Below are 265,568 nucleotides of genomic sequence, written 5' to 3'. Positions count from 1 at the left end.
ATAGTGTTTTGTCTGGTTGCTGCATTAATCAGTATGTTCAACAAGAGCGCATGAGGGCATGTACACAATTGAATATTCCTCAGCCATAAGTATGAAGGAAAGGTAACTTTTGAAACAATGGGGATGGCCTTAGTGTATATTGTGCTAAGTAAAATAAGCAAGTCAGAGGAAAAAATACTACCATATGAATCCACTTATATTTATAACCTAATAAACATAACAAACAAACAAAATACAAATAGAGTCATAGATACTGAAGACAGACTGACAGATGTCAGAGGAAATGGGTTTGGAAAATGGCTTATAAACGGAGTAAAATTAAGTAGAAAAGAACTCATGAACAAAGACAAAAATATGGTGATCAAAGCAGGGAAGAAAGGTGGAGCTAAGTAGAAGAGGGTAAAAATAATTAATGGTTGATAAAAAGACTTGAATTTGGATAGTGAACACAATAATATATTCAGATAATGTATAATAAAATTGTACATTTGTAATCTATAGGAAATTATTACAGAATGTCAACCATACACATTCAATACTAAACAAACAAACAAATAAATAATTAAACAAATACTCTTCTACATGTTCCTTGGTTCTTGGACTCAGATTCAATAACAAAATCTTGAGGTACCATAACTATCCCTGAAAATACAGCATGTGGCAGAAGTGACACCTACTTGAGTATGGTTGGTACCATAATAATATGAGTGTACTAATTTATAGTTTTAATTTGAACATGACACCCAAATTGTCATATGGTATGCTTGAATGTGATATTGTTCTGTTACAGAATTACATGCTTATGATTTTGTGATAAAAGCTTTTGTAATTAAAAAGGGGTATTATTTGTGCCAGACCCTGTACTTTGTGTTTTCAAAGAAAAACCCTCAAATTTTTCAGACTATTTTCTCATCAGTGGATTGAAATCAGAAATCTCCAAGGTCAAATCCTAAAATTCTGCTGCCTTTGAGAAGATATGTTTTGTGTGTGTGTGTGTGTGTGTGTGTGTGCGTTTGTGTATCTTAAACAGAGATTCTCAGGCCAATCACTTAGACTTTTTATTCTTTTGAGGTTAATGTCTTTATGTTTTCTATCTAGATCTGTTTAGAAACTTTGCCTCTAGAAGAATGATTTCATTAGCTCTCCCACTATCAAACTTACCACTGAAGTAATCATGTATCAGTAGAACACTTCAACAGAAGTGCTGGAAACAGCAGTTATGACTTCATCCACCACTAAAATTCATCACATACTAAAATGACCACCTATGCCTCGCCTGACAAATGCTGCAGATAGAAATTTCAAAACAAGTGCTGTAAATTGTAATTATGATCTCATACACCTCTCATATTCATCTCATACTTAAATACCTACTTCTGCTAGTCATCATAAATGCTGCAGATGTATTTCTAAGACACACATTATTCAAAAATTCTCCTTCATGAGTGATGTGGAGGGATTCAAACAATTCGTGACTGTTCTATCAGAGAGAAAAGTAATTGGACCACAGAAAGTGGACTGTTATGTTCATATTTAATTTAACATTTGTAAAATTGTAGAGTCCAACTCAGGTAGTAGACAATTTATGCATGTCTTCATCAGGCTAAGCTTTTCTCCTGGAGAAAACTATACTATAGAAGCTTCTTCTCCTTCAAAGATGACATTGTCTTATGCATCCATTCACTAATTTGCTGGAAGAAAAATAATTGCAGTAACTCTTTCACTATTAAACTTACCATGGAAGTGATCATATTTCAGAAAGATACTTCAACAGAATGCTGAAAGCAGTACATATTATCTGAGACAACATTCATTTCATCTAGTCCTTAAATGAGTAAATTCACATGGTGTTAAAGACTGTATAAGGCTTTTGTTAAAAACCTACTTCATATACAATATATTTTCATTCCTGAGTGATTTAGAGAGGTACAAACAATTCAGTGCAGTATTATCAGAGTAGAATGCACTTGGAGCCTAAAAAGCGTACTGTTAGGTTTTCATATTCACTGAGACATTCACAAACCTGCAGAGTCCAAGTGACCTAGTGTACTGTACATGAAAGTCTTACAGGAATATGCTTTGCTGGTGGAAAAAGTACATTGGAGGAAACTACTACAGAAGATTATTTTTTTAAGATTTTATTTATTTATCTTTAGAGGGGAAGGGAAGGAGAGAAGGAGAGAAGTATCAATGTATGGTTGCCTCTGGTGAGTCCCCTGCTGGGAACTGGCCTGCAACCCAGGCATGTGCCCTGACTGGGAATCAAACCGAGATCGTATGGTTCGCAGGCCCGCGCTCAATCCACTGAGCTATGCCAACCAGGGCTACTACAGAAGATTATTGAACATCAAAGATGAAATACCCTTATGCATCTATTCACTCATTTGCTGACAGAAAAGTGCTTCAGTAGCCATATGGCGCTCAAACTTACCATGAAAGTGATAGTTCAGGTACATCAACGGAAGTGCTAAAACAGTACATATTATTAGAGACACCATTCATTTAACATTCTACTGTTAAGAGTACATTGATCTATTGTTACAAACATTGCAGAAAGGGTGTGCTTTGATCCCACTTCATACAAAAATACTCATTCCCAAGTGACTTGGAAGGGTTCAAAAAATTCATTACTGGTTTATCAGAGACAAATGCATTTGGTGGGAGGAAGTGAACTGTTCAGTTCTTATTCATTCTGAAATTCACAGAACTGTTTTCTCCAAATCAGGTAGTAGACTATACATGAATGTCCGCATTGAGTTTTGCTTTTCTGCAAAAAGGAATACATTGAAGAAAACTCTACTATAGAAACTTATTCTCCTTCAACATGGCATAGTACTGATACAGGGTGCAGCCAAGGGCGGGGGGCCCAGAAAAGATTTGGAATAGTGTCCAGAACTCAAAGTGCATAGGAACATTGGAGGAAATATTATTAAGATGTCCTCACCCCCCACCCAGGTGTCAGTTGGGGGAAGGGAGGAATGGAGCAGGGCCATTGAGAGCTGTTTTGCATAGCAACAGTTTTGCAGCTAACCTCTGGAATGGTCATTTAACATATCTATAACCTTTAACTGGTTTCATAGATATGTTAAATAGCTGTGGCCAAGTTTTGGGCCAGGGAGAAGTGAGTGGCAGCTACTCAGGCTGTAATTGGGGGCTGCCTCTCTGAGAGAGTGCCTGTGGGAGAGGAATGTGGCTTTAGCAGAGTGAGGACCCCATCCTGACCAGGTGAGGGGGAAAGCCACGCTGTTTTGGAAAGATGTAGACCCCTGTAGCCATTAGGAGAGAGAGCCACATGGTTTCAGCAGAGTGCACACCCCCTCTTGGCCAGGTGAAAGGGAAGACCACGCAGCTTTGCCAGAATGGAGATCCCTGCTGCCAGGTGAAGAAGAAAGATGCACTTTGGGTGGAGTGTGGACCCCTGTAGCTTTGGTAGAAGAGGCCCACATGGCTTTGGGGTGTTCCATGGCCGAGTGGCCTGGAAAGCAGGAGAGACTTTGACTGGAACTTGGTACAAAGAACTCTTGCCAGTGGAAGGTGCCGCATGACTTTGGATTAGTTGGAGATCCTGCCTAGACAGACGACACAGCCCACAGTGCCAGCGACCTGAAAAACGGACATGTGCTCTTTTCCTGATTTAAGGTACCCGGAGTTGGGACAGTGGGAGAAGGGAGCGCTGTGTGTGTGTGTATGTGTGTGTGTAGATGTACACCCTTAAAGACTTTAATATTTTAAGGAAGGCATGAGGCCTGAATAGCGTTAAATAAACATTTTGTTTCCTTTTCACAAATCTCTGGCATTGAGAGATGTCTTTCCAATTGGCGATGGACAGAAGAGCCCAGTAGATATTAGTATACTGTCCTTGGGAGGGGCCCTTGTTTTCTGAAGCAGTTTTTGGCATCCCTGGGTGGGCCAAGTATTGCTGCCCCCCCACCCCGACCCTTGTTCGGTAACAGTACTATGCATCAGTTCAAGGTTTGCTGATGGAAAATTTACTTCAGTAGCTCTTTTACTATTGAACTTACACAGAATTGATCATATTTCAAAGAGAACTACTAACTTTAGGTCCTTGCTGATAAATGCTTTGTTGCAGGAGGCTTTAGTTGAAATACATGCAGTGAGGAGTTGCGAGAAGATGGCAGCGAAGTAGGACAAAGGATTTCGCTTCCCTCCACGTGCCAGAGAAAAACCGGGCTGATCTGCAGAGGAGCGCAGTGGATAGACAACAGGGACCCAGCATATAGGAAGGCAGGACTCCAGAAAGTGTAGCGGACACTGAATGACCAGAGGTTGAGGAGAGGAGATGAACGCAGATCAACAAGGTATGAGGGCACAGTGCAGAGGCCACAAGCCCTCTGCCAGGCCACACCAGGGCCCTGGCCAGGGGGCCTTGGTCTCTGAGCACTGAGGGCGGGCAACTACAACCCTGGGAGAGAGAGAACTAGTCACCGGCACCCTCCATATCTGGCAGGGCATAGATTGGAAAACACCAGGAGAGACTGGTTTGCCTGTAGTGGCAGAGAGAGGAGTGGGCATTCAGAAGCAAACCAGAGAGCTCTGTTAACCTGTGGAGTCAGGCTGCGGTTGCTGGCTTGAGAGAACTGAGTCGCCTGTGCCTTCCCCGTAGTGTGGGGTCAGAGCCAGGTCTGCCACAGACCCTGGGAGCCTCAGGCTACTAGCAAGGCCCTGGGAAGGGAGCCAGTCACCAGCTCCCTCCCTACCCAGCCAGTGCAGACTGAGAAACCCGGAAAGTTAGGGTGTGGCTGTCGGCTTGGGAGAATTGTGAGTTTCCCTGTGTATTCAGCCACAGCACTGGGAAAGGTCCATGCCAAAGCCTGCGAGACCAGGAAAGCCTGGCTGGGAATGCGCACCCTCACACAAGGCCAGGGCTAAGAAGCCTGGAAAAAAAATCTGCTCTCAGTGGGGTGCTGGAGAGTGACGCCAGTCTGGATCTTGGAAGGTCAATGGCGAGACCAGTCGAGCTCGCCAAGACTCAAGAAAGGCCACACTAATAGTCCCTCAGGCTGCTGCAGCTAGTGAGACCAGAAGAAAAGGTTTGACCAGCTGGAAACCAACAAGAGGAGTAGGTGGAAGCAGAGAACACCAACATACCTGCAGGAGACTGCACCACTGAATTTCGCAGGTATTCTACCACAGAAGTTCACACCATAAAACCAGGGAACCAAAACAGGTCAATTTAAGAAGCTGAGGCCAACAAGAAGAGCGTCAAAAACAATGGGAAGATAAAGAAACAATCCCCAAATGAAAGAAAAGGAGGAAGTCTCAGAAAGAATGTTAGATGAAATAGAGGCAAGTCAACTATCAGATATTGAATTCAAAGCACTGGTTATCAGGAAATTCAAAGAGTTTACAACGAGCTACCAGAAACTACAGGGGAGCTACAATTAACTCTCCAAAAACTATACCAACATGAAAAATGATATACAAACCATCAGCAAAGGCCAAGAGGAAATGAAGAATACAATTTCTGAAATGAAGAACACAGTAGAAAGTATGAAGAACAGAATCGATATGGCGGAAGATCGCATAAGTGAAATAGAAGACAGGATAGAAAGAATCTCCCAGACAGACCAAATAATGGAAAAGAGAATCAGAACAAATGAGGAGAATTTAAGAGAAATGAAAAGTAACTGAAAATAACACAGATAGCAGGTGTTTTAAATACTAGGTACATGAATGAGCTCCATCCAAAATCATTCTAAGTATCTGAGTGGATCTGGTATTTTTCTGCTGCTGCCAGAAGTCTCTAATCTGTCACACCAAAAACAAAAACCAGGACCAGATACATGGCACCACGAATTGTGGACAGGTTTATTTCCATGAGCTTCTCCAAAATCACAATGACCATGGGCCAGTGAAAATAAAGAAGGCTTGTCATAGGGGAAGGAAAATTCACAGGATGAGCAGACACAACGGGTCAAACAATATCTTTTACAGGCCGAGGACCAGAGGAGTACCTGCCATGGCTAATCCAATTAAATTTACACTATTCAAGGTTTATTTTCTACCATCAACTTGTTTAGAAAATCAAAATGAATCTTAGAGAGATGAGGGGATATTTCAAAGACAGAAGATGGGGTGGGCTCTCTCACCCTGTGCTGAGGAGCAAAAACAGTGCTCACTTAGTAACCAGTCTATACAAGATATTTTGGTTGGAGTTGAGTGTCAGAGAAGTGAACAGGTAGGTTGTCATGGAAACAATGTGTCTGCATGAGAAGATGGTATTGTGAACAGTATAGAAAACTCTGGTTTTAGGTTTTCTGAAGGTCCTTCCACATGCAAGCCTCAGCCAAAGCAAGCTGATGTGGTCTCCAAAGGGAAATAAGACAGAACTTAAGTAGCACCACCAGAAACCACTGAAAGAACCAATATCTGGTGCTTACCCTGAAATTTCCAGTTTTTGAGGGACAATAAGGCCTGAGCTAAAAAACTAATCTGACTTAGAGAACTACAATTTGAGATTAGTTAGTTGGGTGTATTATTCAATTATTTCCTTCAAAGGAGTTTATTAACTGAGGAAAATATACGTATTTGTGACAATGTCATTACCCCTCTTTGATGGTGGCTAATTTCTCACATCCAGCCTGACTTTGAATTAATCATTCTTTTAAATTTAAACTGCTCTTGTGTTCAGGTTGTTCAATTCTGTCACAGTGTTTCTTGTTGTGCACTTTTTTCAATGATACTCTGAGTCATCTGTCAGGTATTTAACATTAAAACCAATGTGCTTTTTCCTGAGTCATCTCAGATTTTTTCCCTAAATGAGCTGTCTTCCTGAAATCTTTGAGTATTTGTCACTTTTCTAAGTCTGCAATCTTCATAAAGTGAGAATCAAAATTCAATTTAAAGTGAAACAAAGAACAAGCAGTATCTTTATTTAAAATGGTACACATTCTCACTGTGTATGTTGTTCCTGCACACTGTCTCCAAATTGGGGACAAGTGACATTCACCAGATTATTTCCCTCCATGTCAAGGGCAGATCAAGCTTCAGAGAAGAAGAATGTGGATCATCTAGACTTTAGAGGGTTCTCAGTACTGGCCTATAGGACCATGAGCAGCCAACTCATGGACCCCATAAATGGCATCAAAAGCTCTTTGAAGGTTGCTTTTCATGTACTTTTTAAAAAATGCACAATGGCCACAGGTCAGTGAGGATAAAGGTAGGTGATTTTTATGGAAAGTAGAAATTCATGAAATACAACAACCACAGCTGGGCCAGCTTCATATTCTGCAGGAACAAGTATCGGCAGAAAAACCGCCATCACTGATCCATTTTATATATATGTTTTGTATATATAGATATATGTTATTTACACATATAAATATATAAACATATACATGTTATTTATAACATATGTGTTTAAATATGTATGCTGTGCAAACAAACCATGTCTTTGTGGGCTGGCTTTGGGCCCAAGGTTGGGTCTGGCCCACTTGGGTTCCAGTTCTGGGGTTTGAACCTTGGGGAGGTCACTTCCTCTCTCTGGGTTGGTTTTCTTACCTGTAAAATGGGGACACTGGCAGGGTTGGCAGGGTTACCATCTGTACATGGCCAGGCCTACCGGCTGAGGCCCACCTTCACTCTCTCTCCCTTCCCAGAGCAGGTACTTGGTTGCAGCGATGCAGGCTGCATGTATGAACTCATAGTGAAGCTGCTGTCGGAGCACAAAGACGTGCTGGCTGAGTGCAACAGTGTGCGTGTGGCAGTGCTGCAAATGGGCAACAATAGTTGTCTACTATTCTTATTTCTATAATCAGGTTGATGGTTTCAGACTCACTGAGATAATGCTCTTAGTACAGACTTCCCATAAAAGAGGGCCTTTTTCTCCTCAACTAACAAAATACCTTGAAAGCAATAATTGAAGAACATCCCTCACCATTAATCTCAAATTATACATTGATAGCTTAGAGTATTTTCATCTTGTGCACACCTGTTCCTGCAAAAACATCTCTGAAGTGCTGAGTGTTCCTGGATGACCTTCAGAAGTTGAATCTTCTGCTTGTTAAATGTAATGTGGCTGCCATTATGTCCTTTTTTGTACTGTTATTGTAAGAATGACATCAGTTTGTCCCTGGATGAGGCTTGCACATTGAGGGCTCTCCAGAAGGCATAATGCTGAAGTGCCCATAGTGTCCATGGTACTAAACTTCACATGTAGGACCACCATTTGCATGACTACCTACCTTTTTTCCTTTCTGACATTCAACAGCACCCAAATATCCTAGGCCAGTTTTTCACTAGGTGAGCACTGGCCAACTCCATGCCACATGGTGACTCTGCCCATTTCTAGGTTGTGTCTTGGGGCTAATCCCTCATCTCTCTGAGCCTCTTTGTTTCTGTGAAAATTGTTGATAGAAAATATATTTTATATAAATTTGGATAGATGTACTGGATCAGCCATCACTTGTGTTTACCTGGTAGCTGGTTTTGCAGAATATATTGCTGGACCTGCTGTGCTTGTTGATCTTTAGAAATTTCCACTCACTCATAAAAGGTCTTCTACCTCCATCTTCACTTGCCTGTGGCCATCCAAAGTTTGAAAAAACACCTGTAAACTGCCAAGGAATTTCAGATGCTGTTTATCTAGTCCAGCTTTTTGGTTTTGGTGTACCTGTTTAGGGATTTCCAGGGGCAGCAGAAAACCCCAGGCCCACTCAGATATTTGGTATCATTTTCGATGCCATTTACTCATTTAGCTCTGTAGCTGATATACCTCGGTCAAGCAGGCCTACCCTGAAACACTTACCATAACTCAGTAAAAAAAAGCAGACACAACAATTGATCTTCAGTTTTGGTCAGAGGATCAGGCAGTCAAACTACACATCACTTGATGTCTCCTCCTCCACATGTGTCATATGTGGCATTTTTGTAGCATTCTTTGTATCTGGAGGCATTGTCCAAATGTGGACTTGAGTGAAGGATCACAAGACAATAGATATAGGTTAGTGATCTTCGAGTCCAGAGAAAGCACCTTTTGTTTTTATAGTACATGTCCTGGGGAGGAGAGAATGGCATTATGGGTGAGAAGGGCCTGGAAGTACTCTGGATTTGGTCCAACCCCACTCCAAATTTATTGTCACTTTGTAATTTATTCCCACTTCAGGTTGGCCTTTTCATTACGCTTTTGCATGATCAACTGTATTATCTTCATTCTGTGCCATATAGACAACCTCCAGCTAGACTCGGTGAGCTTCAGAGGCAGTTGTACAAATACTGCTAAGAGCCCCTTGCTAAAGCCACCTAATTCTCTTTTCCATGTGTCTTATGAGTATCTATTTAAAGTTCCTTATTGTATCATTACATGATATGGATGGCTGGTGAAACAGTTCCTGGATGAAAAGTTAGAAATGCTATTAATGGCGTTGTGAATTTAAAGTTGCTAAAATGACCTTTACTTTCCTCATCTGTAATGCTGAAGTAAAAAAGCATTTATTTCAAAGGGTCTGTTTGTGAATTAAATGTAGTATGAGATGATTAAAGAAGAGTAATCTTCTTTTAAAACGTTGTGGTTTAGACAATTAAAAAATAAAATTAGACTAACAGCAAACCGTATTTATTTGATTGATATTTATTGACCATTAAATTTACAACTGCAGGGTACTTACTTTTCTCTATTTTATATGGACTACTTTCCAAGATAGATCTTGCACTACAAGTAAATACAATCCTTAAAATTAAAAAAATTGAAGTTATATTAGCGATATTTACCTTTTATTTTTTAAACTATTTTATTTATTTATTGAGTTTTAGAGAGAGCACAGGGAAGGAGGAAGAAAGGGAGAGAAACATCAGTGTGTGATTGCCTATCCCACACCTCCTACTAAGGACCTGGCCTGCAACCCAGGCCTGTAACCCAGGCCTGTGCCCTGACAGGAATTGAATAGGTGATCCTTTCTTTTGCAAGCCAGTTCTCATTCCACTGAGCCTCACCAGTCAGGGCTATATTAACAATATTTTTTACCACAATGGTAAGAAAGTGGAAATCCAATATAGGAAAAAACATAAACAAACAATATCTTTGGAAATTAAAAACCGTACTACCAAACATTCAATTAATCAAAAACTGAGACAAACTGAAGACCAACATCTACATTAATACAAATAAAAAGGCAAATGTGATTTCCGAAAATCTAGATTTATCAGAAGCTCTTTTAAGAGGAAACTATAGCTATAAAGTTCTAACTAAAGAGCAGAAAAATTTCAATAAAATCACTTAAGTTTCTAAATACATTAGAAAAAGAAGTAACAAAACAAAAAATAAGTCAAAGTAAAATAAAAGAAAGATCAATGCAATAATAAAAAAGTAGAAAATAATGTAACAACTAATAAAGCTAATGGCTCATTCTTTGAAATGGTGAAAAAAATTTGAAAAGCCTCTAGTAAGACCCATCAAACAGTAAAGAGAGGAAACACAAATAAATAAAATCAGAAGAGAGAAACAACAATCAATACTACAAAAACACAAAAAGTTATTTAAAAATACCATCAACAACTATATACAACAAATTTGACCATTTAATGAAGTGGAAAAATTTTAAATAATGCTCACTTTGAAGGCTGAGTCATGACATTATCTGGATAAACCAATTACTAGCAATAAATTAGAATCAGTAATGAAAATACCCAAAAAGAAAAGCCCTGGCCCAGATAGATTTACAGGGGAATTCTAACAAATACTTAAAAATGGTTAGTACATAAACTTCTCAACTTCCCCATACATTGATGAAGTTCACTTACAAATTTATTTTATGAAGCCAGCATTACTTTGATACCCAAACTAGTGCAAGACACTGCGAAAAAGAGACTTACAGGCCTTTATTCTTGATAAATGTACACATTGAAATTCTCAACAAAATAGTACTAAACCAAATTGAACAAAATATTAAAATGATTATACACCCTGATCAAGTGTACATTATACCAGTGATGCAAGAATGGCTCAACATCCAGGAAATAATTGATGTCATTCAACACATCAAAAAAATCATGAATAGTCAAGAATATAGGAAAAGAAATAGAGTCCTATATGCAGTACCGATAAAAACATTTGAAAAAGGCTTATGGAAGGAAACAATCTGAGCTTGACAAAGAGTAAATAGACAACCTCATGACTAGCTGTACACTCAATTGTGAAATAATAAAATATTTCTTTTTAAAATAGAAAACAAGTAAAGAATGTCCACTTTCATTATTATTTGAAGTACTATTGGAATAATTAAATTAGCCATCAGAGTGGGAAAATAAATAAAACATAAATAAAAAAGAATTAAAACTGTCACCATTTGCAGATAATATGATAGCTCTATATAGAATTTCTTAAAACATAAATAAAATTAATCAAATTAATAAAAATTTCATTAAGAAACAAAGTGCAGAGCCTTGGGGGTAAATGTGGACAACTGTAATTGAACAACAATAAAATAATTTTAAAATATTTTAAAAAGTGCTCATTAAAATAAAAGAGACTGCTATGACCAGTGCAGCTGGATCATCAGGCCCTGAGGGAAGGCGAAGGGGGATTGAGAAATAAAGAGACAGAGTCAAAGCAGGGTCAGGTGGAGTCCCTTCTCTGGGATGCAGAGGAGCAACTGTTTATTGGTGAAGTCAGGCTGTATATATTGAGTAAGCTTTGAAGCAGAGCATAAGAAAGACAAACCACAAGGCTAGGTACATTTTATTTTTTAAGAACATTTGCTGCTCCTTCTTGGTACAGTGATAGAGCAAGCAGCCAAGTCATTCTTTCCTTACACCAATTTATCAGGCAGTCGTCCATGGCCTAGGGCAGCTGTGCTGTCCCTGAGGCCTGCTTCCAACTCCCTTGGCACACCTTATCCTGCTTGGCTCTCCACAAGAGACAAAATGAAAACTGATGGACAGAAAGAACTCTTATTATATTCATAGACAATAAAAACAAAGAAAGAAGATGTAAAAAATAATCCCATTCACGATTGCATGAAAAGGAAATAAATGCCTCTGAACTGGCATCAGCAAAGAGGTGAAAGACCTGTACTCTCAAGAATATAGGACACTGAAGAAAGAAATTGCAAAAAACACAAAAATTGGAAGGATGAACCATTCTTATATATTGGAGAGATTAAATTTATATAATTAGGGTATTTCCCAAAGCAATTAATTGGTTCAGCTGAAATTCTATCAAACTACTACTCACATACTTCTCAGAAATTAAACTCTTAAAATTTATATGGAACAACAAATAATTTAAATAAGCAAATACATCCAGAGAAGAAACAACAAAGTTAGAGATATCACTCTCCGTTTTTTCACACTATACTGTGAAGCTGTAATAATCAAAACAGAAAGATATTGGCACAAAGCAGACACTTACATCAATGGAAGAGTATTGATTGTTCAGGATTAAACCCTCACTTACTTGAATGACTAATGTATGACAGAGAAGGTAAAGATATATACTGCAGAAGTGACAGACTTTACAACAACTCATACTAGAAAAACAAAATATACAAATTCAATAGAAACTAGACACTCTCTTACATCATATTCAAAAACAAACTTAAACTGTTACCAGCTCCACCCATCTTTTCCATATTTTCAACTGATGCCATCCCTGCTTCTCTTTTATCCATGTCTTCCTGATTTCCAATAGAAGTTAGCACCTCACCATTCTCTGCTCCATAGAATAAGGGCATGTCAGACATCCAAAAGGGTACATGAATATTCTGCTGTCTGCCTAAATCTCATAAACCTGTCCAGCCTTGAATGATCACAACACACCAGAGGTATCATATATAGTTGAATGAGTGAACTTCATGCAAAATAGTACCAGTTATCTCAGTGGGCATTATACTTATCTATTACTCTGAGAAATCCCCATGAATGGACAGGTTCAAGTGAAGCTTTATTCAAAAAGTAACCACCTTCAGAGACTGCTGGTAGCAATATCACTGGGAAAGAATTATTAGTTCAAATTTGCCTGTAGCTATGAATATATTACACATGTATATCTTTCCACCTGCAGACTAATTTCTCTGTCTCTTTAGCTGAGCTGGCGAATGTGTTAAGAGTTCAAATATATTTCCAAATTGGCAGTTTGAAGTCTAAAGGCCCACTACCTCACAGTGTGCCTGTATTTGAACTCATAGTTTTTAGGGAGACAATGTTAAGCAAGTTCATTAGGGTGGATTCCAATCCAATAAAAGTGTTACCTTTACCAATGATCAGGTCACAGAAAAACATAGAGGTAACACATGGAAGAAAGAAGTTTAAATACACTCACCTGCAAAACAAGAAAAGGGTCCTCAGGAAAAAAACGATCCAGCCTACAACCTGATTTCAAAATTCAAGCTTTCAAAACTGTAGTAAAAAAAAAGTATGTTGTTCACATCCAACAACATGGCACTACTTTTTGAGAGAACAGGCAAACTAATATTACTTACCAGGAGACAATTTAGAAGCTTTTGGCAGAACTGCTGATATGGCAACTCAGTGGAGTCAAGTCATGGTCTAGTGGCATTGTTATATTGTGACCCTATGAAAAATGGTCTCCCTTGTGGGAATTCATGAAAAGAAGTGAGGTTGCAGCTTCTGACCTTGGTGGTCTATGTTTATAATGTGACAAGTTGCACAAAAACTGTTGGAATAGCTTAATCACATCTGTCATTTTGTATATAATTGGTGCTATTAAGTGTGATGGTGGGTAGATGTCTGAGAAGGTCCGAAGGGACAATGGAGCTTACTGCTACACAGACATCTAAGGAACAGAGTTCCACAAAAACAGTAGCCAAATGCAAGATGCTTATAGCTTTCTATGAAGTGGAACAACATACCATTTTCTCTAATATTACCACAAATACGTGAGGACTGATTTTCTACACCTTCATTTAGTGGCTGGTGGTGGAGAGAATGGAGGCTCAGATTCCATTGGGAGTGGGACAGAGTGACATCCAGTTTGAGACTTTTGGAGAGTCCCACGGATTCCACTGACTGAAGTCTGGGAAATGGGCTTACCCTTGTCGTCTTAAGATTTGGTCTGTAGCAACCTTCTGTGCTCATTTTCACCTCTTGCAAGTTTTGACTGTTGTTGTTTTGGTGTACCTGCCTCCTGTCTAATGCTACAGAAAGTTCATATCTCTCTAACTGCTCCTCCATGAGTTTCTGTGTGGAGCTTTGTAAACATGTTGTCTGGTAACATCAGAGGGCTGCCTGGGCATTGCCACAGAATGGAACACCACCATAATGAAAAAAATTTATTCTTATCAGGTACAGAAGAAAAACTACACATACCTTCAACCTTAAAACAAACCAAAGGACACCTCAGTAGCTCAGGATTAGACATGGGATTTTAGTAATAGCCTAAGTTATCTGAGAATACTCACAACTGAACGAAAAAAAATGTTAGAGGGAAAGCCTGTATTACAGATAGAAAAGTAAAAGGCATTATATCTTCTTTAAAGTCACAACACTTACCTTTGTCATTTCCAGTTTTTCAATCTGGAATAATCTATTTCCCCAGCCATCTTTCTAAGAGAAGAGAAAGGATATTTAAAAAGATTAGGGAGAATGCTGAAAAAGAGAAGGGGCTCTCAGCAAGAGGCTCTCACTAGTGTCTGTACAACTGATATTGTGGTTGTGAACTTCTCAAAGTCTTGCTCCATGTTCTCTATAGCCACAGGATAAAGATGGTACAGTTAACAGTGAAAATTCATAAGGAAAATAGCATTAGTTAAAGGAAATCAAACAAAGTAGCAACAGTTTTAGAGAGTCTCTTCAATAAGCGGTCTTCAAAAAATCAGAAAATAATACATGCCAAAAATAAATCTAGGTGACCCCTTACCAAAATTAACAAGAAAAAATAAACTAGTGTCAGGCCTGCTACCTTTCCTAGAATTTCAAATGATTGAAATTACATGCAACATACTTTTATTTCTTACTCATTCTAGACCAATCCAACTTCTGTTTCTTCAAACTGACAGCAGCACTATACCTCTCCCTGCCTTCCAACTGATACTGTTCCTACCCACCTGCCTTTGCCTTCAAGGACCACACACCTTTTTCAGGATTCACTGCTCCAGCCCTGCATGCTTCTCCCTGTCTTCCAACTGAATCCAGTCTCACCCATGTCTCTTTACCTTCCAGCTTGTGACAGTCCCCACTGTGTATGCTTAACTTCCGACTAACAAAAGCCCTGTTCGTTTGATTCTTGCCAGCCCTGTTTCTATAAATTTTTCACTCACCTCTTTTTTCTTCAAAAGCATGAACCTGAAAACACTAATGTGCAAAACCCACCAGTATTGCCCCCCCTTTATTCTATCTAAAGACTGAGCTTCCTCAGGTGAGACATCCTGAGAAGATGCCCAAATAAGACACATAAGAGAGTCTTGTTCCCAGTTCTCTAAAACTGGATCTATTTTTAAACTTCAGCTCTTTGTAGCTCTCCACCTAGGATGTATCTCTCTTTACAAGTCAAAGACTTCCTTCTGAATGCTTCTACACTTTGGTGCCTAACATATCCCATGCAATATATATTACATAGAATAGGACAAAATGTAGCAAATCAAATACTTTTCACTAAATACCTAATAAAGGACACAGCTTTCATACATCTCAGAGGCCACATCCACAGCCTACAGCATCTCAAAACCCACACCACATATAAATATTTTGAAAGCTAACCCCAACAAGCACAGTATATGCATCTATGCTAGGATCCTTGATGTGCATAAACTACTGACATTTTAAGTCAAATAACTTGTTTTTTGGCTTCCTTCTACATCACAAATTATTTGGCAGCACCTTGGTCCCTATACAATAAATGCTTCTAGAAACTCGACCCCACACAGGGATAGAGAAGAGAAAGACATAGATAAATTGAGAGGGTAGTAAGAGGAAAATGACAACATGTACAGACCTCATCGATATGGCCCAGTGGGTTGGGCATCATCCTGCAAACCTGCAGGTCACTGGTTCAATTCCAGTCAGGGCTCATGTCCGGGTTGCAGGCCAGGCTACTGTTTGGGGGAGGGGTGTGAAGGGTGGCAAATTGTTTGTCTCCATTTTTACCCTCCCTTCCTCTATCTCTAAAAATGAATAAAATGTTTTTTTAAAAGATGAAAATATATTTTGGAGATCAAACTCTTGTCCGAGGTATCATTGGCAAATACGTTTTTCTGTACAGCTGGTTCCCTTTTCACTTTGCTTATGCTTTCTTTATCCATGCAGAGGTTTTTGTTCGGATGAAGACCCATTTACTTATTCTTTCTTTTATGGCCCTTTTTCTAGGGGACATATCAGTGAAAATATTGCCGTGTGGAATTTTGACAGGTAGGAATTTCCTGCCTATGTTTTCCTTAGAGTTTTTATGGTACTGTGACTTATTTAAGTCTTTTATCCATATAGAGTTTATTTTTGTGTATGGTGTAAGCTAGTGGTGAAGTTTCAAGTTTTTGCATGTAGCAGTGCAGATCTCCCAACACCATTTGCCAAAGAGGCTATTTTCACTCCATTTCATGCTTCTGCCCCCATGTCAGATATCAATTAATCATAGAGACTTGGGCACATTTCTGGGCTCTCTATTCTGTTCCATTGATCTATGGGTCTGTTCTTATGCCAATACCAGACTCTTTTGATTACCATGGCCTTGTAATATAGTTTGATGTCAGGTATTGTGATCCCTTCTACTTTGTTTTTCTCTCTCTCAAAATTGCTGCAGTCATTCTGTGTCATTTGTGGTTCCAAACAAATTTTTAAAATGTTTGCTCTATATTTGTGAAGTATGTCATTGGTATTTTAACAAGAATTGTGTTGAGCCTTTAAGTTGCTTTGGGTAGTACAGACATTTTGATAATGTTATAAGAACAAGGTTCTAAACAATTAATAGATCAAAGAGAAGAACAAATAGAAAACTAAATCTACCTTGAGACTCACACAAATTGACCACCCCCAAGTCTAGTATGAAGATAAAGCAGTTAAAAGAGAAAATAGTATAGCTATATAGGGCTACCAAAAAAGCAGGAAAGTATTCCAAAAAATCTGTTAAATTTATCCCTGAAGAAACCAGATAAACAAAAACACACAAAGACGTAAGTAATTAAATGTAAGTAATTAAGTAATTAAAAAATTACTTAAAAGTAATACATAACACATAAGAAAATTTATAACAAACATCTGAATACAAATAAGTAAAACAAAAATATAAGATAACAGCTAATAAAATAAAGCCTGATTCATTGAAAAATAAATAAAACGGACAACCCAATAAACAGTAAGACTCATCAAAGAGGGGTCAAAATAAATAAAATAAAAGGTGAAAATGAAAATCTCAACTGATGCCACAGGTTTAAAAAATCATTTAAAACATTATGAACCATTGCATACCAACATATGTGACCATGTAGATAAAATGCATTTTGCAGAAAAATATGCAGCTTCCCATGGCTCAACTAGAAAGAAATAGGGAATCTGTATAAACCAGTTTCTAGCAATGGACCTGAAGCAGTAGTACAAACTCCCACAAAACACAGACCCCAAGGACCACATGACTTACAGGTGAAGTCTACCAAATACTTAAGTAATAATCAGTACATTTTCTCTTCAAACAATTCAAAAAACCATAAAATAACACTTCCAAATTTATATTGTGAAGATAGCACTAATCTGCTAACAAAACCAAACAAAGACATAACAGAACAAAAGATAACAAGCCAGTATATTTCTATCAAACAAGGGTGCCACAATTCTTAACAGAGTAACAGCAAACCGAATAAATCAGTATGTTCACAGAATTATACATTATAATCAAGTAGGAATAGCACCAAAATATGTATCTGGTTCAACATCTTTTTAACATTAAGAGGAATTACCAAATCGACAAAATCAAAAAGTATAGTCACATGATCATCAAAAAGTTGCAGAAAAAGCATTGAGGGACATTTGATGTTCATTTATGTTTAAAAAGCACTCAAGAATAAATATATGATGAAAATTCCTCAACTTGGTAAAGCCCATATAAGATAAACCCACAGCTATTATCATACTCAATTGTGGGGAAAAAAGAGGCTTTCATTTTTAGATGAAACAAAAGAAAAAAAATGTTCACTCCCTCTACTCTAATTTGAATTAGTGCTAGAATTTCTAGCTATAAGATAGTAAAAAGAAAAAAAAATAATGCCTTTATTCAATGCATAAAAAAGGAAAGCTGTCACCTTTTGCAGATGATACCAGAAGAGATAGAGAAACTCAAGAGAATCAAAGAAATAAAATTCATAAAACAAATTTACTGAGGTATCAAAATATATTAACATGCTTAAATTTGCCACATTCATATACAGAAATGGCAAAAAATGTGAAGAAGAACCCTGACTAGTGTAACATAGTGTGTTTGGCATCCTCTCAAAAACTGAAAGTCACTAATGCACTTCAAAGACAAGGCACGTGCCCAGGATGCAGGCAAGGTCTCAGGTTGGATATGGATGGGAATCAAGTGATCTATCCTTCTCTCACACATTGATGATTCTTTCCTCTTCCTTACTTCCCCTCTACCTAGAAATAAATTAATATAATCTAAACAAAAAATATGAGTAAGAAATAGAAGAAATAAACTCTTTTACAGCTGCATAGAAAAGATTAAATTTTGGGAAAGTCATGGAATGAAATATGTGAAAGTCCTGTGGAATCATAATTATAAGACAATGAATGAAAATTTGAAAAGAAGATAGAGGATGGTAGTGAGGTAGGTGGGAGTGGAGCCCACTTCCCCCTGTGCACAAGTGGAACACCTTGGTGGTCTTCTGAAAAACAAAGTGAACCTGGAATCCCAGCTTATATGAGGTTTGGAGGCCAAAATTGTAAGGTCATTGAAAAGGAGACTTAAGGAGATTGCGTTGGGATGGTAACATCCCTGGGACCAGCGCAGGGACCAAGGCTGCTGTGGCCCCCAGCCCAGTGCCTGCTGCAGGATCCTTGGAAGACAGTCAAATCAAGAGCTCTCTCCTCTGCCAGACAGGAATAACAGAGTGGCTTCAGGATGGACCTGCATGCTCAGGTCTGGTTAGAACGTTGGGTTGTTTGAAAAGCCAGGTGCTTGTTAAGAATGGTGGCTTAAAAAAGAGGATTTTATTCAGAAAGAAAAGCCTCAAAGTTGCTGTTTAAGGAACTCTTGCACAGATGCTGACCTCCACCGCTGTCACAGACACCTCCCTGCTACCACCCCACTCCCCTCACTGCCACACCTTGCCACTGCAACAACTGACCCTTCCCCCATGTTGAAGCTGGCTCACTAAGAGGAAGGAGGAGGAGCACCTCATGGACCATTCAGTGCAAGCAACAGGGCTCAGAGAGTTAGCATTCCCCAGAAAGACTTAACTCAGTGGGAGAGCTGCACTACCCTGAAGAGTCTTTGACAGTGCCCAACACCTAAGACATCAAAGAGGGAGAAGGTGATGTGCGGGTTGCCCTTAATTAGCACATCTCAGGAACAGCACAGCTGGTGGATTAAAGGCATTGGCCTGGTGCAGATGGGCATTGGGGGTCTGGCAGCACACAGAGGACCTGGACTGGAAGTTGGGCAACTGTGAAGATTGTAGCCCAAACCTGGCCCTCATCCTCAAAAAACCACAGGTCCTCAAAAAAACCCCAGAAAACTGTACTTGAATAAGAATTCTAAAAAAAGAGACTCCGCCAAGATGGAGGCATAGGTGGAAACACTGTGCCTTCTCCCACAACCAAGTTTGAATACAACAAAGGTTTGGAGAAACAGAGACACAACCAAAGGACAGAAAATTGAATTATACGGAAGTCTGACTACATCTAACCATTCAACAGGGATGGTAAGAAGGGCGGAGCCAGCAGCAAGCAGGGTCAGGCAGGACAGGGCCCCCGACCCAGGCGCGCAGGCAGACGGGAACCAGTTGGGGTGTGGGGCAGACCGCGGGCGCATATTTGCGCACAGTGAGACAGACCATGCAGGCCCCAGGGGGCGAGGGCTGACGGCGGTGGCACATTCGCGTGCAGTGGGACGAAACGCATGGGCCCTGTGATGGCAGCAACTGCGGCACCAGTGAGGGCCCTGGTGGCAGGCGGCGGACAGGAAGCCATAGTCCCTCTTTGACCCCGCCCCCACATATAGCGTCACAACCCAGCGACTTAGTTGCCCTGTTCTAGTGAACACTTTAGGGCTCTGATCCTGCTATGGAACAGGCACGGACAGCCCAAAAGATGGTGCAAGAAGAACTCAAAGTCCCAGAGCCAATAACTCTAAGCGACCAACAGATTGCCAGCCTCTCAGAAGCCCAATTTAAGACACTATTTATCAGGATGCTCACAGAACTGGTAGATTATAGTCACAAATTAGAGGAACATAGTCACAAATTAGAGGAACATATGAAGGCTAAACTAATTGAAATGAAGGGAGATGCACAGGAAACCGATAGTGATGGAAAGGAAACTGGGACTCAAATCAATGGAGTGGACCAGAAGGAAGAACAAAACATCCCACCAGAAAGGAATGAAGAGATGAGAATTCAAAAAAATGAGGAGAGGCTTAGGAACCTCCAGGACATCTTTAAACGTTCCAACATCCGAATTATAGGGGTACCAGAAGGGGGAAAGAAACAGCCACGAGTGGAAAACGTATTTGAACAAATAATAAAGGAGAACTTCCCCAGTCTGGCAAAGGAAATAGACTTCCAGGAAATCCAGGAAGCTCAGAGAGTGCCAAAGAAGTTGGACCCAAGAAGGAACACACCAAGGCACATCATAATTACATTAGCCAAGACCAAAATGAAGGAGAGAATCCTAGAAGCATCAAGGGATAAGGGGACAGTCACCTACAAAGGAGTACCCATCAGACTGTCAGCGGATTTCTCAAAAGAGACCTTACAGGCAAGAAGGGGCTGGAAAGAAGTATTCCAAGTCATGAAATCCAAAGACCTACAGCCAAGATTGCTTTATCCAGCAAAACTTTCATTTAGAATGGAAGGACAGATAAAGTGCTTCTCAGATAAGGTCAAGTTCAAGGAGTTCATCAGCACCAAGCCCTTATTATATGAAATGCTAAAGGGACTTATATAAGAAAAAGAAGATGAAACATATTAACAGTGAAAGGACAGCAAACACACAGTTATTAACAACCACACCTAAAACAAAAGCAAACCAAGAGGACAGCTAGATCAGGAGTGGAACCATAGAAATGAAGAACACATGGAGGGTTAGAAACAGGGGGGTGGGAGGGGGAGAAGGGGGAAGAAGGCACAGAAAATAGCATAGATGGTAGGTAGAAAATAGATAGGGGGGAGGGCGAGAATAGTGGGGGAAATATAGAATCCAAAGAACTTGAGACACGTGGTTATAAACTAAGGTGGGGAGAATGGTGGGGGAGGGAGGGTGCGGGTGGAGGGGAATGAAGGGGGGAAATAGAACAACTGTAATGGTATAATCAATAAAATATATTTTAAAAAAAGAATTAAAAAAATAACCCTGAAGCACCAATCCAAAAGAACCTATGCACCTCAATGTTCACAGCAGCACAATTTACGATAGCCAAGAGTTGGAAGCAACCTAGATGCCCATCAGTGAATGACTGGATCAAAAAACTATGGTACATTTATACAATGGAATTCTATGCTGCAGAAAGGAAGAAGGAGCTCCTACCCTTTGCAGCATCATGGATGAAACTGGAAAGCATGCTGAGTGGAATAAGCCAGGTGGTGTAAGGCAAATACCATATGATAGCACCATTAAAGGAATGTAAACAACAAAACAAACAAGCAAGCAAAATGTAACCAAAGACACTGAAATACAGAACGTGCTGACGGGATCCAGAGGGGAGAGAGGAGAGAATCACAGGGGAAAAGGGGAAGGACTCACATGAACAAGTATAAAGGACACATGGACAATAACTAAGGTGGGGGGGGTGGAAATGGGAGGGAGGTGGGGAGCACTGGGAGGGGCAGGGCTGGAAATACAAGACAAAAAACTGTACTTGAACAAGAATTAAATTAAAAAAAATTGTAGTGAAATGGTTGAATACCTAAAAAGCCAATTTGGAATGCATATATTTCATACTAAGTGGGTTTTCATGCAAACACTTCTTCATCATTTACACACCATGGACTCATTATACTCATTGCAGCATATAATGAATTTTTGTGGTGTCTGAGATAATAAGTGCTTTTCTTTGAAGAATTTGTGAAGTATCTTTTTGAAATACAAACTTTTTAGTGGTACATTTGATTGCTAAAGATGTATTAAACCATGGTTCCATGTGCAAAACAGTCGGTGGATTTACATAACTCTGCCAGTTTAGAAGTAGAATGTATCTGGCCCTCAGTTTTTTGTTGTATATTCTTCCAAGCAGAAAAGCATACCCCACCTAGGATATGCATGTACAGTCAACTACATGACTGGGAGTATACAGGTGAATATAAATGTAAGTGTGAACATATCAGTCCACTTGTCATCCTCCAGTTGTCATTTCACTGTGGTAAGTGTAGTGAGCAATATTAATTCTAGTACATGAGTCTTTGTTTAACCTAAGTTCATAAAAAAAACAACAGACAATTCAGAAGTATATCTTATGCACTTTTTAAGATTTATCTTATCCTATTACATCAAAAGTTCATTTCATTATATTTTAGCAACTTAAATATGTAATAAAAATTTCAGGCAATAAAAAAGTGTAGTGAATTGAAGACCTAAAACCACTTGGTAATAAGTATATTTTGTATCAAGTGGGTTTTTGGGCAAACACTTCTGCAGCATTTATATGCTATAGACATGTATTCATTTCAGAAAGTGATGAATGTTATTGGTCTCTGAGATAATCAGTGCTGTTATTTGATGGTCTGGTGAAGTATCTTTCTGAAATATGATTACTTTGGTAGTAAGTGTGATTGCTAGCGTGGCATCAAAATCACTGTTTCGTGTGCAAAAACAATCAGTGAAGTCATATGACGGTCGGTTTTGAATTGGGATAAGCTTCTGAGCCACATTTTTCTGTACTGTTTTCTTCCAAGCAGGAAAGCCTACCCCAACTAGGATAAGCATGAATAGTCTATTCATGACTTGGACTATACAGGTTTGTGAATGTCACAGTAAATATGAACATAACAGTCCACTAGCTGTGCTCCCAGCACATTTTACTTTGATAAAACTGTGGTGAAGTTTTGAACACTTCAAAGCCATTTGGGAATAAGATGATTTTATACCAAGATGGTTTTCCTGTAAAAACTTCTACAGTGTTTATGACATCATGTACATGTACTCATTTCAGCATGTGATAAATGCTAGTGGTGTCTGAGATACTAAGTACTGTTCTGTGAAAATCTTGTGAAGTATCTTTGTGAAATATTATCACTTTAGTGGTAAGTTCGACAGCTAAATAGGTATTAAAATCACTGTTACATGTTTAAAATGATCAATGGATTTATATGACTATGTCTGTTTTGAAATAGTCTAAGCTTCTGGTCAATAGGTTTCTGTAATGTATTCTTCCAAGGAGAAAAGGGAACCTCACCTAGGACATGCATGTTCACTTTACTTCATTATTGCTAGTATACAGATGTGTGAATATCAAAGTGAATATGCACATAACAGTCCAAGCACATTTCACTCTGATAAAACTAGTGAAATATTTGAGCACCTCAAAATCACTTGTAAATAAGAATATTTCATACCAAATGGGTTGCCTAGCAAACATACCTGCAATGTGTATACATCATATACATGACTTTATTTCAGTAGGTGATGAATGCTAGTAGTGTCTGAGATAATAAGTACTGTTCTCATAAATATCTGTCGAAGTGTCTTCGTGAAATATGATCACCTCAGTGATAAATCTATTTGCTAAACAGCTGTTGAAATCACAATTACATGTGCAAAACAGTCAATGGATTCATCTGTCTATGTCAGTTTTGAAGTAAAATAAGGTTTTGGTCCACAGTTTGCTGTATTCTTCTAAGCAGGAATGTGTATGTCATGTTGGACATGCATGCACAGTGTGCTATATATGATTAGAACTCCACAGGTTTGTGAATATCAAAGTGAATATGAGCATTAGAGTCTTTTTGCCATCCTGCAAGTTAATTTCCTTCTGAGAAAACAGTAGTGAAGTGCTTGAATACCTCAAAATCTCTTGGGACTAACAATATTTTGTAAAAAGTGGGTTTTTGTCAAACACTGCTGCATCTTTTGCAGGCCAAGTAGATGTAACCATTTCAGCACGTGATGAATGCTAGTGGTGTCCAATATAATAAGTACTGTTCTGTGTAAAGATCTATCGAGTATATTGGTGAAATAAGATCACTTCAGTGGAAAGATCCAGCTTAAATCTTGGCATTTTGATTTAACTTAATGTTGTTGTAAACAACGGATATAAAAACACAATTCAAGTGAGTTTTTAGACATTAGACCATTTCCTGACATACATGTTAGAGAAAGTGGTAATCTTAGTTTCAAGCTTCAGGTTAAACAAGAGAATTAACTAACAATTTCACTTTGTCCAGTGTTATTGCTTGAATTATATTAGAATGGAGGTTGTGCTTAACTATATGGTTCAGTTAGAAATCTAGTGAAGATTTCAGTCCATGTTATGATATGAATAAGCAGTTGAACCTAGACATTGATTACTTTTGCAATAATTGATTACTTTTAGAGTGGCGTGAGTTAGCAGAGCTTGGGGTATCTTCATGAGAAGAATAGACATGAGTGTTTGTTTAGAAGTTAAAACAAATTCTCCATTTATTTTCCTGAGTAGGTATTGGCAAAGAAATATTAATGGTGTCCTTCAAGGGGTGCAGGTCAGGAATAAATACATTCCTAAAGAGGTGCTAAAGTCAGTGCTACATGTGTAACACAGTCAAAGGATTCATACAACTATGTTAGTTTTGATATAGAATGAGGTTCTTTCGCAGTTTTCTGTAATGCATTCTTCCAAGCAGAAAAGTGTATCCTATGTAGGACATGCATGTACTGTGTGCTACTTTACTTGAACTCTACAGGTTTGTGAATATCAAAGTGAATATGAAAACAAGAGTCCACTTGTCATCTTCCAAGTGCATTTCATTCTGAGTAAACAGTAGTGAAGTGTTTCAACACTTCAAAACCACTTTGCACAATTATTATTTTGTATGAAGTGGGTATTTTCAAACACTTCTGCCACATTTACAGGACATGTAGATGTAACCATTTCAGTATATGATGAATGCTAGTAGCGTCTGATATAATCAGAACTGTTCTGTTTAAAGACCTTTTGAATGTTTTTGAAATATGATCACTTCAGTGGGAAGATCTAGTTTAAGTCTTGGCATTTGAGTTTACTTTAATGTTGTGGTAAACAATGGATTAGAAGTCAAAATCCAAATGAGTTCTTAGATATTAGACCTTTTTCTGTCAGACATGTTAGAGACAGTGTTAGCCTTGGTTTCAAGCTTTAGGTTAGACAACAGAATTAACAGTATGACTTTGTCCAGTGTTATTTTCTGAATTATGTTAGAATGGAGGTTATCCATAGGCAGTGCCATTTTGATATTGATTATCCTTTGCAATAATAATGGCTTAGAGTGCATGTGTTAGCAAAGTTTGGAGTGCCTTTGTAAGGAGAATGGATATGAGTGTTTTTTTTTTTTAATTTTATTTATTTACCTTTAGAGGGGAAGGGAAGGAGAGAGGGAGAGAAACATCAATCTATGGTTGCCTCTCGTGTGTCCCCTGCTGGGAACTGGCCTGCAACCCAGGCATGTGCCCTGACTGGGAATCGAACCTCGATCGTGTGGTTCGCAGGCCCATGCTCAATCCACTGAGCTACACCAGCCAGGGCTGGATATGAGTGTTTGTTTTAAGCTAAAATATGTTCAAGGTTTTGTTTCCTGAGTAGGTATTGGAAAGCAATGTTGACACTCTTCTCCAAAGGTTGCATTCCTAAAGAGGTGCTAGAATCACTGTTACATGCATAACAAAGTGAAGGAATTCCCACAACTGTCAGTTTTGATATAGAATAAGCTTCTTCCACACAGGTTCCATAACATATCCTTCCAAATAGAAAAGTGTACTGCATGTAGGACATGTATATACAGTGTACTGAATGACTTGGGCTCTACAGGTTTGTGAATATCAAAGTGACTGTGAACATAAGAGTCATCCTCCAACTCCACTTCATTCTGGCCAGAGGGTAGTGAGGTGTTTGAACACCTTAAAACCACTTTGAACTAATATTATTTCATATGAAGCAGGTTTTTTGCAAATACTTCTGCAGCATTTTCAGGCTTTGTAGATGTAACCATTTCAGCATGTGATGAATGCCAGTGGTGTCTGAGATAATCAGAATTGTTCTATGTAAAGATCTTCTGACTGTATTTTTGAAATATGATCACAGCAGGTGTAAATTGCAGTTTAAGACTTGGCATTTGAGTTTAACTTAATATTGGGATATGCAATGGATTTGACAAAATTCAAGTGAGTTCCTAGACATTAGACAGTTTTCTGACAGACATGTTAGAGACAGTGTTAGCCTTGTTTTCAAACTTTAGGTTAGACAAGAGAATTAATTGACAATACTGCTTTGTCCAGTATTATTGTCTGAATTATGTTAGAATGGAGATTATCCTTAGCTATACAGGTCAGTTTGAAGTCTAGTGAAGATTTGAGTGAATATTATTATGTAAATAAACAGTTGCAACTTGATATTGATTACCCTTTGCAAAAATGATGACTTAGAGTTAGATGTATTTGTCAAGTTAGGGGTGCCTTCATGAAGAGATTAGATATGAGTGTTTGCTTAGAAGTTAAAACAGGCTTACTGTTTATTTTCCTGGGCAGGTACTGGCATAACAATATTAACGGTGTATTCTATAATTGGCAAGGAGAGATGGAAGCAAGAAACTTCTTAGGAAAGAATCTCCAGAGAGCACTAACACTTCACTCTAGCTTTCCCATCATGAAAACTGATCAAATACTCAAAGTATACTGTTGTATCCATACTTTTCTGTTAGTTTGGAGAAGCTTGAGTTTGCAAATGATTCTGTACACTTGACATGTCTGACTGTCACTGAGCATGTTTTTTCATTGGATAGAATTCACTGGCAAAGAACTCATTGTGTTATAATGTCACATTATCAAAATACTTACTTTACAATTTCCAAGTTCAAAGTAAAATATTTTCTTAGTCCCCATCAACAAACTATTCATTAGTCACTGGCATCATGAAGAACCCAAAGTAGACCTTAGTTTACATGGAATACTTAGGAAACTTAGTGTTAAACCTATTAGAAATTCAAACTGAGCACTCATTTCAACTCTTCCCACTTCTCCAGCACAAAAGAACAAAAGCATTGAAAAGAGAGAATAAGATTGTCATTTCCTAAGTGCTACTCCTCTTTCTGACCATAATATTTAATTGAAATCGAACTTCAATTCACACTGAAGCATGAATTTAGGTATAATTGCCATTTAAACACATAACAAGCAATAAAACTCAAGAACTAGTTACACTTTAGTGAATTGTGTAGGTCTCTCTCACACTTCTACCTAAGGCTAAAGCTGTCTTACACTTTGTCTATGAACCTTCCCATGTTTCAACCTAACCAGAGTTTTGAATTGAAGTAGCTTCTCTAATGTAACCCAAGGTAATCTTAAATATCTATGTCATAAACCTAGATGTGCCCCAAATTATATCACATTTTACAAATATCTTTTAAAACTACATGCTTGAATATGTCTCAGGTCAAAGTTACTCATTACTGAAAGAGAAGATTTAGAGTTGATGGAATATATTTCTGCTAAGAAGAGATTGTAAAAATCCCACTTCCTATGGACTAACCTCGAGAGGGCACTCACCTTTCATGTAAGATTTCCAAGATAAAAGCAGGCTGAAGTTTAAAGCAAGCTGTTTTAGCCTGGTTATGTTTTAGAGACTTTAGTTCATACATCATTCAGTACCCTGTACATGTATTCCTTATTTTGAATAGGTTCCTTCATTTGATAGAATAAATTGGTGAAGAGCTGGTGTTATTATGAAAATCTTATTTCACACTTTCCAAGTTCTAACAAAGGCAGTTTGTTAGTTGTTCTTCAACCAGGTCTTCATTACACATTACACTCATTTCAGAACAGAGTTTCTGTCAGCTTACAATGAATACTAAATATGAAACCTACTGTAATTTTAAAATTTAAAAACATATTATTGTTCAAATACAGTTGTCTCCATTTTCCCCTCATTACTCCTCTCCAGTCCCACCCATCCCCATCTCCCACCCTCCATCTTACTCCCTTTGGATTTGTCCTTGCATCCTTAATATATATGTTTCTTTATGACCCTCCCCTATTTTCTCCCATTATCCCTTCCACTCTCCCCTCTGGTCACTGTCAGTTTGTTCCTTATTTCAGTATATCTGGTTATATTTTGCTTGGTTGTTTGTTTTGTTGATTATGTTACACTTATAGGTGAGATCTTATGGTATTTGTCTTTTATCTCCTGGCTTATTTCACTTAGCATAATGCTCTCCAGATCCATCCATGCTATTCTGAAGGCTAGGAGCTCCTTCTTTCTTTCTGCTGTTTAGTATTCCATTGTGTAAATGTACCATAGTTTTTTAATATACTCATTTACTGATAGGCACCTAGGTTGCTTCCAGCCCTTGGCTATTGCAATTTTTACTGCTATGAACTCTGGGATACATAGGTTCTTTTGAATTGGTGTTTCAGGATTCTTAGGTTATAATACCAGCACTGGAATTGCCATGTCCGAAAACAGTCCCATTTTTTTTTTTTGTTTTCTGAGGAAACTCCATACTGTTTTCCACTGTGGTTGCATCAGTCTGCATTTTCACTATCAGTGGTCTAGGGTTCCCTTTTCTCCACAACCTCTCCAGCACTTGTTGTTTGTTGATTTGCTCATGATGGCATTTTCATCCATGTGAAGTGGTATCTCACTGTGGTTTTAATTTGCATCTCTCTGATGGCTAGTGGTACTGAGCATCTTTTCACATGTCTCTGGGCCCTTTGTATGTCCTCCTTGGAGAAGTGTTTCTTCTGGTCCTTTGCCCATTTTTAATTGGGTTGTTTGCCTTCCTGGAATGAAGTTGTGTGTTTTCTTCTGTATTTTGGAGATCAAATCTTTGTCTGAGGTATCATTTGCCTATATCTTTTCCCATATGGTTCCCTTTTCATTTTGCTGATGTTTTTCTTTAGCTGTGCAGAAACTTTTTATTTGGATGAAGTTTCATTTATTTATTTTTTCTTTTATGTCCCTTCCTCTAGGGCACATATCAGTAAAAATACTGCTGCATGGAATATGAAATTTTCCTGCCTATGTTCTTCTCCTCTAGGACTTTTATAGTGTCATGACTTATGTTTAACTCTTTTATCTACCTTGAGTTTATTTTTGTGTATGCTGTAAATTGATGGTTGAGTTTCATTTTTTTTTTTTGCATATAGCTGTCCAGTACTCCCAACAGCATTTGTTGAGGAGACTATTTTTACTCCATTTTATGCTTCTGCCCCCCTTTTTTAATGTTAATTTACCATAGAGACATGGGTTTATTTCTGGGCTCTCTTTTGCGTTCCATTGGTCTGTGTCTGATCTTATGCCAAATACAAGTGTTTTGATTATCATGGCCTTACAATAGAGTTTATCTTGTCTTACTCTTGCAGAAATGACTCCTGCAGTGTTGTTAAACTTGGCTAGGGAGTTTTGCAGATCTTCCCCAACTCCTGCAGGAGGTGGGGCTTGTCTCAACCTTCCTTTCCCTCAGGTTTCAAGGGAGGGGGCCCAATCGGATCTCAAATAACCTCAGGTGCACAGTTCTCAGCCTACTGTCCTCAAAGCACACTGCAGCCTACTCTCTCTACTCTGCACCACTGCACCATACTGGCACAGGTAGGAGTTGAGAAACCACCTCGCTTTTCACCTCTTTGATCAATCCGCCCACAAACCTCCCTTCTTGTTGGCAGAACTACTTCATGTGCCGTGTTCCTGCTCAGCGTACCACAGCTTCCTCTATTAAAAAAAAAAGTCTCTCTGGGTGCCCCTACTGTGGCACTGAGCCACTGTCCACTTTTCCACGTGCTCCACCTCTCCAAAAAGTCAAGAGTCTCTCTCCATCATGGTCAGTTGTGGCCCTCCCTTCCCACAGATCCAGATGCAGACAATATCTCTGGCATCCTGGTGGGTGGCATCTGCCACAGCAGTTAGAGTGTGCCACTAGCTGTGTATGTGCCTAGCCTGCTTCTCCTAGATGACTTTGTGTATCTAAGCCAATCCCATCTAGATCTGAGGATCCAGCCCTGGCAGGGGAAGGAGCTGCTAGGCTGCTATCTCTGATCAAGCTCTCTATGAATCCTGGCCTGGTGGCTGTAGGTGCTGTGGCAGCTGCTGGCACCACACCCAGGGGCTTTTCCTGTCTACCTATAAAACCTCCTTGTGCCCGTTTTTTGTGTCCCCATACTTTTTGCCTTTCAAAGTTCCTATCAGCTAAGATTCCATTTACTGTCCAGTTTGTCTTCCAGATCAGCTAAGTATCCAAGTTGAGTGCAAGAGCAAGTAGACTTGGCTCCCAGCTACTTGGTTGCTATCTTCAAAACCCTTCAGTTCATCTTCTTTCAAACTTTGTTTCCTGTAAGTGAATGTGTTTCTTTTTCAGTCATTATTTTTTCTTTTTATTGATTATGGCATTACAGTAGTTCCATTCCCCCCCTTCATTCCCCTCCACCCTGCACACCCCTCCCCCTCCCCCTTTAGTTTATGTCCATGTGTCACAAGTACTTTAGATTCTATATTTACCCTACTATTCTTCCCCCCCTCCTATTTTCTACCTACCGTCTATGCTACTTATTCTCTGTACCTTCTCCCCCCTTCTCCTCCTCCCACTCCCCTGTTGCTAACCCTCCATGTGTTCTTCATTTCTATGGTTCCACTCCTGATCTAGCTGTCCTCTTGGTTTGCTTTTGTTTTAGGTGTGGTTGTTAATAACTGTGTGTTTGCTGTCCTTTCACTGTTCATATTTTTCATCTTCCTTATCTTATATAAGTCCCTTTAGCATTTCATATAATAAAGGCTTGGTGATGATGAACTCCTTGAACTTGACCTTATCTGAAAAGCACTTTATCTGTCCTTCCATTCTAAATGAAAGCTTTGCTGGATAGAGCAATCTTGGCTGGAGGTCTTTGGATTTCATGACTTGGAATACTTCTTTCCAGCCCCTTCTTGCCTGTAAGGTCTCTTTTGAGAAATCAGCTGACAGTCTGATGGGCACTCCTTTGTAGGTGACTGTCCCCTTATCTCTTGCTCCTTCTAGGATTCTCTCCTCCATTTTAATCTTGGCTAATGTAATTATGATGTGCCTTGGCGTGTTCCTTCTTGGGTCCAAATTCTTTGGGACTCTCTGAGCTTCCTGGATTTCCTGGAAGTCTATTGCCTTTGCGAGATTGGGGAAGTTCTCCTTTATTATTTGTTCAAATAAGGTTTCTACTTGCTCTTTCTCTTCCCCTTCTGGTACCCCTATAATTCAGATGTTATAGTGTTTAAAGATGTCCTGGAGGTTCCTTAGCCTTTTCTCATTTTTTTGAATTCTTGTTTCTTCATTCTTTTCTGTTTGGTCATTGTTTTCTTCCTTCTGGTCTACTCCCTTGATTTGAGTCCCAGTTTCCTATCATTATTGGTTTCCTGTGCATTTCCCTTCATTTCACTTAGTTTAGCCTTCATTTGTTCCTCTAATTTGTGACTAAAGTCGACCAGTTCTGTGAGCATCCTGATCACCAGTGTTTTGAACTGTGCATCTGATAGATTGGCTATCTCTTGGTTGCTTAGAAGTATCATCTCTGGGGCTTTGAGCTCTTTTTCTGCTTGAACCATAATGTTTTGGTCTGTTCATGCCTGTTAGGTACCAGTGGTGGAGCCTTAGGTGTTCACCAGGGTGGGGCAACCCAGTTGCTGGGTTGTGACACTATATGGGGTGGGGCAGGGTCATAGAGGGGCAGTTTGTATTGCTCTCTATTGGATTTCAGTTCCCTCTGCTGCTTCCCACAAGCAAACTGGGCCCCTCCTGGTGCTGGTTCCCGGGTGGGTGGGCTTGTGTACATTCTAGGACCCTGTGGGTCTCTCCAACAAACTGTGAGCCTGGGAGCTTCTCTCGGCACCTTGACCCTGAAAGTTTTTACAATTGGTGCTTTTAAGCTTTAATTCCTGTTATTGGGGCCCTAGCCTATGTGGTCTCACTGCTCGCTCCTTCGCCTGGTTTATCTGAGTGTGAATGTGTGACCATGGTCAGCCAGGCACATTGTGCCCCCACTGGGTGTGCCCGTTGCCACTCCACACCCAGGATCTGCCGACCGCTGCCTGCGCACCTGGGATGGTCCAGCAGCCACCGCTTTTTCCTGCCAGGGCCCTTCTCCACCAGCCACTGACTCTGCCCCTCTTACCGGTCTGGGTGAATGGTTCATTGTTGTAGGACTTCTGTACAGTTCAATTTTCTGTGTTTTGGTTACTAAAACTTTGTTGTTTTTAAAGCTGGTTGTGTGAGGAGGCAGTGTTTCCACCTACACCTCCATCTTGGCCATAAGTCCTCAGTCATTATTTTTTAAATACACATTTTCTGCTTTTCTCATCTCCTTTTGGGATTTCTGTGATGTGAATATTACTGTGCTTGATGTTGTCCCTGAGGTTTCTTATACTATCCTCATTTACTTTTGTTTTTCTTTTTGTTCTTTTTTTAAAAGATTTTATTTATTTATCTTTAGAGAGGAAGGAAAGGAGAGGAGAGAAATATTAATGTATGGTTGCCTCTTGTGAGTCCCCTGCTAGGAACTGGCCTGCAACCCAGGCATGTGCCCTAACTGGGAATCGAACTGCGATCGTGTGGTTCGCAGGCCTGAGCTCAATCCACTGAGCCACACCAGCCAGGGCTCTTTTTGTTGTTCTGACTGGCTGATTTCCACCTCTTTGCCTTCCATGTCACTAATGTATTTTTTTGTACTAACTAACCTGCTGTCAGTTCCTCCTAGTGTGCTTTTCATTACAATTATCATATATTTCATCTGACCAGTTTATTACATTTTCTATTTGTTGAGATTCTGAATATTAATTCTATTCTTCAGTTTATTGAGCATTATTATGACTGTCAGTTTGAATTCTTTAACTAGTAAATTACTTATCTCTATTTCACTAGTGTTTTTTGTTTCTCCAATTGGTACATATTTTGCTGTCTACTCATTTTGTTTGACTTTTTCTTGTTTGTTCCTGTAAGTTAGATAAAATAGCTCTCTCCCAATCATCAAAGTGTTCTTTTGTAGAAGTGGTCTCTGTGTAAACTATGCTGGGTGGTATCTGTAGGCCAGCTGGAGTCAGGGTAGTGTGTGTGTTGTGCCTGGATTACCATATGTTCAGTAGCATTTTCTTCCAGGTAGGGGTAGCCTTGTGTACATGTATGTTTGGTAGCTCTCTGGTGTCTGGCTGTGCATGGTCAGACAGGTTTTGGGCAGGGCAGCCTAGTTTATGTGCACTTTTATCCCCTACTGATCCAAGAGGTCTTTTTGTGTGTGTGCCAAAGCATTATGCCAGTTCCACTTTTGACTTGAGTGTAGCTGGCTGGTGCTCACACTGGTTATCCCTATTGATTTGATTTGTCTCTTGTGGGATTGGAATCTGTACCGTGCAGGGAAGCCCCATAAGTAGCCATGCACTGTGGCACTTTGTTGGCTCCCTCTGAGTTCAGCTGGAGCTGTGCTTGTATGTGTGTGTGAGAGAGAGACATGTACTGTTGATTTTTTGACTGCTGCCAGAGCCTGATTTGGGCTGGGGAGCCATGTGAGTACCCGTGCTATAGCACACACTGGTTCTGCTTTTGCACTGGCTGGGAAGCACAGTAGATGTGTGCAGCAGTGACCTGAGGCACACATGCCTCAGTACCCTATTGGACACAATGGAGCAAGTTCCATATGAGGGACCCCACATCTGTTAGACAGCCTCTTGTTCCTCCTAGAGCTGTTTTCAGGAGAGGTGGCTCAGGGTGTACCATGGTACCCTTGCAGGTTGGTCAGAATACTTGAATTGCTCTGTTATCCCACCAATGCTATCCAAGTACAGTAAGAATACAAAAACTGGTGCTTACCAGCTCCTCTGCTCCTCGTGGGATCCCTCAAATTCTAGAGAGTTCCAATGGTTACTCAGTCTTTTCTGTGCTCTCTTCTTTACTGTGTACAAGCTGTTGAGTTGTTCTTCAGTTTTCTCTCTAATAATTTGTCTAAATACAGGTATGCATCTTGTGTGTCTATGGAATGGGACAAACTTCACCTCCTCTTATGCCAGTCTTGAACCTTCCTGGTATCAGTTTTTTTTTTAACTTATTGGGAAAGGTAGCTGAAATCTATAGGTGAATGGGTTTGCTAATATGCCTCTCTTACTGTAACTTAATTCTTCTTCAAAGCTTCAGGCCACCTCACTACAGCAGAAGAGCCTATCCTAGTCACTTATTACCACATGGACAAGAAGGGGACTCTACTGGCCAGGCTTTTGTGCTTAGTTTCTTTCTTTTTTAAAAAATATTTTATTTACTTGTTTTTAGAGAGGGGAAGGGGGAGAGAAAGAGGGAGGGGAACATTGATGTGCAAGAGAAATACTCATCTGTTGCCTCTCACATACCCCCAATTGAGGACCTGGCCCACAACCCAGGCATGTGCCCTGACTGGGAATCAAACCAACTACCTTTTGGTTTGCAGTCCAGTGCTCAGTCTACTTAGTCCACCAGCCAGGGCTGTGTGCTTAGTTTCTTGTCAGCTTTATGAGTTAATCAAGTTACTCATGCCAGGGAGAAGTGCATGAGGGTCAGAAATGGGTTAAGGGCACTACTTTAAATCACTTTTTTCCTAGAGGACCCTCCAACATTTTCAAGCATTTGTACAGCAATAAAGGTGTTTTTTGTTCAATTAGAACAGAAAGGCCATGTTGCTCTGAAATATTAGACCTCAAATTCCCCTTTTCTCACTAGGCCTTCCAAGAAAATCAAGAGAGCCTTAAGTTGCAGGAGAAAATGAAGGTGATCATCTTGTGTAGATGATCAAATTGAACAAATGGCTGAGATGCTTGTGTTATTTTTTCTTTTGTAACACCCTGGGGTAGAAGTTACAATTCAATGCTTGGCCTTTAGAAGAAGAAGTATTTGGAGAATGCTGCATGGGGTATATCCAGGGACTCCAGCAGTCCCAAAAGTAGTTGTAAATGGAAGACTAAGAAAGGCTGATACTCCACTACCTCTCTAGTTCTTTTCTTTTATCACCTCTTCCTTCTGCTTCAGAAATTCTTTAATATTAGTAAAATTAGAGGATATTTTAATTTTATATTTTTTAAAAGATTTTATTTATTTATCTTTAGAGAGGAAGGGAAGGAGAGGAGGAGAGAAATATCAATGTATGGTTACCTCTCGTGAGTCCTCTGCCGGGAACTGGCCTGCAACCCAGGCATGTGCCCTGACTGGGAACCAAACCACGATCATGTGGTTCGCAGGCCCTCACTCAATCCACTGAGCTACACCGGCCAAGGCTAATTTTATATTTCTTGACCAAACACAAAATAAGCTTAAGTAATTATCAATATTAATTAATAATCATTTATCCATGACAAAAAATCTCTCTTTGACTAGAATTTAGTAAGGTTCCTCAAAACATTCTTCTTAGGCCTTGACCTTGGGACTTCAATGTCTATCTTTGCATCACCAAATTTTAGCAAAAATCATATTAAGTCAGTTTAGTAAAAATTTTCATCTTCAATATATGATCAAATTTCTCATCCCCACTCTAGGTATCTGATCAAGTTGACCTGCTTTCTGCAAGAATCTTGTCAAGATAGTTTAGCCAGAATCCCCTTACCCCCAGTGTTTCCCATTAGTAATTTTATATCTATTGACTCCCAACCTGCTCTTTGGCTATAAATCCCCACTTGCTCATGCTGTATTTGGAATTGAGCCCAGTTTGCTGAGGTCCTTTTTCCTCTATTGCAATAGTCCTAAGTAAAATCTGTTTATACAACTTTACCATCCAGCTCTGGTTTGGACACCTACCCCCACTTCCAATAGGGTTAATATTATTGAAATAGCAGTTATCAAGCCCAAATGGGAGAAGATATTGCACTGCATTTTAATCATTAAATATATAACATTTACTTCATACTAGATGCTGCACAGCATACAAAAATATATACAATATTCCCTGATGTCAAAGGACATTGGGTGTGGATAACAAGCCAAGAAAACAAATTGACCAATATTTATTACAAATTATTTTATATAGCTATATAAGAATATAATTTGTTTCCTGCTCTATTTACCTTGATGTAGTATGGTGATGGAATAATAGCAAAAGGTAAAAAAAATAGAGTTTGACTCTATCAATGACCTCATGGATTCTAACTGATTAATGGCAAGTGAAGATGGCAAAAAAACATGATGGAGGATTTACAGAAGCGAGAAAACTAAGCCAAGCTTTGAAGAAAATGCAACAGGACCATCAATGATATAAAAGAGCAGCTTCCTGGGACTTGGTTCTGCCTGAAGTCTGACACATGAGGGACAAGTTCAGACAAGGCAGGGCTAAAAGCACAAATATATTTATTGGCTCTCAGCTGGATGCCTCCTCCGTGATCTCATCTCTTTCCAGCAGCCTTCTGACTGCTTTCCATAAATTGGAAACGTGATTAGGCCACTCCCCTATTAAATAACACTGTTCAGTGCCTCTACATTGCCTAATAAATAACAGACTAGCTCCTTCACTCGGCTTATGGGGTCCCCCATGATAAGATTTGCCCTCCTGGGACTCCCTTCTCTAGTGACTGTTCCCATAGCATTCACCAAGCTGTTCCTCACTTTTTTATGTCAATCTTCTGGCAGGAGAGTCCTACTCTCACCTTTACACTTATTAACTTAACTTATTCATCATCTAGATCTGGTTTGTAAGTCTTACCTAAACCTTTCTCCAGATGACCAGGGGCATATATCTTTTATTGGATGTACTATATTGCAAAAACTGCTTTGTGTGACTGGTTCCTTTATGACACTGTGAGTTATTGAGGGCAGTGGCTATGTCTTGTTCATTTTTAGAATCCCCAGTAAATAGCATAGTCAACTAGTGAAAACTTGTGAGGAAAGATAAAGTTCTTAAAAGCATGGTAGAAGGCAAAGTCCATTGTACTATTTTGTAGTTGTTGAGTACCTGAGGGATTTCTGAAGACTGGTTCTGCTACTTGAGTGATTTCAAACAAGATTTTCTACTATACTAATGAAAAAAGGCCTGGTAATACCCTTCTAATAGGGATCTTGGGAAAAGCAAATGAAATAAGACACACAAAGCACTGGATTAGCTTAACCAAAGTGAATTCTTTCCTCATCCCCATGTGCCCTTACTCCCAATATACTCATGACAATAAGCAAATCCCGCTTACCCAGGACATGTTTAATTGCAAGAATAAAGTTAACTCTTGATAAAAATCAAAATATGGTTTTATATGTTAATGCTTTCTCGATTTCTTTTCTTCTTTCAGCAACAGTATTTCTGGATTTCTTCCGCAAGCCACAAGCAATGCAGGATGCGTTTCTTTTCAGCAGCCAGTTCCATTTCAGACAACTGGCCCAGGAGTTTCTGAACAAATATATTTTGATCTTTCAGAAAAATATTCTTATTGACTCCTACATCTGGAATATGCTCCAGGCAACCAGATTTGAAATGGAAGCTTAGATGTCGGTTTCGTTTTAGACCAGGCCCTTTCTCTTCAATCCATGTCAGTGGACTGCAAAAACCAAAAGAACCATAACGTTAGAGATTACACAGTGGTGCAAATGAATGCTTGCTGGCATTCCCTTGCCTCTAGGGGAGCCAAATAAGAGCTGCAGGCAATCATGAACCACCTGAGATTTTGTGCAAATTATTTCCATGTGTATGTGCATTTTTATGGGAACGTATTTTTTCATTACATTCTCAAAGAAGTGTATGACTCAGCACATGCTAGAAAACACTAGACATTCCCTGCTGGTTAACAAAGCATCTGTTTCCATTTCAAATTTTTCCCATTAATGTTAGCGCTCAGGAAAATATAAAATCCTAATACACTACTTCTCTGAAGATTCTCCTTTCTCTTGGTTTATTTTTTATCTTTATAATAGATAAGAGCTGTGTTATCTGCTTAATGAAAACAAAGAAACCTGGTAAGAAGACTTTGAATTAAAGTAAGCTGTATTGAATAATATGAGAAGAAAAAGATAAAATCTGTTATCTTTCACATATTCTAAAAAGAATACAGCATTAGTACTTTTTAAATTAAAAAAATGTGTAATTCTTCTATCTAACTAAAAGTATCTTTAGTTTGATATAATTCTTTTATATATTTGTCTGTATATATATTGCATATAAATTATAAACAATTGACTATGCTTTTTTAACTTATTTAAAACTATTATTATTTTTCTGCATAGTATGTACAATTAATTGTATAATTTATTTAGTATTTTATTGTTGCCAAATATTTAAGCTCATTGCTATTTCAAATTAATATGAATATCCTCTATTCAGTATCTTCACAAATATATAGTATTCCTTCCCTCTTCTTAGAACAAATCCCCAGCAATGAGATAATTTGGCATTGGCCTCTAGCTACTCCTATTTGCTTTAACATACGTTTTCTTTTTCTACAGTGATGAGTTAGGGTCGGGAAGAAGGCAACTTTGTTAGACTTTGTACTAAGTGATGAAGTTTTCAGTGTGAAGAGGGAAAGTGTTAATTCCTAAGCATGCATCAGGGTCTCTCCTTCTCTTGTGTCCTGCCATCATTACTAGGATTTCTTCTTTCCTTTTCCACTGGACTATAGTAGGTCAGGCCTGGGGTGGGCAAGTTAGACCAGCACTGCTAAGGAATGAAGAGAAACTGCCATTTGTTTCCTTGCTTATTCTCTTCCTCTAGAGTGATGGGCCATATAAGGCATAAGATTAGGTGTGAGGCTGCAGGAAAAGCACCCAAGCAAGTCACTTAAGATTGTTTTGGGTGTTGAAGAAAGCTCAATGTAGCTTCCAACCTAAAGGCGTCTTCTCCTTTGGCTAACCTATCTTACCAAGACTTAGGATGTGGAATGAATGTTTAATAGATGAAAATCTGAAGTATATAAAGGTGGAGCCATTCTAATAAGAGCCATTCATGCAAGGAGACATCAGGACAAAACTTGACAGAGTAACTTCCTCATTTTGTGTTCCTGTATGTTAAATACTTCAAAAGCCATACTTTTTCCTAAGCATATATTTACAAGAGACAGCCTCAGTGTTTGGCACTTTACTGCAAACTGTATGGAGTAGAGTTGTGGATAGAATCTGGTCTGCTTTTGTTTTGTTTGGGCTTGGACAGCACCTAATTTCAGGTATTCCAACCAAAAACACAAACTTGAATTTACAGAGAGCTTTTCTGCTTCTCCTCTCTGTAAAAACATTCACATGCAAATATGTGCATTCATCAACCTGGGAAGTGACTACCTGTAAGAGGTAAGTGACTACATGTAAGAAGTAAGAGGCTTCTTACTTCTCACCCTCTATAGGAAGTATATTCAACCACATCCTTATTCCTAGTGCTAGCACATGTCTGCAAGAACTGTGGGGGGTGCTGGTGATTTTCAAACAGCGTTCTTTCCCTAGCCCTGAAGGACAAGTAGGCAGAGCCATGGATGGCTTTGGCTTCTACCAACTGGCTTCAACAGGAGTTGAAATTTGTACATCTTCTATATATTGGCTGTCCACATAAGATTTGGTTTGAAAAAACATTCTGATGCTTATTTTTGGAAAGTTGGAAAACTGGTTAAATGCAAAGTACATGGGCTTGGAAATTAAGTTACACTAAAATTTCCTGAATAATTCTGGGACCTATCTCACTGAGAGATGAGAAATAGGATGAGGTTTGTTTTCCATGGTATTCCTTTCTCATGTCCTTGTGTATTTTGGGGGAGAAGGTCTGATAATTTGGGGACTGGAGACAGGCTGCCTAAGTGATTAAATGTGATCCTCAGTCAATCACTTGTTAGCTCTGTGCCCTTGGCAAGATTTTTCACCTGAGCCTCAGTTCCCTAGTTGAAAATAATGTCTACTTCAGAGAGTTGGTATAAAGATTACATAAGAAAATCTCTATAAAAGAGCTAGGGCTGTACCTAACACATAGCAAGTGCTTGAAAGACATTAGCTAAGACTAGCACTTGTACAACAGGGTTTTGAATAATGTTCCCTGTCTTGCTAGTTCTTTTACTGTGACCCTTGTAAATCATGCCTCCCCACCTCCCCTCCTCTCCTGTGATTTTGCTCCATTCCACTGTGTTGCTTAAAGATAGCTGTAGTTTAAAAAATTGTATCTGGAAACAACTGACAGAGGTACCTAATATGTAGTAATAAGATTTGGAAAGATATGTACTTATAAAATCTAGCCTGAAAATTAAGATAAACTTTAAGCAAAAAAGAGGAAAGAGGCCCACAAATTCCAAAGCATTCTTCCCAGGCAAAGTCAGAAATCAGAGCTGCATTCACAGGATAAAAAGGCTTTACTATGTCACATAGCACTCTACCACAGCATATGTAAACCAGGCAGGGACCAATCTACTGCAAAGAATTGTAGTTTAGTAAGATTCCTATTCTGGAAATCATTAAAATAATCCATGTATGAATCAATACTAACTCTTAAATCAAAAATTTACATTCACCTCAGGCAAAGACTCTGGTAAAGAGCAATTAAATTAAACTAGTAAACTAGTAAGGTGTTCAGTCTATCAACTAAATTTTTTTTTGTTATCACTCAAATTTCCAAAAAGTAAATGTTTATTACAAACTATCAAAAAGTTTGTGTAAATTCTACTGAAAATTAACTTCTTGGCTAGTTTTTTGGGGTGTTTTTTCTTTTGTGTTTGTTTTGTTGAGGTAGAGTTGACAAGTAACATTGTATTGGTTTCAGCCTATAGCTACTTTAAAAAAAAATCATGGTACAGCCTTTACATTTCTGAATGTGATGAAAAAATTAATGTTAATGCTCCTTATTAACTGCTTTAATACCAAATAAAAATAATTTGAAATACTCCAATCCACCTAAGAAAATTTCTCATATCCTTCCATATAACATAGTTTTATAATTTGAGGGAATACAAAATGTCAGAATGTTTCCTCCACCCCTATTTCCTATTCAGTAAAAAAGCAATAATGAGTATACAACTTTACTTATGTTGTGGTGGTGGTTGTGGTGACATTAAAAATGCAATCTGAAAGGTGAAAGTATTATATGAATTTAAGAAATTATAATATGTTATTTGTTATCTATCCCAACATTCACCCAATACTTGCCTCACCTTTACAATAACAAGAATCAGCTCCTGCTTTCTTCACATCTTGTTTTCTGAGTAACTCCTACTCAAAGACTGAGCAAAGCACCTCCACCTCTAAGAGGCATGATCTGACCTCTCTAGTTTCCCCTTCCCTGTACTGCTACAGCACTTTGAGATATCTTTAGCTCTGAACATAGGGGATAGCACCTGCAGGTGGACATGTTCAAACATGGCTGCAATTCTACATGGCCAGCATCAGAGCCAGGGGCCACCATTGCTATCATTCCATATGCTGCATATCCAAGCTCTATAATAGTTTCACCTTCATTTGTTACCTCTGCCTTTCCCTAGAAATGAGGTTACTCCTCAAAATGGATATCAGGCTTCAATTAGGGTATCATACACTGTTCTTTTTAAAAAAATGCAGAATGACCTGGCTGGTGTAGTTGAGTAGATTGAGCGCGGGCCTGCGAACCACACGATCATGGTTTGATTCCCAGTCAGGGCACATGCCTGGGTTGTAGGCCAGTTCCCAGCAGGGGACTCGTGATTGATATTTCTCTCCTTCCCTTCCCCTCTAAAGATAAATAAATAAAATCTTTTAAAAATGCAGAATGGTCTGTTTATTTTACTACCAAAAGAGCCACCTACCTGGAAAGACACACAGAAACTCTAAAACCTTTGCTGTTTTAAATATTTTACACAGCTGAAATGCTTTTAAAAGAAAGCTATAAATGTGCTTTTGTTGGAAAAGACTTGTTATAAAAATTAAAGAAAGAAAATATTCTGGGAACATTATTACAGTATGATATGAGGACAAAACTAAACAAAATAGAACCTAAAATTTTGGTCACACTGAGAGATGAATATTTGGACATGTGTTAAGCAAGGTAAAATGTTAATGGCAGGATCCAGCCAGTACTTATATGGGTGTTCACAGAAAAAAATCGTTCAACTTTAACATATGTCTGAAACTTTTATAATAAAATCTTGGAAGAATATCAGGACACAGAAGCTCCTAGGTCTGATATTGCTTACCTTTATGGCTTAGGCAACCTACTCAGTTTCTGTAAATCTCTCTTTATTTACTAGTCAAGGGGATCTGACTTCCCTTACACAGAGCTGCTGTGAGGATGAAATAAGGCAATATAAGTGAAATCTCAGTACCTGTTCTATTTGCAGAAGTAGACATTCCTTTCAGAATTGGGGCTAAGAGTCTAGGCCTACCAGGTTCCCTTTAGATTGATCCTTGTAAACACAGGAGGATGTCCTCAAAAGTTTCTTTCTAATCATGGTTTCTGACAACCTACCTTTTATTTTCTGTCTCCAAGCACACAGTCATTTTCATGTACTGATCTTCCTTTCGCTCTTCCAAAGTGGCAGACACAAGAGAAAGTTTCCCAAAGAGAGAGACTAGCCACGTCAGGCGAGAAATGCCACTGAATGCGGGGAAGCCAAACCGTTCTTCTTCCAATGGGCCAGCTGTGGAGAATCACAAGTACTTTGGGAACTGGGAAACAAAGAACTGAGAGCTGGAGAGCAGAGGAGCATGTACATGGGTAAGGCATGGAGTAAACAGATGTGGCTGGGTAATTAGGACAATACAATCTTATCTTAATGTGCAAAATTCCTAATAATATTAATGAAAGCTCAGGTGCTTGAGTATAAAATTCTGTCACAAAGGTGTCAATTTTTCTTGTTTATTAAATTTAGTTTTGTTAGTATAATAAAACATTTTCTTGGAAACAGCAGTCGATCTATTCCATGGGATAATTAAAATGTTACAGGCTTCTAAAATGCATGTGTATATATGTAAACATATACTTATACACACATACATATATATCCTCTTCAGTTAGTTATTTGAAGAAGTAAAAGAGAAACCAACATATTTAGTTCCTCAAGCCTATATCCCTATAAATACCATATAACTATCTGTATACATCACAAAAAAGTAAAAGTTTCATAACTGTGAAGTTTCATAACTATAATACATATAACCTATGTCAGTATCAAGAAAATTGACAGTGTTGTCTTCTTAGCCTTCATTATTTCCTGAACAAAAGTATATTCAAGAGTATCAATGTGATAAACCTAATTAAGATACAGTTCCTCCTTTTCCCCAACCTAAATTATATACATAACCTAGATTTAAAAGACTTTATAATTATTTATTACATTGCTCTAAAAAGCAAAGATTTCTTATAATTTTGATGCTGAATTAAACAATTAATAATTATTAATATGTTTTTAAAAAGATAAGTTACAAATAAAAGCAACACATGACTTCTGCTCAAGAGAGTGGAGTAATTGCTATGCTGGCTGGATTCCTCCCATGAACACATCAAAAGTACAATTAAATTACAGAACCACCATCACTAGGAACCACATGAAGACTAGCTGAACATAACTCCTGTAATTGAGGATAGAAAGAAAAAGTCATCTTGAGACTGGTAGGAGGGGCAGAGCCAAGGTATGAACAGGTCCCATAACCCTTTATTGTGGCAGTTAAAAAATGGAAGGTATATCACAGCTGTGGAGAACACCTGAGGAGCAAGAGTACCAGCCCCACACCAGGCCACCCAGCTTGAGGCTCCAGAGACAGAATAAAAGTTCCTAAAATTTCTGGCTCTAAAATCCAGTGGGGATGGCAGCTGAGAAAGACAGAGGGCTTTTGCAGACCTACGCACAAACTCACTTTCTTAAGCTTACTTGCTCTGAGCTCCAACACTGGTGTAGCAGCTTGCAAAATGCCAGGGACATAATGGGAGAAGATGAGGTGAGGTCAGGAGAGTCAGGGATTAGGGCAGCCATGTACAGGGACAGAAGTGGGGCAGACACCATTGTTCCTTTGTTAAGCACTCCCCACACCGAGCCTGCAGGCTTGATACAATACCTATGATATCCATTAATCTGCCTAACACCAATCACCGTTGCCTGGTGATTCCCTGAGTTCTGACCCAGCCAAATTACACTTCTGTCCCGACTTCTTCCAGCAGCTTTTCCAAACAAACTGGCTGCCTCAGCTCATGTATGCATCTTCCTAAAAGATCTCTAAGGTTCAAAAATACCAAATAAGTAGCATCTGGCCCCAGCATGCCTGCTACTGCTTGCTAAGCTGCTTTAAGCAAAAATCTAGTGGAAGTTGGTGTCAGTTCTCTACTTAGTCTCTCCCAGGTACCTCCAAGCCAAGCAAAGGTGGCAACATTCTACAGATCACTTTGTACCTCCTACCAGGTAGCCATGAATAAATAGGACAGAGGCAACAGCTGACCTTGGCTTGAACCAGAGTCCCTCCCAAAAGTTCCAGAAACAACATACCCAGTGGCCAGGTTCAGACCACAACAGAGCTCCACTCAACCAGCTTCACAAATGCCAAACCTAAAGAGTACAATCAGCAGGCAGCAGAGCCTTGCTAAAGCAATTTCTATTCTATGGGGTCAGTACTTGTACGACCGCTCATTTGCTGTAGTCACAGCCATTCTTCACAGCTATTCCTGTGGTCAACCCCTCCTTCAACTGACATCATAACAGCAAAACTCAATTACAACATGAGGGCCCATACAGTCCACACAAAGGACACACTAGAGAACCTGACCAAGTGACAAGGGAAATTGCACCACTGGGCCCCCACAGGACATATATTACATAAGGCCATTTTGCCAAGACCAGGAAATAGAGATCAACCTAACACATAGAAACAAATACAGAAAGACCACATAAATGAGGAGAAAAATATGCCCCAAATAGAAAAATCAGAACACAACTCCAGAAAAAGAACTTAAATGGAGACAGAAAATCTAACAGATGCAGAGTTCAAAATACTGGTTATAAGGATGTTCAATGAACTTAGGGGAATAGTAAGCTCAGTCAGAACTTCAACAAAGAGATAGTAAACAAAAAGGAAGATAGAAAATAAACCAGTTTGTTTATACAAAAACAAACAGTCAATAATGAAGAATACAATAGCTGAAATTAACACATTACTGGAAATCAACAGTAGATTAAGAAGCAGAGGTTCATATCAGTGATTAGGAAAACAAGATAAGATAAAACATTCAATCAGAACAGCAAACAAACAAAAAAAGCTCACCCAAAATGAAATGAGGATGGATAAGGAGACCTTTGTGACAACATAAAGTACACCAACATTTGCATCATAGAGGAAGCAGAAAGAGAAGACAGCAAAAGACTGAAATTTAACTGAAGAAATAATTGTAGAAAACTTTTCTAACTTGGTAAAGGAAAGACACATACAACTTCAGGAAGCACAGAAAAGTCCCAAACAAGATTAATCTTAAAAGGCCCAGGTGTGGACAAATCATAATTAAAATGCCAGAAATTAGAGATAAAGAGAGAATCTTAAAAGCAGCAAGGAAGAAACAGTTACTGTATTTTTTGGAACATAAGACACAACTGGGTTTTAGAGGAGGAAAATTTAAAAAAAAATTTGAAGCAAAAAATGTGGTAAAATATTTAATAACATAAATAACATAACATTTCACCAATGTAAATGTAAACAGAACTCAACAGCAGCATTAACAACCATTATTCCTCCCAAATTTTGGTGGGGAGAGCGTCTTATAGTCCAAAAAATATGGGTAGTTACCTAACAAGAGAGTTCCAATAAGGCTATCAGCTAATTTTTCAACAGAAAATACAGAGGGCAGAAGTGAGTGTCACAGAATAATTAAAGAGAAAAAAAGCAAAGACCTACAATTAAGGTACTCTACCAAGTGAGGCTGTAATATAGATTTGAAGGCAAGATAAAGAGTTTCCCAGATAAGAAAATCATAAAAAGTTCATTGCCACAAATCCAGTATTACAAAACATATTAAAGGGATTTAAGTAGAAGGAAAAGAATAGTGAAAATATAAATAACAAAAATGGAAATGACTACATACCTGTGAAGAATTATTTCAAATGTAAATGGATTAAATTCTACAGTCAAACACATAGGGGGCAGGAAGGATGAGAAACAAGATCCATATATTTGCTGCCTATAAGACACACACTTTACATCAAAAGACATACACGGACTGAAAGTAAAGACATGGAAAAAAGATATTTCATGCAAATGGAGTTAAAAAAAGCTAAAGTAGCAATACTTAATATCAGACATAACAGATAAAATCTATAAATGAAGCCTACAAGAGACTAAGAAATTTCTTAATGATAAGATCAATCCAACAAAATAATAGATTTAAAAATAAAGTCTATAATGAGGCTAAGAAGGAAATTTCATAATAATGAGATCAATCCAACAAAAATATATAACCCTTGTAAGCACCTATGCACCCAGCATAGAAGCACATAAATATAAAAAGCAAATATTGACAGACATAAAGGGAAAGATAAGTGGTAATACAGTCATATAAGGGGAATTTAACACCTCAGTGACATCGATGGATAGATCATCCCAACAGAAAACAAGGAAATACTGACCTTAAATGACACATTAAACTATTAAATTTAATTGACAACTTTAGAGCATTTCACACCAAACCGGCAGAATATATATTCTTTTGAAGCAAGCATGAAACAGTTTCAAGGATATATCCAATATTAGGCTATAGGGAACCTATCTACATGGAATGGCAAATGTAGCCCAGCACTATTGGAAAATGGTAAGTGCGAGTCAGCACACAGGAAGCCAAGCCCATGGACTGGCTTTCCCATGGGAAACCTGGGCTGCTTTGAAGCTTGCTCTTGCTAAAACTCCCTCACCCTGAATTGAAGCAGGAATGTTCACTGCGTATCTTTAAAGTAACTTCCTGTAGTCTGTGTTAATTCTTCCAAGGACTGAAGTGTAACCAGACCAATTACTGTTATTGTTCTTTTGCATTTCAACATTTTTCCTTGTTAATCTGTAAGAAGTAATCAGTAATATCCTTTCCTTTGTTATCTGTAAAATTAATCACCTAAAGTAAACCCGAGCATAATGAATGAGAAAATTCTTTGCTGTATGCTATCAGAAAGCCAATAAAAGCCTATCAAGGCAAGTGTCGAGGAGCCCTCTCTCTCAGAGAGTGGCTGTGCCATCCCTTTTTCTCCACAGGACTTCTGCAGTCTGTGAATTTGTTCATTGCATCCACAACATATAGACCCCACTGGATGGAGTCCACATTATTAGGCCACAGAATAAGCCCCAATAAATTTAAGAAGAATGAAATCATATCAAGCATCTTCTTCCATTACAATGGAAAAGATGAAATGAAACTAGAAATCAGTTACAAGAAAAAACTAAAAAATAACCCCCAAAACACAAAAACAAAGAGGCTAAGTAACATGCTAATAAATAACGAATGGGTTTACAGCAANGAATTTGTTCATTGCATCCACAACATATAGACCCCACTGGATGGAGTCCACATTATTAGGCCACAGAATAAGTCCCAATAAATTTAAGAAGAATGAAATCATATCAAGCATCTTCTTCCTTTACAATGGAAAAGATGAAATGAAACTAGAAATCGGTTACAAGAAAAAACTAAAAAATAACCCCCAAAACACAAAAACAAAGAGGCTAAGTAACATGCTAATAAATAACGAATGGGTTTACAGCAAGATAAAGGAAACAATAAAAAGATACCTTGAGACAAACAAAAATAAAAACACTAACCTAAAATATATGGGGCAGAGGCAGAGTACTTCTAAGATAAAAACATAGAGCAATACAGGGCTATTTCAAAAAGCAAGAAGAATCTCAAGTAAACAATCTAACCTTACACCTAAGAAACTAAAAAAAAAAAAAAAAAAAGAGAGAGAAGCAAACAAAGGCCAACACAAACAGAAAAAAGGAGATAATAAAGTTCAGAGCAGCAGTAAAAATATATATAGTCTAAAAAACACAAAAAATCAATGCAACCAAGAGGTGGTTCTTTAAATAGATTTAAAAAATTGATAAATCTTTAACAAACTCATCAAGGGAAAAAATAGAGAAAACCCAAATAAATAAAATTAGATATGAAAAAAATCAACTGACAACCGACACCACAGAATTACAATAGATTGTAAGAAAATTTTATGAAAAATTATATGCCGACAAATTAGACACTGTGGCAGAAATGGTTAAATTCACATAAATTTAACCCAGACTGAATTCATACAAATCTTCTCCGACTGAATAAAGAAGTCTCTCTTCATAATCAGAGAGACTTCTGGTCATGAAGGCAGCATAGGAAGACACGGCTCACCTCTTCATACAACCACATCAAAATTACAACTGAAATACAGAACAACTATCACTTAGAACTGTCAGAAATCAAGTTAAATGGAAGTCTGGCAACTAGAGAATTAAAGGAACCATATCCAGACTGGTAGGAGGGGTGCACATGCAGAATAGGGTGGTTCCACACCCATGTGTGGTGGATAAAAATTCAGGAAGAATATCTCAGGAGTTGAGGAGTGCCAGACCCACAGCAGCATCCCCAGCCCAGGATTCCAGTGCTAGGAAAAGAAGTCCCACAACTTCTGGCTGCAAAAACCAGAGGGGACCATGTCCATGGAAGAAACTTCTGGAGCCCAAGCAGTTTCTCTTCAAGAACTCACACATGGAGTCACCTACTCAGACACAATCCCTTGAGCTCAAGCACTGGGGTAGCAACTTGAAAGGTCCTAGTGGTATACAAGGAGAAACTGAAGTGTTTCTCCTTGGCATCAGGGCAAACAGAGGCTATTGCCCCTTTGCTAAACCCTCCCCACACAAAGTCAGTTGGCTGGTGCCATATCTGAGACTCCATCAACCTGGCTAACACTGTTTGATCCATCTTGGAGAGCCTCAGAGACTGCCCCACCCAAATTACGCGCCTGACCAAACTGCTTTTCCATATGGATGGCTGGTCTTGACTCCTGCTTCAAAACTTCCTGAATCCTATCAAACAAGTGATAGGTGGCTTTAGTGAGCCACAGGCCTGGCACCAGCAGCAGCCAGATTAGATTCACAGCTTGGTTTGCTTGGGAATTCCTAAGTCCAGCAGAAGTAGCAGCCATGTCAGATTGCTTTATAGCTCAGGCAGCGTGCCCCTGGCAAAACACAGGTGGGAACTGACTTGGTCTGAACCAACTGGAAAAAACCAGGGCCAGCGCACCCAGTGGACAGCTACAGCCCATGTTGGAGCACTACTTCCCTGCTGCTGCAAAACTAGTCCTCCATGGAGGGTAGATGTTGGTGACCTATGGTCCCAGCCAATCCTTGCAACTGAATGGCCTGAGTAAATTCCTCCTGTTTACCTGCCAACAACAACCAAAGCTGAACTACAAGAGTAGGGTATACTCAGCCCACACAAAGGTCATACCTCAAGTGCCCAGCTTGGTGATAAGGGAGGCTCTGCCACTGGACCCTATAGGACACTACTATATTACACCACACTACCAAGACATGGAGTCAAAACAGCTTTACCTAATACACAAACAAACATAGGGGTGGCTGTCAAAACAAAGACACAAAGATATGTGGCCCAAATGAAAGAACATATCAAAACTCCAGAAAAAGAACTAAGCAAAATGGAGATAAGCGCTCCATCAGATGCAGAGTTCAAAATACTGGTCATAAGGATGCTCAAGGAACTTAGTGAGGACCTCAGCTGCATTAAAAAGATCCAGTCAGAAATGAAGGATTCACTAATTTAAATAAAGAGCAATTTACAGGAAAATAACAGTAGAGTGGATGAGGCTGAGAATCAAATCAATGATTTGGAATATAAGGAACCAAAACAACCAATCAGAACAAGATGAAAAAACAATCCAAAACCATGAGATAGTATAAGCAGCCTCTGGGACAACTTCAGGAGGCCCAACATTTGCATCATAGGGGTGCCAAAAGGAGAAGAAAAAGAGTAAGAAATTCGAAATCTACCTGAAAAAACAGCGAAAGAAACTTCTAATTTGGGGAAGAAAATAGACATGCAAATCCAGGAAGCACAGAGAGCCCCAAACAAGATGGATGCAAGGAGGGCCACTCCAAGACACATCATAATTAAAATGCCAAAGGTTAAAGAAAGAAAGAGTCTTAAAAGCAGCAATACAAAAGAACTCAGTTATCAGAAGGTTGCCAGATGAGAGGGAGGTGTCAGAGAACAGATGAAGGAATGAGGGGATTAAGACGTACAAATTGGGGTCTTCTGACCAAGATGGAGGTATAAGTAGATACACTTTGCATCCTCTCACAACCAGAAGGACAAAAAATTTGAAAACAAAAAATAACCAGAAATGCCAGAAAATCAACCTGTATAGAAGTCTGACAATAAAGGAGTTAAAGAAAAAACATTCATTTAGACTGATAGGAGGGGTGGAGCAGGGCAGCTGGGGTAGAGAGGAGTCATGACAAGTCAGTGGCTGGAGGACCAGAGTGGGCAAGGCAGTGGCTACCAGACTGGGCGAGGTGGCAGATGGCAGAGCAGGAGGTCCCACATTTGCCTGCAGATAAACCAGGAGGAGAACTGGGCAGCCGGACAGACTGCACAACTCAGGGATCCAGCATGGGGAAATAAAACCTCAAAACCTCTGACTGAAAACACCTGTGGGGGTTGAGGTAGTGGGAGAAACTCCCAGCCTCACAGGAGAGTTCTGTGGAGAGACCCACCAGGCCCTAGAACATACACAAACCCACTCTCCCAAGAATCAGCATGCGCAGAAATACTCAATGAAATATTAGCAACCCTAATTCTGCCATATATTAAGATCATAAACCATGATCTAGTGGGATATATTCCTGAGATGCAAGAATGGTTTGATATCTGCAAATCAATTAACATAATATGCCACATAAAAACAAAAGTTAACAATCATATAATAATACCAATAGTTGCAAAAAAAGAATTTGAAAAAATCCAGTGTCCATTTATCACAAACACTTTCAGCAAAGGGGGAATAGACAGAAAATACCTCAGCACAATAAAGATCTCATATGGCAAGCCCACAACTACCATCAGACTCAACAGTGAAAGCGTTTTTCTTAAGATTTGAAACAAGACAAGAATAACTACTTTCACTACTTTTATTCACCATAGTACTGCAAGTCCTAGTCATAGCAATCAGGTAAGAAAAATAAATAAAGGTATGCAATTGAAAGGGCAGATGTAACACTCTCATTATTTGCAGATGGCATAATAGTATATAAATACTAAACACACACACAAAACTATTAGATGGATCTGGAGAGCATCATGCTAAGTGAAATAAGCCAGGTGGTGAACCATATGATCTCACCTTTAAGCAGAACCTAATAAACAGAACAAACAAGCAAGCAAAATATAACCAGAGACATTGAAATAAAGAACAAAATGACAGTAACCAGAGGCAAGGGGGCAAAGAGATAATGGTGGAAAATATGGTAAGGACCATCAAGGCATGTACAAGGGACATATGGACAAAGCCAAAGGGGGTAGGTTCGAGGGAGTGAGGTGGAGATGGGTGGGGCAGGAAGGCATGGTGGGGGGGAAAATGGAGACAACTATACTTGAATAACAATAAAACAATTATAAAAATAGATAAAACTTTAATTTGTACACAAATTTTACTGTGCATGAAATGATCACAGAACTTTCCAAAATTCAAGCAACTTTGAGATGTATACTTACATAAATAAAAGGTACACAAAAGTAAAAAAAACTATTAGAACTGATAAATGAATTTATAAATTTACAGGATACAAAATTAATATTTACAAATTGATTGCATCTTATATACCAATAACAAACTATCAGAACAATCTAATTTATATTAAAAAACATTACATCTAAAGAGTAACATAACTAATTGAATCCAAAAAATAATATACCTAGCAATAAATTTAACCAAGGAAACTATAAAACAATGAGGAATTTGAAGACAGAAATGCAAGCACGCATATACCATGCTCATGAATGAATAGAATTAAAATCGTTCAAATGTCCACACTACCCAAAGTAACTTACAAATTCAATGAAATCCCTATCGAAATACTACACTTTCCACTAATAATCCTACTATTTATATGAAACCAAAAAATACCTTGAATAGCCATGTAATCTAAAGAAAGAAAAACAAAAGTTGGAGGTATCATATATTACCTCATGTTCATGCATATGCTAGTTCTATGAAGTATTTATTAACATATGAAAAGTATTTATTAACATATTAAATGAAATAATGCATGCCACATACTTAGCACAGTTCTTTGCACAGATTAATAGATATTATTATTATTTGTTACCACAATTCTCACTACCTTATTTTAAATGATAAAGACAGATTTTGAAATGAGGTTCCACTGTATATTCTGAAAACTCATGAAGAGATGGAAGGTTTTTCAATTTAACAATGCAAGGCAATCAATAGACATATTTTTAAAAAATGGCTATCAACAACTGAACCTAAGAGAAGCAAAAACAAACACTAAGCAAACAACTAGAATAGGAACAGAATAACAGAAATGGAGATCACATGTAGGGTTATCAGTGGGGAGAGAGAAGGAAGAATGGGGCAAAAAAGGTACAGGGAATAAGAAGCATAATTGGTAGGCACAAAATAGACAGGGGTGGTTTAAAATAGTATTGGAAATGAAGAAGCCAAAGAACTTTTATGTACAACCAGTGGACATGAACTAAAGAGAGGGGAATGTTAGAGGGAGGGTAGTGAAGGATGGAGGGGGATAAAGGAGAAAAAAAAGGTAGACAACTGTAATAACATAATCAATAAATATATTTTAAAAAGAAAAAAATGACTATCATTAGTAAATCAACAAACAACAAGCGCTGACAAGGATGTGGAGAAAAGAGAACTGTAGCACATTGTCAGTGGGAATGCAGACTGGTACAGCCACTATGGAAATCAGTATGGAGTTTCCTCAAAAAATTAAAAATGAAATTGCCTTTTTTAAAAAGATTTTTTATTTATTTATCTTTAGAAGGGAAGAGAAGGAGAAAGGGAGAGAAATATCAATGTATGGTTGCTTCTCATGCATCCCCTGCTGGGAACTGGCCCCTGCTTGGAACTGGCCTGCAACCCAGGCATGTGCCCTGACTGGGAATCGATGAAATTGACTTTTTACCCAGCAATCCCACTTCTGGGAATACATCCTAAAAATCCTGAAAAACCAACTGAAAAGAGAATAAGAAGCCCTATGTTCACAGCAACATTATTTACAATAATAGCCAAGATCTGGAAACAGCCCAAGTTCCCATCAATATATGAGTGGATAAAATAATGTGGTACATGTTCACAATGGAATACTACTTGGCTGTAAAGAGGAAATCTTACCTTTTGGGACAGCATGGATGAACCTGGAAATTACTAGGCTAAGTGAAATAAGCCAGTCAGAGAAATACAAATACCATATGATATCACTTATATGTAGAAATCTAATGAGAAAAATAAACTGACAAACAAAATAGAAATAGCAATGGACACATGGAACAGACTGACAGCTGTCAGAGGGGAGGTGGTTTGGGAGTCTAGAAGAAATAAGGTGAAGGGATTAAAAAACTACACATAATATACATATAAATGTACATATACACATCACATAGACACAGACAACAGTGTGGTGATAGAGGAAAGGGAATATGGTAGGCAGAGAGCAAAAAAGGGATAAATGAGGACAGAAAGAGACTTTCCTTTGAGCAACGGGCACATGATGCAGTATGAATACAATGTTTTTTGAGTTATACAATTGAAATCTGTATGCTTTTGTGAGCCAATGTCACCCCAATAAATGAAACAAGAACATAAATAAAATTTAAAAATAATATATAAAGTGAACCAAAAAACCCCCAGAATTTATTTAAAAATACTGTGAAAAATATTTTTATTTAAAAATTTATTTTAAAATATTTATTTTAAAATAAATATTTTTACTTAAAAATATTTATTACTACGTTTAAACTTCAGTCACCTTCAAAGTGTTCTCCAATTGATGTAATTAACCTATCGAGACATCTTTCTCTACTTCTCAAATCAGTTTTTGACCTCATTGATTTTAATGTCTTTAGTGCTTCTGTTGTTTTTTGTTTCACCTCTTCTACATCAGCAAAATGTTTCCCTTTGAGGACTTTTTTTTCATCCAGGGAAACAAAAAAAATGTCACTTGGGGCAGGATATGGTGAATATGGAGGGTGAGGCATGGGAGTTATACTGGTTTTGTTCAAAAACTGCTGAACCCTCAGTGCAGTGTGGGAAGGTATGCTAGTTAATCACCTTTCATAAAATGGGCAAACACGTTGAAAGAGTCTTCAAAAAAAAATTCACTGAAGCTGAACACAGTCTCACAACAATGCCATCTGGCACACTGATACAGATGGGTTTCTAGAACACTCATCTAGCACGGGAAGCCTATACTACAAGAGGCCCACCCTCAATAAGATAATTCTTTTTTTTAAGGATTTTTTAAATTTATTTATCTTTAGAGGGGAAGGGAGAGAGAAGGAAAGAAACATCAATGTATGGTTGCCTCCCACGAGTACCCTGCTGGGAATTGGCCTGCAACCCAGGCATGCGCCCTGACTGGGAACCGAATCATGACCGTGTGGTTCGTAGGCCCATGCTCAATCCACTGAGCCACACCAGCCAGGGCTCAATAAGATAATTCTGATTTTGGGGGGGGGTTCCCCCCTCAGATGATACAAAAAGTATTTTTTTCATGAAAGTATACATCTTTTTCTAAACAGGAACAAATCTACTAAGGTCACATTGTTTCAAATTGTTGCAAATCTCTTTGATGTCTAACAAGAAAAAAGTCTGGATTCCTATATATAGTACTCTATCAATCATTTATGTAATAATATCATGGTTAACATACACGGATAAAATCTGATTTCACACAGATATGTCATGGATAAATAGAAAAAAAACTGATGCCAGGCCATGTCAGGGTTTCATTTCTTTAATGAAACCCTCAGGAAGGTAGCCAGATAAGGAGTCATCCACAGGTGACTTCAAGAGTAGGAGGCTCCAGGATGCTCATTTCCTATTGCACAAAGAATTACCAATATAAACTAAATAACCAAAGATATGGCAGATCAAATATTTTGGCCATAGTCAATGTCTTTGCAATTTGTGGGAGGAAAAAGAAGACTAGCACATACCATTTGCTCCACAAGGAGAGGTATGTTCTACTCTTTAAGAACCTTCCTCTCTATCCTTCTTAGAAAGAGAAGCTGGACTTACTGTTGAAAAATAATCTCCAGCTTGTTAACATTTCAAGAGGGAAAATTCTATTTAGCATATTGGAACAGTGGCATAACTATGCTTAAGATTTCTAATACACTTTTTACCCAAGTCCCACTGAGCAATTAAATCTCATTTGAAAAAAGAAAGAAACATTGATATTTTTCTTGTTTGTAGATGCATAACAAATTAAACTGGCCCTCAATCAGAGTCTTTAGTAAAAATAAATTAAAGCTCATATCCTAGAGACCTGGGAAACAACCTGGCTGGCATCCTGGTCTCACCAGTTACACATGACCTGTGATCCCACCTAATACTGACCTGTAAAGAGAAGAGACCCTTTCAGCAGGTCTTTCCCGGCAACTTCTTTTTTCAGGAATGCAAACTCTTCCATCAAGAGTTCAACATGTTCCTCATGCAAGACTTTCCCTGTCAACACAAGAATGGAATAAAAATTCAGTCACCAGCAATTGTGTATAGCTGTGCATCCCAGAGTGTAAATCTGTTTTCCTCCAGCATAGGACATACAGCTCTTGAAACCACTGTGTTGACTACTACAGTCTTATATACCCCAGGTGTAGGTCGTACCAATTCTAAAATTACAACAGGAATAAAAATCTAAGAAGGTGAGATAATCTCCACCTGCCTCAAAGACAGTATGAGACTAGGCAAATATCTGAGAAACAGCTGACTGTTCCAGACAGAAGAGAATAGGGCTGAATAAAAATCTAAGACACAAAAAGAAGAAAGAGATTGTTGAGATTAAAGGAGATGAGCTAAAATTAGATTTTATTTGAATGAACTGGAAGAACCAGATGACTTTCTAAATTATTCAGGTTGGAGGGAAGATAAAACCTTTATAATCATAACAAACATTTTGAATTCTACAGAAAACCTGTTAAAATTTTTTTCTCTAGTGGCCTTTTTATTTCTAAGGTAGATACTTCATAAAATACCCAAGCTATTTTAGAATTAACTGCAAAATGTGTTTATGATTTACGCTTTCACTGACGCAGACACAAATCTGGGTCATTGGAAGATGCTCCTAGAACATCGGCTTTTGCTTAACCCAGACTCACAGAAAATACTGCAGAATGTGGTAGGTTTGATTTGCATCCACTAAGTGGGCAGGAATGTTTTCTGAGACTCCAGAGAAATCAACATGTGGGAGAGTACGATCCCTCCTAACCACTCCCTAATCCATAAGTAATAGCAAACAAAGCTTCTTATAATAAGTGTAATTTCTTTTCTGTGGATGGCTGTCCATACATGCATGTTTATAAGGGGACATTGGGCATCTGTGTAGTTAAACTATGTTTCAGACAATGTTGTATTCTCTCTAGCATCATTTCTATATTTCTATTTCTGCATTTCTACATCCATGGAAATCCATATCCATATCCATGGTCACTAAGGAAATTTTATATCTTTCAACTACATTTTTGTTTTTCTTTCATTCCCTCAATTCTCTTGTGATAAATATGGCAACCACATCTACACATATATACACAAATGCACACACATATATTCATATACATATATTCCCAGATCACTTCACTGAAAGAATTTAGAAGCAAAAAACTTAAAAAGCAAAAGCATTGAGCACACCTAGCTTACAATCTTTTGTAATATTTATTGTTCCTGGAGAGAAAGAGAAACATTGACCCAGTGTTCTATTTATTTATGCATCCATTAGTTGATTCCTTTTTAAAAAATATCTTATTTATTTATCTTTAGAGGGGAAGGAAAGGAGAGGAGAGAAACATCAATGCATGGTTGCCTCTCGTGCGTCCCCTGCTGGGAACTGGCCTGCAACCCAGACATGTGCCCCGACCAGGAATTGAACCAGGAATCGAACCGCGATCCCTTGGTTCGCAAGCCCGCACTCAATCCACTGAGCTACACCAGCCAGGGCTGACTCCTTTTAAAAACAAATTATTGTCATTGGTTGATTCTTGTATGTGCCCTGCCTGGGTATCAATCTGCAACCTTAGCATATAGGGACAACGTTCTAACCAACTGAGCTATGTGGCCAGGGCTTGCATACAAATCCTGGCATCAAAATATCACTTACTTCAATGTTGGTGCAAATGTACATTCATGCGGCCACTGAAAAAAACAGTATGGAGGTTCCTCAGAAAACTAAAGATAGAACTATTACATGATCAAGTAATTCCACTTCTGGGCATTTATCTGAAGGAAAAACACTAACTTCAAAAAATATATGCAACCCTATGTTCACTGCAGCATTATTTACAATAGCCAAGACATGGAAAGAATCTAAGTGTCCACTGATGGATGAATGGATAAAGAAAATGTGATCTCATATATATGTCTATGTCTATATGAATAGACATAAAATAATGGCATCTATATGACGTTATTTGACCATGACAAGAAAATCTTACCATCTGAGACAATACGGACCTTGAGGGCATTATTCTGAGTAAAATTAGTCAAACAGAAAAGAAAAAACACCATATGACTTCCCTTATACGTGGAATCTAAAACCACACACCAATAGATACAGAGAAGGGATTGGTGGTTGCCAGAGGTGGGAGGTAACAGAAGATCAAGATAGGTAAAGGTGACCACAAAGTATAAACTTCCTGCTCTAAAATAAATAAATTTGAGAATGTTAATGTACAGCATGGTGACTATAATCATTATTTACCTGTATATCTGAAAGTTGCTAAGAGTAAATCTTAAAAGTTTCATAGGAGAAAAACTGTAATTATGTGTAGTAATGGATATTAACTAGACTTATTATGGTGATCACTTTAATATATATATATATATAAATATCAAATAATCATGATGTATATCTGAAGCTAGTATGTTACATGTCAATTATATCTCAAATTTTTAAAATATTAATTAAAATGCCATTCACCACTAAATGAATTATGGCTCTGTGAAGAAAGTCTAATTGTAGGGCTGAGGCAGAAATAGCACACAACGAACATAAACCATTTTATATAAGAAAGCAAAGAATTGCTCAAAGAATAACAGAAACATAACAAAACAAGAGGTAGCATGAAGAGGTCCCCATTGACCAAATATGAAAAATTGAATATCAAAATAATGAAAATGGATTATAAAAAGAAACCATGAATCCATACTAATATAAATACATAATCAGAAAGTATAATAAATAATATTTACCAAGTTTCAAACTACCTCCCCACAAAATAATAATTAATTATAAAGGGAGAAATAAGCTTTCATTGGAGCAGCCTATCAAACACCACCTTAATCAAACAGTGTCGTTATTAATGAACAAATTGAAATTCAATAGCACCTGATAGGATGCAATATGAAGAACGCAAGACCACTTCTACAATATTCTTATTAAAGATGAATATCCCAAATATAATCATGAAGAAACACCAGGTAAAACCAAAGTTAGGAACATTATAAAAGTGACATGACAACTGAAGACTATATGTGATTCTAAACTAAATCATTTTGCTATAAATAACATTAGGAAAACTAGGAAATTTTAAATGAGGTCCAATGATTAGACTGTAGTGTGCATCTGTGTATTTCCCTAGTTTTTCATTTTTTTAAAGTTGAGGAATAACTGAAAAATGTAATTGTAAATATTTAAAGTATATAACTTATTGATTTGATATACATATTTATACATTGTGAAATGACTATGAAAATCAAGGTACTTACATTCATCATCTCATACAGTCAACATTTTATGTGTGTGTGTAATAAGAATGCTTAATATCTATTCTCAGTAACTTGCAACTATACCATACTATTAAATATAATTACTATTATGACATTACATCTTCAGAACTTATAATGGAAAATTTGTAGCCTTTTTCTTACACCACCCTATTTTCCCTTCCTCCCAGCCCCAAGCAACTACTGTTTTGATTTCTGTTTCTATAAAGTCTTGGGGATTTTATTATCTTTTTGGATTCTACATGCAAGTGAAGCCATAAGATACGTCTTTCTCTGGCTTTATTCACTTAGCCTAACATATTCTAAGTTCATCTATGTTGCAGCAAATGAAAGAATTTCCTTCTTTCTCATGGCTGAATATTTATTTGCACAGGGTGGGGCAAATGTAGGCTTACAGTTGTGAGTACATGAAACAGTTTATTCTATTATTTACTAATCATTGTATCATTTTCCATATGAACTACTGTAAATGTACTTTTGCCCCACCCTGTATATATGAGGTCTGTCTGGAAAAAGTCCAGCCATTGTTAATATAACAAGAACAGTTTGTGTGGCATCAACATAACCTGGCAGTCAAGAAGAATGAACTGGAATGCGCAAGTATGTACAATGATGACTTCACTGTACTAGACAGTGGGGGTGGCAGGTGCCATTGAGTGAGCACATGTACTGGGTGTCCATAACATTCAAAATGACAGAGCAAGTAGAGCAACAAATCTTCATCAAATTTTGCTTTAAGCTTGAACATTCCTCTGTGAGAACTATTCAGATGATTCAGAAGGCCACAGCTATGGGCAACTGGTGATTGACAGCTTAATCACTACAATGCCTGCTCAGGCATCATGCCTTGTGCAGTGTTTTCTGGAGAAACACCAAATCACCCAGGTGACTCAGACTCCCTACAACCAGGTTTGGCGCCCTGCAACTTCTGTTTTTTACCAAAACTAAAATCACATTTGAAAGGGAAGAGATTTTTGGACATTAATGAGATTCAGGAAAATATGACAGGGCAGCTGTTGGTGATTGGAACTATGTGAGGTTCCAAGGTGCCTACTTTGAAGGGGACTGAGGTATCTTTGTCCAATGTACAATGTTTCTTGTATCTTCTTCAATAAATGTCTCTATTTTTCATATGACATGACTTGGTACTTTGAAAAGATCTCATACATATGTCCCATTACTTTTTATCCTTTCATCAATGGAAGTACATTTGGGTTGTTTCCATTTCTCTGTTATTGTGTGAACAATACTATAATGAACACAGGGTGCCTATATCTCTTCAATATACTGATGGCAATTCCATTGGATACATACTCAGGTGTGGGATTGCTGGATCATATGGTAGTTCTGTTTTTAATATTTTGAAAACCCACCATATTCTTTCCCATAGTGGGTGCATCAATTTACATTTCCACTAAGAGTACCACAGGGTTGCCTTTTCTTCACATGCTTGCCAACTCTTGTTATCTTATCTTCTTGATGATAGCCATACAGATGTGTGGTGATATCTCATTTTGATTTTGATTGTATTTATGTGATGATAAGTGATGCTGAGTAGCTTTGAATGTATCTGTTGGCCTCCTGTATATCTTCTTTGGAAATATATGCATTCTTCTAGCTACTTTCCAACGTGATTATTTGCTTTTTGCTATTTGTTTTATGAGTTCCTTATATTTTAGACATTAACTCCTTATATGTCCATATATGTATATGTATATATATATATATATATATATCCCATTATATATCTATATAACCCCTTATATATATTTGCTACATGTATATTTATATAGTTTTCTTATTCTGTAGGTTGCCAATTCAACTGGTTGTTTCCTCTGCTGTGCAGCTCTTTTGGTTAATGTAAACCTATTTGTTTATTTTAGCTTTCATTACCTGTGCACCTTGGATCTTATCCAATAAATCATTGCCAAAACCAGTGTCAAGGACTCAGGGATTTGTCCCTGTTTTCTTCTAGGAGTTTGTTTCAGGAGAAGTCTTTTTTATGGCTTCACTTGTCTTTGATACATATCAAGATATTTTTTTGTAATTGGTGGTAAGAGTACAGGTCCAGGTTTATTTTTCTGTATGTGAATATAGTTTTCCCAATAGCACTGACTGGAGACTCTTTCTCTATTGGGTGTTCTTGGTGTCCTATGGCAAAAATAAAGGGGTTTATGGCTGGGCTCTCTATTTTGTTCCACTGCTGTTTGCCTGTTTTTATGTCAACATCCATACTGTTTTGATAACTATAGTTTTGTATAGGTTGGAATCAGGAAGTGTGATGCTTACACTTTTTCTATTCTCTATATTTTTTTTGCTATTTTGGGGCATTTGTGGTTTTATATAAATTTCAGAAGTTTCTTTTTCTATTTCTGTGAAAAATGCCATTGGGATTTTGACAGGGGTTGCACTAAATCTGTAGATTGTTTTGGACACTATGGTCATTTAAAAAATATCAATTCTTCCAACCCAAGAACATGGAATATATTTCCAGTATTTGTGTCTTCTTGATTGATTTCATCATTTCATCAATGTCTTAAAGAGTTTCCAGTGTACAGGTCTTCCATCTCTCTCATTAAATTTATTTCTAAATTGGTTTTTTGTTTGTTTGTTTGGATTATACCGTAAATGAGATTTATTATTTCTTTTTTAAAATTTATTTTAATTGTTCAAGTACAGTTTTCTGTTTTAATTTCTCTTTCACATGACTGTTAATGTACCAAAATGCAACTGATTTCTCTATGTTGCTTTAGTATTCTACTAAACTTTACTGAATATAACAGTTTTCAATGGAGTCTTTAAGGTATTACATGTATAAGATCCTCTCATCTACAAACATAATCAATTTTAATTTTTCCATTCTTATATGGATGTCTTTTATTTCTTTTGCTTGCCTAATTATTCTAGCTTTGGATTTTAGTGGGCATCTTGTCTTGACCTGAATCTTAGAGGAAAAGCACTAAGTCAACTGAATGAGTCAACTAAATGTGTCAATGCTGGGAATGTTTTCAATGCTATTATGGATAAAGACATCTGAACAGTTGTGGTTCTTGGAAATTCTATCTTATTTGAAATGAGATCCTCATCTCTATAATTCTACTCCCTACCAAATAAGTTGGTGCCACAAAATAATTCTATGCCCTGACAACAGAATACAACATAAATACATTTTCTCTTTCTTAAACATCTTAAGATTTTTCTTCCTTTTTTTACATCAAATATTTAAACTGTTTTAGAAATTTTTTTTTCAAATTATGTTTAGCTCGAAAAATTTGCTTCTGGCCTGGCTGGTGTGGCTCAGTGAACTGAGTGCCAGCCTGTGAATCAATGGGTCACTGGTTGGATTCCCAGTCAGGGTACATGCATAGGTTGTGGGCCAAGTCCCCAGTTGGGGGTGCATGAGAGGCAACCACACATTTATGTTTCCCTCCCTCTTTTTTTTCCCCTCCATTCCCCTCTCTCTAAAAATAAATAAAATCTTAAAAAAATAAAATTTGATTGTTTTTGTTTTGAGGGATTATGCTGTGAATGCAAACTGTTACACTCTTAATTATTGAATGATTTATTTTATTCCATATTACTAAAACAAATTATGTTAATTACAGAAAACTTTAAAATACAGAAAAATACAAAGCAAGTAAAATCACCCAAACTGCCACTAGTAAGAAATAACCAGTATGAAACAAATTGTCCATACATCTGTATTTATATTTAAATACCATCATACAGTTTTATAATGTGCATTTTGAATTTAGCCTTATGTCTTTTCTTATGACAATAACAATCTTCATGATTTTTAGAGCCTGCAGTACAGGCTAAAAAAATGAATAAATCATATTAAACATTAACCATTTTCTTAGTATTAAGTACCAATTTCTTAATTTTTTCCTATCAAAATATTGGCATAACACTTTTTTACAAAGGTTTTAAAAATATTTCTGTAAAATGTTTATAAAAATGAACTTTTTAATGTCCTTTGATACATATTTTATATGTATTACAAAATTGCCAAATTGCTAAGGTAATAATGTTGCATGAAGAGCTTTCGAATTACTGTGTATTAGCATTCCACTTTCGGTCAAATTCTCCCTGCTCAACTTTGCTTGCCCTTACTGTTCTAAATTTATTTTAGTTTTTACTTTAGTTTTTTAATTTTTCTAGTAAAAACACATAAAATTTACAATATGAACCATTCTAAAGTATGCAGTCCTATAGTGTTAACTAAATTCAAACTGTTATGCACAAGATCAAAAGTCAAGGTTCTTCCATGTTTGTGACAAGATTTCCTTCTTCCTCAAGACAATATTCCATTATATATGCACACACATATATATATGTCATTTTCTTTATCCATCTGTCAACAAATATTTGGGTTTCTCCCATCTCTTAGCTATTGTAAATTGTGTATGATAAATATGGGTGTGCAAATATCTCTTCCAGAGCCCTTGAGTTTTCAAAATATACCTTGAAGTGGGATTGCAGGATCATATGGTAATCCTATTTGCAATTTTTTCAGAAACCTCTGTATTTTTTTCCCATGGGGGCTGCACTATTTGTTATTTTTACCAATACTGCAAAAGGTTCCAATTTGTCCAATTCTTCACCAACACTTGTTATTTTTCTACTTTTTTAAAACTGAAATAATGACCACTCTAATAGAGGGCTGAAGATACAATGAGGTTTTGACTTGCATTTCTCTGACTATTACTGATACTGAGCATTTTTCCACATGCTTGTAGACCATTTATACATCTTGTTTGGAGAAATGTCTATAGAAGTCCTCTGCAGATTTTGTAATAATGTAAGAGCTCTTAATATATTCTGGATATTAACCCCTTACCAGATATGTGATTTACAAATATATTCTCCCATTCTGTATGTTGCCTTTTCACTGTGTTGACTGAGTCCTTTTGCTGTGCAGATTTTTTTTGTACTGCAAAATCCCATTTGTCATTTTTGCTTTTGTTTCCTATGCTTTTGCTGTGACATCCAAAAAATAATTGCCATGCCAATGTCCAGAAACTCTTTACCTTTGAGCTCTTTACAGTTTTAGTTTTTTAATTAATCTACTTAGTACATTTTAAAATTAGCCCTGGCTGGTGTAGCTCAGTGGACTGAGCATAAGCCTGAGAAACCACACTATTGTGGTTCTATTCCCAGTCAGGGCACATGTCTGGGTTGCAGGCCAGTTCCCAGCAGGGGACACATGAGGGGCAACCATACATTGACATTTCTCTCCCTCTCTCCTTCCCTTCCTCTCTAAAGATGAATAAATAAAATAAAATAAATAATATGATGTAAATTAAGACACACAACCTCAACTCTGGTTACAAAATATAAAACTTTTCCAAACGTATATTATACCTATGACTTTATATTATGTAAATATGGTACTCAAACAGGCTTGCCAAATTACTGGAAGACATTAACATAACTTTTTAAACTTTTACCTTAATTTATTGAGGTGATATTGGCTAATAAGATAACATTAGTTTCAAGTGGGCAATTCTACAATACATCATCAGTATATTGCATTGTGTGCCCAACAACCTAAGTCAACTGTTTCCACCACCACATATTTCACCCACATTACCATCTACTACCCCAACCCACCTTCCCTCTAGTAATGATCATACTGTTGTCTTTGTCTAAGTATTTTGTTTGTTTCATTTTGATCACTTGTGGCTTTCAGTTTTATATCCCACAGTTGACTGGAATTATATACTTCTTTTTAAATTTAATTGTTACAGTATTTTTTCATTACCATTTAGTCCCTATATACCCCCTTTCCCAGCAGTCACCACACTGTTGTTTTTATGAGTCCTTTTTCCTTTGCTCAATCCTTCCAAACCCTAATGTCCCCAGCCCCGTATCTGTCATCCTGCCTTTCATCTATGATTCTGTTCTCCTTTTTCCTTGTGAGTTCAGTTTGTTCATTAGATGCCACATATGAGTGAAATCATATGGTATTTGTCTTTCTCTGATTGACTACTTCACTTACCATAATGTTCCCCAAATCCAAGCATACTACCGCAAGGGTAAAACATTTGATCTTTTCTACAATTAAGTAGTATTCCATTGTGTAAATATTCCATAGTTGTTTTATCCATTCATCTATTGATGGACACTTGGGCTGCTTCCACATCCTGGCAATAGTAAATAACACTGCAAGAACATATGGGTGCTTACGTTTCAAAGTAGCATTTTGGATACATTTGAATATATTTCCATAAGTGAGATAACTGGGTCAAAAGGGAGATCGATTTTTTATTTTTTTGAGGTATATCCACACTGCTTTCCACAGTGCCTGCACCAATCTTCATTCCCACGATCAGTGCAAAAGGGTTCCACTTTCTCCACATCCTCACAAGCACTTGTTTATTGATTTATTGATAGCCATTCTGACAGGTGTGAGATGGTACTGTTGACGTTGATCACCTTTTCATGTGTATAGGCTATCTGATTGTTCTCCTTAGAGAAGTCCTCTACTTAGGACCTTGGCCCATTTTTTGATTTGCTTTTTAAAATTACTTTATTGTTCTTCAATTACACTTGTCTGCATTTTCCCCTGACTACTCCTACCACCCAGTCAGACCCACCTCCCTTCCTTGCTTCCAGCCTCCCCCTTGGTTTTTTATTCATGTGTCCTTTATAGTAGTTCCTGAAAATCCTTCTCCCTACAGTGCTCCCCGGTCCCCGCTGGCTATCTCTAGATTGTTCGAAATTTTAATATCTCTGGTGATATTTTCTTTGCCTTATTCTTTTGCTGATTATGTTCCAGTTAAAAGTGAGATCATATTGTATTTGTCTTCCACCGCTTGGCTTATTTCACTGACCATAAAGCTCTCCAGTTCCATCCATGCTGTCTCAAAGGGTAGGAGCTCCTTTTTCTAAGGCATAGCATTTCACTGTATACATGTACCATAGCTTTTTGATACAGTCACTTACCAATAGGCACTTAGGTTGCTTCCAGCACTTGGGTATTGTAAATTATGCTGCTATGAACATTGAGATGCATAGGTTCTTTTGGATGGGTGTTTAAGGGCTCTTTTGGATGGCTGTATAATCTCAGCAGTGGAATTGCTGGGCCAAAAGGAAGTGCCATTCTAAGTAACTTCCATACTGTTTTCCACAATACCTTCACCATTCTACAATTCCACCAAAGGTGCACTAGGGTTCTCTTTTCTCCACATCATCCCCAACACTTGTTTGTTGACTTGTTTCTGATGGCCATTCTGACCAATGTGAGGTGGTACCTCATTGTGGTTTTAATTTGCATCTCTCTGACTGCTAGTGATGCTGAGCATCTTTTCAAATGTCCTGGGCCCTCTGTATTTCCTCCTAGGAGAAGTGTCTGTTTAAGTTTTTTGCCATTTTCTTAATTGGGTTTTTTGCCTTCCTGGAGTGGAGTCTCGTGAATTCCTTATATATTTTGGAGATCGAATCCTTGTCTGAGGAATCACTGGCAAATACATTTTCCCATATAGTTGGTTCTTTTCATTTTAATGTTGTTTTCTTCAGTTGTGCAGAAGCTTTTTAATTTGATGAGGCCCCATTTATAAATTATGTTCCTTGCTTTAGGGGACATAACAGTGAAGATGTTGCTGTGTGGAATGTCTCAGATTTTCCTGCCAAAGTATTCCTGTAGGAGTTTTATGGTGTCATGATTTATACTTAAGTCTTTTATCCACCATGAATTTATTTTTGTGTATTGTGTAAGCTGATGATCCAGTCTTATTTTTTTGCATCTACCTGTCCTGATCTCCCAACACCATTTGTTGATGACATTTGTACTCAATTTCATTCTTCCCTCTTTGTCAAATATTGACTGTACAGACTTTGGTTTATTTCTGGTCTCTCTGTTCTGTTCCACTGGTCTATGTGTCTGTTTTTATGCCAGTACTGGGCTGTTTTGATTACACTGGCCTGGTAATTACACTGGCCTAGTTTGATATAAGGTATTGTGATCCCTCCTGCTTTATTCTTCTTTCTCAAAATTGCTGCAGCTATTTGAGGTCACTTATGGTTCTGTATAAATTTCTGAAATATTTATTCCACATGTGTGAAATATGCCATTGGTACTTTAACAGGAATTGCACTGAATCTATAAATCGCTTTGGGTAGTATGGCAATTTAGATGATGCCAATTCTTTCAATCCATGAGCATGGTATGTGCTTTCATTTGTTTTTGTCTTCCTTAATTTCTTTCTCCAGTGTTGTGTGTAGTTTTCCACATATAAACCTTTTACCTCCTTGGTTAGGTTTATTCCTAGATATTTAATTTTTCTTCTTGCTATAACAAATGCGACTTTTTCCAGATTTCTGTTTCTCATATTTCACTGTTAGTGAACAAAAATACCTTTGATTTCTGAGTATTTACTTTGTATCCCGCTGTTGTGCCAAATTCATTTATCAGGTCCAGCAGTTTTTTGGTCGAGTCTATAACATTTCCTACAACCACCATCATGTTATCTGCAAACAATGACAGTTTTACTTCCTCCATTTTAATTTGGATGCCTTTTATTTCTTTTTCTTATCCAATTGCTGTGGATAGGACTTCCACTACTACCTTGAAAAACAGTGGTGAAAGTGAGCATCATTGTCTTGTTCCTGATTATAGTGGGAAAGCTCTAAGTTTTTGCCCGTTGAATATGATGTTGGCTGTTCTCTCATATATGGCTTTTATTATGTTGAGGGAAGATACATCTATTCCAACTTTGCTGAGTGGTTTTACCATAAATGTATGCTGTACCTCATCTAATGCTTTCCCCCTACATCTACTGATATGATCATTTATTTCATTTTATGTGCTGTATTACATTTATTGATTTGAAAATATTTTACCATCCATGTGGTGAATCCCATTTAATCATGGTGTATAATCCTTTTAATGTTTTGATGGATGCGGTTTGCCAATATTTTGTCGAGGATTTTAGCATCTATGTTCATCAGCGATATTGGCCTGAAGTTTTCTTTCTTTGTTGTGTCTTTATCTAGTTTTGGAATTAGGATGATGCTGGCTTCCTAAAAATAGAGTTTGGAAATCTTCCATCTTCTTGGATTATATGGAATAGTCTGTGAAGGATAAGGGTTAGCTCTTCCATAAAAGCTTTGTAGTATTCTCCTGTTTCACCATCTGGGCCAGGGCTTTGTGTGTCAGACACTTTTTGATTACTGCTTCAATTTAATCAGCTATGATTGGTCTGTTCAGGCTTTCTGCTTCTTCTTCATTGAGTGTAGCAAGATCATATTATTCTAGAAATCTGTCTATTTCACCTAGGTTTTAAAATTTCTTGGAATGTAGTTCTTTGTAGTAATTTCTTACAATCTTTGAATTTGTGCAGTATCAGTTGTAATCTCTCTTTCATTTCTGATTGTGTTTATTTGGGCCTTTCCCTTTTTTTCTTGATGATCCTCATTAAAAGCTTGTCAATTTTATTTATCTTTGCAAAGAACAACCTCCTGGATTCTCTGAATCTTAGAATTGTGCTTTGAGTCTCTATGTAACTAAATTCTGCTCTGATTGTGTTTATTTCCTTCTCTCTACTTGCTCTGGGCCATCTTTCTCATTGTTTCTCCAGTTCTTGTAGGCATAGGGTTAGCTTGTTTGAAGTGTTTCTATCTTTTTTAGGTAAGCCTGTATCACTATGAACTAACCTCTCAGGATTGCCTTCTCTGTCTCCCATAAGTTTTGGATTGTTGTGAGTCCAAATTCATTTGTTTCCAGAAATTTTTTGCTTCTGCTTTAATCTCATCCTTGACCCATTCATTCTTTAACAGCACGGTATTCAATCTCCATGACTTTGAGTGTTTTGGGGTATTTTCCTTGAGGTTGGTTTCTAATTTCAGTCCCTTGTGGTTGAAGAAAATGCTTGATATGATTTCAATTTTTTTGAATTTGTTGAAGCTATTTGTCCTATAATGTGGTCTACCTTTGAAAATGCTCCATGTGCATTTGAAAAGAATGAATATTTTGCTTATTTGGGATGAAAGGCTCTATCTATATCAATTAAGTCTATTTCATCTAGGGAATTGTTCAATGCCACAATATCTTTGTTGATATTTTGTTTGGGAGATCTATCCATTTTTGACAGTGGGGTATTAAAATCCTCTAGTATAAATGTAGTATAGTATTTATATCTTTCTTGAAGTCCTCCAAAATTTCCTTTATGCATTTGGGTGCTCCTATGTTGGGTGCACATATATGTACAATATTTATGTCTTTTTGATGGATTCTTCCCTTGAGTATTATGAAGTGACCTTGTGGGATCTTTTTATGGTTCTCTTCTAAAAGTCTATTTTGCCCAATATGCATATTGCTACCCTGGCTTCTCTTCCTTGTACATTTGCTTGGAATATTTGTTTTCAGCCCTTTACTTTTAGTATGCATAGGCCTTTTGTTCTGAGGTGGGTCATGTTTTCTTATTCATTCAGCTATTCTATTTCTCGGGGCATTTAACCCATTTACATTTAAGGTTATTCTTTTTTTAAATTTTTATTTTCCTTTTTTTTTTACAATTTTAAGATTTTATTTTATTTATTTATCTTTAGAGAGGAAGGGAAGAAGAGGAGAGAAATATCAATATATGCTTGCTTCTTGTGAGTCCCCTGCTGGGAACTGGCCTGCAGCCCAGGCATGTACCCTGACTGGGAATCGAACCGCTATCGTGTGGTTTCACAGGCCCGTGCTCAATCCACTGAGCTACACCAGCCAGGGCTTAAGGTTATTCTTGATAGGTACTTATTCATTGCCATTTGCTCATAACTGTGCTTCTCTCTCTCTCACACTCTCACTGTTACTCTTCTTGTTCTTTAAGCAAACCCTTTAGCATCTCTTCCAGAGCTGGTTTGCAGGTGGTTTTTTCTTTGAAGCTTCTTTTGTTTGTAAAGCTCCTTATTTGGCTTTCCATTTTAATTGAGATCCTCGTTGGATAAAGTTACCTTGGCTGCAGTCCTCTGGTTCTCATTACTTGGAATACTTGTTGCCATTCCCTTATGGCTTGGAGCATTTCCACTGAGAAGTAAGCTGCTGGTCTTATGGGGACTCCCTTGCATATTACTTCCTCCTTTTCCCTTCCTGCCTTTAAGATTCTATTCTTCTCTTGGAATTTTGTCATTTTAATTATTATGTGTCTTGAAGTAGGCCTGTTTGGGTTCCTCTTGATTGGGAATCTCTGATTGATTGGGAATCAATCAATCCTCTTGATTGGTCACACAAATCTCCTGGATTTGTGTGACCTTTTCTCTCAAAAAATTAGGGAAGTTTTCCATCATTACTTTTTCAAACAGGTTTTCTATCCCTTCTTCTTCTTGTCCTTCCGCTATCCCTCTTACATGAATATTATTAAGTTTCATGTTATCTTGGATTTCCCCTAACCCCTCTTCATTCTTTGTGAGACTCTTTTCCTTTCCTTGCTCATTCTGGGTGTTTTTTCTACCTTATCCTCCAGCTTGCTGATCCAATGCTCAACTTCATCGATCCTGCTTTGGATTCCTTCTGGTGTATTCTTCAGTTCAGAAATTGTACTCTTCATTTCCTCTTGGCCCTTACTGATAGTTTCTATTTCCCTTTTCATGTTGATATAGTTTGCAGTGAGTTCACTGTAGTTTCCATGAAGTTTTCCATAATTCTCTCTGAATTCATTGAACTTCCTGATAACCATTTTTTGAACTCAATATCTGACAGTTGACTTGCCTCTATTTCATCTAACATTCTTTCTGAGGCTTCCTCCTTCTTTCATTTGGGGATTGTTTGTCTTCCCATTGTTTGTGAGACTCTTCTTGTTAGCCACTGCTTCTTAAAGTGATCTGTTTTGACTCCCTGGGTTTAGGGTGTTAACTACTATGGTGGAAGACCTGTGAGATTCAGTGGTATAGTTTGCTCGATCTCCTGAGCTCATTGGTCTTGGGCTGTTGTTTATGTTGGCTCTGAATATGGCATCGGTTTTGATTGTTGTTGGGTCTTTCTTTGGTGGGACATTCCCTCCAGTCTATTAACTGAGAGTCATTCTGTCCACCTCCTCCTGTATTCTGTTGTGCAGGTCTGGGCACATTGTATTGAAGGTGGTTCTTTGGTGTGTACAAGGTTTTGAGGATTCTCTCTTGCTCTTGTGCAGTTGTTCTGAGTAATTTCTCCACCATTTAGTTGTATTTCCAGATAGGTCCTGGGTTGAGTTAGTGTGGCTTCTACTCCTTCCTTCTTCTGTTGTTATCTGTTGGTGGTTCCTTTGTTGTGGGTTTACTCTTCCAGCAAATATCCTGATGTATATAACTCCCATCTACTCTGTTTTGTGATCATTTTGGGGGGGCAGGCAAACTGGTTTAAGAGAGTGGGAGTGTATTCTGTGGTATTTAAAGTACCAACCCATAGAGAAGACATAGGAGATCCTTTGGATATGTATAGTGTTAACTGTGATATTTCACCCAAGTAGCCATTTTTTTAGAAAGGGTAGAAAGAAGACAAGACTCTTGTTGGGGCGGGGGTGGGGTGGGGTGGCGGCGAAGGATTATGACCTGGATATGGAAAGCAGTGAACTTGTGGGAAGTCAGATTATGAGGTAAGTGAGAGCAAAGGACAGAAAATAGGTATAGTGTGTGAGAGAATAGAGTTAACCACAACAGTAATAGTGTTCAGGAAACAGTGAAGTGGGCAAAGACCTGGGAGGGATTCTGTGTAGTATTTACAATTGTATGGAACAGCAATTATTTACAGTAATAATGCAGCAACAAGCATATGACAGAATCTATGTAATCTGGATAACAAGAATGGGAAGTATAGGGCATAGACTGGTGTGCTAATGGAACACAAGTGAAGTGAAAGACGGTAAATTAAAAATACACGATGAGCGACTTCCCCAACCCCAGTCTGTGGACTGGGGAACCTCGCCCGGGCATGCAAACCCAATAAAGCTCTATACTGCCTAACTTTGTGGCTGACTGGCATTTCTTCCTTAGCAGAGCCTAGAAAACCTTTCATTTGGTGCCGAAACCTGGGAGGAATTGTTGTCTGCTGAGGATCGCTCCTATCCCTACTCCAGGAGGAGGCCTCTCGGCTACCCCGCCAGTCCAGACTAAGAACCAGGGTAAGTGCCGGTGCCCTTAAGTTTCTGGTCCCCAAATGCTGATGCTGGGCCCCCATCTGCAAAGAGAGACTGCTCGCATACCAAAAATGCAGTGCTGCATTGGGGTGACCCTTCTGGGAGAGGCTGCTCTCCCTCCACTGAGAGGTTCTGGGCACTGGAGGAGACATCCCTGGACCTAGGCCCCCATTTCTACCAGACCAATCAGCAGATTGGGTTGAGGGATGCCAATTCCCATTTGCTGATCCTTGTGGGACCAGGAATGGGAGGGCAGGAGTCCAAGCCAGATCCTAAGTCACCTCTAGGGTGCCTTCTGGAAAATCTGAAAGTAATTGACCCTGGCCTCAAGCGAAAACGGCTGATTTTTCTATCCACTATGGCCTGGCCATTACATCAACTTGATAATCGTGAAACCTGGCCTCCTGAAGGCACTTTTAATTTTGTTACCCTTACTGACCTAGATAATTTTTGCAGACTGGCAAATGGTCTGAGGCCCCGTACATTCAGGGCTTTTGGACCTTGCCCTCCTACCTGGATGTGTGCATCCAATGCTCCACAGCCCAAGTTTCTCCTTGCCCAAGGGAACCCTGAACCCATCTGGCCTCCTAAGCCTACTGCCCCAGAACCTCCCCCCTCCTTTTCTGATTCCCCTGAAGACCTTGCTCCCCTTCTCCCCCTCCTTATCAGCTTCTGCCAACAGCTACTCCAGCCCCAGTCCTCCCCTCTCAGCCGGATTCTCCCTCTCCCTCTGAAGACCTTTCTTCCCCGGTCAGCTCACATACCCACTCCATCTGAATCTAGAGCCCCTAGACTCCCGAATTTGCCTCCTCTGGGAAGTGGCAGGAGCAGAAGGTGTCATTCGGGTCCGTGTCCCTTTTTCACTAACTGACCTCTCTTCAGTTGAAAAATGCCTAGGTTCCTTCTCCACTAACCCTACCAATTTTATCAGGGAATTCCAGTACCTAGTCCTGGCTTATGACCTCACATGGCATGACCTGCACATCATTTTAACTTCCACCATGACCCCGGATGAGCGCAACCGTGTCCGGACTGCAGCTAGGGCCCATGTAGACCCATGCCACCAATCCCCTCATGTCAGTAGGGGCTGAAGCCGTGCCAGAGATGGAACCAGACTGAGACTACCAGGTAGGACAGGTGGGTTGGAGGCACTGCGACCAAATGGTCGAGTGCCTGATAGCAGGTATGCACCAATCTGCCCAGAAAGCAATCAATTATGATAAGCTCAGAGAGGTCACCCAAGTCCCTGGTGAAAATCCGATGCTGTTTCTCAACAGACTGACGGAGGCAATGGTGCTCCATACCTGCCTTGACCCAGCATCTAACTCTGGGGCCACTGTCTTAACTACTCACTTTATCTCCCAGTCGGCCCCAGATATTAGAAGAAAACTGAAAAACGCTGAGGATGGCCTCCAAACCCCCATCTGAGATCTGGTAAATATTTAAGGTTTTCAATAACCGGGAAGCAGAGACGGAGGCTGCCCACCAGGCTCGCCTATAGCAAAAAGTAGCCCTGTAAACCCTAGCCATGCTAGTGGCCCTGAAGATGGCAGCAAACACCGGCATGGGGGCAAAGCTTAAGTCAGGGCCAAAGAACACCCCACGGGGGGGGGGGGCTGTTTCAAGTGTGTCAAAGGAGGGCACTGGGCCCGCCAGGGTCCTCAACCTCAGCCACCAACAAAGCCTTGCCCCGATTGCCGACAGCTTGGCCACTGGAGGGATGCCTGTCCCCTTAGAGGCTCGTCCCCAGCGCCTCCACGCGGGGGACCAGCTGATCAAGGTGTGGCCTCTTCCCTGCCTGCACAGGAACTTCTCAGACTCCTAGGCGATTGAAGTGGCCCATACTCGAAGACCCCCATCACCCTTGCCAAGACCAGGGTGACGCTGCAGGTAGTGGGTAAGTCCATCTCTTTCCTAGAGGACACGAGGGCTGCCTACTCTGTTTTACCATCTTTTTCATGAACTCTTATTCCTTCCCAGATTTCAGTCATGGGGGTTGATGCGACCCCATCTCGCCCGTGGTGAACCCCCTGCTTAACTGCAGTCTGGACAGCTTTCCCTTTTCCCATTCATTCCTTGTCATACCCTCCTGCCCTATTCCGAGTCTAGAACGGGATGTTCTCCAATTATTAGGCGCCACTCTTCAGATGGCATAAAACCTGACCCCTTCCTCCTCCCTTATCCTCCTGCTGGTAGAAAATCCAATTCCTCCTCCAGCTCTGCCTATTTCCCCTTCCCTCGTCAACCCACAAGTATGGGACACCTCTGTCACAACCGTGGCTTCTCAATCATCCATCCCCCAGTCAGCATCCGCCTAAAATGGCCCAACATTTTCCCATCCTGACCCCAATTTCCTATCTCCCATGCAAACTTAAAGGGGTTACCTTCAACTAGATGCTGCTTCAGGCCCGAACCTACTCGCCCCTCCCTGATGAACCAAAAATGACCCACTTTTAGTCCCTCCCTTCTACGCTCCCCTGACAGCAGGAAGTAGCCAGACTGAACACCGTGCCCCTTATCCTATCAAAGAGGTCAGACTGTTAGGATGGGCGGGGTAGGGCAAAATGGCGGCTGAACTACAACCCAGAAAAGATGGCTGACGTCAAATCGGAGAGCTGAAAGGGCAGGCTTTATCCGCATAGCAACCTGAGCCTGAGGAAAACCACCAACAATATATTGCCACTTTGTTCAAAGGGGACTGATCCCCAGCTCCCATGAAAAGAGACAACCAAAATAAAACCCTCACCATATTCCCTGCTTGGGCGCAACTTCCCTGACCCCAGTCCTCAGACTGGGGAGCCTCGCCCGGGCATGCAAACCCCAATAAAGCTCTATATTGCCTAAATAAATAAATAAATAAATAAAAATACATGATGAAAGAACACGGGAAACCAGTTCAACAATGCAATTTAACAAACCAAGTGAAGAAGACTAAACAGAAAAAGAAATAGAAAAATACTAAGAAAATTAAACATGTAGGAATCATGAAAAATAATAATGTAAATATGCAATAACTTGCAGGTTCTCTGTAGTAGCAAAGTGAAATTTGTCTCACTGTCTCAGCTATTGGGATGCCCCCTCTTTGGGTTCACCTCTGGTCTTTTCACAGCTCCAGGTTTTATTGTCTCATTTAAAAATTAGAAATAAAAATAAAAATAGAAGGAGGGAGAATAGATGAAAAGGGAAAGAAAGGAAAAAGAAAGAAGAAAACAAAGGAGTTTTAAAAAATTACTTTTAAAAAAAAGCCTCCTTCTGTTTTCAAATCGGCCAAGCCAGTTCTGTTGGTCTTCCTGGCTGCAGTAGCAGGCTGAGGGTAAATTAGTTTCGATTTTCTCCCGTCAAGGCACTTGCCCAGACTTGAGCCCAGTTCCTCAGTTTGTTACCGGGCCCCCAGGGCTTTTCTGCACCTAGCCTAGGCCTTCAGTCCACCAGCTGCGCTGTCCTTGAGGTTCACTGATTAGGGGTGATTCACGCACCCCTTCTCACTCTTTGCTGTCCTAGATACTAGGGACTCTCAGTGCCCCTTCAGGCTACTTGTGCCTCCCTCAATACTGAATTGCCTTTCTGTGGAATGCTGACTCCCTGAATCTTCCAGTTCTCTGAGGGAGCTTCTCCACCTTCCTCTTACAGAACCAGCCTGCCCCGCAGAGCAGGGGTGCTGCCCTGCCTGCTGCTGTGTGCACCTCTTCTGCTGCTTCCCCCAGGGTCCAGGGGTTGGGTCCGAGGTGCCTCTGAACAGAGGGGTAAGGCATGCTCCACCCCAGGCCTGTGAGTGTGGTAGGATGGCCAGCCTTTGGTCCTGCAAGGTCAGACATGCTCCCTTCCAGTGCTCTGGTCATGAGCATTCAGCCTATGTTACTAGGAAAGGGACAGGCAGTCACTGGTCCCACAGGTTCCCATGCACACTGTCCCTGGGGCTTCTGATGAAAGCACAGGGCCTTTGATGGCACCACTGGATCGCCGCGTGCCTGGGCAGGGTCAGGGGTGCAGGAGGCCAGGCGGCTTCTTCAGGAGAATTCCCCAAACAGCCACCAAGTGCCTCTTTTTTCACTTTTTCTTTTTGAAAAATTCCTCCTGTTCAAGCCTACTGCTCCATACAAGGGCCTGGCATCTCACACAGCCCAACTCTTTACCCAGACCTGGGTCTATCCAGGTCAGGGTCCATCACAGCCCAACTCTCCCTAGCTGGCATCCACAGTCTCAGTGGCTGAACACAGCCCCTGTGTGTTTGCCACTTAGTCCTCACTTCCCCCGTGACTTTAAGCAACCAGGTCTCTCCAGCTGCTGCTTGGCAGGGGAGGGAGCCATTGACCTGGCTTTCTCCCAAGAACCCTGTGGCAGACCTGTGGGCACCAGACATGAGGCTGCATCCACCCTAGTACTGGTGCTGGACCCAGGGACCTTATTGTCCTGAATTACTCTCCTCACCATCTGTTTTTTCAGTGTCCTCTACAATTTTTGGTCTCCACTTTATATATGTTGGGATACTGTTGGATGTTCACTCTGTTCCTCAGAGCTAGGTGTTTCCCCCACGTGCAGGGGGAAGTGGACTCCTTACCCACCGATTTTGCCACCACCTTCATTTTTCTTCTGGTGCCAAGTTTTGTAAGTACTTTTTAAATTTTGGATATTAACCCTTTATCACATGTTAGCAAATGTGTTCTCATTCTGTGGGTGATCTTTTTTGTTGATGATTTCCTTTGCCATGCAAAAGCTTTTTAGTTTGATGTCACATTTGTTTAATTTTTCTTTTGTCTTCCTTGCCTGCAGAGATATGTCCAATAAAACACTGCTACAAGGAATGCATGAGAGTTTGCCACCTATGTTTCCTTCTAGGACTTTTATAATTTCAGGTCTAATATTTAAGTCTTTGAGCCATTTTGAACTTATTCTTGTGCATGGTAAAAGAAAGTGGTCTAGTTTAATTTTTCTGCACATATCTTTCCTATTTCCCCAACATTTATCGAATAAGCCATCCTCAGGTCACTGCATGTGCTTGCTTCCTCTACTGAATATCAATTAGTTATAAAGGTATGGGTATATATCTGAGCTTTCTATTCTCTTTCATTGACCTAGGTGTCTTCTGAAGCCAGTATCACACTGTTTTAATTACTACAGCCTTGTAGTATTATTTGCTATTACGTAAGCATGACTCCTCCAACTTTGTTCTTTCTCGGGGTTGTTGTACTGAGAATTAAAAATGTCCTTTGGAATTCCATAGAAATTTTTGAAATACTTATTTTAGTGCTGTGAAATATGTCATTGGAATCTTGAAAGCAATTGGGTTGAATCTATACATTGCTTTGGGTAGTATGGACATTTTAATGATGTTATTTCTTTGTATCCATGAACATGGTACGGGTTTCCATTTATTTGGATCTTCTCTTTCGTCACTGTCATAATTTTCCAAGTACAGGTGTTCTACATCCTTGGTGAGAGTTCTACATCCTTGGATGTAGAACATCCCTGTGCTACATCCTTGGTTAGGTTTATTCTGATATATTTCATTCTTTTTGAACCAACTGTCAGTAAGATTGTTTTAATTTCCCTTTTGGTCAGTTCATTATTGGTATGCAAAACCAAAACTGATTTCTGGATATTAATGTATCCTGCCATGATCCTGAATTCATTTATCAATTCTAGAAGGTTCTTGGTGGAATCTTTGGGATTCTCTATGTACAGTATCATATCATCTGCACATAAAGACAGGTTTACTTCTCCTTTCTACTTTGGATGCCTTTTATTTCTTTTTCTTGTCTGATTGCTTGGCTAGGATTTCCAGTACTATGTTGAATACAAGAGGTGAAAGCGGACATCCCGGTCTTGTTCTCAATCTTAAGGGAAACAATTGTAGTTTTTGCCCATTGAGTATATGCTGGCAGTGGGTTTTTCACATATGGCCTTTAGTATGTCTAGGTATGTTCCCTTTGCTTCCAGATTGTTCAGTTTTGACCATAAATGGGTGCTGGATTTTATCAAATGCCTTTTCTGTATCTATTGATATGATGACTGTGGTTTTTATCCATCACTTTGTTTATGTAGTGAATCACATTTATTGATTTGCAAATGTGGTATCAACCTTATATTCTCCAAATACACCCCACTTGATAATGTTGTGTGATCTTTTTGATGCACTGCTTTATCCAGTTTGCTAATACTTTATTGAGGATTTTAGTATCTATGCTCATCAGGGATAGTAGCCTGTAACTTTCTTTTTGTAGTGTCTTTCTCTGGCTTTGGAATTAGGATAATGCTGGTATCAAAAAATTACTTCGGGAGCCTTCTCTCCTATTGAATTTTATAAAATAGTTTGAGAGTTACTAGTTCTTCTTGGAATGTTTAGTGAAATTCACCTGTGAAGCATGTGGTCCAGAGCTTTTGTTTTGGGGGGAGTTTTTTTATTCCTCCTTCACCTTTTTGCTTAAGTGAAATCTGTCTATTCAGATTCTTTGATTCTTCCTAATTTAGTTTTGGAAAATTGTATGATTCTAGGAGTTTATTTTGCCCAGGTTGTCCAGTTTGTTGGCATGTCATTGTTCATAATACTTTTTTTTAATAAATAAAATTTTGTATTTCTTTGGTGTCAGTTATGTATCCTCTTTCATTTCTGATTTTATGTATTTGGGTTATTTATATTTCCTGATGAGTCTGGTCAAAGTTTAATCAATCTTGTTTCTCTTCTCAAAAAACTATCTCTTAGATTCACTGGTCAGTTTTTATACTCTTTTTCTGTTCTGATCTCTATTATTCCCTTCCTTCTACTCACTTTCGGCTTTGTTCTTTTTCAAGTGCACACTCCTCCCCACCCCCTGCTTTTTCAGACAAGTCTGTAATGTTTTGAATTTCTCTCTTAGATTGCTTTCCCAATGTCCCACAGGATTGTGGATTGTTATGACCCCTTTTCATTTGTTTCAAGGGATCTTTTGATTTCTTCCTTGACGCTATTGACACATTTATTGTCAATAACATATTATTTAGCTTCCATATCTTTGTGAGTTTTTCAGTGTTCTTCTCATTAATTTCTAGTTTCAGAGTAGTGGGATCAGAGAAGATGCTTGGTATAATTTAAATCTTCTTAAATTTACTGAGACTTATTCTATGTCCTAACATGTGGTTTCTATCAGAAAATATACCTTGTGCACTTTAAAAGTATGTACATTCTGCTTCTTAGAGGTGAAATGTTCTGAAGATATAAGTAAAGCCATTCATCTAGTATGTCATTTCAGGCTACTGTCACCTTGCTGATTTCCTGTCTGAAAGATCTAATGAAGTCAATGGGGTGTTACAATCCCTAACTGTGACTGTATTTCTGTTGATTGCTCCCTTTATGTGCATCAAGATTTTCTTTATATATTTAGGTGCTCATATGTTGGGTGCATAAATGTTTAGTAGGGTTATATCCTCTTGTTGGGCTGTCCCATTTACCATTACATAGTTCTATAGTCTTGGCTTTGAAGTCTGTTTTGTCAGATATAAGCACTGCAACTTGAAGGGGTTTTTCCTTTTTTATTTGCATAAAATATCTTTTTCCATCACTTTACTTTTAGTCTGTGTGTATCTTTCAATATAAGATGGGTCTTTTGGAGGCAGTATATATACAACTCTTGTTTTTTATATTATTGCTCAGTTACAGTTGTGCCACCTTTTCCCCCATTGTTCTCTGCTGCCATGTCTCCCCTCCAACTCCCACAGTCAATCCCCCAACCCACTGTCCATGCCCATGAGTCCTCTATTCATGTTCCTTGGCTTGCCCATTCACCTCCCTTCCCCCTGTTACCCCTCTCCCCCATCCCCTCTGTTACTTTCCCTTTGTTATTTCCAAGTCTCTGGTTCTATTTTCCTCATTTGCTTTGTTAAGTTCCAATTATAGCTGAGATCATATGGTATTTGTCTTTCACCACCTGGCTTATGCTTTCTTACAATAGTGCTCTCCAGTTCCTTATTTGCTGTTGTGAAGGGGAGGAGCTCTTTCATTCTTTCTGCTGTGTAGTATTTCATTGTGCAAATGTACCAGGTTTTTGATCCACTCATTTAGTGATGGGCACTTACGCCGTGTCTAGCACTTGGCTATTGTAAATAATGCTGTTATGAACACTGGGGTGCACAGGTTCTTTTGAATTGGCATTTCAGGATTCTTAGAGTATAGCCCCAGCAATGGAATTGCTGGGTCAAAAGGCAGTTCCATCTTCAGTTTTCTTAGAAAATTCCATACTGCTTTCCAGAGTGGCTGCACCTAGCAACAGTGAAATAGAGTTCCCTTTTCTCCACAATCTTACCAGCACTGTTGTTTGTTGATGTGTTAATGACAGCCATTCTGACTGGTATCTCATTGTGGTTTTAATTTTCATCTCTTTGATGGCTAGTGATTTTGAGCATCTTTTCATATGCTTATGGGCCTTCTGTATGTCTCCTTGGAGAAATTTCTGTTCAGGTCTTTTGCCCGTTTTTTAACTGGACTGTCTTTCTTCCTGGAGTGGAGTCCTGTGAGTTCTCTGTGTATTTTGGAGATCAAACCCTTGCCTGAGGTACCACTGGCAAATGTTTTCCCAGGTGCTTGGCTGCCCTTCCACTTTATTGGTGTTTTCTTTAGCCATGAAGAGACTGTGTTTTCTTACACGTTCACGTACTCTAAGTCTTTTATGGATCATTTAAGGTGATTACTGGTAGATATGTATGTAGTGCCATTTTATTGTTAGGCTGTTTTCCTGTTTTGTTTTGTTTTTCCTCTCTTCTTCTTAAAACACGACCTCTTAACATTTGTTACAGAATCAGCTTTGGTGTTAACAAACTCCTTTAGCTTTTTCTTAACTGGGAACTCTGTATCTCTCCTTTGATTTTAAATAATTGCCTTGCTGGATATAGCAGCCTTGGTTGTAGATCCTTGCTTTTCATCACCTTGAATATTTCACATGACTCCCTTCAGGCCTGAAATGTTTCTGTTGAGTCATCAGATGACAGTCTAATTGGTACTGCCTTGAATGTAACTACCTGCTTTTCTCTTGCAGCCTGTAGAATTGTCTCCCTGTCTTCAAGCCTTGTCATTGCAATTATGATATGTCTCACTGTAAGCCTCTTTGTGTCCAACTTGTTTGGGCCTCTCCAAGTTTCCTGGAATTGTGTCTTTTTCCTTCACCATATTGGGGAAGTTTTCAGTCATTTCTTCAAATAGGTTCTCCATACCTTGCTTGCTCTCTTTTCTTTCTGGTATTCCCATGGTATGGATGTTGTTACGCTTCATGTTGTCCAAAATGTTTCTTAAGCATTCTTCTTCTTCTTTTTTTAAATTGTCTTTTTGCTGCTCTGAGGGAGTGTTTTTTTCTACCTTGCCTTCCAAATCACAGATTTGATGCTCTGCTTCTTCTAACCCACTGTTTATTCTTTCCAGATTATTAATTTCAGATTTGCATCCTTTATGTCTGACTGGTCATTTTTTATGGTTTCTGTTCCTTCATTTTCATGCTGTTCAGCATCCGGATAATCATCACTCTAAATTTTGTTCATTTAGAATCTGTTTCTTTTTCTTTTCATTTTGTCTGCTTCTTTGCATTTTCCTCTTTAGTTGTTTACCTGATCTGCTGTTTAACAGATCAGTTGTTCACCTAATCAAGCTGTAATCAGCAGTATGGTTTAAGCTCCACAGGGTGGGGCAGAGTAATTCATGCAGGCAGAGCTATTGCTTCTGCTCAGGCTGATGCCATTTTGGAAGACAGTGCTCTGCCTGAGAAAAGTGGCTTCTGCAGTGTGGGGAATGACTCAGCTCAGGAATCCTTGTGGCTGTTCCTTCAGTTCTCCCTGCATAGTTTCCAACCCCAGAATTTCATCAAGTGTCTGTAGTCCACTCTGCACTCCCTCTGCTGCAGCCCACGATAGGTAGCTGCAAACAAAATTTTGTATTGGCCCTTTAAAAGACTCTCTGAGTCTCTAGCCATCTCTCCCTGACAGACAGAAACCCTGCTGCTTTTCACAGCTCTATGTTATCTGGGTTCCTTTCTGGCTCAGTGTTATACACTGGGGAGCCCAACTTGGGGTTTAGGCTCCACACATCTCAGAGTTAACCTCCATCCACTTAAATATCCCTGTGGAACTTCAGCTGCTGCTCACTGGAGCCCAGCCAGCCCTCTCATGCCTCTTCCACAATCCCTACCAGTCTTATAGTGAAGTGGTTTCTTCCATCCGTCCTCAGTTATATAAGGCTTCTCTCCAGCTAGTGTTGAGCTGGTTATTAAGGTTATTTTCTTTACAATTTAGTTGTAATTCCAGATTGGTCTTGAGAGGAGGTTAGTATAACTTCCAATTACTCCTCCTCCATCTCAGACCCCAAACTGGAGAAATCATATGGTTCTTGACTTTCTGTCTGACTTATCTCACTTAGCATGATAGTCTCAAGATCCATTCATTGTAAATGGCAGTAATACACTTTTTCTTATGGTTGAGTACTATTTCATTGTATGTATGTGCCATATCTTCTTTATCCAATCATCCATCCAAGGATATGTCAGTTGTTTTTATCTCTTGGCCACCATGAATAATTCTGCAATGAACATTGGGGTGCATATATCTCTGCAAATAAATATTCTCAATTTTTTAAATACCCAGAAGAAGGATTGCTAGGTGACATGAAAACACTGTTGCTAATTTGTGAGGAACCTCTATACTGCTTTCCATAGTAGCCATACCAGTTTACATTTCCACTCATTCCAGCAGTGAATGAGTGTTCCTTTTCTCCACACCCTCTCTAACACTTGTTATTACCTTCTTGTTAATAAGAAGTCATTCTAACAGGTGTAAGATGGTATCTCATTGTAGTTTTGATTTGCATTTCCTTAATAATATGTTAAATTGAGCATCTTTTCATATATCTGTTGGCCATTTATATGTCTTCTTGAGAGAAGTTTCTATTCAGGTTCTCTGCCCACTTTTTAAATGGACTGTTCGGTGTTGAGTTGTATCAGTTCTTTATACAAAGTATACTGTGGATGTTAACTTGTTGACAGATACGATGTCTCCAAATATCTTCTCTGATTGAGTCATTTATATTTATTTTTGTTGGGTTTTCTTTTGCTATGCAGAAACTAGTCTGACATAGTTATTTGCATTTGTTTCCCTTTCTTTACTTGCCTCTGGGATCAATTTCACAAAATGCTAAGACAAAGTGTGTAAGTTTAATGCCTATATTTTCTTCTGTCATTTATTGTCTCAGATCTTATATTTAAGTCTTTGATCCAGTTTGAGTTAATTTTTGTATATGGAGACAAAAAGCAATCTAGATTAGTTGTTTTGCATGTGGCTTTCCAATTTTCCCAGCATCATTTATGGAACAGTATTTTTCTCCATTGTATGTTTTTGGCTTCTATGTTGAAAATTATTTGCCGATATACAGGGGTAGGCAAGAGCAGATATACAGTTTGGGGACACAAACATTTACTTTGTATTCTTTATTTACCAATTATTGTTTAAGTATTGTATTGTATTAACAATAAAGATGTTTTACAGACCCCTTTATATGTGGGGTTATTTCTGGGCTCTGAATTCTGTTCCATTAGTCTACATGTCTATTTTTCCACCAATATTATTGTTTTGATCATGGCTCTGTAGCATAATCTGAAATCAGATAGTGTGATGCCTCTGGCTTCCTTCTTTTTTGGTCATGATTGCTTTGGCTACTTGGGGCAATTTGTTATTCTACACAAATATAATTTTTTCTATTTTTTTAAAATGCCATTGGAATTTTTATGAGGATTGCATTAGAAGTGCATATTGCTTGGGTCATTAAGGACATTTTAATTATGCTGAGTCTTCCAACCCATGAACACTGAATACCTTTCCATTTCATTGTGTCTGTTTCAATTTCTTTTAATACAACTTTGTAGTTTTCAGCATACAGATTCTTCACATCCTTTATTACATTCATTCCTGGGTACTTTATCCTTTTTGCTAAAACTGTAAAAGGAATTGCTATTCCAATGTTTTCTTAAAAGCCCATTATTAGTATTTTACAAATGCAGTGGATTTTTGTACACTGATTTTGTATCCTGCAACTTTACTATGTTAATTGTTTCTAACAGTTTTGTGGTGGAGTGTTTAGGGTTTCCCATATAAAAAAACAAGTCATCTGCAAAAAATTATAATTTTATTTCTTTATTTCCAATTTGCATGCCTTTTATTTATTTTCCTTCCCTAATTGCTCTGGCTAGGAATTCCAGTACTATGTTGAGTAGGAGTGGTAAGAGTGGACATTCTTTTCTTGTTTCTGATCTTAGAGCAAAAGCCTTCAGTTTTTCATCATTGAGTACAATATTGCCTAAGGAGTTGTCATGTATTGCCTTCATTGTGTTGAGCTAACTTCCTTCTAGACCTACCTTATTGAGCGTTTAAATGATAAATAAATGTATCTTATCAAATATTTTGCTATATCCTTTGGCTTTTCAATTCACTGATTTTATTCTTTAGCCCCAGAATTTATGTTTGGTATTTTTTTTACAGTTTGTATCTTTTTTTGCTATATTTTAATTTTGCTCATGAATTATTTTCCTGGTTTTATTTTCTTGTCTGTGTTCTCTTTTAGCTGACTGAACAACGTTTAGACAGTTACTTTGAATTCTCTGTCAGAAAATTCATAGGTGTACATTTTTTTAGGGTCAGTTTCAGAGAATTTATTTTTCCTTTCATGGGTTTTCCTGTTACTTTGTATTCCTTGTGATCATTTGTTGAGATCTGAATATTGGAAAAACAGCCACATTTCCTAGTCTTTACATTTGTAAAGAAGGAGACTTTCACCACTCTGCCAGGCAAACATTTTTAGGGGGTGGTGTCTACCAAACCTTTCCTGGGAATGTATGTCTCTGGGCTTATATACGTAATTTCCAAATTAAAGAAGTTTTTCCCTGATTCAAGATCCTGTACTTTTTTGTTCCATGCCCCATTATCTGTCTATATTACTGTAGTCTCTCTGGTGCTCTCTTTGTCCTTAGTAATCCCCAACCTAGAATCCAAAGTATAAATGGTTTTGTGAAATGTGGACATATATGTGCAAAAACTTGAAACTAGACCAATTTCTTACACCATAAAAAAATAAATTCAAAATGGTTAGACTGAAATGTTACACCCAACACCAAAAAAATCCTAGAATAAAACTTTGTCAGTATAATACTGCACATTTCTGATAGTAATACTGTTTCTGACACATGCCCTCAGGGGAGAAAAACAAGACTGTAAAAATGAATAACAATGTAGCCACTGTGGAAAACATTATGGAGATCCCTCAAAAAATTAAAAATGGAACTGCCTTTTGACCCAGTGATCCCATTTCTGGGGATATATCCGAAAAATTCCAAAACAATAATTTAAAAGAATATATTCACCCCATGTTCACTACAGAATTATTTGTAATTGACAAGATCTAGAAGCAGCCCAAGTGCCTATCAGTAGATGAGTGAATAAAAAAATCTGTGGTACATTTATGCAACAGAATGCCTACATGGCCACAAAGTAGAAGGATATCTTACCTATTGTGACAACATGGATGAGAAATAAGCCAGTCAGTGAAAAACAAATACCATATGATCTCTCTTGTATGTGGAATCTAATAAAAAAGTAACTGATGAGCAAAATAAAAATGGGCATGGACACATGGAACAGGCTGACAATTTTCAGACAGAAGGGGTAAACAGGACCCGATTGAAAGAAGGTGAAGGGATTAGCCAAAAATATATATATATGCAAGGAGGGGGGAAGACAGTGACAGAGTAGGATGGAGCGAATTCCATTCTCAATACACATGGGAGAATAACGTGGCCGATCTATGGAGGAACAGAGCAAACAGCCAACAGTTCCCCAGGATATATATAAATAACAGACCAGGAGTTGTAGCAGACATTGAAAAACCAAAGAGTAAGGACAGGGCTGCAGGACAGTAGGGTTTCAGGGAACGGAGTGGAGACAGGAGAGGTGGCAGCCTTGGCCTGTGCGTGGTGCCCAGCAGGTCTACCACGGACTCTTTGAAAGCCTTCGGCCTACTACAGGGTCACTGGGAGAGAGCAAGGTTGGGCAGAACGCCTTGTGTTTCCCTACAGAAATGAAAAGTGTTCTCACCAGATCCCGCAGGACCCAGGCAGCCTAGCCAGGCACATGTGCGCCTATACCCCAACCCACAGCGATGACTCCTGGGGAAACAGTGCTCTGAAGAGGACCTAGATCCCCTTCGTGGGTCGCTGGGGAGAGGCGCCAGACTAGCTTTTGGGAGAGTGCTCAGAGAAAGGCCACGCCAATCACCCCTCAGCCTGCTGCAGCCAGCCAGACTAGAAAAAACTGGTTTGGCCAGTTTGAAGCCAACAAGAGATGTTTCTTTTCTTCTTTTTTTCTTAAGTAAATTTTTATTTTTTTCTATTTTATTATTGTTTTATCTTTCGATACCTTTTCCAGCTCTTTCATTATTCCTTGTTTTATTCCTTCTTCCTTACTCTCCAAACGCATTGCTTCTTCTTCCCTTCTACCACCCTTTGGTTCTTTTTTCTTTTACCCACAAGTGCGAAAAACAACTTGGAACTGCGAAAACACCAAAGTTGGACACAAAGAGCGGGCATCCCAACAGTTGAGGCAGTGAGGCAAATTTCCCTTTGCTATAGCAGAGAAGCCACAAGTTGCTGCATATTTGTATTATTTTTTCATTATTATCACATCTTTCATATTTTAATACTTTCTGTGTATTCCTCTTCTTTCTGTACAGGTTTCTTTGCCTTGGCTAGTTATATTGTGTCATTTGACAGGTTTTCCCTGTTCTCTCCTCTACAGTGTATTGCTAATTTTCTATACTTCAACGCCACGTATTTTTATTTGGCACACTACCCAAAGTTCTATACCCCCAATTCATGTTATCCACATCACAGTAAGTCTGTCATATAATTGTTGCTCTCATTTCAGTGTAAATAATAGGTGTTCCATACAATTGTAAATACTTTACAACATGCCTCCCGGATATTAGCCCACTTCACAGTTTCCTGAACTCTATTACTGTAGTGGTCACCTCTATTCTCTCACACACTACACCTATTTACTATCCTTTACTCTCACCTTACCTCAGAATCTGACCCCCACAACCTCCCTGCATTCTAGATCCCAATCAAAAGACTTTCCTCCCCAAGAAGAGCCTTATCTTCTGTCCGTCCTTTCTTACAAGTGACTTGATGGGTTGAAGATTATTGAAAACACTATACATAGCTTAAACATCTCCTATCCCTTGTCTAATAGCTACTACTGTAAATATCATAGAATATTCTCCTGCTGTCATAAACCATTTTGCCTTTCCCTCCACCTGATCACAAAAGAGTAGGTGGAAGCAGAGAAAACCAGGGTACTCATGGGAAGAGGAAACCCCAAAACAAAGAAACCACCATAAGCTAACAAAAGAAGAAGTTGAAGAACGAAGTAGAAACCACACAAACCTATACCCAAGACCTATCTGGAAATACAACTAAATAGTGGAGAAACTACTCAGTACAAACAACTGAACAAGAGCAAAAGACAATCCTCAAAACGTTGTACATACAGAAGAACTAGCTTCGACACAATCTGCCCTCACAAGCACAACAAATTACAAGATGTGGTGGACAGAGGGGCCATCAGCTGACCAGCTGGGCAAGAAGAACCCGCAAAAGAAAGACCCCAAAACAATCAAAACCCAAAGATAAACAGAGCCAACGTAAAGGACAGCACAAAACCACTGAGTTGGGGAGATCAAGGAGACTACACCACTGAATCTCACAGGTATTATAACACAGAAGCTCGCGCCATAAACGCAGAAAGCCAGAACAAATTTATTTAAGAAGCAGAAGTTAACAAAAAGAGTCTCAAAAACAATGAGAAGACAAATAAAGAATCCCCAAATGAAAAAAAAATCTCAGAAAGAATGCTAGATGAAATAGAGGCAAGTCAATTATGAGATATTGAATTCAAAGCACTGGTTATTAGGTACTTCAAAGAGCTCACAATGAACTACCAGAAACTACAGGGGAACTACAATGAACTCACTGCGAACTATACAAACATGAAGAAGGCAACAGAAACTACAAGCGAGGGCCAAGAGGAAACGAAGAATACAGTTTCTGAACTGAAGAACACAGTGGAAGGAATCAAAAGCAGGATTGATGAAGCAGAAGATCGGATAAGTGAGCTGGAGAACAAAGTATAAAAAAACACCCAGAAAGAGCAAGAAAATAAAGAGACTCAGAAAGAATGAAGAAGGATTAAGAAAAATGCAAGGCAATATGAAATGTAATAATATTCAATTAATACGGAAAAAGAAGAAGAAGAAGAAAGGAAGAAGAAGGAAGAAGAAGAAGAAGAAGGAAGAAGAAGAAGAAGAAGGAAGAAAAAGAAGAAGAAGGAGGAAGAAGAAAGAAGGAGGAAGAAGAAAGAAGAAAGAAGAAGAAGAACAACGATAGAAAACCTATTTGAAAAAGTAATAAGGGAAAACTTCCCTAATTGGATGAGAGAAAAAGTCACACAAATCCAGGAATCACAGAGAGTCCCAATCAAGAGAAACCTCAAGAGGCCCACTTAATGACACATCATCATTAAATGGCAAAATTCCAAGACAAAGAGAGAATCTTAAAGGCAGCAAAGGAGAAAAGGGAAGTAACATACAAGGAAGCCCAAATAAGGTTAGCTACTGACTTCTCATTGGAAACACTCCAAGCAAGAAGAGAATGGCAAGAAATATTCCAAGTAATGAGAACCAGAGGCCTGAAACCAAGGCTACTTTACCCAGACAGGCTCTCAATCAAGATAGGTCAATAAAGAGCTTCCAAGACCAAAAAAAAAAAAAAGTCTAAAAGAATACACCTTGACCAAACCAGCTCTGCAAGAGATGCTAAAAGGACTGCTTTAAGGAAAGGAAGGAAAAGAGAGAGACAGAGAGGAACACAGGTACAAAAATGGCAAAGAATAAGTACCTATCCATAATAACCTTAAATGTAAATGGGTTAAATGCTCCAATCAAAAGACATACAATAGCTGAATGGACAAGAAAGCATGACCTATACATATGCTGCCTACAAGACACCCAACTCAGGACAAAAAGCTACACAAGAAGGGCTGGAAAAAATTTTTCCAAGCAAATGAACTGGAAAAAAAAACCCCAGCTGGGGTAGCAATACTCATATGAGACAAAAGAGACTTCAGAAAAGGGCCATAAAGAGAGACCCAGAAGGTCACTTCATAATACTCAAGGGAAGAACCCGCCACAAAGATAATAAAATTGTAAATACATATGCACCCAACACAGAAGCATCCAAATATATAATGAAAATCTTATAGGACTTCAAGAAAGATATGGACAGTAACACAATTACAGTAGGGGTTTTAACACCTCGCTTTGTAAAATGGACAGATCTTCCAAACCAAATATCAACAAAGATATTGTGGCACTGAACAAAGCACAAGATAAAATGGACTTAACTGATATACATAGAGCCCTTCACCCCCCAAAAGCTACATACACAGTCTTTTCAAATGCACAAGGAACATTTTCAAAGATAGACCACATGATAGGACACAAAACGAGCCTCAACAAATTCAAGAAAATTGAAATCATACCAAGCATTTTCTTCAACCAAAAAAGACTGAAACTGGAAACCAACCACAAAAACAAACAAACAAACAAAAACCCACCCAACATCATGAAGATTGAATATCATGCTATTAAACAAAGAATGGGTCAAGAATAAAATCAGGGAAGAAATCAGACAGTTTCTGGAAATAAATGAAAATGAGCTCATGACAATCCAAAACTTATGGTTCACAATGAAGGCAGTCCTGAGAGGAAAGTTCGTAGTGATACAGGCCTACTTGAAAAAGATAGAAACATTTCAAACAAATTACCTAACCCTACACCTACAAGAACTCAAGGAACAACAACAAGGACAGCTCAGAGCAAGTAGAAGGAAGGAAATAATCAAGATCAGAGCAGAATTAAATGACAAAGAGACTAAAAGCACAATTCCAAGGATCAATGAATCCAGGAGCTGGTTTTTTGAAAGGATAAACAAAATCGAAAAGCCTTTAAGCAGGCTCATCAAAAAAAGCACAGAGAGTGCGGGAACTCAGAAGATGGCAGCAGAGTAGGACAAAGGATTTCTCTCCCCCCCACGTGCTGGAGAAAAACCGGGCTGATCTATAAAGGTATCTGCTGATCTATATCTGCAGCAGATAGCCAAGAGGGAACCAGCATATAGGAAGGCAGGAGTCCAGAAAGTGTAGCGGACACTGAATGACCAGACGGTAAGGACAGGAGACTACTGCAGGTCAACAAGGTCCAAGGGAACAGCGCAGAGGATGCAGGCCCTCCTCAGGGCCTCGACAGGGCCCCAGCTGATCACCTTGGTCTCTGGGGGACGAGGCCTGGCAGCAGAGACCCTGGGAGAAAGCCAGTCATCAGCCCCCTCCCTATCCAGCTGGGCACAGATTGAAAAACACCAGGAGAGATCGGTTTGCTTGGAGTGGCAGAGAGAGAGCAGTGGGCACTAGGAAGCAAACCAGAGAGCTCTGATAACCTGGGGAGTCAGGCTGTGGTTGCTAGCCTGGGAGAATTGAGTCACCCTGTGCATTCCGCCATAGCACTGGGAAAGGTCTGCGCCCAAGCCTGCGAGACGAGGGACGCTTGGCCAGGAGTGCACGCCCACACTCCACGCTGTGAATGCTGGGGGAAATCTGCACTCAGTGGGGCATTGGAGAGTGGCACCAGTCTGGATCTTGGTAGGGAACTGGTGAGACTGGCTGAGTTCACCAAGAAGGGAGGAAGGCCACACTTAATAGCCTCTCAGGCTGCTGCAGCTAATGTGACCAGAAGAAAAGGTTTGACCAGCTAGAAACCAACAAGAGGTAGCTTTTGTTTTGGGGACTTTGTTTGTTTTTCAATAATCTCTTATCCCTTTATCATTCTTTCATCTTTCAATACGTTTACCCTCTCTCTTCTTTCTTTTATTCCTTCTTCATTTCTTGCCAACCCTATCACTTTTTCCTCCCATCTGCTGCCCTTTTTTCCCCTTTTTCATTCTTTAAGCCCCTCTCTCCCCCAAGTGAAACAAAAGGCTTTGACTGTGAAAAGACCAGAGTTGGATTCAAAGAGGGGGCATCCCAACAGTAGAAACAGAGAGACAAAATTCACCTTGCTATAACAGAAAACTACAACTGACTGCATATTTGTATTTTTATTATTTTGTCATTATTCTTATATCTTTTATTGTAATAGTATCTCAGTATTCTTACTGTATAGTCTTCTTTTCCTTGGCTGGAAATAATGTATCACTTGACAGGTTGCCCCTGTGCCCTAAATCACACTGTATTGCTAATTAATTGTCCTTTAATTCCCCTTGCCTAGCCACCACACTATTGAAGGTCCAATACTCCCTAATCTTGGTATTTCATAGGTTCTGTCATATGATTGTTGCTTTAATATTATTGTAAATAATACCTATTACATACAATTGTAAATACTATACAACACCCCACCCCAGATCTTACTCCACTACATTGGTGCCTGAACAATAATACTTTAGTGATTAACTCTATTCTCTCTCACACTACACCTACTTAACATCCTGTATTCTCACCTTACCTCAGAATCTGATCTCCCTCAACCTCACTCCTTTCTAGATTCAAATCACAAACATTCCCTCCCAACAAGAGCCTTATCATCCTTCCACCCTTTCTAAAAAGTGGCTAGTTGGGTTAAAGATTGAGGTTATCTCTGTACATAGCCAGGGGATCCTCCATCTGTTCTCTACTGGCTGATACTGTAAATATTACAGAATACTCTCTTGCTGTCATAAACCACTTTGGCCCACTCCCTCGAACTGATCACAGAAAAAAAAAAAGTAGGCAGAAGCAGAGAACACCAAGATAATGGAAGGAGTCTGCACCACTGAATTTCACAGGCATTCCGCCACATAAGTTCACAGGATAAACCCATGGAGTTAGAACAGATCAATTTAAGAAGCTGAGGCAAACAAGAAGAGGTGCACAAACAATGGGAAGACAAAAAAGCACCCCCAAATGAAAGGAAAAGAGAAGCCACAGAAAGAATCTTAGATGAAACAGAGGCAAGTCAACTATCATACTGAATTCAAAGGACTGGTTATCAGGAAGTTCAAAGAGCTCACAATAACCTAAAAAGAACTACAGAGGACCTGCACTAATCTCACCGCAAACTATATCAACATTTAAAAATGAAATATAAACTATCAGCAAGAGATTAGGGGGATAACAATACAACTTAGGAGCTGAAGAACACAGTGGAAGGAATCAAAACAGAATCAATGTAGCAGAAGATCGGATCAGTAAATTGGAGGACAAAGTAGAAAAAAACTTCCAGAAAAAGCAAGAAAAGGAAAAGAGGCTCAGAAATAATGAAGAGAGATTAGCAGAAATGCAAGACAATATGGAATGTAATAATATCCGAATAATAAGAATACCAGAAGGAGAAGAAGAGCAAGGGATAGAAAACCTATTTGAAAAAGTAATGACAGAAAACTTCTCTAATTTGATGGGAGAAAAAAGTGACACAAATACAGGAATCACAGAGAGTCCCAATCAAGAGGCCCACTTCAAGACACATCATCATTAAAATGGCAAAATTTCAAGGATAAGAGAGAATCTTAAAGGCAGCAAGGGAGAAAGAGAAAGTAACAAACAAGGAAGTAGCAATAAGATTAGCTGCTGAATTCTCAATGGAAATTCTCCAGGCAAGAAGAGAAGGGCAAGAAATATTCCAAGTACTGAGAACCAGAGGCCTTCAACCAAGCTTACTTTACTCAGCAAAGCTCTCAATCAAGATAGATGGCCAAATAAAGAGGTTCCAAGACAAAAGAAGTCTAAAAGAATACACTTCCACCAAACCAGCTCTGCAAGAAATACTAAAAGGTCTGCTTTAAGGAAAGGAAGGAAAAGAGAGAGACAATGAGAAACACAGGTATAAAAATGACAATGAATAAGTGCCTATCCATAATAAGCTTAAACGTAAATGCTCCAATCAAAAGACATAGAATAACTGAATTGATAAGAAAGCATGACCCACACATATGCTGCCTACAAGACACCTACCTCAGGGCCAAAGACCTACAAAGACTAAAAGTGAAGTGCTGGAAACAAATTTTCCAAGCAAATGTACAGGAAAAAGAAAAAGCTGAGATACCAATACTCACATCAAACAAAATAGACTTCAAAAAAAGGGCCTTAAAAGGAGAACCAGAAGGTCACTTCATAGTACTCAAGGAAAGAATTCACCAAGAAGACATAAACATTGTAAATAAATATGCACCCAACATAGGAGCACCGAAATATATAAAGAAAGTTTTAGAGAACTTCAAGAAAGAAATTGACAGCAACACAATTATACTAGGGGATTTTAACACCACACTGTAAAAATTGGATAGATCTTCCAAATAAAATATCAACAAAGATATTGTGTAACTGAACAACATTCTAGATGAAATGGACTTAACATGTATATAAAACCCTTAATTCCAAAAAAGCTAAACACACATTCTTTTCAAATGTGCATGGAACATTTTCAAAGATAGACCACATGATAGGACACACAACAAGCCTCAATAAATTTAAGCAAATTGAAATCACCCGAGCATTTTCTCTGATCACAAGGGGCTGAAGCTGGAAACCAACCACAACAGAAAAGACCCAAAACATTCAAAATAATGGAGATTGAATAGCATGCTATTAAACAACGAATGGGTCAAGAATGAAATTAGGGAAGAAATCAAAAAGTTTCTGGAAACAAATGAACTCACAACAACCCAAAACTTATGGGACACAGCTAAGGAAGTCCTGAGATGGAAGTCCATAGCAATACAGGCTTACCTAAAGAAGATAGAAACATTTCAAACAAACAACCTAACCCTACGCCAGCAAGAACACGAGGAACAACAACAAAGACAGCCCAGAGGAAGTAGAATGAAGGAAATAACCAAGATCAGAGCAGAATTCAATGACATAGAGACTAAAAGCACAATTCTAATGATCAATGAATCCAGGAGCTGGATTGTTATTAATATTATTTAACTATTGTTCAAGTACAGTTTTCCGTCCTCCACTGCCATCCCAGACTCCCCTCACGCTCTTCACCTCCCTCCCATTTCCACCCCCCTTAGTTGTTCTCCATGTGTCTCTTATAATAGTTTCTGTGAATCTTTAACATTTTCCCCTGAAATTCTTCCCCTCTCCTCTCTGGTTCCTGACAGCCTGTTGTGCATTTCAGTCTCTTTGGTCATATTTTGCCTGCTTGTTTTTTTTTTTCTTGTTGTTGATTAGGTTCCTGTTAAAGGTGAGATCATATAATGTTTGTCTTTCACCACCTGGCTGATTTCACTCAGCATAATGCTTTCCAATTCCATCCATGATGTTGCAAAGTGTAGGAGCTCTTTCTTTCTTTCTGCTGCATAGAATTCCATTGTGTAAATGTACCATAGTTTTTTGATCCATTCATTTACTGATGGGCATCTAGGTTGCTTCCAACTCTTGGCTACTGTGAATTGTGCTGCTATGAACTGTGGTGTGCATAGGTTCTTTTGGATTGGTATTTTAGGGTTCTTAGGATATAATCACAGCAGTGGAATTGCTGGGTCAAAAGGCAGGTCCTTTGTTTACTGAGAAAATTCTATACCGTTTTCCATAGTGGTTATACCAGTCTACAATCCCACCAACAATGAACTAGGGTCCCCTTTTCCCCACAACCTCTCGAACATTTGTTGTTTGTTGCTTTGTTTACGATGGACATTCTGACTGGTGTAAAGTGGTATCACATTGTGGTTTTAATTTGCATCTCTCTGATAGCTAGCAATATTGAGCATCTTTTCACGTGTCTCTGGATCCTCTCTATGTCCTCCTTGGAGGAGTGTCTGTACAAGTCCTTTTCCCATTTTTTAATTGGGTTGCTTGCCTTCTTAGAGTGGAGTCAAGTAAGTTATTATTATATTTTGGAGATTAATCCTTTGTTGAGGTATCATTGGCAAATATGTTTTCCCATACACTTGATTCTCTTTTTGTCTTAATACTGTTTTCTTTAGCTGTACAGAACCTTTTTATTTTGATGAGATCCCATTTATTTATTCTTTTCTTTATATTCCTTGCTCTAGGGGACATATCAGTAAAAATGTTGCTGCGTGAAATATCTGAGATTTTCCTGCCACTGTTCTCCTCTAGGACTTTAATGGTGGCATGACTTATATTTAAGTCTTTTATCCACCTTGAATTTATTTTGGTGTATGGTGTAAGTTGGTTCTCAAGTTTCATTTTTTTGCATATAGCTGTCCAGTTCTCCCAACATAATTTGTTGAAGAGGCTATCTTTACCCCATTTTATGTTACTGCCCCCTTTGTCAAATATTAATTGACTGTAGAGAGTTGGGTTTAATTCTGGGCTCTCTGTTCTGTTCCATTGGTCTCTGTGCCTGTATTTATGCCAGTACCAGTCTGTTTTGATTACAGTGGCCTTGTAATACAGTTTGATTTCAAGTATTGTGATCCCTCCTACTTTGTTCTTCTTTCTGAAAATTGTGGCTAATATTTGAGGTCGTTTATGGTTCCATATAAATTTTGGAAGTGTTTGTTCTATGTCTGTGAAATATCCCATTGGTACTTTAATAGTTATTGCATTGAATCTGTAAATTGCTTTGGGTAGTATGGACATTTTGAAGATGTTAATTCTTCCAATCCATGAATACGTTATTTGTTTCCACTTGTTTGTGTCCTCCTTGATTTCCTTCTTCATTAGGATGATGCTGGCTTTATTACTGGAGCTGTTTTTTGGAAAGATGAACAAAAACAGACAAGCCTTTAAGTAGGCTCCTCAAGAAAAAAAAGAGAGAGGACACAAATAAACACAATCAGAAATGAAAGAGGAGAGATTACAAGTGACACCACAGAAATAGAAGTGATTGTAAGAAATTCCTATGAAGAAATGTATGCCAAGAAATTTAAAAACCTAGGTGAAATGGACAAATTTCTAGAAAAATATAATCTTCCAAAACTCAATGAAGAAGAAACAAATAGTCTGAAGAGACCAATAACAGCAGATGAAATGGAAGCAGTAATCAAAAAACTCCTGTCACACAAAAGCCCTGGGCTAGATAGTTTCACAAGAGATTTCTAAAAAGCATTTAAGGAAGAGCTAATCCCTATCCTTCACAGACTATCCCCCCAAAAAACAAAATGGTGGAAGACTCCCAAACTTTTTATGAAGTCAGCATCATCCCATTTCCAAAGCCAGATAGAGACCTAAAAAGAAAGAAAACTGCAGGCGAATATTGCTGATGAAAATAGACACTAAAATCCTCAAGAAAATATTGGAAAACCACATCCAAAAACATATTAAAAAGATTATACACAATGACCAAGTGGGGTTCACCCCAGGGATGCATGGATGGTTTCAACATTCACAAATCAGTAAATGGAATAAATCACATACACAAAAGCAAAGACAAAAACTACATGATCATATCAATAGATGCAGAAAAAGCTTGGATAAGGTACAACACCTATTTATGAAAAAAACACTCAGCAAAGTGGGACAAGGGGGAACATTCCTCAATATAGTAAAGGCCATATATGAAAGACCTACAGCCAACATCATACTCAATGGGCAAAAACTAAAATCTTTTCCACTAAGATCAGGAACAAGACAAGATTGCCCACTTTCACAACTTCTATTCAATATAGTAGTGGAAGTTTTAGCCACAGCGATCAGACAAGAAAAGGAAATAATAGGCATCCAAATCAGAAAGGAGGAAACAAAATTGTCACTGTTTGCAGATGACGTGATAGTGTACATGGAAAATTGTATAGAGTCTACCCCCAAATTGCTCGGCCCAATAACTGAATTTGGCAAAACAGTGGGATACAAAGTCAATATCCAGAAATCAAAGGCATTTTTGTATACCAAGAATGAATTAGCAGAAGGAGAAATCAAGAAAAAAATCCGTTTCGATATACCAAAAAGAAAAATAAAATATCTGGGAATAAACCTAACCAAGAAGGTAAAAGACCTGTAGGCAGAAAACCACACAACACTGAAGAAAGAAATCGAGGAAGACACAAACAAATGGAAACATATACCGTGTTCTTAGACTGGAAGAATTAACACCACCAAAATGTCTATACTACCCAAAGCAATTTACAGATTGAATGCAATACCTATTAAAGTACCAATGACATATTTCACAGAAATAGAAAAAAATACTTCAAAATTTATATGGAACCATAAACAACACAGAATAGCAGCTGCAATGTTGAGAAAGAAGAACAAAGTAGGAAGGATTACAATAACTAATACCAAACTGTATTACAAGGCCACTGTAATCAAAACAGCCTGGTACTGGCATAAAAACAGGCACACGGACCAATGGAACGGAACAGAGCGCCCAGAAATAAACCCAAGCAATTAAGAGGCAATTAATATTCCACAGAGGGGGCAGTAACATAAAATGGAGTAAAAATAGCCTCTTCAACAAATTGTATTGGGAGAACTGGACAGCTACATGCAAAAAAATGAAACTTGAGCACCAACTTACCCCATACATCAAAATAAATTCAAGGTAGATAAGAGATGTAAATATAAGCTGTGACACCATTAATGTCCTAGATGAGAAAATTGGCAGGAAAATCTCAGAAATTTCACTCAGCAACATTTTTACTGATATCCCCTAGAGCAAGAGACATAAAGGAAAGAATAAACAAATGGGATCTCTTCAAAATTAAAAGCTTCTGCAGGACTAAAGAAAACAGGATTAAAACAAAAAGAGAATCAAGTGTATGGGAAAACATATTTTCCAATGATACCTCAGACAAGGGTTTAATATCCAAAATATACAAAGAACTTACTCAACTCCACTCTAAGAAGACAAGCAACCCAACTGAAAAATGGGCAAAAGACTTGAACAGACACTTCTCCAAGGAGAACATACAGAGGATCCAGAGACACATGAAAACATACTCAATACCACTAGCTATCAGAGAGATGCAAATTAAAACCACAATGAGATACCATTCTACACTGCTCAGAATGGCCATCATTAACAAAGCAACAAACAACAAGTGTTGGCGAGATTGTGGGCAAAAGGGGACCCTAGTTCATTGTTGGTTGGATTGCAGACTGGTATAACCACTATGGAAAAGAGTGCGGAATTCTCTCAGAAAACTAAAAATGAATCTGCCTTTTGACCCAGTAATTCCACTGCTAGGATCATATGCTAAGAACCCTGAAACAACAATCCAAAAGAACCTATGCACTCCAGTGTTCACAGCAGCACAATTTACAATATCTAAGAGCTGGAAACAACGTAGGTGCCCAGGAGTAAATGAATGGATCAAAAAAGTATGGTACATTTACACAATGGAATTCTATGCAACAGAATGAAAGAAGGAGCTCCTACCCTTTGCAACAGCATGGATCTAACTGGAAAGCATTATGCTGAGTGAAATAAGCAAGGCAGTGAAAGACAAATACCATATGATCTCACCTTTAACAGGAAGCTAAAGAACAAAAGAAACAAGCAGAATATAACCAAAGACACTGAAATTCAGAACAGGCTGACAGGGACCAGATGTGAGAGGTGAGGGTATTTCAGGGGAAAAGGGGAAGGATTTACAGGAACAAGTATAAAAGACACATCGACAAAAATTAAGTGTGGTGGAAATGGGAGGGAGGTGGGGAGCACTGGGGTGGTGGGCTGATATGGGAGTATAAGAACACTGTACTTGAACAATCATTAAATTAAAAAAATTTAAAAAATATATATATATGCATAATGGCCAGAAGTATGAGGGGATGGAGGCTGTAGAGGTGGAAAATGGGGGTGATGGAGACATACATAATACTGGAACACTAAAAATGAAGTTAAAATAAATACATAGATAAAATTTAAAAAACAAACCAAAATATATAAAGGGAACTACATCAACAATATTTTGCACAGCAAAGGAAACCACTGACAAAATCAAAACACAACTTTATTTTGGGAGAACATTTATCTAATAATATACCTGATAAATGTTTAATATTCAACATTTTAAAAAAACGTATGAAACTGAACAACAAAACCAACAAACAATCCAATTAAAAATGGACAAAAGACCTGAATAGACACTACTTCAACAGACATGGCAACATACGAAATGTCACTAATAGATTAGTGACATTAATTAAATAATGTTACTACTACTAATAAATGCCTGCAAATTTTCATTTAGTGACATAAATGAAAATTAAAACCACAGTGAAATAGTACGTCATAACTGTCAGAATGACTACCATAAATAAATTAACCAACAATTGTTGGTCATGATGTGGAGAAAAGGGAACCCTCCTGTACTCTGGGTAAGTATGATGATTGGTACAGGTACTGTGGAAAGAAGTATAGAGTTACCTCAAAAAATTAAAAGTGGAACTGACTTGTGACCCAGCAACTACATTTCTGGGAATATAACCAAAAACCCCAAAACACTAATTTGAAAGAGTATATGTAACCCTATGTTCACTGCAGCTTTATTTATAAGAGCCATGATTTGGAAATAGTCCAAATGTCTATCAGAAGATGAGTGGATAAAAAGCTGTTACATTTATATAGCGGAATAACACACAGGGAGGAAAAAAGGAAATCTTACTTTTGTGGCAGCATGGATGGACTTGGAGAGTATTATGCTAAGTAAAATAGGCCAGTCAGAGAAAAACAAGTTCCATATTATTTCATTTATATGTGAAATTTAATAAACAAAAAATCTAATAAAAAATAGAAACACAGACACTGAAAACAGAGTGACAGTTGTCAGAGGGGTGGAGTATTAGAGGCGATTAAAAAAGGTGGAGGGAAACAAAACCAAAAAATCCTCATAGACACAGACAATGGTATGGTGATTACCAAAGAGATGGGTTTGTGGGGAGAATTTAAGAGGATAAAGGGGAGATAAATGGTGATTAAAAAAGACTTGACTTGGGGTGGTGAACACACAAGTCAATATAAAGATTATGTATTATAGAATTATGCACCTGAAATCTATATTATTTACATAACTAATATCACCCCAATAAATTCATTAAGAATAATTTTTTTTTAAAAGAGAAAGTACAGTAATATTTCCTCCAACACTCTTGAGTCAGAAAGACAGAAACCAGTCCCTGAAGCAGCACCATGAAAGTCCAGAACATTATATACACAGGCCATTTTCCTCTTCCACTCCCCTCTGAGGCAGAAGTGGGAGTTTTCTACTGATTAAACCATGTGGCACCAGGGATGGGTAGGTTAAAAGAAACAAACACAATGAACTTTTTTTCTTGCTTCAATGAGGCTCATATTGGCTTCGTGCTTGCCTGTGGTTCTTTAATCACTTACCTGATTTCTATAGCTTTTACTAAGGCATTTTGATCAATATATTTACACAATTTCTCCACATGTGAATGAGGGCCTGGGACTTCACATTCCACTATCTATCTTGCCAACATCACTCCCAAATTAGCCTTAACTTCTATCATTCAAAAAGATATATGTAATATTTAGATATGTACCATTTAATAAGAGTATTAGTCCTAGACTACAATCTAAATGCTAGTTACTTATACAATTTACTTTCAGGAGGTAAGTTAATAAACCTTGCTAGCTGTGAATATTTGGTAATGTGGGCTCCTCAAAGACAAGATTCATCTCATTGTTATCCCTATTATATTGTGCACAAGGGGCTCATACATGAAGTTCACTGTTGGGGACTGCTCTGTGGGGTTACAGAGAGTGTAGCCCTGCAAGAGTAGGCCTTGAAAGAGGCTAGTAAGTCTCCCTGGAAAGCCAGGAAATGCAGGCGGCCAGCATGACCAGACACTAACACCAAGGGTTCCCATGGGAAATCAGGCTTGATATGTACATTGTATCCTTTGAAGCTTGTTGTGCCTTGTGATAGCCCTGTTAATATAAACCAGATGTTTAAGTTAAGTCGTGAACAACCTGTCTCCTGAAATATACCTTTACAACCATCTGGCATCAGCATGTCTTACTGACCCTGACTGGAGACAATCTCTGTATTTCTTCAATTGTTATCTGTAGATAATGTTTTTATGATCATAGCCTTTTGGACATATGCATGATAAGCTATGCATGTACACTATATTCCCCCACACATTTCAATCCTAATAAAAGCCATTTTGGAGAAGGGTTCGGAGCATTCTCCACTAGTGGGAATCGACACTCCCTTTCCCGCCAGAACAACAGATTGTGTCTGGGAGGACTCCTTTCTTTCATTCCACAACTGGGAGAAACTCTGTTAGCCAGAGATCCCCCACAGTTCATATATAAAAACCTGCTTAAAGAATCTTCTAGTAGGAGTTATAAATACTTGCCAAGAGAATAAAGGTCATTTTCACTTTAAGAACTTACTTTTTTTGTAAAGCCATTCATAATCTGTACATATCTACCCAGATTCTGTTTGGTAAAGAAGCTAATACTAAGCCTCCAAAGTAACATTAATTCTAAATATTTCTTATTGTTTTTAGCTCATTGAAAATTAAGTAAAGTCTATTTTTTCAAGTTTCCTTACTTTTTACATGATGTGCTTTTCCTGTTTTAGAATACTACACCATCAGATCTTCTTAGTAACTTACCAAGTTGGAGTATTTATCTAGCTTTCTTTGTATTTAACGACCCTGACAGTTGTAAACAGTACTAGTGAGTTATGCTCTTGAATGAGCCTCATCTTGGATTTATCTGATTATTTTTTATTCTTCTATTACAATTGGACCAATTTTTTTTTTGGTTGTTCTCCCCTATTCTGTGCAGCCCCAATCCCTACTCCCAGTCAATCCCCACCCCGTTGTCTATGTCCAAGGGCCCTTTATACATGTTCCTTGACTAGACCCTTCCCCTACTTTCCCCTTTTATCTCAATCCCCTCTGATTCCTGTCAGTCAGTTCCTTCTTTCCATATCTCTGATTCTATTTTGCTCATTTTTTTTGTTGTTCATTTTAGTTCTACCTATAGGTGAGATCATATGGTATTTGTCTTTCTCCACCTGATTTATCTCGCTTAGTATAATACTCTCCAGTTCCACCCACACTGTCCCGTAGGGTAGAAATTCCTTCTTTCTTTCTGCAGCTTAATATTCCATTATGGAAATGTACCACAGATTTTTTTTTAAGATTTTATTTATTTATTTATTTTTAGACGGGAAGGAGAGAGGGAGAGAAAAATCAATGTATGGTTGCCTTTTGTGCATCCCCTGCTGGTAGTTAGCCTGCAAGGAACTGGTTTGCAACCCAGGCATGTGCTCTGACTGGGAATCAAACTGCGATCGTCTGGTTCGCAGGCCCACGCTCAATCCACTGAGCTACGCCAGCCAGGGCCGGAAATGTACCACAGATTTTTGAGCCACTCATTTATGTATGGGCACTTAGGCTGTTTCCAGTACTTAGCTCTTGTTTTAAATAATGAAAATAAGTGCTATGAAAATAGGACTGCATCTTTTGAAACGGTGTTTCAGGATACTTGGGGTATAATACCAGCAGTGGAATCACTGGACCAAAAGGCAGTTTAGTTTTTTGATGAAATCCATACTGATTTCCATATACAGTGGCTGCATCAATCTGTATTCCCACCAAGATTAAACTAGGGTTCCCTTTTCTCCACATCCTGTCCAGCACTTGCTGTTTGTTGATTTGTTAATGATAGCCATTCTAACTCTTGTGAAGTGGTATCTCATTGTGGTTTTAATTTGCAATTCTCTGATGGCTAATGATGTTGAGCATTTTTCATGTCTCTGGGCCCTCTGAATGTCCTCCTTGGAGAACTGTCTGTTCAGGTCCTTTGCCCAATTTTAAATTGGATTATTGGACTTCCTACTGTAGAGTCCTAATGACTTCTATATATATAATTTTGGAGATTAAATCCTTGTTCAAGGTACTATTGAAAATATTTTTTCCTATACAGTTGGCTCCCTTTTCATTTAGTTGATACTTCCTTTAGCCATGCAAAAACTTTTTGACTTGATATAGGATCCTTTGTTTATTCTTTCCTTTATATCCCTTGCCCTAGGAGACATATTGGCAAAAACATTGCTGTATGAGATATCTGATATTTTCCTGCCTATAACCCCTCTAGAGCTTTAATGGGTTCATAACTTATATTTAATCTTTTATCCATCTTGAGTTTATTCTGGTGTGTGGTGTACATAGGTGGTCTAGTTTCATCTTTTTACCATGTAACTATCTGAGTCTCCCAACACTACTGAAGACACTATTTTCATACCATTTATGCTTCTGACACCTTTGATAAATACTAATTGACCATAAAGATATGGGTTTATTTTGGGGGCAGTCTATTCTATAGCACTGGTCTAGGTGTCTGCTCTTATACCAGTACAGACTGTTTTGATTACCATGGCCTTGTAATATAGTTTGATATCAGGTATTCTGATCCCTCCTACTTTGTTGTTTCTATAGCATTTTTTTCTGAGTTTCTGTGTCTGATACTTCATGGTTTGTGTACAAACATACCTTCAATTTATTATTGATTTTGTATCCTGCTGTTTTGCCAAATTCAATTATTAGGTCGTTCCATTTTGGGGTGGAGCTTATAGGGTTTTCTATGTACACCATCACATCATCTACAAACAATGATAATTTCACTTCCTCCTTTACAATTTGGATGCCTTTTCTTTTTCTTGTATGAGAGCTGTGGTAAAAGCTCATATGAGAGCTGTGGTAATACAAATGGTAAAAGTAGACACCCTTGTCTTGTTCTTTATCAGGGGAAAAGCTTTTAGTTTTTTCCATTGAGTGTAATGTCAGCTGTAGGTTTCTCATACATAGTCTTTATCATGTAGAGGTTTGCTCCGTCTATCCCCACATTGCTGAGAATTTTTATTGTAAATGGGTGCTATATTTCATAAAATGCTTTTTCAGCATCTATTGATATGACCATGTTATTTCTGTCTTTTGTTTAATTTATCTGGTATATAACATTTACTGACTTGTGAATAGTGCACCATTCTTACATCCCTGGGGTGAATCCCACTTGATCATGGTGTATGATTAAGATAGTGCTTGATACAGTGTGCCAATATTTTTTTGAGAATTTTAGCATCAAAGTTCATCAGAGATATTGGCCTGTAGTTTTCTTTCTTTATTGTGTTTTTATCTGGCTTTAGTATTAGTATAATACTGGCATCATAAAACGAGTTCAGGACTCTTCCTACTTCTTGAACTTTTTGGAACAGTTTGAGAAGGATAGGAGTTATCTCTTCCCTAAATGTTTGGTAAAATTCTCCTGTGAAACCATCCATCCCATGCTTTTATGGGTGGAAAACATTTTTTATTACTGTTTCAATTTCAGTAGCTGTTACCAGTCCATTCAGGCTTTCACATTTCTTGATTAAATTCTAAAATATATGTTTCTAGAAATTTGTCCCTTTTGCCAAGGTTGTCAAATTTTCTGGTATAAAGTTGTTTGTAGTAATTTTTTACAATCCTTTATACTTCTGTGATATTGGATGTAGTTTCTCCTATCATTTCTGATTTCATTTATTTGGGCCCTATCTTTTTTGTTTCTTTATATGTCAGTCAGTTCCTTCTTTGATAAAAGGTTTTGGTAAAAGGCTTGTCAATTTTCTCTTTTTAAAGAACCAGTTCTGAGATTTATTGATTCTTCAAATTTTTTTGTCTCTGTGTCATTTAATTTTGCTCCAATCTTGAATATTTCCTTCCTTCTACTTGACATAGGCTTTGTTTGTTGCTGTTCTTGTAGTTCTACTAGATGTAAGATTAGGTTGTTTGTTGGAGATTTTTTAAATCTCTTTTAGGTAGGGCTGTATTGCTATGAACTTACAGGACTGTCTTCACTGTGTCCCTTTCTTTGGTCTGGGGCTGTTATGTTTACTTGCATTTGTTTCTAGAAACTTTATGATTTCTCCTTGAACTCACTGTCAACCCATTCATTACATAGTACCAAGTTTTTCAGTCTCCATGAATTTGAGTGTTTTTGAGTTTTTTCCTTGAGGTTGGTTTCTAGTTTCAGACTGTTGTGTACAAGAAAATGCTTGATATGTTTTCACTTTTTTTGCATTTGTGGCTTTTTTGCAGTTGAGGCTTCTTTTGTGACCTACTTGTAGTCTGTCTTTGAAAAGACTCCATTAGAAAAGAATGTATATATTAGTTCTTTGGGGTGGAAGGTTCTATACATATCAATTAAGTCCACTGATGCAGAGTTATGCTCAGGGCCAAAATATCACTTTTAATTTTTTGTTTGGAAGATCTATCTATTATTGACAGTGGGGTGTTAAAACCCCTACTGTGAGTGTGTTGCTATATCTTTTTAAAAGTCCTCAAAGTTTTCTGTATATATTTAGGTACTGATATTTTGGGTACATATATATTTACAGTAATTATAAGTTCTTGGTGGACTTTTCCTTTAAGGTTTATGAACTGTCCTTCTTTGTCTCTTTTATGGCCTTTACTGAAATCGATTTTGACTTATATTGCTATCCCAGCATTTTTTTTCAGGTCCAGTTGCTTGGATAACTTTTTTCATCCTTTCATTTTCACTCTGTGTAGATCTTTTGTTTTGATGTGGGTCTTGTAGACAACATATTTGTGGGTCAGGTTATCTTAGCCTTCCAGCTATACTATGTTTTTTGATTGGAGCATTTCACCCATTTGCATTTAAAGTTATGATTAATAGGTACTTATTTATTGCCATTTTCCCCTTTGTACTTGCATTCCTCTCTTTCCTCTTTTCTTCAGCTTCTTAATGCAGTCCCTCTATCACATCTTGCATTGCTACTTTGCTGGAGACATATTGTTTTATCCTTCTTTTTTCTGGGAAACTCTTTGTTCCACTTTCTATTTTAAATGAGAGCCTTGCTTTGCAGTGTAGTCTTGGTTGCAGGCCTATGCTTTTCATTACTTTGAATATTTCTTCCCATTCCCTTGTGGTTTGTAGAGTGTCTGTTGAGAATTTAGTCTTACTGGATCTCCCTTGTATGTTACTAGCTGTTTTTCCCTTATGCCTGCAGGATTTTTTCTTTGTTTCTGAATTTTGCCATCTTAAGTATAATATGTCTTGGAGTGGGCACCTTTGGGTTCATCTTCATTGGGACCCTCAGGCTTCCTAGATTTATGTGACTTTTCTCTCAGTAAGTTAGGGATGTTTTCTGTCACTACTTTTTCAAACAGGTTTTCCATCCCTTGCTCCTCTTCTTCTCCTTGTGGTATCTCTAGCATATGGATATTATTACGTTTCATGTTGTCCTGCACCTCCCTTAAATCCCTTTCATTCTTGAGACTTTTTTCTTTTGTTGCTCTTTCTAGAATTTTTCTACCTGGTTATCCAGCTCACTAATTTGATTTTCTGCTTCATCTAATCCACTTTTAATTCCTTCTACCTTGTTCTTCTATTTAGATATTGTATTTTTCACTTCCTCCTGGTTATTATTGATAGTTTCTATGTCCTCTTACATACAGATGTAGTTTGCAGTTAGTTCATTGTATCTCCCCTTAACTTCCTTGTAGTTCTCAGTGAGCTCCTTATAACCATTATTTTGAATTTGATGTTTGATAGTTTGCTTTCCTCTATTTCATTTAGCACCCTTTCTGGAGATATCTCCTTTCCTTTTGATTGGATGTTCTTTCATTGTCTCACCAAGTTAGTTGACTCCTCTTGTTTGTTTCTGCATATTAGATTTATGACTCCCTGTCTTTATGGTGTGAACTTCTATGGTAGGAGATCTCTGGAACTCAATAGTGCAGTCTCCTTGATTTCCTGAACTTGATGCTCTTGGGATGCCCCTTGTGCCATTTATGTAGGATCTCTTGTTGTAATCGGGTTTGGGTTTTGTTGGGTCTTGTTGGGTCTTGGTGGGTCGTTTCTGCTGGCGGGCTAAGTGAATCACTCTACCCACCACATCTTACATACTGTGGTCCAGGTGCTGCCAAATCAAAACCAAACTGCTCAGAAAACACACCCACAACTGCAAAAATAACCCTCACCCACAATCACAATATCAACACCAATTAAGACAATACTAATAAAGGCAAAAAGACATTAAGATTATAAGAAAGAAAAAATGACTATGAGATGACTGAAATGAGTCTGAGATGACTGAAAGAAAAGTGATTTTTTTAAGGATAGAGGGAGAAGCAATAATAAAATTGGGAAATAGAGTAAAAGTGGAGAAAAGGGCAGAATGGAGTAGGAGAGGGAAATAGTAAATTTGACATTTAAAATACAAAAATAGTGACTATCTAGAAATAAAATTGAAGAAATACAACCACAACCACCTTACCCACAATCAACAGGAAAAGTCCGATTAAAATGGAGAGAAAATAAGTGTGTTTTAAGAATGGTAAGAAGAACATAAGAAGACTAATGACAAGCTAAAATTGTTTTGAAAGGTTGGATGGGAGAGAAATAGTAAGGGTGTGGAATAGAAAGAGAAGTCACAGCAGAGAGAAAATAAAATGTAAAACAAAAACAAGGAACATAGGAGACCATTCTGCATGGCGTGGGCCCAGCTCCCACTCAGAGATGCATAGGACCTACACCCATGGATAGGTTTTCCCGTGGGGAATCAGGCCTGCAATGTGCCTAAGCCACTTTGAGTCTTGCTTTTTGATAAAAACTCCCTTACCCGGATTTGTGGCAAACATTTACTACAAAATAACTTCCTAAAATCCATGCTAAACCTTCCAAGGACAAATGCAACCGGTTCAACCATGTCTGACCTCTTCATTTGCAAATATCCCTCTTCTGTGATGTGATTTGCAGCACTGGCTCCTTTGTTTTCTGTAAAAGGTAACCACCTGAAACAACCTGTGCATAGTAAATAAGGACTATCTTGTAATGTGTAGAGAAACCCAATAAAGGCTGGTTATGGCAAGGGCCACAGCTTTTGCTCCCCTTGAGAGAAAAAGCCATGCTGTCCCTTTTCCTCCTCTGGACTTGGTAGTCCATGTGAATGTCTCATTTCATGCATAATGATGTGGACACTGTGGGCCTGTGTCCACATCAGAGGAAGGAGGTAAAATAGAGTAAGAGAAGGGTAGAGCAAAATATGAGATTTGAAGTAAACTATAATATAAAACCTGGTGATAAATTAGGCCTAAACTTGAAGCACAAGAACTGAATGTTGAAAAACTATGCAGGAGAGAAAATAGAAGGCATCCTGGCATGAGGAACTGTGTAGCTTGTAGTGTCTGGTGAAGGGACCCTTCAGAGCTCTTTCTTCTTTTCCCTGTGGAAATGTACCTAGCAAGAGACTCCTGAGCCCAACCTTGTTCATCTGTAGCCTGTAATCCCACAGATGAGAGTTGGGGTTACCTATGAAGGGATATGGCTAACTGCAGCAAATCCCAGGTGTTCAGTTCCTGACTTTCATTCCCAAGCCTGCTGCTCTCTTCCAGGAGGTTTAGACCCAAATTCTCTACTCTGAACATTCCCCTGCTCATGAGCCATGCTGGGCTGAGTCCTACAGCTCCTTTGATGTGATTCTATTTCTGAGTTTTTCATTAACAGAGCTGCTGTGTCTGCTTGGACTTGTATGTAAACCCCAGGTTCCTGCCAAGTCACAGGTCTTGCTTAGCTCCCCTTCTAAAAGGGTTACTGTGTGGCCCACATGCTGCAGCACCAGTCTCTTGGGGTCCTGTTCTGCATGTGCTCCTCCTTCCCAAAAATCACAGTCTCTTATGGACACAGCTGGCCATCGCCTTTCAGAGTCCCCAACAGTGTTAGAAAAAGTTTCTCTCTGGATTTTTTCTGGATAGCTTTGGGAAAGCTCTGAAGCTACACTATGACACAGGGTGGTGGCAGAGTGCTGATCCCTCTCCCTCCAGTGATCTTCAGCTTCAGTAGCCCTGCTTCGACAGTGCCATTTCCGAAGCCTGCATCTCCCAGGCCTTCTCTTTCTGTCCCAATAACCCGTGGCTCCTGAGCCAATCTGCAGCCACCCTGACTATGTACAGCTACAAGTGCTGGGTTGGGCAGCCATGTGGTTCCATTTGGAGAGCATAGTCCACCAGCTCCTATTTTGAAAAATTCTTGCCCACTGCCATATGCTCCCTGTGTTCTTGTCCATGTATATGCTCACTCACAGATGCTCTCACTCACTCTTCACTGGTGGACTCTAATGGACAGTTCTGTGTTTTGGCTGGAAGACCTCTCTGGTTTTAGGAGAAACAGAATGGAGCTACCAGCTTCTTTGCCACCATCTTGAATCTCTGATGTTTTTCTCATAATCAGATTGGAGTTATGGGTTTAAAAAAAAAGTACTGAGCCATTTTTATCATATGATATCAAGGGTAAATGCTATTAACATGACTTGTTACTATATCATGTTCACCTGGCTCAGGTACTGTCTGGTTTCTCCACTGTAAACTTAGTCTTTCCCCCTCATTTCCATTGGAAGAAAGTTACTACATTCAGGACATTGTTTTCCTAAAAATAACTTGGTCTTTTATCTGGTAGACTATACCACATTCTAGTTTGTTTGATCTTATAATTTGATGTCTCCTTTATCCCTATATTTATTGTGAAATGAAACTTTAATTTACATTTTAATTATATGGTCAATGCTATATGCATCATCCAGATAGTTTCATGTCAGAAAACTCCATTAGCAATCATTTGATTAGAATGGTAATGGCAGAACTATTTATTGTTCAGTGAGGGGTTTTTTTTGTAATTAGCAAGAAATATGTGGGACATAGGCTGCAATTTGGTATTTTGTCCTTGGACATCTGCTGCATGACATATATTATAGGAAGGTGATGACCTCAAAATTCCTCAATCATTTCAATACTCATTCATCCAGCTATATATTCACAAAACATCAACTGGATGTCTACTAAGTTTTTGAAAGGGTTTAAGTTTACCTGGTGGGACTAAGGAGGGGAAAGATTACCCCTATCCTACAGGAACACAGCCCAGTGCTAAAGAAGACATCATGAGTTTCAATGAAGTGTGGCTGGCCTACATTGTTGATAAAAACAAGTTGCTTTTTTTTTTCTTTTATTCTTGTTTAAGTACAGTTGTGTCCATTTTCAACCCACCATGCCCCACCCACACCAACTATCCCTACCTCCCACTCTCAAATCTATCTCCTTTGGCTTTTTCCATGTGTTCTTTATAAATGTTCCTTAATAACATTTCATTTATTTTGCCCATTATACCCAACCTCTGTTTACTGCAAGTTTGTTCTTTACCTCAATATCTCTAGATATATTTTGCTTGCTTGTTTGTTTTGTTGATTAGGTTCCACTTAAAGGTGAGATCATATGGTATTTGTCTTTCACTTTCAGGCTTATTTCACTTAGCATAATGCTCTCCAGTTCCATCCATACTGTCAAGAAGGGTAGGAGCTCATTCTTTCTTTTTGCTGCATACTACTCCACTGTGTAAATATACTATATATATATTTTTTACCCGCTCCCTAACTGGTGGGCATCTAGGTTGTTTCCAACACTTGTCTATCATATATATTGTGTTGCTATGAAAACTGGGGTGCATATGTTCAATGGATTTTTCAGGATTCTTAGGGTATAATTGCAGCAGTGGTATTGCTGGGTCAAATGTCAGTTCCATTTTTACTTTTTTTCCACAGTGGCTGCACCAGTCTGCATTCCCACCAACAGTGCACTAGGGTTCCCTTTTCTCTACAACCTCTCCAGCACTTGTTGTTTGTTAATTTCTTTGTAACAGCCATTCTGAGAGTGTAAAGTGATATCTCCTTGTTGTTTTAATTTGCATCTCTCTGATGGCTAGTGATGCTGAGCATCCTTTTGTAATTCCTGGGCTCTCTCTACATCCTCCTTGGAGAAATGTCTGTTCAGGTCCTCTGGCTATTTTTTAATTGGGTTGTTTGTCTTCTTGTAGAGGATTCATGTTACTACTTTATATATTTTGGAGACTAAACCCTTGTATGAAGTATCATTTTCAAATGTTTTCCCATATGGCTGGCTCTGTTTTCATTTTGCTGATGTTTTCTTTAGCTCTGAAGACGTTTTTATTTTTGACAAAGGCCCATTTGTTTACCCTTTCCTTAATGTCCCTTGCTCTAGGGGACATATCAGTGAACATATTTCTATATGGTACACTTGAGACTTTCTTGCCTATGTTCTCCTCTAGGATTTTTATGGTTTTGTGAGTTACATTTAAGTCATTCATCCACCTTGAATTTATTTTTCTGTATGGTGTTAAGTTGGTGATCAAGTTTCATTTTTTTGCATGTAGCTGTCCAGATCTCCCAAAACCATTTGTAAGAGAGGACATTTTTACTCAATTTAATGCTTCTGTCCCCTTTATCCAATATTAATTTACTACAGAGACTTGGTTTACTTCAGGGCTCTCTATTCTGTTCCATTGCTCTATGTGTCTGTTCTTAAGTCAGTATGAAACTGTTTTGATTACAGTGGCCTTGTGATATAGTTTGATATCAGGGATTATGATCCTCCCTACTTTGTTCTTCTTTCTCAAAATTGTGGCAGTTATTCAAACCTATATGGTTCCATATAAATTTTTGAAATGTTTGTTCTGTATCTATCGATACATCTATATGCCATTGGTGTTTTAATAGGGATTGTGTTAAATATACAAATAGCTTTGGGTAATGTACATTTTGATGATGTTCATTCTTTCAATCTATGAAAATGGTATATGCTTTCATTTACTGGTGTCTTCCTTAATTTCCTATTTTCCAGTGTTATGTAGTTTTCTGAGTACAGATCTCTTAACTCCTTGGTAAAGTTTATTCTTGGGTACTTCATTTTTCTTTTTGTTACAGCAAATGTGTTTTCCTAATTCCTCATTCTGATCTTTCATAACTGTATACAAAAATGCCTTCAATTTCTAAATATGAACTTTGAATCCCACTGTTTTGTCAAATTCATTTATTAAGTTGAGTAGTTTTTTGGTGGAGTCTATAGTTTTCTATGTATATTATCATGTCATCTGCAAAAAGTGACAGTTTTTTTGCCCTCCTTTCCAATTTGGATGCCTTTCATTTCTTTTTCTTGTTCAATTGCTCCGCATAGGACTTCCAATACTATATTGAATAGAAATGGTAAAAGAAGGCATCCTTACCTTGTTCTTGATCTTAGTGGGAAAGTTTACAGATTTTGCCCTTGGAGAATGATGTTGGCCATATATTTCTCACATATTGCATTTATTGTGTTGAGGTAAGTTCCCCAAACTCCCACTTTGCTAAGTATTTTTGTCATAAATGGGTGCTGCACCTTATTGCATGTTTTTCCACATCTATTTATATGATCATATAATCTTTGTCTTTATTTTTATGTGATATTAAATTTATTGATTTGTGAATATTGTACCATCTTTACATCCCTGGGATGAATCCTGCTTGATCAAGGTGTATGGTATTTTTACTGGATGCAGCTTACCACTGCTTTCTTGAGTTTAGCGTCTATGTTCATCAGCAATAGTGGCCTGTAGTTTATTTTCTTTGTTGTGTCTTTATCAGGTGTTGGAATTAGGATGATGCTTGCTTCATAAAGAGATTGGGAGTCTTCCCTCTTCTTGGACTTTTTTTGGAAAATTCTGAGAAGGACAGGGGATAGTTAGTTCTGCCTTAAACATTTTGATAAATTCTCCTGTGAAACCATCAGATCCAGAGATTTTGTGTGCTGCAGGGTTTTTTATTACTGTTTTGATTTTTGTCAGCTGTTATCAGTCTGTTCAGGCTTTCCACTTCTTTATTAAGTTTTGAGAGATTATATTTTTTTAGAAATTTGTCCATTCAACCTCAGTGTCAAATTTCTTAGCATATACAGTTCTTCTTAACAATTTCTTACAATCCTTTGTACTACTATGGTATCAGTTGTAATCTCTCCTCTTTCATTTTTTATTGTGTTTCCTTGGGTCCTCCCTCTTGTTTTCTTGATGACTCTGGTAAAAGGATTTACCAGAGTCATCAATTTTCTTTACCTTTTTATAGAAACAGCTCCTGAATTTAATGGTACTTTGGATTATTCTTTTAGTCTGTATGTTGTTTAACTGTGCTCTGTTCTTGGTTATTTCCTTCCCTCTACTCGAACTAGGTTTTGTTTGTTGTTGTTTCTCCAGTTCTTGGAGCTGTAGGGATAAATTGTTGATTTGAAATATTTCCATCTTGCTTAGGTAGGCCTGTATTGCTATGAACTTTCCTCTCAGGTCTGCCTTTCCTTTGTCCCATAAGTTATAAACTGTTGTGTGGATCCTTTTCATTTGGCCTAAAACATTTTGATTTCTTCCTTGATCTCATCCTTAACCTATTCATTGTTCAACAGTATGCTGTTTAATCTTAAACAATTTGAGTGTTTTTGAGTTTTTCCCTTGAGGTTGGTTTCTAGTTTCAGACCATTGTGGTCCAGGAAAATTCTTGATAAGATTTCAATTTTCTTGATTTGTTAAGGCTTGTTTTTGTCCTATTATGTGGTCTATCTTTGAAAACAAGCCATGTACACTTTAAAACAATGTGCATTTTGTTTGCTTCTTTGGGATGAAAGGTTCTCTATATATTAGTTAAGTGCAATTGATCTAGGGCATTGTTCAAGGCCACAATGTCCCTGTTGATATGGTTTTTGGAAGATCTATCTATTTTTGACAGCAGGGTGTTAACATCCCCTAGTATAAGTGTGTTGTTGTCTGTATCTTTCTTGAAGTCCTCTAAGATTTTCCTTATATATTTGGATGCTTCTATGTTAGCTGTATATATGTTTACAATATTCAGGTCTTCTTGGTGGAAAATTCCCTTCAGTATTATGAAGATTCCTTCAGTGTTTCTTTATATGGCTTTTGATTTGAAGTGCATTTTTCTACCCCAGCTACTCCAGCTACTCCAGCTTTTTCTCCTGTCCATTTGCTTGGAATATTTTTTTCCAACCCTTCACTTTCAGTCTGTGTAGGTCTTATTTTTCAAGGTGGGTCTCTTGTAGGCAGTCTAACTATGGGTCATGTTTGCTTACCCATTCAGCTGCTTTATTTCTTTTGATTGTAGCATTAAATCCATTAGCATTTCAGGTAGGTACTGACAGGTACTTATTCATTTCCCCTCTTTATATGTATGGCTCTCTGTCTCTCAGTGTTTTTCTTCCTTTTGTTTTTCTTCCTCTTGCAACATATCTCTTTGGATATGTTGCAGTTTATGTTGCAGTTTGGTGGAGTTGTCTTCTTTCGGCCTTGTTTTGTCTGGGTAATTTCTTATTTTGCCTTCCATTTTTAATTGAGAGTCTTGCTGGGTAGAGCACTCTTGGTTGCAGGGCTTTGCTTTTCATTACTTGGAACATTTTTTGCCACTCTCCTTGCTTGCAGTGTGTATGTTAAGAAATCAGCTGCTAGCCTTATCAAGCTCTTTTGTATGTTACTTTTATTTGTCTCTGCTGCTTTTAAGATTTTGTTTGTCTTTAAAACTTGACAGGTTAATTATAATGTGTGTTATGTTGGCTTCTTTTGGTTTATTTTAATTAGGACCCCTCTCTGCTTCCTGAACTTGTTTCATATTTCTTGCCTCCAAGTTTTCAAAGTTTTCTGCAATTATTTTTTGAAACAGACTTTCTATCCCTTTATTAATTTTCATCTCCTTTTCTAGTATTCCTAGGATTTTAATGTATTGCACTTCATGTTGTCTTGCAATCCCCTTAATCTATCATTATATTTTTTTTAGTCTTTTTTCATGCTGCTGCTCTACCTGGGTATTTCTTTCTAGTTTATCTTCCAGCTCACTAATTCAGTCCTCTGCTACATCCATCCTGCTTGTAATTCCTTCTAGTACATTTTTTATTTCAGAAATTATATCCTTTTTTTCTTCCTGGTTCTTGTTTATAGTTTCTATTTCATTTCTCATACAGTTGTAGTTTGCACTCAGTTCCTTGTGGTTGTCTATGAGTTCCTTGAACATCCTTATACCCATTCTTTTAAATTCTATACTTGATAGTTTGCTTGCCTCCATTTCATTTAGCTCTGTTAGTGGGGAATCTCTAATTGCTTTCGACTGCAGGTTATTTTTTGTCACTGCATTTTAGGTGTCTTTTTGTTTGTTTCTGTAATTCCTGGTGCTCTGCTTTGCTAGCTATCTTTGTAGGGTGAACTTCTATGGTAGGAGTTCTGTGGGACTCAGGGACTCTTATCTCCTCGCCTGGATACTCTAGAGTTGTCCTTTCTTCTGTTTGTGGTAGCTCTCATTATTCTTGGGTTTTACCTGTTAGTGGCTCTTTTGTTGGTGGGTTCCCTCATCCAGTGGGCTTAGTGGTATGCAAGCTCCCACCTTATTTGTATGTGACCAGGCTCTGGGCAAGGGTGAAATGGATTAAGACACTGGCAGTGTATTTTATGTGATTTAAAGTATGCAAGTACAAGAGATAGCAGATCTATGGAGAAGTATAGCAATAACCATAATATTTCACTTAACTAGCCCATTTTTATAAAGGGTGAAAAATAGATAAGACTCTTGTTAGATGGGGGAAAGAATGTGAGCTCACTCCAGAAAACAGAGTGCTTCTGTGAGGTTAGATGATGAAATATAGTGAGAGTAAGGGCTAGAAAGTTGGCGTAGTATGCAAGAGAGTAAAGTTAACCACAGCAGTAATAAAGTATAGGAAGACAGTGAAATGGACCAAGCCCAGGGAAGGGTGCTGTGTGGGAACTGAAACCACAAAAACATGACAGGAAGTAGTATATGATTAGAATAAAAAATTAGAGAACAAAGAAAACCAGTCAAACAATGAAATAAAAAAAAAACGAAAGAAAGACAACTCAATGGAAGTACGAGAAATTAAAAAAAATAAAAATAATAATAACAAAAACAAAAATTTAAAAAGTAACAAATAAAATGCAAGTTCTGTAGAATGACAGAGGGAACTTTGTCTCAGTTGTTGGCATTACCCTTCTGATCTCTCTCTGAATCTGCCTTTGTACCTTTCACAGCTCCAGGTCTTATTGTATTACACTTGAAAGAAAAACAAAAAGCCTCCTGCTGATTTTAAGCCAGCTAAGCAGGTTCTGCTGATCTTCTTGGAAGCTTCAGGCAGAGGGGCACTTGTCTCCATTTTTTTGTTTGTTTGTCCTTGTTTTCCCTTTCTTGTGGTTCTGCCTTAGGATATCCATCTGAGTTACAATATTCAGAGGTATCCAGCCTCTAGCCCAAGCCTTCAGAGCACTGAGCAGACCATACTGTCCATGTCCACATGTCCAATGGTGCCTTTAATTCACCTCATTGTGCCATCCTTTAATTAGTCCATGAAATGCACCTAGTGGAAACACCATGCACCCCTCCTCCCTCTTTGCTGGCCTGGGCCCTGTGCACAGGCAAAGTCCCTTCAGGTCTATCTAGCTCCTCTCTTAAGTTTCTCTGGGGACTAATACCTAGCCCCTGCTGCCTCATTTTGATCAGTCCATTAGGTGCCCTGATTTGGGGCAAATCGTGCCCCTCCTCCTCCCTCTTCACTGGCAATGCCACAGCATGAGAGTTCCTTGCACAGTAGCTAAGAGCTTTTTTTTTTTTTAAGCAAATTCCCCTTGGTAGCAGCCAGCTGTTCTTAACAAGTGCCTGACTTTTCACACAGCCTGACTCTCTGACCAGTCCTGAGACAATCTGGGTCAGGGTCAGTCATGACTCAACTCTTCTGCCATCTATAGGTATCACCCAGCTCCCCAATTTCTCTGGTACTGTCCCAGCCGGCAACCCCAACCCAAACAGAAAACACCACCTCTGTGGGCCTCCCATTACATTTTTATCCCCACAGAAACCTCAAGCATTCAGGTCTCTCCTGGTGCAGGACTGGTCTTCCTGCTCTGGCAGAGGAGGGAGCTGCGATACTACAATTGTTTCTCCGGCTCTTCTCCAAAGCTCCATCAGCAGCCACGGTCCTGGCACAGGTCCCAGGGACCTTCCTGTAGGCCTATGCAATCTCCTTACTGTCTGTTTTTAAGTCCTCTGCAATCTCTGGCTTCCAAATTTCACATAAGGTGGAATTCCATTGGCTGCTCATTCTGTTCTGCAGAAGATCGGTTAGATGTCCCAGTTGGGTGCACCTACCCCAGTTGGGAGCAATTGAGTTCAGCTCCCACCTACCTTGCTGCTTTCATCCCTGAAATCTCCATAATATGTTTTCATTATAACTATTCACCATGCTTTTTTCATATATTAAATGTTTTCCATAGGAAATGTTGAAAAAAAGGAATCTGTGATCCAAATTTCATTTAACTAGCTCCTTTCATCCTTAAACATTTTATTTAATTCTACTTGCTTCCATAGAGGGACATGTCCAGTTACTATAGCAACAAAAACAATCTCTGGCATACAAGATGATTCAGAAGAACAAATGTGAACACCAGAAAACACAAGACTTGAATTCAAATTTTCATCTTCAAATAGTAGTCATGTTACTAGTTTTCTGTCCTGGCACAAATAATTTAACTTTTCTGATCTATGGATACCTATCTTTAAGTTACAGAAAATAACTTTCTCGACGGACTTTTAGGAGAATTAAGCAAAATAATATATGAAGTATATATCAGATTTCTCAAGTTCCTGGCATATAACAATAAAAATGGTGTTGTTAAAATACAACAAAACTACCAAGCATGAATATAAAATAATTAATTAATTTGAGCATTTTTTCACTAGCAATATAAATATCACATGAATAAAGCTAAAACACTATAACGATATTGCCATAAGTGAAAAGTAATTCATATTTTAATCTGAGTAACAGAAGCTAACAAGTCTCAAACAAAAGTATGAAAATTCACTCCCATCCTCTGCCCTGTTGGTCCTCCACACATCCCCTTAAATGTGCCTACACCATTAAGGGAGAAGTGCTGGGATCCTTTTGGGCCAATAATATATCTGATGATGTTAAACTTTAAAGGATAAAGATGACATCACAGAAATCTTAGTGGCAGTACCTCTTAGTAAGGGATCCATGTTCTAGACAGAGAGAAAGAACATACATCACCTTTCTGCTCAGCTAGCTCCCACAGGTCCTGAGCTGCTTTCCAAGACAGTGTCATAGGATATTCCACAAGGACATGCTTGCCAGCATTAAGGAATTGTCTTTAAAAACAAGAGACACATACAGAAAAAAAAAATAACACTTCAAATAACCTTTATTAAAATGCCTTGCATGACAAAATACAAAAAGTTATAAATGAACAAAAGTCTCTGTGTGTAGATGTGCTATGAGAATGAGAGGAAAAACAGAGGATGAGGATGAATTGAAAATCACATTATTTTGAACTATCCTATAAAAGAAAGCCCTTGTAGTTGGTTAATTTAAACGTTAATTTATTTATCTATTAATGTATTCAACTAGGTACTATTTACCAGTTATTCTGGAGAAGAAATAAAGACACACTAGCAGCTAAATTACTTGATAACACATGATAGCTATATAAATGAAGACTACAAACCCCATGGTAGCTAGCTCTGTCTGAGGCAGTCTGAAAATATTTCACTAACAATGACTGAACTAACTCATAAATCATGAGTAAACATTTCCAGGTACAAGAGAATAAGCATTTTTCACATTGAGCAGGACATGCAGGCATTTAGGCATTTTGTGGGTGATTGTTCAGTTGATAATAAGAATTACAGCATGGCAGGGGAGTGGGCTATAGGGAGTAGGGAGCAGAGATAAATGGGGTCATAATATTACTGAGAACCTGAATGTGAAGGATTTAGAATACTGTGCTTAGAAGTTTGAATTTTATTCTCTAAATATTCCAGGGTATAAACATTTACAGTTGACTACTGAACAATAAATAAGGGAAAAAAATATTTCCCACAAAGTGAAAAATCTGTATAACTTTTGACTCCCTATAACTACCAATTTTGTACTGTTGGCTGGAAGTCTTACTGACAAAATAAATGGCTGATTACTACATATTTTGAATTTTATATGAATTATACACTGTATTCTTACAAAAAACATAGCAAGAGAAAAAAATGTTGAGTGATGTAAGAGGAATGATGGCACAGGATATCCTCTTTGGTCTCTCCCCTTAAAGTTACAATAATTTGAACAGCTATATTTCAATGAAGAACTCCCTGCTCAATGCATAAACAAACTTGAGAGATCCACACATTGAAACATCTAAAAGTGGGAATGGGGAAACAAACCAAAGACATGAGAAGAGAAAAATACTGACCCAGGCTACAGACACAGCCTCACAGATGGGAGATAACAATGGGGCTCAGCCAGAAGATGAGAAAAATCAGGTTGTGGCTAGTAATTCATTCAGCAGGGAGGAGCACAGAGTATCAGTGGCATTAAGTCCAATCTTTAATGGTTAAGTGAAATGTAATATGGATACAAGGAAGCACACACCAAGGAACATCATAATTACATTACCCAAGATTAAAGATAAAAAGAGTGCCCATAAGACTGTCCCCTGATTTCTCAAAAGAAACCTTGCAGGCAAGAAGGGACTGGAAAGAAGTATTCAAAGTCATGAAAGACAAGGACCTTCATCCAAGATTACTTTATCCAGCAAAGCTTTCATTTAGAATGGAAGGGAAGATAAAGTGCTTTGCAGATAAGGTAAAGCACTTTCACTTATAAAGAAGTTCACTATCACCAAGCACTTATTATATGAAATGTTAAAGGGATTTACCTAAGAAAAAGAAGATGAACAAAAATTATAAATAGTAAAATGACAACAAACTTACAACTTTCAACAACTGAACCTAAAAAACAACAACAAAAAAAAAACTAAGCAAAGAACTAGAACAAGAACAGGATCACAGAAATGGAGATCACAACTAGGGTTACCAAAGGGTTGGCAGAGGGGAAAAATGGAGGGAAAAGGTACAGGGAATATGAAACATAGTTGTTAGGCATAAAAAAGACTGGGGAAGGTTAGGAATAGTATAGGACAAGAGAGGGAAAATGGTGGCGAGATAGGTGGGAGCAGAGTCCACTTCCCCCTGTACATAGGTGGAACTCCTAGCTGATCTGAGGAACAGAGTGAACAGCCAAGAGCATCCCAACTTATATGAAGGCTGGAGGCCCCAAACTGTAGAAGCCATTGTAAATCAGATGGTAAGGAAATTTCTTTGGTACAATAAGGTCTCTGGGACCAGTGCAGGATCCAGGGTGGCTGCGGCCCCAGGCCTGGCCCATGATGGGCCTGCCTCATGATTCTTAGAAGAGAGCCAGATCAATGGCTCCCTCCCCTGAAAACCAGGGAAAATACGGCAGCACCATGATGGACCTGGATGCTTGAAGTAGCTAGTGGGAATAAACACAAAGTGGCAAATGCACAGGTGTGGTTTCCCCACATTGAGACTGTAGACGCTGGCTGGGTCATTACCAGAGAAATTGTGCTGCCAGGTGACACCTAGAGAAGAGAGAATAGTTGGGTTGTGATGGACCCTGACCTGGATACTCTCCAGTCTGGTTGGAAGTTGGACTGTGAGAGAGGCTGAGCACTTGTTTGGAATGACAGGCTTGAATAGGAAGAATTTATTTAAAAAAGAAAAAAAAAGAAGAGGCTCTCAATGGCTGTTTAGGGAGTTCTCCCATAGCAGCCGCCCCTGCAGCTGCCACTGCCTTGGCCATGGGCCAGCCCTTGCTGCTGCAACTGTGGCCATGCCCCTCCCCTCCCCCAGATAGCAGCAGAGGCCACATGTACCCATGCCTGCCTCAGCAGAGGCACACGGGCACACCCACCTGGGCAGCCATGGCAATGCTCCCACCCAATGGGGCCGAACTGGCTCAATAAGAGGAAGGATGAGGCATCCCCCTACAGAGGAGAGCAGCAGAGCTCCTGGAATTAGGAGTCGTCAAAAAGACTTAACTTACTGGGGGAGCCAAACTACCCTGAAGAGAATTTGCCAGTCCCTAGAACATAGGACAGCAAAGAGCAAGAAGGTGTTGTGTGAAATGCACCTAATTGGTGCACCTCAAGGACAGCACAACTAGTGGAATGAACACGAAGGCATGGTACAGAAAGGCACTGGGGGACAGGCAGTAAACTGAGGAAATGGGTTGGAGGCTGAGCAAGTGAGAAGAGTGCAGCCCCGACCTAGCCTCCATCTGTGTAAAACCACAGGAAGGGAGAAAAGCAAAAATCAACCCCCCACACCCTGCTGCAGTCAGGAAGACAAGCAGAACTCTCTTTGCTGGTGAAAAGCCAGCAAGAGGCTTTCCTTTTTTCCCCACAGCGGGGAGACATGGAAGTGTGAAAGGATCAGACCCAGACCCAAACACAGATCATCACAGCAACTGAGAAACTGAGACAAATTTCACTTTGATATTCCAAAGAACTGCAAGTTATTATTTATTTACATTATTATTACTTTTTTGACTATTTGACTTCTTTTTCATTATTTAACTTCTTTTATTTTATTAGTTCTAATTTCCCTTTTTCTGTTTAGTTTTCTTTGTCTTGTTTAATTGAATTATTTGACTCATTTTCTTTCTTCTCTCTTTCATAGTGTATTTTTAAGTTTCCTTCTATCACTTTACTTCTTTTCCAATAGCACTCTACTCTAGGTCACCTCCTTCCTATTCTTGTTATTCAGATCATATAGATTCTGTCATATGATTTTCCTATATTACTGTTGTAAATAATTATTGTTCCATACAATTGTAGACTACAAAGCATCTGGATCTTAGCCCACTTCATTGTCTTCTGAAATTTTATTATTGTTGTGCTTAACTCTATTCTCTATCATACTACAGCTATATTGTATCCTTTATACTCTCACTATATCTCATAATCTCACCTCCCACAAGCTCATTGTTCTCTGGATCCAACTCACAATCCTTTCCCCCTCTACCAAGAATCTTATCTTTTTTTCTACCCCTTCAAAGTGGCTCATTGGGAGAAATATCATGGTTAACACTATACATATCCAAAGTATCTCCAATCTCATCTCTACAGGTTGGCTTTAAATCCCATAGAATACATTCTTGCTGTCTTAATCCATTTTGCCTTCCTCCTCAAACTGATCACATAAAACAGTGGGTCGAAGCTATGAACACCAATATACCTGCTAGAAGAGAGAACCCATCAACAAAGGAACCACCCACAGATAATAATGGAAGAAGGTGAAGGATTGAGTGGAAACCACACTAACCTCCACACAGTACCAATCTGGGATTGCAGAGAAAGGGTGGAGAAATTACCCAATACAAACAACAGACAATAGTGAGAGAGAAACTTGAAAACCATGGACAGACAGAAGAACAAGCTTCAATTGTCCGAACGCACACAACAGAATATGACATGGTGAGTGCAGTGACACTCAGTAAACCAGATGGAAAGAAAGACTCACCAAAAAAAGACCCAACAGCAATCAATATCCAAAAACATACAGATAGCCAACATAAATGACAGCACAAAACCAGTGAGCTCAGGAGATCAAGGAGACTGACTGCACAACTGAATCTCACAGGTCTTCCACCATAGCAGTCCACACTACAAACCCAGGGAGTCAGAACAGATCAATTTAAGAGGCAGAGGCTGACAACAAAAGTCTCACAAACATGGAAAGACAAAGCAATAAGCACCAAACAAAGGAAAGGAGGAGACATCAGAAAGAATGTTAGACGAAACAGACGCAAGTCAACTATCAAATAATGAGTCCAAAGCAATGGTTACAAGGAAGTTCAATGAGCTCACAGAGAACTAGCAAAAACTACAGGGAAACTACAACGAACTTACTGCGAACTATATCAAGATGAAAAAGGAAACAGAAACTATCAGCAAGGGCCAAGAGGAAATAAAGAATACAATTTCTGAACTGAAGAACACAGTAGAAGGAATCAAAAGCAGGATCCATGAAGCAGAAGATCGGATCAGGGAGTTGGAGGACAAAGTAGGAAAAAACACCCGGAAAGAGCAAGAAAAGGAAAAGAGGCTCAGAAAGAATGAAGAGGTGTTAAGGAAACTGCAGGAAAAGATGACAAATAATAATATCTGAATAATAGGGATGCCATAAGGAGAAGAAAAAGAACGGAGAGAAAACCTGTTTGAAAAAGTAATAATGGAAAACTTCCCTAATTTCATGAGAGAAAAAGTTACACAAATCCAGAAAACACGGAGTCCCAATCAAGATGAACCCAAAAAGGCTCACTTCAATACACATCATAATTAAAATGGCAAAATACCCAGAAAAGACAGAATTTTAAAGATGACATGGGAGAAACAGGAAGCAACATACACAGAACACCGGGTAAGACAAGCAGGTGACTTCTCAATGGAAACACTTCAAGCCAGAAGGGAATGGCAAGAAATATTCCAGTTAATAAAAAACAAAGGCCTGAAATCAAGACTCCTCTACCAAACAAAGCTCTCAAATAAAAATGTGAGGTCAAATAAGGAGTTTCCCAGACAAAAGAAGCTTCAAAGAATATACCTCCTGCAAACTAGCTTGGCAAGAGATGCTAAAGGGTCTCCTTTAACAAAAGGAAGAAAAACAGCCCTGATTGGTATAGCTCAGTGGATTGACCACGGGCCTGTGAACCACATGATCACAGTCCCATTCCCAGTCAGGGGACATGCCTGGGTTGCAGGCCAGTTCCCAGCAGGGGACAGACAAGGAGCAACCATACATTGATATTTCTCTCGTTCTCTTCTTCCCTTCCCGTCTAAAGATAAATAAATGAAATTTATTTTTTAAAAAAGAAAGAAAAACAGGAAAATGGCGGCGGGGTAGGACGGAGCGACTCCAGTTCTCGTACCCCTGGGAGAAAATCCTGGCAGATCTACTGAGGAACAGTGAAATCAATTCCCCAACCAACAATTCCCCAGCATTTATGAGAATAAGAGACCAGAGATAGTGACGGACCAGACTGCTACAGGTCGGAGGCGTCTCAGGGACGTGAGTAAGGATGGAGGCAGCCGGGCCAGCAGCAGCCATCAGCTGGTGCATAATGGCCCTGAGGCGCATAATGGCCCTGAGGCGTAGCTGACACAGCGGTCGGGGCCCAGAGGCTTCCATCTGCACCCAGCGACAGGGGCATCTGCCATGGAAGACTCATCGGGAGCCAGGCACCGCAGAGTAAAGTCAAAACCAGCAGCGGTGGGAACAGCAGTAGTGGGACCAGCAGACCTTGGCTGGCGCCTAATGGCCTTGGAGCCTCTGCTGCCACAGCTTTCGGGGCCCAGAGGCTTCCATCTATGGCCATTGTCAGGGTGTCTGCCACAGAGGACTCATTGGGAGCCCGGCACTTGTGAGTAAAGACAAAAGCGGCAGCAGCAGGGCCAGCTGGCCTCGGCCAGGTCAGAGCCACCGCATTAGGGGTGTAGAGGCTTCCGTATGAAGCCAGTGCCACGAAGGACACACCCGAACCCGACACCCAGTGGAACCTTGGGCCGGCTGCGAGGTCCTTGAAAGAGAGCTGGCTCAGTCTTTCCCCATTAAGGTGGGGCTGGGTGACAGAGACCTGTCTGCCTAGGTTTGCAGGGAGGGTGGAAAGGACAGAGGGCCATGTTCAGTTGCGATCTCTGGGGTCGCCAGCCCACCAGCCCGCAAGCCCAGGAAATTTGGGAGGAGCATTGTCCTAAACGGTCAGGTTGGGGATTGGGCTGGGCTGAGAGGCATGATTTCTGGAGAAGTTTTTATCGGAAAGGGGCCTGAGGTGTTCTCCTGTGAAGGCACCTTGACTTGCTTCACACCTGGTCACAAGACTGGGAAGGACCAGTACCAGATCCCATGGGACCCAGGCAGCTTGTTGGGTGGACGAGTGCCTGCACCCCAGTCTGGTAGCCTGACTAGCGCGTAGGAGTGTGCCTGGGCCTACAACCCAGTCCACAGAGGGGTCCCGCTGAATCCAGAAAAAACGGATTGGAAAGTTTGAAACCAAGAAGGAAGGAGTTTGTTTTTTTTTTTACTTTTATTTTTAAACTTTTTTCAGTAATCGTATATATTTTTTAATTTTATTGTTGCTGTATCTTTCAGTACTTTGTTCCTCTCCTTTCGTTTTTCCTGTTTTAGTCCATCTTCCTTTCGTTCCAAACTTACTGCTTTTTCCTCATTACTCTAGCCCTTTTTTGTGTGTTTGTTTGTTTGTTCGTTGCTTTCTATACCACTGTAAATACTTCACAACACATCTCTCGGGTCTTAGCCCACTTTACAAGTTCCTGAATTCTATAACTGTAGTGATTAACTCTACTTGCTCACACACTACACCTATTTACTATTGTTTAGTCTCACCTTACCTCAAAATATGACCACCCGCGACCTCACTGCTTTCTAGATACAACTCACAAGCCTTCCCTTCCCAACAAGAGACTTATCTTTGGTCTATCCTTTCTTAAAAGGGGCAAATTGGGTTGAAGATTACACTTAACAGTATATGTAGCCTAAAGATCTACTATCTCTTCTCTACCAGCTGTGACTGTAAATATCATAAAGTACTCTCCTGCTATCACAAACCATTTTCCCTCACCCTCCAACTGATGATACACACACAAAGAAAGGAATAGGGGGAAGCAGAGAATATCAAGATACCTGTAGGACACGGCACCACTGCATTTCACAGGTATTCTACCACAGAAGTTCACACCAAACACCTAGGGAGTCAGAACAGATCCATTTAAGAAGCTGAAGCTAAAAAGAAAAGTCTCATAAGCAATGGGAAGACAAAGAAACAATGTCCAAATGAAAGAAAAGGTGGAAGTATCAGAAATAATGTCAGATGAAAGAGAGGCAGGTCAGCTACCAGATATTGAATTCAAAGCAGTAGTTATCAGGAAATTCAAAGAGCTCACAATGAGCTACCAGAAACTAAAGGGAAGCTACAATGAGCTCTCCCCAAACTCTATCAACATGAAAAAGGAAATAGAAACTATCAGCAAAGGCCAAGAGGAAACGAAGAATACAATTTCGGAACTGAAAAACACAGTAGAAGGAATGAAAAGCAGGATCAATGAGATAGAAGATCGGATCAGCGAGCTGAAGGAAACAGCAGAGAGAATCTCCAAAAAAGAGCAATAAAAGGAAAACAGGCTCAAAAAGATTGAAGAGGGATTAAGAGAAAGGGAAGATAATGGGAAACATAATCATATCAGAATAATAGGAACACCACAAGGAGAAGAAGAAGAACAAGGGATAGAAAACGTATTTGAAAGAGTAATGATGGAAAATTTTCCTAATTTGGTGAGAGAAAAAGTTACACAAATCCAGGAATCACAGAGAGTCCCATTCAAGAGGAACCCAAAGAGGCCTACTTCAAGACACATCATCATTAAAATGGCAAAATTCCAAGACAAAGACAGAATGTTAAAGGCAGCAAGGGAGAAAAAGGAAGTAACATTCAAGGGAGCCCCAATAAGGTTAGCCACTGGCTTCTATATGGAAATATTCCAAGCAACAAGAGAATGGCAAGAAATATTTCAAATAATGAGAACAAGAGGCCTACAACCAAGGCTACTTTACCCAGCAAAGCTCTCAATCGAGATAGAAGGCCAAATAAAGAGCTTCCAAGTCAAAAGAAGTCTAAAAGAATATGCCTCCACCAAACCAGCTATGCAAGAAATATTAAAAGGACTGCTTCAAGGAAAGGAAGGTAAAGAGACAGAGAGGAACACAGGTACAAAAATGGCAATGAATAAGTACCTATCAATAATAACCTTAAATGTAAATGGATTAAATGCTCCAAACAAAAGACATAGAATAGCTGAATGGATAAGAAAGAATGACCCACACATATGCTGCATACAAGAGACCCACCTCAGGACAAAAGACAATCACAGACTAAAAGCGAAAGGATGAAAACAAATTTTCTAAGCAAATGGTGAAGAAAAAAAAGCTGGGGTAGCAATGTTCATATCAGACAAAATGCATTTCAAGAAAAGGGACATAAAGAGAGACCCAGAAGGTCACTTCACAATACCTAAGAAAAGAATCCACCAAGCAGACATTAACATCATAAATATATATGTGCCAAACAGAGGAGCACCCAAATATATAAGGAACATTTTAGAGGACTTCAAGAAAGATATTGACAGCAACACAATTATAATAGGGGATTTTCACACCCCACTGTCAAAAATGGACAGATCTTCCAAACAAAATATCAACAAAGATATTGTGGCATTAAACAACATCCTCGATGAAATGGACTTAACTGATATATATATAGAGAGAGCCCTTCATCCCAAAGAAGGTAAATACACATTCTTTTCAAATGCACATGGAACATTTTAAAAGATGCACCATATGATAGGACACAAAATGAGCCTGAACAAATTCAAGAAAATTGAAATAATACCAAGCATTTTCTCTGACCACAAGGGTCTGAAATTAGAAAACAACGCCAAAGGAAAAAACCCAAACACCCAATATCATGGAGACTAAATGGTATGCTATTAAACAACTAAGGGGTCAAGAATGAAGCTAGGGAAGAAATCAAAAAGTATCTGGGAACAATTGAAAATGAACTCACAACAACCCAAAATTTATGGGACACGGTGAAGGCAGTCCTGAGAGGGAAGTTCATAGCAATACGGGCTTCCCTAAAGACGATAGAAGATTTCAAACAAACAACCTGACTCTACGCCTACAAGAACTCGAAGAACAACAACAAAGATACCCCAGAGCAAGTAGAAGGAAGAAAATAACCAAGATCAGAGCAAAATTAAATGAAATAGAGACTAAAAGCACAATTCTAAGGATCACTGAAACGAAGAGTTGGTTTTTTGAAAAGATAAACAAAATAGGCAAGCATTTAAGTAGGCTCATCAAGAAAAGAAGAGAGAGGACACAAATAAACACAATCAGAAATGAAAGAGGAGAGATTACAAGTGATACCACAAAAATAGAAGCGATTGTAAGAAATTACTATGAAGAACTGAATGCCGAGTAAATTGAAAATCTAGGTGAAATGGACAAATTTCTAGAAAAATATAATCTTCCAAAACTCAATGAAGAAGAAACAGATAGTCTGAACAGACCAATAACAGCAGATGAAATTAGTAAGCAAAAAACTCCCATCACAAAAAAGCCCTGGACCAGATGGTTTCACAAGAGAATTCTACAAAGCATTTAAGGAACAGGTAACGCCTATACTTCACAGACTATTCCAAAATATCCAAAACGATGGAAGACTTACAAACTCTTTTTATGAAGCCAGCATCACCTTAATTCCAAAGCCAGATAGAGACACAACAAAGAAAGAAAACTTCAGGCCAATATCGGTGATGAACTTAGATGCTAAAATCCTCAACAAAATATTGGCAAATCATATCCAACAATACATGAAAAAGATCATACACCACAACCAAGTGGAATTTATCCCAGGGATGCAAGGATGGTTCAATATCCACAAATTAGTAAATGTAATACATCACATAAACAAAAGCAAAGACAAAAACCACACGGTCATATCAATAGATGCGGAAAAAGCTTTTGATACAGTACAACACACATTTATGATAAAGGTAGAAGGAAAAGTGGGAATAGAGGGAGCATTCCAAAATATAGTAAAGTCCATGTATGAAAGACCTACAGCCAACAACATACTCAATGGGCAAAAACTAAAATCTTTTCCACTAAGATCAGGAACAAGACAAGGTTGTCCACTTTCATCACTTCTATTTAATGTAGTATTGGAAGTTTTAGTCTAATCGATCAGGCAAGAAAAGAAAATAAAAGGCATCCAAATTGGAAAGGAGGAAACAAAACTGTCATTGTCTGCAGATGACATGATAATGTACATGGAAAATCCTATAGAATCTACCAAAAACTGCTCAAACTAATAAATGAATTTGGCAAAACAGCAAGTTACAAAGTCAATATCCAGAAATCAAAGGCATTTTTGTATACTAACAATGAATCAGCAGAAGCAGAAATCAAGAAAAAATCCCATTCGATATAGCAAAAACAAAAATACTTAGGAATAAATCTAACCAAGGAGGTAAAGGACCTGTGTGCAGACAACTACACAACACTAAAGAAAAAAATCAAGGAAGACACAAACAAATGGAAACATACACCGTGTTTAAGGATTGGAAGAATTAACATCTTCAAAATGTCGATACTACCCAAAGCAATTTACAGATTCAATGCAATGGCTAAAGTACCAATGGCATATTTCACAAACATAGAACAAACACTTCAAAAAGTCATATGGAACCACAAATGACCCCGAATAGCAGCTGCAATGTTGAGAAAGAAGAACAAAGTAGGAGGAATCACAATACCCGACATCAAACTGTATTACAGGTCCACTGTAATCAAAACAGCCTGGTACTGGCATAAATACAGGCACAGAGACCAATGGAACAGAACAGAGAACCCAGAAATAAACCCAACTCTCTACAGTCAATTAATATTCGACAAAGGGGGCAGTAACATAAAATGGGGTAAAGATAGCCTCTTCAAAAAATGGTGATGGGAGAACTGGACAGCTATACGCAAAAAAATGAAACTCGAGCACCAACTTACAGCATACACCAAAATAAATTCAAGGTGGATAAAAGACTTAGATATAAGCTGTGACACCATTAAAGTCCTAGAGGAGAAGACTGGCAGGAAAATATCAGATATTTCATGCAGCAACATTGTTACTGATATGTCCCCTAGAGCAAGGAATATAAAGGAAAGAATAAATAAATGGGATCTCATCAAAATAAAAAGCTTCTGCGCAGCTAAAGAAAAGAGCATTAAAATAAAAAGACAACCAACTGTATGGGAAAACATATTTACCAATGATACCTCAGACAAAGGTTTAATCTCCAAAATATACAAAGAACTCACATAACTTCACTCCAAGAAGACAACTAACCCAATTTAAAAATGGGGAAAGGACTCGAACAGACACATCTCCAAAGGGGGCATACAGAGGATCCAGAGACACATGAAAAGATGCTCAATATCACTTACTATCAGAGAGATGCAAATTAAAACCACAATGAGATACCACTTTACACCGGTGAAAATGGCTATCATAAACAAAGCAATAAACAACAAATGTTGGAGAAGGTATGAGGAAAAGGGGACTCTGGTCATCTGTTGGTGGGATTGCAGACTGGTATTACCATTATGGAAAAGAGTATGGAATTTTCTCAGAAAACTAAAATTGGACCTGCCTTTTGACCCAGCAATTCCACTGCTAGGACTGTATCCTAAGAACCCTAAATCAACAACCCCAAAGAATATATGCACCCCAATGTTCATAGCAGCACAATTTACAATAGCCAAGAGTTGGAAGCAACCTAGGTGCTCGTCAGTAAATGAATAGATCAAAAAACTATGGTATGTATACACAATGGAATTCTATTCCACAGATGGAAAGAAGGAGCTCCTTCCTTTTGCAACAATATGGATGGAACTGGAAAGCATTATTCGTAGTGAAATAAGCCAGGTGTTGAAGGTTAAATACCATATGATCTCACCTTTAACAGGAAGCTAAACAACAAAGTAAACAAGCAAGCAAGATATAACCAAAGACACTGAAATAGAGAACAGGCTGACAGTGACCAGATGGAAGAGGGGAGTGAATTTCAGGGGAAATAGGGGAGGGATTTAGAGGAATATATATAAAGGATACATGGAGAACAACTGAGAAGGATGGAAATGGGAGGGGGGGAGCATGGGAGGTGGGATGGGATGGGTGTAATAGAAAACTGTACTTGAAAAATAATGAAATAAAAAGGAAATTCAGACATAGAAAAAAAAAAGAAAGAAAAACAAAGTAGATGAACACAGGTACAAAGAAATGGCAATGAATAAGTATCTATCAATAAGAACCTTAAACATAAATGGATTAAATTCTCCAACCAAAAGAAACAGAAGACCTGAGTAGATAAAAACGCATGACACAGATATAGGCCGGCTACAAGAAACCTACCTCAGAACATAAGACCTACCAGATTGAAAGTGAAGGGCTAGAAGCAAATATTCCAAGCAAACAGACAGGAAAAAGGGAAGCCAGAGCAGCAATACTCATACAAGACAAAACAGACTTCAAAAAAAGAGCCATAAAATGAGACCCAGAAGGTCACTTCATAATACTCAAATAAAGAATCCATCAAGAAGACATAAATATTGTAAATATATATGCACCCAACATAGGAGCACCCAAATACATACAGAAAATCCTAGAAGACTTCAAGAAAGATACTGACAGAACACAATTATAGTAGGGGATTTTAACACTCTACTGTCAAAAATGGACAGATCTTTGAAAGAAAATATCAACAAAGATATTGTGGCATTGAACAATTTCCTAGATGAAATGGACTCAACTTATATACATATAGCTTTCCATCCCAAGAAGCAAAATATACATTTTTTTCAAATGCAAATGGAAGCTTTTTAAAGACCACATGATAGGACACAAAAAAAAAAGCCTAAAAAAGTCATGAAAATTGAAATCAAATCAAGCATACTCTGTGACCAGAAGAGAATGAAACTACAAACCAACCTCAAGGAAAAAAATCAAAAACACTCAAACTCATGGAGATTGAATAGCACCCTATTCAACAATCAATGGGTCAAGAATGAGATCAAGGAAGAAATCAAAAAGGTTCTGGATAAAAACAAAATTGAATACATAATGATCTAAAACTTATGGGATACAGCAAAGGCAGTAATGAGGTAGAACTTCATGGTAATACAGGCCTACCTAAAAAAGATAGGAACATTTCAAATAAACAACCTAACTCTACACATACAAAACTGGAGCAACAACAATAAAGAAAGCTCAGAGTATGTAGAACAAAGGAAATGACCAAGATCAAAGCAGAATTAAATGACATTAAATGACAAGCATAGTTCTAAGAATCAATAAATCCATGAGATAGTTCTTTGAAAAGATAATATTGACAAGCCTTTAAGCAGGGTGATCAAGAAAAAAAGAGAAAGGCCCAAATAAACACAATCAGAAATGAAAGGGGAGAGATTACAACTGATACCACAGAAATACAAAGGATTGTAAGAAATTACTATGAAGAACTATTGTCAAGTAATTTGAAAACCTAGGCAAAATGGACAGATTTCTAAAAAAACATAATGTTCCAAAACTGAATTAAGCAGCCGAAGAAGTCTGAACAGTAACAGGTGATGAAATTGAAGCAGTAATAAAAAACTCCCAGTACATGACAGCCATAGACTTGACGGTTTCATAGAAGAATTTTACAAAACATTTAAGGAAGACCTAACTAACTTTTCTTCCAAAGAGGCTTTTCCAAAACACCGAAGAATATGGAAGACTCCAAAACTCTTTACGTGAATTTAGCATCTTTCTAATGCCAAAACCACATAAAGACATAACAAGGAAAGGAAATACCAGGCCAATATCACTGATGAACACAGGCATTAAAATTCCCCCCCCCGCCAAAATATTGGCAAATCACATCCAGCAGACATTTAAAGGATCATACACTATGATCAAGTAGGATTTATCCTATGGATGCAAGGATGGTACAATATTTGCAAGTCGATAAGCGTAATATATCACATAAACAAAATGAAATATAAAACTCACATGATCATATCAATAGATGCAAAAAAAGCATTTGATAAGCTAGAGCACCCATTTATGATTAAATCACTCAGCAAAGTGGAAACAAAGGGAGCATTCCTCCACCTAATAAAGGCCATATACAAGAGACCTAGACCAACATCATATTGAATGGGCAAAAACTAAAAGTTTTTCCTGAAAGATCAGGAATGAGATAAGGATGCCCACTTTCACCAGACCTATTCAGCACAGTATTGGAAATCCTAGCCACAGCAGACAAGAGATAGAAATAAAAGGCAATGAAATTGGAAAGAAGAAAGTGAAACTGTCATTGTTTGCAAATAACATGATAGTGTACATAGAAAATCCTACATACTCCTAAAAAAACTACTCAACCTAATAAGTAAATTTAGCAAGACAGCAAGATACAAATTCAATATTCAGGAATCAAAGGTATTTTTCTACACCAACAATAAAATATCAGAAATAGAAATCAGGGAAAAAATCCCATTTGCTACAATAGGAAAAATAACATACCTAGGAATAAACCTTACCAAGGAGTTAAAAGATCTGTTCTCAGAAAACTACACAACACTGAAGAAAGAAATCAAGGAAGACACAAACAAATGGAAACATGTCCCATGCTCATGAATTAGAAGAATTAACATCATCAAAATGAACATATTACCCAAAGCAATTTATAGATTCAACACAATCCTTATTAATGTATCAATGACATATTTCACAGATACAAAACAAACATTTGAAAAATTTATATGAAACCATAAATGACCCTGAATAGCTACAGCAATTTGGACAGATTAAAACAAAGTAGGAGGAATCAAAATGCCTGATATCAAACTGTATACAAGGCCACAGTAATCAAAACAGTCTGGTACTGGCATAAGAACAGACACATAGACCAATGTAACAGAGAGCCCAGAAATAAACCCAAGTGTCTACAATCAATTGATATTTGACAAAGGGGGCAGCAACATAAAATGGAGTAAAAATAGCCTCTTCAACAAATGGTGTTGGGATATCAGCTGGACAGCTACATGCAAAAAAAAAAAATGAAGTTGAACACCAAGTTACACCATATACAAAAAAAAATTCAAGATCTCTTAAACAGTTAAATTTAAGCCATGACACCATAAAAATCACAGAGAAGAACATACACAGGAAAATCTCAGGTATACCACACAGGCGTATTTTCACTGATCTGTCCCCTAAAGAAAGGGACATAAAGAAAAAAATAAACAAAAAGTCAACAAATAAAAAAGCTTCTGCTCAGCTAAAGAAAACTGTATTAAAATGAAAAAAATACAACTATATGGGAAAACATATTTGCCAATTATACCTCAGACCAGGGTTTGATCTCCAAAATACATAAGGAACTCACATGACTCCACAGTAGGAATACAAAAAACCCCATAAAGATATGGGCAAAAGAACAGAAACTTCTCCAAGGAGGACACACAGTGGGCATAGAGACATATGAAAATATGCTAAGCTTCATTAGCCATTAGAGAGATGCAAATTAAAACCATAATGAGATACCACTTCACACCTGTCAGAATGACTATCATAAACAAATCAGCAAACAAAAAGTGTTGAAGAGGATGTGGTGAAAAGGGAATCTTAGTTCACTGTTGGTTGGAATGCAGACTGGTGCAGGCACTGTGGAAAATGGTATGTAATTTCCTCAGAAAACTAAAAACAGAACTGCCATTTGACCCCACAATTCCACTGCTGGGATTATATCCTAAGAACCCTGAAACACCAACTCAAATGAAGCAGTGTGTCTCAATGTTCATTGCACCACAATTTACATTAGCCAAGTGTTGGAAGCAACGTAAGTGTCCACCAGCAAATGAATGGATCAGAAAACTATGGTATATATACACAATGAAATACTATGCAGCAGAGAAAGAAAGACCTCCTACCCTTTTCGACAGCATGGATGAAACTGGAGAGCATTATGCTAAGTGATATAAGCCAGGCAGTGAGGGACAAACAGCATATGAGCTCTCCTTCAAGTGGAACCTAATCAACAAAACAAACCAACAAGCAAAATATAACCAGAGACATTGAAATAAAATATACTTTAAAAAGAGCAATAGAAGAATAGTAAGTATACAAGGAGAAGAGAAATAGAAAAAGAAAGAGCTATTTCAAAAAATAGTTGATAAGAACTTCTCAAGCCTATGGAATGAGCTAGATTCTCAAATTCAAAAGCAGAGGGAATATAAATTTACCTCTATCCAAGCAGTCCTTCTCCAAGGCACATTGTATTAAAACTGTGGTCAACTAATGACAGAAAAAAAAAAAGACTTCTCAAGGTATATAGGGGAAAAGAAGAAAAAAGGAAGGAAACCTTTAAAGGAAAGTCCATTAGGTTGTAATAAGACTATTCACCAGAAACTCTATGGCCAGGAAAATATGGAATCACATATTCAAACTAGTGAAAGAAATTACCAGCATAGAATGACATATCCATTGAAGTTATCTTTTAAATATGAAGGAAAAACAGACTTTTACAGACATTAAGAAGCTGACTGAATTTATCACCAAGAGACCCTCACTGAAGAAAATACTAAAAAAGTCACAAAACAAGGAATAAGATCACCAACAAATATGTGGCATAAAAAGGGATGATTTTTTGACAACAAAAACACAGAAGAGTTGGTAGTCTGAGTCTGAATTTGCAAATAATGATGAAGATCAGTCTCATTCCAAAGAAAAAAGGACTATTGTACATATGACATTTTCTTTTTTTATAAGCCTAATGGTAAACACACACACACACACACAAAATAAAACAAGTAATTCAAAATAAGAGTAACCAAAAGAAAGAAGCATGGCATACCACCAAATGAAAACAACACAAAGAAACACAAAGAATAAGAACCCCAAAACAACACAAAGAAACACAAAAATGGAAGCACACACAGTGATTAGAAACAAAAACAAAAAAAACAAAAAACCCCACAGATTTACAAGAAGCACTCATACATCAGTAATTATCCTAAATGTATATAGACCAAATTCATCAATGAATATAAAGAAACAGACTAGCACCCTGGAAATAAACTAACAAACATATGTGACCTTCAAGAGACACATCCAAGATGCAAAGATAAAGAGACTTAACATGAAAGGGTAAAATATGACTCTCCACACAAACAGCATCCACAAAAAGTAGCTGTAGCCATATTTACATCTGACAAATAGATCTCAAGATAATAAAGGTAAAAATAGACAAAGATGGACACTTTATAATGATAAGGGGGACACTACACCAGGAAGACATACTACTTCTCAATATATATGCATTCAATATGGGATCACCAAAATACATAAAGCAACAACAATTAGGAATAAAGGGAGAAACAGACAAAAAACACAAGCATAGTAGAAAACCTAAATAATCCATTGGCAGCAATAGACAGATCTTCTAAACAGAGAATCAATAAAGAAATATATAGAGAAATGACACATTAGAGCAAAGACGTAAAGGACATTTATAGAGCCTTTCATCTCAAAACACCAGACTATACATTCTTTTACAGTGCACAGAGAACATTTTCAAAAATAGACCTTATGCTGCATCAGAAACAGTCTCAACAAATTCAAAAAGACTGAAACACAGCAAGACTGTGGGCACAATGCTTTGAAATTAAAAATCAACTACAAAAAGGAAGTAAAGAAGTACAGAAATATATCAAGTTTAAATAACTTACTATTAAAAATGAATTGGTCAAAGAAGAAATTAAAAGTGAGGTCAAAAGATACAGAAAGGCAAATGAGAAGGACAATATGATCTATCAAAACTTCTGGGTTGCAGCAAATGCAGTAATAAGAGGGAAGTTTGTAACATTATAGGTCTATCTCAAGAAACAACAGAAATCCCAAGTAAATAACTGAACATTACATCTTAAAGAACAAGAAAAAGTAAAACAAAGGTAAGCCAAAGTCAGTAGAAGAAAGGAAAAAGAAAATAAGAGCAAAATTGAATGAAACAGAAAACAAAAACACCGTACAAAAAAGTAATAAAGAGTTGGTGCCATGAAATTATTAATAAAATTGACAAACCACTGACTAGACTCACTAAGAAAAATAGAGAAAAAACTCATAGAAACAAAATCAGAAATGGAAAAGGGGACGCTACTCCAGACATCAAATATATTATCTAGTAAAGGATCATTCTAGAACACTATGAAAGACTATATGCCACCAAATTGAAATTTCAAATTTCTAAGAAAAAAATTCCTAGAAATATAGAACCTTTCCAAACTGAATCATGGTGAATTAGATAATATAAATAAGTTAATCAAAATTTAGAAAATTGAAACAACCATCAAAAACCTCCCCAAAATAAAAGTCCAGAACCAGATGGCTTCACTAATAAATTCTACCATTCTAAGATTTGATACCTGTTTTTCTCAAACTCTCCCAGAAAAATGTAGAAAAGGTAATAATTCCTAACACATTTTATGAGGCCCAAGTAACCCTGATTCAAATGTCTGCAAAGATAACACAAGAAAAGAAAATCACAGACCATTATTTCTAACAAATATAGATACAAAAATTCTAAACAAAACATTAGCAAATCAACTAGAATACAATGAATAAAATAACACATCACAATCAAGTGGGGTGCAAACTGATCAATGTAATATACCACATTAACAAAACAAAGGATAAAAAACCACAATCTTATCAACAGATATATAAAAACATTTGATAAGATACAATATTCATTAAGAATTAAAACACTCAATGAAGTGAGTATAGAAGAAAAGTACCTCAACACATATTTGCCAACAATACATTGGGCGTGGGTTTCATCTCCAACATATATAAAGAATTTATATGACTCAACACCAGGACGACAAACAATCCAATTTAAAAAAAGAGCAAAGGACCTGAACAGGTACTTTTCCAAGGAGGACATACAGATGGTCCATAAACAGATGAAAAACACTCAACATCACTAGCCATCAGAGACATGCAAATTAAAGCCGCAATGACATATTACCTCATACCTGAAGAAATCACTATCATTAATAAATCAACAAACGACAAATACTGGAGAGGATGTGGAGAAAAGAGCACCCTGGTTGGTAGGAATGTAGATTAGTGAAACCTCTATTTACAATAGTATGGAATTTCCTCAAAAAATTAAAAATGGAACTGATTTTTAACCCAGCAATTCCACTGCTGGGAATATCCCCCTAAAATCCCAAAACACCAATTCAAAAGAACTTATGCACCCCCATGTTCATAGCACCACTGTTATAATCAAGATTTGGAAACAGCCGAAGTGTTCATCAATAGGTGAGTGGATACAAAAGCTGTGTTACGCAGTGGAATACTACCCAGCAAGAAAAGGGAACTCCTACCTTTGGTGACAGCATGGATGACACTGGAGACTATTATGCTAAGTGAAATAAGCTAGTCAGTGAAAGACAAATACAGTGTGATCTCACTTATAAGGGGAATCTAATGAACAAAATAAACCAATGAGCAAAATAGAACCAAGGCATAGAATCATGGAACAGAATGACAGCTGTAAAGGGGGTGGGGGACAATGGGGACTGATTGAAAAGTGAAGGGATTAGTCAAAGAACATACACGAAGGACCCATGGACATGAACAAGGGTGTGGACACTGACTTTGGAATTTGGGGGCAGGCTGGGTGAAGGTGGGTGAAGGGGAAAACATGGGACAATGGTAACAGCATAAACAATAAAATATTTAAAAAAGAAAAAAGTACCTCAACATAATAAAGTCTATATATAACAAACCCTCTGCTAATATCATGTCCAATGGTGAAATACTGAAACCTTTTCCTCCAAAATCAGGAATGAGACAAAGATGCCCACTCTCACCACTCTTACTCAACATCGTTTTGGAAGTCTTAGCCAGAGAAATGAGACAAGAAAAAGAAATAAAAAGCATCCAAACTGGGAATGAAAAAGTGTCACTTTCTGCAGATAAGATGATTCTGTATATAGAAAACTGTAAAGAGTCCTACAAAAAATATTAGAAGCAATAAAGAAATACTGTAAAGTTATAGGATACAAAATCAATGTACAAATTATTCTCCTGTCTTGTATACTATGAAATTTCAGAAAAAGAAATGCAAAATATTTCCTTTTGCAATTGCAACCAAAAGAATAAAACACCTAGGAATAAACTTTTTGCAAGATGTGAAGGACTCATGTACTGAAAACTACAAAGTATTACTACTAGAGATTTAAAAAGATACAATGAGCCCTGGCTGGATACCTGGTTAGAGTATCATCCCAAAACTGTCTTGTATACTATGTATACTATGAAATTTCAGAAAAAGAAATGCAAAATATTTCCTTTTGCAATTGCAACCAAAAGAATAAAACATCTAGGAATAAACTCTTTGCAAGATGTGAAGGACTCATGTACTGAAAACTACAAAGTATTACTACTAGAGATTTAAAAAGATACAATGAGCCCTGGCTGGATACTTGGTTAGAGTATCATCCCAAAACACCAAGGTTTTAGGTTTGATTATTGGTCAGGGCATGTACAAGAATCATCCAATAAATACATGAATGAGTGGAACAATCAATCCATGTTTCCTCTCTCTCTCCTTCATTCCTCTCTGCCATTCCTCTCTCTCTTTAAAATCATGTTTTTTAGAAAAGATATAATGAAATGAAAACATATTCCATGATCATGGATTGCAAGAATTAACAGTTAAAATGGCCATATAACCCAAAGCCATATATATTTTTAATGCACTCTCTAAAAAGATCCCAATATCATTTTAAAAAATAGAACAAAAAATCATGAAATTTGTACAGAACCAAGAAGACTCTGAATAGCCACAGCCATCCTGAGAAAAAAGTACAAAACCAGAGGTATCATACTGCCTGACTTCAAATTATGCTACAGAGCTATGACAATCAAAACAGCATGGTTATTAGCAGAAAAACAGACACAGGGACCAACAGAACTGAGGGCCCAGAAATAAAATCACACGTACATGGGCAAATAACTTTTGAGAAACGAGCAAAAAACACAAACAGAGGAAAGAAAACCTCTTCAATAAATCATGCTGGGAAAATAGTAAAGCCACATGCAAAAGAATAAAACTACTCTCCAGTTCATCACCATGAATAAAAATTATATCATAATGGATCAAAAACCTAAATATAAGATCTGAAACAATAAATTTGATACACAGAAAAAACATAGGTGCTAAAACTTACGGATCTTGGTCAGAGAACATTTTATAGATTAGACCCTAAAGGCAAAGGAAGTAAAAACCAAAATAAATGCATATGTTAAACTTAAGAGCTTCTGCACAGCAAAAGATACTGACAATCTAACAAAAGGCAACAACTGAACAGGCGATGATATTTGCAAACAACAGCTCCAACAAGGGGTTAATATCCAAACTATACAGAGTCCATACAATTCAACACAAACAATCCAATTAAGAAATGGGCAGACGACCTGAGACACCTCTCAAACAAAGACATACAAAAGGCCAACAGATATGTGAAAAGATGTTCAACTTCACTAGCTACTAGGGAAATGCAAACCAAAACTACCATGAAAGACCACCTCACACCTGTTAGAATGGCTGTAATCAATAAGACACATAATAACAAATGTTGGAGAGGTTGTGAAGTAAAAGGAACCCTCATTGACTGACAACAGGAATGTAAGCAGATACAGCCACTACAGAAAACAGTATGGCGGTTCCTTAAAATGTTAAGAATAGAGTTACCATATAACCCAGCAATACCTCTTCTGGGTATCTACCGGAAAAACTTAAAAATATGTATTCATAAAGACATATTCACCCTGCCCTGGCTGGTGTGGCTCAGTGGGTTAAGGCCCAGGCTGCAAAGCAAAGGGTCACCAGTTCAATTTCTGATCAGGGCACATGCCTGTGTTGTGCACCAGGCCCCCAGTAGGGGTGTGTGCAAGAGGCAACCACACACTGATGTGTCTCTCCCTATTTTTCTCCCTCCCTTCCCCTCTCTCTAAAAATAAATAAATAAAATATTTTACAAAAAGGTATATGAACCCTTATGTTCACTATAGCATTATTCACAGTGGTGAAGATATGGAGACAACAAAAGTGTCCTTCAATAGAGGACTGGATAAATAAGATGTTGTCCATATATACTATAGAATACTATTCATCCATAAGAAAGGATGAAATACTTTCATTTGTGGCAACATGGCTGAACCTTGAGAATATCATGCTAAGCAGAATAAGTCAGTGAGAAAAATCTAAGAACCATACGATTTCACTCATATGTAGATATAAAATTGAAACTCATAGGCACAGACAACAGTATGGTGGTTACCAGAGGGAAGGGTGTCAGGTGCTAGTAAAGGGTAAAGGGGGACAAACACATGGTGATGAAAGATTATTTGACTCTGTGTGGGTGGTACACAATGCCACGTACACAGATCACGTATCATAGAAACATATACTTGAAACCTATATGATCTTATTGATCAATACATCTCAAATAAATTTAATTAAAAATATTAAGAACATCATAAGAAAAATACCTTACATATTTTACTGTATTTACTGACACTGTGTTTATGCTGTTTGTTTACAAGATAAATCATAAATCATCTGTCACTACCTATATCAATATTGGCAGACATGATAAAAAATATTGTAGATGTTATACATATTACAAACACTAGACATCAAAAATGAAAGCATAATGTGAAAACAAAATTCATATTTATTTACAAATGTAATGATTCAAGTATTGACAATAAAGCAGCAGCAATATGATTGGTTTATGGTATACTAATGTAATTGGGGAGCTGCTTCATGAGAGCCTCGGCTATGCTAATGAATAAATTATAAAGTTTCTATGTCTACACTACATTAGTCTTATTCATAAGGCAGTATTAGAAATACTCTTACATTGTTTAATCACTTAACTGTGATAATAGGTTAACAGGCAGTTTCTCCAATTATGAGTGAGGTATACTACACAGTAACACAGTTCTTTGGAAGCAAAGTTATAAAACAGTAATAATGACAATATTAATTTGATATTAAGTATCATTCACCTTATGTTTTGGTAAGAAAAGTCTATCTATGTGCATACAAGTCATACAAATAAAGTTCTACATAATGAATACTTAAGTGATAATTATAATAGCAAAAACAAAGTAAGTCTCATACAGTTCTTGCCAAATAGTTACTAGATTTTTACGAGACAAGATCATTTGTATGTGTTTTACACATACAAAACAAGTAAGATCATTTATTGCATAACATGATGGTTATTCACTACTAAGTAGAAGTGGATCATCATAAGAATCTTCATCCTTATCATCTTCACATTAAGTACACTGAGAAATAGGAAGAGGAGGAGTTGGTTGTGTTTCCAGGGTGGTGAGGTGAAAGAGGTAGAGGATGTAGAAGAGGAGACAGGAGAAGCACTGTTATTTCTGCCTGATGTTTTGCTTTTTCCTTTTTCTAATAATGTTTTTATATGACATTAGTGTTCTTCCGCTGTTTTAGCTTCAGTATCTATGTCATGTAAGGATACGTATCATAAAAGTCAAAAGCAGTCCTGAATAATTATAACCCTTTTGCAAGACTGTCTAATATCGATCTTTTGTCTGGCAGTGCCTCTTCTGCCTTCTTCCTCATCATTTTGGTTCAGAAGCACTCTTCTCTATCAAGTCATCTTGTGTTTATTACTCTACTGTGGTGTCTATTAGCTCTCGAATTTCTCCAAGATCCATATTTTAAAGCTTTTCACCCGTCCACCCACTTTATTTGCCATATCCAACGTCTCTTTCATGGTTTTCTTGATTGGTTCTGTTGTAAATTCTGTGAAGTTATGCATAACAAGTGGACACAGTTTGCTCCAGCAAGAATTTATTATTTTAGGCTTGATGGATTTCACAGCTTTTTCTATAACATATTCAATGGTGTAATCCTTCAATACTTTCATGATATCCTTGCTATTGGGGTTCTCTTCCATAGTATTGACAATCCTTTCCATAGAGTACAGTATAAAATGATCCTCAAGATCTTTATGACTTTCTGACCTAAAGACTGAATTAGAGATGTCATGTTTGGGGTCAAGTAGACCAATTTAGTGTCTCTGGTGTTGAGTTCATGGGGTTATTAAGTGTCCAAGGGCATCGTCCAAAATGAAAAGAACTTTAAAAGGCAGTAGTCATTTATTGGCAAGGTACTTCTTGACTTGGCAAGAGACGACATGTCAATAGAACCAATACAGAAAAATAATTCTTATTGTCCATGTCTTCTTGTACAACCAAAAGATTTTTCCTCTCAAGACTCAGGGGTTAGCAGGCTTTATAGATAAAGGTAATCCTGATCATAAACAGATGAATTTTCACAAATGGGTAGAGTTAGCCTATTCCTTCCTCCTTTAAATCCTGATGCTTGCTTCTCTTCCTAACAAATGTCCTTTTGTGGTGTTGTATTTTCCCAGAATAGGGCATTTTCATCTGCATCACAAACCTTTTCAGGTAGGTATCTTTTCTACCCAATGGCATCTGAGAACTTCTCTGCTGCCTCTTGGTAGAAGCTGCTTATCTGTTATCTTGACATTTTTAAAGCCAACCTCCTCCTAAATTTATCACACCTTCCTTTGTTGGCATTAAATTCTCTGGCTTTAGATTCTTCACATTCTTTTTCCTTTTAGTTGTCATACAATAACTCACTTTTTTCCAAATCATATTAGAGTCTATAGGCATGCCTTTCTTATAACAATCCTGCACTGTTTTTACCTTTTTTTATTGTTGACACTACTATAATGTTCCCCATTTTCTCCCCATTTGCCTACATCCACCCAGCCCCTGCCTCACCCAGCCTTCACCACACTGCTGTCTGTGTCCATGAACTATGCATATACACATGTATGTTCTTTGGCTAATTTCTCCCAGTTCCCTCCACCCCCACCCCTCTGAGATATGTCAGTATGTTCCATGTATCCATGCCTCTGGTTTCATTTTGTCACTTTCAACAGAAGGGAAAAACATTCTTCACAAAAGGTGAAGGTTTTTGCACACACTGCAACAGCTTCCCAATTTTTTTTCCACAATAATCTTTTTGCCGGACTAATTTATCTTGAAATGGCAGGCAACTGTCGCTGCATTTATAATGTCTTAACTCTTCTCAGCTTTCTGGGAGTACTTCCAGCATCACTAGTGACACTTGGTTTGCAAACCTGTATTGTACTACACACAATGAAAAGTATATGAAAACTGCAAGAAATCACTTTTTACTGTGATATGCAACTTAGTAGAGAGACACATACAGATCAGCTGCAGATGGTTAGTGTCACACAGCATTTTTAGTGGATATTCACAATACTTGAGCTCATTGCACAAGCAACAGGAGGTGACTACAAAAGTATTATAGTAATATTGTAGGTACTAGTAATATAGTATGTACTATAGTTGATTTTATAGTTATGATTTATTATTGCATTGTTACATTTGTTTACATTTCTCTCAACGGCTAATGGTACCATACACTGTTGTGTTTGTGTGCCTAATTTGGATAACTTTTTATTTTTCATAATAGATTTCTGTGTATTTTACGGTAATGATAAAATAGACTACTATCTTTACATATCTTATGCATTCATGACATACCCTTTAAAAATTGTTTTGATACTTTCTAGACTATACAGCTTGTCTGCAAGTTTTTTCAATTATATTAAATCTCCAAAAAATTTACAATATATTTATTGAAAAACTCCACACATCACTGGATCTATGCTGTTTAAATCTGTACTGTTCAAAGGTCAACAGTACAAGCATGGGAATTATATGAACACCTTTCTAAAGAAAACACACTCTGGTGCCAAATAAGATTAAGGAAAACCAAATAAAGGACCTTCTGTCCACACAACAGTTGACATGGTAAAGAGGGAGCAGCTTACTCCAAGGGCATAGCAGATGTAGTTTAACATAAGAACCTAGAAGGAAAGCTGAGATTCAGGGAGATAACTGGCATTGCCTTGTTTTCTACCAGGTCCTCCTCCTTCCACACTCAATCTCACCAAATGCTTGAAGGGCTCTAGCCTTTTCCTTCAAAGTTAAGGCAGGGGACACTTTGCTTCTCTTGCTTTATAAACAATGTCATCTCTTCTCTCTGATACCACCCCTAACTACTCCCTTATTTCATGGCTGAAACATGTCATATTAAAGGAACTCTCAGAGATATTTTACAATGTTTAAAGTGTAAAGGATAAAATTTTGGAAGCTTATCCAAACTTAGAAAAAATTATGACAATTCACCATGGCATAGAAAAGACATTAGTTCTAAATCCTAAGTTATATGATGAGAAAAAGGTAGGCACTGTTCAAATTACTGTAAATTTTTAAATCAAAAATAATACGCTTTAATTATTAATGTTCCTAATGCTTAAAATTATAGTGTACTAAATAAACATTAGCTTTACTACATTCTTCATTTCCTTATACCTTTATAACCAATAGCAAGAGTTTTCAACATTTGACAATATTAAGTATCATGGATCCACTGTTTTAATTTCATTCAATATAGCATTAAGATCTCTTTCTGAAACTTCAACTTGCCAGTCACTTTTATAGTCCTGCACTGCTATGCAAGGCAAAAACTGCCTGCATTGAAACCTACCTGATATAGTCCTCATGGCTCGTACTTTCACTGCAGATATAAGCAACTTCAACCTCTTGGCTAGAAAGAGCATCTTCCAAAGAAATCTGCTGGACTTCATCAATGCATTTGAGCTCTCGTCTATTTGAAAATAACAGAAATAACCCTTAAAAGTAGGCAGAACATTGGCATAGAATAAATGATCACCATCTTTCTCCCCTCTTCCCAACAAGGTCCTGATGATAAGCTTTTATAGATGACGAAATTAATTTCCTCCCTCCATTTTCCGGGTATTTTCCACAATGGAGTGAAAAACATAGCCGCAGGTTTAAAGTCAAAGGACCTGGCATTGAGTGCTGATACTACTGCTAACAGCTCATATGATATGGGAGTCTTTAAATTACTTCATATCTAAAATAAAAAATAACTGATCCTTTGTCTCAAGAGGAATAATCTCTATAATCACTGCCAGCCCCAAGTACTTGACCCAAAACTAGTTACCAAACCAGCTCAAATGCAATATACTAACACCTTTGAGTTGCAAAGTGCTGTATGACTTCAACCTCCTTCACATACATCATGGTCTTGTGACAATCAAATGGAAGGTAGGTATCACTGCTTCCTTTACAAGTGAACTGAGAAAGCCCTGGGAAGAAGTAGCTGCCATGGCTAACCAGTATCAGAGGCAGGACAGGGATCCTAATTGTGTTGACTCTTACAAAGTAAGAAGGAACCCTTGATTTAAAAGAACTGAGAACCATGGTCATCAGCACACTACCCTAGTGCAGATGGGTGTGATGGGTGTCACAGAGGAGATAGGGCAGCAGCAGAAGGCTTTCAGCTACCTTAGAACTCCACTCAGGCTGCAGCAGGCAGAGAGCATTTATGCAAGTTTGGCCTCCAAAAGATAGTATGATAGATTTCTTCCTATGGGGGCCACTCAATCATCTCTGCTCAATTTGACCAATGTTTACTTTTTGCCAAATGTGTGCCAGGCACCATAGGGAGAATGAACTAAAAGTCCTTAGCTTCCAATGAGCTGTCTTAAAAAAAGAGGAAGATACACATATGCATATATTGATATAACGACAACACAAGTCTAACATGAGAAATGTTGTCCTGGAATACATGTGGGAGATTCATGGAACACAGGGAACATCTAATTTAGGGTTTCAGTAAAGTTTTCCTGGGGAGAAGACAGGGTTTAGGCCATGAGGAACAGAGTATATGAGAAGGGGAACAGTGTGATAATGGCAGGGGTGTGGTAAAGCAGTGAGTATAAGCTGGCTATCTTTCCACATGACCTAGGTACTTCAGGAATTACCAGTGCTTTAGTCATGACAGCCAGTTGGCATAGGACAGGGATTTACAGAAAAAAGAGAAGCTCTACTTCATCATACTTGATCAGAGCATCAAATAGGGTACAATTAGTGTCATAGTATGGCTAATAATAACTTCAATTTCACATTTGTGTGCAGCTCCTTTATAATCTTCCTGAGATTGACCAATAGCATATTCCCAGCACTTCTGAGTCCCACTAGTGGCCGAAATACCAGTTTAAATCCTTAAAGGAAGATAGGTTTTGAGACAGGCAAACTGAAAGACAGCAGATCCCATAAATTATTTAAAAATTTGTGTGAACTATCACATAGTATATATGCTTTATGTATTTGATTTCCCTAAGGCACTGAAAAGTAGAGACATACCTACCTTGCTCATCACCACGTTTCCTCGGTCAACACAATGCCTACATCTAGTACACACTTAATATTGATAAATAATGTTACACAGCACTGATCTGGTAAGTACTGGGTGTGAGGAAAGTGGTGGAGGGGTGAAGGAAACACCTAAACATGGAGCAAGAAATAATAATCATAGTGATAAGTTTGGTTTTGGTTGGTTATAGAAGAGAAATGAAGCATAAAAGCAGGGCTCAAAATATCAAAAGAAAAAAGATTTTAAAAGATGTGCTTTGGTATCAAATAGACCTGGATGTAAATTCAGTTCTTACACTTTCCAGCTGTGTAACCAGAAGCAAATTACTCAGACTTCCTGTGGTTCAGTCTATCTATAAATCTGGGTTGATAACAGTTATGGTATCTATGTCAAATAGTTAGTAAGGCTTATAAAGTTCAGAGACACTGCATGAGTACCTGTTAAAATGAATGATACAATATTTAACTGCTGAATACCTAAAGCCTTCTTTCAACCCAACCCAACTTGTGTAATCCCTATGCTCATCTTCCCTGCCTTACCTATTCTTATTTTTTTACTTTATATATTGTAATTGATGTTCAAGTACAGTTTTCTTTTACTCACATCCCACCACCCCAGTGCTCCCCACCTCGCTCCCATTTCCACCCCCCTTAGTTTTTCTCCATGTACCCTTTATACTAGTTTCTGTAAACCCTTTCCCTTTTCCCCTGAAATAGCCACACCACTCCCATCTGCTCCCTGTCAGCCTGTACTCTATTTCAGTGTATTTGGTTATATTTTGCTTTGCTGTTTGCTTTGTTGTTTAGGTTCCTGTTAAAGGTGAGATCATATGATACTTACCTTTTAACCCTCTGGCTTATTTCACTCAGCATAATGCTTTACAGTTCCATCCATGCTGTTGCATAGGGTAGGAGCTCCTTATTTCTTTCTGCTGCATAAAATTCCATGATGTAAATGTAGCATGGTTTTTGTATCCATTGATTCACTGATGGGCACAGAGGTTGCTTCCAAATCTTCACTATTGTAAATTGTGCTGCGATGCGTATTGGGATGAATAGGTTCTTCTGTATTGGTGTTTTAGGGTCCTTAGGATATAATCCTAGCACTGGAATTGCTGGGTCAAAAGGCAGATCCATTTTTAGTTTTCTCAGAAAATGCCATACTGTTTTCCATAGCAGTTGAGATAGCAGTCTGCAATCTCACCAACAGTGAACTAGGGTTCCCTTTTCACCACAACCTCTCCAACATTTATTGTTTCTTGCTTTGTTTATGATGGTCAATCTGACCGGTGTAAAGAGGCATCTCATTGTGGTTTTAATTTGCATCTTTCTGATAGCTAGCGATACCGAGCATTTTTTCATGTGTCTCTGGATCCTCTGTATGTCTTCCTTGGAGAAATGACTATCCAAGTCCTTTCACCACTTTTTAATTGGGTCGCTTGTCTTCTTAGAGCAGAGTCGTGTAAGTTTTTTGTGTATTTCAGACACTAAACCCTTGTCTGAGGTATCACTGGCAAATATGTTTTCCCATACACTTGGTTCTCTTTTTACTTTATTACTGTTTTCTTGAGCCCTGCAGAAGATATTTATTTAGACGAGATCCCATTTATTTATTCTTTCCTTTATTTCCCTTGCCCTAGGGGACATAGCAGTAAAAATGTTGTTCCATGAAATATCTAAGATTTTCCTGCCAATGTTCTCCTCTAGGACTTGAATGATGTCATGGCTTATATTTAAGTCTTTTATCCACCTTGAATTTATTTTGTTCTATAGTGTAAGTTGGGGCAAGAGTTTCATTTTTTTGCATGTAGCTGTCCAGTTCTCCAAACACCATTGGTTGAAGAGGCTATCTTTACTCCATTTTATGTTGTTGCCCCCTTCGTCAAATATTAATAGACCTTAGAGACTTGGGTTTATTTCTGGGGTCTCTGTTCTATTCCATTGGTCTATGTGCCTGTTTTTATGCCAGTACCAGGATGTTTTGATTACAGTTGCCTTGTAATACAGTTTGGTATCAGATGTTGTGATCCCTCCTACTTTGTTCTTTCTCAAAATTGCAGCTGCTATTCGAGGTCACTTACGGTTCCATATGAGTTTTTGAAGTGTTTGTTCTATGTCTGTAAAGTATGTCATTGATACTTTAATAGATATTGCATTGAATTTGTAAATTCCTTTGGATAGTATGGACATTTTGATGATGTTAACTCTTCCAATTTATGAACACAGTGTATGTTTCCATTTGTTTGTGTCTTCCTTGATTTATCTCTTCAATGTTGTGCAGTTTTCTGCATACAGATCTTTTACCTCCTTGGTTAGATTTATTCCCAGATATTTTCTTTTTCTTATTGCTATATCGAATGAGAGTTTTTTCTTGATTTCTGCCTCTGCTGTTTCATTGCTGGTATACAAAAATGCCTTTGATTTCTGGATATTGTATCCCGCTGTTTCGCCAAATTCATTTATTTGGTCGAGCAGTGTTTTGGTAGAAGATTTTCTATGTACACTATGATGTCATCTACAAACAATATTTTTGCTTCTATGTCTTTTATTTCTATGTTTTGTCTTCTGTACCTAGGATTTCCAATACTATATTGAATAGGACTGGTGAAAGTGGGCATCCTTAGCTTGTTAATGATCTTTAGTGAAAACCTTTAGTTTTTTCCCATTGAGTATGATGTTGGTCTAGGTCTCTTGTATATGTCCTTTATTAGGTGGAGGAATGCTCTCTCTGTTCCCACTTTGCTGAGTGTTTTTATCATAAGTGGGTATATACCTTATCAAAATCTTTTTCCGCATCTATTGATATGACCATGTGGTTTTTCTCTTTGCTTTTGTTTATGTGATGTATTACATTTACTGATTTGCAAATATTGAATCATCCTTGCATCCCTGAAATAAATCCCACTTGGTCAGACTGTATGATTTTTTTAATGTATAGTTGGATGTGGTTTCCTATATTTTGTTGAGAATTTTAGCCTCTATGTTCATCAACGATATTGACCTGAAGTTTTCTTTCTTTGTTTTGTCTTTCTCTGGTTTTGAAATTAGGATTATGCTGGCTTCATAAAAAGAGTTGGGAGTCTTCCATCATTTTGGATTTTTCAGAATAGTATGTGAAAGATAGGGGTTAGCTCTTCCTCAAATGCTTTGTAGAATTCTTCTGTGAAACCATCTGCTCCAGGGAATTTGTGTGACAAGACTTTTGTGATTACTGCTTCAATTTCATCTGCTGTTATTGGTCTGATAAGGCTTTCTGCATCTTCTTCATTGAATTTTGGAAGATTATATTTTTCTACATATTTGTCTATTTCACCTAGGTTTAAAACTTCTTGGCATAGAGTTGTTCATACTAATTTCTTACAATCCTTCTTATTTCTGTGGTGTCACTTGTAATCTCTCCTCTTTGATTTCTTACTGTGTTTATTTGGGTCCTCTCTCTTTTTTTCTTCATGAGCCTGCTTAAATGCTTCTCAGTTTTGTTTATCTTCTCAAAAACCAGGTCCTAGATTCACTGATCCTTAGAATTGTGCTTTTAGTCTCTATGTCATTTAATTCTGCTGTGATCTTGGTCATTTCCTTCCATCTACTCGCTCTGGGCTGTCTTTGTTGTTCTTCAAGTTCTTGTAGGCATAGGGTTAGGTTGTTTGAAATGTTTCTAACTTTTTTAGGTAGGCCTGTATTGCTATTTTTTAGGTAGGCCTGTATTCCCTCTCAGGACTGCCTTTGCTGTGTCCCATAAGTTTTGGGTGGTTGTGAGTTCATATTCATTTGTTTACAGAAACGTTCTGATTTCTTCCCTAATTTCATTCATGGCCATTCCGTTGTTTCATACCATGCTATTCAATCTCCATGGTTTTGAGTGTTTAGGATTTTCCCTTGGGTTGGTTTGCAGTTTCAGTCCCTTGTGTTTGGAGAAACTCCTTGGTATGATTTCAATTTTCTTGAATCTATTGAGGCTTGTTTTGTGTCCTATCATGTGGTCTATCTTTGAAAATGTCCCATGTGCATTTGAAAAGAATGTGTATTTAGCTTCTTTGGGATGAAGGTCTCTATATAGATCAGTGAAGTCCACTCCATCTAGGGCTTTTTTCAATGCCACAATTTTGTTGATATTTTGATTGGATAATCTGTCCATTTTTGAAAGTGAGGTGTTAAAATCCCCTAATATAATTCTGTTATTGTCAATATCTTTCTTGAAGTCCTGTAAGATTTTCTTCATGCATTTGGGTGCCAATACATTGGGTACATACATATATTTACAACGTTAATGTCTTCTTGGTGGATTCTTCCCTTGAGTATTATGAAGTAACCTTCTGGGTCTCTTTTTATGACCCTTCTTCTGAAGTCTATTTTGTCTGATATGAGTATTGCTACCCCGGCTTTTTTCTTTGTCCATTTGCTTAGAAAATCTGTTTCCAGCCCTTCACTTTCAGTCTGTGTAGGTCTTTTGTCCTGAGGTGTGTCTCTTGTAAGCATCATATGTGTGGGTCATGCTTTCTTATCCATTCAGCTATTGTACGACTTTTGATTGGAGCATTTAATCCATTTACGTTTAATGTTATTATGGATAGGTACATATTCATTGCCTGTACCTGTGTTCCTCCCTGTCTCTGTCTTTTCCTTCCTTTCCTTAAAGCAGTCCTTTTACTATTTCTTGTAGAGTTGGTTTGGTGGAGGCATATTCTTTTAGATTTCTTTTGTCTTGGAAGATCTTTATTGACCTTCTATCTTGATTGAGAGCTTTGCTGGGTAAAGTAGCCTTTGTTGTAGGCCTCTGGTTCTCACTACTTCAAATATTTCTTGCCATTCTTGCTTGGAATGTTTCCAGTGAGAAGTCAGTAGCTAGCCTTATTGAGGCTCCCTTGTATGTTACATCCTTTTTCTCCCTTGCTGCCTTTAAGATTTTCTCTTTGCCTTGGAATTTTGCCATTTTAATGATGATGTGTCTTGAAGTGGGCCTCTTTGGGTAATTTTTGAATGAGACACTCTGTGATTCCTAGATTTGTGTGACTTTTTCTCTCATGAAATTAGGTACGTTTTCCATCATTTCATTTTCCAATAGGTTTTCTATCGCTCGCTCTTCTCCTTCTGCTATCTCTATTATTCGGATATTACTATGCTTCATATTGTGTTGCATTTTTCTTAATCCCTCTTCATTCTTTCTGAGCCTCTTTTCCATTTCTTGCTCTTTCTGGGTGTTTTTTTCTACTTTGTCCTCCAACTCATTGATCTGGTATTCTGCTTCATCAATCCTGCTTTTGATTCCTTCCACTGTGTTCTTTAGTTCAGAAACCGTATCCTTCATTTCTTCTTGGCTCTTGCTGATGGTTTCTATTTCCTTTTTCATGTTGATATAGTGTGCAGTAAGTTCATTGTAGTTCCCCTGTAGTTTCTGGTAGCTCATTGGGAGCTCATTAAACTTCCTGATAACCAGTGCTTTGAATTCAATATCTGATAGCTGACTTGCCTCTATTTTATCTAGCATCCTTTCCAAAATTTGCTCCTTTCCTTTCATTTTGGGATTGTTCCTTTGTCTTCCCATTGTTTGTGAGACTCTTTTTGTTAGCTTCAGCTTCTTAAAGTGATTTGTTCTGGCTTCCTGGATTCATGGTGTGAACTTCTGTGGTATAATACCTGTGAGATTCAGTGGTGTAGTCTCCTTCATCTCTCAAGCTCACTGGTCTTGGGCTGTTGTTTATGTTGGCTCTGTGTTTGCTTTGGGTTTTTTTTGTTTGGGGTCTTTCTTTGGTGGGTTCTTCCCACTAACTGGTCAGCTGATGGTCCCTCTGTCCGCCATATCTTGTAATTTGTTGTGCTGGTGAGGGCAGGTTGTGTTGAATCTAGTTCTTCCATGTGTAAAAAGTTTTGAGGATTCTCTTTTCCTCTTGATGAGTTGTTTGCACTGGGTAGTTTCTTAATTATTTAGTTGTATTTTCAGATAGGTCTTGGATTAAGGTTTGTGAGGTTTCCACTCCCTCCTTCACCTTTTTCTGTTGTTTTCTATTGGTGTTTCCTTTGTTTTGGGGTTTCCTCTTCCAGTGGGTATCCTGGTGTTCGCCGCTTCCACCTACTCTTCTTTTGTGGTCTGTTTGAGAGGAAGGCAAAATGGTTTATGACTGCAGGAGAGTATTCTGTGATGTTTACAGTAGCAGCTGGTAGAGAAGAGATAGGAGATCCTCTGGCTTTGTATAGTGTTAACCATGATCTTCAACCCAACTAGTCACTTTTAAGAAAGGAAGGAAAGAAAATAAGACTCTTCTTGGGGAGGAAAGTCTTGTCAGTGGGATCTAGAAACCAGGGAGGTTTTGGGAGGTCAGATTCTGAGGTAAGGTGAGAGTAAAGGATAGTAGATAGGTGTTCTGTGTGAGAGAATAGAGTTAACCACTACAGTAATATCATTCAGGAAACTGTGAAGTGGGCTAAGATCCAGGAAGGGTGTTTTGAAGTATTTATAATTGTATGGAATAGCTATTGTTTACAATAATATTAGAGCAACAATCATATGACAGAATCTATGTAATCTGAATAACATGAATAGGGGACATAGAACTTTAAGTAGTGTGGTAAAGGAACGCAAAGTGATGTGAAGGACAGTAAATTAGCTATACACTGTGGAAGAGAGAACAGGAGAAACCTGTCAAATGATACAATATTACCAGCCAAGCAAAGAAGGCTATAGAGAAAAAAGAGGAATACAAAAATACTATTAAAATAAAAGATATAAGAATAATAAAAAAATAATACAAATATGCAGTAACTTGTAGTTTCTCTTCAATAGTAAAGTGAAATTTGTCTCACTGTCTCAACTGTTGGGATGCCCCCTCTTTGGGTACCACTCTTGTCCTTTCACAGTTCCAAGTTTTTTGTCTCACTTGTGGGTAAAAGAAAAAAAAGGTAGGAGAATGAAGGAAAAGAGATAACACTGTAAAAAAGGAAAGAAGGAATAAAACAAGAAAGAAGGAAAGAGAGGGAAAAGGTATTGAAAGATAAAACAATAATAAAATTTAAAAAGTAAAAGGTTACTTAAAAAGAAAAAAATACCTCTTGTTGCTTTCAAACTGGCCAAACTGGTTTTTCTGATCTTGCTGGCTACAGTGGGCTGAGGGGCAATTGGTGTGGCCTTTCTCCCTTTCCGATGTGTACTCAGTCAGTCTTGCGAGCACTCTCCCAATAGCTAGTCTCGTGCCTCTCCCCAGTGCCCCATGCAGGGGATCCACGTCTTCTTCACAGCACTCATTCCCCAGGGGTCATCGCTGTCAACTGGCGTGCAGGCATATTCACGCCCAGCCAGGCTGCCTGGGTCCCGGGGGTTTGGGTGAGAACCCTTCCCAGTGCTATGGGGGAACCCAGGGCCTTTTGCCTGGCTGGGTGGGGAGTAGGCTGAGCGGCTATCGCAGGAGAATTCCCCAAACAGTTTTAATTTTTGAGAAATTCCTCCTACTCAAGACTGCTGCTCAGTACAGCCCAATTCTCCAGTCAGACCAGTGGCTATCAGGGTCAGTGCACATCACTGCAGGGCTCTCAATTCTCCCAAGCCTGTGACCAGAGACTCTGCAGGTGATCACGGCCATTGTGTGTTTGCCTCTTTGTCCTTATTCCCCTTTCTGCAATTTCATGCAACCCGGTCTCTCCCAGTTCTGCTCAAACCCCGCTTTGCCAGGGAGGGAGGGAGCAATTGACCGAGCTCTCTCCCCAAAACTCTGTGGCAGGCCCACCGCTCCCAAGGAGTCTGTGGTAGACCCAGCACAGGGTGCCAGGCCTAAGGCTACAGCCATCCCTGTCCCTGTGCTGGTCCCTGGGACCTTATTGTCTGGTCTCTTATTTTCATATACGCTGGGGAACTGTTGGGACTTTGCTCTGTTCCTCTGTAGATCAGCCAGGTTTTTCTCCTGTGTGTAGGGGGAAGTCAACTCTGCTCCCTCCTCCTCCATCACCATCTTCCCTCTCCCCTGCCTTTGCTTTTATAGTCCCTTCTAGGTTGACTCACTGTATATCTCAGCTGAAATAGCCCAGAACTCTTCAGTTCTCACACTCATTCAAGCTTGAGATCTTGTGGCAATGACCCTGAGAAAAGTTCTCTGGAATAACCCTAGAGCTGGTTCTCTCTTTCCTAGGTTTGGAAAATCTCTGTGTCCCGAGGCCTATTCCATCCCACTGGGCTTCCAATGAATTATGAAGCATAAAGCAAATGTGAGCCACCTAGACACGAAGCCAATCAGGTTCAGGAATGCTGAGGAAGCATGTGGATTCCGCAAGTCCCTCATTCGCACCAATCCGGCTCTGCCAGCACCAACCACCACCACGCCAAACTTCTTCTCAGGCTAAAATACAAGAAACCAGGATAGGATTTAAAAACAATCCAGGAATCTAGCAGAAAATAGCAAAAAAAGAAGGCATATTGGTACAGTAAGTCATGGTCAAGACAAGCAAAAAAAGGAGCCAATCCAGAACACGCAACAAGCTGCAGCATGTAAGCATGGGATAAGACACTCCCTAGAATACACGTTCACAGAGAAGTCAGCTTCATCTAAAACATACCAGGTCTGCCCAGAAGGTATCGAGCCATGTAATATGAGAAATAGACATTTATTGAAGAACATACAAAATACAAGAAACAATGTTTATAGGACAATGATGTCTTAGCTCCTTTCAAAGTAGGCACCTTAGGATCTCACACAGTTCTCCCAATTACCATCAGCTGCCCAGTTATTTTCCTGAATCTCATCAATAGTCTGAAATCTCTTCCCTTTTAAAGGTGATTTTAGTTTTGGGAAAAGCCAGAGGTCACAGCATGCCAACCTGGGCTATAAGGGGTTTGAATTACCTGGAGGATTTAATGCTTTTTCAAACAACTCTGAATGAGACTTGATACATGAGTGGGCATGTTGTCATGATGAGGCTGCCAATCACCATTTGCACATAGCTGTGGCCTTCTGAATCATCAAAATAGTTTCTGTAGAGGAATGTTCAAGCTTAATGCAAAATATGATGCAGATTTGTTGCTCTACGTGCTCGGTCATTTTGAATACGATGGCCACACAGAACTCGTGCTCATTCAAGGGCATCTACTGCCCCCACCAACTAGTACAGGGAATTTGTCATTGTTCACAGAGGCACATTCCAGTGCCCTCTCCTTGGCTGCCAGGTTACATCGATGTAGTGCAAACTGTTCTCATTATATTAACAATGGTTGGACTTTTCCCAGAAAGATCTCATATTTCTATGTCATTCATGGAAAAGACACCTCTTATTGGGCTCTCCACTTACACTGCCACCTCTCCAATGATGAGAGATTCTCCACTTTAAGCTATATATAGGCCATGGTCTGGCATTTCTGTCTCTCTGAATCCTTCATCCTGTGGACAAGTGACTCCGATACAACCAGGAGTCACTCAGAGGCTACAGATACTTAGTAAAATGCAGGTATATAGGGAAAATGGGCAAACCATGAGATGTCACCTTAGATTCTGCAGTATAATGTAGTTTTCTGAGTTTCAACGAACTTTAGTCCCATTCTACTGTGGTAGAGTACTTATTATTTAGGTATACTGCTGGAGGCTGAGTGTGAATAGTATTAGAGTGAAAAATCAAAAAGACTTTTTAAAGTTATACAGCAACTCAACATAGTCCAATTAATTAAAACTATCTCTACACATTCCTTCAACCCAGTTCTTAAATGTCTCTACGAGCATAGAAACATGTCACCCCAGATTTGCCCCTTTCCTTTACCTTTGCTACCCAGTTGTCACCATTTTCCACTGATTCTGCCACTCTTCTTGTGTCCACTACTTTACTCTTGGTCCAGGACCTCTTTACCTCCTGCCTCACCATGTGGTTAGTCATCAACTGCTTCTAACCTCACCCTTCCTGTGTGTTATCCAAAGCAGCGCTCCCCAACCTTTTTGGCACCAAGGACTAGTTTCATAGAAGACAATTTCTTCATGGACTAGGGCAGGCAGGATAGTTTCAGGATGATTCAAGCACATTGCATTCAAGTTCACCTATTGCTGTGTGGCCCAGTTCCTAACAAGTCTGAACTGGTAGTGGCCCAAGGCCTAGAGGTTGGGGACCACTGAAAGGATTACCAGAACAGCTGCTTAAGATGAAAATTAAGACCCTTTCCTACTTTAACCCCTTATTTTTCCGTTAGTGACTATCAGTTGGAAAATTCATATTGATATGAATTTCATATACCAATTTGACACATCAAAACACTGTTCCCCAATATGATGACATTTAAAAGTGAGAACTTTGAGAGGTACATAGGATTAGATGAGATCATGAGGTTAGAACCCTTAGAAAAAGGGTTGTGCCCTTATAAGAGTCACAACAGAACTTGCTTCCTCTCTCTGCTTTCTGCTCCTGCGAGGGTATAAAAGTCAGCAGTTACAAAATATAACAGGAATCTCACTAGAACCCAACCATGCTAATAGCCTGATATCTGACTTCCAGTCTCCAGAACCATGAGAAATAAATGTTTGTTGTTTATAAGCCACCCAGTCTATGGGACTTTATTACAGAAACCCCAACTGATTTAAAACACCAACAGCCCTACCTGTGTGGCTCTGCAGATTGAGTGCCAGCCTATGAACCAGATAGTTCAATTCCCAATCAGGGCACGTGCGTGGGTTGTGGGCAGGGTATCCAGTGCTAGGGCCGGGGGGCATGAGAGGCAACCACACATTGATGTTTCCCTCCGTCTCTTTCTCCCTTCCTTCCCCACTGTCTAAAAATAAATCAATAAAATCTTTTAAAAAAGAAAACACCAACAAAAGGGAGAAAAACATCCAAGTTCTTAAAAACAAACAAACAAACAAAAAAGGATCTTCAACAACCTGGATCCAGCATGTTTCTCATGCATCACCTCCAAGTTATGTCCTCCATCGTGTAATTGTAGGTTTCTGCCTTCAAAAGCAACTTGAAAGTATGCAGAACACACATGACTGTTTGCTACCTCTATGTCAGCAAATCTTGTTCCCTTGCCTGAAACTCATTGCTCCTACTGTCCACAGCTGGGCATATTCAAAGGATCAAGACTTGGACATTTTCCATAAAATGCCTAGAAAAAAAACTTTAGCAGTAAAATCTCAGACAGTTCTTGTAGCAATGTTTTTTTTTTTCTGATATATTGCCTCAGACAAGAGAAACAAAAGAAAAATAAACAATTGGGACTATAGCAAACTAAAAAGTTTTACACAGCAAAGGAAACCATCAACAAAATGAAAAAACAACCCACCGAATAGGAGAACTTACTCACTCATCTGATAAGGGGTTAAAATCCACTATTTATAAAGCAGTTATATAACTCAGCAATGACAACAAAAAGTCCAGTTAAAAATGGGCAAAGGATCTGATAGACACCTCTTCAAAGAAAACATACATATGATCAATAGACATATGGAAAAAAGCTCAATGTCACTAATCATCACAGAAATGCAAATTAAAAACCACAATGATGTCACACCTTTCAGAATGGCTATCATCAAAAAAATCAACAAAGTTTTGGCAAGGATGTGGAGAAGATGGAACCCTCATGCATTGTTGGTAGGACTGCAAATTGGTGCAATCACTGTGAAAACAGTATCAAATTTCTTTAAAAAATTTAAAATGGAAATGTTTTATGACCCAGAGATTACAGTTCTGGAAATACATACATACAAAGAAACTTGAAACAAAGTTGAAAGGATATATGCACCCCTATGTTCATTGCAGCAGTATTTACACTAGACAAGATTTAGAAGCACCTTAAGCCCCTCTCAGCAGATAAGTGAATAATAAAAGCTATAGTGGGGAGATTCAAAAATGGCTGCAGAGTAGGTGGAAGCCATGCCCACTTACTCCCATCCCCAAACAAGATTTATAGGTAAATTACAGAGCAATCAAACTGAAAAACCAACTGAAGGCTAGCTGATCTGAAATACAACCACAAAGATTACAGAAGAATACACACGGAGACTGGTAAGAAGGACAGAGATGCAGAAAGGGATAGCCCCTGCATGCAGGTGCAGTCAGCAGCTGAAAAGCCAGAAGAATACAGTACCTGAAGAAGTCCCTCTCCATAAGGGTGGTCCCAACCCACACAGGGATCCCCGACTTATAGTAACAGATAGGGGAACAAGAGTCTGCTTAGTATCTGACAGTGGAAATAATTTTGGATTCAGTACACATACATTGAAGACTTAAACTGCACCCTACCAGGGACAACTCCCCTATTGTTACAGCCCTACCCAGGGGAGTTCACAGTTTAGACTCTGAATGCTGAGGAGGGCAAGCAGCCATACTTAGGCCCTGTGAAGTGGTCTGCTGGCTACACCCAACAAAGACTTTTAGGGACCCTCTATTTTCTGGGGAGGCTTTTGGCAGAAACACAAACAATGACTATATACTGTGTGGTTTAGGAAAGAGAACCAGTGTTCCCCACAACCAGTGCACAGCTGCCCCCAACTCCCTGGCTGATAGACTTGACCTGCTTCGTCCTACTTAGTTCATCAGCACAGGGGAGCTGCACAGGGCAGGGACTTCTAGACTCATCCTGCTGTTTGCCAGTGCAGAGGATCTAAGCAAGGCTGGGACTTTTGGCCCCATCCTATTGGGTTGGGAGCTTTTGTGGGTCTGGAATTTTCTGACATGCCTAACTGAGACCAGCCATGTAGAGAAATCAGAGTGCCAAGCAGAGGTGATATTCAGCCCTGTCCTACTTGGTTCCATGGTGTAGGGGGAACAGGGAGCCACACAGAGCTAGAATTTTCAAACTTTCTGCCAGGAAGGCTTCTGTTCATAAGCCAGAAGGTGTGTGCTGGGTTATGTGGCCACATTAGAGACAGATCTACACTTCCTTGCAGCTTCAGCTTGTGCTATACCAGTAAGAGGAAGAAGTATTCACCCTACCTTCTGCAGGCTTGCAGGCACCACCCACAGTGGAAGACTGGATCAGTCCTGCCAAATGCTGCATACCACTGCAGGTTAAAGATCCACATGGGCCCTGGCTGGTGTAGCTCAGTGGATTGAGCACAGGCCTGCGAACCACACGATCACGGTTCGATTCTCAGTCAGGGCACATGCCTGGGTTGCAGGCCAGTTCCCAGCAGGGGACTCATGAGAGGCAACCATACATTGTTATTTCTCTCCTTCCCTTCCCCTCTAAAGATAAATAAATTAATCTTTAAAAAAAGAAAAAGATCCACGTGGGAAACATACAGTGGTTCACAGTGAAGGCATTTAAAGTATATGACCTTCAGAGGCCATTGAGACCAGGATGAAGTGGTTAACCAATATCATTCCCAAGGAAGACCTTAGTTCTTTGAGCCCAGGGTACCTGAGCTTACTCCTGCAAAGGGGATATCTGGCTGTACACACCCTGAACCTGCAGAGAGTACCCCTAAAGAGAACTAGCACTGGAAACTTCATCAGAGACCTGAGGGGTTTGGCTTTGGAACAGGGGCTACTTTCACCTCATTGAGAGCCTGACCACATGATCTCCAAATAGAAAACCTATTAGACTCTATCTTGGCTACCCTGGGCTCATTCTACATTCTCTCTTGGGAAGGCTCTGGAGAAAGATCAGACAACCTCAGGGGCAGAAAAGTATCTGACAGGTGAAGACAGACCTCAGACAACTTCAGTCCTTTTACAGATGCACCCCCAACTATAAACTAGAAGAAGCCAGTCCTTTTACACAGATTGATCCATCCCATGCACACTCAAGTCCAGTACATGCAGAAACAACCTGTGAACAACATGGTTGCTACAGAGAGGTAGCCCAAGTATGGTTACACACAATGTCTGACAGCGACCTATAGCTGAGCCCCTCCCAAATAGATCCAGAATTAACACAACCAGTGGTGGGTTTCAGACCACCCCAGAGCTCAGCCCAACTAGGCACATGAGTGACAACCCCAAAAGGAGATTCCAGCAGGCACAAGAGCCTGCTGGGAACAAACTATACCTCGGGGACCAGCCCTTGCACATTTCATATACGGTGAGTGAATTTTACCCTTATAGTCACCCAGCCTGAAGGTTAATTCAACCAACAGAAGGGCCAACAGCACTGAAGCCTCAAAAACAATAAAAGGTGCACATAACACACAATAAACATTACTTGATCAGAGAAGTCAGGTGATCTAGAGGATTGTGCCATGGAGTCCAACAACACACCTTCATCATAAAAAGTCTGAAGTTGTGGCAGATCTACCTAATACTCAGAAACAGAATAGGGGGACAAAGAAAAATTCCCAAGAAAAAAGAATAGAAATAACCAAAAAAAGAATGAAATGAATGGATAAAATAAAAGCAAACAGATGGGAAGATGGCGGTGAGATAGGTGGGAGTGGAGCCCAGTTCTTCCTGTCCCTAACATAAACACCTAGCTGATCTTATGAGGAGCAGAGTGAACAGCCAATGGAATCACAGATTAAATCTGGAGGCAAAAAATTGCAGAGGACATTGAAAAACAGACAGTGAGGACAGTGTACTGGGACAGTAAGGTACTTGGGATCTGCCCAGGGACCAAGGCTGCTCCACCCCAGGCCCAGCACCTGCTGCAGGATATGGGGAGGAGAGTTAAAGAGGAACAGCTCCCTCCCCTACAAGAGCAGGGAGGGCAGCCCAACACCAAGAGGGACCTGAGTGCTGGAAGTTGTTGGGGGAAATAGGGATGAAGTGGGAGAAACACAGATGTGGTACACATCTGCTGGGACTGTGGACGCTGGAACCAGAGAAATTGAGGGACCAGGTGACACCTGGAGAAGGAAGGAGTTGGGACATGTAGAACCCTGACTTGGATAGTCTCCAGTCTGGTTGGAAAGTTGGGCTATGTGAAAAGCTGTGCACTTGTTAACAATGGCAGGCAGCTGCTTTGTAAGGAATTCTCCAGCAGTGTCTGTCACACTCCCAGGGAGATTTCAGCTGTGCCTGCCCAGCGTGAGTGGTGGAGGGGAACAGTGAGCCCCGCCTGTTGACACTGCGTGCCCAGACAGTAGCTGAGATGAACACCATGCACCCAGCCTGTCTCCCACTGGATGCACCTAGAGTGGTGGAGGGGAACCGTGTGCCCTGCTAGTCTCCCACTGAACACCCAGACACAGTAGCAGAGCTGAACTGTGCACTCCGCCTGTCTCTCACTATGTGCCCAGAGGGAGGGGCTAGGCAGTAGTGAGCCCCACTTGAATCAATCTCCCTATGGAGATTATGGGGATATCTCCCTATGGGGATTAACTCATGCTGTGAGCAGCTGAGTGGCTGATTTGAGCTTGGCAGTTCACAGAAGATCTGGGCCAGAGGCCAGGAAACTGTGAATACTGCAACCCAGACCTGGTCCCCAACCTCTCAGAACCAAAGGAAGGGAGAAATGCGCAGCCAAGCACCTCCTTCCTGTGGCATCTAAGAAGACCAGTAAGTTGACTCATTGAACAGGTTTAAAGTCAGCAAGAAGCTTATTATTATCTTTTACTTTTTCTTTTTGAATCCTCTCCACCCACCCTTTTTCTTTCCTCCAAGGGAGACAGTAAGATACAGTTACAAAGGGTCCAGAGACAGATCCAATGGGGGAGCACAAGGCTTACCCCCAAAACTGAGAAACTGAGACAAGCATCACTTTGCTACCCCACAGAGCTGGCATTTTGTTGTGTATGTACATTATTATTATCTTGCAATTATTATTTACTACTTTTATTTTATTAGTATTTTTCATTTCTCTTCCTTATGTTTAGATTTCATCATTTTATTTCACTGTTTAATTTCATTATTTGACTGGATTTCCTTATGTGCTCTATCATACTGTACGTTAGTTTTCATTAACAATGAAAATTCTTCTTCCCTTCTTTCATTTCACCTGTGTTCCAATAACACACAACTCTTTTTAAAAAAGATTTTATTTATCTTTAGAGGAGAAGAGAAGGAGAGAGAAAGAGAAATATCAATGTATTCTTACCTCTCGTGTGTCCCATGCTGGGTACTGGCCTGCAACCCAGGCATGTGCCCTGACTGGGAATCGAACTGTGATATCTTACTTCACAGGCCTGCGCTCAATCCACTGAGCTACACCAGCCAGGGCCAATAACACACAACTCTTGATCCAGTACTTTTTATTCTGGTTATCCAAATCATGTATTTCTTCTCATTACTGTTGATGCAGTACTACTGTAAATAACTGTTCTATACAATTGTACAAACTACACAGCAACCCTCCATGATCTTAGTCCAATTCACTTTAAATCTGAGCATTATTATTGTTGAGGTCAACTCTATTCTCTCTCACACTACAACTACTTTCTATACTTTAATCTGACTGTATCTCACCATATGACCTTGCATGAGAGCTCTGTTTACTGAATTAAGATCACAATCATCCTCCCCTCTAACAAGAGTTTCATCCCTCTTTCACCTTTTATAAAAAGATGCTAATTGGGTGAAATATCACAGTTAATGCTATACTTATCCAAAGGATCTACTACCTCTTCACTATTTGCTAGAACTTTTTATTTCGTGACCTTGATTAAATGTTTTATTTCCGTACACTTTTTTAGATGAGGGTTAAAAATGCCTTTTCCCCTTGCAGCATTGTGCTTTTCTCCCCTTTTTAAAAATATATTTTATTGACTATGCTATTACAATTGTCCCATTCCCCTCCCTCATTCCCCTCCACGCTGCACTCCCTCTCCCATACATACCCCCCTTTAGTTCATTCCCATTTGTCACAAGTTCTTTAGATTATACATTTCCCATACTATTCTTGCCCTTCCCCTGCCTATTTCCAACCTACCATCTATGCTATTTATTCTCTGTGCCTTTTCCCCCTCTCTCCTCCTCCCACTCCCCTGTTGCTAACCCTCCATGTGATCTCCTTTCTGTGGTTCTGTTCCTGTTCTAGTTGTTTGCTCAGTTTGTTTCTGTTTTAGGTGGGGTTGTTAATAATTGTGAGTTTGCTGTCATTTTACTATACATGTTTTTTATCTTCTTTTTCTTAGATAAGTCCCTTTAACATTTCATATGATAAGGGCTTGGTGATGATGAACTCCTTGAGCTTAACCTTAACTGAGAAGCACTTTATCTGTCCTTCCACTCTAAATGAAAGCTTTGCTGGATAGAGCAATCTTGGTTGTAGGTCTTTGGATTTCATGACTTGGAATACTTCTTTCCAGCCCCTTTTTGCCTGTAAAGTCTCTTTTGAGAAACCAGCTGACAGTCTCATGGGAACTCCTTTGTAGGTAACTGTCTCCTTTTCTCATGCTGTTTTTAAGATTCTCTCCATTTTAATCTTGGCTAATGTAATTATGATGTGCTTTGGTGTGTTCCTTCTTGGGTCCAACTTTTTTGGGACTCTCTGAGCTTCCTGGACTTCCAGAAAGTCTATTTCCTTTGCCAGATTGGGGAAGTTCTCCTTTATTATTTGTTCAAATAAGTTTTCCACTTGATGTTCTTCCTCTTCCCCTTCTGGTACTCCTATAATTCGGATGTTTGAATATTTAAAGATTTCCTGGATGTTTCTCAGCCTCTCCTCATTTTTTAAAAATTCTTATTTCTCCATTTTTTTCTGTTTGGTTGTTTCTTCCTTCCTTCTGGTCCACTCCATCCATCTGAGTCCCTGTTTTCTTTCCATCACTATTGGTTCCCTGTGCATTTTCCTTCATTTCACTTAGCATAGCCTTCATTTGTTCACCTAATTTCTGACCAAATTCAACGAGTTCTGTGAGCATCCTGACCACCAGTGCTTTGAACTGTGAATCTGATAGGTTGGCTATCTCTTGGTCACTTAGTTGTATTATTTCTGGAGCTATGATCCAGTCTTCTGTTTTGACCATTTTTTTTCCTCTTGTCATGTTTGTTATAAAGTAAGGGGCAGAGCCTTAGGTGTTCACCAGGGCAGGGCAAGCCAGTTGCTCTGTTGTGACGCTGTATGTTAGGCAGGTCCAAGAGGGAAGGGTGACTCTTACTCTGCTCTCTCTAGGACCTCAGTCCCTTCTGCCACTATCCCTCAAGCAAATTGGGCCCTTCTGGTGCTAGTTTCAGGGTGGGTGGGCTTGTGTATGTTCTTGGACCCTGTGGGTCTCTCCAATGAACTCAGCTGGGAGTCTCTCCTGGTGCCTCAACCCCCTCAGGTGTTTTTAATTGGTGTTTTGAGAATTTATTTCCTGGCACTTGGACCCTGGGTTGCATGGTCTGTCTCAATCCCCAGTTATTTGTGTGTAAATGTGGGATTGCCCGAACAGCTAGCCACCTTACACCCAGTGGCTTGCTTCACACTTGCCCCCTCGCTGGGTCTGTCCATTGCCACCCTGCGGCCGGGGTCTCCCAAGTGTGGCCTGGGTGTGCAGAGTTTGTCCACTGCCATCTTGCGTTCCCGGGGTGCCTTGGGCACCCGGTGTCACCACTTCTTGTGCCACGAGCCCTCTCCTCTCAGCTGCCCAAATCCGCCCTGCCTACCGCTCTGGATGCATGTGTCTTATTTCAGCTTCTTGGCTCTCCAACTTCCATACAGTTCATTTTTCTGTCAGTTCTGATTGTTATTTTGTTTCTAAATTTTGGTTGCCCTTATTCTGGTTGTTCGAAGAGGTACAGTGTGTCTACCTGCACTTCCATGTTGCCATGAAGTCCTACTTGCTACTACTTTAAATCCCCCCAAATACTCTACTGCTGTCTTAATCCATTTTGGCACCCCCCTATCCCTGATTACATACAAGAATAGGTGGGTGCTGCAAACATCAGTATGCCTGCTGGACAAGAAAAACCAACATAATGCAACTACCAAAAGGTAAAAACCCAAGTACAATAAGAGAGCCAACAAAAACAGAAGAAAGGGCAAACCTAGAGCATCCAGTCAAGGAGATTAGAGACCACACCACTGAACCTCATAGAATTCCTACCACAGAAGTTCACCCTACAAAGACAGCTAGCAAAGCAAAACATCAGTAAGCACAGAAACAAACAAAAAAAAAAGAGTCAACCAAAATGGGAAGACAAAAAGGAACATGCAAAAAGGAATGGAAGACTCCCCACTAAAAGAGCTAAAGGTAATGGAAGTAATGAAACTATTTGATATACAATTCAAAAGAATGGTTATAAAGATGCTCAAGGAACTCACAGAAAACTACAAGGAACTCAGTGAGAACTACATCAGCATTAAAAAGGAAACAGAAACTATAAACAAAAACCAGAAAGAAATGAACAAAAAAAATCTCAGAAATAAAAAAAATTAGAAGGAATTACAAACAGGCTGGATGAAGCAGAATTTTGAATCAGTAAGTTGGAGAACAATGTAGAAAAAGACTGCCAGATACAGCAAGAAAAAAAAAGAGACTCAGAAAGAACAAGCAGGTGCTAAGGGAGCTGTAAGACAATATAAAACATAACAATATCTGTATACTAGAGATACCAGAAGTAGAAGAAAAAGAAGAAGACCAAGAGATAGAAACACTGTCTGAGAAAGTGATGATGGAAAACCTCCCTAATTTGATGAGAGAAACTCACACAAATGCAGGAAACACAGAGATTCCCAATTAAGAGGAACCCAAACAAACCCACTTCCAGACACATCATAATTAAAATGGCAAAATTCCAAGACAAAGAGAGAATCTTAAAGTCAGCAAGAGAAAAACAGGAAGTAACATACAAGGGTGCCCCGATAAGGCTAGCAACTGATTTATCATTGGAAACACTCCAAGTCAGAAGAGAATGGCAAGAAATACTCCACGCTATGAAAGCCAGAGGCCTGCAATAGAGATGACTCTACCCAGCAAGCTCTCAATTAAAACAGAAGGCCAAATAAGTACTTTCCCAGACAAAAGAAGTCAAAAAGAATACACATCCACTAAACCAGTTTTGCAAGAGATGATAAAGGGAATAGTTTAAGAAAAAGCAGGAAAACCATGACAGAGAGAGGGACACAGGTATGAAAAATGGCTATGAATAAATACCTAAGAAGAATAACCTTAAATATAAATGGATTAAATGCTCCAATCAAAGCCCTGGCTGGTGTAGCTCAGTGGATTGAGCACAGGCCTGCGAACCAGAGGATCGCGGTTCGATTCCCAGTCAGGGCACATGCCTGGGTTGCAGGCTGGTTCCCTGCATGCCAACTCCCAGCAGGGGATGCACAAAAGGCAACCATACATTCATGTTTCTCTCTCTCTCTCTCCTTCCCCTCTAAAGACACATAAATAAATAAAATCTTTAAAAAAAAATGTTCCAATCAAAAGACATGGAATAACTGAATAGATAAGAAAGCATGACCCACGCACACGCTGCCTAAAAGAGAACCATCTCAGAACAAAATACCTTCAGAGACTGAAAGTGAAGGGCTGGAAACAAATATTCCAAGCAAAGGGATAGGGAAAAAAAGCTGGGATAGCAATACTCTTATCAGACAAAATATACTTCAAAAAAAGAGCCTTGAAATAAGACCCAGGAGGTCACTTCATAATACTAAAGAAAATAATTCATCAAGAAGACATAAATATTGTAAACATATATGCACCGAACAGAGGGGCACCCAAATACATAAAGACTATCTTAGAGGACTTCAAGAAAGATCTTGACAGCAACACAATTATGGTAGGGGATTTCAACACCTCATTGTCAAAAATGGATAGATCTTCCAAACAAAATATCAAGAAAGATACTGTGGCACTGAACAATGTCATAGATCAAACAAACTTAATATACACAGAGATTTTCATCCCCCCAAAGCAAAATATACATTCTTTTCAAATATACATGGAACATTTTCAAAGATAGACCACAGTATAGGTCACAAGACAAGCCTGAAAAAATTCAGAAAAGCTGAAATCATAACAAGCATGTTCTCTGACCAAAAGGGACTGAAACAAGAAATAAAGCTCAAGGAAAAAATTCAAAAATACTCAAACCTAGGAAGATCGAAGAGCACAGTATTTAACAATAAATTGGGTCAACAATAGGATCAAGGAGGAAATCAAAAAGTTCCTAAAAACAAATAAAAAATGAACTGACAACAATCCAAAACTTATGGAACACAGAAAAGGCAGCCCTGAGAAGAAACTTCATAGCTATACAGATCTAGCTAAAAAAAATAGAAACATTTCAAATACACAATCTAACCCTATTCCTACAACAACTTGAGGAACAACAAAAATGAGCCCAGAGCAAGTAGAAGGAAGGGAATAACTAAGAGAAGAGCAGAATTAAACAACATAGAGACTAAAAGCACAATTCTAAGAATCAATAAATCCAGGAGATGGTTCTCTGAAAAGATAAAAAAAAAATAAACAAGCTTTTAAAGCAGATTCATCAAGGAAAAAGAGAGAAAGGACCCAAACAAATACAATCCAAAATGAAAGAGGAGAGATTACAACTGATACCACAGAAATACAAAGGATTGTAAGAAATTACTACAAAGAACTGTACGCCAAGATTTGAAAACCTAGGTGAAATGGACAAATTTCTAGAAAAATATAATCTTCCAAAACTCAATAAAGAAGCAGCATAAAGCCTGAAGACAGATCAATAACAGCTCATGAAATTGAAACAGTAATAAAAAAACTCCTGAAACACAAAAGGCATGAACCAACAGTTTCAGGAGAATTCTACAAAGCATTTAAGGAAGGGCTAACACCTATCTTTCACAGACTATTGCAAAAAATCCAAGAAGATGGAAGACTCCGAAACTCTCTTTATGAAGCCATTTTATGCATCCTAATCCCAAAACCAGATAAAGACACAAAAAAGGAAGACAACTTCAGAACAATATCACTGATGAACATAGACACTAAAATACTCAACAAAATACTGGAAAACTGTATCCAATATTTTGTATCCAGTATTTTTAATGTATCTACCAATACATTAAAAACCTCATACAACATGACCTGGTAGAATTCATCCGAGGGATGCAAGGATGGTACAATTATTCATAAATCGATAAATGTAACATGTAAACAAAAGCAAAGATAAAAATCACATGATCATATCAAGAGGTGTGGAAAAAGCATTCAATATGATACAACCCCCACTTATGATAAAAACAATTGGCAAAGTGGAAAAGAGGGAGCATTCCTGAACATAATAAAAGCCATATAGGACAGACATACAACTAACATTGTACTCAATAGTCAAAAATAAAATCTTTCCCACTAAGATCAGGAACAAGACAAGGCTGTCCACTTTCACCAGTTCTATTCAACACAGTATTGGAAGTCATAGCCAGGGCAATCCGACAAGAAAAAGAAATACAAGGCATCCAAATTGGAAAAGAGGGGAAAAAAACTGTTATTGTTTCAAGATGTCATAATAGTGTACATAGAAATCCTATAGACTCAGCCAAAAAACTGCTTGACTAAATAACTGAATTTGGAAAAACAGTGGGATACAAAGTCAATATCCAGAGATAAAAGGTATTTTTGTAAACCAACAATGAAATATCAGAAACAGAAATCAGAGAAAAATATCCCATTTGATATAGCAAAAAAGAAAAATAAACTATCTAGGAATAAACCTAACCGAGGAAATAAAAACCTGTACTCAGAAAACTATACAACAATAAAGAAAGAAAAACACACACAAAAAGGAAAGATATACCATGTCCATGGATTGGAAGTATTAACATCATCAAAATGTCCATACTACCCAAAACAATTTACAGATTCAATGCAATACATATTAAAGTACCAATGGCATACTTCACAGATATAGAACAAACATGTATATGAAACCATGAACAACCACGAATAGCTTCAGCAATTTTGAGAAAGAAGAAGAAAGTAGGAAGAATCACAATACCCGACATCAAAATGTATTATAAGGCCACTGTAATCAAATCAGCCTGCTACTGGGATAAGAGTAGACACACAGATCAATGGAACAGATTAGAGAGCACAGAAACAAATCCAAATCTCTACAGTCAACAAAGGGAGCAACAACATAAAATGGAGTAAAAATAGCCTCTTCAACAAATGGTGTTGGAAGAGCTAAGCAGCTACATGCCAAAAATGAAACTCCCATATCAACTTACACTATACACAAAAATAAATTTGAGGTGGATAAAAGACTTAAATATAAGTTGTGACACCATTAAAGTCCTAGAGGAGAACATAGGCAGGAAAATCTCAGATATTCCACACGGCAATATTTTCTCTGGTATGTTCCCGTAAAGCACAGGACATAAAGAAAAGAATAAACAAATGGATCTCATCAAATTAAAAAGCTTCTGCATGGCTAGAGAAAACGGCATTAAAATGAAAAGACAACCAACCACATGAGAAAACATACTTACAAATATTACTTCAGACAAGGATTTGATCTCCAAAACATATAAAGAACTCACATAACCCCACTCCAGGAAGACAAATAACCCAATGAAAAAATGGGCAAAGGACTTCAATAGACACTTCTCCAAGGAGGAAACACAGAGGGTCCAGAGACATATGAAAGGATGCTCAACATCACTAGCCATCAGAGAGATACAATTTAAAACCACAATGAGATACCACTTCACAGCGGTCAGAATGGCCAACATAAACAAAGTAACAAACAACAAATGTTAGAGAGGTTGTGGAGAAAAGGGAACCCTAGTGCACTGTTGGTGGGATTGCACACTTGTGACCCACTATAGAAAACAGTATGGAATTTCCTCATAAAAGTAAAAATGGAACTGTGTCTAGATCCGGCAATTCCACTTTAGGATTATATCCTAAGAACCCTGACACACCAATCCAAAAGAACCTATGCACTGCAATGTTCATAGCAGCACAATTTTATAATAGCCAAGTGCTGGAAGCAACCCAAGTGCCCATCAGTAAATGAATGGATCAAAAAAATATGGTACATCTATAAAATGGAATTCTACACAGCAGAAAGAAGGAGCTCCTACCCTTTGCAACAGCATGGATGGAACTGGAGAGCATTACGCTAAGTGAAATTAGCCAGGCAATGAAAGATAAATATCATATGATCTCACCATTAACAGGAACCTAATCAACAAAACGAACAAAGAAGAAAAGTATAGACAAAGACACTGAAATTGAGAACAAGCTGACAGTGAGCAGAGGGGAAAGGGGAGGGGGTAATGGGGGAAAAGGGTGAAGGGTTTACAAGAATAATTATAAAGGACATATGGACAATAACAAGGGGGGTGGAAATGGGGGAGGGAGTTGGGGAGGGCTGTGGTGGTGGGGAAGAGTGTGGGGAAAAGGCAGAAAAGTGTACTTGAACAACAATTAAAAAATTAATTTAAAATAAATAAATAAAATCTTGTAAAAAATAAAATAAAAGCAACTGAAATAGCACATGCACAGGTTAAAATAATGTTGTAAGGAAGGTCAAAGACCCAATGGAAAGACTAGGTGATCTCAGTGAGAACTTACACAAAGAGATACTAAACAATGAAAATATAGAAAAGAACAAATAAAAAAATATATAATATCTAAAGTGAAGAATACATTAGAAAGAATCAACACTAGGTTAGATGAAGCAAAGAATCAAATCAGCAAATGAAAGGAGAAGATAATAGCATCAGCTCAAGCAGAGCATGAAAAAGAATAAGAAACTAAGAAAAATGAGGAAAGTCAAAGAAATCTCTGGGACAAGCAAGGCAGCACGCACATCATAGGGTAACCAGAAATAGAAGAGTGTGAGCAACTGGTTGTGTTTATAAGAAATAATGGCAGAAAATTTCCCTAACCTGGTGAAGGAAAAAGTCAACCAAGTTCAGGAAGCACAGAGTTCCAGGTCAACAAAACAAACAAGTGAGCAAAATACAACCAGAGACATGGCAACAAAGAACAAACTGGCAGTATCCACAGGGGAGGAGGGAGGGGGATAACAGGTCCAAGAAGGGAAATGGTCATCAAGGAATATGTATGAAAGAACCATATACAAAGACAGTGGCAGGGAGGACTGAATGTGGGAGCTGGGGTGGGTAGGGCAGGAGAGAGAAATGGAGAGAAAATGGGGGCAACTTTAATTGCACAACAATAAAAAAAAGATGAACCCAAATATAACCACACAAACACACGTCATAATTAAAATGGCAAAGGTTAAAGACAGAGAGAGAATCTCAAAGGCAGCTAGAAAGACAGGAAGTTACCTACAAGGAAGTTTCCCATAAGGCTGTCAGCTGATTTCTCAACAGAAATACCTCAAGCCATAAGGGACTGGCATGAAGTATTCAAAATAATAATTACAAAAAAAAAAAACAAGAATATGCAACGAAGACTACTCTATTCAGCAAGGCTATCATTTAAAAAAAAAGGCTAAAGAAATTAATTACCATCAAACCAGTACTGCAAAAAGTGTTAAAGAGCTTTAAAAAGAATAAGAAACAGAGAAAGGAACATAGATATAAAAATGGCAATAAATAAGTACCCAGCAATGATAACCTTAAATGTAAATGAATTCAATGTTCCAAGAAAAATACAAAGGAACTGAATGAATAAGAAAGACAACCCATATACATGCTGTCTACAAGAGACCTACCTGACAACAAAACACTGACACAGACTGATGGAAGAAAATATTCCATGGAAATAAAAACAAAACAACAAGCTGGGATATGAATACTTATATCTGATAAAATAGAACTCAAAAAGGGCCATAACCAGAGACAGAGTTCACAACATAATAATAAAAGGATCAATCCAAGAAGAGGATATAAACCTTGTAAACATATATGCATTCAATATAGGAGTGACTAAATATATTACAAAAATCTTGGGGAACTTTAAGGAGGAGAATGATAGCAATATAGACACAGTAGGGGATTTTTACACCCCAATGTCATCAATGGATAGATCATCCAGACAAAATATTAACAAGGACACAGGGCCCTTAAAAGACACAATAGATCAGATTAATTTACTTAATTACAGAATATTTAACCTAAAGGGAGAACAATATACATTCTTCTTGAGTGTACAAAGAACATTCTCAAAGAAGGACCAAAGGCTAGGACACAAAAAAAGTCAACAAATTCAATAAGACTGAAATCACATCAAGCATCTTCTCGGATCACAAGGGTATAAAATAGAAATCAACTGCAATAAAATGACTCAAAAATTTTCAAACACATGGAAGCAAAATAGCATGACATTAAACAATGAATGAGTTATCTATAAGGTCAAGGAAAGAATAAAAATTACCCGGAAACAAATAAAAATGAACACACAACAATCAAAAATCTATGGTTCACAGCAAAAGCTGTTATAAAAGAAGTTCACAGCATTACAAGCCTCCCTCAAGAAGCAAGAAAACTGAACACCTTAACTACACGTGAAAAGAACTAAAAAAGCAGTAACAAATTAAGCCCAGAGTAAATAGAAAAATGTAAATAATAAACATCAGAGCGGATATAAGTGACATAGAAACTGAAATAATAAACAAACAAACATTTTAAAAGATCAATGAAATGAAGAGCTGGTTCTTTGAAAAAAAAAAAAGATGGACATCTTTAAGCAGAGTCATCAGAAAAAGAGAGGAGCAAAAACAGAAACCAAAGAACAATAACATTTTGAGCCTTCCAACCAACAAGGAGGCGTTGGTAGATATGATTCACTTACTCGCACGACCAAAACAGAAATAGCAACCAGAACTGACAGAAAATCAAACTGCATCAAAGTCCAACAACCAAGGAGTTACAGAACAAATGTTCACTAACACCAGTAGGAGAGGCAGAGACAAGCAGCCCGTGTGGAGAAGACAGGCAAGGACCATGTGGGCAGGGTGGCAGCTGACCAACAAGGCAGTCCCACATTAGTGTGCCATAAGCCAGGAGGAACAGCTGTGGAGCAAGACAGACCATAGAACCCAGGGTTCCAGCCTAGGAAAAGAAAGCTTCAAAATCACTGGGTTTAAAAACCTGTGGGAGTTGCAGGGTGGGAGAAACTGCCAGTCTCAAAGGAGGGTCTGTTGCAGGAGCCCATTGGGTTGTGAATGTACACAAGCTTACCCACCTGGGAATCAGCACCAGAGCACAACTTGAAGGGCTCAATTCACTTTTGCAAAGCAGGGTAGGGGGGAGTAAGTGAAAGCTGGGTGAGAGTCAAGCAAGTGGCATTGTTCCTTCTCTGACTCCTCCCACACATTCTGTACCACAGTGCAGGGAAGTAGGTTGCTCTACCCTGGCGAATATCTAAGGCTCCACCGCTTGCAACATAACAGGTGTGCTGAGACAAAGAAATATTTCCCAAATGAAAGAACAGATCAAAACTCCAAAAATAGAACTAAGAAATGAGGAGACAGCCAACCTATCAGATGCAGAATTCAAAACATTGGTAATCAGGATGCTCACAGAAATTACTGAGTACAGTTGCAAAACAAAGAAAGAAGTGAAGGCTATGCAAAGTGAAATAAAAATATACAGGGAACCAACAGTGAAGGGACTCAAATCAACCATTTGGAATACAAGGAAGAAATAAACACTCAACTAGCACTTAATGAAGAAATAAGAATTCAAAAATATGAGGAGAATCTTAGGAGTCTTGGGACAACTTTAACCATTCTAACAATCTAATCATAGGGGTGGCCAGAAGGAGAAGAACAGCAAGAAATGGCAAACTCATTTCAAAAATAATGAAGAACTCCCCAATGTGGCAAATGAAAAAGGCTCCCAGGAAGTCTAGAACCTCGAGAGTCCCAAAGAGGCTGGATCCACAGAAGTACACACCAAGGCACACCATAATTACATTACCCAAGATAAAGATAAGGAGAGAATCTTAAAAGCAGCAAGAGAAAAGGAAACAGTTACCTACAAAGGAGTTCCCTTAAGATTGTCAGCTGACTTCTAAAAGAGACCTTACAGGCAAGAAGGAGCTGGAAAGAAGTATTTCAAGTTATGAAAGGCAAGTACCAACATCCAAGATTACTCCATCCAGCAAAGCTATCATTAAGAATGGAAGGGAAGAAAAAGTGCTTCCCAGATAAGGTCAAGGTAAAGGAGTTCATCATCACCAAAACCATATTATATGAAAAATTAAAGGGACTTATATAAGAAAAAGATGGTCAAAATATGAGCAGCAGTGAAGTTTGGGAAGATGGTGGTGAGGTAGGTAGGAGCTTAATGCTCTTGGTCGTTCACCCAACTGGGACACCTAGCTCATCTTCTGAAGACCAGAATGAACAGCAAACAGATTCACAGCTTATATGAAGTTTGGAAACCAAAGATTGCAGAGGACTTTAAAAACAGAGGGTAAAGTGATTGTGTAGGCAGAGGGAAAGGTTCCCAAGCTCTGTGCCTGGGACCATGACTGCCATAGGAGCTTTGGAGGAGAGCCAGGTCAGCGAATGTAACTTCACAGCTCCCTCCCCTTCAAGAGCAGGAAAATCTGCCCCACCTAGGAGAGACATGGATGTTTGACGTTGCTGGGGGAAGAAAGATGCAGTGGTAGACACACAGCAGGGTTGTTCCCCAGCTTGGACTGCAGTCACTGGCTGAGATAGTACCAGAGAAATTGGGAAGCAGGGAGACACCTAGAAATGGGAGAAGAGTTGGGCCATGACTGACCATTAACCAGTGAGTTTCAGGACTGTTAAGAGAATTGGGCTGCGTGAAAAGCCAGGTACTTGTTAAAAACAGCAGCCTTCCACCACGGGAAACTCATTCAAACACTAAAATTTAAAAAAAAAAGCTGTGTTCATCCCCTGTGCAAGGACCTCTCCAGTGCAGTAGCTGGGCCAGCAAAGATGGAGGAGGAGTGGCACCACGTGGACTGATCAGAGAAGGGCAGCAAGAGCCCACAGAGTTAGCAGTACCCAGAGAGACTTAATTAGGGAACAAATCTTCCCTGAAGGGACTTTGAAAGCGCACAGCACCCAGGTCACAAAAGGCTGGGGAGGGGTGAAAGTTGTTCCTAATCAGTGTACCTCACAGGTGGTGCAATGTAGTGGATTAAAGGCACCAGCCTGGCACACGTGGATAGTGGGAGACATGCAGTGCTCTGAAGGCTTGGATTGGGGGCTGAGCACTGACATGTGCACTGACCAGCAGTGCCCGTGGCATCATAGATGAGACATGAGACAAATTCACATTGGCTACTGAGTCCTGTGGAGGAAGTGGGATGGCACGGCTACTCCCTCAAGGTGGGAGATCCTCCAAATGGTCTGGCCACCCTCTCAAGGGGAGAGTGGCTTGGAGAGGCCTGGCAACTCTCTCTCAAGGAGAGAGTGTGCTGACCCTTGCCTAGACAGCCTTTTATTGGTTTTTTTGCACAGGAGTTCAGGTACAACTTATTAATCATTGTCAGGCAGTAAACAGTAGATAGGATACAAAGAACCATTAGGGCTTCTCCTAAGTCAGGGTCTGTCAGCTAAAAGGATACAGAACTTTGGGAACATAAACTCACTTGCTGCCCGGGCCTTTATTATTTAACTAAAAACATTCTCAGCGAAGCAGGCTTCATGGGATTGTTAGGAATTCTTTCTCATGGAAGATCACCTGGGGAACTCACCATTCCCACCACCCTCTGTCATTGTTTTCAGGCTTAAGTCAAGCAGAGAAGGCAGATAGCCAAATAATTCTTGAAGACTTCTCGAAGACAGCTGAGGACTCAGGTTTCATCAAAGCAAGGAGGTGAGGATCTATCACCCCCCTTTTCCATAGTCCCCCAAGTCCTTCCCTGGGGCCTCCACATGATCATGCCTGTCTTAGGTCATTCCCCCCTTGGGGAATCTTTCCCGTCATTGGCTAACTGATTAAGCATTGGAGGCCAGTTATGGATAAAGGAGCAGAAGCGGCGCTCCTGCCAGGGAGATAAGCTTCATCTCCTTAGTGGCTTATGGTCCAGAGGTCACTCACTCAGCCTTAGCCATAGGGGCTCTCAGCTCCCGAAGCCAGGCAGGGTGGTCCCCAATAGAGCACCTGTGATATTTTTAGCACAAACCTAGCCTTCATCCTCACAAAACCGTAGGAAAGGAAAAATGCAAAGCCCAACTGCTCTCAACTTGCAGCATCCAGGAAGATCAGCAGAATGGGTTTAAAGTCAGAAGGAAGCCTTTTTTTTCTCCCAAAGTGAGACAATAAGACCTGGACCTGTGAAAGGACCAAAGAAACAAAAACAGATCCACAGGGAGAGCAGACAACTAATGTAAACTGGAAAACAGACAAATTTCACTTTGCTATCCTACAGAACTTGCATTTTGTTGGGAACCGTCCTGCCTGGTTTCAGGAATTGTAACTGCCTCCCATGGCTTAGTGAGCAACCTCCAGAATGCGGGCCACAGTAGATAAAGCCTGTCTCTGGCAGCAAGAGCTGCTTCTGCTTCTTCCTCTACCCCCAAAGCTTGGTCAATGTCCATGGTGGGTATGACCCCTCAGAGAGGGGCAACCTAGGTCAGACACAATCACTTAGGAGGCCATCATAGAAGGACTCGGGGGGCTGTGACAAAGAGGTAGCGATGGATCCGAGTTCCCCCCCCCAGCTATTGTGACATAGCCCAAGTTCCCATTTCTGACTGGGAGAAGCACTCTCTGGTTCTAATCCACTGAAGCCTAAAAACCTATGATGGGGAAGGCAGTGCTGCCCTGTGCTGGAAAGGGCAGGTATCCAGGGTAAAACAGGCATAATAAAGAATATGTAAAAATCCTGTGAAACCTGCTTTGTTTTGAAAGCTCTCATTTAAATGATAAGGGTCCAAGCAAGAAGTTTGTTTCTCAAAGTTTTATGGCTCATTTGCTATCTGACTCTAACTGAGAATAAGCCCTCATAGTTCTTTGAATAATATCTATTGTGTGATCCTCACCTGTATTCTTGTGCAAATGAACCCAATAAAAGCCCCTTGAGCAGGGGGCTCTTGGCCCTTCCCCTTTGAGGGACTGGCCACCTTTCCTCCCCAAGCAGATCATGTCTTGGTAGTCTTTACTTTCATCCATGGAAGACTGGGAGATTTTTTGAGGAAAGTTGCCCCCACAGCATTTTATTTTTTATTTTTATTATTTGTATTTCTTTTCTTTTATTATTTATTTATCTTCTTTCTGTTTAGTTTTCTCCATTTTGTTTGTTTAATTGCATTATTTGACTGGTTTTCTTTGTTCTCTCTTTCACATTGTATTTTAATTTTTCTTCCCTCGGTTGACTCATATTCCAATAACACACTACTCTTGGTCTTTTGCTTTCTACTCTTTTTATTCAGATCATATATGTCTTATCATATTATTGTTGTTCCTGTATTATCATAAATAATTGTTCTTCCACATTATTGTGAATCCTACACAGCACCCCTCCCTGGTCTTGACCAACTGCACTATCTTTCTCAGCTTTATTAGTGTTATGATTAACTTTATTCTCTTGCATACCATGCCTAGTTTCTATCTCTTACTCTCACTACGTCTCACCATCTAACCTTGCACAAGCACTCTGTTTTCTGGATTCAGCTCACATTCTTTCACCCCTCTAATAAGAGTCTTATCTCTTTTTCACCTTTTATAAAAAGTGGCTGATTGTCTAAAATATCACTGTTATTGCTATACTTCTCCAAAGGATAGACTATCCATTCTCTACTTCTTGGTACTTCAAATCCCACAGAATACTCTTCCACGGTCTTATTCCGTTTCACCTTCACCCTTCCACAACATGGGAGTTGTGACAACCAGTAAATCTGCTGGAGGAAAGAACCCACCAATAAAGGAACCACCAAGAAGTAAAATACCAGTTACACCAAGAGAGCCCACACAAATGAAGGAAAGGGCAACACTAGAGAATCCAGACAAGGAGATCAAAGAGACTACACCACTGAATCCCATAGAACTCTTACCATACAAGTTCACCCTACAAAGGAAGCTAGCAAAACAGAGCATCAAGAATCACAGAAACAAACAAAAAGAGCCATCCAAAATGGGAAACAAGGAAAGCACCTACAATCAAAAGAAATTAAAGACTTCCAACAGAAGGAGCTAAATAAAATGGAGGCAAACAAATTATCAGATACACAATTCAAAAGAATGAATATAAAGATGCTTGAGGAACTCACAGACAACTACAAGGAACTGTAATGAAAACCACAACAGTATGAAAATGGAAACAGAAATTATAAACAAGAACCAGGAAGAAATAAAGAATACAATTTCTAAAATAAAAAAAAAAAACCACTGGAAAGAATTACATGGAGACTGGATGAAGCAGAGGACTGAATTACTGAAATGGAAGACAAGGTGGAAAGAAACACCCTGATAGAGCAGCTGCAGGAAAAGACTAAAAAAATATGAAGATAGCTTAAGGGAACTTCAAGACAACATGAAAAGCAATGACATTGAACTCACAGGAATACCAGAGGAGGAGAAAAGGAGCAATGGATAAAAATCCTGTTGGACAAAATATTAATAGAAAACTTCCCAAACTTGGAGAGGGGAAAAGACACTTTGTTCAGGAAGCACAGAGGGTCCCAATCAAGATGAACCCAAAGAGGCCTACTCCAAGATACATTATAATTAAAATGCCCAGTTTTAAAGACAAAGACAGAATCTTAAAAGTAATAAGGGAGAAACAAGAAGTAACATACAAGGGAGCTCCAGCAAGGCTAGCAGCTAATTTCTCAACAGACACAATACAGGCCAGGAGAGAATGACTAAAAATATTCCAAGTAAGGAAAAGCAGTGGGCTGTAACCATGACTACTCTACCCAGCAAGGCTCTCAATCAAACAGAAGGTAAAATAAGGAGTTTCCCAGACAAAAGAAGGCTGAAAGAATACACCTCCACTAAACCAGCAATACAAGATATGCTAAAGGGACTGCTATAAGAAAAGGAAGTAGAAGAGTAAGAGAGAAAGGAACACAGTAGAGAAAGGAAGTAAAATGGCAATGAATAAGTACCTATCAATAATAACCTTAAATGGCCCTGGCTGGTATAGCTCAGTGGATTCAGCGTGGGCCTGAAAACCAAACAACCGCAGTTCATTTCCCAGTCAGGGCACATGCCTGGGTTGCAGGCCAGTTCCTAGCAGAGGACGCACGAGAGGCAACCGTACATTGATATTTCTCTCCCTCTTTCCTTCCCTTCTCCTTTAAAGATAAATAATAAATAAAATCTTTAAAAAATAATAACGTTAAATGTTAATGGACTCCATGTTCCAATCAAAGACAAGGTAGATGAATGGATAAGAAAACATGACCCATATATGCTGCCTACAAGAAACCCACCTCACAACAAAAGACATACAAAGACTGAAAGTGAAGAATGGAAAAAATATCCCAAACAAATGGAAAGGAAAAAAAGCCAGGGTAGCAATAATTATACGAGACAAAATAGACCTCAAAACAAAGGCCATAAAAAGAGACACAGAAAGACTCTTCATAATACTCAAGGGAAGTATCCATCAAGAAGATATAAGCATTTTAAACATATATTCACCCTACAAAAGAACATCCAAATATACAAGAAAAATTGTGGAGGACTTCAAGAAACATATAGCCAGAAAATACTAATAAAATACTAATACCGGGGGCTTTTTAACACTGCAATTTGAAAAATGGTTAGAACTTCCAAACAAAATATAAACAATAATATTGCAGCATTGAACAATGACCTAGATCAAATGGACTTAACTTTTATATATGTATATATAATAATTTATATATAGATAGATATAGAGACATAAAGGTAGCTATGTATCTATTCATAGATAGATAGATATATTTTATATCTATACAGATATAGGTAGATATAGATATAATATATATAATTTATCCCAAAGAAGATACACATGCTTTTCAAATGCACATGGAACATTTTCAAAGAAAGACTACATGGCAGGACACAAAACAAGCCTCAACAAATTCAAGAAAACTGAAATCATATCATGCATTTTCTGGACCACAAGGGCCTGAAACTAGAAAATAACCTCAAGGGAAAAAACCCAAAAGCATCCAACCTCATGGAGAATGAACAGGATGCTATTAAACAATGAAGAGGTAAATAATGAGATCAAGGAAGAAATCAGAAAGCTTCTGGAAACAAGTGAAAATGAACGCACAACAGTCTAAAACATGATACAGAGAAGCCAGTCCTGAGAGGGAAGTTCATAGTGATACAGGCCTATGTCAAAAATATAGAAACATTTCAAATAAACAACCTGAACCTACATGTAAAAGAACTGGAGGAACAACAACAAACAAACCCAGAGCAAGCACAAGGAAATAAATAACCAAAATCAGAGCAGAATTAAATGACATTGAGACTAAAAGGACAATCCAAAGGATCAACAAATCCAAGAGCTGGTTATTTGAAAAGATAAACAAAATCAACAAGCCTTTAAGCAGAGTCATCAAGAAGAAAAGAGAGAAGGCCCAAATAAACACAACCAGAAATGAAAGAGGAAAGATTACAACTGATACTACAGAAATACAAAGGATTGTAAGAAATTACTATAATCAACTTTATGCCAAGATATTTGAAATATGGGGGGGAAAAGACAAATTTCTAGAAAAATATAATCTTCAAAAACTGAATGAAGAAGAAGCGGCTTTCTGAAGATGGCAGCGAAGTAGATGGGGGCTGAACCCTCTTGTTCCTGCACCCAACTGGGACACCTAGTTGATCTTCTGAAAATTAGAGTGAACAGCCAACAGAACCCTAACTTATATGAAGTTTGGAAACCAAAGATTGCTGAAGTCGTTGAAAAATAGATGGTAAGAAGATTGCGTAGAGAGAGTAAGATCCCTGTGACCTGTGCAGGGATCACAGCTGCTACAGTCCCCAGCCTAGTCCCTGGCCTACCACCTTGCACTGAACACAGTAGCTACAGCAGGAGCTTTGGAGGAGAACCTGGTCAGTGACTGTAACTTCGCAGCTCTCTCCTCTCCCCAGAGCAGGGAAGTCAGGCATGCACCTGGGAGATCTGAAGGCTTGAAGTCACTGGGGAGATAAAGATACAGTGGCTCTGCTCAGCATCACTAGCCATCAGAGAGATGCTAATTAAAACCACAATGAGAAACTACTTCACACTGTTCAGAATGGCCATCACAAACAAATCAACAAAAATAAGTGCTGGTGAGGCTGTGGAGATAGGGAACTCTAGTACATTGTCGGTGGGAATGCAGACTAGTACAGCTACTGTGTGGGGAGCCAAGAATAATGTGTGCCAAGAGAGTTGGAATGCAGGCACCTGGTTCAGCACAGCTGTCCTAGGCCAAGAATACTGATTGTTGCAAGCAAAGAATGAGTTGGCTTCTTGGCACATCACTGTACCAAGAAAGATCAGGCAATATCCTGAGAAAAATAAAATGTACCTAGCCTTGCATTTTGTTTCTCGTGCTCTGCTTCAAGGCTTGCTCAATACATACATCCTGATTTTATCAATAAATGGTTCCCTCCTTTGCATCCCAGAGAAGGAATTCCACCTGACCCCACTTTAACTTTGCCTCTTTATTTCTTAATCCCCTGTCACTTTCCCTCAGGATCTGATAGATCCAGCCATGGCACACTGTGCAAAACAATATGTAATTTCCTCAGAAAACTAAAAATGGAACTGCCTTTTGACCCAGCACTGCTGTGATACTACCCTAAGGATCCTGAAACACCATTTCAAAAGAACCTATACACCCCAATGTTCGTAGAAGTACTGCTTACAATAGCTAAGTGTTGGAAGCAACCAAGTGCCCATCAGTAAATGTGGACCAAAAAACTGGTACCTTTACACATGGAATACCAAGCAGCAGAAACAAAGTTGTAGCTCCTACCCTTCGTAACAACATGGATGGATCTGGAGAGCATTATGCTAAGTGTAATAAGCCAGGCATTGAAAGAAAAATACCATATGATCTCACCAATACGTGGAACCTAATCAACAAAACAAACAAGCAAGGAAAACATATCCAGAGAAACTGACATAAATAATAAACTGACAGTAATCAGAGGGGAGGGAGGAGAGGATAACAGGTAAAAACAGAGAAGGTCATCAAGGAACATTTATAAAAGACACATGGGTAAAGGCAAAGGGGGCAAAGGTGGGAGGCAGGTTTGGTGGGGGGACGTGGTCAGGTGAAAATAAAGACAACTGCATTTGATCAACAATAAAAAAATCATATGATCGTATAACTAGATGCAGAAAAAGCATTCACAAAAATCTAGCACACATTAACAGTAAAATCTCTCAGTAAAGTGGGAATAGAAGGAATATACTTTACCATAATAAAGACCACATATAAACAAACCCACAGCCAACATCATACTTAAGGAACAAAACTAAAAGCATTTCCCTGAAACTCAGGGACAAGATAGGGTTCTCTGCTTTCACCATTCTTATTCAACATAGTACTGGCAGTCTTTGCCATAACAATTGGACAAAAGTAAAAAATAAAAGGCATTCTAATAGCAAAGAAGAAAGTAAAACTGTCACTATTCACTGGTGACATTATATTTTATGTAGAAAACCAAGAGTCCACAAAAAAACTACTAGATCTAATAAGCGAATTTGGGAAATCAGCAAGATAAAAAATTAAAATCCACAAATTACTGTCATTTTTATATACCAATAATGAGCTATCAGAAACAGAACTTAGCCCTGGCTGGTGTAGCTCGGTGGATTGAGTGCAGGCCTTTGAACCAGAGCATCGCTGGTTCGATTCCCAGTCAGGGCACATGCCTGGGTTGCAGGCCAGTTCCCAGCAGGGGACTCATGAGAGGCAACCCATACACTGATATTTCTCTCCCTCTCTCCTTCCCTTCCCATCTAAAGATAAATAAATAAAAATTTAAAAAAGAGAATCTAAAACCAATCACATTTACTATTACAAGATAAGAAAAGGTAACTAGAAATACATTTAACCAAAAAAGTAAAGAACCTGTTCTGGGAAAATTATAGAATATTCAATATAAATTGAGAAAGATACAAATAAGTGGAAGCTAATACTGTGTTCATGGATTTAAAGAAATAACATTATTAAAATATACACACTACCTAAAGCAACCTATAGATTCAATGCAATTCCTAATAAAAAAGCAATGATATATTTCACATATTTACAAAAGTTACAAAAATTGTACATGGAACCAGAAACAATAATGAATACCCTCAGCAATCCTGAAAAGGAGCAAAATTGGAGGTCATCACAATTATGGTATTAAACTATACTCCAAGACCACTGTAATAAAAAACAATGTGACACTGTCATAAGAACAAGCACATAGATCAATGGAACAGAACTGAAAGCCCAAAAATAAACCCACACCTTACAATCAAGTACTATTTGCCTTAGGAGGTGAGAGCATACAATTGAGTAAAGACAGTCTCTTCAATAGGTGGAGTTGGGAAAATTGAACAGGCAAAAAAATGAAACTAGATCAGTAAATTACACCATATACAAAAAAAAACTACAATAAATCATCTGTATACTGTATTGTGTTTAGCGCCACAAGTCACCTTCTTTAATAACCATTTATTCCTCATTTACCCTCTTCTAACACCACTCACCAACTTCTTTCCCCAATTACACTACTGCTGACTTAGTCTGAGTCTGAGTTTTTTTCTTTGCTTAATCTTTTCACCCACTCCCCAACCCCCTTCGCCTCTGAGAGCTGACAGTCTGTCCTCTGTAGCTTTTTCATTAGATTGCACATATAAGTGAAATCATATGGTTACTCGTCTTTTTCTGACTGGCATATTTTTCTTTGCATGATACTCTCCAGGTATACCCATGCTGTTGCAAAGGTAAGATTTCCTTATTTTTACAACTCAGTAGTATTACACTGTGTAAATACACCACATCTTTTTAATCCACTCATCTACTGATGGGCACTTCTGCAACTTCCTAAACACAGCTATTGTAAATAATGCTGCAGTAACCATAAGAGTGTGTATATTGAAAGGTCTTTCTCAGGCTCTGCCAAGGAAAAAGTGCCCATCAGCCACAAAGGTAGGCAAAACATAGAGCTTTATTGAGGTATGTGCGCCAGGTCGAGGTTCTTCGCTCTACAGAGGAGACAGAGAAGTTCGTCCCATGAATAGGAAAATAGCAGGGTTTTATTTTCATTGGCTCCCCCCGGGAGCTGGGGATTGGTCCCCTCTAAACAAAGCAGCAGTGATACAGCATTGGTGGTTTCTTCCTCGGACTCAGGTCAAAGCGCAGATATCCCTTTTGACAAAACCCGCACTTCGGCTCTCTGATTGGACATCAGACATCTTTTCTGGGCGCCATTTTGATGATCCGCCATCTTGATTGTAGTCCAGGGGACATCTTGACTGTAGTTCAGCCGGGGCTTCCTCCTACTCAACCACCCTAACATATATTATTTCAAATTAGTGTTTTTGAGATTTCTTGGATATATTTACAGAGTGAAACTGTTGGGTTATAATGCAGTTCCATTTTTAATTTTTGAGGTAACTCCGTACTGTTTTCCACACTGGCTGCACCAATTTGCATTTCCACAAACAGTGCACAAGGGTTCCCTTTTCTTTTTAAAAAAATGTATTTTATTGATTGTACCATTACAGTTGTTCTATTTCCCCCCTTCATTCCCCTCCACCCTGCACACTCCCTCCCCCACCATTTCCCCCTTTAGTTTATGACCACATGTCTCAAGTTCCTTAGATTCTATATTTACCCTACTATTCTTGCCCTCCCCCCTATTTTCTACCTACTGTCTATGCTATTTTCTGTACCTTCTCCCCACTTCTCCTCCTCCCACTCCCTGTTGCTAACCCTCCATGTGTTCTTCATTTCTATGGTTCCGCTCCTGATCTAGCTGTCCTCTTGGTTTGCTTTTGTTTCAGGTGTGGTTGTTGATAACTGTGTGTTTGCTGTCCTTTCACTGTTCATATTTTTCATCTTCCTTTTCTTATATAGGTCCCTTTAACATTTCATATAATAAGGGCTTAGTGATGATGAACTCCTTGAATTTGATCTTATCTGAGAAGCACTTTATCTGTTCTTCCATTCTAAATGAAAACTTTGCTGGACAAAGCAATCTTAGATGTAGATCTTTGGATTTCATGACTTAGAATACTTCTTTCCAGCCCCTTCTTGCCTGTAAGATTCTTTTGAGAAATCCAATGACAGTCTGATGGGAACTCCTTTGGAAGTGACTGTCCCCTTATCTCTTGCTGCTTCTAGGATTCTCTCCTTCATTTTAATCTTGGGCAATGTAATTATGATGTACCTTGGTGTGTTCCTTCTTGGGTCCAAGTTCTTTGGGACTCTCTGAGCTTCCTGGATTTCCTGGAAGTCTATTTCCTTTGCCAGACTGGGGAAGTTCTCCTTTATTATTTGTTCAAATGTTTTCCACTTGTTACTCTTCTTCTTCCCCTTCTGGTATCCTATAATTCGGATGTTGGAACGTTTAAAGATATCCTGGAGGTTCCTAAGCCTCTCCTCATTTTTTTGTATAAGTACCGCGCGCTAACCGATTGCGCCACTGGAGCTCCTCTCCTCATTTTTTTGAATTCTTGTTTCTTTATTCTTTTCTGGTTGGATGTTTTGTTCTTCCTTCTGGTCCACTCGATTGATTTGAGTCCCAGTTTCCTTTCCATCACTATTGGTTTCCTGTGCATTTCCCTTCATTTCACTTAGTTTAGCCTTCATTTGTTCCTCTAATTTGTAACTAAAGTCGACCAGTTCTGTGAGAATCCTGATCACCTGTATTTTGAACTGTGCATCTGAGAGATTCACTATTTCTTGGTCACTTAGAGTTATCGGCTCTGGGGCTTTGAGTTCTTCTTGAGCCATATTTTGGACTCTTTGTGCTTGTTATGTATGAGGAGCAGAGCCCATATGTTGGCGAGGGTTCCCTTTTCTCCACACCCTAGCCAACATATGTTGTTTGTTGATTTATTGAAAGCCATTCTGACAGGTATAAGGTGATATATCACATTTCAGTTTGCATTTCTCTATTAATTAATGATATGGAGCATCCTTCCATATGTCTATTGGCCACCTGCATGTACTCTTGAGAGAAGTGTCTATCCAGGTCCTCTGGCCATTTCTTAATTGGATATTTTGTTTTGATTTGACATTTGTAAGTTCCTTATAAACTTCAGATACTAAGCTCTTACCAGGTATGTCAGAAAAATGGCATCCCATTCAGTAGGATGTCTTTTCATTTTGATGTAGTCCCAGTTATTTATTTTTTTTTATTTTGTTCTTACCTGAGAAGATATATCAGAATACATACTGCTACAAAAATGTCAAAGATTTTTGTGGTTTTGATCAAATCTAACGTAAGAGTCTTTAATCCATTTTGAACTTATTATTGTGAATGGTGTAAGGAAATGGACTATTTTCACTTTTTTTGCATGTATCTGTCCATTTATTGAATACACTATCTTAAATCCATTGTATGCTTTTAGGCATGTGCCTGACTGGAAATTGAAACAGCAACCCTTTGGTTTTTAGGCCTGTGCTCAATTCACTGAACTACACCAGCCAGATTTATCCTATATTTTTTAAATATATTTTATTGATTATGCTATTACAGTTGTCCCATGTTTTTCTCCCCTTTATTCCCCTCCACCTCGTAACCACTTCCCACCATTATTCCCTCGCCTTACTTCATGTCCATCAGTCATACATATAAGTTCGTAGGCTTCTCCATTTCCCATACTATACTTAACCTCCACCTGCCTATTTTGTACTAAGGAATTATGCTTCTTATTCCCTCCCCCTCCCTAATCACCCCTCCCCTTCCCTGCTGCTAACCTTTCATGAGATCTCTCTTTCTGTGAATGCATTCTTGTTCTAGTTGTTTGGTTAGTTCGGTTTTTGTTGTTTTTGGGTTTTTTTTTTAGGTTCCATTGTCATTTTACTGTTCATAGTTTTGATCTTCTTTTTCTTAGATAAGTCCCTTTAACATTTCATACAATAAGGGTTTGGTGATGATGAACTCCTTTAACTTGACCTTATCTGGGAAGTACTTTATGTGCTCTTCCATTCCAAATGATAGCTTTGCTGGATAGAGTAATCTTGGATGTAGGTCCTTGACTTTCATGACTTGGAATACTTCTTTCCAGGCCCACCCTGTTTGTAAAGTTTCTTTTGAGAAATCAGCTGATAGTCTTATGGGAACTCCTTTGTAGGTAACTGTCTCCTTTTCTCTTGCTGCTTTTAAGATTCTCTCCTTATCTTTAATCTTGGGTAATGTAGTTATGATGTACCTTGGTGTACACTTCCTTGGATCCAACTTCTTTGGGACTCTATGGGCTTCCTGGACTTCCTAGAAGTCTATTTCCTTTGTGCGATTTGGGATGTTCACCTTCATTACTTTTTCAAATAAGTTTTCAATTTATTCCTCTTCTTCTTCTTCTGGCACCCCTATGATTTGGATGTTAGAATGGCTAAAATTGTCCCTGAGATTCGTAAGCCTCTCCTCATTTTTTTGGAATCTTGTTTCTTAATTTTGTTCTGGTTAAATGTTTATTTCTTACTTCTGCTGCAAACCATCAATCTGAATCCCAGTTTCCTTCCAGTCACTGTTGGCTCCCTGCATATTTTACTTTATTTCAGTATTCATAACCTTCACTTTTTCCTCTATTTTACCACCATACTCAACCATTTTTCTGAGCATTGTGATTACCAGTGTTTTGAAGTCTGCATCTGAGAGTTTGGCTATCTCTTCATTGCTAATTGTATTTTTCCTGGAGCTTTGATATGTTCTTTCCTTTGGGCCATATTTTTTTGTCCTGGCATACCTGTTACGTAATAAGGGGCAGAGCCTTAGGTATTCGCTAGGCTGGGGCAACCCACCTTGCTGTGTTGTAGTGCTGTATGTGGAGGAGAGGGTCTGAGAGGGAATAATGCTGCTTGCTCAGCTCTCAGCAGACTTTCAGTAACTTCCTCCACTACCCACAAGCAAATTGGGCCCTTCTAGTGCTGATTCCCGGGTGGGTGGTTTTGTGTACATCTTTTAGGACCCTGTGGGTTTTTCTAACAAATTCTCCTGTGAAGCTAGGAGTTTCTCCCAGTGCTTCAACCCTCACAGATTTTTTCTGTCAGAGGTTTTAAGTCTTTATATCCTTGCACTGGAACCCAGGTTTGCATGGTCTGTCTCACTGCCCAGTTGATCCTCCCAGTTTATCCACATGCAAATGTGGGATGCCCACTCCACCAGCTACCACCGCCTTGCCCATCCTGGTTCTCCAGCTACTGCTTTATGGTGTGTCCTCTCCACCCCTGCTGTCCGTGTCTGCCCCTCCTACCAATATGAATGAATGTTTCTCCTTTAACTCCTTGGTTATTGGACTTCCATACAGTTCAATTTTCTGGCAGTTTTGGTTTTTTGTTTTTAAATTTGCTGTTGTCCTTATTTTGGTTGTGCAAGGAGTCAAACTGTATATATCTATGCCTCCATCTTGGCCAGAAGTATCCTTCATTCTTTTAATGTAGTGTGTCACATTTACTGATTTGCAGATATTGTACCAACCTTACATCCCTGAAATAAATCCTACTTTATCATAGCATATGACCTCTTTAATGTATTGTTGGATTTAGTTTACCAATATTTTGTTGAGCAATTTAGTGTCTATATTCATAAGGGATATTGGCCTATAATTTGGCTTTCTTCATAGTGTCTTTATTTGGTTTTGAAATTGGGATAATGCTGGCCTCATAAAATGAGTGAGGATTCTTCTCTCCTTGTGAATTTTTTGTAATAGTTTGAGAGAGACCGGTATTAGTTCTTCTTTGAATGTTTGGTAAAACTCACCTGTGAAGCCATCTGGTTCAGGACTCTTGTTTGTGGAAATTTTTGATTACTGCTTTAATTTCACTAGTTCTAATCTGTCTACTCAGATTCTCTGATTCTACCCAATTCTGTTTTAGAAGACTGTATTGTGTTTTTTTTTGAGGAACGTATGCATTTCTCCTAGATTCTCCAATTTGTTGGAAGATAGTTTTGTAATATTTTCTTACAATGCTTCATATTTCTTTGGTGTCAGTTCTTACTTCTCTTTCATTTCTGATTTCATTTGGGTGTTCTCTCTCTGTCTGTCTGTCTCTCTGTCTCCACCATCTCCCTCTCAATTCTGCATTCTGATCTTTATTATAGCCTTCCTTCTACTCACTTTCAGCTCTTCCGCTGTTCTTTTTTTCCAGTTCCTTTAAGTACAAAGCAGATTGCTTATTTGAGATTTTTCTTGTATCTTTTTTCCCAATATTTGAAAGCTGATTTTATTGTTGCCATCCAAATATTCTTTTATGAAGAAACAACGTGATTATTCAGAAGACAGTACTCTTTTCCGAAGTATTTTGGGACTTTTTACGTAATTGGCACAGTTTACATACACATTCTGATTCTCTGATACAGTGACCCAGGTCTTATAGAATATTTTAGAATATATTATTCAAATGAATCCTAGCCCTTGCTTTAACCTCAATATTACCATTTCTCAGGTTTATCTATAGGGGAGTCAGTGAAATCAATATGGGCTTAAATATATTTTTCTTTTTAGATGGGCACAATTCATATGCAGGCCCCCACCCCACAATGATTACAGTGAAGCTCTGAGTAGTTGGCTAGGTAAATTTTTTCAACTCACCTAATAGATCTTATTGTATACACTGAGATTATCTTTTGTTTAATATTTCTAATATGTCATTTCACTAACTATAGATTTTTCTTGTTTCTTGAGATATTATAAGTTTCCCTTTTATTGTTGTTGTGTTTTCATTTTCGGTTGTTTCAAGACATCCTTTGATTTATTCTCTAATCTCACTGATAACCCATACATTGTATAGTAAGATGTTATTTCCTCTTTGTGGGGTTTTCAGATTTTTTCCTTTGGAATGATTTCTAGTTTCATACTACTATGGTCAAAGAAGATGCTTGATATAATTTTTTAAAAGATTTTATTTATTTATCTTAGAGGGGAAGGGGAGAGAGAGAGAGAAATATCAATGTATGGTTGCCTCTCATTCGTCCCCTGCCCAGGAACTGGGAATTGGCCTGCAACCCAGGCATGTGCCCTGACTGGGAATCGAACCACGATCATGTGGTTCGCAGGCCCGAGTTCAATCCACTGAGCTACACCAGCCAGGGCGAGAATTTTAATTTTCTTAAACATACTGAAACTTGTTTAGTGTCCTAATATGCGGTCTATCATAGAAAACGGTCCACATGCACTTGAAACTAATGTACATTCTCCTATTTTGGAAAGAAATGCTCTGAAGTTTCGATTAAATCCATCTGATCTCATGAGTCCTTTAAGGCCACCCTTTTCTTTAAGATCTATCCACTGATACCAATGGGTGTTAAAATCTCCTACTATGATTGTATTGCAGACTTCTCTCCCTTTCTGTCCATCAAGATTTGCTTTATTAATTTAGGTGCTCATATGTCAGATGCATAAATGTTCATAAGGGTTATATTCTCTTGCTGGATTGCTCCCTTTACCATTATGTAGAATCCTGTTCATTTCCTACTATAGCCTTTGTTTCAAGTTTGTTTTGTCAGCTATAAGTAACTCTACCCCAGCTTTTTTTTCATTTCCATTTGATGAAATATCTTTTCCCATTCCTTTACTTTTAGTCCATGTGTATCTTTCATTCTCAGTTGGGTCTGTTATAGACAGCATATGAGGCAGTCTTTCCTTCTTATCCATTCAGCAACCCTATTTCTGTTTATTGAAGCATTGAAGTCATTTACACTTAAAGTGATTATTGATATATACACATTTACTGCCATTTTATTCCTTTTAACTACGTTCCTCTGTTTTTTTTTCCCCCCTATTATTTCTTAAAGCAGGCCGTTTAACATTTCTTGTAGTAATGGTTTGGTGGTAATAAACTCCTTTAGTCTTTTCTTTTCTGGGAAACTATTTTTTCTTCAAGAAGAAATAACTGCCTTCCTGGGTAAAGCAGTCTTAGTTGTAGATCCTTGCCTTACATCATGTTGAATATTTCATGCTAATATCTTCTGTTCTGAAATGTTTCTGTTAAGAAATCAGCTGGCAATCTTGTGGGAGCTCCCTTGTTGGTAACTAAATGTTTTTCTCTTGTGGCTTGTAAGATTCTGTCTTTGTCTTTAACTTTTACCATTTTAATTATTATGTGCCTTGGTGTGTGCTTTTTTGGATTCATCCTGTTTGGGGCTTCCTAGACATGTGTATCTCTTTCCTTCACCAAGTTAGGAAAGTCATTACTTCTTCAAATAGGTTGCTGATCACTTGCATAATCTATCTCCTCTCCTTTTGCTATCTATCTGATGCTGAGATTGTTACACTTCATGTTGTCCCAAAGGTTTTCTGCTGATAAATTCCTTCAGGTTCTGTATGTCTGGAAAAGTGTTTATTTTTCCTTTATAGCCACAGGATAACTTTGCTGAATAATTTTTTTCAAATATTTTATTTATTATGTAGAGAGAGAGGAAGGGAGAAAGACAGGGAGGGAAAGAACAATGTGCAAGAGATACATCGATTGGTTGCCTCTCCTATGCCCCCAACTGGGGACCTGGGCGACAATCCAGGCATCTGCCCTGATTGGGAATCAAAGCAGTGACCTTTCAGTTTGCAGGCTGGCAGTCAATCCACTGAGCCACACCAGCTATCACACTTTGTTGAGTATATTATTCTTGGCTGGTTATTTCTCCCTCTTCACAGTCTGAATATTTGTTTCAATTCTCTTTTGGCTTGTAGAGTTTCTTTTAAGAAGCCCAATGATAGCATAATGGGCTTTCCTTTATAGGTTACTTTCTTCTCTTCCCTGGCCAATTTGAGAATTCTTTGTGTGTAATTTAGTTGTGGCAGTTTTAAGACATTATGACTTGGAAAATATCTCTTTGGACTGAGGTAACTATGTGTTCTGTTTGCTTCTTGGATATGAGGATCTAGCTCTTTCCACTGGTTTAGAAAGTTCTTACCCACTATTTGTTTGAATATGCTCTTCATTCCCTATTTCTTCTCTTTTTTCTGATATGCCTATCATTATTATATCTCTCCTCTGATTGAGCCAGATATTTCTTATAGAGTTCTTTCATTTTTTTATACTCAAGTCTCTCTTGTTTTCCTACTACATCATTTCGAAACCTCTATTTGCAATATCACTAATCTTTTCCTTCATCTGGTCAGCTCTACTTCATTCTTGATATATTTTATTAAGTTCTCCATTTCCAGAATTTCTGTTTGGTTCTTTTTTTAAAGTTCCAATGTCTTTGGTAAAGTACTCATTTTGTTCATTGATTAGTTTTCTGAGCACATTATATTGTCTGTATTTTCTTGCATCTCATGGAGTATTTTCAGGTCTGCAATCTTGAATTCTCTGTTATTTATATCACATATTTCCACGTTAAGTATTTCTTCTGGTGATTTTTCATCTTACTTCTTAACTGCCTTACTATCTTGGTTATTCATGGTATTTGATGGCTTCTTTCTTTCTCTCATTTTCCAGCTGATTTTTAGTTTGCAATAAATCACAAGTTTTTTAGCTCTGTGAAATCCCATAGCTGTCCCCTTTAGCCAGACACCTCTGTCAGTATGTCAGTGTAGCCATGATGTGTGGGAGTGGGATGGGCTGGGGGAAATCAGCCAGCTTCTTTGTTGTTTTTCCCTCCTGTTAATGGTGACCTGAGGCATCCAAGGGGTCCCCCTATACCCTGACCGCAGAACCAGTCTCAGAGCACACCCCATGCTCTTGGATAATGGTGATTCTATAGTACCAGTTCTTGGATTTGCAAATAACATGCTCCACAACCCAACACCAAGGGTGAAGCCACCAACCGTGACTTTATCTTTGTTGCTCTGGCTGGAATGCCACCTTCCCAACAACCACAGCCTCTCCTCTGTGCCTTCTCCTAGTCCAGGTCTCTGACCTCAGCCACAACTCATAGTCCTGCAGGAATGCCCACCAAATCTCTTCGTTCCTCCAAGCTGAAAAGAGAACCAGCCACAACTGGATTCCTTCCCTTCTCCAGGCTTAGCCCTGCCATGAGCTCCCTCAGCCCTATCTATGGTTCATCTCACCCCTTTTCCATTCTCACCTTCTCTGCTTTGTTCCTACTTGCAAACCTTTAGATGTTTCAATGCCAGGATCTCTAGGCCATGTTTGTGTGTTCAGCTGGGTTAGTTATAGCTGTCAAAATTGTTCCAGGAGGAAAAATCTAGAGCAGGAGTGTCAAACTCATTTTCACTGGGGGCCACATCTGCCTCATTGTTGCCTTCAAAGGGCACAATGTAATTTCAACTCCTTAAAATTTAAGGAGTAATTATATTTATACAGTCCTAAAATTACATTCAGCCCTTTGAAGGCAACTGCAAGACTGATGTGGCCCCCAGTGAAAATGAGTTTGACATCCCTGACCTAGAGGATCTCTCTTGCCACCATTCCTCTTGGACCTTCTACAAATTTCCTCTTTTCTTGTCTTCTGTCACCTTATAGTGAGGTTTTCTTTTCACACTTCACTATTTTCCTTCTCCAACCTCTCCGTAGATATATTTATTTCCCAAAGCTCCATCCATGTCCCTCTGTTATTTGATCTTCCCGGGGGGGGGGGGGAGGTTGGGGAAAATCCCTCATTATTAAGGTTTCCATTACCACACTTATGCTAAAGACTTCAACAAGCTCTAGTTCCAAAAAGAAATGCAAACTTGGAATTATAGCTGGCCATCTCACACTGACCAGGGTGGCCACCTGAGTGGTTGTGCTCTGAACTTATAGGCAAAGGCTGGGTGCTCCACAAACTCTACCAGTGACTGAGGTTGAAATGTTTAAAATTCTGGAAGTCATTCGTGCATTTAACAAACATCCCCTGATATAAATGCCTGGTTGTGACTAGTGATCCTACTCCACTGTTCCTCTCTCAAGTTGTCCTTGAAAATTTCATAATTCCTTCCTCTAGACTTTCATTGACTAAGTCAAGCTCTGAGTTGCATTACAGGATCAGTAAATAGCTTCAACTATTATTTAGTGAAAACAAACTATGTGTGAGGCATTGTGCTAGATGCCATGGGGATATTAAAATGAACAAGGCACACAAACAGCTATACTCAAAGTTAGGGAATGGAAGGTAATGAAAAAAAAAGGATAAAAGGTAATAGGAACTCACAACAGGGAGGTGTTATTCCCAGAGAGAAAGCTCTAAGAAACTTTTCATACAGTAGAATGACATTTTAAGAGGATGAATAGGATTAGCTGAATATAAACAATAAAAAGACATTCATCAAGTCAGAAACATTAGAATTTGATTCCATGTTCTGCCCCTAGTGTCCTGTGACTTAGAACAACTTTCTTAATCATCATTCTCTTAATTTACAAAAGAGCGATAGTTACAGCACCTTGATAATAGGCATTTTATCAGGATTAAATGGATACACATCATGGGGCACTGGACAATAGATTAACCATGTTATAGCATAAAAACACAGTGCTGAAAAGAAAAATTAAAGAGAATAATATACAAACTGTGACACAATACAATTATTTAAATTAAAAGAATTATCACACAATGGTTGCCAAGGGCTAGGGATCAGAAAGGCTGTGACAACAAAGGGGCAACAGAAGGGAATATTTTGGATGATCTGAATTCTGTTATACTGATAGGTACACAAAATCATGCATGTATTTTAACTCACAGAACTCTGTACCATAGAAAGTTAGTTTTACTGTACGTGAATGTCAAAAGTACATGTATAAAAACAATAATATATTTTCATGAATATACGCAAACAAAAAAGTAAACATTTACTACATAAGAACAGCTGGCTTTGGAGCCTGATAATGAGAAAGGAGTAAGAAAATAAGTATAAGAGAATTGCCTTGCACAGATCTAGAAAAATGAGGTGTCCTGAACTGGGGTTGCAGAGTACCCTTTGTGTCTGTCTATTCCTCTGCACTCAAAAACAGAAAGAGAATGACCTAGAGCAGGGTACGATAAATAAAGTAATTACAGTATTAGGGAAGTATTGAGTAAGCAGAAAGTAAAGTAAGAAACTGATATATTTGAAAGATATGATCTCATTAGTTCAGTAAGTCCCATGGGTATAAATACCATATCTATCTATCTATCTATATTTATACTCTTTCTTCTATGTTTATATAGATAAGTAGATAGATAGATGATAGATAGATAGATAGATAGATAGATAGATAGATAGTAGATATATGACAAGAGGGAGATATTTTACCATTACATCCACAAAGCCAAATATGGAGTGTGGCATAGTATGTTGTTACATAAATTCTGGTGATTGACTGAATCCAAGAAATAACAAGATTTACACCATGGAGTATGGGAAAGAAGTGGGGTTTAGGGAGTGGCATTCAGCTTTTAGGCCAGGTAAACAGAGGGCAGTGGTGCCCTTCCCTGAGAAAGCCCAATGAGGGTAAGCATATTTGGGGCACATGTAAAACAGCAAGTCCAACTTAGGTTATAACAAGTTGGGGAGACTGTGAAACCTTTAAATGAACATGAGCAATCCAGGCTTCTAGATGTATAGATCTAGAAATGAAGATTAAAAACAAACCTGGTTAAACAAATCCATTTAGGATATCCTAAACATACAACTGACAAATAAAAGCTACAGGATCAGCTGAGTTCCCGAGGACAGTGGGCAGGGTAAGAAGCACCCTAGCAAACATAAATATTTAAGAATCAGAGAAAAGAGGACACAAAGAGAATCTGAGAAGAAGTCACTAGAGGGACAAGTAGAAACCCTGGTGTCATGGACACTTTCAGGAGCTTAATAGTGTGAAATGCTTCAAGGAAAAAAAAGGTTTCCACTAAATTTGGCAATATGGATGCCACTGGTGACCCTCAACTGAGAAGTTTTAGTGGAACAATGAGAACCAAGTCAAACTGCAATGGGATCAGATATAAAAAGGAAGTCAGTGGGTGGTCATAGGCATGCACACACACAAATCTGAGTGTTTAAGGCAATAGAGAAGAGAGAATATTTAAATGGAGGCCTAAGATCTGAGAATGTTTTTGAAAGATACAGAGGACAAAGCCGTGAAAAAAGAAAACGTCAAGATTATAGGACAGAAAGAGTAACTAATGACTGATGAAACTGCTACTGAGCCAGGTTGTATAAGCTTAATACTAATGCAAAGTTTATACTCTTTCTTCAGAACTTTTAAAACATCAATATTTGTTCAGAAGCACCAGAAAGTAGTTAACAAAAGTGAGCTCCTGCAGGGATAAGGTAGTAGGAGGGCTTACTTATGAATGTTTACCATGTTTTGCAACTTTTAAGTTCTACTAGGTATGTGTATTTGTATTATTAAAAAAACTAAATTTAAAAATATATACATATTTAAGATGAATTTTATTAGGGGCCAAACCCAGACTGCAGCAAGTTAAGAATGACTTGAGGAGAGGGGAAAATAGAGATTAGCTGCAGACATCTCTTTCAAGGAGCTACCTCTGCAGGGGGGGTGAGAAAAATAGAGTTACAAGTCTTGATAAAATGCCATGTGTTATTTTCTGGAAAAAAAAACTTAAAGCATTTTGAAATATTAATGAGAAAGAGCTAGCAGAAATGAGGTAAACAATGCGGTCGGTGAAGGAGGTAATTAGGGAGTCAGTGCAAGGTCTGAATAGGCAGCAGAGTTTGCAACTCAGAGCATAAAGAGAGGTACATTTTCACCAGAAATGTCTTGGAGTGAATTCAATGTATCCATTCCCCATGCCCGTCTTCCTTTCTTCTTCCTATATCCAGCCCAGTGGAAGAGGGGTAAGCTGCAGCAGGATGGGCCTGATTAGTATTAGTCAATAGGCAAAATACTAGCTCCTCTGAAGCAGTAATTGGTCCAGGAATGGGAATGTGACCTAATGCTAGCCAGTAAGACCTAAGAAGGCATTTAGTGGGTCTTCAAGAAAAGATGCTGACACTCTCATGAAAGAGGTGAAGAAAGCCATCTCTTTCTCCTAGACATCTCATTGGATGAAGGAACAGCTACAGCGGAAGTGAGACAACCAAGAAGATGATATAGAGAAAGGTTCTATGAAGCAGAAACAAGTGTCCCCAGAATAACATGAAGCAGGGTTCTGGCCCCAGTGCCCTCCACATGCCACTGTCCGTGCCATTCCCAGCCCATGAGTGTTATTTCAGGTTTAACTGTGGTAGATAAATTATCATCTAAGTGAAGAAGGAAAGACACAGATAAGGTTAGGGGCCTAATTCTTCCCGTATCACCCAGAGCCAGATATGTGTTGGCAGGTGAAAGGGGAAATGTTTTCAAGTTTGTGCTGATGTTTCTGAAAGCTCTGTAGGGAGAGAAGACACTCTGTGAAAAAGAAATGAGGAATATTGCAAGAAAAACATTCTTTAAACTGGTATTTTCAAAGAACTCACGTTTGCACTCATCATGATCTCTTCTTTCACTGGCTGTGAAGACAAAAGCAGAGGTTCAGGACCCTGGTGGCACCTGTCCCAAACTCCATGCAGGCACTCCCTTTGCACCCACACTCCCCCAACCCCACTGTTTCCTGTCCTACTGACCACTTTGAGCCCTCCAGCAAGGTACCCAGGCCAGTGTCTGATTCTAAGGCTGGTGGTGGCTGACTACCCTGGGACATCATGTCAGTGACACTTCTCTAAAAAACATTTCCAATCCCCAAGGCCCATCTCCTACACTGAAAGACTAGCTGTGAATTTATGCCTCTGCATACTTGAAAGAATGATGCACTTCCCGAAACAGGCACTCAGAGAGGCTAGCTTTGTATAAACAGTTCTTGAATGGGGACAGGTATGGCAGTAAGAATTATATACTTTTTCTTTTTCCCTCCTAGCTGAGTTTCCAGGGGACTTAAATTTATTATGTTCGAGGTAGCATTGTTCAACAGGTTATTCTGAACCCTTAGCATTAAAGAGGAGGAAGAAGGGAGCAAAGAGGAAAGCAGGAATAAGGAAAGAAAAACAAAAGATAAGAAAAAAACAGGAGAAATAACAAACTAGTAAGGAATTACAGTGGTTCCAAACTTTAATGAACTCCTGAAACTGCTTGTTGAAAATGGGTATTTCTGGAATCTACCCCCAGAAGTTCTGATTCAGAAAGTTTACAGGAGAGGGGAGGCTAAGAAACTGCATTTCTAACAGGCATCCAAGAGGTCATGTAAAAACGGTCAGAGAGCCACACTTGAAAAAAACACTAGAACTTAAAGTAGAACAGTGGCCCTTAACAATTAACTTTCTCCTTCATTTTTTAGAACTGTTAGAATTGTCACTGTATTTTAACTAAGACCTGGGCAGACAACAGCAGAGTGAGTGGGTGGGTAACCAGAGGTGAAAAAGAAATGACTAAAGATGGCTCTTCAGCTCTTCCACCTATGGGAGATATCTAAAATAATAAAGAAAATGACCGCTCAGACCTCACAGGAGAGGAGAGAGGGCCTTCTACAGTGTCTGGGAAGGGAAGGCTATGGCAGCCTTTGTCCTTGGACCCAGTTCTGCATTTGATCTATTCTCTTTCAAAATACAGGAAGGGTTAAGCATAGTGATGATTAACATGAATAATAATGGTGAAATAACACTCACTTGAGAAAAACCTTCAGTCTTGGCAATTCTAAAAACACCTGGGGTGATCATCTGGGCTGTGTGTTAAAAATAATGTTTTCAATAATTCCCCTCCCATTTCTCCTTCCTACTTGAGAGTGGGTCAAAGCCTGGTCAGCACACAGACTGTCTCCTTTTGTAATCTAGAACTGTTTAATGTTTCCTAGAAATCACAAAGAGGGAACTTTCTAGATGACAAACCCTAAAAAGCAGAGAGTGATAAAGTGGATAAGCTTTCTTCTCAGGCCTCTGGGAGTCAGTAGGGGCGTGATGTTTTACTTCTTTTTTTTTTATTGTTGACACTATTATAGTTGTCCCATACTTCCCTCACCTTTTGCCCACCTCCACCCAGCCCCTGCCTCCCTTCCCCTGGCCTTCACCACCCTATTGTTTGTGTCCAGGGGCTATGCATGTATGTTTTTTTGGCTAATTTCTTCACCTTCTTTTACTCAACTCCACCCTCCCCTCTGACATTTGTCAGTATGTCCCACGTGTCCATTACTCTTGTTCTATTTTGTTCATCACTTTATGTTGTTCTTAGATTCCACATATGAGATCATATGGTATTTGTCTATCTCTGACTGTCCTATTTGCTTGGCATAATAATCCCCAGGTCCATCCTTGTTGTGACAAAGGGTAAGGGTTCTTTCTTTTTACAGCTATTAAGTATCCCTTGGAGCTTACAGGTGAGTAGGCAAATCAGATAACAAAATGCACAAATGTGAGGATGGTGATTAACAGTGGTTAGCCTACTTGTGTCTGCTACTTCACACACATTAACCTTGATCCTTGAAACCCTGGCAAAAAAGGTTAATGTTAATTTCATCTCACAGATGAAGTACTTGAAGTTCAAGGTGGGTAAAAGCACTTGGCCTTACAGTCAAGGCATTGTAACACTGAACTGTAATTTCCACACTTTCTACTTCTAGAAACAGACCCTAGTCTGCCACAGAGACCTTTAAAGATCCTGTCTTACTGTCACCCAAAGAGCTTTTGCAATAAATAAGAGCCCTGGTGTGTTTGGTCCTGCTTCAGTAAATAGCTAGCCAAGTGACCATAACCAAACAGGTCCCTCATTTGCAGACTGAACAGTTGGAACTTCAAATCAAAGTTCTGTTTCCGCTCTAAGGTGTTTCTCTGATTCCCAGAATAGGAAATTCAGGTGAACATTAAAATAGGTGAAACAATGCTCAACCTTAGTCACAGTCGCTAAATGCAACAAATTAAGATTTCATCAAGATGTTTGATCAGACTGAAAAAGATCAAAATGTGTGCCACAGTGTGTTGGTCAAAGTGTAGGGAGGAATACAGTCTCTGATATTACTGGGATCCACAGATTGGTATTATCTCTACTGAGAGCAGTTGAGCAAAACCTACTAAAAGTCCAAATGCATGCAACTCTGGCCTAACAATTCTACTGCTTACTGCTTCCTATTTCCATCTCTAGCCCCTACAAACTACATTGAGGAGGAAATCATTAAATTTCCCTGAGTCCTTTTTCCTTGCGGAAACATTACTACTGCTTGTCTTCTCTTTCTAATGAGAACTTTCAGGAAAGCTTCCCTATGAAAAAATAGTCTACAAAACATTACCTATGAACTTTACCTCTTTCTCACAGAATTTGGAGAAAGCAAATAAAGTAAACAAACAAACAAACAAACAAAAAAGCAATTTGGAGAGAGAAACATGCATGAGAAAGAATCTTACCTAGAAATTCTAGTGTATTAGATATCAGTGGTCTACTGCCTGGGAGTACCTTCAACTGCAATATCCTGGCCAGATCTTTTCCATGCTCTTTTCCCTCCCGTTATATTTTAACACCCCTTATAATAAGATGACACATCAAGGGCTGCTGTAATCCCAAGCCAGATAAAATTTTGTTCTACCATTCAACATGATCCCTGCCCATCCCTCATCTCTTTCTCCCTATCTCACTACTGTCTAGCCAACTCCAGTTAAAGTTTGAACAGAACCCTGGGATAACTTTATTCTGTATTTCAACATATTCTAAAAGATGTAAGACCCAATCTTATAATTAAAAAATTTAAGTTTGTTTATTTCAAGGTTTCAATATTTAAATGACCAAAAACTAAAAAGTTCTAAGTTTCTCAGTTTTGGTATTATACTTACAAAAATTTATAGCACATTCTTATTTACTTTTAGATTGTTAACTTTTTACTTATTTACATTTTTACATTTAATCAATCTAATTTATATTTTAGTATATGACATAAGACTATTTTCCCCAAAGTCTTGTTCCCAAATCATTTATCCACTATTTCCTCCCTTCCATACCATGATTCATATATAAATCTTATGAATATTCCTTTTTTTACTGCCTCTGCTCTGTCATCAACCTCTATTTGATGGCTCTAATATATTATTTAAATGACTGTGGATTTACTATATGTTTTGATATCTGATCGTTTCAGTTTTCTTTTTAACTTGCTAAGTAGTGTTCTTAGCAATTCTTGCTTGCTCAGACCCCCTAGATTAATTTTGGAACATCTTTGTCAAGTTAAAAAATATCCACTGGAACTATGCTATGATAGCATGAAACTTATAAATGGAATTAGGATTCATGATAATTCATGATGGGAACATCAAGAAATATATGGTATGATTCTCTAGGAGTAGCCTGTTCTTTAAACAAAACAAAACAAAACAAAAAAACAGATAAAGAAGAATCTTGAGTTGGTTCCTGAATTATTATCTCATGACAAAGGGCAAGTCAGGCTGCAGTGGTTCACTATAAAGTTAAAAAGCCATCACCTGGTGGTGGAGAAAGATGACTGGCAATTGTAACTTTGCAGGTCCCTCCCCTCCCAAAGCATGGAAGCCACTCCCACACCAGGGAAGAGCTGGATACCTGAAGTCGATGGTGGTAAAAAGACACAGTGGGAGGCACTCAGAGTAGGTATTCCCCCACTGGCACTGTACCAGAAAAATTGGGGAGCCAGGTGACACCTGGAGACAGCAGAGTTGGGTGGTAAATGACCCTGACCCAGACAGTCTCTGAACTGGTCAGAGAATTGGGCTGTGTGAAAAATGAGGAGCTTGTTAAGAAGAGCCAGCGAAAACCAAGGGGAATTCACCAAAAAAAAGAGTCTCCCAGCCACTGTGCAAGGAGCTCTCATGTGCCATTGCAGAGCTAGCAAAGAGAGAGGAGGAGGGGTGAGATTTGCTCCAAATCAGGATGCCTTATGGACTGATTAAAGTGTAGCTGCAGGGACTCAGTTGGGTAGCAATCCCGAGAGACTTAATTCAATAAGGGAACTAAACATCCCTGAAGGGATTCTGCACGTGAACAGCTCCCAGGCCAGCAAAGAGGGAGGAGGGGTGCCAATTGCTCCAACTCAGTGCACTTCAGGGACTAATCAAAGGGGGCACAATGAGGTGGATTAAAGGCACAGGCCTGATGCACATGGACCATGGGGTCCACAAACCACTTTGAGGGCTTGGGCTGGAGGCTGGACACCTGTGAATATTGTAGCTCAGACTGAGCCCCCCAGTGCAGAACAGGAAAGGGGAAAAATGGATACCAACCCCCCTCAGCCTACAGCTTCCAAAAATACCAGCAGAACTCCCTTCCAGGGTTTAAAGACGACCGAGGGCTTTCTTTTTTTTTTCTTCCAAGTGTAAGACAATAAGATCTGGAGCTGAAATTTCACCGAAGACATATCCAAAAAGAGAGATCGGAGGGCTAACACAAACAAGTGAGACAAAATTCACTTTGCTGTTCTACAAAACTTGCATTTTATTTTTTACTTTTATTTTTGTTATTCTTTTAATTGTTATTTTTCTTCCTTCCATTGAGTTTTCTTTGTTTGATTTCATTGTTTGACTAGTTTTCTTTGTTCTCCCTTTCATATTGCACTTTAATTTCTCTTCCTTCACTTCACTCATATTATTATTCTAATAACATACTACTCTTGGCCTTTCACTTTTTATCCTTTTTATTCAGGTCATATATTACTTGTCATATTATTGTTGTTCCAAATACCACAGCATCCTTCCTTGGTCTAGGTCCATTTCACTTTCTTCATTGTGGTTAACTTTATTCTCTTCCATGCTATGTGAACTTTCTAGCCCTTATTCTAACTATATCTCACCATCAAACCTCGAATAAGCACTCTGCTTCCTGGAGTCAGTTCACATTCTTTTTCTGCTATAATAAGAGTCTTATCTCTTTTTCACCTTTAAAAAAAGTGGCTATTTGGATGAAATATCACTGTTGCTGCTGTGATCTCCAGGAGAACTCCTATCTCTTCTCTACTGGTTGGTAATTTAAAGCCCATTGGATACTCTCCCACTGTCACGATCCACTCCACCTTCGACCTGCCTCAGAATACATACCAGATAAGGTAGGAGTGGTGAATACCAGTAAACCCACTGAAGGAGATAACCCACCAACAAAGGACCCACCAATGGGTAAAACACAAGTACCACAAGAGAATCTAGTACAAGTACTACAAGTGTTCAGATGCTCACGGAACATGTTCCAAGAAAGACTGCATGACAGAACACAAAACAACCCTCAACAAATTCAAGAAAACTGAAATCATTTCAAGTATTTCCTCGAACCACAAAAGACTAAAACTAGCAGCCAACCTTAAGGAAAAAAATTCAGAAACACTCAAATTCGTAGAGACTGAACAACATGATATTAAGCAATGAATGAGTTAATATAGAGATCAAGGAAGAAATCAAAATGTTTCAGAAAAGAAATGAAAATGAACATGCAACGTTCCAAAATTTATGGGACACAACAAAGGAGGTACAGAGACAGATGTCCATAGCAATACAGGCCTACCTACAAAAAGATAGGAACAATTCAAATAAACAACTTAACCCTTCAGCTATAGGAACTGGAGAAACAATAATAAACAAAGCCCAGGAAGAAAGGAATGACCAATATCAGAGCAGAATTAAACGACTAAGAGACTAAAAGAAAAATGCAAAGGACCAATAAATCCTGGAGCTGATTCCTTAAAAACATAAACAAAATCTACAAGCCTGTAAGCAGATTCATCTAGAAAAAAAAGAGAGGACCCAAATAAATAAAATCAGAAATGAAAGAGAAGAGATTACAACTGATATCACAGAAATACAAAGAATTTTAAGAAATTATTATGAACAATTATATGCCAAGAAATTTGAAATCCGGAGTGAAATGAACACATTTCTAGAAAGTATAATTTCCCAAAACTGAATGAATAAGAACCAGAAAGCCTGAACAGACTGATAACAGATGATGAAATCAAAGGAATAATCAAAAAAGTTCTGGAACACAAAAGCCCTGGACCAGATGGTTTTACAGGAGAATTTTACAAAGCATTTAGGGAAAACCTAGCCCCTACCCTTCTGAGACTATTGCAAAAAATCAAAGGGCAGGGAAGACTCATAAACTCTTTTTACAAAGCCAGCATCACCCTAATTCCAAAACCAGATAAAGACACAACAGAGAAAGAAAAGTACAGGCCAGTATCGCTGATGAACACAGACGCCAAAATACTCAACAGAAGACCAGCAAATGACACCTAGCAATACATGAAATGGACACACATCATGAACAAGTGGGATTCATCCCAGAGATGCAAGGATGGGACAATAAACATAGTATATCACATAAAAAGGAAAGACAAAAATCTCATGAACATATCAATAGATGGGGAAAAAGCATTTGATAAGATATAGCACCCATTTAGGATAAAAACACTCAACAAAGTGGGAGTAGAGAGAGCATACCAAAACATAATAAAGGCCATATATGAGAAACCTACAGTCAACATCAAATTGAATTGGCAAACCCTAAACACGTTCCCACTAAGATCAAGAACAACCTCTCGTGCGGGCCCTGGCTGGTGTAGCTCAGTGGATTGAGTGCAGGCCTGCAAACCAGAGGATCACAGTTCCATTCCCAGTCAGGGTACATTCCTGGGTTGCAGGCCAGTTCCCAGCAGGGAATGCAGTTCCCGGCAGGGGGCGCACGAGAGGCAACCATACATTGATATTTCTCTCCCTCTCTCCTTCCTGTCCCTTCTACAGATAAATAAAATCTTTAAAAAATAAAATGATGAGACAAATAATTTTTTAAAAATTAAAAAAAAAGAACAACACATGGATGTCCACTTTGAACACCTAACAACCTGGAAAGGAGGAACTAAAACTGTCATCATTTGCAGTGACGTGATAATATACACAGAAAACCCTACACACCCCACCAAAAAAACTACTCGGCCTAATAAGTGAATCTGGCAAAACAACAGGATTCAAAGTCAATATTCAGAAATAGAAGGCATTTTTATACACCAACAACAAAATATCAGAAACAGAAATCAGGAAAAAATCCCATTTGCTAAAGCAACAAGAAAAATAAATTACCAAGGAAGAAATCTAACCAAGGTTGTAAAAGATCTGTACTGAGAAAACTACACAACACTGAACAAAGAAATTAAGACACAAATAAATGGAAATACATACCATGTTCATGGATTGAAAGAAATAACATAATCAAAAATGTCCATACTACCCAAAGCAATTTATTGATTCAATGCAATCCCTATTAAAATACAAATGACATATTTCACAGATATACAACATTTCAAAAATTTATATGAAACCATAATCAACCACAAACAGCTGCAGCAATTTTGAGAGAGAAGAATAAAGTGGGAGGGATCATAATACCTGATATCAATCTATATTACAAGGCCACAATAATCAAAACTATACAGTACTGGCCTAAGTACAGACACATAGACCAATGGAAGAGAACAGAGCCTAGAAAGAAAGCTAAGTCTCTATGGTCAATTAATATTCAACAAAAAGGGAAGAAGCATAAAGTGGAATAAAAATAGCCTCTTCAATAAATGGTGTTGGGAGATCCAGACAGGTACATGAAAAAAATTGAAATTCAATCACCAATTAACTCAATTAAACAAAAATAAATTGAAGATGGATAAAAGACTTAAATATAAGTCCCAACACCATAAAAGTCCTAAAGGAAAACATAGGCAGGAAACTCTCAGACATGCCACATGGCAATGTTTTCACTGATATGTCCCCTAGAGCAAGGGACATAAAGGAGAGAATAAACAAACAGAACTTTATGAATATGAAAAGCTTCTGCATTGCTAATGAAAACAGCAGTAAAATGAAAAGTGAACCAACTGTATGGGAGAACGTATTTGCAAATGATACCTTGGACAAGGGTTTAATCTCCAAAATATATTAAAAACTCACATGACTCTACTCCAGGGAAACAAACAATCCAATTAAAAAATGGGCAAAGGACCTGAACAGACAATTCTCCAAGGAGGACATACAACGGGCCCAGAGACATACAAAAGGATGCTCAGCATCACTAGCCAGCAGAGAGATGTAAATTAAAACCACAATGAGATACCGTGTCACACGAGTCAGAATGGCAATCATAAACAAATCAACAAACAAGTGCTGGAGAGGTTGTGGAGAATAGGAAACCCTAGTGTACCTTTGGTGGGAATGCCAACTGGTGCAGCTACTGTGGAAAACAGTATGGAATTTCCTCAGGAAACTAAAAATGGAATTGCCTTTTGCCTAACAATATCACTGCTGGATTACACCCTAAGCACCCTGAAACACCAATTCAAAAGAACCTGTGCACCCCAATCAATGTTCATAGCAGCACAACTTACAATATCCAAGTGCTGGTAGCAACCTGAGTGCTAAGTGTAAATAAGTGGATATAAAAAGTATGGTACATTTACACAATGGAATAGTACACAGAATAAAGAAAGAAAGAGGTCCTACTCTTTGCAACACCATTGATGGAAATGCAGAGTATTATGCTAAGTGAAATAAGCCTAGTGGTAAAAGAAAATTACCATAGGATACCACCTGTAAGTGGAATCTAATCAACAAAACAAACAAGCAAGAAAAATATAACCAGAGACATTGAAATAAAGAACAAAGTGACAGTAACCAGAGGGGTGGAGAGAGGAATTATGGGGGAAAGTAGAAAGACCATCAAGGAACATGTTTAAAGAACACACAGACAAATCCAAAGACGGTAGGTTTGAGTGCGGGAGGTGAGGATGGGTGGGGTGGTGGTTGTGGTGAGCTAAAAATGGAGACAACTGTACTTGAACAAACAAGAAAAGAACAGACAGCCTAGAAATACCATAACTTTTTGGTCAATTAATATTTAACAAATGAGGCAAGAGCATACAAAGAAGAAGAGACATTCTCTTCAATAAATTGTGTTGGGAGAACTGGACTAGTACTTGCAAAAAAATAAAACTAGATGATAAACTTATACCATAAACTAGAATAAACACAAAATGGATAAGAAACTTAAATATAAGTTATGATACAGTAAAAATCTTAGAGAAAAACACAGGCTGTAAAATTTCAGAAATCTTGCATAGCATATTTTTGCTGACATATCATCTTAGGCACCGAAAGGATAGAAGATAAACAAATAGAACTAAATCAAATTAAAAACTTTATGCATACCTAAAGAAAATATCAGCTGTTAACCTACTCTTCTACTAATGATTCTGTCTCTATTTTGCTTGTTAGTTCAGTTTGTTCATTAGATTCCACATATGAGTGAAATCATATGATATTTGTCTTTCTCAGACTGGGTTATTTCATACAGCCTAATAATCCTCAAGTCCATTCATACTGTAGCAAAAGGTAAGATTTCCTTCTTTTTCACAGCTCTGCAATATTCCATTCTGTAAATGTACTACATCTTTTTTATCCACTCATCTACAGATGAGCACTTGGGCTGTTTCCTAATCTTGACTATTGTAAATAACATGCAAAAAACATACGAGTGCATATATTCTTTCAAATTAGTGTATGAGCACTGGGGTTGGAGGAATCAAACAAAAAGAGAAAAGGACTCAAACATGGACAACGGTGTGGTGATTGCGGGGGGAGGGGGGGAGTGGGATATAAAGAGTACAAAGAGTAATGAAAAATGCAATCTTTAAATAAATAAATGGTACTCAAAATACCTATTTAAAAAAAACCACATGATCTCACCTTTAAGTGGACCCTAATCAATAAAACAAACAAGTAAGCAAAATATAACCAGAGACACTAAAATTAAGAACAATATTACAGTAACCAGAGGGGAGGTGGGAGGAGATAATGGGAGGAAAAAGGGGAAGGGTTTTCAGGAACAACAACAAAGGACACATGTACAAAACCAAGGGGGTGTGGAATCAGCCAAGAGAGGGAAGATGGCTGGGGTCATGGGGAGTGGTGGGGGATAAATGCAGACAACTATACTTGAACAATTAATAAGATAATTAAAAATAAATAAATAAGCAAATAAGTAAATAAAAAGAAAGAAACCATCAGAAAAAAATGAAAAGTGAACTCACTGTTGGGAGAATCTATTTGCCAATGATACATTGTACAATTGTTTAATCTCCAAAATATATAAAGCACTTATATGACTCAAAACCAGGAAGACAAACAATCCAAATGAAAAACTAAACAAAGACCTGAATAAACACATATCTAAGGAGGACATACACATAACCCATAAACATATGAAATAATGCTCAACACATCTCTAATCATCATCGAGATGCAGATTAAAACCACATGAGATCATCATCTACACACGTCAGAAGGGCTACCATCAATAAGTCAACAAACAAGTGCTGGTGAAGATGTGGAGAAAAGAGAACCCCAGTGTACTGCTGGTGGAAATACAGTCTGGTGTAACCACTCTGGAAAACATTATGGAGTTTCCTCACAAAATTAAAAGTGGAACTTTCTTTTGACCCACTGATTCTACTTCTGGGAATATATCCAAAGAATCTCAAAACACCAATTCAAAAGAATATGTGCACCTTTATTTCATAACAGCACTATTTACAATAGCCAAGATTTGGGAACAGCCTAAGTGCCCATCAGTAGATAAAAGGATGACAAAGCTGTGGTACATTTACACAATGGATTATAATGACAGAAGTAAAAAAGGAGAAATTTTTACCTTTTGCAACAGCATGGATGAACTGGAGACTGCTATGCTAACTGAAAGAATCAAGTTGGTAAAAGACAAATACCATATGCTTTCACTCTAATGAATAAAATAAACAAACATGTACAATAGAATCAAAGGCACAGAAATGTGGAACAGACTGACAGCTGTAAGAGAGGAGGGGGGTGGTAGGAGGTGGGGAATGGTTGAAAGAAGGTGAAGGGATAAGACAAAGAACATATATGCATGATCCATGGACATTAATAAGAGTGTGGGAATTGTCTGTGAAGATGGGGAATAGTTGCGGGGAGGGGCAAAGGTAGAAAGAAATATTGGGACAAGTGTAATAGCATGGGCAATTTAAAGAGATTAAAAAAAGAAAAATATTACTAAGGGAAAAAAAGAATATGGTAGAGGGTAGCTGAATGAATAAGAAAACAAAACCCATATATATGCTGTTTACAAAAGAGCAAGCTGAAAATGAAAAATACACACAGAATAAAAAGAAACAAATGGAAATGATATCTCATGCAATTGAAAATGTTTCAAAAGTTGGTTTAGAAATACTTATATCAGGCAAAAATAGACTTTAAAACACAGGCTATAACAAGAAACAAATAAAGGCACTACATAATGATAAAGGAATTGATCTAACAAGGAATATAAATCTTATAAATATTTATGCATCCAAAATAAGAGCAAGTACATATATTTTAAAAATCTGAACAGACTCAAAGGGAGATATGAACAGTACTACAGGGATAACAGGAAATTTTAACACCCCAATGACATCAATAAATAAATCTTATTCAACAAGAGTGGCTTTAAATGACAGAATGACCCAAGAACTTTTATTGATATTTTCAAAGCAATTCAGCCTAGAGCAGCAAAAGGGACATTCTTTTCAAGTGCACATGAAACATTGTCTGTGATAGATTATATATCAAAACACAAAAGACACAAATTTTAAAAGAGTGAAATCACATCAAGCATCTTCTATGATCATAATAGTATAATACTAAAAATAGATCACAAGAAAAACAAACTGACAGTAACCAGAGGGGACGTGGGAGATGGATAAAAGGGGAAAGAAGGGAAAGGATAATCAAGAAACAAGAATAGCCCTGGCTGGTGTAGCTCAGTGGATTGAGCTCGGGCCTGCGAACCATACATTCGCGGTTAGATTCCCAGTCAGGGCACATGCCTGGGTTGCAGGCCAGTTCCCAGCAGGGGACTCACGAGAGGCAACCATACATTGATGTTTCTCTCCTTCTCTACTTCCCTTCCCCTCTAAATATAAATAAATAAAATCCTTAAAAAAAAAGAAAAAGAAACAAGTATAAAGGACCCATGGACAAAGACAAAGGGGTGGGGGATAGGAGTGAGTATGGGAGGTGGGGGTGTTGAGGCAGGTGAGAGTGGTGGGGGAAATTGGGGACAACTGTGTCGAACAACATAAAAAAAACTGAAACACATACAAAAACAGGGGGCTAAATAAAATGTTACTAAAAATGAGTGTGTTAACAATGAGGTCAAGGAAGAAATGATGACATACCTTGAAACATGAAAACAAAAACACAACAACCCAAACTCTATGAGACAAATAGCAAAAGCAGTCCTAAAAGAAAAATTCATAGTATTTAAGAGCTTACCAAATGAAATAAGAAAAAAATCCAACAAACAAAGTAATTTTACATTAATGGAAGTAAAATAATAGCCCAAAGTGAGTAGAAAGAAGCAAATAATAAAGAAATAAAGATCAATGGAAAAATAGAGTCAAAAAAAAAATACAACCAAGTGTTTCTTTGAAAAGATAAACAAGCTTGACAAACCTTTAGCCAGACTCATAAAATAAAAAGAGGATGCAAATTAATAAAATCAGAAATGAAAGAGAAGTAATAACTGATATCAAAGAAACACAAAAGAATATAAGAAAATATTTGGAATAGTTTATATGCTAACAAACTATACAAACAATCTTCTAAAACTGAATCAAGAGAAAGCAGAGAATCTGAACAGACTGATTACAAGTAGCAAATTTGATACAGTAATCAAAAAACTCCCAACAAATAAAAGTCCTTGTCCAGATGGCTTCACAGATGAATTTTGCCAAACATTCAAAGAAGAACAAACACTTATTCTTCTCAAACTGTTCTACAAAATTCAAGAGGAGGAAAAACTTCCATGCTCATTTTACAAGGCCAGCATTATCTTAATTGTAGAACAAGATAAAGACACTGTATAGAAATAAAATTACAGGTCAATATCCCTGAGAAAGATAAATACTAAAATCATCAAAAAATATTAGCAAACCAGTTCAAGCAATACACTAAAAATATCACACAATGTGATAAAGTGGGATTTATTCCACGGATGCAAGGTTGTTACAATACTTGCAAATCAATACATATGACACACTACATAAACAAAATGAAGAATAAACAAAACATGATCATATTAATAAATGTAGATTGGGATTATAAGACAGAAACCTGTACTTGAACAAGAATTAAATAAAAATTATATTTAAAAAAAAATAAAAATAAATGTAGAAAAGCATGTGATAAAAGCTAACTTTCATTTATGATAAAAACACTCAGCCAAGTGGCCATAGAGGGTCATAACTCAATGAATTAAGATCAAATATGACAGACTCACAGCCAATGTCATACTCAATGTGCAAAAACTAAAAGCATATCTGTTAAGATCAGTAATGAGACAGGAATATCCACTTTCACCACTCGTACTGAATATAGTCCTAACTCCAGTTATCAGACAAAAAGAAATAAAAGACATTCAAATTGGAAAGGAGGAAATAAAACTGTCATTATCTGCAGCCTGCAGATTGGAAATAGAAAATCCGGAAACCTCCATCAGAAAGCTACAAAAGCTAATAAATGAATTCGGCAAAGTAGCAGGATACAAACAAATATTCAGAAATCAATGACATTCCTATACAAAAGTAATGAACTATCAGAAAAAGAAACTAAGAAAACTATCTCATTTGCTACTGTAACAACAACAACAACAACAACAACAAGGTACCTAGGAATAAATTTAATCAACGGAGTAAAAGACCTGTACTTGGAAAAGTATAGGACATTGAAGAAAAAGACTGAGGAAGATACAAATAAGTGGAAGCATATACTTTGTTCATGGATTGGAAGAAATATCATTATAATGTCTATATTACCTAAAGCAATATCTCAATTCAAGTGCAATCCATATTAAAATGCTGATGAATATTTCACAGATCAAGAAAACATATTCCAGACAGATCAATAGAGAGATATCCGAAAGAGACCCTGAATAGCCTCAGCAATCTTAAAAAAGGTGAACAAAGTTGGAGGTATCAATTTCCTAATATCAAACCACACTACAAGGTCACTATAATCAAAATAGCCCGGTACTAGCATAAAAACAGGCATTATAATTAAGTGGAATGGAACAGAAAGCCCAGAAATCAACCTTGGCTTTCAATATGGTCAATTAATATTTGACAAAGGAGGCAAGAGCATACAAGCCAGTCTCTAACAAATGGCATTAAGAAAACCGGAAATAAGCCCTGGCTGGTGTAGCTCAGTGGATTGAGCGCAGGCCTGCGAAACAGAGGATCGCGGTTCGATTCCCAGCCAGGGCACATGCCTGGGTTGCAGGCCGATTCCCTGCAGGCCAACTCCCAGCAGGGGACACATGAAAGGCAACCATACATTGATGTTTCTCTCCCTCTCTCCTTCCCTTCTGAAGATAAATAAATAAATAAAATGTTAAAAAAAAGAAAACTGGAAATACACATGCAAAAAATGAAGCTAGACCACCAACTTACACCATACAAAAGAATAAGCTAAAAATTGATAAAAGACTTAAATGTAAGTCATGAAACCATAAAAATCCTACAAGAAAACATACACAGTAAAATCTCAGACATCTCTTACAACAATATTTTTACCTATATATGTCTTCTAGAGCAAGGAAAATAAAGGGAAAAAATATAAATGGGACTACATCAAACTAAAAAGCTTGTGCACAGAAAATGAAACCATCAAAAACAAAATGAAAAGGGAACCCACTGTATGAGAGAGCATATTCATCAATGATACATCTGATAAGGAATTAATCTCCAAAATATATAAAGAATTTATACAACTCAACACTAGGAAGTCAAATAATCCAATTAAAACTGGGCCAAGGACCTAAATAGTCACTTTACCAAAGAGGACATACAGACGGTCAAAAGACATATGAAAAGATGCTCAATGTCACTAATTATCAAAGAGATGCATATTAAAACCACAATGAGGTATCACCCTATCCCTGCTGGAATGGCTACCACCAATAAATTGACAAAAAAACAAGTGCTGGCAAAGATGTAGAAAAAAAAGAACCCTAGTGCATTGTTGGTAGGAATGTTATCCTAACAGTCAGTTGAAGTGCCGTAGTCTCCGGCATTGGCCAAAATTACAGAAGGGCACATATTTACACTGAGTGCACCAAAAGCTACAAGTATAAATGAACAGGGTCCTGAGTGTGCCTAAAGCTAGAAAAATGAATAGATAAGGCCCTAAGCATGCCAAAAGTTAGCGAGATAATTGGGTAGAAAATAAAGCCCTTCCTTCTATCCCTATAAGAACAATGGGTGTGAACAGGAAAAGTGGTCTTTGAGACAGGTTTTCTCCCAGGTTATGTGGTGACTGAATAAATCCTTTTCTATTTGCACCAGCACCAGCCTAATGAGTTTGTCTTTCTTTGCAGCAGGCAGCTGAACCTCCATTTATTTTGGTTGCAGGTTTTAGCCATTCAGATATGACAGCATGGACTTTGGTAAGTCCAAGGCAGGGGCAGGCTGAGGTCCCAACTGACTGTTGCAGGAAAACCTGGGAGAGAGAGACTGCAGGGATTTCTAGGCAGCTGTAGAGCACTTTTCTTGGGGCATTTCCTTGCACTCCATCTTAAGGCACTGGCCATTTGAAATTCTTGACTGGTGAAAGAAAACAAGCCTTAGGGGAGCAGGTGGACTCCAAAACTGGGCAAGTGAAACCAACATGCACACATGGGGTCAGCTATCCCTGCTGCCACGGCTCTGTGCCACTTGCACCCAGTTGGGATCACTTGTGACACTAGTTAGCAGGCTATCCCTGCCATTTGGGCTTTATGTCACTTAGGCCTGGTTAGGAGATTTTGTGGTACCAGGTGGTAGGCTATACCTGCTGCTTGGGTTTGAGCTTTATGCCACTAGGACTTTGTTCCTTTTGGGCTCCACGCCACTTGGGCTGGACTGCTTATGTATTTGTAGGCAAGAGGTAAGACACTAGGACCTGCTTATGAGTGGTCATTTAGAATAATGGAATTATGGATCAAAGTTTTGTTTATATGTCCCTACCTTGACTAGGGTCTTGTTATGGTTATGGTTTTGGGTTTGTACTTCTGTACCATCAGAGGTTGTTCTGTTTCAACTCCTGAAAGGAATACACTGGTCCAAATTTTAACAGTTTGGTCCATGTATAAGTATAATCCAATGACTAAGAAGGGATTGGTTTTCTATCATAACACTGCTTGGCTTATGTATACTTTGCCATGATACAGCTGGAATTGTTTTTGCCAACAATCAGGGAAATAGGACCAAATCTCTTATGTCCAGGCCTTTATGTCTTTACACAACAAGGATTAGGCAAAGAAAGGGAAAAACCCAATGACGCAAAAAAAGGAATTGGCTCCAAACCCCTCACTAATATTAAGACAAAAAAAATAAAAATAAGGAGATGGATCTCTTTAATACCATGAACCCATGGGACCCAGGATTAGCTGCAGGAAGATTTCCCCTGCCATCACCCATGCTGCTAGATAACCCTGAAATAGAGTCTAGAGGGTTGACAACCCCACCCCTCAATGATGAAGGAATGGTCTCCTCCTCAAAGACCCAAAAGGTTAACAAATTTGGCCAGGGAGTAACCCCATCCAGAGAAGGATACTTCCCTTTGAGGAAATACTCAATAGGCAGAATAAACCAGGAAGGCTGGCCCGCTGGCCACTACTGGGCCTATATTCAATTTCCCACTTCTTATTTATAACTCGGAAGAATTTTAAACCTTCATGTAAGAAGGATCCTCAGAAAATGACAGATATTATCACCTCCATTTTTGCCACTCCCCATCAAACAGGGCAGATGTATAATCTCTCCTTAACATACTGCTAATGACAGATGAAAGGCAGCTAGTTATGAAAAGACTAATAAAGAAGCTCATAGCCTCCAACAAGAGAATCACAATAAGATCCCCAACCCAGCAGGGGTAACTCCCTTTGACAAAGCACAACTGTGACCCAAATAGCAGAGACTTAACCTTCCTAGAATATTACAAAAGGTGCATGTTGGAAGGGCTTAAGAAAGGGATTCCTTGTCCTGACCATGTGGCTCAGTTGGTTGGAATGTTGTCTGGACATGCCTAGGTTGCAGGTTCAATCCTTGGGTTGGGGCACGTACCTAGGCTGTAGGCTTGATTCCCAATCAGGGCACAAATGGGATGTTTTTCTCTCTTCCTCCCTCTCTCATTCCCCAACTCTTCCCCCTCTCTCTAAAATCAATAAAACATATGCTCAGATGAGGGTTAAAAAACAAAATAGAAATGAATGCTTGAAAAAACTACTTAAAAAAAAAAAGAAGACAAAGGGGTGCCCAAACAAAAAAACATGAATATGATACGCACTATTCAACAAAAAACAAACAAAGATCCTTCTCAATGTTTAGAAAGGATCTATTAGGACTATTGAAATTACACGGATGCTGACCCACATGCACCAGAAAATGCTGGATGGTGAACCTTTTATTGGTAAAGAGCCCAGGATATGAAAAAGACGCTCTGATGTTTAGACAGGGAATCGCAAATGAATCCCTTCCAGCTGGTAGATATAGCCTTTAAAGTTTACCATGCCTGAGAAACAAAAAATTTAATGCTGGCTGCTGGAGTTTTTTGTTTTGTTTTGTTTTTTGTTTTTTTTTTGTTTTAGAAACAGTGTGAGGAAACCAAAGGAAGAGGCAGGACATGAAAGGAAAAGGGAAAGATCCACTAGGCACTAATGAATGTGCCCACTACAAAGAGAAAGGCCACTGGAGAAAGGACTGCCCAGAACTCAAATAGAAAAATTAAAAGAATAGAAACCCTAAAAAAAAAACAATAGAAACCCTCAGTGAGAAATATTAAAGGAATGATGACAAATCTGATGATGAATCAGGAGGACCTGAGGCTTCCCTAGAGGTCTCCCAAAGTATTACTATTTCCCCAAAGGAGCCCTGAGTACAACTGACTATAGAGAACAAGCTAGGTAATTTCCTCATAGATGTGGAAGCTACATACTCAGTTCTAAATACAAAACTAAGACAAATAAAGCTGTGGTGATGGTTACTAAGTGACCAGACAATTACAAGAATGGGTATTCTTCTGACCTTTAGAATGTCAGCTTGGGGAGCAAAAACTTACACATAGTTTTCTGTACATGCCAGATGGTACCATTCCATAACTGGGCTGAGATCAATGGTGTAAATTGTATACCCAAATAACTTTTCCCCTGAGAGGCAGAAATTATATGTAAAAAGTACTTCCGGGTCTAGCTCTCCATCTCCAGGTACTCCTGATTTGCCCCAAAAGACCCAGAGGTAAGCTCTTCCCACCCAAGTACTACAAACAAGTCAGTCAAACTGTTTGGGCTGACAAAACACTAGGTAGTATGGTTAACATCCAACCCATAAAATTAGTCTAAAAGCAGGGGCATAGATCCCACAGAAAAAAAACAAGACCCCCATTTTAAAAAGGGAATTCAACCAGTATTGCATAAATTCTTAAAATCAGGATTAATTTGGCTATGCCAATCTCCCTATAACACCACCATTTTGCCAGTCAAAAGTCCTCACTTTGACAAATATCAATATGCACAGGATCTTAGGGTCATAAAAAACACTGTGCTGGACACTCATCCTATGGTGCCCAACCCTTACACCAGCCACCTGAGGGCCAACACATCTTGGGGCTTTAATTCCCCACCTGCCCTTGTCAGAATTTAAATCCCATTACACAGAATGAGATGATAAACTGGCCCATGAATGCAGATTCTCTATCACTGACGCTAATTCTATATGGAAGATCAACACTCATGATATAACCTTACTCTCTGAAACTCTAGTATATCCCATCCTCAACATCTACATGAAGGGACACATTATAGAAGGGCAGCACCTGAGGATTAAAGTCTTGCTTGTGCAGTTGATACAACAAGAGAAAAGTGGACCTGAACTCCTAAAGGAAATTTTAAATTTCTCTTTCAAAAATAAGTGACAACGTAACTTTTTATTCTGCATTTCCCAAACAGTGGCTTCCTCAGCAAATTTCTCCTGCTTTTGGGAACACCACCCAAAGCCCACTCAGGATTAGATCATGGTGATCCTGTAGTGTCTCCAGTTTCTCATTTCACTGTAATTCTCCCTGCACTACTAGGCATACACCCCACTAAACACTTGCCTGTCTATTAAACAGGTTTCACTTTGGAAGTTCATCTGCAACACCATCTTTTGAAATAAGAAGCCGTCTACCAGATTCACTTGTCTAGCAGTGCCATCCTCCAGACACTGTATATGATTCCATCTGAAGACAGAAACCCATTCCTGACCCCCTTCTTTTTTTAGTGGCTAGTAAGAATCTCTGAACTTGAGGATAAGGAAGACTACATGCTTGAACAACAGGAAAAAAAAAAAAAACTACAGATAATGAGATCTTCACACACCTACCCTTGTAAGATTACAAAGATCCATACATTTAAAGGAGGAAGTTGTTACCATAGAAAATCAGTCAGAGTGCCAGAAGTTTCACCCACTGGTCAAGACAGCAGCAGGGAAGATTGTTAAACTGAGCGTGCCCAAAACTAAAAATATGAATAGATAGAGCCTGGTGTGCACCAAAAGCTAGAAAGATAAAAAGACAGGGCCTAAAGCATGCCAAAAGCTAGCAAGGTAACTGATTAGAAAAGAGCCTTCCCCTCTATATCCCTATAAAAATAGCAGGCTTGAGCAGGAAAGATGGTCTTTGAGATGGAAGTCCACCATTCTCCCAGCTTGCACTACACCTAAATAAAACCTCTGACTTTCTGCATCAGCACCTGCCTCTCAGGTATAGCTTATGTTGCAGCAAGCAGCTGAACCTCTGTTTTGCTCAGTTAAAGAAAAGCAGACTGTTGCAGCCTCTGTCAGAAACAATATAAAGTTTCCTCAAAATATTAAAATGGAGCTGCCTTTTGACCCAATGACCCCATATCTGGGAATACATCCTATGAACCCCAAAACACAAATTTGAAAGAATATATGAACTTCTTCTATGTTCATAACAGTGTTATTTAGAATAGCCAAGACTGGAATCAGCCTAAGAGCCCGTAGTAGATAAATGGATAGGATAAAAAAGCTATGACACCTTTACACAATGGAATGAATACTACACAGCAGTAAAATACAAGAAACTCTTACCTTTTGCAGCAGCATGGATGGACCTGAAGAATATTATGCTAAGCAAAATTGGCCAGTCAGTGAAAGTCAAATACCACATGATCTCACTTATATATGAAATTTGTGAACAAAATAAACTGATGAACAAAATACAAACAGAGGTATGGACACATGGTACAGACGGACAGCCATCAGAGTGGGCTGCATGAAGGAAGGCGAAGGGGTAAGACAGAGAACATATATGCATGATGGTCAGAGGATAGGGGATGGGGACTCACTGGAGATAAGTAAAGACGGGAGGAAATGGGAAAATTTGTAATAGTTTCTACAATTAAAAAAAAAGAAGAAACACGTTTTAAAAAGCAAACACAGAAAACCCGTATCTATAAAGCATGGTGAAAGCACTTCTAAAAAGGGGATTTATAATATTGCTGGCCTGCCTCAAGAAACAAGAAAAACCTCAAATTCACAATCTAACCTTACACTTAAAGGAACAGGAAAAATAAAAATGAGAGCCTAAACTGAGCAGGAGAAAAATAATAAATGCAGGTCAGAGAGGAAATAAAGAAAATAGAGTTTAATAAAACTACAAAAGATCAACATATCCAAAAGCTGATTATTTGAAAAGATAATCAAGTTTAATAAACCTTTCACCAGACTCATGAAGAAAAGTGAGCAAAGATCCAAATAAATAAAATCAGAAATGAAAGAGGAGAATACCTGACACCACAAAAATACAAAGGATTATAAGAAAATATTACAAACAACCACAGTCCAACAAACTGGATAATCAGGAATAAATAAATAAAATACCCCAAAACTGAATCAAGAAGAAACAGAAAATCTGAACAGATCAATTACAACTTAAAATACTGAAGCAGTAATCAAAATTTTTCCAACAAAGAGAAGTCCTGGAGTGAATAGCTTCAGAGAAAATTTTCCAAAATATTCAAAGAACACATATTTTTCTCAACTATTCCAAAAAGGAGAGAAGATTCCAAGCTCATTTTATCCTAGTTCCAAAACCATATAAAGACACTAAAAGTGAGATAACTATGGGCAAATATCTCTAATGATTATAGATGTAAAAATCCTCAACAAATCTTGGCAAACCAAATCCAGCAATATATTAAAAAGACCATACATCATGACCAAGTGAAATTTACTCCTGAGATTTAAGGTTGGTAAAATATCCACAAATCAATTAATAGGATACACCACATAAACAAAATGAAGAATAAAAATCACAATACCATATCAGTACATGTCAGGTGCTAAAAAGCACTTGACAAAACCAGCACCCATTTATGATAAAAAACACTCAGCAAAGTGGGACTAGGGGAAAAAATATCAGCAAAATAGAGGGCATATATAACATCATACTCAAACAAGAAAAATTAAAAGCATTTCCACTCATATAAAAAACAAGACAGAAATGTACCTTTCCCCCACTCTTGTTCAACATAATACTGGAAATCCTAGCCATGGCAGTCAAACAAAAATAAGAAATAAAATATATCCAAATTGGAAAGAAAGAAATAAAACTGCAATTATTTGCTAAGGATATAATACTGTGCATAGAAAAAACCCTAAAGATTTTATAGAAAAACCGCTAGAACTGATAAATTCAGTAAAGTAGCAGCATAGAAAATAAATATTGGAAAAGTGATTGCATCATGATACAGCAATAATGAACTATCCAAAAACCAAAAACAAAAAAAACCTGCATTTACAACTGCATTTTAAAAAAATACCTAGGAAGGAATTTAACCAAGGATATAGAAGACCTGTACTCAAAAAATTACAAGACACTGAAGGCAGGCAAGGTGGCAGCTGGTGCACCAAGCAGTCCCACAATCATGTGCAAGTAAGCCGGGAAGAAACAAATGAGGAGCAAGACAGACCGAGCAACCCATAATTCCAGAGTGGGAAACTAAAGGCTCAAAATGTCTGGCTGTAAAAACCTATGGGAGCTGTAGCAGTGGGAGAAACTGCCAATATCACAGGAGAATTTGTTGAAGAGACCCACAGGGTCCTAGAACATACACAAACCCACCCACCCAAGAATAAGCAACAGAAGGACCCAATCTGCTTGTGGGTAGTGGGGGAAGTGACTGAAAACAGGGTGAGAGATGAGTAAACTGCACTGTTGCCTCTCTGACCCCTCCCCCACATATGGAGCCACAACACAGCTAAGTGGATTACCCCTCACTAGGGAATACCTAAGGATCTGCCCCTTATACCAGAACAGGTGCACTAAAGAAATACAGCCCAAATGAAAGAACAGATCAAAACTCAGAAAAAGAACTAAGCCATGAGTAGATAGCCAACCTGTCGGATACAAAGTGCAAAACACTGGTAATCAGGATGCTCACATAATAATTGAGTATGCATGGAAAATAGAAGAAGAAGTGAAGGCTATGCAAAGCAAAATAAAGGAAAATGCACAGGGAACCAACCAACAATGAAGGGAAGGAAACTGGAATTCAAATCAATGATTTGGAACAGAAGGAAGAAATAAATACTCAATCAGAACAGAATGAAGAAATAATAATTCAGAAATATAAACAGAGGCTTAAGAACCTCCAGGACAATTTTAAACATTCCAACATCTGAATCATAGTGGTGTCAGAAGGAAAAGAGGAAGAACAAGAAATGGAAAACTTATTTGAAAAAATAATGAAGGAAAACTTCCCCAATTTGACAACAGGAATAGACTTCCAGGAAATCCAGGAAGCTCAGAGAGTCCCCCAAAAAGCTGGACCCAAGGAGGAACACACCAGGACACATCATAATTACATTAGCCAAGATTAAACATAAGGAACCTTAAAAGCAGCAAGAGAAAAGGAGACAGTTACCTACAAAGGAGTTCCCTTAGACTGTCAGCTGCTTTCTCAAAAGAAACCTTGCAGGCAAGAAGGGGCTGAAAAGAAGTATTCCAAGTCATGAAACACAAGGACCAACATCCAACATTATTCTATCCAGCAAAGCTATCACTTAGAATGGAAGGGCCAGATAAAGTGCTTCTCAGAAAAGATCAAATTCAAGAAGTTCATCATCATCAATCCCTTATTAAATGAAATGTTAAAGAAACTTATCTAAGAAAAAGAATGAGATCAAAGCTATGAACAGTAAAATGACAACAATCTCATAACTATCAACAAATGAACCTAAAAAACAAAAACAAACTAAACAAACAACTAGAACAGGAATAGAAACACAGAAATAAATGTCACATGGAGGGTTATTGGCAGAGAGGGGAATGGGGAGAATGGGGGAAAAGGTACAGGGAATAAGAAGCATATTGGTAGGTACAAAATAGACAGAGGGAGGTTAAAAATGGTACAGGAAATGGAGAAGCCAAAGAACTTATATGTACAACCCATTACATGAACTAAGTGGTGGGAATGCTGGTGGGAGGAGGGACAGGGTGGAAGGGTATAAAGAAGAGGAAAACAAAAGGAACAACTGTAGCACAATCAATAAAATATACTTTAAAAAATACAAAAACAGAATACACTCAAAATGATTTAAAGACAATGTAAAACTTAAAACTATAAAAGTCCTAGAACATAATGGCAGTAAAATCTCAAACATTTCTCTTAGTATTTCATATTTTCTCTGATATATCTCCTCAGGCAAGAAACACAAACTGATGAAATAAATAAATAAATAAATAAATACTACCAAAAACTAAGACAGTTTTGCACAGGAAAAAGAAAAACATCAACAAAATTAAAACAATCCACCTAAATGGAAAACACATTCACTAACAATACATCTGCTTAGGAGTTATAGTCCAAGATTTATAAACAACTTATAAAACTCCAGAAAACAAACAATCCTATTTTAAAAGGTGGGCAAAGGATCTGAGTAAACATTACTCTAAAGAGAATATACAGATGGCCAATAGGCATATGAAAAGATGTTCAATGTTACTAATCATTAGAGAAATGCAAATTAAGGCCATAATGATATCACTGCATACCTGTCAGAATGGCTATCATCAATAAATTAACAGCCCTGACTGGTGTGGCTCTGTAGATTGAGTTCCAGCCTGCAAACCCAACGGTCGCCAGTTTGACTCCAGTCAGGTCACATGCCTGGGTTGCAGACCAGGTCCCCAGAAGGGGGTGCACGAAAGACAACCACACATTGATGTCTCTCTCTCTCTCTCTCTTTATCCCTCCCTTCCCTTCTCTCTAAAAATAGACTTAAAAAATCTTTAAAATAATAAAAATTAAATTAATTAATTAACAAATGACAAGGGTTAACAAAAATGCAGACAAAAGAGAAATCTGGTGCACTGTTGGTAGAAATGCAGGTTTTTGCAGTCACTATGGAGCACACAATGAAGGTTCCTCAAAATTTAAAAATGAAGCTGTTTCATGACCCAGTAATTCCACTTCTGAAGATCTATATATGAAGAACCCCAAAACACTAATTCAAAAGAATATATATACCCTTATGCTAACTGTAGAATGATTTACAATAGCCAAGATATGGAAGCAACCCCTGCCCTGGCTTGGTGGCTCAGTTAGAGCATTGTCCCATACACCAAAATATTGCAGGTTTGATTCCCAGTCAGGGCACATACTTAGGTTGTGGGTTTGTTCTCTGATTGGTACATGCACAGGTAGCAACCTATGGATGTTAAGTCAGAGAAGACAAATACCATATAATTTCACTTATATATGGAATCTGAAGAACAATATAAGGCAACAAATAAAACAGAAACAGACTGATAGATACAGAGAACAGTCTGATAGTTGCCAGAAGGGAGGGGGGAATGGGGTGAAAAGGGTAAGGGGATTAAGAAGCACAGATTGGTAGTCACAAAGTAGTCATGAGGATGGATATAAACTACAGCATAGAAAATATAGTCAATAATAATATAATCATTATGTGTGCAATTAGGTATTGGAAACATCAGAGGGAACACTGAAAAATATATGATTGTCTAACCCCTAGGGCCTAGGCTGTACAACTGAAACTAATACAAAATAATATTGAGCCCTGACTGGTGTAGCTCAGTGGACTGAGCATGGGTCTGTGAACCAAAGAGTTGCTGGTTCAACTCCCAGTCAGGACACATGCCTGCGCTGCCGGCCAGGCCCCCAGTAGGCAGTGCGTGAGAGGCAACCACACATTGATGTTTCTCTCCCTCTCTCCCTCCCTTTCCCTCTCTCTAAAAATAAATAAGTAAACTCTTTAAAAAATAACATGACACCAGAAATTAAAATAGAGAAAATACTATACAAAAATAATGCACCAAAGATGTGGTTCTTTAAAAAGTTAATAAAAATAATAAAACTCTCTAACTCACTAAGGGAAAAAAACAAAAATAAACAAATCAGAAATGAAAATGAAAAAGTTTCCACTGACTTATATCTCATTGTGGTTTAAAACACAGAAATATAAAAGATCATATAAGAATAATATAAGACTATATGCCACAGAATTTTATAACCTAGAAAAATTTGGTAAGTTCATTAAAAATATAATATATCATGATCAATTGGGTTTTATTTCAAGAGAACAAGGATGCTTCAACACAAGCAACTGATTCATGTAATACATCACACAACAAAATAAAGGATAAAATTATTATCATATCCATAGATGAAGAAAAAGTACTTCACAATATACAACTTCCAATTATGATTAAAACACTAAAAAAACAGGTATAGAAAGAAAGCACTTCAACACAATCAAGGCTATATATGACAAAACATCAGCCAATATCATACTCAATAATAAAAAACTGAAAGTTTCCCCTCAAAGATCACATACAAGACAAAGAGGTCCACTCTTACCACTCTTATTTAATATACTATTGTAAGGCTTAGCCAGAGCAATCAGGCCAAAAAATAAAAATAAAAAACATCTGAATTGGAATGAACAAGTAAAATTGTCACTATGAGCAGATGACATGATTCTTTATATACAAAACTCTAAAGATTCCAATAAAAGCATGGTTAGAAACAATAAACAAACATAGTAATGTTGCTGGATACAAAATCAACATGCAAATATCCACAGAATTCCTATATACTAACAATGAAATTTCCAAGAAGAAATTAAATTAACAAATCCATTTGCAATTGCAACAACCAAAAAAAAAAAAAAACTAGGAATAAACTTCAAAAGGATATGAAGGACCTATACACTGAAAACTACAAAGCACTGAGTCACAGGTTAACACATTTCATGACTTCAAATTATACTAGAGCCCGACAATAATCAAAATAGCATGGTACTGGCAGAAAGACAAACACAGATGTCAGTAAAACAACAATGACAGGTCAGAAATAAATCCACATATATGTGGGCAAATATTTTATGACAAAGGATCCAAAACACAATGAGAAAAGACAGCTGTTCAAAAAACAGTGCTGGGAAAACTGGAAAAGTCACACACAAAAGAATGAAACTAGACTACTGATTGTCTTCATGTGCTGTCCTCATCTGCAAAAATTAACTTAAAATGGATAAAAAAACTAAATATAAGACATGAAACAATAAATTACATAGAAGAAAACATAGATACTAAACTTATAGATCTTGTCTTCAAGAGGATTTCATGAATTTGATTTAAAGGCAAGGAATGTAAAGGCAAAAAGAAATGAATAAGACTATTTAAAACTAAAAACTTCTACAAAGCAAAAAAAACCTGCCAACAAAACAAAAAAGTAACCAACAAAACAGGAGATTATTTACAAACATCATCCTCAACAAGGGATTAATATCCAAACTATGTAAAGAACTCATACAACTCAGCACCAAACAATCCAATTCAAAATAAGGCAAGACTGTGAGTGGTTATTACTTCTAAGAAGACATATAGCTGTCCAACAGATCCATGAAATGATGCTCAACTTCACTAGTTATTAGGGAAATGCAAATCAAAACTAAAATGAGATACCACTTCATACCTGTTAGAATAGCTATTATCAATAAGACAAGTAATAACCAAATAATTTCACTTGTATGTGGTATATAAAACTAAAAGACACATGAATAAGAAAAACAAAAACCCAGAAAACAGTATGGTGGTTGCCAGAGGTTAGGGTGTGGGGGGATGATAAAGGGTAAAGGAAATCAAATACATGAGTACAGAAGGAGATTTGACTTTGGGTGGTGGGCACACAATGCAACAGATGATGTTTCACAGAATTGCATACTTGAATCCTATATAATTTTATTAAGTAATATCAATTAATAAATTGGAGTTACATGCAAAAAATGAAACTAGACCACCAAGTTACACCATACACAAAAATAAACTCAAAATGGATAAAAGACTTAAATGTAAGTCACAAAACCATAAAAAACTAGAAGAAAAATTAAGCAGTAAAATATCAAAAAACTCTCATAGCAATATTTTTGCTGATATATTTCCTAGGGTAAGGGAAACAAAGGGAAAACAATAAACAATGGGACTACATCAAACTAAAATGTTTCCACACAGCAAAGAAAACCATCAACAAATTGAAAAGGAAACCCACTGTATGGAGAAAACATACTGCTAATGAAACATCTGGTAAAGGATTAATTTCCAAGATATATAAAAAACATATACAACCCAACACCAGAAAAACAATCTAATTTTAATTTTATTTATTTATCTTTAGAGAGGAAGGGAAGGAGAGAAGGAGAGAAATATCAATGTATGGCTGCCTCTCGTGAGTCCCCTGCTGGGAACTGGCCTGCAACCCAGGCATGTGCCCCGATTGTATACAATCGAACAGTGATTGTGTGGTTCGCAGGCCTGCACTCAATCCACTGAGCTACACCAGCCAGGGCGAAACAATCTAATTTCAAAATGTGCAAAGGACCTAAATAAACACTTCTGAAAAGAGGACACACACACAGATGGCCAACAGACATCTGGGAAAAATGCCCAATGTCACCAATCATCAAAGAGGTTCAAATTTAAACCACAATGAGATATCATCTCACACCTACCAATATGGCTACCATCAGTAAATCAACAAACAAGTGCTGGCAAGAATATGGAGAAACGGGAGCCCCAGTATACTGTTGGTGGGAATGTAGAATGGTATAGCCACTGTAGAAACCAGTATAGTTTCCTCAAAAAAATTAAAAATGGAACTACCTTTTGACCCAGCAATTCTACGTGTAAGAATATATTCTAATACATCAATTCCAAAGAGTATATGCACCCCTGTGTTCACAGCAGCATTACTTACAATAGCCAAAAATGGAAACAGCCCAAGTATCAATCAGTAGATGAGTGGATAAAAAAGCTGTGGTACATTTACAAAATGGAATACCAGGTTGCCATAAAAAAGAAGGAATTCTTGTTTTCTGCAACAGCTTGAATGGACCTGGACATTATTATGCTAAATGAAATAAGCCAAATGCCGTATGATCTCACTTATAACTTGAATCTAATGAATAAAATAAACTGGTAAACAAAACAGAAACAGAGGCATGAATACATGGAATAGACTGGCAGTTCTCAGAAGGGAGGCAGAGGGGTGACTGGATGAAAGAAGATGAAAGGATTAGTCAAAGAGCATACACAAGGTCTGTACAGAAAAAGTCCAGCCATTGTTAATATAATGAAAACGTGCAGGACATCAATGTAGCCTGCCAGCCAAGGAGAGTGGACTGGAATGTGCATATGTGAACAATGATGATTTCACTGTACTAGTCAGTGGAGATGAGGTGGTAGATGCTGTAGAGAGTAGATGCACTATGTGGCTGACGCATTCAAAATGACTTTAGTAGAGCAATGAATCTGCATCAAATTTTGCATTAAGATTGAACATTCCTCTGCGTAAATTATTCAGATGATTCCGAAGGCCACAACTATGGGCAACTGGAGATTGGCACCTTCATCGTGACAAAGCAACCACCCATGGCATCACATATCCTGAGAGCTTTATGGCCAAACATCAAATCACCCAGGTGACTCTGCCCCCTCTACACCACAGCTTTGGTGCCCTATGACTTCTGGCTTTTCCCAAAAGTAAAATCACCTTTCAAAGGGAAGAGATGTCAGACCATGCATGAAATTCAGGAAGATCCTGTAAGGCAGCTGATGGCAATTGGGAGAACGGTGTGAGGTCCCAAGGTACCTAATTTGAAGGGGACTGAGACACCATTGCCCTATGTACAAGTTTCTTATACACTGTATCTTCTTCAATAAATGTCTATTGTTCTTAGCATGTGGCTGGATACTTTCTGGACAGACCTCTGTATACATAACCCATAGAAACAGTGTTTCGATGGCTAGAGAGAAAGGAGTGTGGGGGCTGGTTGGAGGTAAGCAAAGAGGTGTAATAGGGATAGCTGTAACAGTGTCAACAATAAAAATAAAGAAAAATAAATTAATTAAAAATAAGAAAGAAAACAATAGTTTGAGAGAATGACAAATGAAAACACAACATATCAAAACTTATAAAATGCATCAAAAGTAGTTCTTAGTGGGAAGTTTATAAGCAATAAATGCCTACATTAAGAAAAAGAAAGATCATAAACAACCTAAAAATAGGTTTTTCAAAAGGATAAAGAAAGCTGACTAACCTTAAGCTAGATTCAAAAAGAAAAAAAGTAGGAAATTCAAATAAGTTTAATTAAAAATCAGATATCAGTTGTAATATCTGATAACACAAAGGCAAAGGCTCATAAGGGACTCCATGGATATATATACACATCAAAAATTTGACAACCAAGAAGAAATGTACAAATTCCTAGAAAAATACAACCTACCAAGCCTGAATCATGAAGACACAGGAAATCTGAACAGACTAATATACTGTTAAGGAGACTGAATAGTAAATAAAAAAAAAAAACTTCCAAAGAAAATTAGTCCAAGATCATATAGAGTTACTGTTGAATTCTATAAAACATTTAAGAAGAGTTATTGCCAAGCCTTCCCAAACTCTTTCAAAAAAAATGGACAGAAGATAAAACTTACAATTTCATTTTATGAGGTCAGCATTACCCTGACACCAAAGCAAGAAAAGGACACTATAGAAAGTGAAAATATAGGCATATTTATTCTTGATAAACATACGTGCCCAAATCATCAAAAATAGTAACAAACACAGTTCAGCCATACACTAAAAAGATCAGACACCACAATCAAGTGGCATTTATTCCAGGCCCCAAGGTTGGTTTAACATCTGATTAACATATTAATCAGGGTAATACACTACATTAACAAAGTGAAGGATAAAACTCTATAGAGGGAGAAAGGGCATTTGACAAAATTCAATATCCTTTAATCAGAAAAATTCTCAACAAACTGGTGTTAGAGAAAATAAGCCTCATTATAATAAAGGTCACCTATACTAGCCCATAGCTAATATCATACTCAATGGTGAAAGCTTTTCCTCTAAAATCAGGAACAAGACAAGGATACCCACTTGCACCATTTTTATTCAATACAACACTGAAAGTCGTAGTCAGAGCAATTAGGCAAAAAATAAATAAGTAAAAGGTTATCTAAATATGAAAGGAAGAATTAAGATTGCCCTTATTTTCAGATGATATAATACATGTAGAAAAACCTAAAAACTCCACAACAAAAAAATATTGTGAGAACTAATAAAAAAACTCAGAAAAGTAACCAAATACAAAACTAGTATATAAAAATCACTTGCATTTCTACTCTCTGAAAACAAAATTTCAGAAAGAGAAATTAAGAAAACAATCCATTTACAACAGCATCAAAAGCAAGTACTTAGAAGAGTCCAGAAGATGGCAGTGAGGTAGGCAGGAGCTTAACCCACTTGCTCCTGCACCAAACTGGGACACCTAGCGGATCTTCCAAAGAACAGAGTGAACAGCCAATAGAATCTCAGCTAATATGAAGTTTGGAAGCCAAAGGTTGCACAGGACGTTTAAAAATGGACAGTAAGGAGATTTGTAGGCTGATGGGAAGGTCCCTAGGCCCTGAGCCAGAGACCACTGCTGCCACAAGAGCCTTGGAGGAGAGCCAGGTCAGTGATTGTAACTTAACAGATCCCTCTCCTTCCAGAGGGGGGAAGTCACAGACACATGACAGGAGAGACCTGAAGGCTTATGGCTGCTGGGGGAATAAAGACACAGTAAGAGACACACAGGTGGCAGAGTACTCCAGCGGGGACTCTGGTCGCAGGGAGGGACAGTACCAGAGAAACTGGGGAGCCAGCTGATACCTAGAGATGGGAGAAGAGATGGGCCACAACTGGCCATAACCTAGATAGTCTCTGGACTGGTCAGAGAGTTGGTTTGTGTGGAAAGGCAGCACTTGTTAGAAACAGCTGGCTGCACCAAGGGGAATTCACTCAAAACAAGCTCTCAGCCACTGTGCCAGGACCTCTTGTAAGCAGTGTCCCCGGACCAGTGAAGCGGGTGGGGTAGGCTATTTGCTTCCATTCAGGGCACCTCAAGGACTAATCAAAGGGTTGCAGAACAAAGTGGATTATAGGTGCCGGCCTGGCACATATGCACAGAGTAAACAGTGTGGACCACGCAGTGCTCTGCAGGCCTGGGTCAGAAACTGGTCATCTATGATTACTGTAGCCCATACTGAGCCCCCTTCCTCTCTGAACCACAAGAAAGGAAAAAAATGGAGCCCAACTCCACTCAACAAGGATTCAGGAAGACCAGCAAAACCTGCTTGGCAGGTTAAAGTCAACAGGAGGCTTTTTCTTTCTTTAAGTGTAACACAATGAGACCTATAGCTGTGAAAAGAACAAAGACAGATACAGAAAGAAGTGAGAAAGTGAACACCAACAGCAGACACAAATTTCACTTTGCTAGCCTTCAGAATTTGCATTTTACTTATTTTATTATATTTTTATGTCTTCTTTCCGTTTAGTTTTTTAAATTTTGTTTATTTGATTTCATTGTTTCATTGGTTTTATTTTCTCTTTCATATTGCATTTTAATTTTTCTTCTTTCACTTCACTCATATAACACACTCAAATAACACACTATTCTTGGTCTTTTACTTTTTATTCTTTTTATTCAGATTATATATTCCATATCATATTATTCTTATCCCAAATCCCACACAGTAACCTACCCTGGTCTTAATCCATTTCACCATCTTCCTCAGCTTTATTACTGTTGTGGTTAACTTTATTCTCTCACACACTATGACTAGTTTCTATCTATTACTCTCACTATATCTCACCATCTAACCGTGCATAAATGTTCTGTTTTCTAAAGTCAGCTCACATTCTTTTTCCCTTCTAACAAGCCTTCTTTTTCTCCTTTTATAAAAAGTGGCAAACTGGGTGAAATATCATAATCACTGTATTTCTCCAACAGATCTCCTAACTATTCTCTACCTGTTAGTACTTTAAATCCCATAGAATACTCTCCTGCTGTCTTACTCAATTTCACCTTCATCCTGCTCCTGATTATACGCAAAACAAAGTGGGAGCTGTGAATACCACTAAAGCCACTGGAGGGGAGAACCCACCAACAAGGAGACAAAAACAGGTAAATCTCAAGTACAATAAGAGAGCCACACAAACAGAAGAAAGGGAAACCCAAAAGCATACAGACTAGATCAAAGAGGCCACACCACTGAGTTCCACAGAATTGCAACCAGAGAAGCTCATCCTACAAAGATAGCTAGCAAAGCAGTGCATTGGTAATCAGTGAAACAAACAAAAAGATTCACCTAAAATGGGGAGACAAAAAAAGAACCTGAAGTCAAAAGGAATGCGAGACTCCCTAGCAAAAGAGCTAAATGAAATGGAGGTAAGCAAACTATCAGATATAGAATTCAAAACAATGGTTGTAAGGATGTTCATGGAACTGACAGGCAACTACAAGGAAGTGAGAAGGAACTACAACACTATGAAAAAGGAAAGAGAAACTATAACCAAGAATGAATAAGAAATGAAGAACATAATTTCTGAAATGAAAAATACACTACAAGGAATTATAAGCAGGCTGGATAAAGCAGAAAAACCAAATTAGTAAAGTGGAAGACAAGATGGAAAGAATCATCCAGGTGAGCAGCAGCATGAAACAGATAAAAAAATATGAAGTTAGCTTAAGGGAACTGCAAGATAACATGAAAAGCAACAACATTTGCATCATACGAATACCAGAAGGAGAAGAAAAGGAGCAAGGGATAGAAACCCTTTTTCAAAAAATAATGACAGAAAACTTCCCTAACCCGGAATGGGATAATCCACACAAATTCAGGAATTATAGAGGGTCCCAATCAAGAAGAACTCAGAGGCCTATCCCAAGACAAATCATAATTAAAACACCCAGCTTTAAAGACAAAGAGAGAATCTTAAAAGCAGCAAGGGAGAAACAAGAAGTAACATTCGAAGGAATTCCAATAAGGCTAGCAGATGATTTCTCCACAGAAATACTACAAGCCAGAAGACACATGCAAGAAGTATTCCAAGTAACGAAAAGCAAAGGCCTGCAACCAAGACTACTCTACCAAGCAAAGCACTAAATTAAATTAAACTAAATTAAAATATAAACTGAAATAAGGAGTTTCCCAGACAAAGCAGACTGAAAGAATACACCTCCACAAAACCAGCACTGCAACACATGCTAAAGCAGGGGTGTCAAACTCATTTTGACTGGGGGCCACATCAGTTTCACCGTTGCCTTCAAAGGATTGAATGTAATTTCAACTCCTTAACAGAAAAGGAGTAGATACATTTATACAGTTCTAAAATTATATTCAGGCCTTTGAAGGCAACCACAAGGCTGATGTAGCCCACGGTGAAAATGAGTTTGACCCCCTGTACTAAAGTGACGGCTTTAAAAAGAGGAAGAAAAAAAGTGAGACAGAGAGAAACACAAGTACAAAGAGGCGGGGGGATGAATATGCACCTATCAATAATAACCTTAAAAGTTAATGGATCCATGCTCCAATCAAGAGACATAGGGTAGCTGAATGGATAAGAAAACAACCTGCACATACACTGCCTACAAAGTGACCAACTTTAGAAAAAAAGACCTACATAAACTGAAAGTAAAGGACTGGGATATTATTCCCACCAAATGGGCAGGAAAAAAGAAATCTTGGGTAGCAATGCTTATATGAGACCTTACAGACTTCAAAACAAAGGCTATAAAAAGAAACACTGAAGGGTACTTCATAATACTCAAGGGAAGAATCCATCAACAAGATATAAAATATGTGAACATAAATGCACCCAACACAGGAGCACCCAATATATAAGGAAAATCCTGGAGGACTTCAAGAATGATATTGACAACAACACAATTATAGTAGGGGATTTTAACACCCCACAGTCAGAAATGGACAGATCTTCTAAACAAAATGTCAACAAGAATAATGCTGCATTGAACAATGCCCTAGATCAAACGTATTTAACTGATATATATAGAACCTTTCATCCCAAAGAAGCAAACTACATGTTTTTTTTCAAATGCACATGGAACATTTTCAAAGGAAGACCACAAGATAGAACACAAAACAACCCTCAACAAATTCAAGAAAAATGAAATAATATCAAGCATTTCTTCCAACCAAAAGGACCTGAAACTAGAAACCAACCTCAAGGAAAAAACTCAAAATACTCAATTTCATAAAGATTGAAGAGTATGATATTGAACAATGAATGGGTTAATAATGAGATCAAGGAAGAAATCAAAATGTTACTGAAAAGAAATAAAAATGAAAACATAATAGTGCAAAACTTATGGGACACAGCGAAGGCAGTACTAAGAGGGAAGTTCACATTGATACAGCCATGCCTAAAAAAGATAAAAATATTTCAAATAAAAAACCTAACCCTACATCTCCAAGAACTGGAAGAACAACAACAATCCCAAAGCAAGTAGAATGAAGGAAATAACCAAAATCAGAGCAGAATTAAATGGCACAGAGACTAAAAGCACAATTTAAAGGATCAATAAATCCAGGAGCTGGTTCTTTGAAAAAAATCAGGAAGCTGTCAACACACTCATCAAGAAAAAAATAGAAAGGACCCAAATAAATAAAACCAGAAATGAAAGAGGAGACATTGCAACTGATACAACAGAAATACAAAGGATTGTAAGAAATTCCTATAAATAATTGTATGTCAAGAAATTTGAAAACCATGGGGAAAGAAGAAATTTCTAGAAAAATATAATCTTTCAATGCTGAATGAAGAAGAAGCAGAAAGCCTGAGCAGACCATTAACAGATATTGAAGCAGTAATCAAAAAACACCTGGCACACAAAAGCCCTGTACCTGATGGTTTCACAGGAGAATTTTACACAATATTTATGGAAAAGCTAACCCCTATCTTTCTCAGGCTATTACAAAAAATCTGAGAATCTGGAAAACTCCCAAATTCTTTTTATGAAGCCAACATAGCCCTAATCCCAAAACCAGATAAAGACACATCAAAGAAAAAAAACTTCAGGCCAATGTCACTGATGAACATAGACACTAAGGTCCTCAGCAAGATATTGCCAAACTGCATCCATCAACACATTAAAAAGATCATTCACCATAATCAAGTGAAATTCACCCCAGGGATACAAGGATGGTATATTCTCAAATCAATAAATGTAATAAATCACATAAACAAAAGGAAAGAAAAAAGTCACATGATCATGTCAATAGATGCTGAAAAGGTACCACTTGATAAGGTACACATCCATTTAGAATAAAAACATTCAGCAACATGTGAGTAGAGGGAACATGCCTCAACAAAATAAAGGCCACATACGACAAACCTACAGCCAACAACCTAAAAGCTTTCCCACTAAGATCAGGCACAAGACAAAGATGTCCTCTTATACCATTTTTACTCACATAGTATTGGAAGTCCTAGCCACAGCAATCAGACAAAAAAGGGAAATAAAAGGCATCTAATTTGGAAAGAAGTAAAATTGTCCCTATTTGCAAATGACATGATAGTATATATACAAAACCCTATATATGCCTCCAAAAAACTCTCAACCTAATAGTGAATTTGGCAAAACACTGTTATACAAAATCAATACTCAGAAGTCAAAGGCATTTTTTGTATACCAACAACAAAATATCACAAACCAAAATCAAGAACCCCAAGTTGCTAGAACAACAAGAAAAATAAAGTATCTAGGAATAAACCTAACCAAGGAAGTGAAAGCCCTTACTCAGAAAACTATGCAACATTGAAGAAAGAAATTAAGGAAGACACAAACAAATGGAAGCATGTACCATGCTCATGAATTGGAGGAATTAACATCATCAAAATGTCCATACTAAACAAAGCAATTAATAGATTCAATGCAACACCTATTAAAATACCAATGACATATTTCACAGATATAGAACAAATATTTCAATATTTATATGGAACCATAAACAACCCCGAATAGCCACAACAATTTTGAGAAAGAAGAACAAAGTAGGAGGGATCACAATACCTAATATCAAACTATATTACAAGCGCAAGGTAATAAAAAAACTTTGGTACTGGCATAAGAACAGACACATGGATCAATGGAACAGAACGGAGAGCCCCAAAATAAGCCAAAGTCTCTAAGGTCAATTAATATTCAACAAAAGGGGCAGAAGCATAAAATGAAGTAAAAATGGCCTCTTCAACAAATTGGTGTTGGGAGATCTGGACAGCTACATGCAAAAAATGAAACTCAAACACCAACTTACAGCAAACACAAAGATAATTTCAAGGTGGTTAGAAAAGTATAAGTTGTGACACCATAAAAATTCTAAAGCAGAACATAGGCAGGAAAATCTCAGCTACTCCGTGCATCAATATTTTCACAATATATATCCCCTAGAGGAAGGGACATAAAGGAGAGAATAAACAAACAGAACTTTATCAAAATAAAATGCTTCTGCCCTGGCTGGTGTAGCTCAGTGGATTGAGCGTGGGCCTGAGAACCACATGATCATGGTTTGATTCCCAGTCAGGGCACACGCCTGGGTTGCAGGCCAGTTCCCAGCAGGGGACTCACGAAAGGCAACCATACATTGATATTTCTCTCCTACTCTCCTTCCCTTACCCTCTAAAGATAAATAAATAAAATCTTTTAAAAAATAAATAAATAAAAAGCTTCTGCTTGGCTAAAGAAAACAGCAGTAAAATGAAAAGCATACCAACCATATGGGAAAATATATTTGCAAATGATACCTCAGACACGGTCTGATCTCCAAAATATATAAAGAATTCACATGACTCCACTCCAAGAAGACAAACAACCCAATTAAAAAATGGGCAAAGGACCTGAACAGATACTTCTCCAAGGAGGACATACAGAGGGGCCAGAGACATATGAAAGGATGCTCAGCATCACTAGCCAGCAGAAGAGAGATGCAAATTAAACCACAATAAGATACTACTTACTCCAGTCAGAATGGTCATCATAAACAAATCAAGAAACAAGTGCTGGTGAGGTTGTGGAGAAAAGAGAACCCTAGTACACTGTCATGGGAATGCAGACTGCTGTACCCACTGTTGATAACATATGGAATTTCCTCAAAAACTAAAAATGGAACTGCCTTATGACCCAGCAATTTCACTGCTGGGATTATACCCTAAGAATCCTGAAACACCAATTTATATGAACCTATGCACCCCAATGTTCACAGCAGCACAATTTAAAGCAGCCAATTGTTGGAAGCAACCTTAGTGCCCATCAGTAAATAAGTATAAAAAAACTATGGTACATTTACACAATGGAATACTATGCAGCATAAAGAAAGGAGATCCTATTCTTTGTAACAGTGTGGATGGATCTGGAGAGCATTATGGTAAGTGAAATAAGCCAGGCAGTGAAATCAAATACCATATGATCTCACCTGTAGTGAAACCTAAACAAACATCGAGCAAAATAAAACTGGAAACACTGAAATAAAGAACAAACTGACAGTAACCAAAGGGGTAGGGGGAAGTGATAATGGGGGAAAATAGCAGAAGGGTCATCAAGGAATATGTATAAAGGACACATGGACAAAGCTAAGAGGTTAGGATTGAGGGTTGGAGGTGGGGATAGGTGGGGTATGGGAGAGTTGGGGGGAGGAAATTGGAGACAACTGTATTTGAACAACAACAATAAAAAGTGTTTAGGAATAAGTTTAACCAAAGAGGTGAAATATCTAAATACTGAACACTGTAAGACACTGATTATAGAAATTTAAGAAAACAAATAAATAAAAATATATTATGTGCTCATGAAGTAGAAGAGCTCATGTTATTAAAATGTTCATAATACCAAAAGCAATCTACAAATTCAATGCAATCCCTATCAAACTCCAATGACATTCTTCTAAGAAAAGGAATCCTTAAATTTGTATAAAACCACAAAAGACCCCAAAGCCAAGGCAATCATGAAAAAGAACAAAGCAGAGCACCACTGATTTCCTGATTTCTACCTCTATTACAAAGCTACAATGGTCAAAACAGTATTGTGTTGGCATAAACACAGGTACATATGCATATATGGCCAATTAATTTTTAACAAAAGAGTCATGAATATAAAATCAGGAAAGAATCATTTCTCAATAAATGGTATTTGGAAAACTAATAGCCACATGCAGAATGACCCTCTGGATACCTATCTTAAACCAGACACAAATATTAACTCAAAATGTAAAGTCTTGAACATAAGATCTGAAATTGTAAATTTCAAAGAATACATAAGGGGTAAGTTCCCTGACAATGGTATTGGCAATGTATCCATCTATTGTCACACTGTTCACGTAAAATATCTTAGAATCTGTGGGGTCAATTATACCTTAGTAGAACTGAAAAATCCAATCCCGTGGTAACTAAAACAGTATGACCTGGCATTGCTGCATGAAACAGAACCAGAGGTCGAAAGAGCAGTGGTCTACAAGTGTATGTGCTTTATTTTTCAAAAACACTTTTTGTTTTTGAACAAAAAATGTTCAAATGTTCAATGTTTATCTCCTTTTACTGCCAAAGTATCCCTTAATAAGTGAAAGCCCCAAACCTTCATTTTGCAGAGTCAGGAAGACATCAGATCACTTGCTGACAGAGGTTCTCCACCTACTCCATTTCCACACCCTCAATAGGTTGTTTGACCTCCCCAGGCTGCATACCCAAGGCTTCTTCACTTGGGTTTGGGCAGTATAGATCAGTGGGAACAGGAGGGGAGAGAGAGGCCAGACAGGTGGGTAAGAGAGGTACTTACCCACCCCACACCTCCCCATCCTGCTGGGCTGCTGCTCTGGCAATGGGCGCATTCTGTCAATACCACAGCAGCCCTGGAGGGCAGACCCTCTTCTAATGCTCCAATTTCCTCCCCCCCCCCCAGCTCTAGTTCCTTGCCACTTCAGAGTGGGGTGGGGATAGCTCCCCAATGATGGTCTTCCCTGGGTGCCCCACCATCACTTGCTGGTTTTCTGAATGCTACCCACTCTTCTATAAGCAGTTCCCACAAAAATTATTTTCATTTTTGTGCTTCTTCCTGCGGGGATTCTAAATGATATGCCTGACCACCAAAATCTCAGTAAATTCATAGGCCAGGTCTAAACATTTCCCTCACCTTAAGTGATGCCTCTCTTTTGATCTCTCTCTTCCATATGTAGTTGGTCCCAAGGTTGTGGGCTATTGATAAGCTGACCTGTCTCTCACACATGCAAATTGGAAAATCAATTTCTTTAAAGCATGACAGCAATAATTTTGTGATTCCCAATAACCCAGTGGCTTGCAACTGACATTTACCAGTGTCAATATGTGAAGAAAGGGAAATATAACAAGAATGTTGCTAAATATCCTGTAATGTACAGGATAACCCTCTCATAACAAAGAGTTATCCACCCTAAATATCAATTTATGTCAAGGTTGAGAAACCCTGGATTACTCATCTTGCAGAATGAACCACAGCCATGACAGACCTTCCTCTTCTCTAAAATACTCACAGATGCCTATAATCATTACCCCAAAGTCCCATACCCAGGCCACTGGCAGAAGTATGGGAAAGTATTAGAAAGACAGTAATCTTCTCAGATGAAGCCAGGCACTGGCCTGTGAGGTCTGATGTTAAAGGTAAACTGACCCTAGACCCCACACTGGATTTCCCTTCCATGGAAGAAGCTGGATACTTTCCAAATGTGTACAACCTTTTGGTGTCTCTGGGCTACACTGGAAAAAGAAGAGTTTTTGTGGGCCACACATTAAATATACTGCAACATGTAATCACAAAAAAAGTCTTATAATGTTTTAAGTAAATTTACAATTTTGTGTTGGGCCACATTCATAGTCACCCTCGCCACAGGATGGACGTTCCTGCAAGTTAGGACCTGGCAAGGGAAGTGAAAAGATTACATGGGACAAAAGTCTGGAAATATATACATCAAAATATTAACAGTAATTATGTCTCGGAGTTTCTTTTTGCATATATTTTTAATTTTCCTGTAAAGGTTAACATTTGTATTAATAATTAAACTCTAAAAAAGTTATAAATTATGCCATATCATTGATCCCATCCCTTCCAGCCCCAATTTGTCAACTGAAATAGATATTCGCCTAACAATATACCCAGGGGCTCTAATAATGAAACTCAGAGCAATTTCCCTTACAGATGATTACCACGTACAGCTCTGCTTCCTTCAAGGCCATTAATATTTGAGGGATGAATGATGATGCCAGTATGACTTATTTTCAAATGGTAAGAACTATGCAACTGATCAAGTTTATCTTTCAAGAGACAAATTTGAGACTTAACTACAAACAATGTAGACATGAACTGTCCTATAAGATAGCCACTAGAGATGTGATATTTAAATGTTAAGTTAATGAGAAGTGGGAAGATGGCAACGGAATAGGACGGAGTGGATTCCACATCCCCCTATACATGAGAAAAAAACCTGGCTAATCTACAGAAGAACAGAGCAAACAGCCAACAGTACCACAGCATATATGAAAATAAGAGACCAGAAATTGTAGCGGACACTGAAAAACCAGATGGCAAGAGGCTGCAGGACAGTAGGGTCCCAGGGACCAGTGCTGAGAAAGGAGTGGCAGCAACCTGGGTCTGTGTCCGACACCTGGCAGGTCTACCATGAACTCCTTGGGAGCCCTGGCCTGCCACAGGGTCCTTGGGAGAGAGCCAGGGCATCAGCTCCTTCCCTCCCTGGCCTAGCAGAGTTTGGGCAACACCAGGAGAGACCTGGTTGCTTGAAGTTGCAGAGAGGGGAATAAGGACAAAGAGGCAAACACACAAGGGCCATGATCACCCGAGGAGTCTGTGGTCGTTGGCTTGGGAGAATTGAGAGGCACAGTGTCAGGCTCTGTCTCCAATAGTTACCCATCTGGCTGGAGAATTGGGCTGTACTGACCGGCAGGTTTGATTAGGAGGAATTTCTCAAAAAGTAAACTGTTTGAAGGATCCTCCTGCCACAGCCGCTCAGCCAACTCCCCACCCAGCCTGGCAATGACCCCAGGTTGGGCAGAAGGCCTTGTGTTCCCCCATAGCACTGGGAAGGATTCGTGCTCAAACTCCCAGAACCCAGGCAACCTGGCCGGGCACAGGCGCCCACACCCCAGCCCACGGCAATGACCCCGGGGGAAAGAATGCTATGAAGAAGTCCTGAGTCTGCTGTATGGGGAGCTAGGGAGAGGTGACAGACTGGCTCTTGGGAGAATGGTCCCAGGACCGCGGAGTACACATCGGGAAGGGAGAAAGGCAACACCAATCACCCCTCAGCCTGCTGCAGCCAGTGAGACCAGAAAAAATGGTTTAAAACCAACAATAAATGTTTTTTTTTATTTTTCTTTGTTTTTTTAAGTAATGTTTTACTTTTTAATTTTATTATTAAAATTATTATACACAATTATTATTGTGTATGCTGTGTATCCTTTTCCTCTCTTTCCTTCTTTCTAGTTTTATTCCTTCTTCCTTTTTTCTAAACCTATTGCTTCCTCCTCCCTTCTCCTGCCCTTTTTTTTCTTTTACCCACAAATGAGAAAAACAACTTGCAACTGTGAAGAGACAAGAGTTGGACCCAAAGAGGGGGCATCCCAACACTACAGACAGGACAAATTTCACTTTCCTATAGCAGAAAAGCTACACGTTGCTGCATGCATATTTCTTTACTTTTTTCATTATTCTTACATTTTTCATTTTAATAGTATCTTTGTATTCCTCCTCTTTCTGTATAGTCTTTGCCTTGGCTGGTTATATTGACAGGTTTCAATTGACAGGTTAAACTTGACAGGTTTCCCCTGTTCTCTCTTCCACAATGTATTGCTAATTTACTGTCTTTCACGTCAATTGTGTTCCTTTAGCACACTACTCAAAGTTCTATACCCACTATTCATGTCATCCACATCATATAGAGTCTGCCATATGATTGTTGTTCTAATATCAGTGTAAATAATAGCTGTTCTGTATAATTGTAAATACCTCACAACACCCCTCCCGAATCTTAGACCACTCCAGAGTTTCCTGAACTCTATTACTGTAGTGGTTAACTCTATTCTCTCACATAGGACAACTATTTACTACCCTTTACTCTCACCTTACCTCAGAATCTGACCTCCCACAACCTCACTGCTTTCTAGATCCAACTCACAAGCCTTCCCTCAACAACAAGAGTCTTATCTTCCGTCCATCCCTTCTTAAAAGTGGCTAGTTGGGTTGAAGATTACGGTAAACACTATACATAACCTGAAGGTCTCCTATCTCTTCTCCACCAGCTACTACTGTAAATATCATAGAATACTCTCCTGCTGTCATAAACCACTTTGCCTTCCCCTCCAACTGATCACACATAAAAAAAGAGTAGGTGGAAGTTGTGAACATCAGGATACACAATGGAACAGGAAACCCAACAACAAAGGAACCACCAACAGATAACAACACAAGAAGGCGAAGGAGGGAGTGGAAACCACACAAACCTCAATCCAGGACATATCTGGAAATACAAGTATATAGTGAAGAAATTACCCAGTACAAACCAGTGAACAAGAGCAAAAGAGAATCCTCAAAACCCTGTATACATGAAAGAACTAGTTCAACACAACCTGCCCTCACCAGCACAACAAATTACAAGATATGGTAGACAGAGGGACCATCAGCTAACCAGTTGGTGGGAAGGAGCCACAAAAGAAAGACCCCAAAACAATCAAAACCCAAAGATAAACACAGAGCCAACATAAACGACACCCCAACACCAGTGAACTGAGGACATCAAGGAGACTATAACACTAAATCACAGGTATTATACCACAGATGTTCACACGATAAACCCAGGAAGCCAGAACAAATCACTTTAAGAAGCTGAAGCTAACAAAAAGAGTCTCACAAACAATGGGAAGGCATAGAAACAATCTTCAAAAAAAAGAAAAAAGGAAATCTCAGAAAGAATGCTAGATGAAATAGAAGAAAGTCAACTATCAGATATTGAATTCAAAGCACTGGTAATCAGGTAGTTAAAAGAGCTTCCAATGTGCTACCAGAAACTACAGGGGAACTACAATGAACTTACTGCAAACTATATCAAAATGAAAAAGGAAAAAGAAACTATCATCAAGGGCCGAAAGGAAATGAAGAATACAATTTCTGACCTGAAGAACACAGTGGAAAGAGTCAAAAGCAGGATTAATGAAACAGAAGATCGGATCAACTTGCATCCTGCAAGTTGCAGGACAAACTAGAAAAAAACGCACAGAAAGAGCAAGAAAAGGAAAATAGGCTCAGAAAGAATGAAGAGGAATTAAGAGAAATGCAAGACTATGAGACATAATAATATCTGAATAATAGGGATACCAGACAGAGAAGAAGAAGAAAAGCAAGGGATAGAAAACCTAATTAAAAATGTAATGATGGAAAATTTCCCTAATTTGATGAGAGAAAAAGTCACACAACTCCAGGAAGCACAGAGAGTCCCAATCAAGAGGAACCCAAAGAGGCCCACTTCAAGACACATCATCATTAAAATGGCAAAATTCCAAGGCAAAGAGAGAATCTTAAAGGCAGCAAGGGAGAAACAAAAAGTAACATACAAGGGAGCCCCAATAAGGTTAGCTGCGGACTTTTCAATGGTAACGCTTGAAGCAAGAAGAGAATGGCGAGAAATACTGTAAGTGATGAGAACCAGAGGCCTGCAACCTAGGCTACTTTACCCAGCAAGGCTCTTCATCAAGATAGAAGGCAAAAAAAGAGCTTCCATGAAAAAAGAAGTCTAAAAGAATACACCTCCACCAAACTGGCTGTGTAAGAGATGCTAAACAGACTTCTTTAAGGAAAGGCAGGAAAAGAGAGAGAGGAACAAAGGTACCAAAATGGCATTAAATAAGTACCTTTCGATAAAAACCATAAACATAAATGCTCCAATCAAAAGACATAGAATAGCTGAATGTATAAGAAAGCATGACCCACACATGTGCTGCCTACAAGACACCCACCTCAGGACAAAAGACCTACAAGTGAAGGGCTGAAAACATATTTTCTAAGCAAACAGAAAGGGAAAGAAAGCCAGATAGCAATACTCATATCAGACAAAATAAACATCAAAAAAAGAGCTATAAAGAGAGACCCAGAAGTCTCTCATAATTAAGTCACTTCATAATACTTAAGGGAAGAATCCACCAAGAAGACATAAACATTGTAAATATATATATGCACCCAAAGTACGAGCACCCAAATGTATAAAAAAATTCTTAGAGGACTTCAAGAAAGATACTGACAGCAACACAATCAACACAATTATAGTAGGGGATTTTAACACCCCACCGTAAAAAATGGACAGATCTTCCAAACAAAATATCAACAAAGATATTGCGGCACTGAACAACGCCCTAGATGAAATGGACTTAACTGATATATATACAACCCTTCATCTCAAAGAAGCTATATACACATTTTTTCACATGAACATGGAACATTTTCAAAGATAGACCATATGATAGGATGCAAAACAAATTTCAACAAATTCAAGAAAACTGAAATCATACCAAGCATTTTCTCTAGCCACAAAGGACTGAACCTAAAAACCAACCCCAAAGGAAAAAACCCAAAACACTCAAAATCATGGAGATTGAATAGCATGCTATCAAATAATGAATGGCTCAAGAATAAAATTAGGAAAGAAATCAAAAAGTTTCTGGGAACAAATGAAAATGAACTTACAACAACCCAAAACTTATGGGACACAGCAAAGGCAGTCCAGAGAGGGAAATTCATACCAATACAGGCCTACCTAAAAAAGATAGAAACATTTCAAACAAACAACCTAACCCTACTTCCACAAGAACTTGAGGAAAAACAACAAAGATACCCAGAGCAAGTAGAAGGAAGGAAATAATCAAGAACAGAGCAGAATTAAATGACATAGAGAATAAAAGCACAATTCTAAGGATGAATGAATCTAGGAGCTGGTTTTTTGAAAAGATAAAATAGACAAGCCTTTAAGCAGGCTCATCAAGACAAGAAGAGAAACGATCCAAATAAACTCAATGACAAATGAAAGAGAGATTACAACTGACACCACAGAAATACAAAGGATTGTAAGAAATTACTATGAAGAACTGTATACCAAGAAATTTGTAAACCTAGGTGAAATAAACAAATTTCTAGAAAAATATAATCTTCCTAAACTCAATGAAAAAGCAGAAAGCCTGAAGAGACCAATAACAGCAAATGAAACTGAAGCAGTAATCAAAAATGTCCCATCACACAAAGCCCTAGACCAGATGGTTTCACAGAAGAATTCTGCAAAGCATTTAAAGAAGAGCTCACCCCTATTCTTCAGAGACTATTCCAAAAAATCCAAAATGATGAAAGACTCCCAAACTTTTTTTATGAAGCCAGCATCACCCTAATTCCAAAAGTAGTTAAAGACCCAACATAGATGCTAAAATCCTCAACAAAATATTGGCAAACCACATTCAACAATACATTAAAAAGATCATATACCATGACCAAGTGGGATTCATTCCAGGGATAGAAGGATGGTTCAATATTCAAAAATCAGTAAATGTAATACATCACATACACAAAAGCAAAGAAAAAAACACATGATCATATCAATAGATGCTGAAAAAGATTTTGATAAGATATATACCCATTTATGACAAAAACACTCAGCAAAGTGGGAATAGAGGGAGCATTTATCAATATAATAAAGGCCATATATGAGAGACCTATAGCCAATATCATACTCAATAGGCAAAAACTAAAAGCTTTTCCACTAAGATCAGGAACAAGACAAGGTTGTCCACTTTCACCACTTCTATTCAATACAGTATTGTAAGTTTTAGCCTCAGCAATTAGACAAGAAAAGGAAATAAAAGGCATCCAAATTGGAAAGGAGGAAACAAAACTGTCATTGTTTGCAGATGACATGATTGTGTACATGGAAAATCCTATAGACTCCACCTAAAAACTGCTCGAACTAATAAATGAATTTGGCAAAACAGCAGGATTCAAAGTCCATATCCAGAAATCAAAGGCATTTTTGTATACTAACAATGAAACAGCAGAAGCAGAAATCAAGAAAAAAATCCCATTCAATATAGCAACAAGAAAAATAAAATACCTAGAGATAAACCTAACCAAGGAGGTTAAAGACCTGTATGCAGAAAACTACACAACACTGAAGAAAGAAATCAAGGAAGACACAAACAAATGGAAACATATACCGTGTTCATGGATTGGAAGAATTAACATCATCAAAATGTCCATACTACACAAAGCAATTTACAAATTCATTACACCACCTATTAAAGTACCAATGGCGTATTTCACAGACATAGAAGAAACACTTCAAAAATTTATGTGGAACCATAAATGACCCCAAATAGCAGCTGCAATTTTGAGAAAGAAGTGCAAAGGAGGAGGGATCACAATACCTGATACCAAACTGTATTACAAGGCCACTGTAATAAAAACAACCTGGTACTGGCATAAAAATAGGCACATAGACCAATGGAACAGAACAGAGAGCCCAGAAATAAACCCAAGTCTCTAAGGTCTATTAATATTTGACAAAGGGGGCAGCAACATAAAATGGAGTAAAAATAGCCTCTTCAGCAAATGGTGCTGGGAGAACTGGACAGCTACGTTAAAAAAAAAATTAAACTTGAGCACCGACTTACACCATACAGCAAAGTAAATTCAAGGTGGATTAAAGACTTAAATATAAGTTGTGACACCATTAAAGTCCTAGAGGAGAACATTGGCAGGAAAGTCTCTTATATTTCATGCAGCAACATTTTTATTGATATGTCCCCTGGAGCAAGGACACAGTGGAAAGAAGAAAAAAATGGGATCTCATCAAAATAAAAAATCTTCTGCAGGGCTAAAGAAAACAGTATTAAAATAAAAAGAGAATCAACTATATGGGGAAACATATTTGCCAATGATATCTCAGACAAGGGTTTAATATCCAAAATATATGAAGAAATTACACAACTCCACTCAAAGAAGAAAAGCAACCCACTTAAATAATGGGCAAAGAACTTGAACAGACACTTCTCCAAGGAGGACATACAGAGGATCCAGAGACACATGAAAAGATGCTCAATACCACTAGCTATCAGAGAGATGCAAATTAAAACCACAATGAGAAACCACTTTACACCGGTCAGAATGGCTATCATAAACAAAGCAACAAACAAGAAATGTTGGAGAGGTTGTGGGGAAAAGGGGACCCTAGTTCACTGTTGGTGGGACTGCAGACTGCTACAACCACTGGAAAACAGTGTGGAATTTTCTAAGAAAACTAAAAATGAACATACCCTTTGACCCAGCAATTCCACTGTTAGGTGTATATCCTAAGAACCCTGAAACACCAATCCAAAAGAACATAGGCAAAAAAAAAAAAAGAACCTAGGCACACCAATGTTCATAGCAGCACAATTTACAATAGCCAAGAGTTGGAAGCAACCTAGATGCCCATCAGTAAATGAATGGATCAAAAAACTATGGTACATTTACACAATGGAATTCTATGCAGCAGAAAGAAAGAGCTCCTACCCTTTGCAACATCATGGATGGAACTGGAAAGCATTATGCTGAGTGAAATAAGCCAGGTGGTGAAAGACAAATACCATACGATCTCACCTTTAACAGGAACCTAAACAACAAAACAAACAAGCAAGCGAAATAGGACCAAAGACACTGAAATAGAGAACAGGCTGACAGGAACCAAAGGGGAGAGGGGAGAGAATCACAGGGCAAAAGGGGAAGCACTCACAGGAACAAGTATAAAGGACACATGGACAACAACTAAGGAGGGGGGTGGAAATGGGAGGGAGGTGGGGAGCATGGGGCGGGGGTGAGCAGGGCTGGGAATATAAGACAGAAAACTGTACTTGAACAATATTATTTTTAAAAAAGAATAAATTAATTATCCATTGCAGCATATTTGCATATTTAAACATGTATGCATAAATTAACTATTTGTAATTTAGTATTATGCTTAGTAGGTACTACTCCTATTTTTGTTTCCCCTTGGGTTATTTATTACCAAATGCATGACAGTTTAGAGTTCCAAAGCATTATTTCTACAGTGGCAGAATGTCATAAGCTGCCAAAATAAAGGAAGATACAAACAAGAAAGCAGAAATAGTGCTGACAAGAATTTGGAGAAATGGAACCCTAGTGCACTGTTGGTGGGAATGCAGACTGGTGCAGCCACTGTGGAAAACAGTATGGGATTTCCTCAAAAACTAAAGATGGAACTATCTTTCAATCTAGCAATCCCACATCTGGGACTATACCCCGAGAACCCTGAAACACCAGTTCAAAAGAACCTACGCACCCCAATGTTCAAAGCAGCATTATTTACAATAGCCAAGTGCTGGAAACAGCCTAAGTGACTGTCAGTAAATGAGTGAATCAAAAAACTCTGGTACATTTACACAGTGGAATTCTACACAGCAGAAAGAAAGGAGCCCCTATCCTTCACTACAGCATGGATAGAACTGGATAGCATTATGCTAAGCAAAATAAGCCAGGTGGTGAAACACAAATATCATATGATTTCACCTATAAGTGGAACCTAATCAACAAAACAAACAAATGAGCAAAACAGAATTAGAGACTTGGAAGTAAAGAACAAATTGACAATGACCAAAGGGGAGGAGGAGGGGGGGCGGTAATGGGGAAAAGAAAGGGAAGGGACAAGCAAAGGAACATGAATAGAGGACTCATGGACATGGACAATGGGAAGGATTGACTCTGGGGGGCAGGGGTAGGGGTGAGCAATGGAGAAAAAGGTGGGACAACTATAACTGAACAACAATAAAAGAGAAGTGTCAAATTTATTCACAAAAAATAAAATAAAAAGTGGGCAAAGAATGAACAGACACTTCTCCAAGGAGGACATACAGAGGATCCAGAGACACATGAAAAGATGCTCAGTACCACTAGCTATCAGAGAGATGCAAATTAAAACCACAATGAGATACCACTTTACACCAGTCAGAATGGACATCATAAACAAAGAAACAAACAAGTGCTGGAAAGGTTGTAGGGAAAAGGGGACCCTAGTTCACTGTTGGTGGGATTGCAGACTGGTACAACCACTATGGAAAACATATGGAATTTTCTAAGAAAACTAAAAATGAACATGCCCTTTAACCCCGCAATTCCAGTGGTAGGATTATATCCTAAGAACCCTCAAACACCAATCCAGAAGAACCTATGCTCACCAATGTTCATAGCAGCACAATTTACAATAGCCAAGAGTTGGAAGCAACCTATGTGTCCATCAGTAAATGAATGGATCCAAAAACTGTGGTACATTTACACAATGGAATTCTATGCAGCAGAAAGAAGAAGGAGCTCCTACCCTTTGCAACAGCATGGATGGAACTGGAAAGCATTATGCTGAGTGCAATCAGCTGGGCTGTGAAAGACAAATAGCAATCTAAACAACAAAACAAGCAATCTCAAACAAACAAACAAAACAATCTCACCTTTAACAGCAATTTAAACAATAAAACAAACAAGCAAGCAAAATATAACTAAAGGCACTCAAATAGAGAACAGGCTGACAATGACCAGAGGGGAGAGGGGAGCGAATTTCAGGTGAAAATGGAAAGGCTTACTGGAACTAGTATAAAGGACACATGGACAAAAACTAAGGGTGGTGGAAATGGGAGGGAGGTGGGGAGGACTGGGGTGGTGGGCTGGGATGGGAGTAAAAGACAGAAAACTGTACTTTAACAACAATTAAATAAATAATTTTTTTTAATTAAAAATAAATAAATAAATAAATTTTAAGTTAATGAAATATAAAACATTCTCATTATCATAGAGTTCTATTGATAGCACCGATACACTTTCTTTCCACCCAATTATCTACTATTCTTAAACTGTCTCTGCTCCCAATATCTACTTATATTTTTTATATTTCTTTATTACAATTCTATGTGGTTCTGTTGTAAACTACCTTAATTTCTCTCTGGTATATTTCAGGGTAGCAGTAACTTGAAATATGTGTGTAAAAACCCTGTTGCTGCTGGGAGCTCAGCCTCAGTTTTTACTGGAGTGCACTTAGTTTACGTAAACACTCGCAACAACGTCTGTGAAATACCTAATATTTTCCAGTTTCCAAATACAAAACTGAAGCCAGGAGAGATGTCTTACTCGGGTCTACTTACCAAAAGAGTAGAACCCCCAAACTCCCTGGCATATTCTTATATTCCCTGAGCTTAGCCCGCACCTTAAATTGGAGACGCCTCCGTAGAACCAGCCACTCATCAAAGACAACCGCCTAGACTGCCTACGCCAAAGGACGCAGCAGCAGAACCGAAACTGTAACATTTTGTATATGAAGTACAGATTTAATTTTTTAAATAGTTTGTCTTGGGTTTACTTTAGAAAGCGTTTCCCTGCGGCAGCACGTCTTGATCCCTGACCGCCAGGCCCAGGCAGAGCGAGGTGGACAGGGCTGAGGCTGAGCCAGGGAGTTCAGGCCGAGGCCCAGACCTGGCCTAGAAGCGCCAGTCTCCTGCTGCATTTTCAAGCTCCTGCAGGAGGGTTTTATAAAAGTCGCAAGCGACCCCCACTCTCCTGCACTTGACTTACCTGACGCTGGGCACAAAGCTCAGGTTTTTCCAGCAGCTTCCAGGTTCCACCGCTGCTGGGCTACTAGACGGAGCCGGAAGCCGGGAGCCGGGAACCAACAGGGATTGGCAGCGTAGATGGAGGAGGTGGGGCTGCAGACCAAGGACAGCAGAAGTGAAAAGAGAAAGCAGGGAACCTATGAAGGGAAGGGATCTTGCCTCACATCCCTTTGTGGGAAGGCGGGCCTAGCTCCGTGCTCAGGGGACTCCCAGAGCTGGTCAGCATGGCAGGGTCTTGTTTGTAGCTGTGCCCCTGCCCCTGTCTATGTGCCCTGCTTGGCAGCAGTGGGTGGTAGTGAGCGTATTAAACAACAAAATTTTTAACTCTTAGGGCCGAAAGTTTTTTAAAAGAAAGGTCTGGACCATTGCTGACGAAAAGAGAAGATTGGTCCTGAGGCATGCAGTCTAAATTATCAGCAACATGGCTAGGCAGAAAAGACATATCCAACATCTAAGAGTTTTGCAAGCGTTTTTATACATCAAGTAGTGGGGAGAAATATGCAAGCTGTTCTGAAGAAATTTACATCAGTTATAGAAAAGGGGAAAGGAGACGGTGAAGTAGGGCTAGTTCTGGGATAGAAGCAGCGGAGTTCACAACACAATGGTAAAGTTCATGTGCAAAGAAGTGGAGGCTCCTAGGGTTGCAAGCTACCTGGATGTTCTCTCTTTTGGATAATCACAGACATAGCCATCTGAAAATTACTAAATTCCAACAAATACATATGAATGTGAAAGACTTGTGAGAGCTGGCTCACAGCTATTAATAGGCTAACTGTTCTCTTACCTTCCAACCCCTCTATTTTTTTTCTTCTTTTAACCCTCACTGGAGGACCTGTTTTGATTTTAGAGACAGAGGGAGGTGGGGAAGAGAGAGGGAGAGTGAGGTATTGAAGTCCCCAATTACTATTGTAGAACTGTTTCTTTCTTCTGCTCTGTCAGTTTTGCTTCACATTTTTTGGTGGTTTGCTACTAGGTGGTGGGTAAATGTTTGTATTTGTTATATCTTTTGCTATATTGAACCTTTGTTAGTATATCATGCCTCATTTTGTCTCTTACAAAAATTTTTAATTTGAAGTCTATTTTGACTGATATAGCCACATTTGTTCTCTTTTGGTTACTATTTGCATTGACAATATTTCATTCCTTTCATTTTCAACCTGTTGGTGTTTGGATCTCAAGTGAGTCTCTTGTAGATAGCATATAGTTGGATCCTGTGTTTTTATCCATTCTTACAATCTCTGTCTTTTGATGATAAAATTTAATATGTTTACACTTAAAGTAATTACAAGTGAGAGACTTCTCAGTTCTCATCACATTATTTCTTTTCTATTATAGCTTTCTTCAGTGTTTTTTAAAATTTACTTTAACTAAATGATGGATGACATTGATTAGTAAGATTAAGTATCAAGTGTACTATATTATAATACAACATATTTTTAAATTTATTTATTTAATTTAATTGGGGTGATATCAGTTAGTAAATTATATAGATTTCAGGTGTACAATTATATCATACATCATCTGTATATTGTATTGTTTACCATTCAAAATCAAGTCTCCTTCCATCACCATATATTTGACCCCCTTTATAGTCTTCTACCTCCCCCACCTTCCTCTCCTCAGGTACCCACCATACTGTTGTCTGTGTGAATGAGTTTTTTTTATTTGCTTATTTTTGTTCATTTGTTTTTTGTTTTATTTTCCACGCATGAATAGAATCGTTATTCTTGTTTTTTTCCATCTGCCTTTTTTTCACTCTGCATGATACTCTCAATATCCTTTTGTGTTGTCACAGATAGCAGTATTTTATTTTTTCTTATGGCTGAGTAGTTTCTCATTCTATATGTGCACTACATCTTTTTTATCCAGTTATCTTTCCATGGAAAGATGCTTGGGATTATTCCATGTCTTAACCCCATGAATAATGCAATTAACATAGGAGTACACATATGTTTACAAATAACTGTTTTCAATTTTTTTAAATATATAAATACTCAAGAAGGAAATTTCTGGGTCATGTGGTAGCTCTATTAATTATTTGAAAAACATCCATACTGTTTTCTATAGTGGCTATACCAATTTACATCCCCATCACCAGTGTATGAGGCTTCCTTTTTATTCATATCCTCTCCAAAACTTATTATTTCTTGCACTGTTGATAACAGCCATACTAACAAGGGTAAGGTAGTACCTTATTGTGCTTCCAATTTACATTTCTCTTATAGCTACTAAAGCTGAGCATCTTTTCATATATCTGTTGGGCATTTTTATGTTTTCTTGAGAAAAGTGTCTGTTGAGATCCTCTGCATGTTTTTAATTGGGTAGTTTGTTTTTTGTTGTTATTGATTTGTATAGTTTCTTTACATATTTTAGATATTAGACATTTGTCTAAGGTATAGTTTGCAAATAACTTCTCCCACTTGGTAGCTTGCCTTTTTTGGTTTGGTTAACAGTTTCTTTTGTAAGCAGAAGCATTTTTTAATTTATTTTTTTAATTTTTTATATTTATTTATTTTCAGAGGGGAAAGGAAAGAGAGAAGGAGAGAAACATCAATGTATGGTTGCCTCTCATGCATCCCCTGCCGGGAACTGGCAGGTAACCCAGGCATGTGCCCTGACTAGGAATCAAACTGCAATCATGTGGTTCGCAGGCCCACACTCAATCTACTGAGCTACACCAGCCAGATTGTAAGCAGAAGCATTTTAGTTTGATATAGTCCCATTTATTTATTTTTGCTTTTATTTTCCTTGCCTTTTGAGGTCAAATTAATAAAATCATCTCTGAAACCAAGATCTGTAAGTTTAGTACCTATTTTTTCTCTTATGTATTTAATTATTTCAGGATTTATGTCTTGGTCTTTGATCAATTTCTAGTTAATTTTTGTGTATGATGCCAATAGCAATCTTGCTTCATTCTTTGCCTTTGTCTTTCTAATTTTGTTCAGCACCATTTATTGAAGAGACTTTCCTTTCTCCATTGTGTTTCTAGCTTCTTGGTTGAAAATTATTTGCCCATATACCTGTGTATTTATTTCTGGGCTATGGTTTCTGTTTCTTTCATCTGTGTGTCTGTTTTACTGTCAATTGCATATTGTTTTTATTATTATAGATTTATAGTATGATTTGAAGTCAGCAAGTATAATACCTCCAAGAATTGTTCTTTTCTTCTCAAGAGTGCTTTGGCTATTTAGGATCTTTTGTGATTCTATAGAAATTTGGTGATTTTTCAGTTCTATTTTTCTGAGAAGTGCCACTGCAATTTTGATAGGGATTGCATTTAATCTGTATATTGCTTTGGGTAATATGACCACTTTAATTATGTTGATTCTCACAATTCAAGATCATGGGATATCTTTCCATCTCTTTGTGCCTTCAATTTCTTTCTCTAATGTCTTGTAGTTTTTAGTGTATAGGTATATTACATCCTTTGTTAGTTCATACCTAAGTATTTTTTGTGGCAATTTCAAATGAAATTTTTAAATTTTGTTTTGTGAATTATATTGTTATCACATGGGAATGCAATAAACTTTTGTATATTGTATCCTGCAAATTTATTGCATTTGGTTATTGTTTCTAGCAACTTTTTGATGGAGTCTTTAGATTTTTCTTTATGAAGAATTATGTCATCTAGCCCTGGCTGGTGTAGCTCAGTGGATTGAGCACAGGCCTGTGAACCAGAGGATCACAGTTCGATTCCCAGTCAGGGCACATGCCTGGGATGCAGGCCAGTTCCCTGCAGGCCAGTTCCCAGCAGGGGACACACAAAAGGCAACCATACGTTGATGTTTCTCTCCCTCTCTCCTTCCCCTCTAAAGATAAATAAATAAAATATTTTTTAAAAAGAATTATGTCATCCACAAAAAGGACCATTTTACATCTTCATTCTCTATTTGAATGCTTTTTGTTTCTTTCTCTTTCCCTGATGGCTCTGGCTGTGACTTCCAGGAAGGACTATGTTGAATAACAGTGGTGAGACTGGGCATCCTTTCTTGTTTCTAATATTGAAGTAAAAGCTTTTAGTTATTTATTATTCAGTATATTAGCTAAGGGTTTGCTATGTGTGGCCTCTATTATGTTGAGGTACTTTTATTCTATACCCACTACATTAAGTGTTTTAATTATAAATACATGTTGCAACTTTGTCAAATGGTTTTTTGCATCCACTGGTAAGATCATACAATTTTTATCCTTTCCTTTGTTAGGGTCATGTCTCATCTTACTTTGTTAAGGTAGAATGGCCCTCACTTGATCATGATATATTATATTTTATTCTATTGTTAGATCCCACTTTCTAGTATTTTGTTTAGAATTTTTGTGTCTATATTCATTAGAGATATTGGTCTGTAAATTTTTTGGTGTGTGTTGTCCTTGCTAAGTTTTAGTATGAGGGTAATTTTGGCCTCATGAAATGAATTAGGTAATATTCCCTCTTCTTTAGTTTTGTGGAAGATTTTGAGAAAGATAGGTACTGTTTTTTTTTCAGTCTTTTAAACTTTTCTTTTAATTATTTTTAATTTATTTTTTTACTTTTAACTTATTGTTGTTCACTTTCAGTTGTCCCACCTTTTCCCCCATTGCTTACCCCAATCCCCTACTCCCAGTCCCACCTTCAATCTCTCCCTATTGTCTGTGCCCATGAGTCTTCTATTCATGTTCCTTTCCTTGCCCCTTCCCCTTCTTTCCACCATTTTCCCCCTCTTATCACTGTCAGTTTATTCTTTATTTCTAGGTCTATGTATTAAATTTTCTTTGAATATTTGGTAGAATTCCTTAGTGAAGCCTGGACTTTTACTTTGTAAAAGGTTTTTGAAGACTGTTTCAATTTCCTAGCTGTGGATCAATCCATTTTGACCTTCAGTTTTTTATGATTTCTAAGAACCTATCCATTTCTTTTAGGTTAGCAAATTGGGTGATATATAGTATTTTCATATGATCATTTGCATTTCTGTGGTATTCATCATAACTTTTCTACTTTCATTTCATTTTTTAATTTAATCTTTTTAGTAAAGATTTTTTATTTATTTTTAGAGAGAAGGGAAGGCAGGGAGAAAGAGAGAGAGAAATATCAGTGTGTGTTTGCTTCTCATGTGCTCCCCAATGGAGACCTGGCCCACAACCTGGGCATGTGCCCTGACCAGGAATCGAGCTGGCGACCTTTTGGTTCACAGGTGGGCAGTCACCCAAACCACTGAGCCACACCAGCCAGGGTTCTTTAAAATTTAATCTGTATTGTATATTTTCATTACCATTTAGTCCCCTTATTCTTTCATTTCCGATTTTGTTTATTTGAAACTTTTCTCTTTTTTTAAGTGAATCTAGCCAAAGTTTTGTCATTTTATTCTTTTCAAAGACCCAACTCTTTGTTGCATTGTTGCTATTGCCTTTTTGTTCTCCATTTTCTTTCATTCTGCTTTAATTTTCATTGTTTTATTTCTTCTTCTTACTTTGGGCTTTGCTTTTTTTCCTAGTGCTTTAGGGAAATTGTGTTATTTATTTGAAATTCTGCTTGTTTCTTGAAATAGGCGTTTAGTGATATAAACTTCCTTCTAATTACTACTTTTGCTATATCCCTCAAAATTTGAAATGTCATTATTATTCTTATTTTACTCTATGTATACTTTGATCTCTTCTTTTCTTTTTTCTTTGACCCAGTCATTGTTTAATAACATGTTTTTTAATCTACACATATTTGTAAGGGTTTTGCTTTCTTTTTGCAGTTGATTTTCAGTTTTAAAGCACTATATTCAGGTAATATGTTTGGTATGAGTACAATCTTCTTAAAATTGTGGAGGGTAGCTTTCCATCCAAATATGTGGGCTATACTTGAGAATTTGTATTCTCATGTTCCAGGATGAAAGATTCTATAAATATCAATTTTGTCCATTTGGTCTTATGTGTCATTTAAGGTTAATATTTTCTTATTGATTTTCTGTTGGGATGATCTATCTATAGATGCCAGTTGGGTATCTTGGTCCCCTAATAAGATTGTGTTTTTGTAAGTTACTCCCTTTTAGTTCTGTTAGTACTTGCTTTATATATTTTGTTGCTCCTAAGTGCATATATGTTGATAAGTGTTCTATCTTTTTGATGTATTATACCCTTTATCATTATGAAAGTATTCATCTTTGTTTCTTGTCACTCTTTTTTATCTTGAAACCTATTTTGTCAGACATAATTATTACTACACCTGCTATAGTGAAGGTCACTTTCTTGGACTATTATTTAGGATCTCCACCTTCTACTCTCCCCAAGTCAATCCCCACACCATTGTCCATGTCTTTGGGTTATGCATAAACGTTCTTGATTAATCTCTTCACCATCTTTCATCCAGTCCTCCTCACCCCTCTGGACACTGGCAGTCTCTTTTTTGTATCTATGGTCCTGTTTCTATACTGTTTGCTAGTTTAATTATGTTCATTAGACTCTATGTATAAATGAGATCATGTCGTATTTGTCTTTCACTAACTGGTATATTTTATTTAGCATAATATTCTTAGCATAATTTGAATATTTGAATCTACTCTCTCCTAGCTTAGAGGATTTCTGCTGAGAAATACCATGCTAATCTAATAGGATTTCTTTTATAGGTTATTGTCTTTTTTCCCTGGATGCATTGAAAATTCTTTCCTTGTCATTATTTTTTTTCTTTTAGAGAAAGGGGAAGATAGGGAGAAAGAGAGGGATAAAAACTTTGATGTGAGAGAGAAACATTGATCAATTGCCTCTTGTCCACACCCCGATCAGGGACCGAACCCACAACCTAGGCCTGTGCCCTGACAAGGAATTGAACTGATGACCTTTTGCTTTGCAGGATGGCACCCAACCCACTGAACCACACCAACCAGGGCTACCATTATTAATTTTGGGTATTTTTAATGTAATGTGCCTTAAAGAAGTTATTTTTGGATTGAAATAATTAGGTGCTTTGCTAGCTTCTTGCATATAGTAATGCAGTTCTTTCCAAAGTTTAGGAAGTTTTTGTCACTTATTTGTTTGAATAGGCTCTTTATTCCTGTCTCCCACTCTTCACCTTCTGGTATACCCAGTATTCTTATATTACTCTTTCTATTGGAATCAGATAGTTATTGTATATATTTTTCTTTTTTTTCATCAATATTCTATCTTGTTCCACCTAAGTCACTTCTAGATTTCTATCATATATGTCATTAATTCTTTCTTCCATTTTGTCTGCTGTATATCCTAAGGTCACTAGTTTTTTTTTAATTTTTTTATTCAGTCTTCAGTTCCAGAAATTTTGTTTGGTTCTTTTTTAAATTTTATTTATTTATTTATATTATTTATTGTTATTTTTAATTTTGTTGTATTTTTCCATTACCATTTATCCCCTCATTCCCTCTTCCTCCTACAATGACCACACTGTTGTCCATGTCCATGAATTCTTTCCTTTTTTTTTGCTTGATCCCTCCACCCCCTAACCCTTGCTCCCAGAGCTGTTACCCTGCTCTGTACCTGTGAGTCTATCTGTATTTTGCTTGTTAGTTCAGTTTGTTCATTAGATTCTACATATGAGTGAGATCATATGATACTTGTCTTTCTCTGACTGGCTTATTTGACTTAGCATAATGTTCTCCAGGTCCATCCATGCTGCCATACAGGGTAAAATTTTCTGTTTTTATGGCCAACTAGTATTCCATTGTGTAAATGTACCATAGCTGTTTTATCCACTCACCTACTGAAGGACACTTATTTGGCTCCTTATTATAGTTTCAATGTTCTTGGTGAAATAATCTTTTTATTTGTTCATTTTATTTCTGAGTTTGTTGAATGGCGTTCTAGAGTTTTCTTGTACCTCATTGAGTTTTCTCAGAACTGCAGTCTTGAATTTTCTATCATTTAAATCACACATTTCTTTGCTTTTAAGTTTATTTTCTGGAGATTTAAAATTTTTTCTTTCGAATTCCCTTGTTATCTTGGTTATTCATTGTGCTTGATGGATTATTTCTCTCTCTGGGCATTTGTGAAAACAAAAGCTTCATTTTTGAAAAAGAATTTTAGTTGGTAGATAGAGGGCTTTCTTTTATATTCCTTTAGGCAGTGCTGAAGTACAAGTTTCTGTATTCCCTCACCTGCACTGCTGAGGCTTCCAGGATTTCAGGGAAGCCTGTTGCCAGAAGGTGTTGCCTGAACTGTGGAAAAATGCTGTGTTCCCCAGGAGATAGCTGTTTCCTTTAGGTTCCATTGCCTTGGTCTCAGGGCACTACTTCCAAGGATTGGAAGTAGTAGCCTATAGATCTCCTTTATGTTCCTTGCACCACATTCCTGTAGCTGCTGCAGGGCTGCTCTGAGTTGACTTAGTTGCTCCTACTAGCCTACAGAGCAACAGGAGGGCAGGGAGTAAGATGGGGAAGTAAGTTCATACATTTGCAGTTCTGTTTTTCCTTGTGGGTTTAACCACGATGAGTACAGACTACTTAGACAGGACAAGTTTTTTCAGTCCTGTTGTGACCTGCCAAAAGAGGATTTTACTCCCTGGTAGGCCATGGAAGAATGGAGTAGTTAGATTTCCTGTCCAAATTTTGTTATGCTGGTGAGCTTTATAGTGGTATAATTTTTTTGCACTGTTTCTCTGACCCTCACCCTGGGCCCAATCTCTGTGTATGCCATCACCCAGGCCAGATTGCTGTCTCTGCCCCTCCCATTTGGTCTGCCCATTAGAGGCTGCACCCCAGCCCTTCACTGTTAGTGTGTCTGCTGGGGTCACTGTGAGTGTGTGGCTGCATGTGGCTCCTGTCTCTGTCCTTCTCCCTCCTCGTCTCATTTCTGCTTTGTACTCAGATACATCCACCTTCAGATGTCTCTGTCAATGTCTCAGACATGTTTCTCTGTTGAGCAGGGAATTCTTTGTTGAATTATAACTTGCACAACTTGTAACTTCAAGGAGAGAGACTTGAAGGTCCTGTCACACTGCCATGCTGCTGGCCTGACTTATAGCTTTTTTGTTCGTTTTCCTTTAGTTGATTTTTCATAGTAAAATGTTTAAATTCTGTTCTCATTTTCCTTGATTATATTCTATGGTTATTTTCTTTATGGTTATCATGGAGATTACACCCTAAAATTATAACACTCTAATTTGACTTACATCAGCTTAACTGCAATAACGTATAAAAACTCTGCTTCTAAGAATTTCTGTAATACAGTGGTTATCACATTTGCCTCAGAAAAACTCTGCTTCTTTATACTTCTGTTCCCACCTCTTTCAGTTGCTGATGTCACAAAATTGTATCTTTATGCAATATGTGTCTCCAAACATAAACTAATAATTATTTGAAATGTGTCAGTCCCTTAAACTACATAGAAAATAAGTCTGGGATTTATGAACCAAAGGTATAGTAATACTAGCATTTATATATATATTATAGACTAATATATATTAATCTCCTAAATAACAGAATCAAAAGTACAACTACAAACCACTGTTATACTAGTATCAAGTTTTTAAAAAGATTTTATTTATTTGTTTTTAGAGAGAGGGGAAGGGAAGGAGAAAGAGAGGGAAAGATACATGCATGTGTGGTTGCCTCTCATGCACCCCCTACTGGGAACCTGGCCTGCAACCCAGGCATGTGCTCCAACCGGGAATTGAACTAGCAACCCTCTGGTTTGCAGGCCCGTGCTCAATCCACTCAGCTACACCAGCCAGAGTAATACTAACTTTTTAATTGCCACTATATTGGGTTGGTTAAAAAGTCTCTATAGTTTCTTCCACAAAATAAAAGACATATTTTTGATTTTCATCAATAGCTTTATTGATTTGGATATTTTGAATAAGTTGGCTATCTTCTGCATGGTATAATGTTGATTGCTCTCAATTAATGTCTCAATTTGATAGCTATCAACTTCAACTGGTCTACTCAGTTGTGGAGCATCATCCAGTGAGAAGTCTCCAGCAGGAAACTTTATAAACCGCTTTTGACACATTGCATCAGTTAGAGCTGGGGTCCACAAGGCCACTGACAGGTACCAGACCACACAGCAAGAGGTAAGCATCATACCAGCAAGCTAGTGAAGCTCTGCTCACATTACCACCTGACGTCTACCTCCTGTTTTCCCTACCCCATCCATGGAAAATACGTCTTTCATGAAATCGGTCCCTAGTACCAGAAAGGATGGGAACTGCTGAGTTAATAGCAACTTCTCCATACAATGCACAAATGTTTTTTTTAGTTTTTGAGTTGTGTTTTTACTTTTCTTGAAATAATAAAGCATAATATGCTTAAAATGTTGTATATATTCTTCAATCTTCAATATTTAAATGGCCACACAAAAAACCATCAATTTTGATTTTTTAAAAATACATACTGATATAACCGATATCACAATGCAATCTAACAAAATTGTTTGGAATGAAGTTAAAGATAACTAAGCACTACTAGAGCCATCTTACAGAAAAAACAAATGAACTTTTTGGCCAATACAAAATTTATCTTTATTGAGATATTTTTTTCTCTAGGATTTACATGGTTTCAAGTCTAACATTTAAGTCCCTTTTTATTGTTGTTCAAGTACAGTTGTCTCCATTTCTCCCCCACCACTCCACCAACCCCAGCTAGCCCTACTTCCCACTCTCTGTCCTACCCCTCTTTGGTTTTGCCCATGTATCCTTTATACATGTTCTTTGATAATCTTTCCCCTTTTTTGCCCTCCATTATTCCCTCCTACCTCCCCTCTGGTTACTATTGAGATCTTATTTCTTCATATGGCTTTGGTTTACTGTGTAGTGTCCTTTTATTTCCTCTTGCAGGATTACCTTGAGTATTTCTTACAAGACATATCTAGTGGTCAGAAAGTCAGCTTTTGTTTATCTGTCTTAGTTTCTTCCACACTTTTTATGGACATTTTGACTAGATATAAGATTATTGATTGAGATTCTTTCTTTAAGCACTTTGAATATATCTCCCCACTGTCTTCTGGTCTCCATAGTTTCTGATGAGAAATCCAGTAATTACTTAATTGAGGATCTCTTGCAGTGACCTTTCACTACTCTACTGCTTTTTTCAAGATTCCCTCTCTTTAAGACCACAATGAGATATCACCTCCACTTGCCAAAATGGCTGCCATAAATAAATCAACAAACAACAAATGCTGGCAAGATGTTGATAAAAAGAGACCCTAGAGCATTGTTGGTGGGAGCCATCTTACACTGCTGGAGTAGCTACTAAGGAAAATATTATGGAGTTTCTTCAAAAAATTAAAAATTGAGCTGCCTTTTGACCCAGTGATTCCACTTCTGAGAATATATCCTAAGAATCCTGAAACACCAATTTAAAAGAATATATGTACCCCTTTTGTTATAGCCAAGGTCTGGAAACAGCCCCAGTGCCCCTCAGTACATAAGTGAATAAAAAAGCTGTGGTACATTTACACAAGAGAATACTATATGGCCATAAAAAAGAAGAAATCTTACCTTTTGTGACAGCATGGATGGACTTGGAGATTATTATGCTAAGTGAAACAAGCCAGTTGGAGAAACACAAATACCTTATGTTCTTACTTATATGTGGAATCTACTGAACAAAATAAACCAACTAACTGAATGAAAATAGAGGCATGGCTATATGGAATAGTTACAGTAGTCAGAGAGAAGGGCAGAGGGAATGGAAGTTTAAGGGATGAGCCAAAGAAGATATATGCATTACCCATGGACACAAACAACAGTGTGCTGCTGATGGCCAGAGTAAAAGGAGGGGGGCAGAGGCTGGGTGGAGGTGGGAAAAGTGGGATACTGGGAACATATGTAATTGTGTCAACAGTAAAAATAAAATTTAAAAAAGATGTCTTTTCTTTTTTTTGCCTTTTAAAATTTTGATTACTATCTGTCTCAGTGTGGCTCTTTCTGGGTTTATTTACCTGGAATTCATTGAGCTTCTAGGAAACATTTATGTCTTTCATAAAATTTCAGCCAGTATTTCTTCAAATATTCTCTTTGCTCCTTTTAATCTCTATTCTTTCTTTTAGGGGTATGGTGTTACAGCTGTCTCAATTTTTCCCCCTTTGCTTTTCTCTGTGCATCCAACACCCTCTCTCACAGGCAATTTCCAAACTGTTGTCTGTGGGTCATTCGTATATCTTCTTTACTTAGTCCCTTCCCCCTTTTTTCACCTTATCACCTTCCCCCATTCCCTCTGTTCACTTGCAGTCTGTTCCATGTTTCCATGCTTGTGGTTCTATTTGTGAGTTAGTTTATTTTGATCATTAGATTCCTTTTATAGGTGAGATCATATGGCATTTTTCTTTCACTGACTGGCTTATTTCACTTACCATACTAATCTCCAATTCTAACCATACTGTCACAAAAGGTAGAAGTTCCTTCTTACTTTTTGCTGCATAGTATTCCATTGTGTAAATGTACCACAGTTTTTTGATCCACTCATTTGCTGATAGGCACTTAGGCTATTTCTCGCACTTTATTATTGTAAACAGTGCTGCTATGACCAGAGGGGTGCATAAGTTTTTTGGAATTGGTGATTCAGGATTCTAGGGTATACTTCCAGCAGCAAAATTGATGGGTTAAAAAGCAGAGCTCCATTTTTAGTTTTCTGAGGAAATTCATACTGTTTTCCACAGGCTGTACAAGTCTGTATTCCTACCAACAGAACACTGGGGTTACCTTTTCTCTGCTGCCTTGCCAGCATTTGCTATTTATTGATCTATCATTGATGGCCATTCTGAAAGGTGTGAGGTGACATCTCACTGTGGTTTTAATTTGCATCTCTCTGATGGCTAGTGATGTTGAATGTCTTTTCATATGTCTGCGAGCCATCTGAATATCCTCCTTAGAGAAGTGTCTATTCAGGACCTTTGCCCATTTTTCAATTGGGTTGTTTTCCTAATGTTGAGCCACATGAATTCTTTATATATTTTAGAGATCAAACCCTTATCCAATGTAATATTGGCAAATAGCTCCTCCCATATGGTCAGTTCCCTTTTCATTTTATTGATGGTTCCTTTTTAAAAAAATTATTTATTGTTGTTCAGTTACAGTTGTCTTGCATTTTTCCCATTGATTACCCCTACCCAATTTCCCATCTTTCCTACAGTTAATCCCACCCATTTTCCACACCCATGAATCATCTATTCCTGTTCCTTTATTTGCCCCTTCAATTTCTAACCTCCATTATCCCCCTTTCCTCTCCCTCCTGGCCGTGTCATATTATTTTTTATTTCCAAGTCTCTGGAGGTATTTTGCCTGCTTGTTTGTTATGTTGATTAGGTTCCATTTGTAGGTGAGATCATATAGCATTTGTCTTTCATGGCCTCAATTATTTCACATACCATAATTCTCTCCAGATCTATGTGCTGTCACAAAGGGCAGGAGCTCCTTCTTTCCTTCTGCTATGTATGATTCCATCATGTAAATGTACCATAAATTTTTGATCCACTAATTTACTGATGGCTACTTAGGTTGATTCCAGCACTTGGCTATTGTAAATTGTGCGGCTATGAACATTGGAGCATAGGTTCCTTAGAATTGGTGTGTGAGGGTTCTTAGGATATAATTCTAGCAGTGGAATTGTCAGGAAAAAAAGTTCCATTTTTAGCTTTCTGAGGAGATTCCATTTGTTTTGTTTTTTTTAAATGAAACTTGATGCATGAGTCTGCATTCCCATCAACAGTGTACTATGGTTCCCTTTCTCCACAACTGTTCTAACACTTGTTGTTTATTGATCTGATTACGATGACCATTCTGACTATTGTGAAGAGGTATCTCACTGTGGTTTTAATTTGCATCTCTCTGATGGCTCTGATATTGAGCACCCTTTTATATGTCTCTGGGCCCTCTGTATGTCCTCCTAAGAGAAGTGTCTGTTCAGGTCCTTCGCCCATTTTTTAATTGGGATCCTTGTCTTCCTTGACTGAAGTCGTGTGAATTTTTAATATATTTTCGAGATAAGACCCTTGTCTGTGATATCATTTGCAAATATATTTTCTTATACCATGGGTTATATTTTCATTTTAATGCTGTTTTCTTTACCATGCTGAACCTTTGTATTTTGATGAAATTCCATTTGTTTATTCTTTCCTTTATGTCCCTTACTCTAGGGGACATATCAGTGAAAATATTGCTGCATGGAATATCTGAGATTTTCATGCCTATGTTCTCCTCTAGGACTTTAATGGTGTCATGACTTATATTTAAATCTTTTATCCACCTTGAATTTATTTTTGCTTGTGGCGTAAGTTGGTGGTCATGTCTTATTTTTTTGCAGGTAGCTGTCCAGTTCTCCCAACACCATTTGTTGAAGAAGCTATCTTTGCTCCATTTTATGCTGCTGCCTCCCTTGTCCAATATTAATTGACCATAGAAACTTGGTTTTATTTCTGGGCTCTCTACTCTGTTCCATTGGTCCATGTGGCTGTTCTTATGCCAGTACCAGACTGTTTTGATTACAGTGGCCTTGTAATACAGTTTTATATCAGATATTGCTATCCCTCCTACTTTGTTGTTATTTCTCCAAATTGCTGTAGCTATTTTTTGTCATTTATGATTCCATATAAATTTTTGAAGTGTTCTATATCTGTAAAATATGCCATTGGCACTTTAAAAGGAATTACACTGAGACTTCCGGCCAAGATGGAGGAATAGGTGGAAACACTGTGCCTCCTCACACAACTAATTTTAAAAACAACAAAGTTTTAGTAACAAAAATGCAGCCAAAACACAGAAATTTGAACTATATGGAAGTCCGACAACAATGAACCATTCAGCCAGACCAGTAAGAGGGTTGGAGTTCGGTCGGACCAATCCAGGCAGCAGCAGTTGGTGTATCCCAATGAGGATGCAGGGCAGCTGGCTGACCACGGTCACACATTCACGAGCAGATAAACCAAGCAAAGGAGCAAACAATGAGACAGACCACTCAGGCTAGGGCCCCAGCGATGGGAATTAGAGCCTGAAAGAACCAATTGGAAAGATGTTTGGGGTCGAGGTGCTGGGAGAGGCTCCCAGGCTCACAGAGAGTTTGTTGGAGAGACCCACGGGGTCCTGGAGGGTACACAAGCCCACACACCTGGAAACCAGCACCAGAAGGGCCCAATTTGCTTGTGGGAAGACGCAGAGGGGACAGAAATCTGAGAGAGAGCAGAGAAAAGTGCCATTTTTTCCCTCTCTGACCCCGCCCCCGTGTACAGTGTCACAAACCAGCAACTGGGTCACCCCGCCCTGGTGAACACCTAAGGCTCCGCCCCCTCAAATATAACAGGTGTGAACACACCAAACATTATCACTCAACAACAGCTCAAAGCCCCAGAGCCTATAATGCTAAGTGACCAAGAAATAGCCAACCTTTCAGGTGCACAGTTCAAAATACTGGTGATCAGGATGCTCACAAACTGGTTGATTTTAGCCACAAGTTAGAGGAACATATGAAAACAAAACTGATTGAAATGAAGGGAAATGCATAGGAAGCCAATAGTGATGGAAAGGAAACTGGGACTCAAATCAAGGGAGTGGACCAGAAAGGAGGAAAAAATGACCAAACAGAAAAGAAGGAAGAAACAAGAATTCAAAAAAAAAAATGAGGAGAAGCTTAGGAACTTCCAGAACATCTTTAAACGTTCCAACATCCGAATTATAGGGGTACTAGATGGGGAAGAGGAATGGCCATGAGTGCAAAACTTATTTGAACAAATAA

The 265,568-nt window shown here is 38.3% G+C and overlaps 1 protein-coding gene across 2 annotated transcripts; it reads right to left on the bottom strand.

Annotated features, from left to right (window-relative positions):
- Positions 1 to 37,404: 37,404 nt before the first annotated feature.
- On the bottom strand, positions 37,405 to 249,991 carry BLVRA (biliverdin reductase A). Of its 2 annotated transcripts, XM_037035394.1 has the most exons (8): positions 249,878 to 249,991; positions 198,228 to 198,260; positions 155,263 to 155,384; positions 145,370 to 145,489; positions 118,228 to 118,325; positions 55,772 to 55,879; positions 42,616 to 42,787; positions 37,405 to 37,759 (listed from the first exon to the last, which is right to left on the bottom strand). In XM_037035394.1, exons 2-8 carry the CDS (start codon positions 198,240 to 198,242, stop codon positions 37,510 to 37,512), a joined length of 885 nt encoding a protein of 294 aa, XP_036891289.1. In that variant the 5' UTR covers positions 198,243 to 198,260; positions 249,878 to 249,991; the 3' UTR covers positions 37,405 to 37,509. The 2 variants fall into 2 exon arrangements, with proteins under 2 accessions (XP_036891289.1, XP_036891290.1); XM_037035395.1 differs by lacking the exon at positions 198,228 to 198,260.
- Between the last annotated feature and the right edge of the window lie 15,577 nt (positions 249,992 to 265,568).

This window comes from Sturnira hondurensis, unplaced genomic scaffold (genome assembly GCF_014824575.4).
Source record: "Sturnira hondurensis isolate 20B ecotype Veracruz unplaced genomic scaffold, ASM1482457v3 Scaffold0022305, whole genome shotgun sequence".
Lineage (NCBI taxonomy): Eukaryota > Metazoa > Chordata > Mammalia > Chiroptera > Phyllostomidae > Sturnira > Sturnira hondurensis.
This window is presented reverse-complemented; position numbering and strand designations above follow the sequence as displayed.

Bases quoted from the DNA above. Each gene is read 5' to 3' on its own strand.
- BLVRA (XM_037035394.1), bottom strand. The intron at 145,490-155,262 runs GTGGCTCACATT...ATTTTCAAATAG, and splicing joins CTGATTGGCTTCGTGTCTAG to ACGAGAGCTCAAATGCATTG. The intron at 42,788-55,771 runs GTCAGTATTAGG...GATTCTCCACAG, and splicing joins AGGGTCTCTTCTCTTTACAG to CTGGCCCATTGGAAGAAGAA.